At 38.9% G+C, this 251,750-nt stretch overlaps 19 protein-coding genes, 2 long non-coding RNA genes and 1 pseudogene across 38 annotated transcripts in view; 12 read left to right on the forward strand and 10 right to left on the reverse strand.

Moving 5' to 3' along the window:
- LOC146472144 (transformation/transcription domain-associated protein-like) overlaps positions 1 to 21,369 on the forward strand; it is a 155,352-nt gene extending 133,983 nt beyond the window's left edge. For 3 of the 5 annotated variants that reach the window (XM_085119858.1, XM_085119860.1, XM_085119861.1), the window contains exons 92-123: positions 1 to 34; positions 592 to 683; positions 2,881 to 2,957; positions 3,300 to 3,358; positions 3,841 to 3,936; positions 4,407 to 4,502; positions 4,826 to 4,944; positions 5,664 to 5,781; positions 6,281 to 6,396; positions 6,624 to 6,735; positions 7,686 to 7,786; positions 8,330 to 8,440; positions 8,784 to 8,907; positions 10,146 to 10,210; positions 10,301 to 10,388; positions 11,377 to 11,437; positions 11,965 to 12,180; positions 12,608 to 12,639; positions 12,738 to 13,019; positions 14,005 to 14,104; positions 15,128 to 15,335; positions 15,864 to 15,953; positions 16,089 to 16,191; positions 16,691 to 16,798; positions 17,310 to 17,417; positions 17,498 to 17,572; positions 17,840 to 17,881; positions 18,091 to 18,306; positions 18,551 to 18,692; positions 18,880 to 19,076; positions 19,457 to 19,571; positions 20,355 to 21,369. The exon at positions 1 to 34 is cut by the window's left edge and continues 125 nt beyond it. In XM_085119858.1, the coding sequence (XP_084975984.1) occupies positions 1 to 34; positions 592 to 683; positions 2,881 to 2,957; positions 3,300 to 3,358; positions 3,841 to 3,936; positions 4,407 to 4,502; positions 4,826 to 4,944; positions 5,664 to 5,781; positions 6,281 to 6,396; positions 6,624 to 6,735; positions 7,686 to 7,786; positions 8,330 to 8,440; positions 8,784 to 8,907; positions 10,146 to 10,210; positions 10,301 to 10,388; positions 11,377 to 11,437; positions 11,965 to 12,180; positions 12,608 to 12,639; positions 12,738 to 13,019; positions 14,005 to 14,104; positions 15,128 to 15,335; positions 15,864 to 15,953; positions 16,089 to 16,191; positions 16,691 to 16,798; positions 17,310 to 17,417; positions 17,498 to 17,572; positions 17,840 to 17,881; positions 18,091 to 18,306; positions 18,551 to 18,692; positions 18,880 to 19,076; positions 19,457 to 19,571; positions 20,355 to 20,464 (3,613 nt within the window). In that variant the 3' untranslated portion in view covers positions 20,465 to 21,369. The remainder of the gene's footprint in view (positions 35 to 591; positions 684 to 2,880; positions 2,958 to 3,299; positions 3,359 to 3,840; positions 3,937 to 4,406; positions 4,503 to 4,825; positions 4,945 to 5,663; positions 5,782 to 6,280; positions 6,397 to 6,623; positions 6,736 to 7,685; positions 7,787 to 8,329; positions 8,441 to 8,783; positions 8,908 to 10,145; positions 10,211 to 10,300; positions 10,389 to 11,376; positions 11,438 to 11,964; positions 12,181 to 12,607; positions 12,640 to 12,737; positions 13,020 to 14,004; positions 14,105 to 15,127; positions 15,336 to 15,863; positions 15,954 to 16,088; positions 16,192 to 16,690; positions 16,799 to 17,309; positions 17,418 to 17,497; positions 17,573 to 17,839; positions 17,882 to 18,090; positions 18,307 to 18,550; positions 18,693 to 18,879; positions 19,077 to 19,456; positions 19,572 to 20,354) is intronic. The other 2 variants (XM_085119859.1, XM_085119862.1) reach the window with 1 other exon arrangement.
- LOC146472145 (protein FAM221A-like) lies at positions 21,268 to 28,460 on the reverse strand. Its single transcript, XM_085119879.1, has 6 exons — positions 28,337 to 28,460; positions 25,262 to 25,435; positions 24,430 to 24,688; positions 23,670 to 23,844; positions 22,862 to 23,010; positions 21,268 to 22,270 (listed from the first exon to the last, which is right to left on the reverse strand). Exons 1-6 carry the CDS (start codon positions 28,411 to 28,413, stop codon positions 22,091 to 22,093), a joined length of 1,014 nt encoding a protein of 337 aa, XP_084976005.1. The 5' UTR covers positions 28,414 to 28,460; the 3' UTR covers positions 21,268 to 22,090.
- Positions 28,461 to 28,548: 88 nt separating this feature from the next.
- Positions 28,549 to 39,677, forward strand: LOC146472146 (E3 ubiquitin-protein ligase ZSWIM2-like). Its single transcript, XM_085119863.1, has 11 exons — positions 28,549 to 28,807; positions 29,755 to 29,831; positions 30,940 to 30,980; positions 31,831 to 32,044; positions 32,641 to 32,761; positions 34,734 to 34,855; positions 35,219 to 35,303; positions 36,187 to 36,308; positions 36,762 to 37,241; positions 37,908 to 38,244; positions 39,034 to 39,677. Exons 1-11 carry the CDS (start codon positions 28,658 to 28,660, stop codon positions 39,256 to 39,258), a joined length of 1,974 nt encoding a protein of 657 aa, XP_084975989.1. The 5' UTR covers positions 28,549 to 28,657; the 3' UTR covers positions 39,259 to 39,677.
- Positions 39,678 to 43,433: 3,756 nt separating this feature from the next.
- Positions 43,434 to 70,144, forward strand: LOC146472147 (uncharacterized). 5 transcript variants are annotated; one of them, XM_085119880.1, is made up of 7 exons: positions 43,549 to 43,567; positions 44,339 to 44,460; positions 53,136 to 53,254; positions 53,433 to 53,502; positions 58,271 to 58,298; positions 65,745 to 66,206; positions 67,688 to 70,144. In XM_085119880.1, exons 3-7 carry the CDS (start codon positions 53,181 to 53,183, stop codon positions 67,957 to 67,959), a joined length of 906 nt encoding a protein of 301 aa, XP_084976006.1. In that variant the 5' UTR covers positions 43,549 to 43,567; positions 44,339 to 44,460; positions 53,136 to 53,180; the 3' UTR covers positions 67,960 to 70,144. The 5 variants fall into 5 exon arrangements, with proteins under 5 accessions (XP_084976008.1, XP_084976006.1, XP_084976010.1 ...); XM_085119882.1 differs by lacking the exon at positions 44,339 to 44,460 and having other exon boundaries at positions 43,434 to 43,567; XM_085119884.1 differs by lacking the exon at positions 43,549 to 43,567 and having other exon boundaries at positions 44,339 to 44,456.
- Positions 70,145 to 79,794: 9,650 nt separating this feature from the next.
- LOC146472148 (WD repeat-containing protein 37-like) lies at positions 79,795 to 95,950 on the reverse strand. The gene is made up of 15 exons (XM_085119865.1): positions 95,580 to 95,950; positions 93,501 to 93,626; positions 93,011 to 93,069; positions 91,546 to 91,687; positions 90,529 to 90,600; positions 90,225 to 90,269; positions 89,528 to 89,583; positions 88,560 to 88,617; positions 87,734 to 87,805; positions 87,044 to 87,160; positions 86,510 to 86,651; positions 85,670 to 85,739; positions 84,742 to 84,806; positions 83,053 to 83,167; positions 79,795 to 81,156 (listed from the first exon to the last, which is right to left on the reverse strand). The coding sequence occupies exons 1-15, from the start codon at positions 95,797 to 95,799 to the stop codon at positions 81,025 to 81,027; spliced, it is 1,491 nt and encodes a 496-aa protein (XP_084975991.1). The 5' UTR covers positions 95,800 to 95,950; the 3' UTR covers positions 79,795 to 81,024.
- LOC146472149 (uncharacterized) lies at positions 83,175 to 114,933 on the forward strand. The gene is made up of 2 exons (XR_014866650.1): positions 83,175 to 83,334; positions 114,360 to 114,933. It is a non-coding gene; the product is annotated as an uncharacterized LOC146472149 (long non-coding RNA).
- On the forward strand, positions 106,565 to 115,528 carry LOC146472150 (uncharacterized). 7 transcript variants are annotated; one of them, XR_014866643.1, is made up of 2 exons: positions 106,565 to 114,160; positions 114,584 to 114,933. XR_014866643.1 is itself a non-coding variant. In XM_085119871.1 (2 exons), exons 1-2 carry the CDS (start codon positions 111,632 to 111,634, stop codon positions 112,994 to 112,996), a joined length of 1,278 nt encoding a protein of 425 aa, XP_084975997.1. In that variant the 5' UTR covers positions 106,565 to 111,631; the 3' UTR covers positions 112,997 to 114,933. The 7 variants fall into 7 exon arrangements, 6 of the variants coding, with proteins under 6 accessions (XP_084975997.1, XP_084975992.1, XP_084975994.1 ...); XM_085119871.1 differs by having other exon boundaries at positions 106,565 to 112,766; positions 112,854 to 114,933; XM_085119866.1 differs by having other exon boundaries at positions 106,565 to 111,096; positions 111,609 to 114,933.
- A 1,807-nt stretch (positions 115,529 to 117,335) lies between these two features.
- On the reverse strand, positions 117,336 to 118,517 carry LOC146472151 (uncharacterized). The gene is made up of 2 exons (XM_085119889.1): positions 118,180 to 118,517; positions 117,336 to 117,687 (listed from the first exon to the last, which is right to left on the reverse strand). The coding sequence occupies exons 1-2, from the start codon at positions 118,393 to 118,395 to the stop codon at positions 117,571 to 117,573; spliced, it is 333 nt and encodes a 110-aa protein (XP_084976015.1). The 5' UTR covers positions 118,396 to 118,517; the 3' UTR covers positions 117,336 to 117,570.
- A 3,650-nt stretch (positions 118,518 to 122,167) lies between these two features.
- LOC146472152 (uncharacterized) lies at positions 122,168 to 125,952 on the forward strand. The gene is made up of 3 exons (XM_085119891.1): positions 122,168 to 122,411; positions 122,579 to 122,683; positions 125,180 to 125,952. The coding sequence occupies exons 1-3, from the start codon at positions 122,376 to 122,378 to the stop codon at positions 125,306 to 125,308; spliced, it is 270 nt and encodes an 89-aa protein (XP_084976017.1). The 5' UTR covers positions 122,168 to 122,375; the 3' UTR covers positions 125,309 to 125,952.
- Positions 125,953 to 126,651: 699 nt separating this feature from the next.
- LOC146472153 (ataxin-7-like protein 3) lies at positions 126,652 to 145,959 on the reverse strand. Of its 2 annotated transcripts, none has more exons than XM_085119877.1 (17): positions 145,666 to 145,959; positions 144,263 to 144,390; positions 140,626 to 140,639; positions 140,036 to 140,201; positions 139,052 to 139,143; positions 138,505 to 138,527; positions 138,330 to 138,369; positions 137,996 to 138,063; positions 135,555 to 135,594; positions 134,361 to 134,386; positions 133,956 to 133,999; positions 133,349 to 133,410; positions 132,773 to 132,818; positions 131,618 to 131,646; positions 131,476 to 131,530; positions 130,782 to 130,837; positions 126,652 to 127,991 (listed from the first exon to the last, which is right to left on the reverse strand). In XM_085119877.1, the coding sequence occupies exons 1-17, from the start codon at positions 145,726 to 145,728 to the stop codon at positions 127,921 to 127,923; spliced, it is 1,023 nt and encodes a 340-aa protein (XP_084976003.1). In that variant the 5' UTR covers positions 145,729 to 145,959; the 3' UTR covers positions 126,652 to 127,920. The 2 variants fall into 2 exon arrangements, with proteins under 2 accessions (XP_084976003.1, XP_084976002.1); XM_085119876.1 differs by having other exon boundaries at positions 140,036 to 140,204; positions 145,666 to 145,958.
- Positions 145,960 to 146,077: 118 nt separating this feature from the next.
- On the forward strand, positions 146,078 to 159,335 carry LOC146472154 (cilia- and flagella-associated protein 410-like). Of its 2 annotated transcripts, none has more exons than XM_085119886.1 (10): positions 146,078 to 146,268; positions 146,390 to 146,408; positions 146,608 to 146,654; positions 146,815 to 146,852; positions 147,985 to 148,170; positions 148,275 to 148,378; positions 149,050 to 149,101; positions 149,853 to 149,901; positions 150,542 to 150,662; positions 158,665 to 159,335. In XM_085119886.1, exons 1-10 carry the CDS (start codon positions 146,189 to 146,191, stop codon positions 158,833 to 158,835), a joined length of 867 nt encoding a protein of 288 aa, XP_084976012.1. In that variant the 5' UTR covers positions 146,078 to 146,188; the 3' UTR covers positions 158,836 to 159,335. The 2 variants fall into 2 exon arrangements, with proteins under 2 accessions (XP_084976012.1, XP_084976011.1); XM_085119885.1 differs by lacking the exon at positions 158,665 to 159,335 and adding an exon at positions 151,561 to 152,568 and having other exon boundaries at positions 146,089 to 146,268.
- Positions 153,644 to 154,847, forward strand: LOC146472155 (uncharacterized). Its single transcript, XM_085119888.1, has 3 exons — positions 153,644 to 153,799; positions 153,990 to 154,238; positions 154,553 to 154,847. Exons 1-3 carry the CDS (start codon positions 153,745 to 153,747, stop codon positions 154,771 to 154,773), a joined length of 525 nt encoding a protein of 174 aa, XP_084976014.1. The 5' UTR covers positions 153,644 to 153,744; the 3' UTR covers positions 154,774 to 154,847.
- Positions 159,336 to 161,160: 1,825 nt separating the features above from the next.
- Positions 161,161 to 192,073, reverse strand: LOC146472156 (uncharacterized). The gene is made up of 15 exons (XM_085119872.1): positions 191,983 to 192,073; positions 189,801 to 189,889; positions 188,941 to 189,023; positions 187,374 to 187,501; positions 186,516 to 186,667; positions 184,878 to 184,936; positions 184,076 to 184,154; positions 183,021 to 183,065; positions 167,685 to 167,809; positions 166,821 to 166,961; positions 165,869 to 165,929; positions 165,252 to 165,305; positions 165,081 to 165,149; positions 163,901 to 164,005; positions 161,161 to 162,580 (listed from the first exon to the last, which is right to left on the reverse strand). Exons 2-15 carry the CDS (start codon positions 189,879 to 189,881, stop codon positions 162,473 to 162,475), a joined length of 1,290 nt encoding a protein of 429 aa, XP_084975998.1. The 5' UTR covers positions 189,882 to 189,889; positions 191,983 to 192,073; the 3' UTR covers positions 161,161 to 162,472.
- Positions 179,938 to 181,492, forward strand: LOC146472157 (uncharacterized). Its single transcript, XM_085119887.1, has 3 exons — positions 179,938 to 180,098; positions 180,347 to 180,595; positions 181,182 to 181,492. Exons 1-3 carry the CDS (start codon positions 180,044 to 180,046, stop codon positions 181,406 to 181,408), a joined length of 531 nt encoding a protein of 176 aa, XP_084976013.1. The 5' UTR covers positions 179,938 to 180,043; the 3' UTR covers positions 181,409 to 181,492.
- On the forward strand, positions 192,060 to 197,231 carry LOC146472158 (uncharacterized). 2 transcript variants are annotated; one of them, XM_085119874.1, is made up of 2 exons: positions 192,060 to 192,198; positions 194,863 to 197,231. In XM_085119874.1, exon 2 carries the CDS (start codon positions 194,874 to 194,876, stop codon positions 195,996 to 195,998), a length of 1,125 nt encoding a protein of 374 aa, XP_084976000.1. In that variant the 5' UTR covers positions 192,060 to 192,198; positions 194,863 to 194,873; the 3' UTR covers positions 195,999 to 197,231. The 2 variants fall into 2 exon arrangements, with proteins under 2 accessions (XP_084976000.1, XP_084976001.1); XM_085119875.1 differs by having other exon boundaries at positions 192,141 to 192,205.
- A 9,883-nt stretch (positions 197,232 to 207,114) lies between these two features.
- On the reverse strand, positions 207,115 to 219,035 carry LOC146472159 (uncharacterized). The gene is made up of 4 exons (XM_085119894.1): positions 218,897 to 219,035; positions 217,948 to 218,004; positions 217,410 to 217,472; positions 207,115 to 208,778 (listed from the first exon to the last, which is right to left on the reverse strand). Exons 1-4 carry the CDS (start codon positions 218,961 to 218,963, stop codon positions 207,355 to 207,357), a joined length of 1,611 nt encoding a protein of 536 aa, XP_084976020.1. The 5' UTR covers positions 218,964 to 219,035; the 3' UTR covers positions 207,115 to 207,354.
- On the reverse strand, positions 210,687 to 214,937 carry LOC146472160 (uncharacterized). Its single transcript, XR_014866652.1, has 3 exons — positions 214,679 to 214,937; positions 213,269 to 213,314; positions 210,687 to 212,268 (listed from the first exon to the last, which is right to left on the reverse strand). It is a non-coding gene; the product is annotated as an uncharacterized LOC146472160 (long non-coding RNA).
- LOC146472161 (M-phase phosphoprotein 8-like) lies at positions 218,973 to 219,263 on the reverse strand. Its single transcript, XM_085119897.1, has one exon. It carries the CDS (start codon positions 219,261 to 219,263, stop codon positions 218,973 to 218,975), a length of 291 nt encoding a protein of 96 aa, XP_084976023.1.
- Positions 219,264 to 222,063: 2,800 nt separating this feature from the next.
- LOC146472162 (uncharacterized) lies at positions 222,064 to 225,618 on the forward strand. The gene has a single exon (XM_085119896.1). The coding sequence runs from the start codon at positions 223,033 to 223,035 to the stop codon at positions 223,450 to 223,452; it is 420 nt and encodes a 139-aa protein (XP_084976022.1). The 5' UTR covers positions 222,064 to 223,032; the 3' UTR covers positions 223,453 to 225,618.
- A 93-nt stretch (positions 225,619 to 225,711) lies between these two features.
- Positions 225,712 to 230,342, reverse strand: LOC146472163 (uncharacterized). Its single transcript, XM_085119893.1, has 4 exons — positions 230,074 to 230,342; positions 228,633 to 228,787; positions 227,855 to 227,976; positions 225,712 to 227,400 (listed from the first exon to the last, which is right to left on the reverse strand). The coding sequence occupies exons 1-4, from the start codon at positions 230,332 to 230,334 to the stop codon at positions 225,788 to 225,790; spliced, it is 2,151 nt and encodes a 716-aa protein (XP_084976019.1). The 5' UTR covers positions 230,335 to 230,342; the 3' UTR covers positions 225,712 to 225,787.
- Positions 230,343 to 234,287: 3,945 nt separating this feature from the next.
- On the reverse strand, positions 234,288 to 243,527 carry LOC146472164 (uncharacterized). Its single transcript, XM_085119895.1, has 5 exons — positions 243,389 to 243,527; positions 242,400 to 242,526; positions 241,486 to 241,630; positions 241,013 to 241,094; positions 234,288 to 234,501 (listed from the first exon to the last, which is right to left on the reverse strand). The coding sequence occupies exons 2-5, from the start codon at positions 242,474 to 242,476 to the stop codon at positions 234,299 to 234,301; spliced, it is 507 nt and encodes a 168-aa protein (XP_084976021.1). The 5' UTR covers positions 242,477 to 242,526; positions 243,389 to 243,527; the 3' UTR covers positions 234,288 to 234,298.
- Positions 243,528 to 244,239: 712 nt separating this feature from the next.
- LOC146472165 (uncharacterized) lies at positions 244,240 to 245,781 on the forward strand (annotated as a pseudogene).
- Positions 245,782 to 251,750: the final 5,969 nt, after the last annotated feature.

Here is a 251,750-nt window from a genome sequence, read left to right on the forward strand (position 1 = left end):
ATTCTATGAACAAGCTCAGTCTGCTTATGAGGTGGTAAGGAACGACTGTTATTGTCAAGTAGAGTCTCATTGTAACGTTTGCTCCAAGTTCAAGACAACGATTGGATGTCCGTGATAGCAGGGCGGGAGAACAAAATTCAAAGATTAATATTCGCATTCATCTGCACAAACATTGCCACGTAGGTCGCGTTTGATTGACCGTATTCCGGAATACTGAAGAATAAACGCTTAAACGAGTAGCCTCTTGATTCCTCGTTTTAGGTACATTTGAGAGGACGTAGATATAAACTTTTGTTCGCACTCGATATTCCAGACTCATTTTGCATTCTGTTTACTCCAAAAACCTCTTATGAGGGATTTGTGGTAATCATTGTATGTATTCTTATTCCGGAATACGACCAATCGAACACATCCCAGTTTGAAGTGGTCCTTGGAGGTAAAAACAAAACCGAGGGACGCTTTAGTAAGTTGGTAAATGCCCAACTGCTATGATGAAAATCGAAGACCATTTTATGATTTTCAGACTGATGCTGATATGGTGAAAATCGATTACCATTTTTTTTTTCTTAAGCTTGACGTGTTTCTCTCCAGGTGATGAGTAAGGCTCGTGATGAACATAACCGCGGCCCTGCTAATCCACAGTTAACATCAGAGTACAATCTGTGGGAACAGCATTGGATCAGGTAATTTATGTAGATATTGATATTTCATGAGAAAGTAAAAGGCTTTCTCATACAAAACGTTTTCAAGCACAAAGATTTCTTTTGGTATTCCATTGTTCCCACACGTATCGTAAATAAATACAGGCACCGTATGAAGAATATTAACATTTTGGTTTTTTGAAAGTGAATCAATATGAAAATTTTGTTTTCAGGCTTTCTTATCGCAACTGATTAAGTTGCGTTTATAACTGTTTATGAGAATATTAACATTTTGTTTATTTGAAAGTGAATCGGTATGAAAATTCATACATTTGAACCGCGGAAGAAAGAATGAATAAGTGACTGATCATCGCAGTCATGGTTTCGAATCCCGTTCAAGGCTGATTTTATTTTATTTATTTATTTATTTATTTTTAGGCTTTCTTATCGCAACTACTTAAGGTGACTCGACCGAGTTATTTTTTGGCGGTACCACCCTACTTTGAAGCTCTCTGGAATCCCCACCTTTGCTTTTATCTTTTTGGCGGTACCACCCTACTTTGAAGCTCTCTGGAATCCCCACCTTTGCTTTTATCGTAAGGTTAACACACAGAATGGATAACATATAGATCAATCTACAAGATAGCAAAAAACAATTTGGCGATCGGAGTAAATGTCACGTGGTTATAGTGCCACGCCCCTTTGAGGTCTGAGTCGAAATTCTGCTGTTGCCGGCTTTTTTTCGTGAAAATCTCTCGGCTACACGTAGTGTGCATTAGTGCCTTGCGCTGAACAAAGTTTCAACAAAATCGCAAAGACCCAATTCGAGAAATTTAGCGCTTTCCAAATTTAGGTCATAATTTATGTAAAAATGGTAAGCAAACTTTAAACGATTATATCTAATAAACTATGAGATTTATTCCTTTATTTTGGGGATCTTTATAACAGGTGAGTCCTTGCAAATCAGGAAAAAGGTTTAGGGCCTTGTAAATGCGCGCGATTTCGACCGATGCAAACATATAGAAATTATAGTTTTAGCTATTTGTTGACGCTTGTCAGAGTTTCAGAGCCCTTCTCACAAAAAAGCATTTTCTTAAAATTTCGTAGTTTTTTTTCCTTCAAATTTTTTCAGGGCCACAATTGATTGACTAACTACCCGGATTCTGAATTTCATGGTCATTGAAAAACTGTGACATTATCTTCTATAAGCCCAAACTTGAGTAAACATTGAAGATTTTTGGCGTTTTGGCTGAGTTTGTGCTTTGGGAGTTTTCTATTGTTTCGAGTCTGTCATGATACAGCATTCTTGTTAAGCACGCATTCAATGTCCAATGAGTGCATTCGGAAGTCAGGCAAGCGTGGTCATTACACGCGTGCTGAACAAGAATGCTGTATCATGACAGACTCGAAACAATAGAAAACTCCCAAAGCACAAACTCAGCCAAAACGCTAAAAATCTTCACTGGTTTACTCAAGTTTGGGCTTATAGCAGATAATGTCACAGTTTTTCAATGACCATGAAATTCAGAATCCGGGTAGTTAGTTAATCAATTGTAGCGCTGAAAATTTTTGAAGGAAAGAAAACTACGAATTTTTAAGAAAATGCTTTTTTTGTGAGGAGGACTCTGAAACGTTGACAAGCGTCAACAAATAGCTAAAACTATAATTTCTATATGTTTGCATTGCTCGAAATCGGGCGCATTTACAAGACCCTAAAGCTTTCTGCTGACTTGCAAGGGGCCACCTGTTATAAAGATCCCCGAAATAAAGGAATAAATCTCATAGTTTATTAGATATAATCGTTTAAAGTTTGCTTACCATTTTTACATAAATTATGACCTAAATTTGGAAAGCGCTAAATTTCTCGAATTGAGTCTTTGCGATTTTGTTGAAACTCTCTTCAGCGCAAGGCACTAATGCGCACTTTGTGTCGCCGAGAGATTTTCACAAAAAAAAGCCGGCAACAGCAGAATTTCGACTCAGACCTCAAAGGGGCGTGGCACTATAACCACGTGACATTTACTCCGATCGCCAAATTTTTTTTGCTATATTGTAGATTGATCTATATGTTATCCATTCTATGTGTTACACTTACGATAAAAGTAAAGGTGGGGATACCAGAGAGCTTCAAAGTAGGGTGGTACCACAAAAAAATAACTGGGTCGAGTCACCTTAAGTTGCGTATATAACTGCGATGGTTATTCACTTATCTATTTTGTTGTTGTTGTTGTTACTCCAGTTGTTCAAAGGAACTTGGTCAGTGGGATTTGCTGATGGAGTTTGGAAAAACCAAGGGTCATGCTAACCCTTTTCTCGGTAAGTAAACTAAAAACTCTGTATTCATTTTACTCTCTTTGAAACTATCAGGTGCTTTCTTGTGTATTTCAGTTTTGGATCCAGCTTGTGTTGGAAGTGTTTCCGTGGACTTTTGTGTCCAACCACTGGGCACAAAAACAAAAACAAAAAATAATAATTCGTTCACGTTCGCACGGCCATTAAACGCGCCAAAAAGAAACGCAGAAACCCATTCTGTCCAGTGTAATTTTAGTCGCGTTCTCTGTTTTAACAATGCGTTATGTTGTCGATCCTGTTCCAGGTATAATTCGTTTCACTGCATAGACATATTGACAAACCAGACATTTTTCCTTCCCTGTTTAGTTCTCGAGAGCGCGTGGCGTGTACCTGAGTGGCAATCGATGAAAGAAGCTCTCGCGCAGGTAAGATCTACGTACTTAATTTTTGTCGCTGTTGTTGTTTTGTTTAGTTTTGGGGTTTTTTGGTGCAGGGTTGGGAGTACTTATAGTGGCCCCATAGGATGCATTGTTTTAGTCGTTTTGGACGGAGAGTAAGAGTGCTTTCCATTTTCCAGAACTGTCCGGCGGCCAGACCGGCCAGTTTGTATCGAATGCGTCATTTTGAAGGGATAGTACTGCAAAATCTTTAAAAATAATCACTCCGAATTTTGAAGAAATTCGAAGGACTAGGACAAATCCTTCAAATCGGTACATTCCATTTACAAACTGACTGGTCCAGGTCTGGCCGGCAATTTTCTGACAAATTGAAAGCGCCCTAAGTCTTGCCCACAGACCTCAAATAGTCGGCTGTGGGTGTTTGCCATTGAAACCTGAAAAAGGAGGAAACATTTTAAGGGTCGTAGGTCTGAAACCGTACATTATTATTTTATTAAATTTATCTTCAGGTTGAAGTGAATTTTCCTGAATCCATTGCGTACAAGTTAAACTTATATCGCGGTTACATCGCGATTTGCCACCCAGACGAGCAGCATCTCAACATGGTACGTCTAACGAGTGAATGGTTCCTCTAGAGCTTTTGAGTGTAGTCTTATGTACACTTGTGGTTATGTTACGCCAGAATTTTAATATTCTCCGCCACAATGTTGGCTCATGACTTACGAAGTTTTATTTGTATCAAAGATTTCACCAAACATTCTACAACATTTGAACAACATTTCTTTTGTTCTCAAATTTGATTCGTTTGGTTGGCTCGTCCAACATTGTTAGATTCGCCAACATACAACAAACTCTAAGCTCTCCTTATCCTTGTATTTGATTCCTTTGACCACCTCGTACAACATCGTCCAACATTTTCGAATGATGCTAAGCGACTCATTTTGCAAATCGCTCATGAAAGTAAACATAGTAAGACAACCATGTCGAATTCGTTTTCCCGGGCCTTCACATTGGGCCTTTCTGCTTATGATCAGAATGCTTTTGACCAATTATCAACTGTTATTTTGTGCAACAGGTGGACAAACTTGTGGAGCACTCCACGACTCAAGCCATTCGCCAGTGGAGACGACTGCCGCCTGTGATATCACAACAGCACATACCCCTGTTGCAGGTGATTTTACTGTAATAGGCCACTCTTCGAATTGCTCATGGCCCAGTTTTGAAAGCGAAACACAAGTGCATACATTTAATTCAAATTTTCGTGCGAATACACTAAACTCATTCGTCAGTTTCCACTCCAATGTAGCTTTGCTTGCTTGCAGAATATCGGAGAAATTTGTTATTTAACTTATGAGTAGCTTTTGGTTCAATTTTGCTCTTTGTATTTTCATTTTATTCGACCGTTACAGCATCAGTGAAATAGAGAACCACTTGTTGATTGTTACAACCTGTCTGCTGTCTCATTTCGTTCTTTACTTCCGTTTCTAACTTCAGGCGGCTCAACAAATCATGGAATTACAGGAAGCAGCTCAGATTCACTCAGGACTTCAGCCGCCGAATGTCGGACGATCAACCAGCCTACATGACATGAAGGCTATCGTCAAAACCTGGCGGTAAGGAGCGTGTAGCACATTTTAAATCAGACACAGTCACATAGAAGTTTTAGAGCGGTTTTCGATTGAGTGTCGAAAGGAATTTCGCGTTTGCTTTGGTTTTGCATTACTACGCTCTGTGATTGGTTAACAAAACTCGCGCCACTTTCTCAACTAATGGGAATCCAAACCAAAACCAATCGTGTTTTGGCCGCACGCGTTTTCCCGCGCTTGGCGCCGGTTACATGTATTTGCTTCGAATTCTGATTTGCTCGTTGTGTTGTTTACATCTGTTGCGATTGGCCAGAGTAATTACTTTGGTTTTGGTTTTACGACACTGAATTGGAAACCGCTCTAAAAGGCCTCATTTTAGTTTTGAATAGGGTAATTATAACATCACTGTTACCGTCAAATTCTGTGAGTACCCAGTCTTGTTAACAGCAGATTCAGCAGCATTTTACCATCGTTACTTTACTTTTTACTTTCGTGGCTAGGTGGGCCGATAAAAGACTTCGAGTAGAGCGTAAAACGCGAGCGTGCGCGAAAATCGCCGTTTCCTTGCCGGTGCGAGGCGATTCTCGCGTACACTCGCGCGTGTCCCTCGTTCCGTTATCCCTGAGATAACTAAGAGAATACTCATAATCTAAGCCAAGACCTTTTTTGCCATCAAATTCGATGCGATGCTCCGATATTGTGACTTAATCAAATGTTCATGTAATGTTTTTAATTTTCTCGTTTAGTAATCGTCTTCCGATGCCATCCGACAATTTATCTCACTGGAGCGACGTGTTCATGTGGAGACATCATCATTATCAGGCCATTGTAGCAGCGTATGAAAGTCAGGCGCAGCATGAACCGGTCAGTAAATCTTGCAGACTTATAATGTACGCAATTAACGTACTTTTGTAGGTCTCCCTGTACACCAAAGCCATCTCTGCTAACGGTTCCATTCCATGTTGATATTCTTGTGTCACTAGATATTCCGTTAGTCATTCTTATAAACTACATAACTTGCCATCCTTTAAAATCAAGCTCAGGTGGAGACGCAAATCTGTGCAAGTTTTTAAAATATTGTCTCGTGTGCAACCTGCGTTGGATAACCAAGACGATTTTTAAATAGACACAAATTAAAAGGAGGTTTTTAAAAGGCTATTTCATAGAACGATGCGCCAATTTCAGAAATACTGAGATCAATTTACGTTGGGAGACCAAAAGGGATAAAGCTTGCAATGACCAGAGTCGTAATTTGAACTTTTTTAAAATGGACGCAAGTGAATGCAAGTGACCTGACAGTGTCGCAGTCGACGTGTCTTTGTTGTCCCGCTGAAATAATTTTTCTTCTTCCTTTATATTCAAGCAGCAGAGTAACCACTCCATGCTTGGTGTCCACGCCTCTGCCTGGGCCATCATTCATTACGGGTACATAGCCAGGAAGCAAGGCCTCACGGGAGTGTGCTTGGACTCGCTTAGCAGGTTTGTAGGATAGTTTGTGACAGCATACATGAATACCATTCCAAAGAACCTCTCTTCGAAAGGGAAGCCTAAGTAAAGAGAAATTGTCATTTATAGCGATCAAAATGAGTTTCTTTGCCTGTAAATAAAAATAAATCCTTGTAAAAAGATTTGTACGTCACCTCTCTCGTTAAAACGGAGACAAAAGACATTCAACAAATGGCTCATTCTCTGAATTTTGTTGGCAGAATTCATACCATTCCTAGCGTTCCTATAGTGGACTGTTTTCAGAAGATCAAACAGCAAGTGAAGTGTTATCTGCAGATGGCTGGCAGCATGGGAAAACAGGAACTGCAGGAGGTATAAAACTATCACATTATCATAATCTGCTTAAAGGGGCAGTGTCACCGATTTTTTGTGTTACTTTGAATAGCCAGAAAACATATTTGAATCGATGGAATCGTCAAAATAATGGTTCAGTTTTGATAACAATGACCCTAATAATGCCCAGAAACTAGTGTTAATTATCTTTGGCTGGGGATGGCTAGGATGGAAATGGATTGCAACTTAAAAACGTTGGTCAATTTTTTCAAGTTCCTCCTGTGCTTGTAGTTTGTTCTTCCCCGGATAAATCCCTTGATGTTTCCTTCTCGGTGCTCTAACAGCAATTTCATGTTAGAAAAAAGGTTCTTTGTCAAATATTTGAGCCATTTTGACGAAAATGTAGCAAAATCGCCGTGACAGTCCCCCTTTAATGATTGTGTGTTCGATACAGTTCTTCTGCACTCGACAGTTTTAAAAAGTCAACAGTAATAGACGATTTCCGAGTTGCTTTGAACCTCATTATAAAAACGAGGCTAAGTGCAAAGTGTTTATTATGAAAATTAGTTTTCATTCATATGCAATTTAAGCTAATTTTTACATGAAAAGCTTTGGACTTAGCCTCGCTTTCGTATAAAGTTGCAAAGTAACTCGGAAATGGCCTATTGTTTATGGTCAACCATTTAGTTTTCGGTAACCTTAACTTTCCCTAAAGGGCCTTTCAACATATAATTACATGGTTTAAAATGTATTCACAACGTATCGAGAAAACAGTTATCATCATCCTTAATCTAAATATGAAAATCAAGCATCTACTTATTGCTAAGACCTGTAACCATCTGGTATAGCCAAAGTTTTCACTTTTTTCGGCCTTTCCCTATTACTGACCTTTAAACCGGTGCTCGAGTGTGACTGTTAATTTTTAAACTACATAGTCACGTTTCGTAGCAGAACAGCATTGATTTGTTTTTGTTTCTGTTCATCCACAGGGCCTTGAGCTCATTGAGTCCACCAACCTGAAGTATTTTTCCAAAGAAATGACTGCCGAGTTCTTTGCTCTCAAAGGAATGTTCCTCGCTCACATTGGAAGGTACAGTTAATATGAAATAAAATGCACGAGGAAGGGATAGGATTATATTTTAAAGTTTAAAGATGTTTTACAATTCTTTGTTAAGTAAAAGGACGTAAAAGCAGCAATTTTGTAACAATCTTAATGAAGAGAACAAGACTTTTAAATTTGAAAGACATGTTTCGGCAACTCCTGTGCCATCGTCAGTTTACGGATGGAATTACATTGATGAACAATATATAGCGGAAAATTTGAATAACAATGGTATGATACAACAACTAATTACAAAGAAAGATTGAGATTTACATGAAATAATTGTTGATTTAGGGAGGGTTTCTCTTTTCACTTAAAATTATCATGTTTGGCTTTGTTTTGCTTGCCATATACACTGTAACTAGCTTAGGAATCCCATCTATTGCTCTAACCTGCTAAACAAGCATTATCGAATCGCTGTTTGATGTCCATAATCTTAGCGAGCAGGGTGAGACAGGCGAACTGGAACTGCTGTTCAGAAGGCACTGCGTTTTTGTTTCTTTAGAGTAACTCGTGTCTGTTGCTTTGTAGGTCTGAAGATGCGAACAAAGCTTTCTCCCAAGCCGTCCAAATGCATGACTCGTTAGTCATGGCCTGGGCTTTGTGGGGAGACTACCTTGATGGGCTGTTTGTGTTGGAAAGGTACGAACTTAGAAAAACTGAGAGAATCATAAAATCCGTTACGGACAGTATTGAATAGCGAACAGTTCCTTCAGTAACTGTAAATACTGTTGAACAGTAATAATTTGAGTGGAACACTTGTTGAATTTATCCATGTCATCAAAAATTGAGTATATTGAACTTTGTCATGTACAATATTACTACAGTCTAGCTAGAGGGGGGAGGGACTTACATGACTGGAGAGCGATTGGGGGAAACTGAATTCCCACACTAAGATTACTCTCCGATAATCAACTTTACCTACAACGGTCAATCCCATTTAAACACCGCTCTAATTCTTCGTTCGTTGATTTTGCTGCCATAGGAACATGCAGCTGGGTGTGTCCGCCATTGTGTGCTATCTTCACGCCTGTAGACATCAGAATGAGGCCAAGTGCCGGAAGTACCTGGCAAGGACCATTTGGCTTATGACGTATGATGACGAAAAGGTCTGATATGAACTATTGGATACAACTTATTATTTACTTTACATTGAAAATAACAATGTTCTTTTAGGTTTTCAATAGGGAGCTTTAGCAATGATGACGGCGACGGCAGCGAAAACGTCACTATTAAATTGAATTAGCGTTTTTTTCAAACGTCGTCGCGATTATTCCAACTCGCTCTAAATTTCAAATGTAGATGAAATTTCCTACATACATACATACATATCCTTTATTTAAACACGATGGGGTTTAAAGCTCAGAGCTTGTGGGGTCGTGTGAAAATAACTGATTACAGTATAAAACTATATTAAAATGGTGATAACATTACATACAGAACAGAAAACAATTGAATACAGCAATTAAGGCGTAAAATGTAAAATATTCAGTAGCATTTGAAATCTTGGTAGTGCCTCGGCAGCGACTGGGCCGACTGTGTGCTAAAATCAAGTTCCTTAAAATAAGAGTCCTTTTTCACTTTACGATAAAAATCAGCAAACTGGCCTGTTAAGTTAGTCGAGACAGCGTTCCAAAGGATAGCGCCTCCTGCAGTTGAATTTTTGGAGACCGCACCCCAGTTTAAAAAAAGAAAAAAAATTCGTCGTCGTGTGTTTACGTCCTCCATAAAACGTGGCATCAGGAAATTTCATGTCTTAGTCTTGCAGTGACGGCAAAGAAATGTACCAAAAAGTGTAATGCACGTGCAGAGTTGTTGTTTTGGTTATTAAGCCTATTGGTTTTTAGCCGTTCTCGTTGCCGTCGCGGTCGTCGTTGCTAAAGCTCCCTAATCCCTAATGTAAGATCAACGGAGACGTCAGTATGACGTCATCATTGGACGGTCTGGGTTGCTTAGTGAAGCCGCTGACGTACAATGTGAACTCAGACAGTTATCGGAGACAAGGCTCTTGCCAAAAACCTTTTTTGTCAGTTTGTTTTGTTTTGTTTTGTTTTTTGTTTTCGCCTGACAGTTTTATATCTTAAGACAATAGAGAGATTAAGAGTTACGTTTACAGCAAACGGCAGAAATGACCACGTGACCATGTTTATCCTTCATTTGCCGCTCGCTGTTTTCAGTTTCTCAGTAAAATTGGATAGTTTTGCGCTAGCATCAAAGGCCAGAATTAGTTTGAAGTATTCTCGTGTACTAATTTTTCGAGAAAACATAAACGCGAATCTCACGTGTGCCGTTTGACGTAAACGACGTTTTAAAACTGTCTCATAAATTGTTCATTTGTGTGTTGTAGGGATCCATCTCCGAGGCAGTGGATAAATACTGTGTTGGTGTCCCTCCAGTTCACTGGCTACCCTGGTAAGTGCCGTGTGCGCTTCACGGATTCATATTCAAGTTTCTTGCTGATATATTTTTATATTCATCATCGGTATTATGTTTGCCATATAGGATTCCTCAGTTGTTGACGTGTTTGGTTCGACGCGAGGGTCAGAAGATCTTGAATCTCTTGTGCAACATTGGGCGAGTTCATCCTCAGGTCAGCCTTCGTAGAATCTGTTGTAAAAGTTCCTTTGTTGTAATGTTTAAAACACGAGCAGCAGTGTTTCATCGGGATTTAAAACCACGAGGCGCAGCCAAGTGGTTTAAAACCCGAGAAAACACGTGCTGCGAGTTTTTTGAACGGCTTCAAAAACATTCCTGGAAAAGCGTGTGTCAAAAGAGTTCATAACAATGATGCTTTTGTGAACGTTGGAAATTAGCAGACGAGCGGTCCCCAAATTTATTTCCCTTAATTACTGTAATTCTGACCTGCATTAAACGGTCACCTCTATTAAGCGGTCGCGGTCACCCTTTACTAAGTCCCAACGAGCTGTTTGTATTTTCCTGACCTGTTTTAAACGGTCATTTTTGTAAAAGGAAACCACTCAAATATGGTAACAAATATCCTGCCAGACAATTGAATTCTAATGACCTGCAATACTGACTGTAGGATCTATTTTGTCGCTGCAGTTTCTTAACCAAGTAAATGATTTTGTGAGCGCTTTGGTGTATAAATTGTACTCTAAGTTATCAAATTTTATACACTTGTAAAATATCACTTTAATTGTGTTTGACGTGTATTCTGTGCAACCTGTATTAAGCGGTAACTTAGCCATTCCCCTAGGGTGTCCGCTAATACAGGTTCGACTGTATTTCTATTCAACTATTTTTTGCGTCTAGTAATTATGCAACTGAACCACGTTAAACAGGGATCGCAGATAATTACGGCTTTAATCAGAAACAACGCAGACGCCAAGAGTAACATTACGGTTTTGCTAAGCACTTCATTCTTATCTGGATCCATGAAACCTCACTGCTGAATGTGTAAAGCAAGCGAAACATGTCAAATAGTTCCAGTTTGCTTCAGCAACGTTGGTCGCTGTTGATGGCGGTTGTTTAATGACCAGCTGTTCACACCAAAACAGCTGTCGGTGGAGCAGTGCACAGTTTTAGTTCATTTAATAAACGTTTTCCTCCATTTCCAGGCCATGTACTTTCCAATCAGAACACTGTATCTGACGTGGAAGATTGAACAGCGGGAGAGACGTAAGTTTTTATTTCTCTTTCCTTTGTCTTGTGTGGTTCTCCCGAAACTCCTGAACACACTGTCTTCCCAGCCAATCAGATGTGAAACAATCGTAATGTGACTCCCTTGAGTTCTCTTGCGCTCTCTTTTGCATGTTTTCCCGCGTTTGCCTCCAGTTACACGTTTTCCCGCTCTTGCCGCAGGTTCCTTGTTTTCCCGCGCTTATCTCCAGTTACATATTTTCCCGCGCTTGCCTCCAGTTACGTGTTTTCCCGCGCTTGCCTCCAGTTACGTGTTTTCCCGCGCTTGTCCCCAGTTACATGTTTTCCCGCGCAAGCAGCAGCTGGCGTATTTTCCGATACCTGGTACTACTACTGGCGCATGTTTTCCCGCTTTTGACAAGCGGTTGTACGTAAATAAATTTCAGTACAAGAGAAGGTTCAGTACTGTTCTTTGATACCAGCAGCAGGAAAGCAATTTGCAATTATTGGAGGTAGTGTTCTTGAAACAGATTTTAACTCCACTGTATTTTTATTCTATATTCCAGATAAAATGGAGGCCGCAGCAGCAGGTATAACAAGTCACCGAGCATCCACAGGAGCCACGAACACGGCCACATCCGCAGAATCCCAAAATACAGCTGCAGCTACTGCTAAAACAAGTTCAACCGGTTCAGAAAGTGGACAAACTAGTACAGCAGCTTCTTCAACTGCTAACGCTAAAGCCGCTGTTGGTTCAACGTCTGCCAGCTCTGCGGCACCTGGTGTGTGTCTTATTTAAACGACTGTTTGTATAAAATCACGGTTTATATTTACGAATGAGGACTTATCTTTTTTCAAGTTTTCTGTTGGTTTTAGTTTGATCATTGTTCAAGTTGAAGAACTCGGAAAGGAGAAATGCAATTTCTTTCACGATGTTCAATGATTGTCGTTCGAAAACTTAGAAATTGTTTTATTGTAAAAAAAAAAAAAAAAAAAAAAAAAAATTAGGAAATGACCGAGAGCAGGGTAGTTTATTTTTATTTTATATAGCTTTGTCATGCGAAAACAAAATACAAAAAACAAACAGACAATTACTAAGTAAACAAAAAGAAACAAATGGCTGGAGAAACAAACTGTTGCCTTGCTAATTTTTTGAATTGTAGCTTTTCACAGTGCACGTCTAATCAGTTATATTATTTTCTTCCTCAGAAAACGCAGTAAGTTCAAAAGCATTGACTACGGTAAGTAGAATCACTAAGTATCTACTGTGACTTCCTGACGGTTATTTCTAATCTTTAAATCGATCATATCTTACTTATGCTGTTTTTATTTATTCAAGTCTGCGCCATCCGCTCCCACTACCCCAACAACGCCTGCTCAAACGAATACTACCACTGACAAGACACCAGCATCGACTGTGGGCGCGGTTGCAACTTCTTCGACCGCGGCCTCCGGTACCACAGGGACCCCACAGTCCACGGGACCTTCACCTGCCACCAGTCAGAGTGATCCTGGAGCCATTCGAGCCACGGCTCAGATGTGGCGCTGCAGTAAGATCATGCACCTTCTCAGGGACCTCCATCCTACTCTTCTCTCAGCCCTTGAAGGGATCGTGGACCAGGTACGTGTTTTGGTTCCTTCTTATGACTGGTCCCTCCTAGAGTCAACTGTAAAAGCATCTTATTTTTGAGTCTGTGGATGAATTCATTAAGGTTGCATTCGATTGACCGTATTCCGGGATAAGAATAAGCGGAATCGTTGTTAAATTTCTCTTTTTAAGGGATTTAGAAAGCCATTTCTGCAAACATTCACTGACACATGATCATTTAAGAGCCATTTCGTACTCCAGTAACTCCTAAAACCTCTTATGAGGGATTTGTTAATCGTTGTATGTATTCCTATTCCGGAATAGAGTCAATCGAACGCACCCGTAAGTGTGCCCAGTTGAACAAAAGCTGACCAGTAATACATTAATCGGTGCTGTTTGTTTTCAAATTTTTTAGAAGTCGGAAATTAAGAAATGTAGAAACCTTTCTCTCTGACTTGGTTAGACGGTTAGACTTCAAGAGATGAATACCGCACCATGAAGAAGTTGTGATGATAGAAGGTCGCTCGTATTCCTTTTTTGTTGTCTCCAGTATGACCAGCTCCCAGTTGGCTTGATAGCTCAGTTGGTAGAGCACTGCACCGGCATCGCAGAGGTCATGGCTTCGAGTCCTGTTCAAGCCTGAATTTTTTTCAGGATTTTTTTCGCAACTGTTCAAGTTGCGTCCTAATTGCGAGGATCTTTCTTCTATTTGACTATTCAGCCTTGTTGCTTACTCTAAACTCTTAACTTGTATACGGAAGCAGTGGATGTTTAACTCGGCTCTTGGTTGACTTTCATTGTACCAGCTTTGCATTTACAAACCTTCGGATAGCCTGCAAGCGAGCTCTCCAACTGGGGTCTCGCAAGACATATATTTGGGGCGCGAGCGAACCGCGAGAGGATTGGGACCGCTCCTGCCCCACTCCTCTCGCGCTCGGTGTTATCAGAGTCCAAATTATCTTTTATCAGAATTGCTTTTCTAAGTTGTCTTTGTACACACATTTTTTTTTTTTCATAGATGGTGTGGTTTAGAGAGTGCTGGCATGAAGAGGTGCTCAGACAACTCCGTCAGGGACTCACCAAATGTTACCAAGTGGCGTTTGAGAGCCGAGGAGATGGTGAGTAAACTGTTTGTATTTTTCTGGTGCAACCTGCACCTCTTGCAACGTCTCACATGGTTGGTCGAGAAGACAAAAGAACGAACAACCGAACAATGCTCCCAATTAACCCTTAAAAACAATACAGCTGCAGGTTATCAGGCCACTGAAAATAGGGCTTTTGAAAGGTTCAGGTCTACTGATCATCTGTCATGAGCAACAATGCACAGTAGTCTGGACTCGACAATTTTGCGTGATCGAGTTTATTATTTTGAAAATTTGCTGTTTGGGAGATTTTCTGTTCAACGAAATCTTTGCTGTGAAGAAATACTTATATTTTAAGGAGGGATTTCATTTCTAACAGCATAGTTTCATGTTTCGTGCGAATTGAACGGAAATTTGCTAAAATCGCGAAAACTCAAATAAGTCCAATACAGTCTAGTATATTCTTGCCACAAGAAGCATAGTGCAGCTGGTCGAGCAGTTTGGAGTCATTGGTTCGAGATCTGGTATTTGCCAGTGTCTGTAATCTTTTCCCTCAAGTGATTACTAAATTACGCGATTCGAGCTTTAGCGCAAGAACGTTGCCTTCTAATACCGAAGTATTTTAGCGCGGTTTATGACCATGCGGGAAAAGCAGATCTTAGCAAGGCCTACTGGAATCCAAAAAGAAAATTGGGGATAACCACGGATTTTTCAGAGATAATTAAACAGCAATAATGCGAAAAAGCTGTAAAATACAGCCATACAATGTATCTACAATGTATGGCATTTTTTCTCCAAATTGAACCATAGTAATCTCAGAAAAATTCGTGGTTACCCCTAATTTTCTTTTTTGGATCCCAATAATCCTTGCTAAGATCTGCTTTTCCCGCATAGTCATAAATTGAGCAAAAATAAATTTGTTTTGCTTTCTTAAGAAAGTCGCGTTTCTCTGAACATCCTGAGATGCGCAGAACGCATGCGCAGTAGCAAAAGGAAGCGCTGTCCTTAATTGGTTCAGCAGACTCATTTTCGGTAAACTTTCATTCGTTTTTCTTTCAGTTTCAGCTGCTCGTATCACTCCTCACACGTTGAGCTTTGTGAAAAAGCTAGTGAGCACGTTTGGGATCGGATTTGAGTCGGTCTCTAGTGTGTCAAGCACCTTCTCCTCGGCTGCTTCTGAGTCCTTAGCTAGAAGGGCCCAAGCTACAGCACAAGACCCGGTTTTCCAGAGACTGAAAGAACAGTTCTCCATCGATTTTGACTTTAGGTAAGGCAACTTGAGGACAACTACATATTTCACTTGCTCGCATGCTTACTTACTTAATTACTTGCTTGTTTATTTGCTTACATTAAACGAATTGCGTAATCCACAAACGCAAACGTTACAACCACCTTGTACAGCGTAATAAACAACACCACAAGAAAGTACTGCTCAGTAGGTTTCATTTGAATGGTCACACTTAAACATTTCATCCAGACTCAAACGTTACTGAGAGCTACCCTTTACAGCATCGTGAACAGTACCAAAGGAAAGTACTGTTCAGTAGCTTTCATTTGAATGGTCGCACTTTAGGATTTCATTTACAAACCCGGGTATGATGCATCGATAAAGTGGAAGTCGTCGTAAGTAACGGGGTTGTTTAGCGGAGGCAAAGTTTTGAGGGCTGAGCCCGCGAAACCTTTTCCTTGGCATGAATATTTAATAATAACGCTAAATTCGCAAACTAGAGTGGGAGGGAAGGGTGGGAGCATGGTTATGAGGGCAGCTAATCCTGTTTTCTGCTTTATCGTTTAGTCAACCAGGTTCTATGGGTCTTCACAATCTGATTGGTAAACTAAAGAAATGGATCAAGATTCTCGAGGATAAAGCAAAACTTCTACCAAAGTAAGTACGCCGACATTAGGAGAAGATTTCGTAAGATGTAGCAAAGATCTTTAATGTAAGATAAAGTTTTGTCTCTTGCAGTATGATGCATATTAAACTTACAGTGAACCACTTAACCATTTTTTTTTTTGGCAGCTCCTTCTTGTTGGAGGAGAGGTGTCGCTTCCTGAGTAACTTCACTACTTCCACAGCTGAAGTAGAACTTCCTGGCGAGTTTCTCATGCCAAAGGCAAATACGGTTAGTTCTAACGGAATGCTTGTTTAGGAGTAACGGAAAACATGAATGTTTGGAAGTGAAACAGCCTAAAACATTCCAGTTTTTATTTTATTTTATTCATTTTTATTTTTTTACGCCGAGTTTTGACTGCGAAACAACCGAACTTTTTAACGACGGGATTCTTTATGGCGTGAAAAATGAAAAATGTTCGGACGCCACGATGGTGAGAAAGAGAAGCCTGTGAAGGAGACGGCCCATTATGGCGGGAAAAATGATGGCTTTGACGGACGCGAGTAGTTTTGGCGGGAAAAATGATGGCTTTGACGGACGCAAGTAGTTTTGGCGGGAAAGATGATGGCAATGAGAGAAAAAGATCTTTTTCATGGGCAAAATTAAAATTTGTTTTATCTCCTTTTGGCTTTCTTTGGTGGTCGTCAAATTTTCAGTTACATTCTGTTTCAATTCAAGTTGACTCAAAGAAGGGTTGATACTAATATCACGCGTGCCTTTATCCCAACAGCATAGTCCGTACTACATCAGAATCGCTCGGTTTATGCCGCGAGTGGAACTTGTCCAGAAACACAACTTTTCTGCAAGGAGACTGTACATCCGGGGTAACAACGGAAAGGTATGTATGCGTGTGACGTCATTCCGCTGCAAGTTGGGTTTGTCATAAAAGCCGAGGTCACACAATTGTTTAGTGAGCTATTGTAATCGATTTATAGTAACAGGCAATTTTTTTACGCCCGCTTTTGGCGTAAAACTTCTTGGCCTTATTCCAGTATCTCGTAAGAGTTCTGTACTATTGAAACAAGGGGCCCCGTGATTTCGCCCGTGTTGAAGTTAGTTATCAAGTCTGCCTTGAATGCAGGAGACCGGGGTTCGAATCCTCGCCGGTGAATCATATTTTCACATAGTGCGTTACATATTGCTTTTACACGTTTACATATTCAGTATTTTTGAACTAAGGTTCAATTAAAGGAAGATATGGTCAATTTTACCTCGTTACAAATTGGTTACACTTACACATGAATTACTTCTACGTTAAAAAAAATTCAAGGCAGTGTCAAGAGATGTTCCTCTGCTTTAAGAAAATAAACTAACAAGCATGTTCTTAACCCATCTCTTGCTGTTTTCAGATCTACCCGTACCTTGTGGTGAACGATGCATGTATGACGGAATCACGAAGAGAAGAGAGGATTCTTCAACTTCTGAGGCTTCTTAATCTTTACTTAGAAAAAAGAAAGGTGCGAACTTCACAACAGCTTAAGATTCATCAAATTTCTTGAACCATAAAAACTGATATCTGTTTTCCTTTTTCCTTTAGGAATCTTGCAAAAGACATCTGTTATTCACTGTACCACGTGTCGTTGCCGTTTCACCTCAGATGAGGCTTATAGAGGTATGTCACGCAATATCAAGATAACTCAGTAATAGTGTCACGACACTTGTGAGCGGTCACATCACTGTACCACGTGCCTTACTTGTTTCACCTCAGATATGATGAGGCTCGTGGAGGTATGTCACGCAATATCAATAAGAAGTAAAAGTGTCACGACACTTGTTTGCGGTCACAACACTGCCACTTGATATCAAGATAATGTAATAGCAATGTCACAGCACTAGTCCTTATGTTTCAGTTAGTTAACATTGTTTTCTTATTTTTCAGGACAATCCATCTTTTATTTCACTCAGAGAGATCCTAACTGAGGTAAGTCAGGACGCATTTGTACCGCGGTTATACCGCAGTCATCCCGCGCTACCTTAAGGATTTTGAAGCTACAACGTAAGGTGCTTTTTTAGACTATTTTATTTTTAAAATTCAAGATTTTGATGAACTACGAGGAAGTTTATTATGCACAGTTCAGCTCAAGTTTCAACGGCGTCTCTCATTTTCCCTCCGATTTTGTTTCCGTCCAGCGTTGCGACAAGAAACACGTGGAATCTGACGGACCAATAGCCTTGTACTATGATCGCCTCGCTTCCGTTCAGTCACGTGGCTGTCAGGTGACTCACCAAGTTCTGAAGGACATTCTCAGAGAGGTGCAGCTCACACTGGTACCAGAAATTCTTCTGAAGGAGTGGGCCCAATACACCTATCAGGACCCCTCGGATTACTGGACCTTTAGAAAACAGGTACATAAACGTTTTATATTGCGCCTTTCCCTGTCGCTCCGGTTGCTTAGAGCATACGCCCGGTCTACCGCGGGTGCTTATGATTTCCACTCTCGTCCACCACTCAGCGAATTTTCAGTTTCGCTGAGTTTTATGTTCTTAACAAGCTGAATAAAACAGTTTCCTCTCAACTTGACCGAACTGGACACTAACTTCACATCTTTCTATCACCACACTAAAAAAAAACAACTTCTTTCCTTCCCAGCTTTCCATTCAACTGGCTCTGTCGGGTTTCGCCGAGTTCACCTTACACCTCACAAGACTGGGGCCGGAAATGCTTCAAATCGCGCAGGACTCGGGCCGACTTACCGTCTCCTACAGTCGCTTTGAAGTGGATGACTCCAAAGGTGAGACCATTGTCATAGGAACTTTTCATTCGGTAAAGAAGTAAAAAGTCGATGAAAGTGTGAACTTCAGATTTATTTTTCATACATAGTTCTTAGGAACTTTTAGGACACCAGCTGGAGGCCTTTACTTCATTTTGTTAACGGTTGCCAATACGCGAACAAACTCATGTTTGTCTTTTAATCTCAGGCGAACTGGACGCGAACCGTCCCGTACCTTTCCGACTGACACCGAACATTGCCGAGTTCGTGACGCCTGTCGGTGTGAATGGTGTGATGTCAGCGGCTATTGTGTCAGCGGCACGCTGCTTAGCTGAGCCTCACTTCAGTGTACAGAGTATTCTGAGGGCCGTCTTACGAGACGAGATGATCGCCTGGCATAAGAAGGTAACTGTTGGATTATAATGAGTGTCGCAGTCGCACAAACAGATCGAAAGTACGAGAATTTTACTAGTGTAACGATGCCTGAAGTTTGAAGCGCAATTTTATGTTTGGTAATAAATTCAAGTTGCGATCATCCGAAAGTAACGGCAATCAAAAGTAACTCAACACTCTTCTTTCTAAGTGAAAAAAAAAAAGACTCGCTCCCCCACCCATGTATCCAGCGTAATTTTGTTTTCCAAGTTGCTTCTAAGACAGAAGTAACATAAGACTTACTCCCTCCCCCTGAGTTATTTTGTTTTGCCAATTGCTTCAAATACAGAAGCAACATAAGACTCACTCTCTCCCCCTGTGTAATTTTGTTTTGCCCATTGCTTCTAATACAGAAACAAGACGAGACGCACTCCCTCCCCCTGACTAACCCGCCAACAGACATGGAGAGTGAGCTGCTGATTACACTCGTGAATGGAGCTGTTACCGCCATCATGACTCGGTTACAAAGTAAGTCACTTTGTCCGTACGGAGGTCAAACCTACCCTCTGAGTAACAACTTCTAACAAGCTACTTCTGTGGTGTCGTTTAAAGAAACGATTGATAAGTTGCTTTCCGCGGTTAATGCTCAGTAAAGTAACCTTCGATGGTGTGTCGCTATAACCTTCTCTTTTACATTCTTTTACTTGCACACTGCCGAACTGAGAAATTTCCCATTCTAGTTATTGTGAACTTCGATAAACTTTATGGTTCATCTACATTATTAACTTGAAAATCCTTGTAAGGACAGTTCACAAGTGCGATAAAAAAATATATGAATACAGGGGTGTGTGCAGTGCTAAATACCAACATATAAAATAATTGATTAAGCAGTAGGTGGTCATTTACTGCAGACTTGAAACACTCCGTCGATTCCAGCGTCGTAATTTTAGGTGTTAAATTGTTCCACTCGATGATTGTCCTCGGTGAAAACCTATGTTTGTTTTCATCGTATGATACTCGAGGTTGAATTTAAGATGGTGGAAGTGCCGGGTTCGAAGGAAAACGTTTGAAAGTATCATGTGATTGCCAAACGTTCACACGTTAAATGTGTGCGTGCCAACAGAAAGTTGGCGAGAATAGATAAGTTCTTTTTCTCACTCACATTTTAGCAACAATGATGTTTGCCAACGCTTGCTAAGACGTTCAAACTCGCCAACTTGTATTTGCTAACACCAGTTTACAAACTCTATTTTACCGTGTTAACACTCCTTATGTTGCACCGTACTAAAGTGTATTTCATTGCCTTTTCAGACCTGGCTCAGTATGAAGGTGGTGAAACCAAAGTCACTACTCTGATAGCCGCAGCCACCAGCCCTGATAACTTGTGTCGCATGGACCCTGCGTGGCATCCCTGGCTATAGAAACGCCTTTCTTCTAGTCCTTTCAAGCCTTCGTGGTAGCATGAACTGGCTATTTCATAATTAACATCCGGGAAACTACTGGCTCTTTCGCCTTTGGGGCCTGCTGGGATAGATGAAGCCACTGGGAGCGAATTTGGAGAACAGAAACCTTTTTGGCGGGAAAACCGTGTCTGAACATTTTGTCTGAGTCCGCAGTTTTGGGACGTTACTAAGCTTGTAGAACGATCTCGTAGTTCTTTTGCGGTTGCATCTCAGCAACTCGAACAGACAGGGGGAAGAAAAGAAAAAAACTCACAGCTCAGAACCACTTTTTCCGAGGAAAAGACAGGCAATTCATTACCATGAAAATACTCGTTGCCACTCTCAAAACCACGATGAATTCCACTTACTTAATTTTTCAAGGGAACCAATTATGCCTGTTCTAGGGAAAAAAATGTGATGCTGAAAAACAGTGCTATGAACTAAGTGTTTGATCTTTTCATAAGCCGGCGTATTTACTTGTTAATAACACGTCTCTACAGCATGGATTTCCCAATTTGGAAATTTGTAAAGAGTTTACAACTCAAAGAGCCAGCCAGACAGCCACTTGTTTACTTCAAGATAAATAGTCTAGTACGGAGGAGTTTCGTCTCCTAACTGAAGTTTCATGTAGAGAACACTGTCTGAGAAATGGGGCAATGCTGTTGTCGACGATGTTCATTATACATGCTGTCATACTTAATACTGCGGTTCACCACTTCTCTATACTGTATTTAAAGCAAGAAGTGTTAGTTATAGTTAGTCATTTCATCCATGTAAATTTATTTTGTTTTTCATTTTATTTTCACTCTTTTTATATTCGTGTAATCATGTACAATAAATAAATAAGTTATACAAAACGCGTGCATAAAAACATTTTTAAAACTGTTTGCCTCAGTTTGTAAAAAATGATTCTTGTGCCAAAGGTGGCACTCTTTTTACAAAATCCGCAATGTACACTGCCGTTGGCTGTTTCCACGTTTGCTGTGTAATACGGTCACCAGTTCGTGTGCCAAGTTAAATTTTCATATCAACCTTGCCTTCCTTATTTTTGGACGTTTCTTGCGGCTTCTATCTTTCGCGAGTTTGTTTAATTCTGCCATTTATAAACGAGTGAGTTACGCACCTTGAAAGCTTGCGTTTCCAAACTCGTGGAAAATTGAGGTTTACAGGTTGGTGTGTGTGAACAATGCAACAACTGTTGACTAGAAAAAGAACTACCTCTAGTCAGTCTATTCTCACAATCACTGATATATATATATATTTTTTTCTTTAGCAACTTTTATGTGTTGGTAAATTTGCTGAACTTGACCTGTGACCGTTCGTCACAAAAGAATTCACGAGGTAACACGAGTTTACTAACTTTACTTCGTCGTGTGAAGACGCCAAAAGCCGCTAAAAAGACGAGGAAATTTCTAGCCGCAAGGTTAAGCCCCTGATTAAGCCCTGGAAAATGTTTTCTCGGGCCTGAGACTTGAGTCGTTTCATTTGTGCAAACCCAAAGCTAATAGCTTGGCATTCCATCTTTCTGCATTAACACACTCCACTTTCAGAACGTTATTGCTGCTCCAAATGATAATAATTTCCTTCGTCCAGGTGTTTTCTGGTTCACCTCTTCTGCCTCCCAGAGCTCCTAGGTGAACCAGCAGGCTTGGTTGCTGATGTTGCATTACTTGGCCCAGTTTTCCTAGCAGCACTCCCTGTGCTCTGCCGCCCAGCACTACCCCCTGTTATCCTCTTTGGTTGAGATGATCTCTGAAGTCTAGCTTGCTCCTTCTCTGCCTTAAGCTGAAAAACCAACAACACATTTCACACGTTAAAGAAATCTCTTCCCCAAGACCATCTTGTTTCTTTTCCTTTTAATTAAAGATAGGTACACAATGTATACATATCAACTGGCCAAATAACCCAAGTGGGCAAAAACAACAAATTCATGATCCAAAGAAATATCACAAAAAAACCAACCACGCCAGAAAGGAATGATTAAGGGTTTCCATTTGAATGGTCACACTTGAGGATTCATCCACCGATGAGCACTAAAGTACTGCTCAGTAGCTTTGTTCATTTGAATGGTCACACTTGAGGATTTCATTCACTGACTCAAACGTTAGAACCACCTTGTACAGCATAATAAACAGCTCCACTAGAAGGTATTTATAAATAGCTTTTATTTAAATGGTCTTACTTTTAAGAGAATTTCATCCACAGTTTATGCCTGACTTTGGTAGTGAAAATATTTTTTGTGAGCTTCACTGTGTTATGAAAGCAACAAAGTAATCAGCTAAATTTAACGAGGTTAACACATCTGTATTGCACTCACAATTCTGCTACCTTAAAGGTAGTGTGTGTGGCTATTGCTTGGGTTTACTTTTAACTCACCCTTGCTTGGTATCGCTTCTCAAAATATGCCATATCTTCTTCTTCTGTAGTTTGGCGTGCCACCTGTCCTGTGGCACCACTCCTCTCATCCTCTAGTGACAGCCTAGCCACACCTGCCTGAAGTCTAAGGAAGGGGTGATCATCAGCTCCTAACCAAAAAGATAAAAATAATGTTTTAATATTACAAACAATCAAAGGGTATGGTGTTCAAGCTGTTTTTAGTTAAAATAATAACAATCTAAACTACTTATATTGCTACTTTTAACATAAAATGATCAAAACCATATTACAGTGTAAACAAAAGTAAAGATAATTAAAATATACTTTTTGTCTATAAAATGTAAATTTTATGGTCTGAAAACAGGTGAAGGGTTGAGCCATAGCATGGCTTGCTTGTACATCTACCTATAGGTTCCTCTGGCATGGCCTGCCTGTGCACTTACCTATTGGTGCCCAGTGTGGGTTGCCTGTGCAACTACCCATTGGTTGCTGCATCGCATGGGTTACTCGCCAAATGTCTGGCTGTGGCCCTGTGTATGTACTTATTTATTGGCCACTCCAGCATGGGCAATCTGTGTACCTTTGCAATTTTGGTGCCTGTGCCATGGCCTTCCTGTGCAACATCTACTATGGCCTGACACTCATGCCTCCTACGCTGACAGTCTTTGGGCTCGTCACACATTCCTCTCCTCCCCCCACAAACAAATATGTGACAAACCCAAAGAGCATCTGCATAGGAGCTGGCGAGGTTGACTGAAAGCTTGCCCATGAAGACCAGCATAAGAATAAGATTCCTGACTGGACTTACTTATTGGTTGCTCTAGCATATGCAAGGGTGGTGGTCCAATGCCGCTATCATCCAAGCGCATGTAGCCATCCATCAGTGAGCTAAAGCCTGTTATCCCACCCATAGCTGCATAAGGAACATCCTGACCTATTGGGTGACCACGGGCCAAACGCTCTTCTTTAGTCTCCACAATTGTCTTGGGAAAAATAACGCATTATGTTACTTTAATCTATCTTGGTTGTGATTGCATGAACATACAGTTGGAAAAACAACAGTAACAGATCAAAAATGGCAAAAATTAAAAGCACGGGGCAATAGCCCTCGAATCAGAAATTTAGTGTGCTAGAACTGACGTGTGTTGTTTTCTCAGAAATTCAGAAAATTTGTACTCATTTGCTGCAGTTTTGCAGCAATTAGTTTTGTTAAATTTGCCATTGTTAGGACGCAACAGGGACAAACTTAACCGTGGGGTGACTGGAAAGTTGTTATTGGGGTTGTGGACAGTGATCTGTAAAGTTGACATGAATAGCCAAAAACTTTTTCATTTCATGGCAATTTTTTGTAAAAGTAGAGGGAATGGCAGGAATTTTGTCACTCTTGTTCCAACAAGAAAGAAATAATTAAGTAATAATTTGTTTAAGATTGAAAACATAGGAAGTGATTGCTCAATCTTCCGAGCCAGACGCTCATGTTAAAAGCGCTCGACAAATTAGTATAAAACAAAACAAAGTATGAACCATATACATATAAAAGGAGATGAAGAATGTGTTGCAGCACCAACCTTGTGCGCATACGTTGGTTGTCCACAACCGCAGGTGTATGAGCTCCTGAATGCTTTACATGCGCAGCCCTTAGAACACTTGTAGGGTGTGACCTCTGAATGTTCATCAGCAAAGTGCTTACACTGGCACCTGATTGGCTGGGTGCCATTCTTTGGTACATAGTGGTAACTCTTACATTTACAGCCACTAGCTCGACATGGTACTGGGATAGGTCTGGTCTGAGGCAATGTCTCATAATCTGTCTTGTGCTGCTTGTACCTAACATTTAAGACAACAATAATATTTTTTTAAAAAACGAGACAAAATTATGTCCGAATATTTCTTGATCTTTGGAAAAAAAATTGACAAAAAGTAGATGAATACACATGTACACAGCATCTAGGATTATCATGCTTAAAAAAGAGACAAATTACTTCATGTAATCAACTCTCTCAAATTTAGGTATTTAAAGATAAATATGTAATAATTATTATAATGGTATAGTCGCGCTACAAGCCTAAGTGGTCCACACAGCCATAAACTAACTCAGTTTCTCTACAAATTGAACCAACTAGGAGAATTGCTACCTGCCCCTTGCTAGTCCATCTCAGGCTTACTCCCAGCAGTATGTTACTGGTACCCATTTATACACCTGGGTGAAGAGAGACGATGTGGAGCCAAGTTTATTGATTAAGGAAGCAACACAGCAATAAAGAGACCAATCTAGCCTCAAACCACCAACCCTCAATCTTACGACTGACTGATTGAGAGTCTGACATGGCCCGCCTAACCATGCCTCCACAGCTGAGAATAATATTACTATTGATTAAAAGAAATACCTTTTTTACATACCTGTGATTACAGAAGCACATTGTTTCTAGACCAACCATCTTACAATCCATACCATTTGGTGCCGTCCAGCTAACAAAAAGCCTATTCTTCATTCTCATGGGCAGGACCTTTTTCTTGTACTCCTCATATTCTTCAGGAGTGAACAATTTTCCACCATCATCATCCCCAACAATCCTTACAAACAAAAACAACGATAATCCAACCATTAATAAAAAATTATTCTTGGCTCTCGTTATTTACAGAAATGTGAAATTTCGTGGAGACACAACTCAGCCTCTTAAGAATTACACCACACACACACACAGTTATGTCCAGGAATGCACCTAATCCTGAATTTTGGTACCCTTTATGTATAAGACAGACCTTTTTGTCATTTTCATATAACTTCATGTTTGACAGAATTATTTGTGTTTCAGTAAGATTTAAGGTTAGGGGACACTTTGTGATGTCTATCATACAGACCGTGCATCTCATTAGCGTGCCTGGACAGATGGGCACTAGTCTTCATTTTTCCCCAGTGTTCAAGCTAAGTAACAATTCTACACTAATCTGATACGAAACGTTCTTGGGTACAAAACAACTTTAAAGCAATAACAAACATCTGCAAATTATCTATGGTACAGATGAATCGAGGAAAATCGATCAACCAATCACAACAAAAAGCAATCCATAGACTTCATTGAAAATTGGCAAGCGAGCTCGATAATACTCGTTTCGAGTGAAGGTCTCATCAGGTGAGAAAATAAATCAATGAGATGTCCTGCAACCTGATCAACAGTCCAGCTGTCGACAGTTTGTGTCATCTGCTCATAATAATGCAGACCTTAATGTCCTTAATCAAATTAGTTACGCGGGATGCCCTGAAGGGGCATACCGTGTCTAAAAACGGGTCGATTTCTTTTTTTACGCGGGATGCCCTGAAGGGGCATACCGTGTCTAAAAATGGGTTGATTTCTTTTTTTTTTTTTCTTTTTTTTTTTTCTTCCTCGTAGTCACAAATCGGTACATTAATTTATTCATTAAACTCTCCCCTCTCCTACTAGGGATGTATTGTTCTGATTGTCTTCAACAACAGCAGGCCAATCAAAATCCATTCTTGTCGCTTATATCGCGAGGGAGGGGACCCACTCACCCCTACCTGTGTGACGTCAATGCATCATTTGATATATTTATGAAAGACGGATTAAGTCGCGCCATATTGTTTTAACATGTTCTGGACTCAAGTGTGCCGTTTTCAAAGGGAAATTTCACCATTTTGAAGCGGTAAATCGAAAGAATAACTTCTAAGAAGCACCCGACACGTAAAACGGTGGAAATTGGTGAGTTCTTTGCGAAGGAATCGTGCTTTGTTTGACAGTCTTAGGCCACGACGCGAGACAGAAAAGAGGTCATTGAGAAGCTTACGTTATCGTAATGGAATTTGACAAATTTCCGCTGATAGTCTGAGTCGCGTAACACACGGAAAACAACGTAACGCGATCGTCGTGACTCAAACTATTCCATTAGCAAGGATAGTTTTATCAATCGGCGAAGCATACAGTTGGAATAAATGAATCAGCCCCAGCATCACGCGTAATGCCAGTATAGCAGGCATCTTGTTTTTTTTTCTTTTTTACGCGGGATGCCCTGAGGGGGCATACCGTGTCTTAAAACGGGTCGATTTCTTTTTTTTTTTCTTCGTAGTAGCTACAAATCGGTACATTAATTTATTCATTAAACTCTCCCCTCTCCTGCTCGGGATGTATTGTTCTGATTGTCTTCAACAAAGGCAGGCCAATCAAAATCCATTCTTGTCGCTTATATCGTGAGGGAGGGGACCCACTCACCCCTACCTGTGTGACGTCAATGCATCATTTGATATATTTATTAATGACGGATTAAATAGTCGCGCCATATTGTTTTAACATGTTCTGGACTCAAGTGTGCCGTTTTCAAACGGAAATTTCACCATTTTGAAGCGGTAAATCGAAAGAATAACTTCTAAGAAGCACCCGACACGTAAAACGGTGGAAATTGGTGAGTTCCTGGCGAAGGAATCGTGCTTTGTTTGACAGTCTTAGACCACGACGCGAGACTGAAAAGAGGTCATTGAGAAGCTTACGTTATCGTAATGGAATTTCACAAATTTTCCGTAGCCTCCCACGCAGGTTCGTCACACGTTCCTGCCCTAAGAACGTCTGCGTGGGAGGCTAAAATTTCCGGTGATAGTCTGAGTCGCGTAACGCAAGGGAAACAACGTAACGCGATCGTCGTGACTTAAACTATTCCACTAGCAAGGATAGTCTTATCAATCGGCAAAGCATACAGTTGGAATAAATGAATCAGCCCCAGCATCACGCGTAATGCCAGTGTAGCAGGCATCTTGTTTTTTTTTTCTTCCTCGTAGCTACAAATGTGTACATTAATTTATTCATTAAACTATCCCCTCTCCTACTCGGGATGTATTGTCCTGATTGTCTTCAACAAAAGAAGGCCAATCAAAATCCTTTTTTGTCGCTTATATCGCGAGGGAGGGGACCCACTAACCCCTACCTGTGTGACGTCAAAGCATCATTTGATTTATTTATCCAATTCGGATTAAATTTGGCACCATATTGTTAACATGTTCTGGACTCAAGTGTGCTGTTTTCAAACGGAAATTTCACCATTTTGAAGCGGTGAATCGAAAGAATAACTTCTTACAAGCACCCGACATTTAAAACGGTGGAAATTGGTGAGTTCCTGGCGAAGGAATCGTGCTTTGTTTGACAGTCTTAGACCACGACGCGAGACTGAAAAGAGGTCATTGAGAAGCTTATAATGTTATCGTAATGGAATTTCAAAAATTTCCAGTGAAAGTCTGGGTCGCGTAATACAAGGGGAACAACGTAACGCGATCGTCGTGACTCAAACTATTCCATTAGCAAGGATAGATTTATCAATCGGCGAAGCATACAGTTGGAATAAATGAATCATCCCCAGCATCACGCGTAATGCCAGTGTAGCAGGCATCTTGTTGTGCATACTTTAACCAGCGGCAGGAATTTATAGTGCGAAGTCTTCTGACAAGTTTGTTTCTAAATGCAAGGTACAAACCTTCTGTATTCCAAGTACTGGTCAATAGAAGCTGCAGCACTTTGATCTAGCTTTAGATGTATACGATTTCCAGCCATATCGGAGCAAAAAGTATCAAACTTTCTTCGTTTCCAAAACAACCCAGATTTCGTTAAATTTCATTCATATAAGGGACATCAAACGTCCTCTTGATCCAGTCTTCCTCTGCCAAAATCGTTGCCAGGCAAGTGTGAAAACGAGGCAAAAACAAATTTGCGAAATTCAAATGCAAGAAAAGAGGCTTTTGTCTGTCATGATTTTCTCCCACAATTGTACGAATATTTTTTGGTAAACAAGTCTGTTATGGCTCGCCGAGTGCCCTGGAGACGTACTTGCCCTGATGTTGTTGCAAACAGGATTGAAGAGGCAAGTCAAGCCAGAATTTATCTTCTTCGAGAGACCGGCCCAACTGGCTTCCTCTTGAAGGAAGATGGCTTGGATCGCAAATTCAAGGTTTGCAGTTTTTTTAATCATTTACAACTGATCCTTGTTAGTAACAGACTATAATAAGTACGTTATGAGATTTTTTAACTACAAGTCGGGTAGATAAGATATTACTATGCTTGTTGGGAAACCTTGTCAACTTTACAATAGCTGAGTAAATTGAATTGCTTAAATTGAGGGTAGAAATCTTACTAGATGTTTTCACGTATCACCTTTCGTTCAGACCAATACCGGGAGTCTACTTGACTGGTTATTTCAATGAATTTGGAAAATTGTGTTGTGTTTTTTTATGTTACTTTATTTCCTATGTTTGCAAACTTTTATGAACGAATATGTACAACAATTTCTAACATGCACCACTATCATACTTTAACCTATTCCAACATCGGCAAGCACGAATAGATCTAGAGTTTAAGTCGCGAAATGTACAATGTAAACACAGTTTATAATGTATAGGGCTATGCAGAAATCTTATCAATTGCCCACCTCAGAAGTATGATGCATGCAATGTGTTTTGAATGTTATGCATAACTGATCATGACTTCCAAGGAAAACGGTGGTATGCAAGTAGTTTTCCAAGGTATAGCAAGGTTGCAGTCAGTGACCACCCTGGCATTGTTTTCTTTGCTGCTGAGCCACACCATTCTGGGCTATTCAATGAGCTTTGAAAACAAAGCTCAAAAACAAGTTGTGACCTTTGATCCAAACATTTCAGTCTATTATAATAATAATTATTATATAAATGTTTGATGACAAGAACTTTGCATCTTATGTTAATTTAACATAAGATGCAAAGTTCTTGTCATCAAACATTTAGCTATGCGTATATATTGTTAACTGTGCATGACGATCATGATCAACCCTGTGGCTTATTTCTTTTACACTGTGATCTTGACCTTCAATCCCAAGCTATTGTTATACAATGACGTCAATAAATGTATTGTTTCTTTTCCCAGGTGTTCTTAGGTGATCAGCATTCTTGTACTTGTCAAACTTTCATGAAAGAAAAAGAACTCTGTGTTCATGTACTGTGGTGAGTCAAACAAACGTGGACTTTTTCATGGCTTTATTCCTGATATACCATAAATAGATTTTAAATTGCACCAGATTGCAAGTGGATTTGGCTTGAAGGAGGAAAATGCTAATCTGGCTTCTTCATTTATTTATATACCACACTGTGAATGTTGTGGTTCAAGTTTTTTTTTTTTTTTTTTTTTTTTGCTTTAAAATTTCAAACCTGAATTCTATTTATTAAAATTTATTTTCTCTTATCTCAGATTATAGTATATGAACATTACACAAAGGAAAATAAAAATTAAACTGGTTTGAAAAATTTTAAACCAAAAAAGTCTTAAACCTGCACAACATATACCTGCTTGTATACCGGGGGGGGGGGGGGGGGGGGGGAGGAGTACTCCCTTATATGGGCTATATAGGTATGTGTGGCGCCAAAGGGTATAGTTTTTCGGCTGTTTTGGTCATAAATAGGGTATCAATTTTAGCCATTTTGCCGCCATTTTGGTAATAAATAGGGTATAGATTTTTGCACTCTAGTCCTGGGTTCGTTTTTTTTTTAGAAGAAGCTACTTCAGGTCATAAATAGGGTAGTGAAAATTGCAGATTTTAGTCATGAATAGGGTAAGGGTTTTGGGAAGCCGGCCGCACACCCCTACCCAATTTTTTTTGGAGTACCCCCCCCCCCCCTCCCCGGGCTTGTATAATTATACACAGCTGGTATGTGCCCCTTTAGGTATATACTGTATGTGCCATTAAAAATTTACCTTAGAGTATGTAAGCTTTGCCAACAAGGCAGCTGTCCTAGACAGCATAAGACTGCAAAACAGTCCATTTTAGTACCAGTTTGCTGGTTGATTCCTAGTGCGGCATGCAAAGAGGCACTACATGTACCATATTTTCACTGTCTTACATTATTATAATAATTCCAAAAAGGAAGTGGCTTAGTTGGCCTTACATACATGTACACTGTAGACATGTAGATTTTCCCTTCAATTAATACCTTGAGAGAAAAGCAAGAGAAAAAAGAGCATTCTGCACTGGATAAATGGATAGATTCACGGTCATAACCCACCTCTTCCAATAAAAATTGTTTGCTAATTATTTGCTTTATTTGTGTTCATTAGGGTACTGCTCAAGAAATTTCGAATACCCAAAGAAAACCAAAGTATGTTGATCCTTGTTGTGAACATATTTCTACTGTGCTACATGTATACAGTATTAGTTAATAAGTTTAACTGTCTATAATGAACCTTGAAAAGTCATTTAAATAGCTGCTAATAATTAGCAGCAATTTGGTTTATGGTCATCCTTGACTTTCCTCTACAGTTGCTAAATTTATTTGCCTGCTATTGGTTGACAAGAAACAGTAGATCTTTAGATTTAAGATATTATTATTTCCACTGGACATTATTTATCCTAATAGCATTATAATATCTTAACAAATAAATTATCCAATGAAAGTAGATCCAAACTAATTGATTCCCTTTTTCATTTGTTGGATGTTGCATAATGTAAACACGTCCATACCCCTCCTCTGCACTGAAGGTGCTTTCTGTTGGAGCCCCTTCCAACTGGAAATTATCTTTCAGCATCATGCATCACTTTTAAAAACTTTCACTGTCCTCCTTTTAAGTGTTTCCAGTGACCTCCACTGGAAAGTTTTAGTAATGGTATTTATACCCATACATAAATATAATACTAAATAAATTTGTGAATATTTACAGTATGGGGACTGACTCCAGATCAAAGTGGAATTTGGTAAATTTGGAAAAATTTTTAGTAGAGCTGGGGATTAAGCCAGAGTACTCACAGCTGAGAAAAGCCTCTCGAGGCAAGGATGATAACCTGAACAACAAACTCAACCTATATATGACGCCAAGTCTGGGAATCAAACCTGGGCCACATTGGTGAGAGGCATTATTGCTCTCACTTAACTGCACCATCCCTGCTCCCCATGTCATTCATTGTAACAACCAGTCCTAGCAATAAGTGATATGTAAACTTTTGAATTTTAGTCATTTTTCAATTGTCACTGGTGGAGCGTGAAATTAATGAGGTCATGAGAGGATGCCACACAAGGTCAACAAGAGCACAGAAAAAGGACTCTGAGAAGAACGATGCTGCATCTGACAGAGAGAAACTGAAACAGAAGGAGATTGAAACAGAGGATGTGTGTCCTATTTGCCAAGAGGAGTTCTTACAGCAGCGTGAACCACTAACCTACTGCAAGTAAGGTTTAAAGAAGCAATATTAAATGTCTGAATATCTTATTGTGAACAAAGGCCTTCTGTTGGCCAGCTACATTTTTTTAATGGGCAGTTTAAAGTGGCAGGTGCCCACATGCATTTTGAAGGCATGTAGGTTAGGGTTAGAGTTTTTGTCCAGTAAAAAACTAACGCTATGAGTTTGGAATTTGCTCAAAAATATATTTTATTGATCCAAACCCAAACTGAGTATAAATAATTTCAGTGGAACGTCCATGGAGTGGCTCTAAATTTGTCCATAGTTCCTGGCTGAAATGGAATTTGGAAATGTGGAGGCAGGAAATTCAACTGGTCAGAGAACCAGCAGGGCAGAGATCGAAAAACCCTCACAGTAGGGATGAGAACCAACAACGAACTCGATCAACCCACACATGACATTAGGAATCAACCCAGGCACTTTGGTGGGAGGCAAGACTGTTAACTCACCACTGCGTCATCTCTGCTCCCCTACATGCAGTACCTGGCATATTTTTGACCACTCCAATAGAGCAGTTTCAAAAAAAATCTTTAGTTCAAATTAAAGTGTACTGATTTCTAATTATGTAAATTTGTCTCTCACAGATATGGATGTGGTAACAGTGTGCATGTGAAATGTATGAAAGTTTGGGCGGAACATCAACGCTCCACTGGTGAGAATATCATCAAGTGTCCCCTCTGCAGGGTAGACTTTGGATCTTTTCAGGTAAGTCAAAACAGAAAGCTGTTTACTACATGTTAAACAATGCGTGTACCTTAGTGCCAACCGTTTTTCTATGGCATGAAAAAATGAAATACAACTTTTATTTTTGTGTTCCGTTTTCCTACAACATTGAAAAACGAAATTCAAAGTTCTATTTTCGTTTTTCGTTTTTTTACAACTTTTGAAAACGGAATTCCACTTTCCATTTTCGTTTTTCGTTTTTTTACGACTTTGGAAAACGGAATTCCAATTTCCACTTCTGTTTTTCGTCTTTTGTTTTCCTACAACATTGGAAAACGGAATTCGCACTACCATTTTTGTATTTCGTTTTTCTATTATAGCATTAAAAACGGATTTGAATTTTCTTTTTCGTTTTTTCGTATGGCATTGAAAAACGAAAAATCGAATTTTCGATTTTCATTTTTTAAGAAATATGAGATTCCAAACGGAAGTGAAACTGAAGTTCAGGCAGTAATAATTATACTAATAATAATAATAATATAATAATAATAATAATAATAATAATAAATGAAAAAACAACTAATCACGATACAACAGCTTCCCGCCCAATGTTTTCTGCCGCAGTTGACAGTTCGTGGGCTAGCTTCGATCGCGTTCGTGTTCACTTTTATATTATAAGTCTTAATACTTTCAATCTAGCAATGGCAGAGGAGGATTATTTGATATTTTTTACCGGCGAGGGAGAACGAAGAGTCGAAAGAAGACTCAAAAAATCACAAAAGACTGCAGAAAAGTTGGCTCAAATGTTTGGGGTAAGGTCATAACGCAGAAGCTTTAACTTTAGGGAGCTTAAGCAACGACGACGACGACGGCAACGACAACACCGCAAAACAATTGGTTCAATGAGCAAAAACCGTCGCTCTGCACGTGCGTTTTACATTTTGGTACATTTCTTATAAAATTTTGTGGAGAACGTGAATGCACGACGGTGAATTTTTTATTTTCCGGGCTTTCTTAACTTGTACGCCACTCCTACCAATTTGATTCCTGGATAGTTCGCCATTTTTACATAAGTTGAGCGAGATGAAATAATCGCAAAGTAGCACAAATGAAATAAAGATATATTAATTTTCAGGTGACATTTTCGTTGCCGTTGCCGTCGTCGTTGCTTAAGCTCCCTAATCATTTGTGCCAGCCTTTCTGTAGTCACTTGTGATTTTTTTAGTCTTCTTTCGACTCTTCATTCTCCCTCGCCGGTGAAAAATATCAAATAGTCCTCCTCTGCCATTACTGGTATTAAAGTATTGAGACTTATAATATAAAAGTGAACACGATCGAAGCTAGCCCACGAACTGTCAACTGCGGCAGAAAACATTGGGCAGGAAGCTGTTGTATCGTGATTAGTTGTTTTTCATCTATTATTATTATTATTATTATTATTATTATTATTATTATTATTATTATTATCTTATTATTATTATTATTATTATTATTACCGTCTGAACTTCAGTTTCACTTCCGTTTGGAATCTAATTCTTAAAAAATGAAAATCGAAAATTCGATTTTTCGTTTTTCAATGCCATACGAAAACGAAAAAGAAAATTCAAATCCGTTTTTAATGCTATAGAAAAACGAAATACAAAAATGGTAGTTCGAATTCCGTTTTCCAATGTTGTAGGAAAACAAAAGACGAAAAACGGAAGTGGAAATTGGAATTCCGTTTTCCAAAGTCGTAAAAAAACGAAAAACGGAAATGGAAAGTGGAATTCCGTTTTCAAAGGTCATAAAAAAACGAAAAACGAAAATAGAACTTTGAATTTCGTTTTTCAATGTTGTAGGAAAACGGAACACAAAAATAAAAGTTGTATTTCATTTTTCCATGCCATAGAAAAACGGTTGGCACTAAGGTACACGCATTTAAACAACTGTTAATCTGCTATAACTTTACAATTGTACAGTTTTGTACTTAATTCAGTCTTTCAACTGATTAGCCAAATTATGTTGCTGTTGGTAGGAGTTGATGGATGAGTATAACAAGTCATCTCGACGTAAAACAAGAGCAGAGAGACAAGATCTTCACCTTGGAGCCACCTGCAAAAGGTGCCGTGTCTGCCCTATTGCAGGAAAATGTTACAGGTATATATGTTCAAAGTACTAAGCATTCCCCTGTTTGTTTGTGTGTTTGTTTGAACATCTGAGAACCATGTAAGATGGAGCATCTTTTTGCAAAGGGATGCAGTTACTAGCTGGTATGTGTGACCGTGAAAATTGAACTACATTAATTTCTCATAAAATATTAGAGACCAAACCAGAAAAAAATAATATAATTTAGAACACTAGGAACACAAAAAAGTCAAGTCTCAGTGGACAAAAAGATACATGTAACTTTCATTTCAACAGTCATTTTTTATTATTATAAGCTGGTTTATAGTACAGTACAAATAACTGCTAATCCAGTGGAAAAGGTAGCTTTTTTAAAAAAATATTGTCTCTCTTCAGGTGTGTTGTTTGTGCAGATTATCACCTCTGTCATACCTGTTTTGCTACGGATACCCACACACAGCATTCCTTCCAGTTTAGACAAGTAAGTCATATAATATTTTGAACAGTCATAGTATACATGATGACTGATGACAATAGTTATTATTGTCTTCAGTCATCAAGTATACTATGACTGTCACATGACTTGTCACTTGAGATGAACTAAGTCATAAATGACCAAATGACTTGCTAGACAGCCAGAAGCAGAGAGGCTATAGAAATGCAGCGTCGCAGGCCCCAGTTCTTGATTGAAACCACACGTTTGAACTTCCTGTAGCACAGTGACCAGATGTTTTCTTCTTCTTGTTTTTCTTTTTTCAGATGACTTTGTTCATCTTAGGTCACTTGTTATTGTAAGGTACTAAGGTACTTAAGTTACACATATTTGTGATGGATTTCAAGATTTCTGAAGATTTGTATAAAATTATGTGTTTTTAGTGATTCTTAAATATTCTAATAATTTGTATATACATTTTAGTAATTCTTGTTAGTAATTCTCATTTGATTGATTGATTGATTGATTGATTGATTGGTACTGTGACAGCTCTGAAAGCTTGTGTATACCTTTCAGTTATTTTTCAATTCTTTTATAAGGAAACTTTTCATTTAGTATTCTATAAATAACTTAATTTAACCCTTTAGGCACTAACAGTGATCAGCATCAAATTTCTCCTTGTACTATCAATGCTTATTCAACCCCTGAGGTCATGAGAATTTCAGGATATGATCACCCAAGATGAATTTTCCTGATATTTTAACAACTTCTCCCCAGTACTATCATAAGAAAAGATATGGGAACAAGATAGGAGAATTTGTTCTTTGATATTAGGGGTTAAAGGGTTAAGCACACATAAAGTAATACTTTGTTGTATTTTTTTGCCAACCCAGTGAAGTTTTAATCAAGCAAGCTTTGTCATCTTTGTTAGAAACCAAGCCAGCGGTGGCGTGCAGCATCACGAATTACCCCATTACCAAATGCCGTCATAAGTGACCTGCAAAATCGGGACATTTCTGATGGCGATTATGAATTACTACTGCAACTTGACAGGTGCGAGACAATATTGTAAATCTTTTCTTTTGCTTTATTTTGCCTGAACCAGCTGAAGTAAAATAAATAAGCATGAATGGAGAATCCATAATTTAACGTCCATTGCAAGACTACTCTTGTAACAACACTAAAGCCGAAAATACCACATCTTTATTGTCAATATTTATTTGTAATTTGGCATCCAAAAAATGCCGAGTTAATCTAAAACAACCAAAAACAATCCTGTCGTATTTCACTACCCAAACAACACTGGGCAAACATTTTTACGTAAAATTAAAAACACCAAAAATTGCTAAAAAGCATTACTACATTCATTACTCTTAAACCCAGGTCTACCTCCTATAGTAAGCCTTAAATAAAATCCAACAGTTTTGGACTGTTGGACAGCATTTAGTTAAACCAGTAGCCATTCTTTGATGTACTAAACTGTATTTAATATGTCTATGACCACAGGCAGATAACTGACCAGGAAGGGCTTTCAGCTAACATCATCTACAATCTGCCAACCCAAGTGTTACAAGACAGACACAGTCTTCTCAATGATGGCAGCACCTGCGGCGTGTGTCTACAGGGCTTCCAGTCACGACAGAGCATCAGGACACTTCCATGCCAACATCCCTTCCACATGAGCTGCATAGACAATTGGCTAACAAACCATTCTCAGTGCCCTGTGGACGGCTCTTATGTTGGCTCAGTGGCCACTGCGACGTCGGTCACTCGGACCCAACCAAATGGACACTCCAGGATGGTACCTGGAGTTGGGCGTGTCACTACAGGGGCGGTCAGTAGTCATGGTTTAGGTGGAGCTCATGGGAAAAGGCCTGGCCAGAGATTAAAGGCTCTCAGTGAAAGAAACGACTCAGCCAAAAGTTTGCCAAGCAGTTTTACGCTCAGTGGGTCAGGACTCTTAGCACAAAACATCAACAAAATTAGGTAAGTCTGACTGGATTGGCTGCTGAATCTGTGTTGTTCATTTTACAGAAATGCAATGGTTAGGACATCACATTTACAGTGTTGCAATGTACGAAGTCTGACCTGCACGTTTTCTCGTGTATATTTAGCCCTCTACATAACGCAAAATGTGTACATGTACAGTAGTCGAATTTTATGTAGAACTTAATTTAATTGCAGTCTGCATAACACGCAGGCAGGCAGGATCACAACACAACAAGACTTTAAAGGGATCTAACCACAGTTACCACAACGTTGATGTCATATGAATTTGTAAAATGCCATTGCTGTTGATCTCCTGTGAGATGACAACAAAATGAATGACATTGTACAAATTCGTATTACATGGTATCAGGCAGGCAGGTGGTTGACCACAACGTCAGTTGATATCATATGAATTTGTAAATTGTCATTGATGTCATCTGAAAGGAGGGTTAAATAATTTATTAAAGACCCCCCGCCATCATACACAGACCACAAAACTGGTAACGTCTTATTTTCCCCTTCATTGGTGTAATTTTGTTTTCGGCCTCAGTAGCTTGACCTGATGAAGTGAAGTCCAAACACAACAAAACCGAAACAGCACTTCTGGTCGTCGCCCCTAATGTCACTGTTCTCGTTATCTGAGATCTCTAATATTTATTCCAGATCTGATGGAGCTGGCGTTAGCAATCCTGATCATGCCCTGCATGTGTCAACAATACAACCACCACTGATTGATCAACCTTCCATTTCTTCACAAGCGGCATCTTCAGTCGCTCATCTTGTTCGAGTCTCATCGGCGGGACGGGACGGGACAGGGTCCGGAAAGAGGGCCACACCCGAGTCCTCACCTGGAATAAAAATGTTTACAAGACACAACTTAACTTTCAGTCCTGTTCACACCAAACCACCCATGCCACCTCGGAGTTTGAATAACAACAGGAGTTCTAGCAGTGAGACCAAGCGGCCAATACCTAAGCTAGATCGATCACAACGCAGCAGTGTAAGTAATTTATTGGGGCGTCCTTCGCAGCAGCTCGGGCCGAAGTCACGCAACGTTCCCCGTCCGGAGCGATGCGTGACTCCGGCCCGAGTGGTTGCGAAGGAGATTTCGACCTACACCGTTTGCAACGTGTTACATGGTTGGTCGAGAGAACAAAAGAACGAATAACAGAATAATGTTCCTAACCCTAAAAAAAAAAACAATGCAATGAAAATAGAGCGTTTGAAAGGTACAGCTCTACTGAGACCACTACAGGTGTTGGTTTCTGTCTTCCGAAATCATTTTGGGGCCTTTTAAAAGGGATATTTGTGTGCGCTAACAGAATTGATCTGTTCGGATTCTTTAGCTGAATTTTTAAGTCCCAGAAAATTTTTATCCTCCGAATTCACGAATTGCTCTTGCTTTCCTAAAATGTTAGCTGGATTTATTTTGCTCGTGATCACTTAACGACACTTTTTAGCAACATTTTCGTCCCTTAAGGGTCACTGCTATCACAAGGTCACGAGAATTCCATTTTTGTCTAAGATTTAGTGTAAAAGAGACGGAGATAGAAAGTAGGATTTGCGCAGTATGGGAACTAATATCTACACCTTACCGAACCACTCTGCGAGTTTAAAGAGAAATAAATGCCACTGTTTGGCTACAATTATTGCTTCCCACTTCAAAATGTTTAAGTGTTAATTTATTTCATATCTACGTGTTCTTCAAGTAAAGCCTAGTTTGCGTGCTTGTAAAGACTGTACGTAATGCTACGCAGTTACAAATGAACTGTATCGCCTTTACTTTCAGTCTTTAGGAGAACTCAGTTTGCTAGCATCTGGGACCGCTGTGCAGTTAGGATCACAGACGCCGCCATTGAAAACGGACAAGAAACACAAAGGACAGCTTGTGAAAGGAAAGCTAACAGCCAAGAATTCGAGACAATCTCTCTCCGACCCTGGACTTGCAGTCTCATTAGAACCTATTGTCGCCTCGGGAATTTCTGTCTATCTTCCTCCTGTGGACGTGGATTAAAATAGTTTCCTTCGAAAAGTGGCCAAGATCAAGGGGGGAAACAATTTTTGGTTTGCGAGATATCGAAAAATAAATAGCACTACAGGAAAGTACCGCTCAATAGCTTTGATTTGAACGGTGAAACTTAACGATTTCATCCACAGGCTCAAAAGTTAGAACCACCTTGTACAGTATAATAAATAGTACTACAGGAAAGTACTCCTCAGTAGCTTTCATATTTCATTCACAGACTCAACATTTAGAACTGTACAGCAATACCTGATGCTTGATTAGACTCAGAATGAGAATTTTTAAGAATCTTTGACAGCGTGTGAAACGAGAAAAAAAATAATATGAGGTGTGCAACGTGAAAAGAAAATATGTAAGCAAGCGATACATATATGTAAAAATAAATAGTAATAAATTTTAGTTCAACAATGCTTCAAGTTTCGTATGGAAATTTTAGTGCTCAAAAAAAAAAAAAAACAAAGACAATAGAGGATGGTGGTATGTCCGTGATTTAGGTTGCTGTGAGGTAAAAATAGAGAATTTTAAGAATCGAAGAATGTCATAGTTTTTTTTTTAACATAAAACAGACAACAGGGAATATCCATACTAAGTGAATCAGCCATATTTTCACACAGGATCACTGTAATGACCTGTTATATCAAAGGAACAAAGCAAGTTAACGTGTACGTAAAAGCAAAATATAACGTACAACTCGCGGGCCTAAGGGTGTCTGTAAATTTTTCACTTTTCAACTTACATTTTCTCAGCTGATATTTCACCTGATATGCTGAAACTTTGCAGGGTTACTAAGGTAAAAGCGCTCTTTCTAGTGCTGGTATACGTTTTTAATTTTAACTTATTTGAATTTTCGGCCGCCATTGTGGAGAAGAGTCTATTAACAATTGCTGGGCGAGGTTGAGAAAAATATCGTGATTTGTCAGTGCCGAACAGAACAATTAATGATCTGCGAGACACTGACTCATCACGATATTTTGCGATAACCTCGTTTAATAATTGTTTTATCATTCGATCACTGAGTTTGTTTTTCATAATTATTTTCGGGAAGCGGTAAACGCTTCGTTCCTCTTTACCATCGGTGGTTTCGTCAAGCTTGCGCAGTAAGGAACGAAGACTCGAGGACGAGATTGCCATTTTAACACGAGCGTGGTTTTAATTACGCGTGAGCAAAATATTATTTGCAGCAAAACACAGTTGGACAGTATTGCACATGAGCAGACCATTATTTGTAGGCAGTTATTTACAGGTCACGTGGTTTGCTGTCGGCCAATGGAAGGGAAGGAAAAATGCATCGAATGATAAAGGGAGTTGACTACATATTTCGAATACACAAGACCGAAATTCGAGTTCTCTCCTGCGAATCAAATTACCTACGTTATATCTCACCTTTACAAGTTTATTTGCCGTTTTCTTAGCCAGGTTAAGGCGTTCAGATACCGGTGAGTGGCCGGCGCAAAGAAAATTTCGATGTGTGTCAATAATATTCAGGAATAAGGCGACAGCGGGAAAAAGCGAGAAGAGAGTGGGGCTTTCTCTCTCCAGTCTCATCGCCTTTATCATTCACGCGCATCGTGCGGCTTACAAAACTGAACGCTAGGCTACCGTTTTCTTGAAATTTATGAGGAAAATTTTGAAGGTTTCAAGTAATCGTGTGAATTTCTGGCTTTATTCGTGGCTTGAAAAGACATCTGCCTGGCGTTAAAAGTGACGACGTCACAAGTGATACAAACGTGGCCCTCAGGGTTGATCCTACACTGGCCAAAACCGGCCTTCGTTCCCACGGAACAGGGTTGGTTTAATTAGGATTCAATTAGTTAATTACTTTACTCGAACATCACTAATTTTAACAGAAATAAGTTAAGTAACCCGGAAGTAGCACTATATTACTGAACAGTTCTCACTTTGTTGAAAGTGTCGGTACATTGTGGGAAGGAGAATACGAATCCCCTAGAAACGACTGCGTGGGAGGATAGTACATTGTTGCCGCTGTGTCGATACACAAAACGCAGACTAACTCAAACATTTTCCCATGAGAAAAAGACAAAAGTTTTAAAAATTACGTTACTGGAAGTTCAAAGCAATTTGCTAAAACTTCATCTCGGTAAAAAAAAAATAGCTATATTGAACAAATAGAAAATAATTTTCAAAATAAAGACCTTCGTTCCCGCGGAACGAGGTTGGTTTAATTAGGATTCAATGAGTTAATTACTTTACTCGAACATCACTAATTTTAACAGAAATAAGTTAAGTAACCCGGAAGTAGCACTATATTACTGAACAGTTTTCACTTTGTTGAAAGTGTCGGTACATTGTGGGTAGGAGAATACGAATCCCCTAGAAACGACTGCGTGGGAGGATAGTACATTGTTGCCGCTGTGTCGATACACAAAACGCAGACTAACTCAAACATTTTCCCATTAGAAAAAGACAAAAGCATTAAAGATGACGTTACTGGAAGTTCAGGGTAATTTGCTAAAACTTCGTCTCGGTAAAAGAAATATCTATATTAAACAAATAGAAAATAATTTTCAAAATAAAAACCTTCGTTTCCGCGGAACGAGGTTGGTTTTATTAGGATTCAATGAGTTAACTAATTTACTCGAACATCACTAAATTTAACAGAAAAAAGTTAAGTAACCCGGAAGTAGCACTATATTACTGAACAGTTTTCACTTTGTTGAAAGTGTCGGTACATTGTGGGAAGGAAAAAACGAGTTCCGTAGAAACGACTGCGTGGGAGGATAGTACAATGTTGCCGCTGTGTCGATACACAAAACGCAGACTAACTCAAACATTTTCCCATGAGAAAAAGACAAAAGCATTAAAAATTACGTTACTGGAAGTTCAAGGCAATTTGCTAAGACGTTACCTCGGTAACCAATACCCATTGAACAAATAGAAAATAATTCTCAATATTAAACAAAAATCAAGCTAGAGTTAACACGAATATTTAAACGATTTGCTGCAAAATAATATGTGACAACTGATGAATTTATTCATCTTTATTACACCAAACACAAAAGCGGTTCGACATAGTGAGTCACGTGGCCAGCAAAAAAAAAGAAAACTAAAAAGTGCTATCATTATCATTATTATTATTATTATTATTATTATTATTATTATTATTATTATTATTGTTATTATTATTATTATTATTATTATTATTATCATCATCATCATCATTATTAATTTTCATTTGAATAACGTTCCCAGGATTTACCATTTCCTCACTCTTTATCTCACAATCTGAACAGCACTGTACTGTTTTTGCCTGAACAACACAGTGGATGTGACCATGTTGTTTTGCAAAAAAAAAATTTCGCTCAGTTTCCGGCTTCCGTTATGCAGATCACATCTGAAAGTACTGTAGCGGGAAGATTGATGAATTCCTTGCAGTTTACAAAAATCGTTAAGATGTCCTTGGAAAGAATTAATGTACTAGAAAACTTAAACTTTAGAGCGATTAGAAGAGTTTTTTAACGCAAGCTTACTATTTCTGAAATTTATTTCGATTCAAGACAATTAGTTTGAAAAGCCGAAAACGGGTGTGAACAATGAAATATAGGCATGTTAAAAACAACTTTGCCTTGGGTGTTTACAAGGCTACTCATTCTGATGTCAGCCCTTGTGCGTGATAATAAAACTAGTGTAATAGTCTAAAAAGGAAATTAAAAACTAGACGAAACGAAGAGAAAATAACAAAAATTAACTGATCAAAAATTTCTTATCAACACAACCGTGTACAAGTCAAATATAACAATACCCAAAGATTGAAATTAAACTTGCGACCAGTAATTTAGATAAGGATAAAATATAAGGAAATGAAAAGGCAAACAATAAATTTAAAGTAATTAAAATTCTCTCCAATACAAGTTACAAAACAATGTTTTCAAATACAAATACAAAAATCTTTTCAAATTTCTCGATCAATAACGCTAATGGGGTATTTTCGCAGCACACATGATACTTTTGATCTATTAGCGTTGTTGTGTCATTTCATGATTTTCATAAAGCATTGACGCAAATTACTTACTTACGCTGTTTGTTTGATTAAAAGAAAACCTTTAAAATAGCGCAGAGTATTGCCACTTCCTGTAACACATCTACGTAAAGTGTTTTCTTCTTTTACCAAATTTGCTAATGTCGCAGCGTCGCGCCCCCAAATAGGCGCCGCCTTATCAAGTCTTATATTGAGCCACACCGTAATAATGAAATGCTTATCTGCTGCGAAAGAAAGATTTCACTTGTAAAGGGATTGGGTATTCAATTTACCGCATCTAAACCAAATTCCTTTCGTAGCAAGGTAAGTGGCTTTACGTTAAGTTCTGTTTTTCCCCTCCGCTCTTATTGTTTTGCGGTTTGGTTTGGTTTGGTTTGATAAAGGTGTCGTTATCAAAATTACAGCTAACATGAGAGTGAAAGAGTGACTTTCGCGATAAGAAAATGATCGTTTCCTTTTGGGCTTGTTTTCTCTTTCATGACAGAAACAGAAACCCCAGAGGCAAATCCAAATCATCGTAGCCTTGAATTAACGTATGTAACATGCAAAATGCAACCTTGACTAACGAGATTTCGGGCAAAACAATCATTTGGCTGGCACTGTTTGCGTCAAGAAATCCAAAACCCATATCATTGGCTCCATTAATTTCAGAGACACGTTTTATCTGTCTCACATTTAGTGGTTATAAATGCGCCATTTTTTAAGGTACCAAAACTAGCGCAAATGCGAAATGTTGAACACGTAACTTACATTTACCTTTCAGCTTAATTTTGCTACTCGTTTTATTTGATAAACTTTCAGACCTTCATATCAATAACTACAATCCCCAACAACTTGATTTCAGTCCTTTTGAGTCGGAAGAACACTTGATTCATTTTCAGAGAAGTTGCCTTGGCCAAAAATGGTTCTCCGTATTTTAAAAAACTCTCGGCACTTTTCAATAGTACAACTCATTTGGGAAAGAGATATTTAAAAATAGATGTAGTTGTGTAAACCATTTAAAAGCCAATATATCACGCAATCAGTCAATCAATTCATGGTCACATGACATGCAATGTGTTCGAATTCGTCAAGGTAAAGTTCTTTGGCTGTGAGCTGTTTGATCTTGGAATGAATGGTTTGAAACTCCTGTTGCCGAAAAAGTCTCAAGAATGTAGAGCAAGTTCTACTTGAAAGGCACCAATTTACCATTGTTAGTAAGTAGAAGTTTATTTTGGCCTTTTATATATCGCCTTTACGCTGTCGTTGCCTCGGGATAAATGCACTTACGCATAAGTTTTAGCTTCAAAAACATAAGCAATTAAGCTTAAATTACTCAAAATAGCAATACTTTAGTCACTCTTGTTGTTTTGAACAGATAAGTTACAACTCTAAACATTTCACTAAATTGTAAGCTCATTATAAAATCTCTACGAATAAATTTCGTCATTTACACGCAAGTCAGACATCGATACGACACAGTGATTTCGGCACCATTAGCTTGCGTCAATTACGTATTAAAAAGCTTTTTTGCGCAGGAAATATTTCTAAGAAAATCCAGTCAGTGTGTTTGTTGCTAAGAGACCGTTTTGGTCCTTGAATTTGTGGTGTCTATTAACTATATTACAACTTTTCTGCCTTTGTTTGGGCAGTTTGGGACTGATATATGTACGTATTTATTTACAAGCTGAAAACCCCATTGAAACTCGAAACTGAAGCCCGGAAAACCGTTTTTCGCTTTTAAGCATTCATCTCGCCTTCTCAACGTCAGATTTCAAGCCGGTGTGTCTTGATCCCCGCCTGTTGAATAAGAAAACCTGTTGGATGCACGGAAAGAGTAATGTATATGCTTTGTGAATCATCAGACGAGAATGATTTGTTAGTTTGATGTATTTAAAATGTGAGTCATGTTATCTGTGTAAAACCCATAAGGGAGCTTTTATATTCAGTCGACTTGTCCAAATTCAAATACCTATGAATTACAAAAGCCTTTAAATGTAATAGGCAGATTTTTTTCACAGTTCGATACACAGAGACGGTTGCGAGATATAAATAGCCGGAGTTTGCACGAGACAAGTTCAGGTCACGAGTCAAGTTCGAGTTAGGTTCCGTTTCTTTTGTTTTCTTTTTCCTTTTGCTCCGTTTTTGTCTTGATCAAAGGCTGTCAAATGATGTTCGAAGCATTAAACATGAACGAGATATTATTGTCAACGCGATCGCGAGAATTCATTGTTGGTAGCAAATTAACCACAGTTTTCGTTCGTTCTCGCCATCTATAATTTTCCTGAAAGGATTTGTCCAGTGTTATTGGTGACTAAAACTTCAGTCACTATGCCTTGTGAAAACTACATGCTAGAAATTAATAATTCTCCATGACCGTCTACATTTTGCCCGCATAGGGTACAGATTCTACTCTATGTTATCCTGGGTGTCCTGTGGACGCAACAAAATGGCGCTCGAGTCAGGCAGGTAATAATACTTCATCACCCTCCAATTTCTCAGTCCTGGAAATGGGATCTCTGCTTCAGGTGTATGCAACTACAGGTCTTAATCTTCCTAAGAGATGTCGTATATCTTTCCACAATAGCAGCGAGTCAGCGGAAATGGCGGCTAGCAATCGATAACGAAAAATGTCGCAAATCTGAAAGTTAATTTTTTCCGTTTATCACTAGCACATCATTACATAAAAGAGAATAACGACCAGAAGAAATAAGAAGAAGAAAAAAAGAGAAATTAAAAGATGAACTCTGACTTGAACTTGACTCGGGCTCGAGTTTGACTCGTGCTTCGAGTAAACTCTAAAAATAAAAGTTGGGCCCTAAATCAAACTTTGGCTCGTGACTCGAGCTTGACTCGTGCCACGAGTTAACTCTAAAAATAAAGTTGGACCCTGACTCGAACTTGAGCTTGACTTGGGCTCGAGCTTGACTCGTGCTACGAGGAAACTTTTTTACCCGAACCAATAAAAAACCTACATTTCCATAAAACTTAATTGGGTGAAAGCGTGCTAATGTTTTGTTTTCTTTCGTTTTCAATACTTTTTCATTTTTTTTTAATTTGAACGTTCATTAAAAAAGAATTCCAAAGCGAGCGTAAAACACGATAATTCTTTTTTCCCATGGTTTCTTGGTCTCTTTTGCCCTAAAACTGATTTTTTATCGTACGGTAACAAATCGAGTGGTACTTTCTTACTTGAGAGAGAGTTGAGAGAGTTGAAATAATCGCAAAGTAGCACAAATAAAATGAAGTAATATTTTCAGGTGAAGTTTTCGTTTCCCCTGCAGTAGCCGTTGTCGTTGCTTAGTAGAACGATTATTTTTCCTCAACAAACCTATTGTTTTGCGATGTTGTCGTTTCTGTCACCAACATCACGGCAGCTCAGTGAGTTTTGCTAGCCTTTCTTTCGACTTAATTGGATACCGTCTTGGCTTGCAGGGCGAAAAAACATACCGGTATCCTTCGGGTGGAGCCTGCCCGTCTAGTCCACTCTATAAAGCAGCCCCACCCCCACCCCCAGCATGTCCTCTGATTGTGATTGCCCTTCAACATTTTAAAGACATTTTCCTTGACAAGTTTGAGATTTTGTGTGTCCACAAAAATTTTTAAAGAATCATTCATGTCTGTCGTTTAATACCCGAGAAGCGTTACGTGACGAGACACAGAGCGGCTGCGAGGGACTAGTCGTTTACACAAGCAAACTGATAATCTGTCAATAATTCTTCATAGAAAACTTGTCCATCGGCTTTACGCAAGGACTCGTTACAACTTCGATACAACTGTATATGTTGGAAAATAAAACTCTCAACGAAAAACCCCTTTTTTCTGCAATCGGCCTATCTGGCTGGCAAGATTAGAAAATAGAGATTTGATAAAATAAAATAAAAAGCTGACGGTTAGCCAATTGGACACGTAAATTTTAGAATTTTAGAATTAAGTTTACGGCAAAAGGCAAATGGCAGAAATGACCACGTGACCATGTTTACCCTATATTTGCCGCTCGCTGTTTCCAGTTTCTCAGTAAAATTGAGAAGTTTTGAGCTAGCATCAAAGGTCAGAAATAGTTTGCACTATTTTCATCTATGTACTAATTGTTTCAAGAGAAACGCGAATCTCACGTTTGCCGTAAACGCAATTTTAAATCTCTCTATTGCGCAGATTGCGCTCCTTATGGACGGTGCCTACTTTTGTTACTGCGCATACGTTCTGCGCATCTCGATCGAGATACTCGGTTTTCCTATGGGTGGTGCCTACTAATACAGGGATAATCATTTTTGCGCGGTTTAAAACTAAGCGGAGAAAGCAGAACTTAGCAAGTGCTTTCGATATCCAAAAAGAAAATTGGGGGTAACCATGCATTTTTCAGAGATAATAAAGCTTCAATTTTGAAAAAAAAAACACCATACATTGCTTTGTATTTTACTGCTTTTTAGAATAATTGTGTGCTAATTGATCTCTAAAAGACGCGTGGTTACCCCCAATTTCCTTTTTGGATTTCAATAGCCCTTGCTAACATCTACTTTTCCCGCATAGTAATGAACCGCGCAAAAATACTTCAGTATTAGTAGGCACCGTCCTTAAATTGGATATTATGCCAATACGAATTTGCCACGCAAACGGACTACTGTGCCCTAGTTGCAAATTGTACTTGGTCTGGATCCTTCAGTCGTTAACCTGCGCGAGTAAAAAATACCTGCAGGCCACCTCTTCCTCCAACAGGGGAACATTAACGAGGCCTTCAAGTACACCCACTTGAAATGCATTATTACAATACTGCCACAACCCTATCCGAGGCTAATAATGTTTGATATCAGCACTTGTTTTTATACACAGCAGGAAAAAGGTCGCCGTCAACATAAAAAGAGTTGTTTTGGGGTAAAAATGTGGTTAATATGACACAATTATGTTGGCATAATGCCTTTAACGTCTGTGACTATCGATGTTCCAAATTACGATTGAAAAATGTATTATTCCCGAACTGCATTTTAAACTAAAACGGAGCAAATTAAAATCTGTAGATCGAGGATTAAATGGTTTTTGTTTGTTTTGTTTTATTATGTATTTGTTTTGTTTTTGTTTCGTCGAGGCTTACTTAAATCAGGTAAATGCATGTTCAACAGGATATTCGCCAAGGTAGCAAATTTAAAAGGGGCACTGCCGTTACGGCGATTTTGCTGTATTTTGGTCAAAACTGCTAAAGTACTTTACAAAGAACCTCGTTCGTAACATGAAATTGCTCTTACAACACCGGGAAGAAAATATTAAGGTTTTTCTCTTAGGAAGAACAAACAGTTTTTAGCAACTTCTCTAAAATACACAGGAACAACTTAAAAAAGTTGTCCAATTTTTTCAAGCTGCATAGCCATCGGCAGCTAACTATAATTAATACTAATTTTTGTGCACTAGTACGTAGGGTTATTGTTAACAAAACTAAACCATTATTCAGTTGACGGTTCCGTTGAAACAAACACGTTTATTGGCTATTCACAGTGACACTAAAAATAACTGACACCGCCCCTGCAAGACATTTAGTTATCGTCGTCTTCAAACTACGCGCTTTGAAATTCGTTGTCACTTTGAGCAACATCGAAGATAAAATGCACTACAGTAAAAACCCACGTATAAGAACCTAGAATTTTTGGGTTCAGGCTGAATGGGTTCTTTTATTTTGGGGTAGTTTTTCCAAAGTCAGGCTGATTAGGTTCTTAGTAGGTTCTTAATTGTAGGATTTGTCATAGTGATACCATTCAAAGAACTACTGTCATTTGTATTTTAAACAGCAAAAATGCCAAGCCTTGTTTTTTAAACAATAATAAATTAAGTATCATAGGCTACCATATTTACGGTTGTATTTGATAATCATGTAAATTTTAAACAGCAAAAAGACCTGTCTTGTTTGCTTAATTATCCCATGCTGTAAAGAACAAAACATTTTGGGCTATTTACAGAATTTACAGTGAATGTTCACATAAATTTAAATAAAAAACAAAAGCTCATCATGTTCTAAAAAAGAAAAAGAAATCAATCAAACATTATCAATATAAATATATAAATGAAAACAGCAAAAATCCAGTATTTTGGCTATAAAATAAGAGTGTTTTTTGTATAAGAACCTACTTTTCTTTGCCAGGCTAAATAGGTTCTTATATATATATTTGGGTATTAAAATGCCCAATTTCAGCCTGTAGGTTCTTAAATCACTAGGTTCTTATACGCGGGCTTTTACTGTATGGCGTAGGAGCTGCTCAAAATACATCCTGCAGAGCGTTGTATGCGAAGTGAACTGTCTAAACAGAACTGTGTTCAATGAATTTAAAGCTGATTTACAGGTTGTATCTTCTCAGTGTTAAATCCGAAAATTCAAGAAAAGAACGTCCGAAAGATTTTTGTCCGAAATTTATCGTCCAAAAATTATAAGTGCGATTAACATTTTCGTACGAAGGTGGAAAAGGGACATCTTTTGTATTTAAGGGCTTGTTTCCCTCAAATCGTAAACGCGAACAGAAATGTCAAAATTATTCAAATCAAGGGTGAAACCTCCTGGGTAAAACATAACTTAGAAGAAAGAGACCGCATGCCGTTCAACGGACAACCTGCTTCTAGCTAGTGTGAGAGAGACGAGCTCGAAGCAACTTGTGTATAGTATCCTTCAACAATGCTAGCAACTCACTTGCGCTGATTAAGTTTCCAATTCTCAAAACTCCTTATCACGATTTCATTTAATATGGTGTGCGAAGAAAAGTAGCCATTTGTAGCTAGTTTTCTAATGTGCAATAATAAATATAGCGAATATCTAAAAATAAAAACCTTTTAAGGAACGGAAGAGGTTTAGAGATTAGAATGCTAATGAGATCACGTTTTCAAAGTTTGCAGAATTATCAGTTGACATTAGAGTAAAGTAAAGCAAGTATAAAGTAATTTATTTAATGTCATTAACATAGGGAATGCTCGCGAAATCTCCCCAGCCAGAGGCTCATGATAAAGTACTTGACAATAATCCAGATCGAATTGGAATTTGGAAATGTTAAGTTTAGAGGAGAGGGGAAAACCGGGGTACCCGGAGAAAAACCTCTCGGAGCAAGGACGAGAAGGCAACAACAAACTGCTGTTCTTTACATCTTTGGAAAGGTTGCTCCTGATTTTCATGAGCGCCACTATATACACAAACGATCTTTTCAGATATTCGGTTAAGTCGTCGTTGCCAAGAACTACAATTGTAGCTGATCGTTGCTGCAATGATTATAAGCTCTGTTGCCATTTTCTTTAAAGAGGTTTTGAAGACTAGCAGACGCTTTATTGTTGTTGTAGAAACATCGACATTATGGTGGCCTTGTGTCTAAAGCGTGTTATATTTCAACTTTATCCCATTTAAGAAACTTATGGATGTCACTGGATCCGATGTCATATCCATTTAAAGTGAAAATATGTGCTGCCCGGTTTTGCAGCTTTTGGAATCTTTCAGCTACACAATAGTCAAACAAGGTTGGATTAGTCCATTGTAAACAGAAATGGCTGCCTTTTCGCGCATAAAATCGCTAATCTGTCGGAGTACACCAATGGCTGACGAGACCTTTTCATATATGTAATCAAAATGTACTGACCAAGGTAATCGTTTGTCAACAATAACTTCAAGGGCTTTACAGGATGAAACCCTTTCAATTTGTTGGTCATGAATATGTATGCAAGAATTTCTTTCACTTATTTTTCTTGAATTATGAGATCCAATGAATATTTGTTGTGTCTTTGTCGCTTTCAGAGAGAGTGACAGACAGAAAAACAGACAAAGAGAGAGACAGGCAGACAGACAGACGTTAGACATATAGTATGTCTATATAGACAGACAGACAGTCAGAGACAGAAAGAAAAGAGAGTCTTGCTTCTGAGCCGGTCTCCTGAACTTTCTTGGCATCCATTTCTGATTCAAGAAACGTTTTTATTAAAATTTGCCTCTGGAACTGTTTACAGTTGATAACGTATTTATGACCTAACATTTGCCTTATTCGTTTATACCGTGGTAAGAAAATAAATGGGAAATTAAATGAAATAATGATAACGAAAGGATCACGAACATAAGAAGGCTATTTCGAACGAGGAATCAATCGAATAACTTCGAGACGAGCAAAACAAGACAAAAAATACATAGGGCAGAATCACCTTGTGTAGCTTAACAAACAACGCCAAAGTAAAGTTCTGCTGAATAGCTTTCATTTGAATGGTCACCTTTTAGGATTTAATCCACAGACTTAAAAGTTAGAACCACCCCGTACAGCATAAAAAACAGCGCCACAGGAACGTATTGCTAAGTTACTTTCATTTGAATGGTCACACTTTAGGATTTCGTCCACAAATTCAAAAGTTAGGATCACGTTGTACAGCATAATAAACAGAACCATAGGAAAGTACTGCTCAGTGGCTTTCATTTGAATGGTCACACTTTAAGATTTCATCCAGGGACTCAAATGTTATAACCACCTTGCACAGCACAAGAACAAACAGCACCATAGGGAAGTACTCCTCAGAAGCTTTCATTTGAATGGTCACCGACCAGAATTTCATCCTTAGACTCGATAATTGGATCCATCTTATACAGCAGATTAAAAAGTACTGCCGACGGGGAGGAAACTACAGCAAAATAATCACTACTGAAGATCACTTGAACGGCCACAATTACATAATGTAAACACGGGCCAGGATTTCACCAGACTCAGTCTAAATCTACATTAATGCCGCAACAGCATAATGAACACTCGGGTACCACAAAAAAGCACTGGGTGATCAGGGCTTATTTTGAAAACTTTTAAACTGAAGCACAATGCCTGAATCTTGATTTAAGATACGATCATTCCAGTAAATGATTGATGAATCTAAATCTAAATTTAAATGGTCGAAACCATCCATGAGACTAAACCCATCACGTATGTGAGAGTACCTGTGCCAAAAAAAAAAATGCCGAGCCGATGTGTGCGGATCAAAAGCAATATAAAATGTGAGGGCGTAGAGCGTATCGCGAAGCTTAAAACTCTCACGAACACGTCAAGCTAGTCTCTAACAACCGATTAATGCTCAGATTATCTTGTTAAAGGCAACTGGTCGATGTATAATATCGGAGATTTAAGTGCAACTGGACGGGTATTTTTAACTTGACATTTCGATGGAGCATACGTGATGCTAGTTTCAATTAAACGCGTGAAAGTTGCGCGATTCAACTTAAACCAATTCTCACGTGTTGTGCAAATGTACCTAAGTAACTAAATCGGATTATTACTTTATTTTATTAAAGAGGCGTTTACGTGGCGTTGTCACCCAAGTGTTATTACTAAGTACATTATCGCACGTACGTATAAAGTGAGCGCCTTGATCGCACGAAAGGGTCGCAAGCCATTCGCACTCGTGTGTGAAACGATAAGGCAAATTCATCCTGGGATTATGGGGATAAAAACATCAGTTCAATTTTTTATTGCTTTTAATCTTTTCACGTTCCGTGAGAGATAAAAGCAAGCATTTTTAACAATTAAGTAACTTTTTAGTCTGTATTGGACACTTTCTTGAAGCATTCGCGCTATTTATTTATCTGCCAAATTCAGGCTCGATCTCCGTAAGTGTGTAAAAAAAAAGTCATTGTTTAACATCAAAGCGATATTAGCGATGAGTAATGTTTTACATGTGAAAATTTGCCCTGAACTTGTCCAAGGTCAACTTAGGACGTAGACCAGGTGTAATTGAACAAACCATTTCGCTTTGTACTGAACACAATGTATTAGAAAATTGAATTCAGCATTGTTTTTTTAGCCCTCTTGTTTCTATGCTTAGTTGGTTATGCACCGCTGGTTTTTGAAGTGAATTTATTACGGTAATAAGGTGCTGATCTGCAACGTAAATTGTGAATTAATTTCAGACACCTCCGTGTTCGGTAAACGTTTAACACACAAGCTCGGCGAAGATGGCAAAACTTCGAAACTGCACGGTGATATTTGTACTTCTGGTTACCGCTTGTTCTCGTCTTCCAACTCTAAGGTAAGCTTCTTCCTCTGCATTTTGTAACGTAGTTCACGGCTTGAAAGCAAGACTTGTATGGTTCTTAAGCTACAATAATTATGGTGTTGAGTGAGTAAGAAGGAACAACACACTGAAGCATCAAAGAACACTTTTTCCCTTCATTTTTCCACGGCTAATCCGCTACTTTTTCTTGTAGTTTGTGCCAAGCAACCAACTCCACGGACAAAGGAGCTGAAGGTTCCCGCTGCAAGAGCGTAACTTGTTGTGTAAGTTGAAAAAACATTTTATTACTCGTTCATTCAAACACGGCCAGCTATTTAAAATTCAAGCCTCGTAAACAAAGAAGCATTATGTGAGCAAAGTCGTCCGTAGACGACGCAACTGCAAGCAGCAAAAAAGTTCCTGCGTGTTTATTTTAGGTCGAAGTGTTGCGTCGACACACATTGCAGTTATTTTTTCTGACCTTGTTCAACTGGTTTGAGAAACAACCCACTTTTAATCAATAGCACGCTTCCAATATTGAATAACACAAACTCTTGACCTCGCTAGTTATTTTCGTCCTTTTAGCTAGATCCTCCAAGCTTCAATGGCAAAATTAATATTCTCAGTGCGTCCAAAAGCTGAAACGTGCAAGCAAAGTTTGCGCACGGCACAAAGTTAGCGAAAACTTTAGACGTAGTTTCCTGGTTTTTATGCAAACTGTCAGCCTTCACTGAAGAGATAGAGATGAAAAATCATTACTTGTCGGTGGAAATAAAAGGAAACTTATTTATCAACTTTACTAACACAATATCAAAGAGCAAAGCGACTTCGGTCGGGGGTGAATGTTTTTGTTAGATCCATACGTAAAAGTAAATATTCAAGCTAATTGTGGACATTTCAAAGTTTTTCATACCAACGGTATGGACACGATACTTCGCCGAAGGCGATGTATCGGTCGATGTTTTACTGCGAACGTGTACAATGTCTGCGAGCGGCCTTTTTGATAACATCCCATCAGCTGGCTAACACAATACGAACGTGCTAATTTAGCCAGCGGGTAAATGAGCTTTGTAAAGCGTGTTTACTTGCCAGTAGCTTCGAAGTAACTAAAATGGAACAAAACTTACACATGTTTGATTAAGGTGAAAATTAGTCACGGGATTCACAAATTACACCTTTCGATCTGATCACGTTGCACTTTCGCGTGGGTTTGAAGTGAATATTCGTTTAACACCCAATCAACAGAACGAGATTAATTAATTTGGGAACATTATCCATCATCAAAAAGAAGTTACTCGAAGTGCGTGAGCCGCAGAGACTGTTTTTTTTTGTGTGGGCTATTCAACATCTCGAGAGAATAGATTGTCGAGAATTGGTTGCGTGGCCGAAAGGCAATGTAAAACTCTCAACCAGAGCATGACGCGGTTTCCTTGTGCAATTAATACAAAGAACAATTGCGCAACGTTTTCGAGCCAAAATGTCTAAGAGTTTAGGTAATAAAGGTTAGGAGTTTAAAAGTAGTGATTGGGATAGGAAATTGGCAATATGTTATGTAAGCAGTTTGGAAAGGTTTTCAAAGTTCCGCATAAATAAGTCTTGCTCGCCCGACTGAAATCAATGGGCAGAAAATATTGCTAAGAAAAGTGGTTTTTGAATTAAATATCACCTTCCCTCGCGTCTTAGAATCCTGTCCTTCCTTACGCGCCTAGTTTTGTGGTTTTTGTCATTGTGTTCCGGCTATTCTTTGCTAAACTTTTGCATGGTTTTCGTCCCCGCTAATCGGGTTTAAGATTACCGGCAGGGAATTGTTACTAAGACATTGAACAACACGATAAAGTTTGCCCAAACTGGAACCTAAAGGCGTGTTTAATGATTTCGCCACCAAGAATTTTTCTTTTCTGGAAGTAAATTTGCTCGGTTGCCTCTTCCGTCCTGCACTGTTTTGCAAAGTGAAACTAACAAACATGGCGGCTGGTCGGTGGACTAAACCACCGATAAACCACAGTTCGATTAGCTATCAACTTTGTTTGAAAGAATATTGTTTTAACCTTGTAGATAAACTTCTAAACTCCAGTCCCCATCAATAAAGACGTATTCTTGAGTCAATTATTCGTGATAAAGAGCAGAAAAACCTGTTTTGGTAGGAAAGTTTCTTTGTGACGTACATCGTACGACAAGAAACCGTGGGTGGAAGGGTCGGGGGTGGATTGATGGGAGGAAAAGGGGGAGGGGCTGGGGGACGAAAAGTTTGTTTTCCCCTTCGCGGCGTGAGTTTGTTGAGTGCGCTGACAATCACAAATGGCAGCTTTTAAAATTTGTGTCTCCCACAGCAGGAAATATTCCCAATACGATACAATGGACGAATTGGACGAATTCAAATTAGAAGACGGGAAACTTGCGTCAGACGGGATTTCATCCGACAAAATACTGTCTTAATATAAATTTAAGGATGGTAGAATTGTCCTGAAATCACTACCAATATTAAATAATTGAAGATACGAAGGCAGAGTCTAAAAAATCCGTCCAAATTTAACCGTATAATTTGGATTTAAGCCGCATTTAAAGGGTGAGTGTTCTGGAAAATGAAAGGTTAAATTTGAGACAGGAAACTCGTCCTTCGCCGGATGCGTAATGACAGACGAGTTTCCTGTCTGAAGACGGTTTTCTCTAAAACACACGAAAATACTTCCCTTGAAAAGCAAATAAATAACAATTAGATAATATTCAACAATAAAACAGTCAGCTCTAGATAGAAGAGGCCAAAGCTCTCGTTTGAAGTATTTCAAAGGCGTATTAGCCGAAGTGATTGCATTTAAGTCGCGTCGACAATTCAAGGCAAAACAATCGAATCTGTGTTCTGTTTGACTTTTATATCTTTCACTTCTCAAAATGAAGCGTATTTCGTCTTGTTTGTGTAGTTTTAGGGGAGAGTTAAAGCAATTCGTGCCAGTCTTCCATAATTAGCGAGAATTATATCCTGTATATTCGACGCAAGAGAAGTTTGGCGTAAAAATTAGGCCTAAATATAACATTAGCTTGAAGGAAGCGATATGGGGCGAATAATACCACGAACGATATTTGGAAATTGACTAATGTCCAAAATCATGAGAGGCGAAGCAATGACTGATATTTTGAACAAGATTGCAATATCACTGAAAATCGAGGAGGCTTTATAAAATAAATATCGTTCCACCAAATACCACGTGCAGAAGCGTACAATTGCGTGTTTGTAATCACACGGCAAATCTTAACGTTGATCTCTAATATATCGCACTATGCACCGATTTTATTAAGATCAATTAAAAACGTCAAGAACTTTCGTTTTAATTAAAACTTTAAATTAAAAAGCAACTTTCATAAAGTTGCGGTCTAGTACTTTTAAACAACTGTTTGTTTGCTTGCTTGTTTTAATTTTGGTTTTACAATCTTGTTTTTTTGTTCAAGTTAATACAAACAAACCATGCAATTTCCCTTGGCTAGCAGTAGCCGTTCAGAGGTATATCCAACGAGAACATTTAATTAAAATACTTAAAATGTGGTGTCTTGTGTTTCCAGAACGTTGTGCGGCTTTTTAATGACATATTTATGTAAACTAATACAGTTTTTATCTGTTTGAATTTTTTGGCTGAAAACTGTTTTAAAAAGTTAGTTGCTGAAAGTTTTAGTAAACAGAACTCTTATTGCCCAAATTTACGAGCTGTTGCGAGTGTTGGCCTTACGAAAAAACAATGCTAGCTGACCTTATTTAGCGTTTTTAAGGACATATTTGCCCCTCCGAAGACAAAAGGAATCAGTTTTCCAGTGTTTCGAAATTGTGAGCCGAAGAAAACCTAAAGATTTTCTTTACCACTAAATCCGAATTTCTGAGACGATTTAATAAGTTTACAAGCTGAGTTTCCGAAAATGCTAGCTGGCTTTTTGTCGCATTTTTAGATATTTCACCGAAACGAGCTGTTGGGTACCCCTGGCAATTAACGAGTTTTGGCAAAAGTTTAAACTCTCCATATACGCACGACTTTTAGCGCCACTCTCGTTCGCTTCTGCCCACTTTTCTGCGCTCTCAAAGTTAATAAATATTTTCAAATTTCTATTAAAATCGACGAGGAGATTAAAAGTTTTGCTCTCACCTTAGTGTGCGCTGAACTTTTATACGTTCATTCACCGACTGTCTTGTTCCCTCAAATGATTTGAATTCTGGTCAGCTCTCGTCTTCCACCGACCCTTACTGTAAAGCCTGTGTTACTGAAAAGTTTAGTTGTTTCTTTTTTTCAGTTTTCCTTCCAAGGTGATTTCACGTAATAAACGATTATCTGCGCGCGCGCGCTTTTGTAATACCATAAGTTTTCCAGCACGTGGACGGTTGAAAGAAAATAACTGTAATAGTAAAAAAATAGAAAGGCATAACCTACGAAACTCAACACGAAAATATTCATTTCTTGATATATCCTTGCCTTTGCAAGATTACTTGTCAAAGATTATCAGAATTTATCAGGCTTAGCGATCTAATCATGTCTGTTAGGAGAATTCGGATTTCCTTTTTCCGAGTATTCAAGGAAAATGTGTGGCTGACTGAAAATATACCTCTATCATTCTCGTACCTGTGTGAAAAATCATACCAATAAACGCAGGGTGTTGTTCGTTCCATATTTATCTCATTTTAAATGTTTCATTGCAGAGCAAACCTCGCGCCGCCAAAAAAATGGTTTCTTAAATGTGGTATAAATTTGTCTTTTTGTGCCGGAATAAATTAAAGTCATACCACCGGTATCAGGTAAACGCTCCCTTTTTAGAGCAAAAAGTTGTTGCTGCAAAAGGTACACGCCGTTTCTACCTTGCGCAAGGTGCAAATATTTGTTGCTTGGCCTTTACTTTCAGTATTTGTTTTCGGCTAACCAATCTCTCAGTAACTTGGCGTGTCCTCGATTAATACACGACAATTTAAACAAAAAAATCAACCAGATTAGCGTTTATCCTCAGATTCAATGTTATGAACATCATTTGTTGGTTTTATTTCACACTTATTATGTCGTTTATCTTTTTTCTTAATTTTAGGGAATTCCAGGAACCCCTGGGAGAAATGGTAAGAGTTTTCACCATCTCTTATGTTTTTTGTGGTGCTGCCGCTTCTGATTGAGGCGAAAATTATGCCTTCAATCGAACACTTTTGCGCGCGTGTTTCCCTGTATAATTTCTATTGGTGTAATCATGGTACATTTCTCAACATACCTACGGCCGTGCGTCCCCAAGATGACGTGTGCAAATCAGACAAACTCGGGTTTCCGTCGCTTAGTTTTTACAAAGTTTCCCCAGAAATGGACGAAAATAGTGAAGAACTAGCCGGCTTTTTTTCTTGGAATTGAGTCTTCTCCAACTGTATCGCGCACAACGTAAACACTGTGATGAATCGAATCGCCTCGAGCAGTTCTTATGCTTCTTTCGTGCTCTCCAAACTTCCCACGTGCATCCATAACTCGATATACGCACGCTAAGTAGAACCAATTCTTAATTATAAAAGCTAGCACACAGGCATTGACTTTTCACTAGCGCCAGATTTTCAGTCCGAAAAAATCACTGTCGTAATGTCTGACGTCAAAAATAACGTGTACAGACTTCGCATCAAAACTAATTTATGTGGCTAATGGAGTGGCGACACCAAAATAAAAATAAAAACAAGCCAGGGAAAAATCAATTATGACTTTTGGTTGCTATCCGATGTTGACGGGGTGGCAAGTTAAAAAAAAAAAAAAAATAGTCAAGTAGAATTTCTATTTACACCCATCGACAGCTCCAGGGTACCGGTTTTAGAGAACTAGTCTTCTTGCATGCAAAAAATAGCCATAGATTTACTGTCATTGAATGTCGCTGTTAGTTTTGACAGTTAAATCGGATATTACGAACTGATTAACAAATCGACGGCGGTTTTCTATAGTTTATACTCTTATAGACCATAAAATAACGTCATAGAACGTTCAAAACGTAACTGGAACCACGAGCCGCAGGCGAGTGGCTTCACTGGTAATTTTTGACGCATTTTTATCGTCTGTACCAGCCAATCAGAGCGCGGGAATTTTGACAGTTATTCCAAAACATAAAATATCCTCATTCTTTCTTGCTCCCAGCTCAGCATTAGGGTCTGTCGGATTATGCCAGCATAATTTTGAGCATAATACTATATCTGGAGCATCAGGCATAATGCTGGCATAATACTAATGTATTTTGCAGCATAATGCTGTTGTTTCTGAAAACTGTGAAAAGTGAATGCAAACTCCAGCTAGAATGTACAAAGTTGATAAAAGCGGCAATATTTTAGGAACTGGATACCTTAGACTCGTACCCGGTGCATTTTGGTATAATCGAAGGCCTGGTTACCTCTTTATGCCAGGCTTCCAAGCTTGTACAGTGTTCGTGGATTTGCATCATGGCAGAATCAGATAATTCAGACAGACTATAGGAATGTTTAATAATAGGTACAGTCCTATGGGGGTGGGGTGGAAGTGTCATTTTAGTCCGGCATAATTGAGCATTATACCTTCAGCCGAGCATAATTTTGAGCATAATACCCTGCTTTCAGGGGTGACGCCCGAAAGCATAATACTCTATTTTACGAGCATAATCCGACAGACCCAAGTCAGCATCACCATTTTATTAAATGATACGAGTAACGTTTACCCACACGGAAATTACCTTTAAATAGTTGAAATGTAGCTTTAAAATGTATTTAAAAATACACTGTAGTCTATCAAGTCGATTCTAGTTTGCCTGTCTGTGAGATCACAGGTGACATCCCAATGTGGTAAGAACATGGAAACATGAGTCAATTTCTTTCCGAACCAGCCGGCAATCCGCCAATCACCGTCGACCTTGGTGATACATTTAAATACTGAAGTGTGATCAATCGACCTCGTCGCTTGATGAATACTAGCAATAAGCAGACGAAACGTCGCGATCTACAACTTAAGTTTTATGATTATATTCTACCACGATGACTAATGATCTCTCTTTCACGCTATTGGCACTGAATCATGCACGGCACATGAGTGGGCCACAGGAAATTGGATCTCTCGTGTTCAAACCGCATTTTCACGTACTCCCTGATCAACAACTGAACGCATGGCAAAATGGAATCTATTTGTTTTGTATATTGTAACAAATATATTTCGCAAGGAAGCTTCCCGTTCACTAAACCGAGTATTTCATCGACTGTCTACAACTTCCATAAATTTTTAGATTGCTGCATACAATGGGTGAACTTTAAAATCACAGCATAACTCGAAAAAACTTTGCAACTGGCTTTTTCTAACTTACCTTCAATCCAACAGGAAATTTCTGATCGCAAAAACTAAACGCATGCCGGTCGCTTCAAGAAAGCTCCCCTCCACAGCCTTTCCCGGTTTATTCCCAGCGACAAACTTGGGCAAGATTCTTCTTCCTTGACATCTCAAAATAAGATTCTAGTTTTTTTTAACCTAGCCGAGGTCAAGTGATGGATTTTGCATCAGGCAGTTCTAGTTTAGTGAAACTGATGCTTGTATTTGTCCGGACGAACCAAAACATTTTTGCAAACTTTTTGGACTCTGGACTCTGATCACACGTGCGATTCACACTAGGAAATGACATCATCCACCTCTATGTCCTATGGCCAATCACAACACACGCAGAATCTTTATTGCATAAGTATATACACTCAACCGGAATAAAACAACTGGATTTACTTCTTAACAAAATTCTTTCCTTTTTTAACCGACAGAAGACTAGCCAAAACAGTGCAAACACTTCTTGGACTCTGAACTTTGATCACGCGCGCGATTCTCATCACGCGATGACGTCATTATGATGTCTGTTTTTAGATTATGCCGGCTAAAGCCAATCCTAACCGCGCGCAGAGTCAATAAATACCTATTTTGCAAACCGAAAGTAAAAGTCTACTTTCATAGATTGCTTGAACTCAGGGAATCTCAAGGTGTTTTTGTAATAGGGTGAAAAACAACTGAGAACGGTTAGTTAAGCCGGCGACACATCTGGTGATTTTCGCCGATCGCCGCGGTCGGCGTATAAAATCGCCGATGGCTGGCACGGTCAGTGATTAAATTCGCCGGCATTCGCCAAGTGTGCGCGTTGCCGCGATTTTCTACGCTCATCGCTGCGAATCGCCAGTTAAGTAAACCAATCAGGTCGGGCGATTTTATCACATGACTTTCAAAACGCCCCTCGATGGAGCCCGGGAACAAGATTGAAGTGCCACATCGCCGCGATCGGCGAAAAAAATCGCCAGGTGTGTCCGCATCAATCAGTGGCGATCAAATTCGCCGCGATTGGTGAATAAAATCGCCAGGTGTGTCGCCGGCTTTGCTGAATACAGATTTGAGAGGGTATCGGCGGCTTATCATAATCATAAACCGGAAAGAGCGACAAAAGATGTTCACTCATATGCTTGTATTTTTGAATATGCCAGTCTATAATTTGAGTAGTTTTCTCAAGTTGAATGCGACTGCAAAATTCCGTGCGTGAAGTATGCAAGCCTATAGCTTTATAAATATTCATTGAGGTTCTTTCAGCCTAGCCGCTAAACGTTGCAACATCTTTACGTAATGTGTCCAACATTTCACCCGTGCGCAACAACGCTGCACGCTCCGCTACAGGTCATTTAACATCACCCCCAACATTCACCCAACACTGAAAAATGTTTGAAAAAAAAACTGTTATACAACGTTGTTGAAGATAAAACAGTGGCTTTGAACAAATAACCTTCCGTTCGACTTTGTTTAACTCTTAATCGCCTCTTCAAATTTCCAAATCAAATTTATTTCAATACTGATGTCTCCCGTTCGCGTTCGGAATTAATAAAGAACCAGTTAAACGCAACAACATTTTCAAAAGAAATATGCCTGCAGTGGCGAAGGTAGCTTTGGTGCGTAAAATGACCATTTCCAAGCGTCTATTTTACTCGGTAACGCTTGAAGAATTTTAATTAACATCGCTTACTTGTTCCCTTAAGGCAAAACATCAAAACTCTAAATCAATCAATCACTCCTTGACTGTATCATATACTTAAGTTATTGATGCATAAAGACTGTTTCAATTTTCTCTTATTAGAAAGCCATCGAACACTTACAGACAAAAGACCTCTTTTCAAATATCCTTTTCCAATTTTTATTAGTTTTGAATGTAATCAGCACCTTTATGATGGATAAACGTTTTGTTTTTGCTTAATTGCTCAGCGAATTGTATCACATACCGAAAACGAACATTAAATAATTCTCTGCATGACGCAAGAAAGCTTTTAGCAAAAAAAAACTTGCATGAAGCGATATTGGTTAGTTAATCTGCTTGATAGATTAACAGCCTCCTCAGAGTAACAATTCACGTAGCTCCCAGAGAGCTGATATCGCAGTAAAAGTCAAAAGTGACACGTTCATTTTCGGTTCCAATATTTCGAATAAGCCTTGGTTTCTAAGGCGCAATTTGCAGTAGTTTTCTAATGAGTGTCATAGATCAGACCCAACGTAATACTCTGGCCAATCACAACAGACTCAAACAGCGCTATGAACCAATCAGAATTCGAAGCAAGTTTATGTAATCGGCGTCATGCGCGGCAAAAAGCATGCGATCAAGCCACGATTGGGTTTGGTTCAGTCTGCTTAATTGTGAAGAAAGAGGCGCAAATTTTGCTAACCAATCACAGTGCGCAGAAAGGCAGAACCAAATCAAACGCAAATTGGTTTCGACATTTGTTTGAAAACCGCTTTTTACGACGAGGTTCTGTGGCGTCGAATCCTTATTGGTCAACTGCAGCTGTCGTAAGAGAGCGGTTTTCATATCCTTAAAACATGTCGGCCGGAATAAAGAGTAAAAACACAATTATACTTGTAAAATTGTAACCAACATATTGACTGACCAACGCTAAATGCGAAAACACATGCAGCCACCAGCCTGATTTTATTTATCTATAAGTCGCTGACTTCACTCGTCAAACACAATTCAGATAACAATCTAATCAACACTATTAAACTTTTATGTTATTCATCTCTTAAAGCAAAGCTATTGCTGGTTGCTTGTGTGGTTGTCGTACTGATTTGCTGCGGTTTTTCTTGGGTTTAATTACATCCGACACGATAGATGTGCGATGTAAAGATTGGGTCAAAGCGATAACAGTCACTAGCTACATTTCCATGCAACGACCACCCTTACGAAATTCTGTTTGAATCAGCTTTTTAGTCATACACCTTGTCTAAATTCTCTCTAAGTGTTAGATGGCAAAATTGACTTCGCAAATTCGTTTTCTTCTATCTCTTTGCTCCGCCCAAGAAATTTGCGCCCACTTTTTTTTTTTTTTTTTTTTCAGTTTCCTGAAAAATATGCCGAGCTCGACTTGTGTGCGAGTCCGACTGGACAGCAGTCGTTTCCTTTTTGAAATTTACTTTAAGGTCGTACTAGTACAACTGAATACGGACTTTTTTGTAGTCTATGTTTTAGTGGTCACAGTGCGAGCCCTGAGGGTAGCCCCTCAACCTTTGTATCTGCTGTCTTTAGCCTATACATCTTCAGTCATCTTGATCCTCGTTTCTTAATGGCGCTGTTCACTTAAAAATCAATGTATTTAACAAATTGACGGCAGTTTTTTATGGTCTATACTCTTATAGAGCGTAAAAAGATGTCAAAAAATGTTCCAAAATCAAATGGAACTACAAGCTGCAGGCGAATCGTTCCACTGCCTTGTTTTGAACAATTTTATGGCGTCATTTTATGGTGCACACGAGTATAGACAACAGAGAACTGACATCGATTTGTTTTTCACCACAATATGGAAAACGTACGAGTGGAATTGGTTTTGTTTTCCGTTGAGAAAACGCGCGCGTTACATCGGACGTCATTTTTATTGTTTGTACTCTTATAGAAAAAATAGGCCGTACGAGCCAATCAGCACGCGGGAATTTTGACAGTTGTTATAAAATATCATTTAGTTTCTCCCTTATCTGATTGTAACTTTAGTGTCCATTAAAACATTCGTTAAAAAAGGAAATACATTCATGGATCCCCACTGTCAGGGTGACATGAAAGTTACTGAGCAGTACTTTCCTGCTGTGTTGTTTAAACTATTGTTAAGTGGAGCCCAAGAGCGGATATTTTTTCTCACGGTTCTTAAATGGTAACTACACACCTGTTTGCGAATGCCCAGGAATCGTCTGGGCCCTATATCTGAAAGTTTGTGATTGGGTACTACAAGTGAAGGTAATTTAAACTTCTGCGTTTTTGGATGAAATCTTATAGTGTGACCATTCAAATGAAACCTCGCGAGCAGTTCTTTTCTGTGATGCTAATTATTGGTCTGTTTTGAGCTACGCTTAAAATATTTAATTCGACGCCCTCTTCATGTAAAACGTCTATCCTTAGATCTGATTCCCGTTAACCAGTAATAGACCTTTCTCCAAAATGGCGGCAACATATTTGAATGAGTTAAAATTGAACTGAATGAAAAACTGATACCAGCACTGGAAAGAGCACCTTCACTTTAGTAACCTTGCAAAGTTTCAGCATGTTAGGTGTTATATCAACCTGGGAAATGTAAGATGAAATTTGACAAATTTACAGACGTTTGTATGACTGGGGGTATACGTCATACCCCTAGTCATACAAACGTCTGTAAATTTTTCATATTCCAACTTACATTTTCTCAGCTGATATTACACCTAATATGCTGAAACTTTGCAGGGTTACTAAAGTAAAAGTGCTCTTTCTAGTGCTGGTATACGTTTTTAATTTTAACTTATTTGAATTTTCGACCGCCATTTTGGAGAAGGGTGTATTACGACTGTCTGTATATATAGTGATTTCACAGGCAAAACGTTCATGTTTGAATTAGCTCGATCACAGTTGTAGCATGTCAGTGTATAGTTGATTTTTACTTCTACCCTCCCTACCCACCCAGTTTTGGGTTGAAGGGTACTTCATTGGGGGGGATTTTGTTAGTATTAAAAAAATCCTCTCATTCGGCCAAACGAGAAATGTGGTTATTATTTTGACTTTGTTTGTCACAGTGGATTAAAGTTAGGAAAACCATGCTATACAAGGTGGTTCTAAGTTTTGAGTCTGTGGATGAAATCCTGATTGTGACCATTCAAATGAAAGCTACTGAGCAGTACTTTCCTGTGGTGCTTATTATTATGCGGTACAAGGTCATTCTAACTTTTGAGCCTGTGGATGAAATCCTAAAGTGTGAGAGCTACTGAGTAGTGCTTTCCTGTGGTACTGTTTATTATGCTGTGCAAGGTGGTTTTACCTTCTGGGTCCGTGGATGAAATCTTAATATGTAACAATTCAAATCAGAAAGTTACCGAGCAGTACTTTCCTGTGGTGCTGTTTATCGTGCTGCATAAAGTGGTTTAAAATCCTAATGTGAGGTCAAATCAAGCTGCTAAGCAGTTCTTTTCTTTGGTGCCATGTACCTTGCTACTTTTGATGAAAAGGTTATGCACTCAGTGGCAAGGTCATAGGAGTTCCGTCTAACATATTTCTTTTTTTATTCTAGGAATTCCCGGCCACACTGGTCCCCAGGGGCCCAACGGACCTCCCGGTAGAAATGGTCTTAATGGAATCCCCGGTACCAAAGGCGACAAGGGGGACATAGGGGAACCCGGGCGGCGAGGAAGAAAGGGGCAACCTGGAGAGCCGGGGATGAATGGTACGGATGGATCACCCGGGTGGAGAGGAAAAGAAGGCCCTAGGGGTATGAGAGGTCCGATTGGTCCCCAGGGTCCTTCCGGACCTAAAGGTGAAGCGGGTGAACCGGGTAAACAGGGGCCTCCCGGCACGGACAGTATCCTGCGGGTCTGCAATTGCGAACGGAACGTCCCTACGCAAGTGTTCTATGTGAATTCAGGCCATTGGATCTCCGAGAAGGCCATGACAGATTTTCAAGACGTGACTTCCGCAGAAGGGGAGTTCCACGTGAAAGTTGTCGCGCCTGTCACTTATGTTCTTCATGTTGGTGGTAAGTTGGAAATTTTCGTCAGATTATCTTCTCGTATGAGGTTTTTTTTTTCCTTTCGAGCCAAAAGCCACCAGAGAGTTGATTTCTCAAACCACAAATTAAATTAAGCGATGAGAGCACGAGGCTGAGACATGTTGTCGATTTTGGGCAAACCTGTTTGGAGAGAAACAATGTGGAGTGATTTACTGCACTTATGTTAGGAGCTAAGCCTCTTAATTCTAAGCATCTTCTATTAAGGTTTTATCCACTTTAAGCGCTGTTGGTTACAAGTACAAACAGCGCTATTTATGTTATTATATTATTACATTACAATTGAAAATCACTCAACCTCTTGGTATCGGTTGAATGTTTGCTAGGGTGAGCCGATACCAGTGTTTTGAAATCGATCCGATACGAGTACGATATTTACGATATTTGGCATTTTTTCGATATCAATAGCAATATTGTGACGTCATCATCAAGGCTTTTCTGTGATGCTGTCACCTACACTCCAAAAAGACCCTTAATGGACGGTAAACATGAAACAAACAAAACAAAAACAGCCATAACCTGGCAGTCGTTTCAACTTTAATTTTTCTTAAATGGAAGAAAGATCCTCGCAGTTAGAACGCAGCTTAACGAAAAGAAAGCCTGAAAAAAATTTCAGGCTTGAACGGGATTCAAACCCATGACTTCTGCGATGCCGGTGCAGTGCTCTATCAACTGAGCTATCAAGCCAACTGGGAGCTAAGAGCACTTAATCTCTGTGATACTTCCTTCGAGTACAATGCAACAGCAACACATAAACAAACCGAAAAAATACTGTTTTTTGGCACTGAAACGACCTTGAATGTTAAAGTGAGCGGGTCACATGATCAGTATCGAAAGGGATCGGAACAGCCGATATATCTCGGAAGAATCGATACTCCAGTATCGATATGATATCGATCGTTTGTTATCGCTAAAGGTTCGCCCTTAATGTTTTCCTGTGCTATTTATCGGTTAGAGCAAGGACAACTGGAAGCTGGGGCTGGTGAAATCTTGGCGTGGATCTGCCCTTATTGAATATTAGTATAAATGGCTCCCAAGTTAAATGTAAGGAAAACCTTAGAGAAACCAGGGGGTCTTTTCCCAGAAATGGGGTTAGGGGTCGGCTGTTTAGACCAGATAAACCAAACTGGTTGCAGGACTGACAGTACGGCAAAGAGCAATTTTATTTGAGCCAATATTTCAACTAGTATCACTGGTCTTCTTCAGGGCCAGCTGGCTTACAACGAGAGAAAATTAAGACTCTTAAAAATTTAAATTTCAGTGAACGTTATATTAGTGGTTAATGATTAACTAGTGTACATGACAAAGTGTTTGTAACGGTAAAGTAAAAAACAAAACTGAAAGACTAGATGTGATTCTTGACTAACTTTCATGCTGTTACTAGACTTACACGCCTCAATCGAAGTTGTCAAGTTCCGTTTTGCCATTTCGTTTTTCATTTTCTTTTTCAGGGGACTGGGTTAATGACGACTCCGTGACACTGTTCTATCGTCTCCGCTGCGCGCATCGCAGGCGCATAGCGTACATTCCAAACGACACCGGACACAAAATCTACAAGTTCAGAGAAGAAAATCGGCTCGAATCTGAGACGTTCACTCACGTGACGACCGCACTGAATCATCACGGCAGATGGAGGTGCCAGCTTCAGATCAGCAAAGGAGTCTCAAGAGCATTCTACCGCTGGGATTCACAGTACGGGGAAATCAGCCTCACGATGTGGTAGCCTATGGCAACCGATCAAACCTGCGACGGTTCCGTTGACTGGAGTCTCGTTGTAAGAAACTTAAACACCGCTTGAAGTGAAAGATCTTACATGACAAAAAGTACGTAGCTTAAAAAGGAACGAATGTCATCGCCTTATAGCGTTTAACTCGTGGTCGTTAATCGTCCGACGTTGTTTAATATCTCCAAAAATAGTCGATTCCTACATTTGTAGTTCGGTTTGTAGTTACAAGAGCAAGCATGGGAATTCAACAGATAAATATTAAACCGTGCGAGAATCTTACACGAAAGAAGACCTGCATTGCAAGATTGGAATAAAGATCGCCTGCGAGAGGAAGGTTCCACTCAAGACTTTGAAATGGCTTCCTGTCAACTCCAGTGATTGACAGCAATGCAGTAGAACGTTTAAACACAGTGGACATGAAATGAACAGTTGTATAAACATTGTTATTTGTTGTTTAAAGTAGTTAACGTCAGTTGATGCCTGAACTTTAAGAATCAAATCATTTATAACCACGTTTAAATATTTACGAATAACTTAACTTCTGGAGAAAGCCCGTTTTTGACGTTTTCTATTCCGACATCCAAGTGCTGCTGTTTTATTTCGATGCGTTTTTCTTAGAATGTGCTCTTATTCAAGATATTTTGCTCAGCGTTTTATAGATCACGGAACATGGAACATCCTTGGTAAAAGTTACGGCCCTCCTATCCTTCAAATCCGATCCAATGACAGTCTACTGGAGTTTGAACTCTTGCGAGTGAAATAAATTTGACGAATCAAGATAGAGAGAAATTCAGTGATCGGCTTTCAGGAAAATTTGAACTGATTCAAATCGTCCGAGAACCGCGTAACAACCGAGAGGTGATGCTTACACCAAGTGCACTGTATTGTACTACTTTCACGTGTATTATGTCATTGTTCCATACCAAGTCTGCTTTTCTATTGTGTCGTCCATGACGTAAACTCCATGGTACAGTTGGTATATGACGCAGCAACCATTAATATAGTTAAACAAAACAAGAGTTCGAACTCTTGGCCTTGCCTTCTTGATTCTCTCTCTCGTTTGAAACAGGCTTAAACTGCGAATAACTGTACCTAAAACTAACCATCATTTTGAGTATTTGGTTTGTTCCATGCTCCGGTTTTTACCTTCGCACATGCGTAATCTTTTCAGACTTTATTATCTTTAATTTTCGTATTCACTACTCTCATTAGCAAGAGAATACAGCCTATACCCCGTGTAAATTCTTGTAATGGCACCAGATATTAAGAGAGATCGTTTTAGAAGGCCGGGAGGGCTCATAAAGTGAACGTTGCAGAGAGAAATTGAAATTGGCCACGCATGGGCGCCTCAATGTTAATTGCTCTTCAATAGGCAACGCAAGGCAGTTATCCCCAACCCTCGCACTTCATGGTTTTGCCAAGTCCATCCCGTATAAAATGTTTCAGTTTCGTTTGCCATTGCCTTCTCTCTCGTGAAGTGGGTCGGTCGGTCAGTTATACAGAAAGGACAAAAATGGAAACATTGTCAAATAAAGAAATCCCCGTGATAACCTTATTTCAAGGAAACCCGATCACTCCAACATGTGTCCGACGACGTCGTTGGTAAAGGGGTAGGGCACTGGGAAATAAAGCATTTTTTAGTGATGGACTTACATTGACTGAAAAAGGTTTTAAACTGAAGGAAGGAAGTACTTCGATGAAGGCGTCAGCTACAGTTTTAAGTAAGGCATATTAAATGTGTTACGTTTTGCATTTAAAAATCTTATCTGTTAGCAAAGTACAGGAGGGCATAAATTGACAACACAAATTGTGAGTTAAATGTGCGTGCTTAAAATTTATTTGGTATTAAACTACCGGATAGTTTGTGATTTTATACGTAGTGGTTATGCCAATGTAGTAGCTTGCAGATTTGAAAGGAAAGCAACAAAATGTTTGTAAGCAGTAGCAGAGGATGACATCATCTGTACTCGAAATATAACTACGGTTTACGCATGAAACGTAGAACCGTAAAATTGATAAATTTATAACCGGAGGTCCTCCTGGCTTCTTCCCTGTTGTATATATACTAACGATATTATGTTAAAAATTGTATTTAAAGGTGTTGGCTTTGGAAAGTTTGTCAATCATGAAACATGTACAAAATTTGAGAGAATATAAGAAACGCATGAAGAAGTTTGAGTGATATGCGGCTGAATTCTCCTTAACTTTTTAAAGTTAGAACGGTTTTTAATTGAGTGTCGTAAAACCAAAACCAGAGGCCCGTTTCTCGAAAGAGCCGGTAACTTACCGGGCCCGATAAGTATATTTTTAAGTGTTTTTTGGCCGATTATAAAGTGATTACAGACATGGTACTTGGCCAATGTTTTCATAGAATTATAAGATTTTAAAATTTAGTATTCAAAGCTAACAAAAATTTACTTCGGTTAAGAAACATTTAACTCCAAAGACACTTATCGGGCCCGGTAAGTTACCGGGACGTTCGAGAAACGGGCCCCAGGGCCCGGTTGTTCGAAACCAGAGCTAATCCACGATTAAAAATTAACCGAGGTTTTCCTCGCGCTCGTTAAAAATGTTTTAAAAAGGCTAATTTTAAGCTGATGGCAAAGCAAAGTCTACGTCAACAACGAGGGGAAAATATTTTGGAATAATCTTTATTTATTAGTCATTAAACTCCAATCAAAGTTTACGTTAATCCAGGATTAGTTTAATCGGGCTTTGCCGGAGCAACTGGGCCCAGAGTAATTACTCTAACCAATCATAATTGACGCAAACAACACCCTCAACCAATCAGAAGTCGAAGCAAATACATGTAATCGGCGCTAAGCGCCGGAAAACGCGTGCGACCATGTCACCATTGATTTTGGTTTTACTACTCATTGGTTGAGTGGCGCGAGATTTTCTAACCAATCACAGACATTAGTAAAGCGAGACCAAAGCAAACGCGAATTACTTTCGACACTTAATTGAAAACTGCTCCAACTCCCAAAGCTTCAAATTTTCAGTCTCTGCACGATCCCTAAAGGCTCTTTTACGAGGCATATGTGTGGTGTTTGGTACATTTCATCGGAGTCTGTTATGGAAAGGGATTCTGCACCTCCCAAAATTCCCCACGCACGTGATTGAACCCCATGACTCCACAAAATTTGAACTGTGCGCGCCCTACTCCTGATTGATAGGGACTGGGAACGAGCTGTGGTCTTTGCTCGTACGACACTCGTTGCAGCATTGATCACGTTCTCCAATTTAGTAAGATTCAGCCGACAAATTTGTTTAAAACTGACATATTCGACAACTGCAAACATTTGATTTGCTCGTTAAGAAGGTTTTCAATTATTAGGGATCTATTAAGATTTGAGTACGAGTACGACTTTTCAAATCTAGTTTGCTAGGTTTCGATAATCGCTTGTCACACCAATCTTGTTTCTAGGGTCTCCTTATCTGAAGATAAGCAACAGGGAAGAGTGAGAGTTCTGGGGACGTGACGAATTTGAAATTTGAAAGTCGTACTCGTACTCAATCTCGTAAGTTTGTGCTCAAATTGTAAAGGTCCCTTCTGTCTACATTGCGTCTTACATCAGAAACGAAAATAAAACCGTCTGCTATAAATCCCCCTATAATTACATGTCTTACCCTTGCATGCTCTGCAACCTTCAACATTTTGATTAAACAATCCAGCTGATTATTAATTCTGTGCATTTCAAGCGGTATTGTTACAATGTTTCATCTTGTGCTCCATACAATATTACACAGGTCATCTAATTGACTTCAAGAAGCTATCAGTTTGAGTTGTATGTTCCTTTCGTAATCAACTCAAGGGCCCACTTATGTCCAGAAATGCATCTTGCCCTGATTTTGGGTACTTTGATATAAGACAGACCTTTTTGTCGTTTTCAAATGACTTCATTTATGACAGAATTATTTGTGCTTTAGTAAGAATTTAGGGTAGGGGACACTTTGTGATGTCTTTCATACAGTTCATGCAACTCATGGGCCCAGTTGCTCGAAGCATGGTTGGCGCTAACCCAGGTTAAATACCATAACAACCTATAGGTTTTAATACCTCTTAACCAATGGTTAGCGCTAACCATGCTTCGAGCAATTCAGCCCTGGACGTTCAGGGGAACCGAACGAGAACATAAAAGCAAAATAGTTTAAACGCTGTCTCCTGTGTTTCCAGATCGAAAGGTATAGTTTGTGTATCAATTAATACAGTTTGGCCCGTTCGATTGCTTAAGCTGAAAATTTAAATTGCTGAAGGTTTAACGAGGGAATAGAATTTTGATGCATAGCCTTTGAATCTAAATCATTCTGCGTTATTATGTAAAGTCAAGTTTTTCTGTTTTCCAGCATGTTTGTAATTTACTGTAATTTTTTTTTCAATATATTCTCGTGCTCGTCTTGTCCTGCCTCGACTAACTTTGTGGCAATTTGCAGGACAAGCCCCTTATGTGATCTGAATTTGTAAATAAATTGTTGTTGTTGTTGTTTACCAGCTGTTGTTGGCTTCACGAAAATGCTGGCTGGATATTTTTGCACTTTTAACGACGTATTTGCCCCTTCGAAAACGAAAGGAATTAGTTTTCCAGTGTAAGGCAATTTTCAGCCAACATTTTGCCGAAGTAAAGTTTAGATTTTGTTTACAACTTAATCCGCATTGCTCAGGCGATTAAGGCCGTGATCCAAACAGATGTCCAACAGATGAACTGTTGAGTGCCTTTCCATCCAAAAACCGACTTCAAACATCATCTTTATTTCAAATTTACAGTTTCGAAACAGGGAAGAACCACAGGTCCCCCGGTCTCGAGAGAATGGTGGGTAGAACTCCTGTCTGAAAGAAATGAACTGACTTGTGGTTTTTCTGAACTGAATAGATCTTTATTTATTTTTTGTCATTTGAAATACATAAAAAATTGTAAGATTCTCAAAATGGTGTAGCGACGTTTATTCAAAAACCTTTAAATTCAAAATAACACGTACGTCTCCATGATTTAAATTTGGATTTTCAAGGGAATGTCCACTGTAAGTGGCGTTATATTGTTCGAAGTACAGTTTGATTTCAATTTAATCTAAAATGGTAGCGCGAGGGAAGTGTTACACTAAATGCTTTTCTATAATAATAATTAGTCTTTAACGATCATCAAAAAATACAAATACATATCTTAACTGAGTTACAATAATAACAAAAAAAATAGATGAAAATATATGAAAATGTATAAATATCCGAAGGCCATCTACCTCATCTATTAAGACATACTGAAATACGAGTCTATTAACAAACAATAGTTTGAAGCGTCCAGAATTTACGTTAGGGTACGTACCACTAAAATTGGAATTGAGACATCATTCACAGCCGAATTTGACATTAATGCACAAAAAGAGTAGAGGTTCCCTTTCAGATAACTTAGTGCTAATACATGAACAGCCAATGCTACCAGCCAATAGTATCGCTTCGTCGATGAAGGTTAAACTGGGCGTTCATATTTCTATGTAGCAAAATCAAAACTTTTTGGGAGTTAAGCAATAAAGCCCGGATACAAATCTTCTTTCAAAAAACTTAAACATATAAATTAATTTGTTTCTTGGCTCTTGTTGTTTTTTTTTTTACGTTAGAATATTTTAAAATTTACGGTTTTTAAGTCTACTGATGTTATGTTTCATGTTTCGTGCGTACGCCGGCGTGTCAATGTACATTTCTGTGCTGGGTAATAATGCAAACGAACCCGTATTGTAAAAATTGTTATTAATTCATTGTACTGAAAACATCTACAATGCGATCAAGACAACGAAAAAGAGCAAAAGATCAGACTCCATCCGCGGTAAGGTATTTACATAATCACAATATATTCAAACCACAACGAAACAGTCACTTTGCTTTTGGTTGTATCGTCAAAGCCGCTTTGGAAAGCATTGGTTATAATTTTTCTATTAAAGTTTTTCAGTAAACCTGTAGTCGTACGCCGTGCAAATAGACAATAAATAAATAATATTTGAAAACGATGAGCATCTGGAATATGTTGCCCGATATATGCAAAAATGGCTGACATTTAAAATAGTATTTTTGGGGGGCAATCGTCATCAAAAAATAGTGGAATTTTTTTCGTCGTTGGGTGGTTCTGTTATTTCCGTTTTTGGGCGTCACATTGAGAAAAAAATACGAAGTAAAGAGTCAGCTGAAAAACAGAAGGAAAAATGACACTCATTCTCCGTAATTGTTCACATGGTAAGGTAGTGGAAACTTTCAAGGATCCTAGAGTTGTAAGCACTCGAATCTTTTGACGGTGGCCAATTTACCTTTAGTTATCAACTCTTTTGATAAAACCTGGGTTAATTATTGCTTATGAGTGACGTCCTTAAAACCGTTTAGCTAAGACTCGTACAAATATACGTTGTTTCTGAGTAACGTCCGTTTCGGGACAAACTCCGTTTCGTTTCACTGGACGCTGGTTCACCTCTTCGCAAAGCTCCTGACGGCCACATCGGCGGCGCACCTTCCTGATACGTTGAACATGTGGGTCAGTTTGTTGAATCCTGCTGTACCGTTGGATCGGTGGCTGTTCTGACTGGTTTACCCTTGGTGGACTCATGTCATATCGCTGTGTTCTGCTTTCTCTCATGTACAGGACCATTCTGCTGGTCTGTCTGTTGGTACGATTCACTGTTCTGTCTTGAACATGGTGATGTCGATCGGGGTATGCTAGGTTGTATGAATATCCACCAGCGTTTCCCTGCAGGTATGAAACTCCTGGACGGCGTGTGACTCGGCTGATCCCTAGGTGGTTGCAAGCGCTAATGTTGTCGGTCTGTGTGGAATACTCTTCCTGTTGGTAAGAATATAGTGGTCTGCTTGTCTTCTGGTAAAGATATCTTTGACTGTTTATTTGCTGGTATGAAAATCCTGGACGTCGTGTGGCTCGGCTGTTCCCGTGGTGGTCGCAAGCGCTAATGTTGGCGGTCTGTGTGGAATAATCTTCCTGTTGGTATGGATCTGATCGTGGCCTGTTTGTCTGTTGGTAAGAATATCCTGGCTCTTTTCTTTCCCGGTATGAATACTTCTGACGTCTTCCTAGGCTGTTTCCTTGCTGTTGGTACGATGGCGCACGTTTTCCCCAGTTTCCACAGCTGGAACTATTTCTTTGCTGTTGGATTTTTCGCTGTTCTTGTAAAATCTCATTTTCATAAAGGGATTGATGTGACTCGTACGTCGTTCGGTATATATTGGCAGCCTGGCCATTAGTCTTCTCTTTCTTTGTATACAGACCTTCAAGTTGGCATGTGTCAAAGATATCTTCGTTCGAAGAGGTCTCCGTATCGCTCTCCTCGTAAAGAGTGGATGGTGTTTCCGCATCTGAGAAATGTGGTGAAATAGTCTTGAACGTTCGTTTAGGAATCATACTTTCTCAAAGAAGATGTATAGTAGTTGGTCTCGGGTCAGTTGAGACTCGCTCTTCAACTGTAAGCGAATGATTGCCAATAAATATTCCAACTGGAACATAAAATCGCGTTCAATGATTGGTCGCTTACTCGACGGACACACCCAGATATCACACCCACACTATCAGTACTTTTTCTCGCTGCAAGAAAACGAGAAAAAAGCAAATATTTCCTTTCCACTGGAATTTGATTAAATTTACCACGTTTTCATTATTTTTTCCTTTTATTTTTGCGGTTTATGTTATATATCAAACACTACGAGAAGTAGAATGATGGAGGTCGGAGGACAAAAGAGGCCGCCCTGTTGGCAGAAGTCAATGTTAATGAGGCAATTAATTGGCGTTAACTTAATCCCTCAGTTAATCAAGCTGATTGGTGCAGATTTTGAACGGATGAATGCTATTAATTAACGGTACAGGCCGCCAATCAGAAGAGTGCCGCTCTCAGATAATTCATTAGTGTAAATGTTAACAATAGAGTTCAATTAACTCTAATTAGCACTGATTGACTTGTTATTTACAAAGACTGAAAAAAATTAATAGAATGATTATCATGTGACTGAAGGGAAATACGATCTAATTTAATGGAAATATTTATTGCATTTTTCATTTAATGGAACCTTTTACTTTCTTTTATTCGTATCCAGACAACGAAGGAAAAATACAGAATAATTGCAAGGAAAATCGTCGGCGTTCTCTTACGATGGAACACAAAAGACCGATGAACTAGAAGAGCCAATCAGAAGAGCCGGGCCCTCAGATAATGAATTAGTATAAATGTCAAAAATAGAGTTTAATTGACACTAATTAGACTAATTGACTTGTTATTTACAAACAATAAAAATAAATAGTTATTATCATGTGACTAACTGAAAGGAAATACGATCTAATTTTATCGAAATATTTCTAATATTTTTCATTTAATGAAACGTTTTACGTTCCAGACAACGAAGGAAAAATACAAAATATTTGGAAGGAAAATCGGCGAACAGAGGTACCGATGAATTAGACAGGGAATGCTTGAGTCCTAAGTCAATTGGAAAGGTCGCGCTAATTAGTTTTTACCCAATTTTTGCCACACCGCTAAGGTGGACCGCGGACTAGTCCAGCTTTTTATAATTTTATCCCTTTAGCTACTCATTAGCTACTTATAACTACTACTATTCGCTTTCGCTTCTTTTTTGTATTTTCATTTTTTTTATTCGTTGGGCGAGTGACACTGAATAAATGAATGGAACAATGAACACACTGAAATTTGCTAAATTTGTGAGTTACGGGAATTAATTTTTTATTGTCTTCTTGTACGATTAGAATTGCGAAATATCTGGCGTCTGATTTCCTAATTTTTTCCTAAGGTTGTTAAATTATTTATTTGTGTATTATTATTATTATTATTATTATTATTATTATTATTATTATTATTATTATTATTATTATTATTATTATTATTATTATTATTAGTTTGAATGTTGGCAGTCATCCGCTTCCGGCAAGGGGCGATTGTTCTTGTGATTCCGGAAAACAGTTTTTCCGGTTCTGGTCCGAGAAATTTTTTCTGAAGATAGATAGATACTTTATTGACATACTTTGCAAGCCACAGGCTGAATTACGTATATACATAGTATAGTTATAAAAGCTACAATATTATACAAGAATTTGAAATACTTTGAGAAAAACAAAATGCATGTAGTACATTCGGTATAACATTTAAAAAAATATGGGATCTGAATAAAATTTTATTAAAAACCTGATGGCTATCTTAAAGAGTTTATCCGAAGGCATTGAAAATTAATAAACTATTCCTGGCCTTGTAGATTTTAAACTTGACATCAAAAGTCCTGGAATGCCTGAGAGTGTGTTGTGAACTATGCGAGGCGGGTAGTAAATGATGGAGACGGTGATCTCTGTCCTCTAAAATATTATCGAAAAAGCGACTGACTTAGGCGCTTTTGGTGCACCACCATTGACTCTAGGTCTAACGCAGCTAGAGCGTTTGTACAGGATAAGGCGGAGCACTCTTCCGACACAACCTTCCACGAGTTTGACTCTCTGGAAACGGTCAGATAGAAAATCAATAACCCAGTTGATTATACTTACTGGCTGAGTCCAGGGACCTTAACTTACTGACCAAAATGCTACGATCGATCAAGTCAAAAACCTTTCTATAGTCGAAAAGGATTGTTCTGCATGATGGTGGAACCATTCCCATCTGTGGCCTCAGTCCAAGTGTGAAGCATCTCTAGCAAGGCCAGTGTGGTAGAGGACCTTGGAACTGCGCCAAATTGGTTGTTGTCTAGTACTTCAATGCTGCTGGCTTGACACAATCACAGACGACAAACTCCTCGGCAATCTTAGACATGCAAGGTGTCAAAGAGATCAGACGAAGATCTTTCTTCTAGTCCCTCGCAGGTTTATGTTAAGCCTACACAACACTTTGTAGACACGATGCTCGGGACCTTCAGGAACTCAGGAGAGTCATCCTCCAAGGGGAGTGGGACGAGGGGATTAGCCAACCGGTAATCCTCAAGCGGTACCAAGACGCACAGATTTAACCGGCATTATGGTGCCGAGACTTGTCGTTATCGCCTCACGAAAAACGCCTTCGAGTTGTTGCTGTTGTTCGCAGATGAGAGAAGAAGTGGCCAGTCAAGATCACTTTTTTATGCCCACTTTAAGATGGCGGATATTTTCCGCGACAGATTGTTAACTAACTCCCAAATCCATTTCACTTACGGTGCATCCTCTTGGGACGAAATAGACGGCATTCTTGTTCCTTGGGGGCCTTTTCTGTTTTCGGAGTGAACAGAACAGTATTTCCGTTCATTCTGCCCCGGAATACGTTTTGTTCAGAGTACAGATGGAATTGCGTTCTTTTGGGAAGGTTTTCCGTTTAATGGGAATAAGCCGAATTGTGCTCTTTGGAGAACTGACATTCTGACTAATGTTGCGCTCAACTTTGCAAAAAAAAAAAACAAAAAAAAAGACTGATTTGACGTTAATTCTGTACGTCGAAATCCACTCGCGTGAAATATCATTCAACGACCAGAAAACCTGACAAAACTCGACGCCGTAATCAGGAGTCCATCACCCGAAGCGTCTATCTCTGACATACTAAGCCTCAGAGACAATCCTCCCGATTCCCTAATTTTCCGAGTAGATTTAATTTTAGAATGGCTCTCAGAGCACCTTTGGAACACCCACAGTTCAAAACAGCAAAAGAAGAGCAATGGCAATTAGAGCGGTTTTCAATTGAGTGTCGAAAGAAATTTCGTGTTTGGTTTGGTTTTGCATTACTAAGCTCTGTGATTGGTTAACAAAACTCGCGCCACTTTCTTAACCAATGGGAATCCAAACCAAACCCAATCGTGTTTTGCCGCACGCGTTTTACCGCGCTTGGCGACGGTTACATGCATTTGCTTCGAATTCTGATTGGCTCGTTGTGTTGTTTACATCTATTGCGATTGGCCAGAGTAATCGGACTGTGGTTTTGGTTTTACGACACTCAATTGGAAACCGCTCTATCTTGTCATACACTGTACGTCATACTATTTCGCGGGAAACGCAGTAAAAGTAAATCCACTCTGGAAAGGGTTGATTCAAGGAATTAATACAGAGAGGGACTCCGAGTCACGGGGTCTTGCTGCTATTCACCCTACAAACAACGTGACGTTAGTAAACTTACGTTCAGGTTGAATGGTCCAAAATAAGAGTGCATATTGTATCCTACGCGACTGCAATGGCAATTACAAACTTGTTACTGTATTAATCTTATTGTAAAATTTGCTATCTTTCTTTTTTGATCACCCGAAAAGAAGTTTTCAGATGCTAGCTGAGCAGTTCGCAGGACGAGTGAGTAAATGAACAGAAGCTCAGAGCCGAGAGCATCCGAGCGGTGCACGGAAGCGCGTCTCCAACTCGATTCCCGTCGGTTACTCAGCCGAGCGTTTTCGTAGGATTTCTTGCGCTTTTTTAATGCGAGAGATTTGGGGGCGGCAGCAAAACATGGAAAGAAAAGGGAGTTTGGCAACAGGACAAGGAGCCTCGTTTGCATTGTCCTATCTCTTCCTGTTCGTGATTTCTTTGTGGTCAAATATTTCTCAGGCCATTCCTTGTCCCGTGCTTATAACATGCTGAACATCTTTCTTCTTTCAAAAAGCTTAAAATTTACGATGTTTGTTTACCACCACACAGACCCTTTTTGACATGCAACGATTTTTGTTTTCTGTAACACTCCTACAAGTTCATGCTACAGCTTGCAAGTGCAACCTCGTTCCCAGGCCCTCTCTTTCCTGTCTCTAAAAGCGAGAGAGAATCAGGTTGTAAGTATATCGCACTCAGCTGTAGACTGAGAATTTATTTACACCACACCAGTACGAGTCATACGCAATGACTTAAAACCATGTCGTTACTTTATCTGTTTTAATTTCAAACAACTGCTGTTTCGTGCTCTTGTGATGGAAGTTAAACAGTAATATTCCATAATATTAAAAACATACCACTATCACCACGCCCACTTTACGCGAGCACGACCTCTCTTGTAACTGTTGTTAATTAATAAATTATACTATATACATAAAACTGCTTTTTACTTCATTAATTTACTTTACATTTGCTTCGACAAAGCCGGCAATACTCCAACAACCTTTATCCACATTTCAGCCCACAACAGCGGTTTTACATAACCGCGAAACAAAATCCAACAGTCATTGATTTGTTGTGATAAGCATAGTCTTTATAGTTTCATATTACTGGTACCCAGGCCCCAGCATATAAGAGCTTGTGTCAAGCTTGTATATTTCTGTCCGCTTTCACTTTTGCACTGATAAATTTGTGGAACACTTATCTACGCCTCAGTTAAAATCTGAAATACAACAGTCATTTTGTTGCAGTCAAAAGAAAACGCCGAAAGAAAGCAATGACATTAATATCTGACAGTGCTAAATTGTCTCTGTCTATTTTACGGGTTATGTAAAATCACCTTAAATTTCATTCCAAACCTTTTTGGACACAGTTCCTTTCAAACCGCTTTCACTGGTGAATGAACACCATTTTTGTTTGCAAAGTTTAGTTATCTTGCCTTCTTTTGGAGTTAAGATTTTAGAAATTTAATAGGTTGCCCTTTGAAAGTGAGGAATGGGGTTGAAAAAAATAACAACAACATTACGTACTTTGATGGAAACAAGAACAAGACCTGTTCTTCTACAAAATATTATTTAAATTAATAATGCTTTAGAAATACACAGGCAAGTATAAACTACCCATATAATGTTCCGACGTTTCGGCGACGTCATGACGCCATTCTCAAGGAATGAATAATACAAGCGAGTTCAACAGAGTGAGATCTTAGATCTTTAATACTCTGTTGAACTCGCTTGTATTATTCATTCCTTGAGAATGGCGTCATGACGTCGCCGAAACGTCGGAACATTACATCGTTAGTTTTTACTTGCCTGTGTAAAATATTATTTGACCAAAAAATTCAAAAATTCAGTAACTGAACTTTGAAGCACTGATTTGGGTAATCAGACAACACTTCATGCTAGTTGTCACTGCGACAAAGTATTGAGCGACAATCCAAATGAAGGCCTCAAAGGAAACACGAGAATTACGAATCTTTCTTCTTTTGCAGCAACTATTTGTCTTTCTCTTCTCTGACGAGCCATCCAAGCACTCTTCTGTCAAATCCACATGAAAACAAATTACAGCAAGCCTTGGCGCTTGTCTCCTCTCCCCAAGCGGTCGCACAAACCATGCGTTGATGGCCCTGAAAATGTAAAACAGAACCACTTCAGCTGTGTTTTACCACGAAGGTGGTACGGTTGTAACTAGAATGGCTTGACAAGGTTGGACACCTTATGATGTTTACACAACAGAAATCGTATGATTTTTCCACAACAGAAATCTTATTTCAAACGGTAAAAGAAGTTTAAAAAATCTAATTAGTGTATGCCTGGAACGCGCGTCATTTGCTTCATACCTCCATCTACCATTTTCAAACTCAAGATAAAGGAGGCCTTTCATATTCAAAGAGAACAACCTTCCTTGAATCAACAATTACACCATGTAAATCTAAAATTATCCGTATAATTCTCACATTGTCACGTTTCGTGTTCATTTTGTTGTCACCGTTTATCATAATTAGCATTCTTGTCTACTCATTATAAATTCAACGTCCAATGCTTTGTACATTAACCCAACTGAAGATGACAGAAGTCTCTGTCGAAACATGTTTTGTAAACTTAAAGGTTTTGTCGTTTTTTTTAAACTTTTGACCTCCTATCTACATCCACTAGACCAATGAGGGCTAGCTGACGAAAAATGGTAATTTTAAACTTATTTCAGAGAGTTTTCCACAACAACAAATGACAGCTAACCGTTTTTAAATCAGTGCTTAGGCCTAAATAGTGTAGATCAGTGCTAACTCCCCAAACGGATGTTCTTTGCCTAAATTGAGCTCTATTCTCTCAGTTCTCCGCCTAACAGATAGTCTATGTGAGGGCTATTACGATTGAGGATACTACATTGTGTAAAGATCTTAAGGTGTCCAGCCTTGTATCCATTCTAGGAACAACCGTTTTTCAACAGTGTCGAACAACGAAAACCAAAGTACAGACTACAGACTATCCAATCCCAACAGACGTAAACACGATGAATTAATCGGGGCCAATTTAATAAAACGTTTACACTTGTACATGTAGCTAGCTATCTGACCCTTGTAATTACACGCGTATACAAACTTAGAAGGTCTATCACAATAACTCGTAAATGAATCCGGGCTCACGGACAATTTTACCAATTATAGGTATTGTGGATATTTTTCTGCGTCTCGTTTTCGTCCGTGGTCACCTGTTTTTGGTTTTGTTTTGTTTTGTTTTGTTTTTTTTGCGAAAAAGTTTGGTTTCATTTTCATACAAGTCACTCTTGGTGTTCCGAGCAGTGAAAATGTTTTCCAGGCGTTAAAAGAGGGCGAGGATAGTTTTATACATAGCTAATGCCGTTTGTTTCTTTTATCCATCAGTTAAAGCAGTCAACAAGAGCTGGAATCGGCAAAGCTTTCGTTGTTAGTTGATTAAAAATGCATTGAACAGTTGAGAGAGAAGTCCTTTGGGTTACAGTAAAAACCCGCATGTAAGAACCTACATTTCTTGAAGTCTGGCAAAATAGGTTCTTGTATTTTGGGGAAGTTATTGGAAATTTAGGGTAAATAAGTTCTTTATTAGGTTCTTAATTTCTACATAGTTAATCATTAACTATGATTTCTATAAAAGAGATATAGTTGTCGATTAACAGAAAAAATAAATAAACCTGCTTGGGTAAGCTTTGTAATTACAGTATTTTCTATTAGTACAGTATTTTCTATTTTCTATTACAGTATTTTTCTTTCTGGTATTTTCTTGTAATATAAATTTGCAATCTCAAAGTCAAACTCATTGGTTAAAATGTTTGTCATAATTAAACTGTTGCCCGCATATAAGAACCTGCTTGATCTTGCTTTGCTAAACAGGATTTTATATTTTTGGCTATTAAATTGACAAATTTCTGCCAGCAGGTTCTTAAACCACTAGGTTCTTACACGCGGGTTTTTACTGTATCACAATGTTCAAAACTGGAAATATCTTTCGCAGTTACAAACCGAACGAAACGGGCTCTATACACGTACCTGACCGTTTCTGCGAGGCAGGCGAGTGAGTCTGACCCCACTAATGTCAAACAAGCGAATGTGTCGATTGTCATGGGGAAGCGCGATTAGATTATTCACAGGAGAAACAGAGAGTCTGGAAAGAGAAAGGAACAAGGTAAAATTCTTAAACGAAACCTCCACTGTTGAAATAAGTTAACGTTAAATTGTTGAAACTACAATCTTATTTTACATTTTGTTGGAAAACATCGCTTTTAAATTACCCGGGCGCCGCCATGTTGGATTTCATGACGTAATACGGTTGTTCAATTGTTTTTCGCTCACTGACAACAGCAGCAACCGTATGACGTCATAAAATCCAAAATGGCGGCGCGCGGGAAACTTAAAAGCGAAAAATAGACGACAATCATATCTAATTTTTAGAACACTTGAATTATATTTCTTCTTTTCAAACTTGAATTTAGAATTTAGACAATTCCAACAATTAAACGTTAAAAGTTTTTTGTCAGAGTGGAGGTCCCCTTAATGGGGAGGCATGTCTGGCGCAAAACTTTTGAATGCTTGCCCATCCATGCCCTTTCACTCAGTCCCAGAGACCCACACACATTGCACTTACACTGCAAGTTAATTCTCTGATCAGTGATTTGTGTCCTTACTGCGAGCAGCAAAACATTCATTTGTACCCTTAATTCACATTCACATTGTCGCAATTACCACCATAATCACCCGCGACTTGCTTCCGTCTGGCATCGTAGTGGGTTCGATTCCCGCCGAGGTCGGAGAATGTCTTCTTTCTACCATTTCCTTACTAGGGCTAACGCTCAGAAGAAGCGACATTCAAATTTAGACGTTTCTTGTGGCTAGTTTAGACAAGAGCGTCCCATGAAATAAATACCTCTCACTAACCGCGTTCGAGGTCCGTACTGTAAGTTACGGACCGAGTTTTTTCCCGTTGATTTATGGCCCGCGCACGAAACGCGCGGGCCATAAATCAATGGGAAAAAACGAGGATCCATAACTTACAGTACGGACCGAGAAAACGAGGTTAGTAAGATATTTATTCGCGCGTGAAAGGAAACTTGCGGGCCGTACAGTGAAATACGAGCCGAAAAATTGACCAATCATACCGTGCGTACTAACTGAGAGATGTAATAAATTTGCTTCGGAATCACGCTACCACAAAAACTAAGATTCTGAAACTCGAGTCTAATCCGAAATTTGAACAAATTTCTTCGGTACTTTTCTAAGAAAACACTCGTGTTCTTTCTTAATTGTTTACAATTTGATGGTTGATTAACAAGTTAGAATCCCTGACCCAACTCATTCAAAAACATTTGGTAAGTGCTAATTCCTCGGTGGAGATATAAAGGTAAATATCTGACTGTGATATTGTAAGCAAAAATAACCGAATTTACTATAAAAACACGAGTGTTTTACTGGAAAATACACCACTCGTAAAATTTATACGAAACTACATCCGGGACCCGAATGGCATATTTTCTTTCTAGTGAGGATATTGATGACGTCATTCCCGTTTTTTACAGTTGTTTGTGCAAGCAGTCGGTGAAAAATTTGTCAATATAGAAAACAGAAAATTACACGGTGGTTTGATTATATGAATCTTATTTTCCCGTGTTAAAACAATATTTTACCACTCGAAAATAAAAGTCATATCTTCGCGCCGCCGTGTAATATCATTTATTTATTTACCTGTTGACAGAGGAATCTGTATTGATTGTTGTTAAAGGAGAGCGCATGTTCTTTAAGTCCCACACCTATAAATGCAAAACAGACTACATTGAGGTCTACAGAGCTTTTACATTTTCCACTTTGAGTGCCTTGTGATCAAGGACACTTTCTATTTGGCCACAATTTTCGGTTCAACCGGTTGAATTTATGAAAATGGTTATGTGCGGATCAAATTAATGGCAAGTTTCTGTGACAAATGGACTTCAATTTTACTTCAATTTTTCCGTTCCAACCCGTTGAAACGGTAATGACCGTTTCACTTGCACAAAATTTCCACTTACATTTTTGTCTTCTTGCGCCAACACATTAGATTGTTGATCTATCAATGGGATTGCAAATTTGAAACTAAAAACCAAGGTTCTTCACCCTGAAGGAAACAAGCCTTTCCCATCCACCGTACGGAAAAAGATGGCGGATGTACATTTTCCCACAATACCTTGCGAAACTATCACAGCCAATTGGCACATAACTCGGCCTACGGCCTCGCCGGCTAAGTATCGAGCGATATTCCGCGCGATTTCACAGGGTAATTACAGTATTGAAGGGACTATGTCAGATGGGGCACATGCACAGTTGAGTCCGGTTGAGACGAATTTGCATACAACACGTCGCGGGATTTTTGCTTTTCCACCATTGCAAAAGCTTTCAAAAATATAACAACAAACAACTTCTGTAATTACTAATAAAAGAACGTTTGTGAATGAAACATTCAGCTAACTTTCCGAAGACGAACGCGATTCAAACAGACGAGAAAAGCTTCCTGAACTCTCCGACGGTATTTGAAAAAGTTGCGCCAACGATTTCAAAGTGCTTCTCATTAACGCGCGCATGCGCCTGGGGTGACATGGTCCCTTTACATATCTGCATAAAGAAATGCGATGCACAGTACCTTGACAGTTCTATCGTCACTTCCACTCACAACAATGTCTTTCGTTGTGAAAGCAGTTGAACGTACAGTGCTGTTAACAAACAAACAAACAAACAAACAAAAGAATTAGAATGCTTGTGGGGTATGATCAGCTGACTGGACTGGCCGGGCATCAACTGGTTGTAGAAAATGGCAAACACACTTGAACAGAGCAATAAATTCAATTAACGAAACTGGTCAAAACTAATGTAGTCGAACAGGACCCACCAAACCACAAAATAGATGGTGGTCTCTGCCTGCACCATCTTTCCTCAACCTCAAAAGATGGTGTTGTTATTACATAGCCACCCCTCTATCAAGCAGTAAAAAATGACAAGGGGATTCAAGCATCACTTTTCTTGTTTATCTAACAATGCTGACTCTTGCTAGCTGAAAATCTCTGTGTCAAGTCAAACTTTAAAGCCAATAAATTTTTTTTCGGTAATGTTAATGAGAAAGGTGGTGTCTTCGATAACACCCCTACCCCAGACAAGGTGAGTCCTCTTTGAAAAAAACTTGTTATCACCAGTTCACTAAATGTTGAAAGGTAATCTACAGTGTATATTTACTTCAGTTTTTGTTTACTATGCTCTGTGATTGGTTCAAAAAATTCAGACCACTTTCTCAACCAATCATGGACCCGACTAAAATAAACTGTGATTTTTCTCTCAGGCATCTTCCCGCAGCTTTGAAATCTGATTGGTTCATTGCGCTGTTTGCATCCGTTGTGATTGGCTAGAGTGATTACTCTGGTTTTAGTTTTTACAACACGTGATTTGAAAAACACTCTATCACGTTAAAAGCAACATAGACATGTCTTACTCGGAATGTCCCTGGAACACGTTGACAGAGTGAATTGATGGAGTTCTGAAATCCCAAAGCCGGAAAGTTGTGTCGGTAGAGGAGGTGACAATAAGCTGCTGGGTGGGGTGGGTACAGGTGTGTGTCAGTTCCTGGTCATGACCTGGAATAAAAACTATAAGTTACGACCATGTACCTTCGGAGCTTTTGTTCAAAAGCGGGGGAGAATCAGACATTTGACATAAAAACATACTAAAAAGATAAAATAGGCTAAAAAGGCTAAAACGAAATGGCCACAAAAACTTTCATTTGAATGGTCACACTTTAGAATTTCATCCACAGACTCAAAATTTACAACCACCTTGTACAGCATAATAAACAACACCACAGGAAAGTACTGCTCAGTAGCTTTCATATGAATGGTCACACTTTGGGAATTGATCAACAGATTAACAAGTTTGTAAAGTATTTTTAAAATGGCTCAGGAGGTGACTCTTTGAAGGTTAGGGTTAAGGTTGTATGGAATAAAATTTTGGCTCATTGTAGAGCTGTTACCAGTTAACTGATGGACTTGTTCAGCTGTTTCCACATCCCATAGCTTTGCTGTTCTGTCCCAAGATGCCGTGACAACCTGCTTCCCAGACGTGAACCAATCAGCGGCAATTACAGCACCTTAAAGGAAAAATAGAGTTAATTTACTAAATGATGGAACAAATGAGAGAGAAATGTCAGTACATCTAGTATGGGAGGCAGCTCATGACAACCAACTTTACGGAATATCAATTGAAGGGCTGGGAGGATAACTGACCTATGGGCGTTTCAGATCACGCTTTGTTGGTTTAGCTCAGATTCACCAGAGTTTTTGCACACGGCCTTGAATTCCCTCAGGAAATGTTACTCCAATGGTTTAACCACTGTTTTGCACTCCATTAGCAATAAAAACCTGTGATCTTGGGCAAGATTTTCATTTTTGTCACAAAATGAAGTGCAAAGCAGTGGATAAAACATTGGAGAAGTGTGAATCCGGTGAAATATCTGAGCTAAAACAGCAAAAAGCTATCTGGAATGCAACATTGGTTGGTTATGCACTGATCCCTTCAACCGAAGTAATAGCCATGCTATATCTTATTTTTAAGTTGTTTTTTTACTTTAGCCAAAATTTGCCTCATTTTTTTGTGCCCTTAGAAATGGGCTGGGTATTCTACAATCGCTCCACCTAAATTGTAATATTTAGCTTATAGTTACCTTCATGTCCCTTTAGTTCACATATTGGCAACTTAAGGAGGGAACAAGCTGTGCCATCAGAATTATCAGCACCTTGTAAGATACAAAAATCTGTTTTAACATTGAGGAACCACTATTTACATGTAAAAACGTCACTAACAGTTAACAAGGACTAAGGCAATTACAAGTAATTGAACTGATCAACTTATGGCATCAAATTGCAGATAGTTAAGTTAAGACTCTTCTCAGTCCCCTATTTTTCCCTTTTCCCTGTGATTCTCAAGGTAGTATGCTTTGATTGACCTACTTCAAGCATCTTGGTTTGTAATGGTGACTGCAACCTGGGGAAAGCACCCAAACTACTGAGGGGGGCAGGAGTAACTACTATATACAACCTTACCAGGGGGCCCCTTGGTAGTTTAGTACTCTCCCCAGGTTGCACTCACCATCACAAACCAAGATGGCAGCAGTTCAATCAAAGCATATGATCTCGACAATCAAACGGAAAAAATCGGGGATTGTGAACAATCTACATAAAGTTGTACTAAGGGGCTGAAATTAGGATGACCAAGGAGATCCCCTCAAGAGACAGAATGCAGGCTTCATCCTTGGACCTCTGGATAACATGTCCTCTCACACCGAGGCCACCAAGGACATTTTTTACACGTCAAGTTTGGTGAACCTAAATTTAGCCAGCACTGGGCTGGCTTGCCTCATTTAAGACTGGAATGAAACTCATCCTGGCAAACTTAACCAGCCCAACTCATGTAATCAGACACACTAGTTTCTCTATCTTCAGCCACTTGCATCAAACCCTTTATTTGACTATAACAGTTCAGACCTTCACCTTCAAGCTCCTCATCTGTTATGTTATCAGCTTCATCCGCTGAACCTGGGTGGGAGCGCTGTGAGAAAGGAAAAAATAGAAAATTATACACAACAACATAGCTCTCAGGGTTTGAGCTGGTATCTGTAATAGCGAGGTGTCTGCAAGGTGAGAGTTGACTGTAATTGCAAATTGTTTGTTTTAGTTTGAAAAATGCAGTCTATTAGGAGCTACTGCCAACAGAAAATGCTTATAAATGACACATTTAACTCAATGATATGAAAGAGATATGTTGGTTCTCTTTGCTATTATCAACATTAATTTACTCATAGTTAATCAATTAACATGGCCTTTTCTGGACTGTCTTGCCTCTTCAATGAGAAACTCAATGTGTATTCTGTATTATTTTTAATAATTAAAAGTAATACAAGTAATTATTAGTAAATACACTGTAGATGTTATAAATTATATGAAAATATTTTAATAGTTAATTTGCTAACATCCTTTTAATACTCGATGATAATAATTATCATCTTGTACTTGTAGGATGTGAGCAAATTAACAGACAGGGGGGGTCTATATCATGATGAGCTATTCTGCTTTCTGTAAATACACTGTAGATAATATAAATTATATGAAAATATTTCAATAGTTCATTTTTTAATAGTTCATTTGCTTACATCCTATAAGTACTTGATGATGACAGAATGTGATCAAGCAAATTAACAAACAGGGGACATCTATACCTTTACGAGCTATTCTGCTTTCTGTAGACTCCTCCTCACATTTTGTATTGTCATTTAATCTCAGTATTAATAAAGTGTATTCTGTGTAAATAATTACCTAACGTGACGGACAAAATAAAGTTCAAACTGACTGGAGGTCGATTTATTTAGAACTGGCCCTAGCCAGTATCAAAGTTACCTAACTTGCTCAAGATTTGTTGTACTACTTCAGAGCTAATCAAATGTGTTTAAAACTTGTTTAACCTGTTCAGGACTTGACACAACAGCCCTCCATATGTGGCAAGTTCCATCTCCTGAGCCTGGAAAGGAAAACAAAGCATTTAACAGGATGCCATTTTCTCTAAGTTTACCTGAAGGTACATTTGTTAAATAGTAATTAACCCTTTCCTGGGCCAGACCTTAAATCATACCTTGGTCAATATTTGATCAATAATAATTTTATTGTAGTGAAATTTTGTCAGCAAACTAGTCTTTGAAAGACTCGCTGGTATCTATGATGTGGTTTACCACCCCTAAAATTTTTAATTTAATGCACTTACGGACCCTGACATATCGCAGGTGGTTTTATGCATTATTTAAAGCTGCAAATTAAGCCAGAGCTTGGGGGTAGACCTATGGCATGTGCTAATCAGTGAGGCTTTGTAGGTTTTAATTTTGATGTTTTAAGGACGGTGCCTACTAAATACAGAAGTATTTTTGCATGGTTTATGACTATGAAGGCAAAGCAGATTTTAGCAAGGGGTCTTGGAATCCAAAAAGAAAATTGGGGGTAACCACACATTTTTCAGAGACAATTAAGCAACAACAATAATAACTAAAAAGAAAAACAGTAAAATACAAAGCATGACATTTTTATTTCCACATTGAAGCTTTATTATCTCTGAAAAATGCATGGTTACCCCCAATTTTCTTTTTGGATACCAAAAGCACAGTGCTTTACCTGTACAAACTATAGCATCAGTTGGATGAAATCTTATGGAGTTAACTGCAAATTGGAAAAAAAAAAAAAAAGAGTTAGAAGAATAAATTAAATTGAAGAAAGTATCATATTATTATACACTGTAACTAAAGGCAAATGAAATGTTTTGACAATCTTCCACATTTGTTGCAAAATAAATGTCTACATTATTAATATCTTATTGTCGGCAGCATGGTTGACAGTTAAAGAAAATTAAAGTTAATGTAATAACATCTGAATTTGCCTTAATGAATAATAAATAAAATACAAACGTCATGTAGCTGACCTGATCCATTGTGACCCAAGTATTTCAAAAGGCACTGGCCAGTTTCCACATCCCAAAGTCTGGCTGAACGATCTGCAAATTAAGAGAGTTAATTTCACCCAGCAAATTTGAACATGTACAGATTGAGTGAGAGCTATGATGTTCCCATGGTACCAAGAAAGTTGGGGGTTTTACAACTCTTGAATACATAGATTTGCTTTACTTGTACTACTGTACTCTGCAATTATTTCAATCATTCTTTCAACTTGTCCCCTATTGCCACACCATCCAGTAACAGAACAGGTGGGAACGGCATTAGCGTTGACACAAAGAATGAAAAATTCACCGTTATGTACTCATGTTCTCCACAAAACCTTGAATTTGGTCATTCCGCGTTGCTGTTTGGCCGAGGAAGGCGAAAAAATGGACAAAAATTTATAATACACATAAAGGCCTTTGTTTTACTCATTAAAGGGAACCTCCACTCTCACAACAAACTGACGGTTAAGTGTTGGAAATAGTGTCTAAATTCTAAATATTTGTCTAAAACGTAGAAATGACATTCAAGTGTGTTAAAAATTAGATATGATTATTTATCAACTTTTGCTTTTAAATTTCCTGGGGGCAGCCATTTTGAATTTGATGACGTGTAATGGTTGCCGCTATTGTTATTCAGCAGAAGTTCTTTTGTGTAAAACAATTGAGCAACCTTATTACGTCATGAAATCCAAGATGGCGGCACGCGGGAAATTTAAAAGCGAAAATAGCCGAAAATCAAATTATGTTTTTTCCGACACTGAAATATTATTTCCATGATTTGCAATGAAATTTCAAAGAAAATTGTATTTTCAATAATGTAACGTTAACATGTTTCGAGAGTGGAGGTTTCCTTTAAATCCTATTGTTTTGTGATGTTCTCATTGCCGTCACCAGAGTAGCTTCTTAAACTCCATAGTGTAAAAGGAAAGCTCCTCCACTACATCAAGGTAATAGTGTGTGGGGTACAATATTCTATACCAGGATTTCCCTGGACCCTACCAGCTGACGCTGTTCCTATTATGGTGGGCGTGTGTCTGGCACAGGATACCTCCCATACGCCATCTCTATGTCCAGCATAACTTCTTGTCCTGTGACACTCGATGCTGCTTGCTTGGTTTGGAGTCTTGAAACTTGAGACAATCTGGAATGCGTCAAGAAATAAACAGTTTAGTGTTGTTCATGGTGGTTTAAGACAAAATTATTATTATATTACTTGTTAAGTACTGTAAATATTGTATGTCTCAAAATGTTAAAATAAAATAAAGAGATCAACTTTGTTTTAAGAATAAGGGTGACCCTCAACAGTCTCAGACTGTTGCATTATTACATGTGCAGTTCAGAAAATATCCATACTTCCCCCATGGAAGGTTTTTGGTATTGCATGCTCCCTTCCCCAGTTTAGCTTCATACTTTGCTTCTAAAATTTTGGCTTTTAGACCCCCTCCCCCTAGGAATTTCCATTGACCTTCAATGGGGTGTGTATGGATTTTTCCTGGAACTACACATTGACAGTTAACCTGTTGAGCTCAGATTCTGGATCGAATTGGCATTTGCATGGAAATGTTGGTTTTTAAAGGGAGGGGAAAACCAGAACCAACAACAAACTCAACCCACATGATGCTCAGTCCAGGAAATAAACCTGAAAGGAACACCTTTCTGTGAGGAAGAGGTCTTGTCAACTCATACATGTGTGACTCATGTATCTGCTGAAATTGCATCTTATAATGGACTCTTAAAGTTGTAGTGCAACTTGGAGAAAGGGTAAGAGTAAGTGTTGTGTGAGTCGGCTCTTGTGTTTTTCTTTATCAGTTTTAAAGAATTGAAACTTGTAATCAGCATGTTGCGATTCATGTATGAATGTAACCACATGTTGCGGAAGGGGTCTAATCGAATCTTAAGAGTTGTTTGAGTCAGCTCTCGTGTTTTCCTTTAACAGTTTTAAAGAATTGAAAGTTGTAAATTATCAGCATGTTGTGATATTCATTCCCTCTTCAAATTTTAAAGAACGACATGTATATGCATGCATCATTTGCTTGTTGTTTTTTTTTTTTTGTTTCGCCTGCATATATATTTGCACTCCCTGCTTTGGCTCACATTTTTCTTTATAAAAAAGCAAAACTGTAATCGTCGTGTTGCAAATTATTTTCATTCTCACATCATGCTTAAAGAACAAGGTATAAATACATGTATCATTTTCTTCATTGTGTTCTTTTGCGTGTTTATTTGTGTTCCCTGCTTTGGTGCACATGCATTTCATTAACAGTCATACAATGCTAGTCATACAATGAGTCATATGAACTGCATGAGTTGAATCTTCACTTTCACGACATGGACAAGTAGTGAGCATTGGACACAAGTGTCAAGCTATGTTCGTTTGAAAATGATTTTAAGCTGAAGACTCCAAAGAAAGGTACAAACATGCAGTTACAATCTTAAATCACATGTGAAGTTTGCTGGTAATTACCTTACTAGTAGAAGCTTTGTATGTTGTTTTTATCTTCTGAGACATCAACTGGCTTGCAGCTACAATTTATAACAGTATTAGTTGGGGGTACGGTGATCATAAATTATTTTAATTTATGTTATCTTACAGAAATAAAAAAGCTAGGAAAAATTATTGAAATGAATCTACATTTACTTTGGCCAAAAGAGATAGGACTTCATTAATCACCTTTCCAAACAAGCTGGAACATTAGAGCTTAGGGAAACACTTTTCAAATGTGATAATAACATCAGGCGGCACGACTGCATACATGTACAGTTTACAAAGCATCATGGTCGTGGAGACTATACCAGAAATACAGACATAGAGGAAGTGCTTACCACTGTAAGCTCACAATCATTACATGAGGGAGCTCCTTTTGCTACGAAATTTTTTCTTCAGTCTACTATTTTTGCAAGTCTCCTACTCTGCATTAATCTGAAATTTGAGATTATAATATACTGACACTTACACTGTTTTTTGGCATATCCAAGCCTTGTAGGACCCCCCTCTGCTGATAGTTCACCATCTGTCAGCTTTTCTCCTCCACTTAGCACAAGATCCAACTTTTCATTCAAAGCCTCAACTCTCTCTTGTACTATAAAAATAACAAATAAGATGGTGACAGTCTGGAATACATACCATATACAAAAGAGTAACAGTAGACAACAGACTCATAATAAATTATTGTAAGTGTGTCCATTAAGAAATCTAATAAGCGCTTGTTTTTTTTTTTTTGTCCTACTTAAGAGAGCTGATGCTAGTCGCAAGGACATCGTTAATTTCTGCTGTACGGTTATAAGACCTGTATTAGAATACTGCTCACCGATTTTCCACCATAGCTTACCCGAGTATCTCAGTGAGGACCTTGACCACATTCAAAAGAGTGTACTGTCTATAATATCACCTGAACAATCATACAGTCAATGTTTAGATAGCTTTGGACTCAGTACCTTATGTGATAAGCGCAACGACCATTGCGCTAAGCTATTCAATAGTATCTACTCTGGCCAACACAGCCTAGCGCACCTGCTCCCTCAGAAACATAGAGGTTGGTATAACATAAGAAACAAGGGAACATATGAAATGCCACAATTTTACACAGAATGCTTCAAACAATCTTTCATTCCAGCCATGTGTGGCTGAGCCAATAGCAACTTATGTAAATAGCAATCAGTCTTATACTTATTTTTATTGATTTTTTAGATTCTTCCTTTCTCCCAATTTTAAACATTTTTCCATGATCTCTTATTTACTTTTTTTCTTAACTATGAATATGTTTGTAGATAGTTGATGATACTGAATTATTAAATATTCTTAATATTTATGTAAATAATTATACAATTCAGCCTTTTGGCTGCCATATGATTATCCATAATAAAGTATCTATCCATCTAATTCAAAATACAGTTTAAACTTCCACTTGAAAGCGAGGTCTAGAGGAAAAAACACCAGAAATTTATGACAGTTAAAATTATACAATTTCGTTTGGTTGTGCCATCAGATCTTGTTGTCAGCTAGTTTACGAAGTAAAATAACCCCTTTTTTAGGAACTGTTAATAACAAGCTTGTTTGAAGAGGACCCACCTTGTCTGGGGTAGGAGGGTTATAGAAGACACCACCTATCTCGTGAACATTAACAACAAAATTTGGCTTTAAAGTTTGAGTTGACACAGACATTTTCAGCTAGCAAGAGTCAACCCTACTAGATAAACAAGAAAAAGTAAGGTTTGAATCTCATTGTCATTTTTTACTGCTGGATAGAATGCAATGAAGAGGCCACCTTTTGAGGTTGAGGAAGGGGGGTGTAGGCAGAGACCACCGTCTATTTTGTGGTTTGGTGGGTTCTGTCTAGCTTGCGACAATTAGAATGAGCATAGGTAACATGGTAAGCTGTTATGCTGACAAAATTACATAGTTTTACCCATGTTGTCCCTAACCTATGTAAAATAACAAAATCTCACTAAGCTGTTGACAGTTATAATGAAAAAATTACATACTTTTACCCGGGTTGTCCCTAACCTATATATATATGTAAAATAACAAAATCTCACTAAGCTTAATTTTTGGCAGAATCTCCAGATTTTTCTTGGGGATTGGTAGGTCCTTGTTTTCCAACATAATGCAAATAATACGCCCCCAAAGTTTAAAATTTCAATATATGTAAGTTAAAATGAAGCTTAAGACAGTATCAACTTCCGAGTAATGTAAAAATATTTGACTCTATGACGACTTCCCCGATGCCAACATTAAGACTTATTGACATTTCATGCAATACACAGCTTGTCGTAATTTTAATAAAGTTAAACAATGACTCGATTGCAGTCGAGCGTGAAAAAAATATTAACCTTAAGCTTGAGAACAACAGCCAAAAGAAGCGTATTTTCTGTTTCGATGTTAAAAACTTAACTGCAAACTCACGACGTTTTAAGCAAAACTCGCTCCGATATTGTAGGGCTGGAAATACAGCCACGTTGCTGGAGAATTCTATAAAAACATTTGCCAGCAGCTGAATTAATGAAAGGAATATGCCAAAACTTGGCTTACTTACGAGCAAGGTTTTCAGCGTGTACACACTCAAATTCTCTTTCTATCTGAGCGAAAAGCGACCAAAGTCTTGAACGGAGTTCTGGCGGCAGAGAGCTTTCGCGATCCTGATCAAAACCTTCATGACGTAGCCTTTCCGATCCCATTCTGTTTGGTGAGCGAGTTCGCCGTATGGACAGCCGCTTGGGCTTAATCTTGATGCTGCCTGCTTGTTGCTTGCTCATCTCTAGGGAACAGATTGAAAAAAGTACAAAACTAATGTATTCCTGCAAGCAATAATTGCTTATTCAAAGAAAAGAAACAGGCAAAATGTTTCATGAAGTTAACCGCTGACATACGCTCACAGCAAGGACGCTTCGCGCTTTGTGGGACACAACTTTCCTCCTATTATATCGGAAAACTCACCTGCAAATCTAGCTTTATTCCGATCCCGTTTCGCTTGGTAATTAAGTCATTTCCCTTTCTGTGGACGCCAAAAATTAATCTCGTGCCCACTTGTTTTGTCTTTCAGCAAAAACATCTGGTAAAATCGGTCACGTTCTCCAATTTGATTGGTCAATGAAAATGGCCCGATCAAGCCTGCAAGCGCGTCAAAAGCGCGTCACCATTTTCGCGCGAAATTTCAGACGCCTTTGTTTTGCAGACTTTGCACGCGTGTAGGCGCAAGCTTTTTCTAGGAAAATGTTTTTTTGGAGATTTGGACTTAACGTTTTAGTAAACTACCACTAAGTTTTATAAACGTACATTTTTTGCTTTCAGCTTTGCAGAAGCTGAAACCTACATTGTCATCGTGTAGTGTAAGTAAGTAAGTAAGTCCATTTTCCGTAAAGGTTCGGAATGCCGAAGGTTTACCACGACGGGTTGACGAGTCTCAGTCGGCTTTATTCGTACGGAAAATCCTTGTATTCAATTCAAAATGGCTGCCGCATCTCTCATGCGTTACCCTGCGAGCAGAGGCCCTTCAATCTTCCTAGATAAGTCGGGAAGAGGTCGCTTCCTCTTCCCGACTTATCTAGGAAGATCGAAGGGCCTCTGCTCGCAAGGTACTCATGCGTGGATTTTCAAGATGGCCGTTTGTGGTCCTTGGAAGGAAAACACAGGTTTTCAATACCGTAAATCAAAAGAACAACTTCTAAAGAACACTCGGCTGCTTAAAAAGAGAAAATCAGTGAGTTCATAGCGAAGAAATTCCTGTTCGAGATAGTGTCAAGGCGAAACATGTGCGATCGTAAGCAAGATCTGCAAATCAACACATGAGCTGTGGACGTTCTCGGAAATTTTTCTGTGCGCCTGGGAATCCACAAAATACTACAGGTTTGAATCTGAATTTTACCTACTTATGTTAAATTGATCTATTTGTCATATTTCAAATAGCTTTGGCGAAATTTTCGAAAAACGTACTCAGTTTATTAAATAGAGTCGAGGAATTGTTCTTTAGTGACTCGCGGTGCGCTTGGATCACGTAGCTTCATTCGAGGCGAAAACTGAACGTATTTGCTTTTCAAGGGTGAACACAGGCCTGTCTGAATAAATTTTTCAATTGAGAGAGCTTATTGTCTGTTTATCTGTGTGTCTTGATCCTCGCGGAATTTCTTCGCCATGCGATCTTATGTAAACCATGGGAGAGCCAAACCATATCTATTACTGTCCCCTGTGTATTAAAGTGTAAACAAACCGAAATCCTCCAGCGCATACCAAATTCGTCCATATAACAACACCATCGAATTACGCTGCACAATTTTGGCACTGACTAGAGCTATTCATTTACCCCTCTGAATTTTATACTACATTGTTTTTTTACTGCAATATTCTACAATCGTTGCACGGGCCCGAAGCATCGATTGGCTGATTTAAAATGGACCGCATGTTTAGAATTCCTTTGGTCACCTGTTTGGTCGCTGACTTTGCTACAGATAATAGTTTGAAACCTACATATTTATACACAAAACTTGTAATCGCTAGAGAGATGCCTATAATGGCAGTCTAAAAATCCCCCTTTATCACTTTATCACCTACAAATTTGCAACCCCGCTAACATATAACATACACCTACCGAAGTAACACCCCAGCTTTGCAACTTTTTCATAAGTGCACAAAAAGGGAGTCAATAAAGCAGACAAAAAACCTACAGTAAATGTAACAGTCACTTATAATTTATTGATCTTTGAAGAGATTCCTTTTCATTTTCTTACAATGACTTTTTTCAGGGTCACTCGAACACAGGCAATAACTTTTCATTATGGTAGCTGAAACCACATGCACTCCTTCGAGTGGATGTTTCGCGGAAATCGAAGACCCCAAAAGCGAAGACCGAAGACCTAAGACCCCCCGAACGAAAACGAAGACCCCCTGATCGATTTGATCGGAAACGAAGACCCTTTCGCCTCTGCCCGGTGGAGTTTAGCGGAAGACCTAAAGACAAATTCTGTCAAGTGCCTTTGTCAGTATTGACATACACAAGACAGCATTTGTATTAAACTGCGATTTAGGGGAAATTAGGTATCATTACAAATCCTGTGAGGGGAAGGAGTGGGTTGACAATACTCGTGTTCGATATACAAAAATTTCTAGGATCGTTTGGTAAATTTCGTGAGATTCCATTGGTTAACGATTACCTTGGAAACCATGGACCAATTAGAACTCACGAAAGTTACCCACATTAATTCAGGTATTTTAGTAGTGCGAATTTCCAATTGTTTCCCTGCACATGTCGTCCTGTCTGCTCGATATGTCCATGTCGAATCCATTGAAATTGCCAGGTGTGTGTTTTTTTTCGAAATCAGAATGTCACTTTACGATATTCACGAGGTTTTTACCGCCGATTCTAAGTTACCAGGCCAACCCGCCGCCGAGACAGTTGTGTTAAAGAAGTCTCTTAGTGCGCTTCCCCCCCCCCCCCCCCTTAGAAATCGTAATGCTACCATCATGGAAGGTGTCCTATTGGTGAAAAACGCGCATCCCTGAGAAAATACCTCAGAAGGCAAATTCTAGTTAAAAAGAAAATTTGATCCTTCATTGAAGTAACACTCTTTTTCTCTTATAAGAACGTTGAGACTGAAAAGGGACTAAAAGTTAAGAACATGTGAAGAATATACCTCAGGCTGAAACATTAAGTTTATGTAAAAAAAGATCATAAAATGTATAACAATTCGGTCTGTGCTGTGGTATGCACGTAGCTCAACTGTATCCAACACGGTCGAATACACGAGCAATGTAGTTTTGGAATAATTACAACACGAGTTGTAATTAGGCAAGCCAAGAGTGTACAAACTAGAAACATAAACAGATTCGTTTAATATAAGGTACGAAATTGCTGACAATCAAGTCTTAGTTTTATCTGTAATATAAAATGTAAAATTGTGATAAACCTTTGCTAACAAAACTACGTTAAATTTGATATTATTCTTAAATTTCAAAAATAACATTAAGATGCATATGATTTTCAAATGGGGCGCTTTCAGCGATCTCCGTTCAAACCAGTTGAAACGGAAAAATTTGACACATTCGGGAGGTTGTGACCCTTTGTTCAGCTCTTTCTAATGAGACGATGACATCCATCTAGACTTATGGAAAGCGCGTCACTGAATGCCAAAAACTGCATGGAACGTGCAACATACAATAGTTAGATTCAATTAAAGTTACTAGTAGATTTAAACAGTGGCTTTGAAAAGTACCATTCGCACAAAATCGACAGTTCTTCACTACTGTGACAATCTTAGGAAACAACAACAACAAACGCAACAAGAACATGAAACCCTCCAAGCACTACAAAGTGAAGGTCTAATCTGGCGAAATGTCCGCCTTTAACTGTTTGAACAGCTCTTAATTAAATCATGGTGAAAAAGACGCCGATGAAGCTCACACACTTTAAAGCTATTAGTCCTCAGGTTTTCCTTAAAGTATTCATCGTGAATTTCAGTGACGAGAGGAACAGTGAGATACAAACAATGTTTCATATATAGGCAGGCCCAAAGGACAAGGAGTCCATAATGCTTTGTCATTAAAGTTAAATTAATGAATTACATTGGCGAAATGCCTTGTCCGATTTCTCAGTGTTCATCCGTTGAGTCATATAATAGAGCTCATTTGCTACTCCTTTGTTTATCAATTCTCAATCTCTATGATATGTCCATTTGAAACTCCCGCCTGAAAAGTTCCTTGTGTGATTCGTGCAGCCTTGGGAGCGTTTCCTCTGGAATGTGTATATACTGCCACGAGATGTACAGAAACCTGGGTTTGAGACATTTCTGAAGGTTGGCGTGATTAAATCTTGATCCTTCTTTGTTTGACGGAACTTTGTTTTCCAATCCCCATTTATGGGAAAATACCACCTTTCTTTGTGCTCCAGAACCAAATTAAACGGGAGGTGTCTTTGGCGGTGACGGAAGTCCACATTGCAGCTTTTGCACTTCTTTGCCTCTTCAGGAAGAATAATAATAATAATAATAATAATAATAATAATAATAATAATAATAATAATAATAATAATAATAATAATAATAATAAATTGTCACAAGAACGGATGTCGACAGGTAGTTTGTTCCATAGTTCTGGGGCCGAAACAGCAAAAGCTCTGGAACCATACGACTTTAGATTATAGTTGACATGACACAGGCGAAATGCGTACGACGACCGGAGCGTTCTTGAAGTTGAGTAGCGGCGTATCAGGTCTTGTATGTAGATGGGGGACTGTTGGTGAAGAGCTTTGTGGGTGAGCAGAATTATTTTGAATTTAATTCGCTCGGAAACTGGAAGCCAGTGGAGGTCGAATAAAATAGGGGTTATGTGGTCATACTTGCGAGAGCCTGTGATCAGTCGAGCCGCGGCGTTCTGTACTGACTGAAGGTTTTTAATAACATATTTCGGAACATTGTATAAAAGAGAGTTACAGTGATCCAGCTTGGAGGTTACAAAAGCGTGGACTAGAGTCTCAGTGGTTTTAGTGGATAGCAATTTTCTTATACGGGAGATGTTTCGAAGATGATAGAAGGCAGATTTACAAACAGAATTAACATGAGGGAGCATCGACATAGTACTATCAAAAACGACACCAATGTTTCTGGAACATAGAGACGGCTGAATTGTATCAGATCCAAAACGAAGTGCAGGTAGAGACTGTTGAGGGCAATACTTTGAATAGAGGTAGAGAAGAATGCGGAAAATGAAAGGATTGTCGTTGTAATGTTATTATGTAGGTTGGTACACGTGGCGAGCAACTCTCTTGGTAATTTAAACGCCATTAGGGGGTCTTCGTTTTCGACGAGGGGGTCTTCATTTTCGATCAGGGGGTCTTCGTTTTCGATCAGGGGGTCTTCGTTCTCGATCAGGGGGTCTTCGTTTTCGATGAGGGGGTTTCGTTTTCGATCAGGGGGTCTTAGGTCTTCGGTCTTCTTTTGGGGTCTTCGTTTTCGAAACATCCCATTCGAATGCCAGGGAAGAAAGAGATTTTTCGTCGCCAAGCAACAAGTCGTATGTATCATTTGTGGTTGAAGCTGGATGTCTCTGAAAAACAGCGCTAGTTTTGTTTATACATGAAAGAAAGTGCGCAAGTTTACTTCCCAAAGCTGTAAGAGCTGGAGCCCATCAACAGCTTTCTGGCAAAAATTTTTTATTCTTTGTTATTATTATTTCATTTGCTCCATATTTTATACTGTCAATCAATTTAGTTTAACGTAGTTCCGCTATTGCGCAAATATTTGTCAGCTATATAAGCGTATGTCCCAATTTAAATTTTCATTATACCTGAAGAAGGCTGGTTTGGCCAGCCGAAATATAGTAACCTTTAAACCGTAATTCTACGTTGTATCGGTCTCTGCTTCTTTTATCATTTGTATTTGTTAAGCCGATCAGATCAACAATTGATCCAACGTATACCAGCAGGATTATCGTCCACGGTTGTTGCTTGGACTTGACTTAATCTCTTTATGACTGCATGGTAATTGGATAATTTTCAATCGTGCGCACATAACAGCACAATCAGTTCTTTCTGCGCATGTACAGACAATTGAGAGGACAAGTTATCGATCGAAGGGTATCGCTTGATAATAGTGCCCTACCGTTCTTTACGTTGGTGAAACCGGGCGGAGCCTCAGGAGTCGTTTTAGCGAACACTTACGTAGTATCCTCAACAACACTCCTGAGTTCCCTGTGGCCCAATATTTCAACTCCACCACGGATCACAGTATTTCAGATATCCGGGTGCGGGGTATGCAGTTATGCAATGGGACAAACCTTAGCGCCAGCAAGCAGCGTGAAATGAGTTTGAATTTCCAAGTTGGAACTGTTCAGCCGGATAGACTTAACGTCAATTTTAGCTATATTTGAATTGCAACTTTTAATGCATGCGCGCTACTATTCATATGCTCGCGTGTGTCCGGTAACGTAATTCAACGGTTTTTTCCACGCGGAAGAAGGGTTATATACCCGAAACGTCTGTGTTTCTTTAAAAACCATCTTTTACACTTTTTTTGGTATTTATTTTTGTATGGGTCGAAAACCCTGTGCTTACGAGGTCAGGAAGATTTCCTTCCTGAAACAGGTGCCTCCTAAAATAAAGAAATTTTGGTAGTTTAAGACAATCTGGCGCCTCAAGTCAAGGGGAAGAAGACTCTGGGTAAGAGATTCCAGTTAATGACGTGAAAAGCAGATCTTAAAAAAGAGCTATTGAAATTGAAAAAAAAAATGTAACTATGAATTTTCAGGGCGATTAGGAAAAAATAACTCTACAAAGCTTAAAAATACGTAACAGTGTATGCATTTTTTTTTAATTTAAGCTTTATTTTCTCTGATAAATGCGTGGTTACCACTAATTTTCCTTTTTTCCTGCATCGTCAACTATTCTGGCACGCGCAGAACGTAATGACGCTTCGGGTGAAGCAGCCGAGAAGTGCGCACCGCGTTCTGGGATCCTTTCGTGGTAATCAACACCAAAACTAAGCAAATTTTAAATACTACCGAAATATTACATCTTTGATTTCATCTTACACTTTTCCAATCCAAAGTCCAGTCCACCGCTAGGTTTCGAATATTAATTTTAACTTTATTTTATGGATTAATTGTGATTGTTATCTTAAGAACCTCCCGGGATTACCGCAAGCTATTATAGGAGTGTAATAAACTAACTAAGAATGTTGTTAATGCGCCGATCAACTCGAAACTTCAACATCCCCCCCGGGCAAACTACGGGCATTTGAACTTTTGTAGATTGGATCGTTCAAATTTCCGCCCCCTCGGGCCAAAATGGTGTTCAAATGCCCTACCTTATCGTCGGATTTGTCTGTCAAATGTCCCTCCTAGAGAACAATCGTTGTCGGCTCCTGTCATCTTTCATAAAGCTTGTGTATAAACATGCCAATACATGTTTCGTGTCCCTGGTGTGATGGTGCCGTTTTCACAGACTTGAGTTACTACAAAAACAGAACTTTAATATTGAAACTATTAAAATATGATTTGAAATTGAATTAATTAAGTCGGACAATGTCCATCAGCAAGTGTAAGCTGCTCTTTTAACTCCGAAACACGGTAAAGGTTGTTTAAAGAGAAATATATATAAATAAGGACTCAGTTAGCCGGCTACGTAGACTGTTCGAGTGGCAGGGTATTCTGCAGTTTAAGCCAAAGCGGCGGTTTTTCATTCGACAGTGTCTTTTTTTCTTTTACTGTTCACTGCTGTTTTAAGGCTATTCTAAAAACCTCTGCAGACACAAATGCGGGACAAAGGCGCAGCTTGACTCATTGCATAAAAAATTTACATCATTTAAAGAACTAGAAATACAGGATATTCTGCAATTTAAGCCAAAGCGGTTTTTTATTCGAAAGTGTTCAGTTTCTCTTTCACTGTTCACTGCGGGACAAAGCCGCAGCTTGACTCATCGCATAAAAAATCTACATCGTTTATATACAATCAATATGTCGGAAAACATTATCGCGATAAGTAACGCGACTTGCATGTACACATATATATATTTATTATATAAAATTTAGTGGTATACCGAGTGATAGCAAATCAATAAAAACGCTATCCCGCAAGTGGCGATATCATTTTTATCCACACATGTGTGATATCATTTTTGACCAATCAGCTCGCAGTATTTTCGCGCGCTGTCAAGCACTTGTTGTTTTCCGAAGGGTTTCCGCCGTTTAGCTGTCGTTTGGTCTTTTGGGAGTTTTTGAGTTGGTCTTTTCGCGAGTCGAAGTTAAGTTTATTCTAAAATGGAGACAAGTTCAAGCAGATTTGCCGAGATCACAGATAAGAAACTGATCGAATTCGTAGAAGAACAAGAAAATCCGAATACAAGGAGGAAAACTGCGTACGACGTCGAGTTGTGTGAGGGTAGTTGAAAGCAGCGATGAAAGCTAGGACGGTATGTTCAGATTTACTTGTTACTGTAAGCTTTCACCTCACACATCGTCACGCAAGTGAAAAAATAAAATCCTCAACCATTCAATAGATAAAGTCAAGAAATTGATATGTTGTAGAACAGTGATACATAAAAAAACGTGTGAAAGCCACAGGGCTGTGCGATATCTCCTAATCGAGTTATTCGAGAAAATGTACCACGGAAAATTACAGAGTTTAGTATGGGACGCCATGTTGGTGCCCCGTCTGATGGGCACCAACATGGCGGCCGGAAACCAGCAAAAACATCTGGAGTTTACCTTGGCTATTTCAAAGCCTTTCTTCTTTCTTTCTGAACTTTCACACATTGGCATTTATGCTTCTATTACATGTTAGCTGATCAGACCTAAAAAAAAAACACGAGGCGAATCGATGTTTTCATGTACGTGACATGTTTAGAGCAGCAATCCTTCTGTCACGCACTGCACAACAATCTAAAATTCAAACTGCTCTATTTTCAAAACAAAGAATGCTATCCTGCTGAAAACAAGCAAGCTGATAGAAATTTAGATTTTCTTATATGTGATGGATGAAGATAAAAACCCAAAATTGTGTTTAGTTATGAATTTCAGTTTTTTATGACGTCATGTAAAAACCAAGAATTTAATATGCCATTAGTTTATACCAGGAACCTACCTATTTATCGGTTTTCTATTTATATAGATTTTATTTGTGGCCTTTTCGCTTAGTCTTACTTTGAATTGACATAACTCGGCCTGGTTTACGATTGATACAAATAAACAACTGACTGTAAGCTTATAAACTCAATTCCAAACCTTAGTTTTTGAAATAAAGAACAGAGCATATTTTGCTGCATTGTGAGGATTTTATATAATAAAAAGAAAATTACATGGTCACTTGGAGATACGAAATTTCTCTTCTCATGTTGAAAAATATTTCACTCGTTCGCTGCGCTCACTCGTGAAATATTTTTCAACACTCGAAGAGAAATTTCGTATCTCCGCGCGGCCATGTAATATCCTCTCTATATATTTTTGTTTGTTTCCTGTATACTTAAGAGACATTTAATTGCTTTGATTCTTATCGTGTATTAATGGACATTCAACAGTTGTTCCAGAAAAGAAACCTTAGTAAGTTCCGAAAGGAGATAATGACTGTAATTCTAGAGCAAAAGACATGTGTTATAGAGCACTTATAAGATAGAACAAAGAATGTAAGAGAGAGATTGTTGACGAACGTAGAGTGTAGAACTGTTGGGAATAAAGTGTGGAAATACAGTCCAGTCTTGAAAGTGAAAATTCCCGAACACTATAAAAATAATTAATATTTAAGCACTCTCACTTTTGAAGACCTTTCTTTGTAAGCCAATCGCTCACAAATGATATATCTCTTCCTTTAAACTCCTCCATCTCGTCCAAAACACGTGTTTATAGCTGTTAGCGACTTCGGTTCCGCCCCCCCCCCCCCAAAAAAAAAGCGATTTGAAACCTGACACTTTCGGTTCAATTTTCCCCACCCCACCCAGGCAAGGTCAAATTTCCCATCCCCGGGACGTGAAGGCCTTACCCGTCAAACTCCCCACTCCCCGGGCACAGAAAATAGTCAAATGCCCGGGGTTTGCCCGGGGGGGGGGGGGGGATGTTGAAGTTTCGATTTGATCGGCGCATAAGGACGGTTCCTCCGATAACAGAAGTGTTTTGGCCAGTTTATGACGATCTCGTTGGTTGAATTAATGCGACTAGTTAGTTACAACTGTTTTCTCGTCCTCCCTATCACCCCCTAGGTATCCGAGGATTCCTCGTCCCCAGGGTCATCGCGATACTCAAAATGGCGATCCAGGTGAAGCAGGTTCAAGCAGCCGAGAAGTAGACGTGAAAACTGCAAAGGACCGCGAACGATAATGCTGTCAGTTGACGTAGGATCTACAAGAGACCTAATCAGCCAAAAATAAACTGTAACACAAACTGCAAGGCTGATACTACGTGAAAGAGTTGACTTTGCGAGACAACAACCCGACAGAAACCGACAAAACAGGGCTGCAACCGTGGACAGCTGTTTCGTTCTTATTGGAACTCGTCAGCACGGTGTAGCAGTTCTATATGAAACCAGCGACAAAGCCAGCTCAAATAAAATGCAACAAAACCCATGTCCTATCAAGCTTGATAGGACATGGGTTTTGTTGCATTTTATTTGAGCTGGCTTTGTCGCTGGTTTCATATAGAACTGCTACACCGTGCTGACGAGTTCCAATAAGAACGAAACAGCTGTCCACGGTTGCAGCCCTGTTTTGTCGGTTTCTGTCGGGTTGTTGTCTCGCAAAGTCAACTCTTTCACGTAGTATCAGCCGAGAAGTGCCGGGTTCTGGGATCCTTTCCTGGTAATCAACACAAAAACTAATCAAATGCTACCAAAAGATAGTACCTTTGATTTCGACTAGCCTGCGCCGCAGACGGGTTATAACCCTCGGTAATAACCGGACTTTTTCAATCCGAAGTCCAGTCCAGTATGACGTCGTCCGATGTCGCGCCCAATAAAAATTGTTCCACCCGGCTAGGTAACCGCCCCGTTAGTAAGAGCATTACGCTGATCTGTTGTGCGAATATTAAAAGTGGCAAGTTTTCTTTTTTGCAGGTAAGAAAAACTGTTCAGTTTACTTTTAGACATAGTAGAGGCCATTGGGCGACAGCATTAATCAACTGAGGCAAGCAAAGGACTATTTTAACCAACACATTTAGAGAAAGTAGGACAAGCATTCTGCGGGATACTGTGTAGTTTTTGTGTGGGAATCTTTCTAGACATGCTTATGTACGATTTGACTTTTGGAATATTCACTACCCGCAAACAATAAACACCTGGCCCCAGTTGTTCAAAGGCTGGATAACTTTATCCGCTGGATAAGGCGCTATTCGGGGTCTAAAATATGCTGCATGTTAAATGTTGTCCAAGGTTTTCGTACACTCCTAAACTAGACTGTGGTTAGAGTGTGCATAATCGCTTGTACATGACGAAATACTGAAATCTTTGCACAGATTGAAACTGTCGGATAGTGACTTATCCACTGGATAAAGTTATCCAGCCTTTGAACAACTGGGGCCTGACAGTTAAACTACCCATTTACGAATGAGCCGGCTTGTTTGGCTGGTTCGCGGGGCAAAACAACTAGACAACTTTACTAATTATGGTAGAACATTCGGTGAGTGAAAAATACAGACTGTGGACTTCAGACTGCAGACTACAGACCCGCCCCGGCGTGAGATGCAGACTGCAGACCAAGGGAAAAATGCAGGGAAGAGATTGCAGAGCAGGGTAAAATGTCAACTTAAGTGAAACAACTGTAAACCATTTCAAGCAAACACCTGATATTTGCTAAGATTTGAAATCTCATCACACCATCAATTCATGTGTCTGTGATCTCCATGTGTTCTTCTGGTTTTGACTTATGATCTTACAAGTAGTTCAGGAGAACCACTAATTCGTCGGATACATGTTATAAAGGTCGGCACACACGAACGGACTCGTCTCTACGCTACCCTGAATTTCAGTGAAAGTGCCCTAAATTTTGCTATTTTGAAGTGTAACAGGTACCCATGTGTAAACCCTTGAAAGGACTTGTCCCCGTAACTTGCCCCATCATATAAACTCTACAGTGGACTAGTCGCTGAAACCAGTCCCTGCGACTAGCCCCTTGTGTCTGCTGACGCTAATGATTATATCGTGAAGTGTCACCCTCTCTATGCTAAGATTATTATTATAATAATTATTATTATTAGTTCTAATCAATAATGACTTGGAATGACATATTAAAATGAAAATGAGTGATAACAAAAACAAACAGCATTAATTTTTGGCAGCGTCATGATGCCATTGTGGATTTCAAATGGCATGAGCCAATGGCATCATGAAGAGGTTGTTGTGTTTGTTTTTTTTTTATTATTATTATTGCTGATTTTATTTTAAAATTATTATTATAATTACTGTTATAAAAAGCCACTGAAATAGTGAACTTTATGTATTGTCACATTAATTTACTATCAAGCTAATAGAACTGCTTAACACAAACTCCTTCCAATTGGTCAATTGTGACTACAGTCATCTCTGTCTAAGGCAGACACCCTCAAGCCCAGCTCCTTATGTCTGCCTTGGTGAGGTGTCTGCATTTAGGTACAAATGTGAACTTCACTGAGACATGACAAGGTGAAGCCGTCTCACTTACAGCTGAATTGATTTATTGAACTGAATTGAATGTTTGATTAGTGAACTCAACATGTTTTTTTTTAATATCAAGCTAAATTGGATGTCCTCTGACTGAAACTCAGCAGGAATACAATTGAAACCAAATATGTGATTGGTTTTTATTTTCCTTTGGATTATCAAACTTTGATTAAGTTCAATGAAATAATTACTGCAAAAATAAGGTTAACGTTTGGTTGAAAAGTCACATGGCATGGAATCAGGAGTTTGGCAGGTGCAAGATTTATTTCATTTGACATTTTTTATAGCCTCTGATGCAGTTGTTTTTTGGGGAATCACATAAGCCTTCTTCCCACAAGTGCCTGCTTTCTGGAAGCCTGCAATCGTTTGCCATTGTGTACCTATGACCAATCAAATCACTTGTTAGGGAGACTTCCAGACTTCTTGATTAATGCTCTGTAAATGGAACACGTGCCAAATGTATCGCTGAAACTTTGAAGAAACATCATGTTCCCTGAGACACTTAAGCTTGGATTAACTCTGTTACCTGTTAGAATGGTTTGAATTTTAGGACAAAGTGGCACAGATACTGCTTGCTTGATCGACAAAGGGTGGCTGAAGACCTCAGCTTTTATCCCTAAGAGCGGAGCACTAGAGCTTATTTGCTGTGTCAAATGCTACAAGCTACTACTGCCATTCAAAAAGGCTCAGAAATAATTTAGCATTAGGAGGGAATGAAGGAAGATGTATGTGCTTAGTAACATTTGATGAAGTGCTCAATACAGGGGAAAGAGGATTGCACAAGTTGAAATATTTTCATTTGAGATCAAAACATGGAATGTGCAACAAGAACAAAATGTAAATTCAGTAGTGTGACTGCTCAAGTTAGCTGACACATACGTGTGGTAACTTTGAATGGGTCGTTTTGAATTATATGAGACAATTTTCTTTACCAATACAAGGGAACTTGCTCATTTCACAAACCTGGTGTGTTCTAAGTTTTGTTACTCAATCAAAGAACCACTTTCATCTTTGTGCGAGCTCCAGCATTATGTGGTAATGATTGTCTTTCTTTCACAGGAGAAAAGAAATTAAAACAACACTACTGACACCATCCTTTCAGTAAAATCCAAACCACTTTTCCGAAAACTTGGAATGCCTTGCTTCAAAGGAAAGTGTTCAGGATTGATGATAAGACCAAATGCATGGGAGTTTGTTTTAAAATGAATATTTGAAGGGTTCATACAAGAGGACGTTCCTGTCAATTGAAAATACCGGTATTGAAATTTAATGTAAAAACAGGCCGGCTGAGTAAAGATTATAAGTGCGTTCTGCTATGCACTCTCACACTAACCTACCATCTAAGCTTAAATTCGTTTTGCGTTATCTCTTGACTGGGTTACAGAAAGCATCTCTTTTAGCTCAACCTTTGAAGTATTTTGCGAAATCAAATTTATAAACAGTCAAATTCCCAGTTGTGTCTTTTGCCAGATAGTGAAGGGCAATTATCTAGACTTTGGTAGACAAAATGTCATTTTTTTAGAGTTGGCAAAGGAATGCTGACCACCAGTAAGGGGGCATTTGTGGGGAGGAGGGTAATATGACTCCCATAAAACTAAAAATGACTGCGTGGGAGGCTATCATTAATAATATAATTTTGTAAGCATTCATAATTTATTTATAATTTATGTCGTTATTTGTTTGTTCCCTTACATTTTTTGAAAGCACCCTTGATAATCTGTTTTTTTCAGCTTTAAGGGAGTTTTTATATGGGGCTAAATGTAATTTAGGCAAGGTTAAACTCAAGACAATGCTGGCCAGCGGTCTGCACCCTTAATTTAGGCGGGGCGGCCCAAGGGTTTTGCAGGGCCTCAGTAAATTTACAGCTCCCCTGTTGATGTCAACTATTTTGGTCGTGTTGTTTTACGTGTAAAATCGCAGGAAAAAGCTTTGCTCCCATCCCTCTCCTCCCTCTGGGTAAGTATCGGTAAGTATTCAATATTCCACTGAGTATTCAGTGTGACAGTGCCTGGGTGGTTGCAGCTCACAGGGTTGTCATGGTTACCCTTCGCGCATGCTTGTGGCTCCCCCACAGACCTAACAGGCACCCTCTCCACACTCATCTATTTGTGATGAGTTTACTAATTGTAAAATCATGAATTAACCAATCCGCACTTACGCAGCACCATATTGTCTATTTATTAATGACAGTTGAGGTGGCCTCTCTTATTGGCCTGGTGGTTTCTTAAGGTCTCCTCCCCATTACCTCGACTTGTAACTTGAATGTTTTCTTCTTTTACTAAGGCAAATAAATGATGGTGATGATGATGTTCTAAGTGAATTTTTTTCTCCCCACCCCCACCCACTCATGCTAATATATATCCTTCAAACCATGGTAAGATACCACAACTCCCTTCTCACCTCCTCCCCTTGTTACCCTGTTTAACTTTAAAACCTCAGCTTAAATGGCTGATACAAGCATTTTTTGAGTCTCAACATTTAACATAACATTTTATGACATTTGCATGATAACTAAATACTGGCACTAAATTTTACAGTATTTTGTAAAATCCTGTACTAAACAAATTAAAGGATACAGCTGATATTCATTGCATAACTTTAGTGGTTTTAACTAATAAACCACATTAAAAAAAGGACTGTTTATTTTTTGGTTTGCCAAGGAATCATTGTAATATTTCATGCGAAAACCACTTACACAATGTGCTATCTTTGAAAATCTAGCCTCTACCATTCTTTAAATGTTCACATCGTGCAAACTGATTGTAACCTTATTATCTCTTTAAGTCACAGGTAATTGGGTTCTCTTTAAAAATCATTCCTCTGGGGATGAAAATCAATTGTTGCCTTTTTGAGTGTGATCTATACTTGTACTGTATGGCCAGTTATGAGACAATGAAAGTTATAGAGACAACACTTTTCTTGTGGGTGATACAGTGAAAGTGAAAGAATGGTGAGTGAGAGTGTGAGTTTGAGTGTTATGAGAGTGAATCACAAGCTTGTACTGCTGCTGCTACCTGAGGCTAGCTTTATCACCACTTGTGTAGTGTACATCTACAACAGTGAGGAAATTAAAAAAAGAAAAACACACTTAGAGATCAAGCAAGTATCAGTGTGAGTTAATTACTTATTGAAACAACCTTTTTATTGTCATTAAAATGAGCTTCAAACAATACACAACATTATAATTATTAAAAAAGTGTACAGATCCATAAAGTGACATAAGAACTGATAATCTGATAATGATAACATAACATATTTAACAAAAACTTTTTTGAATCCCAAAATTCATTGCGTTTGTTCAGGCCGCAAAGATCTTTTCTACAGATCAAAATCATGGCACGTGAATTGTATCACGCCACGTGTATTTATATTTTATATGGCACGTGCACGGATGCTGAAAGCATGATTCTTTATGTACAGCTTTTCTGTTATATTCAGAAGGTGTTTTTATTTACATTTCAGATAGTAAACAGCACTAAAGAAAGATGTCAAGATTCTCGGGGCATAAAATAGGCCAGCCTTACAAATGTCTTATGTGTAGCAAGAGCTTTAGTAACGCAAAGGATCTAAGAAGGCATGAAAGAGTTCATACTGCAGAGAAGCCATATGAATGCCAACAGTGTGGCAAATGTTTTAGTCGAGCAGGAAATCTAAAGTCACATCAAAGGGTTCATACTGGAGAGAAGCCATATGAATGCCAACAGTGTGGCAAATGTTTTAGTCGAGCAGAACATCTAAAGTCACATCAAAGGGTTCATACTGGAGAGAAGCCATATGAATGCAAACAGTGTGGCAAGTGTTTTAGTCAAGTAGGAGCTCTAAGAGCACATGAAAGAGTTCATACTGGAGAGAAGCCTTATAAATGCAAACAGTGTGGCAAGTGTTTTAGTCAAGCAGGAACGCTAAGGATTCATAAACGAGTTCATACTGGAGAGAAGCCATATGAATGCAAACAGTGTGGCAAGTGTTTTAGGGAAGCAGGACATCTAAGGAAGCATGAAAGGGTTTATACTGGAGAGAAGCCTTATGAATGCAAACAGTGTGGCAAGTGTTTTAGTCAAGCAGGAACGCTAAGGATTCATAAACGAGTTCATACTGGAGAGAAGCCATATAAATGCAAACAGTGTGGAAAGTGTTTTAGTGACGCAGGGACTCTAAGGATACACAAGCGAGTTCATACTGGAGAGAAGCCATATGAATGCCAACAGTGTGGCAAGTGTTTTAGTCGAGCAGGACATCTAAAGTCACATCAAAGGGTTCATACTGGAGAGAAGCCATATGAATGCAAACAGTGTGGCAAGTGTTTTAGTGAAGCAGGACATCTAAAGTCACATAAAATGGTTCATACTGGAGAGAAGCCATATGAATGCAAACAGTGTGGCAAGTGTTTTAGTCAAACAGGAACGCTAAGGATTCATAAACGAGTTCATACTGAAGAGAAGCCATATGAATGCAAACAGTGTGGCAAGTGTTTTAGTCAAGCAGGACATCTAAAGTCACATGAAAGGGTTCATACTGGAGAGAAGCCATATGAATGCAAACAGTGTGGCAGGTGTTTTAGTCAAGCAGGACATCTAAGGAGACATGAAAGGGTTCATACTGGGGAGAAGCCATATGAATGCAAGCAGTGTAACTCATTTTTTAGGCGCTTGGAAAGTTTACGAAAACATGAAAGGGCTCACAAGGATGCTTCTGATTGTATTCAAGATAACATGTCCACACAATCCAACTCTTTGATGGAACTCCACTCTGGTCATGTTGAAAAACATGTATGCTGGATTTGTCAAGAGGAGTTGAGTAGTGAAGCCCTACTTGCTGATCACTATAAAAATCATATGATGAATGATTGATTTTCAGTTTGGCTGTTATATTAATGAATTTGTATGATTCATTTTAGCGTCTTGGAGGCAAGGCAAAAGTAATTACTCTGACCAATGACATGAGAGACATACTTGTAAACAGTCCAATGAACCAATCAGAACTCAAAACAAACACTTGTAGGGGAAAGGACGATAGGTTTTGGTTGTTGAGAAAGTGGCGCGATTTTCTCTAACCAATCGTAGAGGAACTACGGGGAAACCAAAGCAAACAAGAAATCACCCTCGGCATGCAATTGGAAACTGCTCTATGCCTTAAATGAAGACAGAGAGATTGAAGTGAAGTTATACTAGCCGATGATCATCTTGCGTAATAGCGGTCACACTACAACTGTGTTCCAATCACAGGCAGCCCAAGCTCAAGCTGTGAACGATGATAAACTTGCGTAATGGCGGTCACGGCGCAAAAATGAGTTTCTATGGGAATATCTGCCATCGGGTTTAGGAGATAGAAATACTAAAAAGTTCTTAATAAAATAAGACAACTTGCTTCTATGGTGTATTGCTTATTGTCTGTTTGCTTCTTTTGCTGATTTGAGGCCATTTCAGCGAGTTATCGTTTCCTAGGTAACCTTCTCTTACTCAAACAGACATGAAGCAATACACCGTAGAAGCAAGGTATCTTATTTTGATTAATAAATTAAGTATTTCTGCTTCCTAAACCCGATGATAAGTATTCCCATACAAACTCTTATATTTACACCGTGACCGCTATTACGCAAGTTGATCATCATTCACAGCTTGAGCTTGGGGAAACCTGTGGTTGGAACACAGTTATAGTAATGGAAATGCTGGTATTACGGACAGTTGTCTTGGTTTAGACAGATTCATTTTCCCTAACATTAACCCACTTATGAAAGCACCCGGGCATTTGATGATAACGGAGTTTCAGTGTATTATTATATGTGTTATTGACCAAGCGTGAGGTCAAGATGGCTGGATATTGAACATTGATACAGAACATGAAGCTGTTCTGCTCGGAAAGAAATTCTTCATAGCCGGCCGGTAAAAGATTTATTTTCAGTGCATCTTTAGATTAGCATGTTATCATGGAAAACAAGGACTCCTAAATTATATTAAGGCTCTAACTTTTGGAGCATATAATTATTGAGTATGAAAAATTTAGATTTTTCGCAAGTGCGGGAAGAGTTTAAAGGAAACCTCCACTCTCGAAACATGTTAACGTTACATTATTGAAAATACAATTTTCTTTGAAATTTCATTGGAAAACATGAAAATGATATTTCAGTGTCGGAAAAAACATAATTTGATTATCGGCTATTTTCGCTTTTAAATTTCCCGCGCGCCGCCATCTTGGATTTCATGACGTAATAAGGTTGTTCAATTGTTTTACACAAAAGAACTTCTGCTGAATAACAATAGCGGCAACCATTACACGTCATAAAATTCAAAATGGCTCCCCCCAGGAAATTTAAAAGCGAAAGTTGTCGATAATCATATCTAATTTTTAAGACGCTTGAATGTCATTTCTACGTTTTAGACAAAAATTTAAAATTTAGACACTATTTCCAACGCTTACCCGTCAATTTGTTGTGAGAGTGGATGTTCCCTTTAATAGAATCTGGCAAACTCGCCATTTTCAGCCGATCGCGCGGTGGCGTAATTAATAAACATTTTTACACACTTTTTGGCCACCAATCGATTATTTTTGAATGAAACAATACATTTTGAAATTATACGCAAACATAAGCCGAAAAATAGAGCGGGTAAATCAGAAAACTGGACGACGCTTTGATAAGATTTTCTTGTTTGCAACAAGCAAGACGCGGCTAAATTAAAAACGTGAGCTTCTTCGGCTAACTTGAGAAAAACACTTTTCTGAACTGCTCTAAACACTTAACGCAACTTTCATTATGCTATGATTAAAATACAGTCATTGCAAACCTAGAGATCTAATCAATTTTTAGTACTCGATAAAGACAATAAGTTTTACAAAATCAATCTATCAGAGCAACTCACCGATTCAACTCACATTCATTGTAGCTGAAACAAAATTTTCACAACATCAAGATGATTCCATTCTCTTTCCTTTCCTTTAGGTAAATGTTGACAGTTTTACTGAAAAGTTTAGTGAGCATTTTCCCCCAGAACAACGAGAAAATCGAAGAAAAGCTTGCATTGTTGCTCGGGATTAAAGTTTAAAAGCCAAGCGGACGGGTAACGGGTAATCCCGAGCGAGCAAGATAGCTCCATCTTGCCCACTCGGGTAGCCAATCACAGCGCAGAATTTGAGTCATCTTGCCCGCTCACGGAGCCAGCCATATAATAAAGAGTATTATTACCAGTAACTCGCCCAGTAACATCACGTTAAGGAAAGGCGAGTTTTGAGTGCAAATTTATATTTTTACCATGGTACTAAAGGGAGAAATACCCCATCATTTTCTATTTGTGAATTTGTAATGATGTGAAAACGGAAACTTTACAGGCAAAGCCCATTCCTAAGGACTCCTTTGTAATCGAAAAAGTGTCCGTACGTGTTAACGGGTGTTTGCTTTACGGGTTAAATTTAAAAGAAAATTTATTCCTGTTGGTTGGTCGGTCTAAATCGATTTTAATTATAAAAAGATTGACACAGCCATTTCATTTTTCCAAGAACTGGTTTCTCTACGTTAAGTCCGTACTTAAGCAGTTCCTCGTTTAATAGTTCCTCGTACTAACACTAACATCGACTCTCTGAGGCTAAGAAGACCATCCAAACAGATATCCTTGTGGGAATGCAATAAAGCTACATTATTAAAACGTTGCTGTTTCATGGTAGCACGCAACCACGTTTTCATCCTTTGCGGCTCTCTTCACCATCCATATTGCCGTAGATCATGTGAGCTTCCTGATTGCTGATAGTAGATGGATTGTACGACCCAGGATGACTGCAGCCATACATCAGTCTCCGTTTGAGGTACTTCTCGCGATATTTCACGGAAAAAGCGGAAACATGCCATTGCTCCGACATTAAGTGTGCCGTGCTGATTACAATAGCCCACTTTGAAAAAGAGTGATGGCCTGGGTCGAGAGTAGCTGCCCAAGCGATTGTGGGAAGGGGTTGAGAAAAGATAACATCGGCCTAAGGGTTTGGGGGACGTTGGCTATTATTATCGTCCCCCAAACAATCCCACAATCACTTGGGCAGTTACTCTCGACCCAGGCCATCACTCATTTTGAAAGTGGGCTATACCGTCTCCGTCAAGAGTTGTGGGTTTCTGATGAAACTCCTGGAAGTAAAAAACGACGTCTATAATAGAGCTTAAGAGAAAACATTAAAACCATGTCCTAGGAAGGGCCGCCATATTGCATGTCCTAAATGAAGAAATCAATTTACCGCGTACCGCAACGCTCACTGCCGAAAGTCTTCATTAATTATCGCATATTTATGAAAGCAGTAAAACAGTATTTTTTCAATTGAAAAAAAAAATTTTCCAAAATTATTGGGGGGGGGGGGGGGGGGGGGCTGAAGCCCCCCCAGCCTCCCCGGCTCCGCGGTCCCTGTTAGTCTCAGTACTGAATTGTTAGTAAGCCTATGAGCTATGATAATCTGCCGTTGCTTGTGTCAACATTTTATTATCAACGTGTATAACAGAAGGATGCTTCAGTGTTTTTGCTAAATCTGGCAGATGAATGGGGCGAGACAGTTTGTCGAAGGAAACAAGGTCCTTGGACCGTTGGTTCCAACCCATGCGGAATTGTGAATCCGTCACGATAACTCAACGAGAACATTGAAGCAAAATACCTGAAATGTTGACGCCTGTTTACCCAGATAGTTTTCTACCATTTTAAAGAGATATCAGTAGTAAGAGGGGCCACCTCACCAGGTAACTAATCACAGAGCAGGGAATATCATTATTTTGGCTGAGAACCAATCACAGACCAGTATTTTGACCACGTGACTGAATAGCTAATAAGGTCAAAATGACACCAAAAAAAAAATCCGAAGGGGGAGGGGGGTAGGGAGGGTGAAAAAATAAGGGAAGGGTGGGTAAGGGGAAAGGTATTTTCGTACTGAATAATTAATGTGGATGACACGCTTTTCTAATATTTGTAAAGGTAAAAAGAGGTTCGATAAGAATATGTGAAATCAGCGAAAATCAAAAAGTTTATTCATAACTCAAACTAAAGCGACGGTTACAACAATATTTGGAGTAGATGTAGAGGTCATTTAAACTATTTCATTTTTATCTTACAAGGTATGTGAAATAGCCAAGTTTTTAAAAGTAATTGTCCAATGTCTATGTTTTGCATCTTCGCTCCAGTTCTGTCCATCGATTACTCTCCAACACCAAACAAAACAACCTTTGTTTTTGGGAAGCGGCTGTAATATAGAGAAAGTGATCCATTTAAAAGTAAACTCCTCGTAAACATAAACTGTTTGGGTCTTTATGGATACTGAAGCAACATTCGTTGAAAAAATCCGCGATAGCACACTCTTTTCTCCCCATTTTTCTATGAAAAATACAAGACACAAAATAAGATCGAAAGCAAGTAAACGTTTTATTTTTGTTACAAAAATAAGGAAGTGAATTCAAAACGCAGATCTACATCATACATTTCAAAATCTTCCAATGTCTATGTTTCGGAACGTCGCCCCAGCTCAGTTGTTCATTGACGACTCTCAAATACCATACGAAACAACGTTTGTGTTTAGGAAGCGGCTAAGAAAAAAAAAAATAGAAAAAGCGAATGTAAAAGGGAAAGTGATCGATTTAAAAGTATGTTTCTCGCAAACACAAACTGTTTGGGTCTTTATGGTTACAGAAGCAACATTCGTTGAAAAAAATTCCGCGATAGTCTGTGTTAGTAAGTTACGTTTGAATTCAACTTCATTGTTGGCTCCTTTTGTAAAAATGTAGTCTTCAAATACTGTCTCATATGGTCTGTTTAGAACGGTAAAATGAACAATTCTAGTCAATATATTCTGGTGGTAGTGAGCGCAAAAATTTTGCTTCTCTCTATGGTAATGCACACAGTAAGGACTCAGCAGTAACAGTATCCTATTGAAAAAGAGAGAGAAACAGTACTTTGAGTAATCAGATCACTCAGTAATGTTCTTCAAAAAACACTATTCTCTCAGATTGCATTTTGTGGTTTACGAACTAATGTAAAAAAAAAAAAACAGAAAAGAGAAATGACTTATCGCAACTTACTGTGCCATGCACTCTGCAAACGCGAAGTTTTCTAAATTCGTCATTGATGTCTTTCTTGTCCCTCACTGCCTCTTCTGCTGCCAGTCGATAAATGCGTTCCTTGATTTCTTCGGGTAACATGTCCCAGTAACTTTCTAACTCCACTCTTGCATACCTCTCCACGTTTCCTTTCTCCTGATCGTTCCCCGCTCGCTTTCGTTTTCCGTAGCTTGCCATAGTTTAGTTTTTCTGTCGACCACCGTTATAACAAGTGTAAAGGCGAGTAAGGTATTGCCTCATTCACTCGGATTTTATTAGCTTCTCTTTTCGGGAAACAAAAACCTAATGAATTACGGATGCCAGTATATCGGAAAAGGTATATCGGTATTCCAAAGATTTATCTTTTATTTTGTTTTTAAAACAAAACCGGAAAAACACCGGCGGATTATTTTATTGATCGGTGAGTTAAAGCAAGTCAACTAGTAAAGTAAGTAAATGGGATACCGGACTTTCATTGTCGCGGTTCTTAAACCAATAGGACAATTAATATCACTGGACAAAAAAATGGATTTACATAGGTAGATATGATTGTCGCCTATTTTTGCCAAAATGACAGTGCCCGGGAAATTTAAAAGCAAAAATGGGCGACAATCATATCTAATTTTAAATAAAGTTCGACGTTTGAACCGGGCCTAAAATAGTGTTAAAAGTGCTCCTTTCAAGAAAGTTAGATATTTTGTTTCAATTTTCTTTTCGTTTTACAGGATATGAGACAGTAACAATTAGTTGTTGTACGAAAAACCTGCAGTGCTGTAATGACATTCTAAAAATCCCTCTTTATCACTTGGAAAATAACCTCCCTACAAATTTCCAACCCCATAAAGGCACACTTGCTGTACCATACACCTACCAAGGTAACACCCAGCTTTGAAACTTGTTCATAAATGCACAAAAAGGGAGTAAACAAAGCAGACAAAAAACCTACGGTAAATGTAACAGATTCTCTACGATGCCGGTGCAGTGCTCTACCAACTGAGCTATCAAGCCAACTGGGAACTGGTCATATTGTGAGTTCGTCAGATATAACAGTGAAGGATGAATAAATAAATGTAAATATATGAAACATATATTTTGAACTGCGGATGAAAGATCAAATAGAAGAAAGATCTTCGCAGTTACTACGCAACTTAAGCGGTGCCGAAAAGAAAGGCTGCATGAAAAAAATTCAGGCTTGCACCGGCATCGCAGAGGTCATGGGTTCTAATCCCGTTCAAGCCTGAATTTTTTTTTTCAGGCTTTCTTTTCGCAACTGCTTAAGTTGCGTAGTAACTGCGAGGATCTTTCTTCTATTTGATTTCATCCGCAGTTCAAAATATATGTTTCATTTATTTACATTTATTTTTTCATCCTTGACGGGTATATTACGAACTCACAATATGACCAACTCCCAGTTGGTAGAGCACCGGCATCGGCATCGCAGAGATCATGGGTTCGAATCCCGTTCAAGGCTGCATTTTTTTCAGGCTTTCTTTTCGCAACTGCCTAAGTTTGGTAGTAACTGCGAGGATCTTTTGATATTTTATAGTGTTTGTCTCTCTGCCCGAAGTTTCGAAACCCTTAAACCTTAGGTTGCGGACTGCGGAGAGATTTAAACATCTACGTTTACGCCAAACAGCAAACGGCAGAAACACCACGTGACCATGTTTATCACTTCATTTACCGCTCGCTGTTTTCAGTTTCTCGCTAAAATCGAGCAGTTTAAGGGTAGCATCAAAAGTCAGAATTATTTTGACCTAATTTACATAAATTGAGTATGTCAATATGTTGACATTTGTAAGCATATTATGCTGCCAAAGTCTTATGACGTTACGGCTAAATCTTCAGAAGATTGACCACCCCCTTGCTTTTTTGAGTAAATAACTAGAGACCCATGCCTTAATTTTCTTGAGTGTGTATTCAAATTCCCGCGCATCTGTGGATCCTTAGGGGAACCAGTTGTACATTATATTTACAAGTTTAGTATAAATAGGCCTGTTTTATCCTGTTTATTCCTCTCTTCGTTAAAACGGACACAGGATATCAGGTTGTCGCCCCACCCGCCTCCCCGCAGTGATGGCTCACTTTCGTGCCTGCGCCTGAGCTCTCGCTCCTTTCCGCCTCCGGGCTTGTCTCTTCCCATAACTTATCTCAACCTGGGGCGTTTGGGAGTCGGGGCTCCCAGTGAGAATTTATCACTATTCTATGTTTTCCTGGGTGTCCTGTGGACGCAACAAGATGGCACCGAGTGAGTCAGGCAGGTAATACGCCATCACCGTACGTCCGTTTTCTCAGCCGTGGAAATGGGATCTCTGCTTCAGGTGTATGCAGCTACAGGTCTTAACGCAACGGTAACAGCGGCTAGCAAACGATAAATAAAAATGTTGCAAACCTGAAAGTTAATTTTTTTCCGTTTATCACTAGCACATCATTATTTGAAAGAGAATAACAACCAGAAGACATAAGAAAAAAAAAGAGAAATATAAAAGTTGGACCCTGACTCGAGCTTGGCTCGTGACTCGAACTCGGGACTCGAGCTTGACTCGTGCAACGAGGAAACTCGTGAACTGAAACCACTGCCGCACAACTGAGGTCAGTTCTTAAATACTCAGGTGAAAGATTTGAAGCATATAAATTAGCGTGTGTCACAAAAATACCTATTATTCATGTTTTCGTTGTTTTCATTTTCTGTGTTTCCTTTGCATGTAGAAATTGAATCGTTTCTCTTCGTTATCGTTCTCTACCAAACTACATTAGTGTAGATTTGGAACGGATCCAAAGAAGGGCACTCAGAATCATCTATCCTGACCTGTCATATAGTGTAGCACTAGAAACAGTTGGCCTACCGAAGCTTCTTGAGAGGAGAGAAAAGATTTCAATCGATCTGTTTGACGAGATCGTCTGTAACTCCACCCACAGTCTCCATAGCCTCCTCCCTCAAAGGAAGAGTTGTAAATATGCACTGAGACGCAAAAGTGATTTCACTCTCCCCCTATGTAAGACCGAGCGTTTGAAGAACAGTTTTATTTTTAGCCATGTCTATAAGATGTAGATATTTTCTCATTTCCTCTTTGTTATTATATTTTTAGCCATGTCTGTAAGATGTAGATAATTTTCTTATTTTCTATTGGTTATTATTAGAATTTGTAAATATCCCGTAATTCAGCTTATGGCTGCAATGGTGCTTATAATAAAGTATCTATCTGAAGTATCTATCTATCTCTATCTGAAGTTATCGTTATCGTTAGGGATATTGTTAATTATTTGTAGCCTTAATTCGTCGTATTTTTATCAGTCAAAAAATGTCACTAGTATATTAGTAGTTATTGTCTTAGGAATTTGTGTGTAGTATTGTAAATTTCAATGTAGTCTAACTAACTATTATTATTCGCATTACCGTGTATTTCGTATCTTATCGTGTAATCAGCATTTATTGTACATTTTGCAGTTAGCGTTTTCTAGAATCTTCTTTGTAACTTCGTAATTGTGTAAGAGTATTTAATTAAATAGAGGTCAGGTTGTTTTTCGTGGTTGGTTATTTTTGAGAGCACGGGAGGCTCGTGAAGTTGAAAAAGAAGCATGCAGAAAAAATGTTTGCTCAGCGTTTGCTCCGTCACTGGCCCGGAACTGCCGGAAACCTTCGTTCACTTTTCGAGCCCATCATTCTTAATTTGTCCTTCTTTACAGACACTTGTTTTTGACTTAATTAGAGAGCATCTAGATCTGTAGACAACCAGCAATCGGTTCCAAGGTAACGCTAGATACCTTAAGACAAAGGAAACAAGGTCAACTACCCTAATGGAAAATTGCCGACAGTTTTTTTTGATAGTGCAGCAGGAGGTCTTTTATTAAACGGTCTTCATCAAATTTTGACAGATTTCAAGAAATGACAAAGTAACGAGAATTTGCATCACAATAAAGGAACTGTAAATAAGCTGTCAATGGTATTATTACGGACCAAATACACGCTGAAAATAGAACTTTGCCTTCGCAAGGCTGGTGGATTGAACAAAGCAGTGTTATGTTGCATGGAGCTTGAGTAAATCTCTCCAAGCGAACTGGGGCGTCCGTGCTTTGTGAAGTCAACTTCGGCCAAAATTTCAATTTTTATGCAGCTTAAAAAAGTATCGCCGGGGATAAAGCATAAGTAAGTCATTTACAATCTTTGTGACTAGCTTCGCATGATGTGTCGCTGGGGCTGTCGTGAAAACAACATGGTAAGTTTAATTATCGCACTGGCCGCCGTTTTGCCAGCCATCTCGATATTCAGCTCTGTTTAGAAATATGTTTAAGGGGTCCCTGAATTGTAATAGAGGGGCGCAAATGGTTCTGGCTAAAAATGGCAGTCAAAACGTCAGCTTACCGATGTTTCTTTTTTTCACAGATATTCAAATGCAAGTTCTGTGGTACAAATTACTGTAAAGCGTGCGGCAGAGGAGATTTTCACGGAGTTATGACCGAAACATCAGTGTGTAGGGTTTGCTTCCAGGTACGGATTAAACTGCTCAACGCAATCACTTGTCGGTTGAGTGATTCCGATAATGTTTAATATGTACAAAGTTCAATATGCATGGAAACACATTGAAAATTCACGTTCTCCAGTCCGGAGAATGGTTTCGTCGAAGTTCGATCAATCAATGTTTATTTGCCCCATTCGAATGATCTTACAGCAGTATTATTTCTAATAGCTTAGGAGCAGGAGCTCACAAAAAAACCCTACTGGGCTTACAAGGAGAGCCCCTGGTACATAAATTTGTTGATTAACTACTCTGAATTTACATGGCTGTGTCCTATATGTAGGTATCTATTTTTTGTTCTTTTACAATACTTCTAATTGTTAACAACATAATTCTTAACATTTTTAGAAATTCACTCACAGAGAATATATTTTTGATTTTTTTCTTAAAAATATATATTGATTTGGCAGTTTTAACAGCCGTTGGAAGGCTGTTCCAGACCTGACTTCCTCTATATTTAATTGAGTGTTCGCTGCAATTTGTTCGTATATAGTTTATATGAATCTTCGATCACGATCTTGTATTATGGTTGTGTAAATCATAAAAATTACATTTGGTCCTAAGTTCATTCGGAGCAGTGGTATCGTCTTCTTCACTGAGTTTTGCGGTTTTATTCGGCTATTCGTTCCGGCCAAAAGACGTTTTGACACTGCATAATTATGGACCGTAGGCTTCTTGAACATGAATGGGGAACGACGGGAAGTTTAAGAGACTGTGAAACTATGGTCCTGCGACCCTGGGGAATAGGAGTAAAAGCGAATATTTCGTTGTATGAACTCGGAGTTGTTAGGGATCTTCAGCTCCGGATTTAACCGGCTATGAGTACGACATTGAATACGAGTACGACAAATCAAATCCCTGGTAAGGTAAACTGGCGGAAATAAAGAACTACAAAAGCTGACTTTCAGACTGCTAGCCCTTCGTCAAAGTGTAATGGAGGGGCGTTTGTCTCGACGCGGTCTCCATCGAACTCATCGCCAGTTACACGACCTCTCTTTTTTTTTCCCTTGCAGGCACTTAAGTTTGAAGTGTAGTACGACAATTTTACACAAAAACCGCTGCAACCATAATAGAATCACAGGAGCAAAACCGTGCGTAAAACATACCATTTCCAAACTTTATTGAATTTTCTCGACATAGCGAAATGATCGATCAAAAAGTACGTGTGTACCATTTTTCAAATTTGCATGAAATTATAAAAGAAAACAAATTGAAATTTCAAAAGCTTGCTAGTGTTTGGATAATGGCAAAACTAATTTTCGCTTACTTCAATAATCTGACAGCTCGTTTACAGAGAAGGTGGACACTTGAATTAAGTTTGAATAAACTTGACTAAAGTTCAATTTATGCGCAATGAGCCGACGCTGTACGCCCATAACGGCGTGCAATCACTAGCCAAATAACTCTTCTATGGCTAATTGCTTCTGTTTTTGTTGTTAAATCCTTTAATTAGCTCAAATCCTTGCTTTTGAAACATTATCAAACAATAATATCGCAGTCAGAGAGATACGCCAAGGCCTTGATATAGTTTTACAGACCGGTGTTAAAGGCATTTTTTAATTTAGCCCAAGGTATCACTTTTGTATCAAAGGTGCGAGTGTGAAAGTATTGTCGAAGGTTGCTTTGATTTGTACCTTGTACAATGGTACGTTGAGGCTCATAAAAGGTTTAACGCCTCTAATTAACGCACGTTAAAGAACTGTCAAAGGCCATGTAAAGTGCTTCTTTCAAAACAAGTCAGAGGCCTTGTCCCCAGTCATTCTTGGCGCGCAGTCGAATATGACGTCCCCGAGTCTGGTGAACATTTTGTCTAAATTTACTGATAAAATTAAACTTTTTGAGGGAGCACGGTCAAACGAGAGGGAAACGAGGGGGATGTGTCCAATAAAGCTGATTAAATAGACTTCCACACTAAATCGGATGTTAAAATTTGAAAACGCATTTGTTCCTGTCCGATTTGGCCTTCCGACCATATTAAAACGTTGTTTTCCACTACAGAAAACGGACCTTTATGAAAACGCTCTCCAGAGTGAAGTAGTCCACACTAATCCGTATGAAAAAAAGATGCGTTTTCAAATTATCTAGGTAAGTGAGGACGGTGTCTTAATTCCTCGTCAATTCGGCGCGGTACCAACACGTGATTCCCTCGCAAAATGGCAAGACAACCGAAGGACTGACTCATCTTCCGTTAACATGGCGAGTAGACTGTCGCTATCTTTTTAAAACTCTGCTTAGGGAAATGTAAATTAGCGCTGCGCTTACACAACGAGATCATGGTACCTTTGAGGGGTTCATTCAGAATGTTCGCCCAACAATCCCAATCAATTTAGTTTAATAAATGGTTAATTGGGAGGCTCCCCCACACCCCACCCCAGGGACAGAGCGACGCTGGGAAACTGATTTTACATTCTCTGAAAGCCTGACCGTACTGCTTCTCTGTTCATTCTTAAACTGTGCTTGGATTTCAGCCAAAATGCCAGGGAGAGCGAGTTGGCGGGCAAGGTCCTGGAAAAGCAACTCAGAAGAAAGAAAAAATAAACACGAAAACAGCATCATACCAGACGCAACAGAGTGGAGCGAAGAAGAGAAAGAAATAACTGGAAACGAAGAGATAGAACAATGAATGAAAAAAAGATGCAACTTTTAGTGGAAATCTCTTTCCTCATAAGTAGTCTCATGAGTATCCAGATCTTTTCACTCTCCAAGACAAACATCTGGGTACGATTTTCTCTGGGTACGAACTATCATGCGAGTTTGAATTTTCCATTTTTGGGGGATAGGATGAGGGAATCAAATTTAATTATGCGATTTGTGGCTAATTATCATTTCCACGTACAGATTTTACGGCCGTCAAACGTTACAACTTGTCGTCCGATTTCTGTTTCTGTTGGTGTAGCTTGGGGTATAATCGGTCTGATTCTAAAATTCTTCATCCCTGCCAAGTCCACTCACTCATTTCCGTTGTCGAATTGGGCCAAATGCCCCGGGGAGGCGGGGAGGGTACTCCCTATAATGGCCTATACGGGGAGGCTCCGCCCGAAAGGTGTACCTTTTTCACGCTTCAGGTATATGAAAGGTAAGGATTTCACGAGTCGAAGTATATGAAAGGGTAGGGAAATCTGTCATTTAGGTATTTAAAAGGGACTTTCATTATTTTCAAATGGAAGGTATACGAAAGGGGTACCATTTGTCAACGGTACCTTTTCGGCCAAAAATGGTATATAAAAGGGTAAGGGGGCGGAGCCTCGGTATTGGGTGGGGGGGGGGGGGGGGGGGCAAATGAGCCTGATTAATCGGTGAGTGCAAATTAGCCTCAAGTCGCTGGCATCTTAAAACTGATAGATCAAAAGAATAACATCCAAATGATACGAAATTCAAACTGTAACGCTTTTAATTTAAACAACCACAAATCAGTCCTTGAAGGTGTCGCGAAAGTCAAATTTTATATTAGTAATTAATCTATCGATCATTGAATTGCGGATCGAAAAAAAATATCGCAAATTAAAAATTCACCAACATTTTCCTGAGAACCTTTCGATGTTTTCGTCTGTAAAGCCGGCGATACACCTGGCGATTTTATACGCCGATCGCCGCGATCGCCGAAAATCAGGGGCGTCGCCGGCTTAAGCTAAACTTTCTATAAAGCAGCGTAAAACGAAATATCTTGTACGACTTTTTGTGATTTTATTTTAGTTCCTCAGTTCAACTGTATGTAAATACTAAGTACTATATGCATGTTAATACTTGTTATGATAAAAAAAAATTATACTGATAATTTTTTTCAAAGAGATGAGATTTATCAACGGATTTGTGGAAAACTTGGGCTTGTTTCCCCGTTTACAAACAACTGGATGGATGTCCGGGGATTTCGAACCCGAAATATCACGATTGTATATCCAAATACTCACTAACACACTCGCTAACAAAACCTTACAAGCTATTAGCAAGAGGTGTACAAACCGTAATTTTATTTTCACCTGTACAAACTAGTTGCGCTCACAGAGGCAATAGATTCTAACGTACACAGCAAGAGAACGTATTCCATCCTGTGTTTAAATTACCTTCTTTATGGTCAATTACATAAACATGTTTGCAGTTGCGAACATGACTTTTTTTACAGCATTTATCGTGCTTTGTTTTCGACGAAATCGTCTCAGTATAATGCATGCAGGCGTCTCTAGTTCACATCCTGCAGAAAGCAAACGAGGAACCCGGTCCAGAATTTGATCACGTCAATCGCTGTTTTGCGGTTCTGGCGTGTCCAGTATTGGTTGGGAAAGTTCTGTTGATTCGAAAGTGAAATACAGTCTATCGCCCTTTGTGCAGTAGACAAAATTGGGTTGTAACTCCATGACACGCATCACCAATATGATGGTTTAGCTTTAGCGTTAAGAGTAGGCTCGTGTTATGGTAAGGTTCGGGGTCAGCGGTGATTGCGTAGCATGAAAAGACGACCACCATTCGAATATGCACGTGTTCTTACAGAAAATCCCTGTTCTCATATCCAAACAGCGAGCTTTAGCAACGACAAAGGCGACAGCAACGATAACGTCAAAAAAGCAGTCAGCTTAATAACTAATTTACTTATTTATGACAACAACTCTGCATGTGCATTACACTTTTTGGTACATTTCTTTACCGTCACTGCACGACTAGGACGTGAAATTTCCTGCTGGGGCGTTTTATGGAGGACGTAAACACACGACGACGAATTTTTCTTTCTCTTTCTAAACTTGGGTGCGGTCTCCAAGAATTTAGCTCCATTAAATTTCACCTACATTTGACATTTAAAGCGAAATGGACGGAATAATCGAACGACGATTGAAAAACGCAAATCCATTTTAATAGTGACGTTTTCGCTGCCGTCGCCCTCGTCGTTGCTAAACCTCCCCAATAAGGCATGAAAAAAGTTACAATGTACGCCGACAACTCATTCCACGCCGTCACGGCAGAAATTTGACGTCTAAATCAGTGCCGTATTTCTGTCAAATTTGGCGCCGATTCAGACGCCGAGCTTTTGACGAACCAAAGTTGTTTTCTCAGTTGTTCTGCCTATTTTAACTTTGCTTTAGCGATGATCTCTCCCGTCACAGTCATCTTTCGTCCTTTTTTTTAATATTCCCCTCGAAAGCGTCACCACTTTGTTCACCGCACAGTCGCATCACGTATGATTCAACCTCCAAGCAAACTGGATATTGTTATGTTGTGATCATCTAGGGCGGCGCTTGTGTTTCGCTTTTTTCTTTCTTTTCTTTTTCACAAGAGGAACACTTCCAAATGCTAGAGAGAAATAAGTAATGGAGTTAATATTTACCCGTCTAATTCTGCCTTAATCATCTCTAAACCAAAGTTAGGTAAAAAGGGTTACTTTCTAAACAGACTGCGGTGCTGCGTTGGTGCGGAGTACAAACGAATGTTTTGTTAAGCAAGAGTTGATAACTAAAGGTAAATTGGCCATCGTAAAGAGATTCGAGTGCCCCTTACGGCGACCAAATTACCTTTAGTTATAAATTCTGTTGATAATACCAATTAGTATAATTACTCAGGTGATTATAGAGATTCTTTTGATCTGATTGGTCGAGGATTGCGTCATATCCCGCTATAATCACCTCGCGCGAGGTGATTATAGCGGGAGCACTATAACTTTCAAAATGGCCGCTTAGCTATTTGTTGACAGTTCTGAAAAAGAAGTAAATAGGATGAAAGAAAATGCAATTCCGAAAGGCACTAAAGATGCAGCTAAGTCCGAGGTGATACTTTTCGAAGGCAAGAGATGAAATTTTGCTAATTGCCCTTGTAAATTGCATGTTGTCGATCTCGATGACTTAAAATGAAGACAACAAAGCTAAATTCGAGCAAGATTTTCTTTATTAACAGAATGATTTCACAAACAAAACGAGTTTTAGACAGACTTTTTGAAAGTATGGAAGTACACAAGATGAAAAAAGGTCTAAGTTTTACGTTTCAGTGACGAGAAAAGAAAACGGTTTTTATAACATGAAAACTAGTTTGTTGTCGGTTCGAGCGGCTCTCGACCACCATCTAAAGTCACTGCCTCACAACAAAATATTTTCATCTGCGACAACCGTGTACTTGTTTAGTGAAGCCAACAAATGACTTAATTCCTACCCGAAGCAGCTTATCTCCGAGGGCAATTTGTAAACGTCCGTTAACCGGCGAAGCCATCATGTCAACAAGAAATTGTGAAATAAAATGCTATCGCTAACACTTGTGATCCCGGCTCGAGTTTTACACCAAACAGCCTGGTTCATCTCCATCTATTTTGTTAAACGGGTCGGAGAAACCCAACATTCATTCACAGAAGTCAGTGCTTCGTCTCAATGAAGCGGCAGTTAAAGAATACTGACATTCTGCTGGAGGCCGTGTGCAGTTTATCAATTGCCCATGTGATTTCGATTGAGCATCATGTGAGCGGCAGACTGCGCGTCTCTGTTCATTGACGCGTGACGATTTGAAACAAACAAAAAAATCGACATTTTTCGGATGGTACTTGTTTTTCTCTGATAATCACCTGAGTAATTATACTAAAACAATTATTCGCCTCAGGCTCAGTAAATATTGGTGAATATTCCCCTCGACGATCCACCAATATTTACTTCGCCTTCGGCGAATAATTGTTAAACATTCGCTTAAAATGTACTTAATTTACCCTGGTTGACTGTCAACTTAACGTTTCACACTTTCGTTTACAAATGAGAAGTAAAAACCGGCAAAATCCAGGCAAAACACACTTTACAGAACTTTCGCTCCTCCGTTTGTCCTACCCAATCACAACAAACATATTGAATTTTCAACCAGTCGGAAACAATGCAAGTTTTCCCGCGCTTGTCACCTATCCACCAAACCCATGTCACCAGGTACATGTTTTCCCGCGATTGCCACCGGGGAACGTTTTTCCCGCGCTTGGAACAGGACCCATGTTTTTCTGTGCTTACACGTGGTTTCCAGCACTTAGCACGGGGTGTCTATTTTCCCGCGCGTAAAACAGGTTGCATGTACTTGTTTAGAGTTGTGACTGAGGCCCCGTTTATATGGAGAAAAGTTGTCCCGGGCAAGAGGGTCACCCTCCCAGCCGAGTCAACTTTAGCGAGCGTTTATATGAGAAAAAAGTTGACCCTTTTGCCCGAGCCAAGAGCTGACTGTCTAGAGATCATGAAAACATGCGAAAAAAAAAAAAAAACGGCTCGAAGTCTGCAAATCAAATCGGTTGTTTTTCTTAAGTTTACAAACGTTGGCTTTTTATACCCAAGAAATTCTGGTTCCTACGGTTTTTGAAACCAAGTTAAATTATTCTGAAGTTAAAACTTGCCGGGCAAAATCGGTTTGCGAAGGCTACACAAGTCGTGGTTGACTGAATCTAACCGCGTGACATTTCAAGTTCTTTTCGCGTTGAATTTCGCCTGTCGTTAAGTCCGTAATCACACAAAACTGAGATACAAGCGTTTGTAGTGGCATGACTTGATAACACTAAACGCCAAATGATTTATATACCTTTTCATATAATTTGACTTTGTCGGCGTTGAAGTCGGTGGCATTGAACTCGCACATTCCCAATGACAACAGAGCTCGCGCATGCTCTGATTCTCTCGCCTTGACGGAGTTGACCCGGCTAGGCGAGCCAAAGTGTTTATATGGAGAAAAGTTGGCCCGGCTAGGAGGGTGACCCTACCATCGCAAAAGGGTGACCCGGCTAGGTGGGTCACCCTTCTAGCCGAGCCAACTTTTTGTTTCTCATGTAAACGGTTCGCCAAGTTTTGTAAGGAAATGTAGGAAAAGTTGGCTCGCCCAGGGTAGCTCAGGTAGGCGGGTGACCCTTCTACCCGGGACAACTTTTCTCCATATAAACGGGGCCTGAGTGAACGAGTGGGTATTTAGTCTGCTTTTGCGGAGATAAGCCACTTTACTTATGATACTTCTAGTCACAACCAGAGTCACTCACAACAGTTCTTTAAAAAGGTGCTACTAATGCTCGTTTGGGATGACAAACAGTCAATCAGAAAGCTAATTCCAAAAGTGGAATTTAACTACAACACATCAATCTTTTCTTACCAGCTGGCGAGTTATCATCCCCCGTTGAAACATTGGACTCTTCTTCCCAGGATAACCTATAGAACCAAAAAATAGTAGACAAAGCTTAAGTTTGTTTCTGTGGAAGAAAACAGGAAATTTGAATCACGCTCGAGCGTTCAAAATAATATTCTACGATAGCATAGAGGTATGCTTAATGGTTATTAACCAATCAGAATGCACGTACTACGCCGTTTATTTTACTGATAATAATTCAAAGGAAAACTCCACTCTTACGATAATCATCATCATTATCACCCGTCAACCAGGCAAGCTACAGAGAGAACATGCATCTTGCAGCATGTAGCTGATTAATTCCTCCTTATCCTCTACATCAAGTAACTATACCATAGTTGTCCCCAATCAGAATCCTAAACATGGTCTTGGCAGGTCGACCAAGGTTGCGCCCACCAAAGTTGGCACCCATGCAATGTCCCAACCTTGTTCCCAGGGTCTCTCCTCTTCACGTCCCAGAGGAGAGACCCTAGGAACGAGGTTGGCAATGTCCTTACTGTCTTAACTCCAAATTTTGTTTGAACAAGTGGAAAAAACAACTAACATTTTTATAGCAGACAAAAGTTGGATGTGATTATCGTCTGTTCCTTTAAATTTCCCGTGCGTCGCCATCTTGGATTTTATAAAATTACACCATCAAGAAGTGCATATCATTTCACACCTGTTTAAAGTATCTCTCAAGGCCTGTCCATCGCCATCTTCATAGCTATCAACATCTGAAGACAAACAATTTTATTAATAATTATTAAACTAGACTTGAGAACACCACCGAATAATCAAATATTTGAAGCGTCTCCTCTTACCAATTACATCATCGGGTTCCAGAGCACTTCTGAAATGAAAAAGAAAAGAAAAGGTAAGATTTTAGGAAGTGCCGGGGTAATACTGGTAATGGTGTAGTGCTCAGTATTGCTAACATCCATGTAACCACACCTGAACTACCATCTTCTAAAATAGGGAGCTTTAGCAATTACGACGGTAACGGCAACAAGAACGTCAAAAGAGCAACAAGCTTAATAATCAAAACAACAACTCTGCACGTGCATTACACGTTTTGGTACATTTTTTTGTCATCACTGCACGGCTAGAACGGGAAATTTCCCGTCACTGTTATCGCTGCTAAAGCTCCCTACTTAACCAAAAAATTCCTAAAACTACTAGAAACAGGCCCTGTTAATTATTAAGTACCTTTCAACTACAATCTTGGACAAAACAAGTTGAGAAAATGCGAATATATTTCAACATTTCAATCTCCCTTGAGGAAAACACCGTCAGGAGAGAAGCAAACCTTCACCCCCCTCCCCCTCAGTGGTAGACCAACACTGATTAAGGGGAGGGGGGCTGGGTTGTTGATGTATTATTACTGCAGTGGTGGAATTTGTAGATCAACAAAAAGTTTCTTAACATTTTTGTCCAAGATTGTAGCTTTTTGAAGCTTTAAAGTGCACTTTTATTTTAAATAACGTACAGAACAAGATCTGTCTCTAGCGACTCGTTCTATGTTAAGTTTTCTAGAACCGATAAAACGTATGCCTTTTTCTCGAGAATCGGTGCCCAAATTTGGAACTCTATTCCTCATTCGATTAAACTACTCAAACGTTCGTCCTTTCGCAAAAAGATAAAGGAATTATTACTAAATTTCTTGCGGTCAGAAGATGATTATGTCGAAGTCTCCCGTCTTACTAAGTTATTTAAGACTTTAGGTTAGCTTCTCTTCGTAATTTTAATGTATTTGCTTTGTTTTATGTTAGTTTATCCTATTCACTATATAGTAGTGTCTTCACTGTTATTTTGTCCATCTATATGTAGATAAACTTTGTACTTGTAATATGTGCTCAGATCTCCCCGCCTCGATTAGTTCATAAGCTATTTGCGGGGGAAAAGTAATATAATTAGTTATATTTCTAATTTTCAATAAAATGTTGTTGTAATTCACATGGCTTCAGTGAAGTTCTTACCCATCAGGTCGTAACCTTCCAACTGGAGGGTCCACATCTGCAAAACCTGGAAAACAACCAAACTTTGGGTGAAAAATACTTCAAACACAATTCACAAAATTAAAAGCATTACTTTAAAAAGAAATAATTAATAACAGAACTTCACTAACTTTATCTCTAGTTATACAAAGAATAGGCACATGCCAACATTCCTGGTAGTCATAAAAATTAGTTCACAGGTTTCCATCATTTTCGAGCACTTATACTTTCATGGACCAATACTATCACTCTTTATCAGCTGATACAACAATAATGGTATGAAACAAATGTCTAAACATTGGCAAACAAGTAATGGTTGCTTTCTCGACATAAAAAGGTTACCATAGCAGCAGTACAACCTGTTAAAACACCTCCTAGTTTTATCTTTAAGTGGTTATAACTAAAAAAGGAGCTCTGTCAGCCCCAGCATTTTTATTACTGAACTGTAATCAGCATGTTGAGATACAACTTTTTGCAAAGTCAAAAAAATTCTAGGGAAGGGGTTTTGAGCCCTTCTCTGGAGCCAGCCAAAAATATAACTTTGGAATACAACAGTACCTAAAAGTAAAAGCCTGACAGACTGTCTTTGTTCGTCAGAGTGTTGAGGGCATCTGTGAGACCTTATAAAAGCAATTACAATAACAAGATAATCAGTACTCTAAGACTATGGGTGTACTAGACTTTCTCAAAGTCGCTCGCTCACTTCTCATTGAATAGAGCTCTCGCTCGAGCTCCGCTCTTGCTCGCTCAAGCTCTGACGATCGCACTTCGTGCTCTCAAAGCTCGACTTGTAAGCAAGTCTATGGGTGTACTAGCTTATCTCCAGGGATTCAGTATGTGTACCACATGTGTTAGACCACTGAGGTTTGTTTGTTTGTTTTCTGTTGTGACTAGCACTAAGTGTGAACATTCAGATGTTAATAAAGTATGTATAATGAAAATATTTTTATCACATGAAATAATAGCCTATCAAATAAATAATATATAGTTTTATAAGCCTTTGCTGGATAGAAAAGTAATTTTTTTAATTAAAAAAAAATTTCACAAATGTTTTTATCAAATGAAAATATATGTTATCTGGATGAAAATATGTTTTAATCGAATTTTGCTACATTTTGCAACCATAAAAGTGTTACAAAGACTGTGACTTTTGTTAGCTGGTTACCTTGTACACATTCGTGCTGTATGCTCTGAGATAACCCCACAGGTCTAAACAGCAAAAAAGAAAAAAAAAAATGATATCAGATGTTACATAAGTAAATTGGTCTGACTTTAAACCTGCAATCACCTAGTAATCCTTATTTTAATAATTATTTTCTAACTATTGTTGAGGTGCAGGGAGCCATAGCCTCCTATGCAGACGCTCTTTGGGCTCGTCACACATTCCTCCCCCACGAATGTGTGACGAGCCCAGAGAGCATCAGTGTAGGAGGTTAGAGGAGCCTGACCCTTTGTAGTTTTGTTGTTAAATAAATAACTCTTTCACAATGATACCCATTGATACCCATTTATAACATATACAAATATCTCCATGACGATTAGCTTTAAAGGGCTACATTAAATTAATTACCTGTGAAAGAAGGGCTTTTTTCTCCTCTAGCAAAATGGAGAGAAAAATCACATAAATTTTACAAGTTAGAGCAAAGATATATTTGTCGATGAGAGGGTGATAAAGGTAATAAAGATAACATGATGCAATTCTCCAAAATAACTTATAATTCCCAGGGCTGTATAAATGACCTTTATAAGAAATGAAGTCAAAAGATCATAAATAGTAAATCAGTAAATAGGTATTAGGGGACTGTGTAAGTAGTGTTCAGTTTTGTAAATATTATATACTTTGTCATGAAAGGCTAATCAAAATTGTAAAAATAAAAAAGCTCAGTATTGGCTAATCAAAACCCCCTCCTAAATATGATGACCTGGAATAGATGTGAATTTAAACCATAACTATGATGGCATCTGCCATTCTCATCACACAAATACAACAGTTAACCTCTTTCTATTTTATAATAAAATTAAACACTAAAAGATTTTTAGAAACATTATAAAACTCTAAAAAACCGACAATGGTTTGACACTACTCTACGTCATTATCAAGTCAAAAAGGTAACATAAACACAAGGTGAAACAATACAGAAATATTTGATGGTCCTATGAGAATAATTAAATAACTTATACAGTTCCAAATAATGAAAGAGTACCATCAAATATTTCTGTATTGTTTCACCTCGTATATATTATTGTGTTTATCTCACCTTTTTGACTTGATAATGACATGGAGTAGTATCAAAACGTCGTCAGTTTTTTAGAGTTTTATAATGTTTTCTAAAATCCTCAGTCTAACATACATAATGACTTATTTTTTCATATAATAGACATTATACATAAATGGCAGCCTATATAATATTCTTTGATTTACTGTTAATTAGTCCTACCAACCTGATTTTAGAGTAAAAATTCTATTGAATTTTGCACATGTTAACGAGGCTACAAAGGCTAGTTTTCATGAACATAAGAAAACTTTATCTGCTGCCATTTATGCATAAGGTTTATTATTTACAGCCTTATTATTAAAAAAAAGTTTTTCTAGCAGTATTCTGTGGACAGGATCACAAGTTTTCTCCCCTTCTTCATAATCTCCCATTGCCCCCTTTTAGCAACACTACTTCCAAGTGTGTGTTAACCGCCTTTTGTTTGGTTGTTGTTTTTTTTTTTTGGGGGGGGGGGTAGTTACTTCTTTGCCATGTGAAGGAATACATACCATTTCCCAGATCTTCAAAAGCTGCCATAGTAGGCCCAGTCTGAAAAAAAAATTTTTTTTTTAATATTTCCATGATTAAAACTAATTATATATGAACGGTTCAGTGGAAGGAGGTCACTGGTGGTGATCTTGGATTGCAGATTTAAAATAGCATTTGTTTTCATAGGAAGTTTAACTTCAACCCAATTTTGCAAGAGCTGAGTTCGAAAAGACGCACTAACTCAAAAAAAAAAAAAAAAAAGAAAAGAAAATCAATTGAACATACTTGGGAAACAATTGAAGGGCTGGGAGCATAACCGACTTATGTCGATTGTCAGCCCCTTTTTCAAAGTAGCCCGGATTTGTCCAAACTTTTGCATGTGAACTGCAATTTGATTGAAAACCATTGTCCAGTATTTTTTCACGCCAATTTGTGTTTCGTATTAATGCCATTGAGAAATTTTACCATCTTGTAAAGATGTATATCGGTAACATTATAGACACTGGATGACCAAAAGGACAATGCACTGAGGATTAAATACTTGTATTCAATATACACTCGTTGTCTTTGAAACACGGCACACTAAAGCGGTCTTTTTCGCGGGAGCAACGAAAAGAATGCTGTCACGCTTTTATTTGATTCTGTTACAAACTACTACGTGCGTGACAGGAATGTCAGAAATGTAAACAGTTACATTCTCCAAGAGAAAATGTGTCCATTTCCTGGTGTAAAATGCAGCTTTGTCCCGTTTGTCGACGTATCACTCGATACCGCAAAATACTAGCATTCTACATGATTAACAGGAAGACATGTAGCCATTTCAACGATTAACAACGATTAACGGCAGTTCTATTAAAAGGTACTGACCATCTATTCTTTTCACGAGCAGTCGGTGCTAACCGTTGAAAATCTATGTTAATCGTACTTTTATTGAATCATTGCCTTGAAATTGTTAAGTTAATCGTTACATACCGAATTTCAAGCCTGGCAAACCACAACTAAGGCGTGCAAAACACCTTGCACATGGCAGGATTTGTCTCTGTTGCTCCTGCGGGATTTGATAATCGAATTGAACATTTCGCCACCGCACAGTCATCACTACCAAGGAGGGATTCTTTGGACAACATTTTGACCAGTTCCTGTGAACTGCATTCGTCAATTTCATAACTTTTCAAAAGATCCATAGATATTGTGCGTTTACAAACGTCACCAAACAACAGCGAAACCAACTAGCCAGTACGATACACAAGTTGTTTATCCCGACTGCCTTGATCTATTTTGGGTTTGTTACAAGCCGCAAAAGCAAACCATGATGTCATCACAAACGTTACTTATAGAAACAACAACTGGTGCGACTAAACACGGCTCGTGGACAGTGGAATCTTTTAGGCTACCGATAATTTGGAAAACGAGTCTGACGTGGACAAAACCTATAAAAAACATTTGCCTTCCAAGTGCGTTCACTTGTAGACAAGCAAACTACCAAATACCCCTCCCCCTCCCCCTGACTCAATGTTTTCTTTTGGGTCACGAACAGTTTCCTGGTAAGCATCACTACCCACATCAACATTGCATAAGGGGGAGGGGGGGAGGGAGAAGTAACTGTGGTACATGTAGAATTATGAAGGGAGAAACAGTAAGTGAGTGGTTTTTTGGCTGTCTGTGTTCGGTTCTCATTGCATAGGGGGAGGGGGTGGGAGGGAGAAGTAAGCAAGTGGTTTTTATTCTGTTCGTGTTTGGTTTTCTCAAGGAGTTTTGTCCACGATTGTAAAACCGCGAAATGTTTTCAAAACCAGGGAGAGCCAAAATTTGGACAAATTCGTGCAAAATCAAAAGCCGCGCTAAAATTCGACATAAGTCGGTTATGCTCTCAGACCTTCAATTTATAGTCAGTTTTGAAATACTTATGGTCAATCCACGTCACGCGTGACCAGTAATTTTGAAATTTGAACAGAGTTTTGAAATTTACATGTCAGTTTTGAACATTGCAAACAAGATTCAGAGTTTTTGTAGAAATTTCCCTACTTTATTGACGCTATAAAGCTATGAATTTGTCTTTGCATAACAGCATTATAAGTATTTCAACAATAACAATAATTAATTGCTTCCCAAGTATTTTGAATCTTTTTTTTTCCAGTTAACACGTCTTTTTTGGAAAGATTTCCAGAGAAATTATCAACATTCCACTCAAATGCTGGACATTACAAAGAGGAATTTGAATGTTCATTTCATTCTCAGAAATAATGGTCACACGTGACGTAATGCTGTAATGTAAAGAAAATTCATAATTTTTACTGTCAATAAAATAGGGAAATTTTCTACGGAAGCTCTGAAATCTCGCCGGCGATGTTCAAAACTGCAGTTGTAAATTTCAAAACTCCATTCAAATTTCAAAAATACTGGTCTTGCATGATGTGATTCTTTCACAAGATTTCAAAACAATGAATAAACTTGAGGTTACCCTTGTCGCTGGTAATTCTCCACTGTGAACAGAACTTGGTGTCCCAGGCCGAGGAGTGCCTGCCTCGCCTGAAAGGAATTCAACTTAAATTTACTGTGTATCATAACTATGCAGTCAACTTCTTTAACTTTTAAGATGAAAAAAAAAAAAGAAAGAAAAAGAAAAAAACACTAACAATTTTCTTTTTAAGCAAAGTACAACCAGTACTCTTATTACCTACAAGGACTGGAAAAAAAAACTGATAGGAAATAAATGACTTTAAGCTGTTTGTTCAAAACAGATGGTTGCTTATAGATAAGGATGGAGATTTATTCCAGTTGTTACAAATACTTACCATTCCTCCTGGGTGCTTTAGCTCTTCTTGGCGAATTTCCCTAAAAAACACGACATAAATATGACTTTTATTTGTGGGAAAAATTTGACAAAAACAACAACCATACTGTTTGGACACATGATGTTTTAACTTATCTCGGATGTAAGAGGTCTAGCCGATTCCAATCTTTCCTTACCCTGTCTTTCTTATTCTTTTTGCCTGGAGAAAATTAAAAGAAAATAATTATTGTCTATAAAAAAATTATAGCTATTTGCAACTTAACAGACACACAGCAAAAAAATAGCCTAGTGCATCACAAAATAGCATAATTTATTCCTTGCATATGCTACTGTCAGGTGCTGTCTATAGGATTATCTATTAGGTTGTTACAAAAAATTCTGGACTTTTCGGTTGGGAATTTCTGTTCCTTTTAAGGCATGAACCTGCAATTTTGTGGAAGCCAAAGGTCTGAAACTGAAATGAAAGATGCATCCCAACCTGGAAAACAAGACCACCTTTTCAAAAATTGCCAGTAGGATGACCCAAGACGTCATGTTCCATTTACATTCCAACTGGAATTACCAGAAAGTTTTTGTATATGGTTAATAACCATAGCAACTTGTCAGTTCATCAATGAAACATCAAACCCTTTACAAAGGTTGTAAAAGGTAAGACGTTTACTGGGCAAGCCATTCTCAACAGGAAAAATGCCAATAGCATCTGATGAGGCGCATGTAACAAACCTGGCTTCCTGTCTGAGTTCCATGTCCAGTCATCGTCAAAGTAGTTATCATCATCATCTTCTCCATCAATTAGTTTCCCTGTGGTTGCCAGCCTAGCAGTCCAACATGTGAAAAGAATGCATTTAGCTATAGATAGTGTAAACATTTTACTCTTTCATTTCTTTAATCTGATTGCTGCAAGTGCTCAAAATTCAATTTTTATCCATTGCCTTTTGCAAAACTTCACCAGAAAAAAAGGTCATCTGCAGATTTGGCCAAAAGTCTTACATACTGGAAAAAGTAAATCCGAGTGCTCCTGACAGGAGTCAAACCTAAGACCTTCCGATTACTAGTCCGGATGCTCTATCACTGAGCTACAAGAGACTTGTGGGAGCTAAGGCCATTAAACTAGGTTCATGTGACAAACATATTGTGTCACAGACTGAAAAATGTATCTATTGTGCAGTTCCAGAAAAAATCCAAACCCACCCAATGGAAGGTCATTGGAAATTCCTCGGGGAAGGGAGATCTTAAAAGTCAAAATTTTAGAAGCAAAGTATGAAGCTAAACTGGAATTTCCTGGGGGGATGGGGAATGCAAAACAAAAAACATTGTGTGGGGGGAGTATGGATACTTTCTGGAACTGCACATTACTAATTTTTATTCACCAGGCTTAAAACATAACATCACACTTCCTTCTCAAATTCATTACTAATTCATCAAAAGAAAACAAAGAAAATCACTACTGTGACTGTGGTTTGGATATGTCTTCCTAATTACCTTAAAATCTTGCCAACTTTAGCTTTGAATTTCTCCAAGAATTATTGATCAGCCATATCAAACACTCAAATTTGTGTTTCATCTGATATCCAAACACAAAGTCGTTTAAAAAAACTCAGCTGCACCTCGTTTTTCAACCTACTTCTAAGTGTTTGGATAACTGATGAAAGACAGGTCTTCTCGTGTTTGATATATTACTTCAAATATAAGACGTTGTCCACTTACCTTCTACTAGCCAATCGGCTGCTGTTTCGTCCCATTCCCATACACTTTTCTAAATGAGGTGCAAATCTGTTGGCAGCCAAGTTTCTCTGGCAGTTGGGACACACACATTCAACCTGTTTCTTCAATGGCCCCTGACCAAACACATCCAAACCTTCACATTCCACCACTTCTGATGAAACAATTGAAACCAGAAAAAGCTTAGCATGATTGTGTTTACGTTTTCAGTACAGGTATATACATGTATTTTGAATCTAGAAGTGCTAAAATTTTCCCGTGGCAATGACCTTGAATATCTGAACAAACATTCAACTTCTACAGTCAGAACATGAGCTTGGTGCTATTAACTCTTGATAGAACGTAGAACCTGATAACTACATTTTATAATATATAGGACCTTCCCATAAGCGGTCCTCCAATCATATTTAATTGCCAACAAATCTTGAAGGCCTTTGAATTTTATGACAGCCACACTCAAAATGGATTTGAGTGCAATACTCATATTTGGTATATATTTGAATCGTGCATTCTGATACAAAATATTTTACTGATGAGAAACAGATTTTATCCCACAGGTTGGTTCATCTACTCACCATATTGTTTCCTACTGGTCATCATACATATATGAAAGAGAAAAAAGGGAGGTTCAAAACCTCACAAAGATAGCATAATTCAATGTTCATTAACCTTCACAGAATAATGTAACTATTGCATGGTGCCAAATAATTATTATCTCAAAACAGAACTAAAGTTTGTTAAGCAAAAGCTAGGATACTACCTCAAAAACCTGGATTTGTCAAAGCAGTTGCAAGCATATATGTTGTAGTTTAATTTATCCTTGGTTTATATCTTATTTTCCATTGTTTTAGACTCATTATCACACATTACTATACCCAAGAACAGCAGGAAGATAAAATTTAAACCAAGGATAAATTTGAACCACAACAAATACACATTTCCATCTCTTTCCAGGATCTGCAATTTGATTACTTATGGATCTTTTCAGTCTTGCACTAGTTTTGATCAGTCCCTGAACATTTTTATGATCCCCATAATCCCTCCCATGTTCTGTTATTAAGAAGAACATCAGGAAATTGAGGGTGTTCCATTCCTGGAAATTTGCAATCTCATACCCAGAGTCATTAGGCTCTTTTTTCAGCAGTAATGGTTATGTGGAGTATGGAGGGGAATATTGGTCAAAAATGTGATTGGATCGTACCGAATTGCTTTGTATTCGGTGATGCTATGAATCTACCAGTACGGTACTATGTCGTACCAGGTAGGATGTTATATCGAAACAGTGATGGTATTATATCATACCCTGTAACACAATTAATCCTTCGACATGCTATTATATCGTACCCGATGATGATATGTCGTACCCAGTGATGCTATATCGTACCCTTATGTCGTCACGGTGATGCAATGTCGTACTCGGTGATGCAATGTCGTACTCGGTGATGCAATGTCGTACCCGGTGATGCCATATCGTAAAACGTCCGGATGCCGGCAAACAGCATTGTCAGCGGGGTTTTGTTTACGAGAAAAGGCGGGTAGTTGACATCACGTGATATGACTTGCTCTTCGCGCGGTCTGCTCCTCCATAGCTAGCTTTGTCAGAGCTTTTGAAAAATGTGGGAGCAAACTTCTGAGAAAATGTTCTCTCCAGAACGATGAGAATTTTGCGAAATGCCAGGAATGCATTACAGGAACTAGAAAACTCGGTGACTGGATCCACCAGCGGCAAGCATGAACAATATTTTATAAATAGTGACAGGCCTGCGCGACTCTCACGTGCGTGTTTTAGCCGTTTTTAGAGTTTTCAGTGAGTTTTGCTCTCACTAGTATATCCTTGAGAGACCTACCTCTTTTTTATGAAATTAGAGGAGGTTCCTTGTAAATTTCTCTGAGCAACGGTTGTCGTTCTATTAAATGCCAGTTTTCCATTACATTAGTATTTGTTTCAAGTTAGTAACTGATGAGTGGTATTGCGTGACAAAAGGCAAGATTCTCTTGTTTGTGCAAGGTTTTTGTTGAAGGGCCTGTTTTCTATTCTCAAAAATCACTTCTGAGAGAGTTCTCTGCACTAGATTTTTTGGATAGCCCCTCTCGATAAGTCGTGATTCGAAATGTTTGATTTTTTCTTCAAATGTTGCTTTTGTTGAGCTTGTCCGGAGAAGTCTGAGGGCCCCTCCTTCAATGAAACCTCTTTTTACTCATGGTGGGTGACACAAGGAGAAATGTGTGTACTGTAATGTCTCAGTAGCTTTGTAGTGAGTGCGTACATCGAGCACTGATTCGGTAATGAATCTGTTGCCTTCAAGCAAATTCCTTAGAACTGAGTCTTCTAAAGTTCCCCCTACCCTCAACAGAGCACAAACCCAGTCAATCTTGTATCTTGCAAACGGATGATGTTGTTGCTATACAGTGGAACCTCGATTTAACGAACCTCTATTTAACGAAGTCCTCGATATAATGAACGATATTCTATGTCCCGGCCAAAGTTACAGTAAAATGAATGGAATAGAACCTCGATATAACGAACTTCGATATAAGTAAACGAATTCTTCGATATAACGAACATAATCCGGAAGCCTAAACGTAAAATCTACCTCGATATATATAACGAATTACAATGTCAACACGCGACAGAAGATAACGCTGAACAGATCAACACTCTCAAGAAGTGTCGTTTTTTTTTTGTAAACAAAAGCTGCGCGTCTGCTCAAAAGTGTAAATATTTGCTACTGAAATCCACCATGCTTAATGAATTGCATCTCAAAAAGCAGCACTTCTGGGTGACGAAAATTGCATTGAATTGCGTGACAGTAGTCACCTGTTTTGAAAATCAATCATTAACTATGACCTCGATATAACGAACATTTTGGTGGTTTCCCCTCAAGTTCGTTATGTCGAGGTTTTCGATATAACGAACCCTCGATTTAATGAACAAATTTGGCCAGTCCCCAGCGACTTCGTTAAATCGAGGTTCCACTGTACTCTGTACTTTCTAACTGATTTATAACAATTCACTCAACACTGCTCTGATGTTTACGCTAAGCAGCTGAAAGGGTGACTGATGTTGACCTTCCATATGATATTTTGGTGATAAATCAAAATTTGCTTGTTTTACCGACTTCTCGCCAAAATTCAAATAAAAAAAAAAAATGGCCGCCTACGAAAATATCACGTGATCTTTCTAAGCAAAATAAACCCGTAATGTTTGCCGGCATCTACGATGGGGCATCACTACTGGATACGACATTGCATCACCGGGTACGACATTGCATCACCGCGTACGACATTGCATCACCGGGTACGACATTGCATCACCGAGTACGACATTGCATCACCGGGTTCGACATTGCATCACCGCGTATGACATAAGGGTACGATATAGCATCACTGGGTACGACATATGATCATCGGGTACGATATAATAGCATGTCGAAGGATTAATTGTGTTACTGGGTACGATATAATACCATCGCTGTTTCGATATAACATCCTACCGGGTACGACATAGTACCGTACTGGTAGATTCATAGCATCACCGAATACAAAGCAATACGGTACGATCCAATCACATTTTTGTCCAATATTCCCCTCCATAGTGGAGACACTCTCAGGAAATAAAACCCAAAGTCAACTAAATGTGATCAGTGATGTATGTGACCTGCAAGGGGGGGGGGGGGGGGGACCCTGACCCGCGGGGTGATTACAGGGGCTGATCAGCGTTTCTCACATTTGCATTAATTTGCTTTGCTTGAGCTGATCTTGGCGGATCATTTAATGGGAATCTTTACGGATTCTAGCTCCCTACCCTCCCTCCCTCTTATGGTAAGGGTACAGGTAAGTATCTTTCATCAGGTGAGTAAGATTTTCCACTGAATTCCAAGTTCAGTGTGATGGTGCGGGTTGGCTGGCTGCTGCAGGGGTGGTTCCCACTCCCAGGGTTGTCAGGGATACCTCCACGCTCTGCCTGGACTGTGTCAGGCCCATGGTCAATACCACAGGCACCAGTCCCCATGCTCAACGATTAAGTTTAACTGCAGGATTTGTACAGTGAAAAAATTTCAGTACCCCAGAGTCTTACCAGGCGGCCAACCGCTGGCTAAAGAGACTGAGGTCTCTAGGGATAAGAATGGGAAAATTCTGCTCTCTAGGATTCCAGTACCCATGCACTGTACACTGAACACTGGTTAAAAGAAATGAGACATTGATACTTACCTGCTTTCATCTGACTGCTCAAGAACACTGTATGCGCCATGTTTGATAGAACGGTGGATATCAAAACAAAGACCAACAATAGCCTCATCAATCAGTTCACACACAACACTGGACTCTGGGCTGGGATCCTACGATAAAATTAAGGTCGGTGCCTTTTTGTGTTACTGCGCACACTTTCTGCGCATCTAGAGATACTCTGGTTTCCTATGGGTGGTGACTACTTATACAGGGATATTTTTGTGTGGTTTAAAACTGCTCAGAGAAAGCAGAACTCAGCATAAATAAAGCTTCAATTTGGAAAAAAACTCCATACATTGCTTTGTATTTTATGGCTTTTTAGAATAATAATATTATTGTGGCTTAATTATCTCTAAAAAATGCATGGTTACCCCCAATTTTCTTTTTGAATTCCAATAGCCCTTACAAAGATCTGCTTTTCCCACATAGTCATAAACTGTGCAAAATACTTTGGTATAAGTAGGCACCATCCTTAAAAAAAATTAAAAGGTTGTATGTGTAGTTCAATTTAGTGAATACAAATTCAGTTTATTTTTTATTTTATTGATATTTAGGATAAATTTGTGTAAATAATTTTATAATATTCTCAACTGTTAACTTGTAAACATATTTACTAATTCATTTATCATTATATTTATTAAAATTCCTGGTATAGTGCAAACTGTTTTTGGAGTAAATTATTAACGCATAAATTATTAAAGCTGGTTGTGACCATCTTTCCCATTTGCCACTTTCCCTGACATTGAAAAATTAAATTCCTGCCCTGCTTAAAGCCTTGAATTATGAAACTCCTGGAGACAATTTCTCAGAAAAAGCTGGTCCCTTTTAGGGATGAAAGTGATGAAGCCACACCCATAAAATGAGCTCGTGGTACCCTTTACGGTTTCTGTAATACCTGATCACTTTCCTTTTGGAGTCCCTCCATCAACCCTAAAACATGGATGCCTTCAAACTCTTCCTATGTTGAACTGAGTCCCTTTCCCTTAAACATATCTCATATATTTCTGGTCATCTTGAACTCTACGCTTTCCGAAACGATTTTTTTTTCCTGGACTGAGCTCATACAGCTGGAATCTAGCTTTTTAAGAAACCACCGAAAATACACGATAGCTTTAACTCCGATACAAAACCGACGTCAGAAGAGATAAGATTTTTAGCTAAATCTAGAGAGAAAATATTAATCATATTGAAGGGCAAAATGCGACAGGAAATAAAACTTAAGCTTATCAATTTGTGTACATCTGTCCAGAATTGGAAAAGATTGTGTACATAGTATTATGAAAATATCCCATCAACACGTATTCTTACGTAAGATAAGGTTAGGTCAAAACATTGCTTTGAGTGGAGGTTATAACGATTTTTACGGGGACTGCAGGATAGCTTACCTCATCCAAATCTAGACTGTCCACTTCAGAGGGAGAACTACTGTTCTCAAGCAAGCTAGACATCACTTTCCGTTCGCCAAAGTCAGAACCTTATGCCGGTGTCCGCCATGATGTGAAAGAAGGAAAAATAACTTGTCGTTTGCCCCGTTACTATATTTTCTTTTGCACGCCTTTTCAATATAGCGTAAAGAAAATAATGTGCTCACGAATTATGCTACATTTTCTCAAGTCTTTCACATAAAACAGTTGTCACATGGCGATCTATTTTGCAAAAAACACCCAAAACACCAAACTGCTCTGGTTAGGCCAGGTTACAAGGATCTTGCCGGAAAGGAAAATTTGTAAAAACTCGGAAATGTTCGGATATCTTCGTTATCTCCGAAAATGTTCGATTTTTATCCGATCAGAAAATACAACTCGAGGTCAGCGGACTACTCCAAAAGACGATGAAAATGGCGGAAAGCTGAGTCAAAACAAGGAGAAGTGGAGAACGAATGATCGCTTTATTTAGATAAAATACAACATGTCCAAATTATCAGAACAGCAGATTTTGTCACGAGCCAGGGCGAACTCTCTAGAAAACGTGAAAAATCTAAATTTTTGGTAAGTGAAGTGTAAAAATATATTGACACTAACTTCCGTGCAGTTGGTACACTACAATTTTGAACACGACGCCTTATTTGTTGTCATGGTTTTGATATATTTATGTCCTCTCTCTCAACAGGGGAAGTGATCTTAACGATGTAAGTACTTTTCTTTTGTACTTTGATGCTTTGATGCTTGGGCTAAAATGTAAACTTTTCGTTATTCTTGTAGCATGCAACCAAGCTGTTGTTAAACGAACTACTAGCTAGTTAATTAACCAGTTGACATTTGACATTAAACGTAGTAATTACATGTAAGCTTAAGCTTTCATACTGGGAAGTTTATTTTGTTTTACAGATCTCAGTTTTGCGTCAAATGCCAAACGTTGAAGTCCTTAGCCTCAGGTATTTACGTGGACTTGAAATTTGTAGTTTACTTCTCAACTTTGATCGTTTCTCACAAACGTATTTGACTGTCTAAAAGTATTTTTCACTGCATGTGAATACACGTCCTGTTTGTTTCTTTTACGTTTTATAATCACCCTAGTTCTCTATTGCTTTTCAGTGTAAACAACATCACCAGCTTGAAGGACTTTGCTTATTGTACCATTCATTTTTTAGACTACAATGTAGTGGAATATTAATAAATTTACTTACTGATCAAAATAAACGACCCCCCCCCCCCCCCTCCACCCCATAAAGATTACTGTGGCATGAGTTGAGACTTGTCACCTTGCTGTCACCTGGGTAAGGTACCTGAGTCTGCTGAGTATGGCAGAACGTGATGAGATCTCATGTATGCAAAGGCATTTTACTGGCGTGAACCATGTGCAGTGTGATCTTCAAAGTTACCCATGTGGATAAGACTGCGTGATGAGCCAAAAGAGTGTCTGCAAGGGAGGCTATCACGTGCACTGATCCATGCAGGTTGCCGCACTTTAGTATAAAACCTCACCTGGGGATTCTTAGTCCCAAGCCTGGAGGGTGGAGGACTTTATCTCCTATCTGCAAGTTTGCAAAGCCTAATGAATATTAATTTCAAAGTTGTCAGAATCACACTCCTTCTTCCCTATTGTCTGCTGTCACCATTTTGAATTTCTGTTCTTATAAAAGTTATTAATGTAGGTAGGACTGAACTTTTTATTTGAATGGAAACTTAACATTCTGAAAACAGTCTAAGTATAGGCTGTTTTCAGCAAGATAATTCACTGGACTAAATTTGGCGTGCATCATCAGATGAAAGTTTTGTTATGCACACACCACAATAGCAAACAGTACTCTCACATGTATGTGCCATGCTCTGCAGACTGGGTTAGGTGAGCAACATTCTCAAGTGCAAAATGTGTGATAAATATTAACAATCAGGGCCCAGTTGCTCGAAACATGGTTAGCGCTAACCCGGGTTAAATGCCATGACAACCTATAGGTTTTAATACCTCTTAACTAATGGTTAGCGCTAACCATGCTTTAAGCAACTCAGCTCATGTCATCTGCTGATGTCCTACAACTGGCCCAATGGCCGACTCTTAAAACTCACACTTACCTATTTACTAATAATATTGTAAATTGTACTTAAAATTTGCTAGTTTTGGGAATTATAGTGGATACCAAATCTTGTTTTTAATTAATTGTAATCTTGTTAAAACGAGTCAATGAAGTGCTTACAAGGATAGACCCTTGACAAAGGTATTTGTGCTGTTTTGTCTTGCTTTTCTTTCTCATCTTGCATTGTCAGGTCCCAGATTGAGAGAGCTGTATCTTAGAAAAAACAGCATCCAAGATATTAGTGAAATAGGATGTCTGAAGAACCTTCCTAAGTTGAGAGTATTGTGGCTTTCTGACAATCCTTGTGCAAATGCAGAGGCATATAGAATGACAGTACTGAAGAATTTACCCAAACTTACTAAACTCGACACCATAGGTAAGGTACCTCTTGAGCTTGTTTCTACCCTTGCAGTAAGGTCTTTCTCTTATTGAATATTAACTTTTGTAACATGTTTTTAAAATCCCATTCACTACTGTTAGTCGTTGAGGAAGCAGAAGTCTTAGAGGCTACAAAAGAAGGAAAGGAGATTCCTACTCCAGCTGATACTCCAGTTCACTATGATTTTACTGCCACGGCAGATAAGGTAACATGACTTAGGTATAAACAAATGTTTGGTTTATCAACAGAGTTGATAACTAACTAAAGGTAAACTGGCCACTGAAAGAGATTTGAGTGATGACATTTTGAGCGTTAGCCCTCTCTTGATAAACCAAACATTTGTTTCTACTCCCTACCAATGCAGCACCCGTCCACAGTTTTTTTAGAAACTATAAAAAAAAAACGTGACCTAGGTGGCTTCCCCCAGGATGGGGTGCTAGTCGGTCACAAGGATGCTCTCAGCAAAGGATATGATAAGACAAGGATAATAACAGTTACCACTTATCATTTACACATCTTACGTCTGCTTGTTTTTATCTCAAGTTGATATGTGAAGTTTATTTTTGATAAACATTACATTCCTACTACTGCAATTAGTAATGTATGAGGCAAGAAAGAATTTCAATTTTGATATTGGAGAATGGAGGGTTAAAATGCTCTTTGCTTGTGCCATGCATTCAGATACTGTGGAGTGAATTGTGAACTTATTAAGGAAAAGGGAAAAAGGCAATGAGGGGTACTTCACCTTTTAACTGCTTGCTATTCATTGTGCTGCTCGATCTGCACACCTGAATGTGGCAGTTAATGTAGTCTAGAATGTTCACATATTTTGTCACTGACGCCTTTTCCACTTTTCCTTTAATTGATCTTTCACAGACTAATCTTAAAACCGACATTACAAGAGATGACAATGATCAAGCGCCTGAGGGTAGGCCTTTGTATTTTTAACACATACAAGGTTAACAATGTTGAATATACTAACATTTTATTTAAATGTGGTTCAATTGAAATGAAGTTTTTAAAGTGTAAATATTTCAATTGTAGAGCTTAATGTGTTAGCCTTCATGATAAGCTGCAGGATGCAATAATTTCAGTGTTAAGGAGTCAAGTATATCTCTAAACTAAAGGTTGTGACCTGTTCTTCTTCCAGAAAAATTGCAGAAAAGCCAAAATTTAGGTTCCCTTGTTTCTGTGGAATTGAAATAAAAAAAATAAATAAAAAAAAAACAAAAATTATTAGGGCAAAGATTCTTTCATCAAGGGGTATTTAACCAGAAACTGCTATTCCATTAATTTTGTTACATGATGGTTTTTCCAAAAATGTGAATCAGAGCTTTTATAGAAATTTCCACAAGTTTATATGGTTTATGGACAAAATGCCCCCAAGACAAAATGCCCCCACAGATAAGACATAACGCCACCTAATAGAAGACATGACAGTGTGCTTGTTTCACCTCACCCTTAAAGAGAAAGTAAATTATATTAAAAGTGTAATGTTCTTGTTTTGCCTCTGCTCTTGGCTTAAAGAATGAGGTATTTCACATCTCTGTGTCTTCAATTAGGCAGTGTAATGTCTTACAAATAAAGGGGTATTTTGAGTGGTTACCATTTATATGTGACAGTATTGTTTTATTTTAAAACGTTTTCTTGACTTTGCCACATTCTTTTCTTATCAACAGAAACTGAGAATCCTGAATCAACATCACATAATTTAGTAAATGAAACCAAGTAAGTTGTTAGGTAACATTGTTTTCATAAATTAAAAAAAAATATTGTTATTGTTATCTCTTTTGAGTGTTTGGTATAGCTTCCCAAACCATGAATAATTCTTGGAGAAAATCAAAGCAAACTTTCACCAAATTTTAGATCACATTTATAAACCTCCTTAGTTGACGGTAGTGATTTCCTTTGTTTTTTCTCTTCATAATTACCAATGAGTCTGCGAAACAGCATTCTTACAGTACCTCTGGATATAAAACGTGAAACATCTATACGCACTGCGGACGAAAGATTATCGAAGAAAAGGTTTTAGCATTTATCTTGAAAAAAAAAACCTGAAAAATAAAAATTCAGGCTTGAGCTGGATTTGAACCCATGACCTCTGCGATGTCAGTGCAGTGCTCTACCAACTGAGCTATCATGCCAAAAAGAAAAGATACATGTTACGCCTATATAGCTCCCAGTTGGCTTGATAGCTCAGTTGGTAGAGCATTGCACCGGCATCGCAGAGGTCATGGGTTCGAATCCCGTTCGAGCCTGAATTTTTTTTTTTTCAGATTTTTTCGCAACAGTCTGGTTGAGCATATAACTGCGAGAATCTTTTCTTCTGTAATAATTTCTCAAATTTAACATTATTTTCTTCTGACAGTAAACTTAGGGCACAGCTAGGGCTCAAGCCATTATTCTTGGAAGAGCAGTCGAATACTACAACAGCCATGACAACAGCAAACGTCCAAAAAAAGGCAGGAGAAACCTCTTCTAACCGTCGAGTGAGTGGTTTGCTTATTAACAGCTGGAGTGATAATGATAGACGTTACGTTTACTTTCCAGGAAGAATTCATCTGGAATGTTTTAGAATCTTTGGAGTCATCGGGTATAGGACGACCGCGAGGCAGTTAAATAGAGGGAGGGGCTTCCCTACTTTCAGATATTTTAGAGGGGGCTTATCCTGAGGAGGACAAAACTGAGGGAAATGGCTCAGTAGGGAGGGATGCAAGAGTTAGGCAGCGACTTTCCCCACCCCCACCACTTTACTACAATGATTTTGATAATTTTTGAATATAGTTTAAATGGTAAACAGTTTTTACAATAACTGTCAAAATTCCCGCGCGCTGATTGGCTCGTAGCTATTATCGATAAGAGTGCAGACAATAAAAATGACGTCAGGTGTAACGCGCGCGTTTTCTCGAGGGAAAATAAAGCCTCTTCCGTTCGTATTTTTTCCATTTATTGTAAAAAACAAATCGACGGTAGTTATCTATGATCTGTACTTATAGAGAATAAAATGACACCATTAAATATTCAAAACTTGGCAGTGAATGAAACCATTTGCCTGCGGCACGTGGTTCCACTTGGTTTTGAACTTTTTATGACGTCATTTTATGATCGATACAGCCTGGTTTTCCCTAGCGACTCAAGCATAAGAATGCTTATTTCACCCTGAAAACGGCCTCGACGCAAGCACAAGCACAAGGATCAAATTTTTCCTTTTCTTGTGCTTGCGTCGCGTTCGTTTTTACTTGACATTACGCCCTTATGCTTGTGCTTGCATCGCTAGTGAAAACCAGGCTTAAGTGTATAGACCAAAGAAAACTGCCGTCGATTTGTTAAATGGTGTAGCGCACTTTTGTTACATACGCAACTGAAATAATCATTCTTTTATTCCAGAGTCAAAACATTCTGTCAGCAGTTCTTTCTTTGGTTCAGGAGCTGGATCACACGAGCTTGCTAACTGTTCGAAAAGAAATTGACCAACAACTCCAAGATCTTGATCAAATGGATAGCGACTCTCAAGACAGAGATGAAAACGGCGAGGAGAAAGAAGCGATAGCTGACTAGTAAACTGTTTTCGTTTCCTCAGCAAAAATATATGGATAGTTTATATACTTGAAGATCCAGCAAAACATTTTTGAATTCAGAAAGCAGCTGCCTGCTCGTCGCTTGTGGCTGTTAAGAGCTTTCAGCTCTGCTGCGGGGATTACAGAGAGTTGTATCTTATAAAATATAGGCTAAACGTGATTTCTGAGAGTTGACTGGAGACACTTTGTCGTGTGCGCACCCCTGGCAGCTCAGAAAAGTGGATTTATTTGTAGACTACTTTACTTAAACACGTATTTAATGTTTCTATTGTTGTTTGTTCTGTTCTGTGCGTGATAGCCTGCAAGTAAAGGTAGAAATGGTACCCAAACACAATGCACTGCTTACTTGAGCTCGGTGCCGGACGAAACTACTCGAACTGTTCGTTAATCGAACTTTATCGGACGATTGGGTTCGGTTTCCAAGCAACAACTATTACCATAGCAACGGTAGCGCATAATCTCTCATTTTCAACATTGTCGATTATCTCGAAATCTAGTCAGCGGACACTTTACGACGAAACTTTAGGGATTTAAACTTACTCAATCTAGACAACTTGTAGGCGAAATTAGAAACAAAGCAGTAAGAGCGTTTTCAAGTAAATAATGAATCAATTTTTACGGGGTGATTTTGTTTATTGCCGCATTTTTTCACCAATACGCTCTGGCAAAATAAAAAAAATGGCACTTTGTCTTTTCTGTTAAAAGGTCATTTCTCATATCAAAATCATTCAAATGTATATTGCGCTTCATGGGTGTCTCCGATTTTAAGATATTTATGTTTTAAAACAGTTAAAATAAAGCGCAAATGAATGAAAAAGTTCCCCAGATTTTTCTGTTAAATTACAAGCGTTTATTTCACTTCACGTGCTGTGAATATTTATCATAACGTGAAGTCGTGCAACAGGGAAAATTTACATAAATGCATACTCCTACTTTTCAAGTCTTTCTTAATTTTACCTTTTGCACAACTTCACGTTATGATAAATATTCAAAGCACGTGAATAGCAGTGAAATAGACCTGATAATGTGAGTAACGATTGCAGACAAGTAAGTGCATTTTGTTTATATCTACTGGTCAGTCGCCAGTGTTATCCGGTTGTCGTTGAATGGCCGTTTTGATACTAGAGGACGCATTATCCTTCGTCTGGACGAACTTGGGTAAACATTTGTTATTCGTCTGGTTAGTCGTCTCTACTATACGAGACCCATTATCCGTCTGGACAAACTATTTTCCGTTGTGCCGGGCGTCGTTCGAGACGAATAACAGAAGAGAAGAAAAGATAAGAAAAAACTTAGCTTGGTTGGCAAGTGTATTGATACAGATGGGCATTAAGAAGATCTTTTTGTTTCTACTTTCTGGTGATAAATGTATACAAAGGTAAACCAACGGACGCGTTTCATCCATGGCAAGTCGAGAAACGGCTGATGCTTACATCTACGTCGATGCAAGTTTTTCTCATTTTTTTTTTCTTGCGATGAAATCTGACTAGTTTGGATATCAAATTTGCCTCTACTGATGACACTTTCAAGGACATTCACTTAAAAAAAAATTGAATATGTTCCAAACGTATGCTACGTGTCGTTGTACGGTCAGCCCTCGCCATCACTAGCATCCCGCTTGAAACTGAGTGAAAAAGGGCGTTTGATAGCTCTCTGAGATGGCTCTCATTTTTCTAAGAGTAACTGTGAACAGTTCTCCCACTATCTCCTCGTTACGTTCCATGCCTTTACCACAAATTAATATTCATTGGTGTTTATCCATTTGGTTAGGTTAAAATTAAGCTAACTTGAGTTCGCGACGTTTTTCGCGTCACAATTTTATCAATAATCATTAGTACAAAGTTCACTAGCTCTTGCCCCAGGCCCTACATGGAAAGGATATAAATTACCATTATTTGAGTTCTTCTGTACCAAACAATTTTGGTTTCGAAAAAGCCACGTCAACGGAGTCGCTTGAATTGTTATAAGTTGTTCTTACCAAGATTTCGGAACGATGTCTCTCCGAACCTCCCTCTTCGTGGGTATAGTTCTTCTTTCCACTCTCTTCGGTGAGTTGCACGGCGCTTTCTGGATATTGGCACCTGTACGCCTTGAGAAGAAGTTTTCACAGTGGGAATTTTTCTCATTTCCCGAGAATTTATAACAAAAACAAAGAAAATTTTGACTAGACGTGTAGTTTACTTGGTTACGTTATATATTGGCCACGTTGATCTTATTTTTTCCTTCTGCTTTTTGTAGAGGCGCGCATCGAGGACTCAGTCTCTATCAGCGTTGATGACACAGATTTTTCAGCCTCAAAAACTGAAATGAAGAACATGCTGGACAAAGCAGATCTGGAGCGGCACGGGTACGAGAGAGAAGAGGTCACTAAGCTGACGACAGATAGCAGTGGAAGAAAGTTTTACTCGAAGGCCTTGTTTTACTTCAAGGCAGTCAAATGCACCCAAGCCGAGAAGACAATCCTGGAATTAAAAAACCTGCTTCCGGGTAATTTTATATAAAAGTGCCACGCACACCTTTTCTAATCAGTTAAATTCTGCGAATTTTGTTTACCTTCATTGCAAGAAAGAGAAAACGGCGATTTAAGATAGCAAAGGTTCGTTGCCAGCAGAGTTACCGCTTTCGCTTCCTTTTTTGTATTTACTTGTATTTCTAAATTCTGTAATTAAGCGCAAGCCCTGTTCAAGTTTTGGGTCGAATAGTCAAGAGAGACTTATGTTTTTGACCATTTGCTGGTGGGATTGAACCAAGGAGATGATATATACACGCTGTACTACAAAAATCTTTTTTTTTTCCTGTAGACGCAATGACACCGGCCTTAGTTGCAATGCTTCAAACAGATCTGAGGGCTCAAAACGCGGCTGGACAACTGAATTGCAAGATTGGGCTCAAAACAGACTCGGAAACCAACCATGAGATCGCTCGAGCCAAGCGCCGTGCCTTAAAGCGCCGTAAAGGATGGATCAGGGTTAGGGTTAGGGTAAGGATCAGGATCCGCATCAAGATCGATATTCGATCATGACCATTCATCAGAGAGTTGCTACCTTGTAAATTACTGAAACAAGGTCAATAAAAATTGAGTTTGAAAGCTCAGAATGTGGGTTGTTTGTGTCCAAATTGTGAGTCGCAAGTGAAGGCTGCTTAGAACAAAGCGGATTATCTCTGGTCTGGCCCAAAACCATGAAAACACACGTCGCTAAACCCCGTTAAGTTAAAAACCTCACCCTGCACCCCTTCGTTTCAACATTTTCATCAAAGCTAGAGCTTAATTTCTCCTCAAAGTATCGGCTACTAATAAAACAAACTGGTAATAAAAATAAAAGAAATGATCAACAAACAGAAACTGGCTTGATGTGGAAACAAATTTTCCCAAATAGTACCATAAGAAATACATGAAATCAATTTGTTGGATCTAAACACCTTGTTATAATACAGGCCTCATTTGTATTCCCCTAGACCTTTTTGCGCGAGAATTTAGTTTAATAATTTGCATTTTGCGAGTCACGTTTTTCGAAATGACATTTCTGTCACATTATGCGTTGAAGTTTCAAGGAGAGGCGCTTCGCGCAGTCAAAGTCGATCATTTCAGTTTACTAGCTGCAGTCTGCAAGAAATATCTACCAAGAAGTTTCCTCTAAATGCGCCATAATAATGTAAGTAAGGATGTAGAGAAACAATTTAAAATAAAAATTAGCGAAGAGACAATACGTTTCAAAGACATCCTCAAAGACACCAGCGCGTTCAATCATTGACACCTGCGAACGTTCTAATTCCGCAACAAGTTTTGACGCTTCGAATTGTATAAATTAACTCCACTTGAACGTTGACCTCTTTTTTTTCCTTGAAAATGAACGATGTCTTCGAAACTTAGTTTCTTTTCGCTAATTTTTATTTTAAACAATGTAAATTAGGCCCGGTTCAGACGCCGAACTTTTCATGAGCCGAACCTAATACCTTGAATTAAGTGCATGAAAAGTTCGGCGTCTGAATAAGTTGAGAACGGCTGTTTCAATAGACCATTTCCGAGTTGCTTTAAACCTCATTCTGAAAGCGAGGTTAAGTGCAAAGTTTTTGTTATGAAAATTAGTTTTCATTCATATGTAAACAAAACTAATTTTCATATGAAAAGTAGTGCACTTAGCCTCGCTTTCATAATGAGGTTCACAGCAACTCGGAAATGGCCTATTTGGAACGGCTCAGCCGTTCTTCCCGCCTGGCTCAGCCGGGAATTTCGGCTTTGGAACGGTTTTGATTCAGACGCCGAACTTTTCATGAGCCGAACTAATCTCGTACCCAGATCTCCCATTTCGACATTCCCGAACCGACGACTGAGATCGGGGTACGAGATTAGAGCCGAACCTAATGCATAAATTATTATAACGTATTTCAAATTAAAAAAAAAAAATAAATAAATAATAATAATAATAATAATGAAAAAAAAAAAGCTGACATTTCGATTGGTTTTGCTTCAAGTAAATTAAGTTCGGCGTCTGAATCAAAAGGCGGGATTTTCGTGATTTGGGTCGACCTTAATTTGAATTAAGTTCGGCTCATGAAAAGTTCGGCGTCTGAACTGGGCCTGTTCTGTATTTCGTTTGTATCGTTCAGTTTAAACGTTCTTTGCCTCGTCATCTCAACATTGTTATAAAAAATGAACATGATTGATAGCTGCCAAACATTTGTCTCCACTTTCCCACAAAATGTTCAAGTACAAACTGATTGGGTGTAGAGCTGTCAGGTTGTCTAACTTGAGTGTGTGTTGAAGTACCTCTCTTCACTACTCGGTCTATTATCACAAGTATTTGGGGTACCCAACTTCAAAAATGCCATTTTCTACTTCTTCAGATTGTTAAGGATCTTCACAATGACATTCGGCTAAAATAACACAGCTACCGGATTTTTTAGCTGAATATTCATTCATATTGAAAAAAAAAAAAACAAAAAAAAAATATGGCGTACCGAATCTTATCTCCCGAATTTTCCATCTGTTGTTCGCTCTCAAAAAAACAGACTGACCTTATTTAGCACTCTAAACGTCAATTTTCCCCTCCCAAAATAATCTCGTATCCAGAGTCATAAAGATTGATATACATTAATGAGAATTTAAAGATTATAAAATTGACACTGTTAAAAGAGTTTCGACCGACTATTTTGTACCCTGAAGAAGGCAGCATGGCCGAAACGTCGGTCGAAACTCTTTTTTAAAATCGACGCTGTTTTAACAGCGTCGATTTTATAATCTTTAAATTTTCGTATCCAGAGTCCTCAGGCTCTTTGGCCATGGCCAGCGGTTGGTCTCCTGGCGACCAACAATCTCGTACCCAGAGTCCTCAGGCTCTTTGGCCAGTGGTTCAGGCGACCAACCGCTGGCCAATCGCTGCGCATACGTTCTGCGAATCTCGCGATGGTCCGGGAAAGTCGGGTTTATTAACGGTGTTGCCTGCTAAAACAGACATTTTTGCGCAGTTTATAACCGCGCGGGAAAAGCAGATTTTGACAAGAGTTATTGGAATTCGAAAAGAAAATTAGGGGTTACCATGCATTTTTCAGAGATAATTAAGCTTTAATTTTGGGAAAAAATCTATACATTGTTTTGTATTTTGGCGCTGTTTAGAAATATTGTTGCTTAATTATCTTTAAACAAAAATCGTGGTTACCCCCAATTTTCTTTTCGGATTCAAATAGATCTTGCTATAGGCCGCCATGTCTGATATCATTGATAACAATCAGTCTTCTTTTTATTTTTGCCGGTTTCCCCTTTCATATGAAATCAAATATAAGCTTGTTAATTTCTTTTATGAAAAGATCAGGGACTACAAGAACTAAAGTGTGGTATATTAGTTTTGACAGACCTGGAGTTTTTACTATTTTTATTCTGCCGTGTAGGGTAGGTTAATCAAAAAAGAAATTGGGGGTCAACAATAATTCTTAAAAAACTTTAAATGGATAAGAAAATATGACATTTTTTCCAAATTGACACTTTAAACTGTAATTTGTTTGAATCCAGGAGTCGTGTCATAAGTCAAGAGAGGATCATCCTCTCTGGCATAAAAACATAAACTATGATCATCCGGGTGAGTGTAGTCCTGAGAAGGACTCACCGTTTCGCTTGAACACTCTCATGCCCCTCTAAGCTCACTTTGTGGGTATCTGTATCCATAGCAATGATTTGCTGTTTATTTGCTACGTTCGTTGTCGTAAGAGTGTTCAAGCTAAACAAAGTTTTGTATCTCTCAAAGACGAAAATCTTTAACACAAGCGATCTCTCTTCAAATAGAAAGAGAGGTGGCAAAGCCGTAAGACCAGGAAAAGCGAGAAGTTGGTCCGACGCGGGGGTTTGTTGGTCTCGCGTCATTTTTTGGCAAACCAATATGGCGCGGATGCGTTTTCTAAGGATTCTGGGTAGATTTTGGTCCCAGGCTCTTGGGTCAAGTGTTGATCAAACATGTTCCATTCGTTCGGCCAACACTGCAACGTTGGACACTGGTTGGATGATGTTGCACAGTGTTGGCCGGGCCTTCAAAGGCTTTTCTTAGATATTCCTCGCCGTAATGATTTCTGAACAAAACACAGTGAGCCAACAGGTCCGAAGTGCTCCGTTTCGCAAGTTACAGATCTGTATTTTGCGAAATGAGCTCCGCGTAGACTGCACGGCTAAACGATCTAGCATTGTAGTACAACATTTGTCAGTTCAACAATGTTGAAAAGCCGGCTAAACACTTCAACATTTGTGAAATGTTGGCCGAAATGTTTGATCGAAAGCAAAACATTCTTTCTACAAAAAATGTTGAACACACGTCATCAAACATGTGGCCGCTAAGAGTATGGACCATAGAAAACTGCCATCGATTTGTTAAGTGGTGTAGCGCACTTTTGTTAAATACGCAGCTGAAATAATCATTCTTTTTTCCAGAGTCAAAACATTCTGTCAGCAGTTCTTACTCTGGTTCAAGAGCTGGATCACACGAGCTTGCTAACTGTTCGAAAAGAAATTGACCAACAACTCCAAGATCTTGATCAAATGGATAGCGACTCTCAAGACAGAGATGAGAACGGCGAGGAGAAAGAAGCGATAGCTGATTAGTGAACTGATTTCGTTTCCACTCAGAATTATATGGATAGCTAATATACTTGAAGACCCAGCAAAACATTTCTGAATTCAGAAAGCAGCTGCCTACTCGTCGCTTGTGGCTGCTTAGAGTTTTCAGCGGTACTGTGTTACAGAGAGTTGTATCTTACAAGTACAGTCACCTCGCTATTACAGACATCCCGATAATACGGACAGCAACTCAATCCCCGGCAAAAATAAATTACAGACGTTTGACTGTTTGAATAAATTCCTGCTATTACGGACTCTCGCTATTGAGGATACTAACTTGCGGTCCCGAGGGTGTCCGCAATAAAGGGAGTTGACCGTAGCGAGGTGTCCGCCATGCAAGAGTTGACTGTATACGCAAGATGTAATTTCCGAGAGTTGATTGTAGATATTTTGTCGTGTGCACACCCCTGGCAGCTCAGAGCGATGAGAAGTGAATCTATTTGTACACTACTTCCTTACACACATATTAAAATGTTTTTATTGTTGTCTGCTCTGTTCTGTGCGTCGCGTCTCCGAAGAAAGATGGATGGGAGCTGGAGAAAGGACACGTGAGAAGTAAAAGATTAAAGATTAACACTGACTACGACACGATGATCTGGCCAGGCATACGACATCACCATGAAGGAATCGCATTCAGAGATTATCCAGAAACGATCACTGCAACACTCGGAATGGAAGCGATCGGGCACAGACTGTAAGATTAGACTACAGGGTCCAGTTGTTCAAAGCCCGATTAAGATAATCCTGGGTTAACGTGAACTTATATTCAATTTTAATTACTAATCAATACAGGTTCTTCAAAAAAAATTTTGCCCCTCAGTTTTGACTTAGACTTTTTTGAAGTTTGAAGTTTATTTGCCTTTCTTTCTAATATATTTACAATTAATTGAGTGGTTAATGTATGGCGAGGTGACCTCTAGAAACCACCAGGTTTATAGTTGAGGCCACCTCGTAACTAAAAAATATATGCTTATATAGTTTGTGCAACAAGTGTGCGGCTTTGCCAATTCATTACCATTTCTTTACCATTAGCTTTAAATTAGCCTTCAAAAACATTTTTAATGAGCGAGATGAAAACTTTGATTGACTTTTAATCGTGAATTAGCATTAATCGGCTTTTGAACAACCGGGTCCAGATTTACTAAGGACGATGCAAAAGACTCAAAAGACACCTTCTATGATAGCCTGCAAGCAACGGTAGAAAGGGAACCCAAACACAATGCACTGCTTTTGCTTGGCTCTCGCCCCCAGACCGCGCTCGACCTCAATGCTCAGGTGATGGGGAAACATAACCTGGGCATGATCAAACAACAGGATCTGAATGGAGTTAACTTTTAGCTGAGAACTGGCCAAAATGTTAACTGTCAGCTGAGAAATGGCAGTTTCTGTAACTGATACCTTAAGCCTGCCGCACACGTGAGGAAAGACCTGAGCAAAATGCCTCGCGAGGCAAAATTCTCACCAAAACTTCACCGCACACGAGAGGAAACGGCTGAGCTATCTGCCTCGCGAGGCATTTTGCTCAGGTCTTTCCTCACGTGTGCGGCGGGCTTTAGAAATGTCAAGAAAACTGTAAGCTGTGATTGCTAAACTTTTCCCGAGCGTAGTGTGAATTTTGATTGCCAAACCAGTATAGAGAATAACTTGCTCATGAAGCTGGCTCATGCAGAGCTCTTTACAAGATATTTCTAGAAGTCGTGAGGTCGTCAAATGATGATAAGCAGTGTTCGTTAATTCTTCGAAAGAGATTGGAATCAATCGAAAAATTTTCGGATGAGACTCGACTAGGTTTGGCTAATGAAAGGGACACCATTGACACGATAACTGAAAAGCCACAAAAACTCGTGAGAAGTAAAGTTAACTTACCTACTCGCTGCCGTTTCCTTTGAGTGGAAAGAAGAAAATAAGAGAAGTTTGCGTCAATCTCATACCAAGAGTCCTCTGGGTGTTTGGTCAGCGGGTGGTCTCCTGTGAGTTTGCGCAGGCTACAGTTCAACCTCGTTCCTAGGGTCTTTCATCTCCCCAGAGGACTGTGGGTACGAGATTGCCTTTGAGGTGGCTTTTTGGTTAGCGGGTGGTCGCTAGGAGACCACCCGCTGACCAAAAAGCCAGAGGACTGTTAGGTACGAGATTGCCTCAAAGGAAGCGTTTTAAAGTTAGCCGAGAGCCTGAGATCCGTCATAGTCAACTGATAGCTGAGAAATGGCTTAAAAATTTCACTGATAGCTGAGAATCCATCACCCCCATGTAGACCCTTGGAGCTTCTGCGAGTAGAATCAAAGTTGTTGGAGGAACGCTTCATAAACAAGATTACCTTCAAAAAATAGCCACTGTTTATTTGTACATTCCCCCATCCCAATATTGCACCCTGTGCTGTCTCAAACTTACATCCAAACCTACCCAGAAACGTGTTTATAAATACGTTAGCTATTATTATAATATTGTGATTTCAAATCAAACTCGCGCTGCGCGCTCGTTCGGTTTTGAAATCACGCGTATGATTTCAGACCAAATTGCTCTCCACTCAGTTTAATTACCATTATAAATTACCCGAAACGGTCAGACCACCATTGATTTCTCAGCAAAGGAAAAAAAATTCCTTTTTAAGTATCGTTATTTAAGAAAAAAAACTCACAAAAGAATCTCAGGTCTATTGGTTAAAATATATACAAAGATAAAATCAATTCCTTGATTTTCATTAAGTTGAGACGTTATGCATTTATGGTGAAATAAAAAAACGGAGTTAGGTTTGAACCCTACCTCGTGATAGTAAATAATGTAGCCAAAGAGTGGCAGTAAACAAACTGCGGATTTCTGTCACTTACTTCCTATCGAATCAGGACTATACAAGAAGATACCTCGAGCTGAAACACTGTCCATTCTGGAGTAAGCCAGTAGTTGTTTAAATGCAATCATTTTTCGTATTCTTTTCTAAAGTATCTTCTTGGAACGTTCTTCATTATTTAACAGTAGTTCAATAACTTTCCCTTGCAAGGCAACATTTATAAATATATTCTGACGGTCTACGATGAAAACATCATAAACCTTAGACCCCGGCTCCTGATTGCTACAAAACCTTAGTCACATATTTTTTTGTATTTTAAATGTTTTGATGAACCAATGAGCGTTTCGGTGTAGTCATTAGTTTGGATTAAGCGTTCTTGACATTTTAAACTAGATCAATTTACTAAGTGATTGACCTTTATCCTCTCGCAAATTGTTTTCAGCCGACAATTACAACTTTCATTGCAAACACTTACAGCTGGAAATATGTTACAGGATTTTTTCAGACCAAGGTCACGTGCCATGTCACGTGACCCATAACGGCAATGTGTCCGCTGCGCTAATTATTATATCTGTTGCCAGAGTTACGTAGCTGTACTTGGCAACATAACGTTTTGATGAATCACACGATACTTTTCAAACGCAAACAAACTTATGTTATGTTATGTTATGTTTGTAGGCAACCGACGATGGATGAGGTTTCTTCCTAAACATGTTTTGCCGTTTAAAAAGTATCGTGTGGTTCATTAAAATGTTACATTTCTGTTGTCGGTAATTGACAGTCTACAAGACAAGATATTCACTGGAAAAGGAACAAACATGGTCCGCTAGTATTCTCCTACAAGAAGCATTGGTTGCCAACACGTTTACAGGGTTCTCCAGTGCCAATCATCTCTGACGTCACTTGAAATGTGTTTCTGAACTCATCGATGTTAACATAGGCACCCTAGGTTGGAAAGATGAAAAAATTATGGTTGCAAATGTTCAACATTACCATTACACTCAAGTATATGTTTATTCAAAAATTAAAAAATTTAGCAAAAAAGAGAGACTGGCCCGCAGGTAGCGAGAGTTAATCTAGGCGGGCCAGACTGTTTAACAACTGTTTAAGGATAAAATTAATATTAAAAGAAAATACAGGGAGATGTAAAGAATCGACCATAAGAGGACACAGAAAAAATCTGAGCCCCAGATGGGATTCGAACCCACGACCCTCCGTGTTCTAGATCGGATGCTCTAACCTCTGAGCTACTGAGGACTCGTTGGCGAGTAAGGGTCATTTTTGTGGGTTGGACATACGAACCGCATCACGCGGTCACGGAGTCCATCACAAGCAACACATTAAGGCTTAACTGCATCACGCAGTCACATTAATCGCAATAAATGTCTCGCCCAGAGCCTCCAACCAACCAACCTATGTCACTGCATGATATTAATGACATTAATGATATTAATGCATGATATTATCCGGAGCTAAGATTTTTTCTGTGTCCTCTTATGGTCGATTCTTTACATCTCCCTGTATTTTCCTTTACAATATCATGCAGTGACATAGGTAGAGTTGCAACTAAAAAAAAAGTGTACACGGAAATGTGCTGTTCAAAAGTCATTAATAATTCATAAGCCCATTGAACTATCAAATGGTCGATAACACATCACGTGTAGTGGTTTTAAAACCCGATAAAACCTCCTCCTTATTAGTATGCAGTATTTAATGTTTTTCTCGTATGCTTATTTCCAACGTTCACAAAAGCATTTTTGTTATGAACTCTCTTGACACACGCTTTTCCAGGAATGTTTTTGAAGCCGTTCAAAAAACTCACAGCAGGTGTTTTATCGGGATCTAAACATTACATTTGGTCGTAATAAAAATGTTCTTAACCGACTCTCAGCCAGGGTAATGTTCTTAGTATGTTCTTAAAGTTTTATTTAATCTAAGCCTCAACGTTCTTATAACAAAAAGGTTGTTATATATATATAAAAAAGAGTGTACACAGACGCAGATTATACGGTAAATATTCGCGACTCATGCACGACACTTTCCATTTGTCGGAGGTAGCCGGCCTGACCGGGCATTTTGCGGACAGAACTCTCCAATTTGAATGCTTGGTTATACGCCAGTTCTTCGAATTTATTTAAAACGGCACTTACATTTCTCTGATTATGCAATTTCGAAGAGTCTGTTGATCCCGACATTATTTGAGCTCCGGTGTGATTAAATAACGGATTCAGATAAAAATCGTTTTAGAGCACAGAGTTGACATACCTTGAGATGCCTCACTCCACCGTTCAGCCTAAATGATTGTCGTCCATGAAGTACACGACGATTGTTGAAACAAACTACGTCTCCTGGCACCATCTTCACTGATTTCTAGTGATTAAATACAAGAATAAGTCACAACAATTATACTAAATGCGCCGCTGGAAACTTCAACATGTCCCCCCCCCACCCCCCTGGACATTTCAACTTTTGAATATTAGGTTGTTCAAATCCCCAATTTGACGAAATCTTGCCAAATTCATATCCGTTATGACTGTGGCAAGATTTCGTCAAAATTGCCAAATTCGCCATAAGTGGTTTCCCGTTGCCAAAAAGCCGTTCAAATGTCCTACACTAAAATGCTCCAAGGCCTCTCCTCGAAGACAGGTGCCTCGAAGACAAATTTTTCACCAACCAACCAACCAACCAACCAACCAACCAACCAACCAACCAACCAACCAACCAACCAACCAACCAACCAACCAACCAACCAACCAACCAACCAACCAACCAACCAACCAACCAACCAACCAACCAACCAACCAACCAACCAACCAACCAACCAACCAACCAACCAACCAACCAACCAACCAACCAACCAACCAACCAACCAACCAACCAACCAACCAACCAACCAACCAACCAACCAACCAACCAACCAACCAACCAACCAACCAACCAACCAACCAACCAACCAACCAACCAACCAACCAACCAACCAACCAACCAACCAACCAACCAACCAACCAACCAACCAACCAACCAACCAACCAACCAACCAACCAACCAACCAACCAACCAACCAATCAATCAATCAATCAATCAATCAATCAATCAATCAATCAATCAATCAATCAATCAATCAATCAATCAATCAATCAATCAATCAATCAATCTATATTCATGTTTTGCAAACAGTGATATATTTATGACACCTTCAAAAAAATTACTTTGAAGCCATTTCGAGTGAGCCATACGCACCAGTAAAAACCCAAGCACAAATTTCACAAGTCCAAAAGAAAACTCCAGTACCAGTACAGCGAACAAATGTACCAAAATTTACAACGCACATGCAGGACCTTTGTTGTTCTCATTAAATCCTATTGTTTTGTGACGTTCTCGTCACTGTCGCCGTAATAGCTTTTTTAAAACTCCCTAATCTCTTGATCATGAGACGTTTTCATACCCGAATTGGAGATTCATCAAGCATCTTTGTAAATGTCCTGTAAGCTTTAAAATAAGGCTCGACATCTTCCTGTGATGAGAAAAAAGGAGGGTAGACTTTATAAACACGAGACATCAGTTTCACGTGCAGTCGGAATGAATGAAGATGCAGCCATTAAGTGCGCATGCTCACCTCTGGTACAAACAGTGGGCCCTCAAAAGGTGGTGACCAATTTACTGCCACAATCTACAGCAAGGAAAGATGAATGAACAGCCAACCATATGACATTAATATGAATCGGAGTTGAATGTGGGGGAGGGGGGAGGGAGGAGGGGGCATATCGATTTATAAAAGCTAATCACTGTAAGGTCTTTGAGCTGTTTTTGTTTCAAACTGTGTAGTGATGGTTTCTTAGCGAACACGACAGTGTACATACATATTTACCTTCTTTCACTATAAAATGAATAAGAGAGAAAAAAGGTATGAAAAACTATATTTCATTTTGATAAAAACGCACTCAAGATACGCAAATGTCTGGTATGAAGAGAGTTATGGATTAAGGGAGTTGGGTTTAGAAAATGGCGCTCTTTGGTCTGAAAAACGGCCAGGATTAGATAACCGGGTGGCAATCCAACACCAAAACGTGCGAGACGTAATCATTCCCCACCAGGGAGGGATAAGGGGAATGCATTCTATATTTGTCACCTGCATCATCACAGTTTTATTGAAGCTGGTGATGTAAGGTAATATGTATGCATACACAGGGAGAATGCATCAGTTTTATTTTGTTAAGAATCTTTTTATCACACCTCTTTATCTGGGTTAAGAACAATATGTGGTCTCTTGTAAACTAGTTTGACTGGATAATCCCTAGAATATTAAAAAAAAAAGAATTAAGAACAAACGGCTGAGAATAAAGTATTAGAAAAGAACCTCATAGGAACTTAAGAGAAATCATGGTTATGGTTACCATTGCTCAGCAAAATTCCAAAAAAAGACACTTGATGTAAGAAAGATGAAACTGAAATCAGTCTCAGAGATGAGCTAAGAACATGTTCAGTCAGATAAAATTAAGTTTCTATATGTTACTGTAACGCATTTTACACTACTCAATAAGCTAAATGTTTCATGGAGAAATAACCCCATAACAGAGGCCTAAGGCTTGACGTGACGTGACGTGACATGACGTGACGTGACGTGACGTGACGTGACGTGACGTGACGTGACGTGACGTGACGTGACGTACTAAACGGTAAGAGCTGCATGAGCCAAAATTATGGAGTCGTACCAGGCATAAAAGTCTCAAAACCTCATCCCGGATAGCAATAAGATGCTAATCTTTGGCCAATAAAAATCATCTACTATCTTACAATTCTGTTATTCTCTTTATCACTCCTTCGTGATCCACCTGATGCCTAGATTTGAGTGTTAGTTTTATTCATTTTGTATGGTACATGTAGATACCTATGTGTTGTGCTGTGCATACAATGTGTGTTTCCGACCTTGCAATACAAAATTATTTCCATGTAAATATGGCTTCCTAGTCCTTTAACTCTATTAGTTGTTTAAGGAAACCTGTACGATTCATTTATTTTAGTGGTATTCTATGTCAGTCAATTCGTTTTAAGCAAAGATAATAAAGTATAGTTGTTATTGTCAATGGGAACTTTTAACCTTACTCTTTTTAATCATCTCATCTAATCCCATAATTTTTCCAAATTTAACGTTATAATGTCGTCACTTAGGGCCTCAATTGCATACCTTTCAAAGTGTATTTTTTGAAATGTTGCAGGTATCCGCACAAGACTCTCAAAGTCTTCAGGAAACTGCTTCCTTAGTTCCTCTGCAACATGAAAGGAATCCAAAAACACACTGTCTCCTCCTTCAACCTGTGGATCAAATCTGTAAACACAAACAAACGTGTGGTCAGCCGGGTGAAAAACTACCTACTTCGGATTTGAAGCGGTCTACTTTTTGGTGAAAAGGCTTACATGTTTAATACGTCCGCTTATAGTGGATCTATTCTCTCGAACACTCTTCCCAAGAAACTTACAACGGCCAATTGCGCTGGGTCTTTTCAAAGGAGTTATCAATGAAGGATTTTCTGCACTGCACTCCTACACGGCAAATATGCATGCATGTCAACCAGTTAAATTACAGTTTAATTCTCTATTGCAAATACTGATATTTTACCGTGTATAAATATAGTTTGTTGTTGTTGATATAAACACTCATTTGTCAAGGTCCTAATCGTCTACTCTGAAATTTAATGTGAGCCAATTTAATGAACCAATTTAAGGAAGCTCCAATTTCAGCTAATTAATATTTGATTTTGCTTAATTTTAATTAATTAATTTACAAATTAATTTTAAAAGAGCAGAATTATCGTGTGATATGCAAGACTATTGTGCAGTTCCCGAAAAAATCCATACCTGCCCCATGGAAGGTCATCGGAAATTCCTAGGGAGAGGGGGGTCTTAGAAGCCAAAAGTTTAGAAGCAAAGTATGAACCAAAAATGGAATTTCCTGGGGGGATGGGAGTGCAAAACAAAAAAAAAACCTTCCGTGGGGGGTGTATGGATATTTTCTGGAACTGCCCATTGCAAGTAAATTTTTTTGACTTACTTCAAGCAGTGAAGAAGCTGCAGTCCGGGTGGAGACTCATAGTACATCAGATCCATATGCAAGCCAAGCTCAACATCAGAATACGCAATGTTGATTGGATTAGGCATGCTTAATACATCAAATTTCTGGGAGATGTGGAAGAGAATTAATAATTTGTCAATAAATGCCTTTTCTCATTAAAATGCCTCACTCCAAATGACAAGTAACTTGTTACAGGGTCAAAACTGGTATTTATGCCCCAGTGTATACTAGTTATGCAATGCTTTCGAGTGGTATACCATGAAATATCCCACAAGTGACTTGATTTTTCTTAGTATACACACTAGCGTTTATGCAAATTGCATGACTAATTTATCCCATGCCACTCATTGAATTAACACAAATCGTCTGACTCTTTAATGCTTTAACAGCAAATACAATCAGCGAAAAAATATTCAACAGATTGGCAACGTTTCTTGAAAGTACATAATTTTGATAAAATTTTAAATAAATAGGTACTGCTCATTAAAGGTATAAAAGCCTTTCAACAAAAATTTGAAAAATTTGTAGGCCGCGAGGATTGCTGGGATTTTTTGGTGGAATACTACCCGTTGCATACCGCAGATTATACAACGGGTTTCTCGCTTTCTGATTGGCTGTATTCTCTATGGCATGGGATAAATTACAATATACATTTATTGTTAAAATTCCAGCATGTGTTTTGTCTTTTAAAAAATTAAGAAACAATTACACCAGTTAGTTATGTTCACAATACGTAAATATTTAATTGAATTAATTAATTTCTATGCAAAGGAAGAATTTCTCGATTTTTGGCTGTACAAAAGTTGGAGCGAGAGGAAGAAATGGTTTATTTTCAGAGAAGTACAACATTACCATGAAATAAGTTATCTCAGGCAGGCATTATTTGAGACACAGCAAAGCAGGCTAAGACTAGTAATCATTTTTTGTAGCATCAAGCATTCTGCCAGTAACGAGGATTAATTTAAGACAACCCAGAAATAGTAACCTCTAAATGGTTTAACAAGAACAAAAACAATAATAATTACAACAACATGGCATCCCAGTACATTTGAGCTTGACAGGAAGAACATAATACACATGCGCAGCTAACAACACCTGCATGCACCACCCCTTTGAGTTTCAAGTCCCAGTGCTCCAGGTTCTGGGTCCAGTTGTTCAAAAGCCGGATAACTTTATCCAGTGGATAAGTTGCTATCCGTCAGTTTCAATCTGTGCAAAGATTTTAGTATTTCCTCTTGTACAAGCGAATATGCACACTCTAACCACAGTTAAGTTTGGGAGTGAACGAAAACCTTGGACAGAGTTTTATGTGAAGTATATTTTAGACCCTGAATAGTGCCTTATCCAGCGGATAAAGTTATCCGGCCTTTGAACAACTGGGGCCTGGTGTTCCATATTTCAATGTTCTGTTTTCAGGTGCTCCTTGTTCCAGTGTTCGTCTGTATTCTTGTGTTCCAGTGTTCCACGTTCTTTCTTCCAGAATTCTAGTTTTCTAACGCTCCATGTTCTGGTGTTCCAATGTTCCATTGTTCTCGTGTTCTGCTCCCCTGTGCTCTGGTGTTCCATTTTCCAGTGCGCCAGTGTTTCAGCATTCCAGTATTCTAGAGTTCCAACGCTCTATTGTTCTAGTATTCGATTCTAGTATTCTGATCTTCCATGTTCTACTGTTCCAATGTTCCAGTATTTCCCAGTTCTGCAGTGTCTCAGTGATTCAAGCTCTTGTGTTCCAGTACTCAGGTATTCCAAGGTCCCAGTGTTCTGCTGTCCTAGTGTTCCATATTCTGATGTTTAGTGTTCCCTGTTTGGTGTTCTGGTGTTCCAAGTCCCATGTTCCAGACGCTCTGCTTCCCCTGTTCCCCATTCTGGTTTTCTGTGTTTCAGTGCTCTGATCTTCTCTGTTCCACTGTCCCAATGTTCCAACACCCCAGTTTCCAATGCCCTAGTGTTTTGGTGTTCTGTGTTCTGTTCAGTTCAAGTCTTCCTGGGTTCCAAGGCTCTCTGGTGTTCCAGTATCAAAATTTCATTGTTCTGGTGTTCCAATGTTCCTGCGTATCAATGTTCCAGTGTTCCAATATTCCGGTGTATCAATGTTCTGTGTTTCAATATTTCTATGCATCAATGTTCTAGTGTTCCAATATTCCAGTGTATCAATGTTCCAATATTCCTGCGTATAATGTTCCAGTGTTGCAATATTCCGGTGTATCAATGTTGTGTGTTCCAATGTTCCAATGTTCCTGTGTATCAATGTTCCAGTGTTCCAATATTCCAGTGTAACAATGTTCCAATGTTCCTACATATCAATGTTCCAGTGTTCCAGTGTTCCAATATTCCGGTGTATCAATGTTCCAGTGTTCTGATATTCTAGTGTATCAATGTTCTGTGTTCCAATGTTCTGTGTTCCTGCGTATCAATGTTCCAGTGTTCCAATATTCCGGTGTATCAATGTTGTGTGTTTCAATGTTCCAATGTTCCTGTGTATCAATGTTCCAGTGTTCCAATATTCCAGTGTAACAATGTTCCAATGTTCCTACATATCAATGTTCCAGTGTTCCAGTGTTCCAATATTCCGGTGTATCAATGTTCTGTGTTCCAATGTTCCAATGTTCCTGTGTATCAATGTTCCAGTGTTCCAATATTCCGGTGTATCATTGTTCCAATGTTCCTGCGTATCAATGTTCCAGCGTTCCAATATTCCGGTGTATCAATGTTCTGTGTTCCAATGTTGCTGTGTGTCAATGTTCCAGTCTTCCAATATTCCAGTGTATCAATGTTCCAATGTTCCAATGTTCCTGCATATCAATGTTCCAGTGTTCTGATATTCCAGTGTATCAATGTTCTGTGTTCCAATGTTCTGTGTTCCTGCGTATCAATGTTCCAGTGTTCTGATATTCCAGTGTATCAATGTTCTGTGTTCCAATGTTCTGTGTTCCTGCGTATCAATGTTCCAGTGTTCCAATATTCCAGTGTATCAATGTTCTGTGTTCCAATATTCCAGTGTATTAATGTTCTGTGTTCCAATGTTTCTGTGTATCAATGTTCCAGTGTTCGAAAATTCCGGTGTATCAATGTTCCAGTGTTCCAATATTCCAGTGTTCTGGTGTTCCAATGTGCCAATATTCTGTGTTCCAATGTTCCAACATTCCTGCGTATCAATGTTCTGTGTGAAATGAAATGAAATGAAATGAAATGAAATGAAATGAACACTTTATTTTTGTGTCGTAGCATCTAGCGTGGAACTACTTTACAATTTTTATGTTCCGTTCCGTGTTCTGGTTATCCAGTCTTCCAACGTGCCAATATTGTGGCGTATCAATGTTCCAGTGTCGGTGATGTTCCAACGTGCCAATATGCCGGTGTATCAATGTTCCAGTGTGTACAATAGGTGTTAGAAAAGACTTGGATATTTTCTCCCCTCTTTGATTTTATGGTCTGGCTCAATAAAACAAATTTACTCGTGTTCTGGAATGCGGGAAAGCTCAACTTGATTAAGCGCCATTTTCATAAAATTTGTTAACTTTTAAAAGGTGTATCGAAGAGATCACCAAGGAAACTCTAGGCCAGATGTGTGTTTTTATTACAACTTTATTGGGCTAGAGTACGAAAACTACAAACTTATGAGGTTAGAACAACAATTACAACAACAAAAAACAAACGAAATGGAGAATTGAGATAACTTTGAGTTGTAGCACATGCGAATGTTGAATAATGTCATGTCATAGAGTTCAAAATGTCTTCTTCCAAATCACAGTAGTTTCGGCGATCATCAGTTATAATGCCGATAACATAGTCCGTTAATCAAGGTCTAGTAATTCAAAAGGACCATTCCTGTTGATAGAACAAGGAGGTGACAATTTTTTTTCTGTGCGCTTTATAATCAGTCTGCTAGCGCTAGACGAGTTTATAGGGAAATTCCCGAATCACGAATTCTTCGCCTAAATCGTCTTCTGGCGCAAATAATCCGCATCAGGTTTGTCTTCTAACTAATGGCCATTTAGAAACAAAGAAAAGAAAAAGAAAAGAGAAACGACTATTCAACTTGTGCCGTGTTTAGTCGTGAGAGTCGGCGGGGCGTAGCGTGACTGCATAAGAACGTGAACACTGTCATATATATGTCAGGACTGTTTACACAATTTCACAGCTATATGCAGATTTGTTTCGCGACAAAAGTACTTTTGCGTTTGTGTCAAACATTCAAATAAAACGAAAGATAGTCGAATTTTACTGAGTCTAATTGCAAACCACTGCTTGTGTCGATCTTTTCGTGACAATTGTCGAGTGTACAGTTACTAACACAGCACTAATCTTCCTGATGACTTTCAGTCAGTGTATTTTCTCGCATTCTCACCTGTTATAGCCCACACATTTGGTAATTTTAAATTGTTGTAAAGCCCTCGCAAATGAGGAGGAAACGTCTTGGAAACAGTGCAACTGCTCACGTCTGGAGAAAAAATTTATACCACTCGTTCCGACACAAAGAGCCGCCCTTTACACGCGTTCAGAGAGTCTCCCTTCACAGGCGTTCAGAACTATTTGTTGAGAATCCATTTTCACTTAAAGATCACTTAGCTTAATCCCAAATGCTTTGCATATCTTGAAAATTCGACAATTTGACCAAGGTAACTGGCATAGTTACCTCAATGGCAAGCTACTGAAGCCACTGACCGCTAAACAGTGATCTTATTACCTAACTCCCACGAGTCTCCTGTAGCCCAGTGAAAGAGCATCCAAAGTAGTGCTTTATTATAGAAAATTAACGCTTCGTGAAATTTACGTGAATTTTAAAAATTCGCTTTAAGTTTTGTTAACGTTAATTTCCGCGTCATTAATTAAGTGGCGCGTTAATTTCCACGACCTTAATTTCCATTATTTTCGCCTTAAATTCTCGATATACTCCAGAAAGGAAAAAACATTGGTTTTCCAGGGTGGAGATCCGCCTGTTTCATGAACACTGTGAAGGACGCTCGAAGTGGCACGAACATTGTTTGTATTTCGGATTTTTACATTTTTACACTTAGTGTTAAAATAAATTTGTCCCTGTTGTCTCAACAAATTCTGTTTCTTTGTGTAAGTCGCGTTAATTTCCCTCATTTGGAAATTTTACCACCTCTTTCGCGTTAATTTCCTTTATTGGGAGGTAATTTTTCCTTCAATTCGCGTTACCTTAAGTTGCGTTAATTTCGAATACCTTAATTAACAAAAACGTTAATTTCCTTTTATAAGGTAATCGGGAGGTCATCCGTTTGACTCCCAATGGAAGAACTAGGATTTCATTTTTCCGAGTATGCCTGTGTCATTAAATGGAAAAAAAAAATGCAAAAGGCGGGAACCCAAAACAAATGGAAATACTTGAACTGCTTCATGGTAGATGTTGCTGGTAGTTACTTTCCTTGAGCAAATCACTGTGACCCTTCCGAAAGAATAACTTATTGCTTTCAGTCCTTCGGCCCAATTTTCGTTTGCTAACTCATCTACTTTCTCAATTAGCGCTTCAGAGTTTTTCCACAACTTCTTGGAACTTCACGGTGAAGAAATTACAATTTGATCGTAGATGACGTGTTTCAAGCAATCTTATGTAAACAGACCATACTTGAATATTATCCCAACGCAGAATGCTGTGAAGATTAGCGAGGACATTTTCTTATTTTGCTTTTCGCGTCTGTCTTTTTTTGGGCACCTCTTGCTACGAACCTCGTGCATTACTGATACTTCAGTATCATGCTACACTGAATGCAACTTGGTTTTCTTTTTCTTTTTTTTTTTTTTTACCGTAATTATTATTGAAGTATTGATGCAACTTCCTTTGGTGTAACCTCAATGCTGGCTACAGGCCTGACATGTAATCGCTACTCACTGAACTTTGTTCAAACTCTGTTTCTCACTTTTGTTATTGCTCCGTCATTGTTGATCCCGTAATCCACGGGAACTGTGATAGCTCAAAGGATGAGTTGAAAATTGACAAAAAACTTGTGGTCGCTCTCTAACTTTCATCCGTTTATGTAAACAGTTTTGGCCGCAAAAGTTAGACTCAACAGAAACCGAGCCAAAGGAGATCCGAGCCTACATAACAGAACTCAACTGAAACTAACTGATAAGGAGAATTGAAATGGCTGATCGTAGTTAGTTTGGCGAGCAAGCGTTCATGCCCACGAACCACTAGAGAGGCCGTTTTGGCCTCTTAATATTGTAATAGGCCGTGTACTTTCGAAGTGCCAATTTACCTGAGAGGTTAAGGAAATAGAAGAAACTATCGTTTTATCCCTAGCTTACAATGAACTGAAAAAAAAAAACTAAGGAAAATGATAAAGCGACTAACGAAAAACCGAGCACAGCAAATAAACTGGAATTCAAATGACTGAAAACGATGAAATGATTCTTCCGGGAAGGTTAATTGATTTTCCGTAAAGAGACGACAAATTTACTCTTGATCACAATTTACCGCAAGAGCTGCAAACCTCGCAGAGTTTTTCAACAACTTCCCAGAACTCCACGGCGAAGTAAATTACAATTTAATCGTGGATTTACTAAAATTTCAGTAAAAATCGTTTCTCTGACGAAAGCTATTGTAAGTTATTAAAAAATTTGCGAAACGACTTAATCTCGCCCAGATTCGAACGATTTCCTTGAAAGTTTACACAATATGCCAAAAGTCACCCGGGGGATCTTAACTCAAGCAAAATTGACCCCACATTATCTGGATAAAACGTTGGTCTGTAGGAATGATTCTTGTCCCTTCTTTGTGTTTGTCGATCTATTCGTAGCTGTGGTGTGTGAAGCAATCTCAAGTAAACAGTGGATATTTGAATATTATCCTAACGCGGCATTATCTCATCGTGAGGATCAACGGGGAAATTTCGAAATTTTCTCCTTTGCGTCGGTCCGTTTTTGGCCAACTCTTGACTTGCAACTGGTACATTTAGGCTAATTTAAACGTACTGACTTATCGACCGATGAGAAGGTTTACATCGCATGAGCCAATTTAAACGTTACAATTTGTCTTCCTGTTTCTTTATCTGTTGGTCTAACGCGGGGTCAATATCGGCCTGATTAAAAGTACTGCTACAGATTTTTATAACTCGGCCCAATTTTCGTTTCCTCACTCATCTACTTTCTTAAATTACCGCTTCAGAGTTTTTCAACAACTTCTCGGAACTCCACGGTGAAGAAAATTACAATTTGATCGTAGATTTAGTTCATAATAACCGTTTTACTGACCGAATGTTACTGCTCAGTATTAAAAGCTTTTCTGAAATCCCTGCAACCTCGCCTAGTTTCGCACAATTTTCTATACAGTACGAAATGGCTTAACTGTACTAATTGAACTCTTAATCACAGTGAATAAAACGTTTGTCTAAGAATGTTCCCTGTTCTTTTTTCTGTGTTTTCCATCTGTAGATGTCGTGTTTGAAGCAATCTTATGTAAACAGGCGATATTTCAATATTATCCCAACGCGGGACATTTTCTTATTTTGCTTTTCGCGTCTGTTCATTTTTGGGCAACTCTTTGTACGCACCTCGTGCATTAGTGACACTTATCATGCTAGACTGAATGCAAACTGGTTTTCTTTTTCGTTTTTTTTTTTTTTTGAAAGCCGTAATTATTATTATAGTATTGATGCAACTTCCTTTGGTGTAACCTCAATGCTGGCTACAGGCCTGACATGTAATCGCTACTCACTGAACTTTGGTTCAAATTCTGTTTCTCACTTTTGTTATTGTTCCGTCATTGTTGATCCCGTAATCCACGGGAACTGTGATAGCTCAAAGGATGGTTTGGAAATTAACAAAAAACTTGTGGTCGCTCTCTAACTTTCATCCGTTTATGTAAACAGTTTTGGCCGCAAAAGTTAGACTCAACAGAAACCGAGCCAAAGGAGATCCGAGCCTACATAACAGAACTCAACTGAAACTAACTGATAAGGAGAATTGAAATGGCTGATCGTAGTTAGTTTGGCGAGCAAGCGTTCATGCCCTCGAACTACTAGAGAGGCCGTTTTGGCCTCTTAATATTGTAATAGGCCGTGTACTTTCGAAGTGCCAATTTATCTGGGAGGTTAAGGAAATAGAAGAAATTATCGTTTTATCCCTAGCTTACAATGAACTGAAAAAAAACTAAAGAAAATGATAAAGCGACCAAAGAAAAACCGATCACAGCAAATAAACTAGAATTCAAATGACTGAAAGCGATGAAATGATTCTTCCGGGAAGGTTAATTGATTTTCCGTAAAGAGACGACAAATTGACTCTTGATCACATTTTACCGCAATAGCTGCGAACCTCGGAGAGTTTTTCAACAACTTCCCAGAACTCCACGGTGGAGTAAATTACAATTTATCTGAATAAAACGTTGGTCTGTAGGAATGTTTCTTGTCCCTTCTTTGTGTTTGTCTATTCGTAGCTGTCGTGTGTGAAGCAATCTCATGTAAACAGTAGATATTTGAATATTATCCTAACGCGGCATGATCTCATCATGAACATCAGCGGGGAAATTTCGAAATTTTCTTTCGCGTCCATCCGTTTTTGGGCAACTCTTGACTCGCAACTGGTGCATTAAGGCTAATTTAGAAGTACCGACTTATCGACCGATGAGAAGGTTTACATCGCTTGAGCCAATTTACACGTTATAATTTGTTTTCCAGTTTCTTTATCTATTGGTCTAACGCGGGGTCAATATCGGCCTGATTAAAAGTACTGTCACAGATTTTTATAACTCGGCCCAATTTTCGTCCGCTCACTCATCTACTTTCTTAAATTACCGCTTCAGAGTTTTTCAACAACTTCTCGGAACTCCACGGTGAAGAAAATTACAATTTGATCGTAGATTTACTTCATAACAATCGTTTTACTGACCGAATGGTACTCCTCAGTATTGAAAGGTTTTCTGAAATGCCAGCAGCCTCGCCTAGTTTCACACAATTTTCCATAAACTACGAAATCGCTTACCTGTATTAATTGTACTCATAATTGTATTAATTGTTCTCATAATCACAGTAAATAAAACGTTTGTCTAAGAATGTTTCCTGTCCTTTTCTCTCTGTTTTTCATTCGTAGATGTCGTGTTTCAAGCAATCTTATGTAAACAGGTGAGATTTGAATAATATGCCAATGCTGCCTAAAAGCTCTGAAGATTAGCGAGAACATTTTCGAAGTTTGCTTTTCGCGTCTGTCCATTTTTGGGCACCCCTTTGTACGCACCTTGTGCATTAGTGATACTTATCATGCTAGACTGAATGGAACTTGGTTTTCTTTTTACGTCTTTTTTTTAATACCGTAATTATTATTGAAGTATTGATGTAACTTCCTTTGGTCACCTCAATGCTGGCTACAGGCCTGACATGTAATCGCTACTCACTGAACTTTGTTCAAATTCTGTTAGTCACTTTTGTTATTGTTTCGTCATTGTTGATCCCGTAATCCTCGGGAACTGTGATAGCTCAAAGGATGAGTTGAAAATTGATAGAAAGCTTGTGGTCTGTTTACGTAAACAGTTTTGGCCGCAAAAGTTAGACTCAACAGATACCGCGCCAAACGAGATCCGAGCCTACATAACAGAACTCCTCAACTGAAACTAACTGATAAGGAGAATTAGTTACTTTGCCATTGAAGCGGTAATGACCTCTAATTTCTATAGAAAGGCCGTTTTGGCCTCTTAATATTGTAACAGGCCGTGTACTTTCGAAGTGCCAATTTATCTGGGAGTTTCAGGAAGTACAAGAAATTAGCGTTTTTATCCATAGCTTACAATGAAGTGAAAAAAAAAAAAAAAAAAGAAACAGACTAAAGAAATGATAAAGCGACTAAAGAAAAACCGATCACAGCAAATAAACGGGAATTCAACTGACTGAAAACGATGAAATGATTCTTCTGGGAAGGTTAATTGATTTTCCGTAAAGAGACGACAAATTAACTCTTGATCACAATTTACCGCAAGAGTTGCGAACCTCACAGAGTTTTTCAACAACTTCCCAGAACTCCACGGTGGAGTAAATTACAATTTAATCGTGGATTTACTAAAATTTCAGTAAAAATCGTTTCTCTGACTAAAGCTATTGTTATTAAAAAATTTTGCGAAACGAATGAAATCTCGTCCCGGTTCACACGAATTCCTTCAAAGTTTACACATTATACCAAAGTCAATTAGGCTGTTAGGGGAACTTAACTCAGGCAAAATTGACCCCACATTATCTGAATAAAACGTTGGTCTATAGGAATGTTTCTTGTCCCTTCTTTGTGTTTGTCTATTCGTAGCTGTTGTATGTGAAGCAATCTCATGTAAACAGTGGGTATTTGAATATTATCCTAACGCGGCATCATCTCATCATGATCATCAGCGGGGAAATTTCGAAATTTTCTCTTTCGCGTCCGTCCGTTTTTGGGCAATTCTTGACTTGCAACTGGTGCATTAAGGCTAATTTAGAAGTACCGACTTATCGACCGCTGAGAAGGTTTACATCACATGAGCCAATTTACACGTTACAATTTGTCCTCCAGTTTCTTTATCTGTTGGTCTAACGCGGGGTCAATATCGGCCTGATTAAAAGTTCTGCTACAGATTTTTATAACTCGGCCCAAGTTTCGTTTCCTCACTCATCTACTTTCTTAAATTACCGCTTCAGAGTTTGTCAACAACTTCTCGGAACTCCACGGTGAAGAAAATTACAATTTGATCATAGATTTACTTCACAACAATCATTTTACTGACCGAATGGTACTCCTCAGTATTGAAAGGTTTTCTGAAATGCCAGCAGCCTCGCCTAGTTTCACACAATTTTCCATAAACTAAGAAATCGCTTACCTGTATTAATTGTACTCATAATTGTATTAATTGCACTCATAATCACAGTAAATAAAACATTTGTCTAAGAATGTTTCCTGTCCTTTTCTCTCTGTTTTTTATTCGTAGATGTCGTGTTTCAAGCAATTTTATGTAAACAGGTGAGATTTGAATAATATGCCAATGTTGCCTAAAAGCTCTGAAGATAAGCGAGAACATTTTCGAAGTTTGCTTTTCGCGTCTGTCCATTTTTGGGCAATTCTTTGTACGCACTTCGTGCATTAGTGATACTTATCATGCTAGACTGAAGGCACCTTGGTTTTCTCTTTCGTTTTTTTTTTAATACCGTAATTATTATTGAAGTATTGATCCAACTAAAATTCAGTTGAAATAACCGTTTCAATGACCAAAAGCTACTGTTATATTAAACAGAATTGCGAAACGGACTGAACTCTAGCCCCACTTCGCACGATTTCCTTAAAAATTACACATTATTTAAGTCAAAGGCACTTGGGGAGATCAGCACAACTGTCGAAATGTTTTCTTTTAAGTTTGTCAAATTTTGGGACAATTCTCCACACTAAACTGGTGAATTGGTGATAATTATTATGGCACATTGAATCCGCGTCACCAGTTCTTCGAAGTATCAATACCTGGCGCCGCTGTAAACTCATTAGATACAACATAAAATTACTGATATTCGTTGCCATTTGTTCATTTGGCTCATAACCGCGCAATCGAATGGGAGATGTTTAGTAACTTTCAGGAATTGCTTTGATTCAATTCAATTCAATTTAATTTATTCACACTTATTAGAACGAAATACAATATATTTTATAGTAAGAAAAAATTAAACATGCAGAGCAATTTATTGAATGATTTTACTTTCTACGGAAGAAGTGCGTAGTGGCCAAAGGAGCAAGGCTTTCGTGTTGGCCACTACCTCTGTGCAGTTAAATAAAATAGGGGGGAGTAGAATTTATAACACTTTGCATAGTAGCCAGGCGATGAATCACTGATGGAGTAAGTGAGGAATACCCCGCGTCTTCGGAGCTATAGCCCCTGAAAAAAGCAATAAAGGCTAGATGCCCGGTCCACGGTTTGCTCACCCTTGAAAAACTAATAAATAACTGGTTTACCGACAACTACCAGGTACATTTTAATGTGCACAAGTGGATTTTCACTCCAAAAAACATCACTGATTTTCCTTTGATTAGCCTTTGAAGTATATTTGAAAGTGGATACGCGGATATGCTCTCGGTCATCAATATTCACATCTTAGTTGATAAGCAAATAAAGGAGGTAAACGGTTGAGGAAGTAATTCGATAAGGAAGTAGGCTCACGGAAGTTAAAATTTAAATCACCTGAGCGCTCGAAATTTTTCGCGAGCGAATTTTAGCATTGATTCATTGACACAAAATCGACTTTCTCTTCCCCTGAAAAGGAAATAAATAGCCATCATTTGAGTTCTTCTCCGTCAAACAATTTTGGCTTGGAGAAGACAGTGACAGTAGCGGAGCCGTTTTGAATTACTGTGAATTCAGTCAGAAGTTCGCCGAAGAGAAGATGACTTTCCTTACCTCCCTATTCGTGGGCGTATTTCTTCTTTACACTGTTATCGGTAAGTTCCACGGCGATCCCCAGATTTTGATGCCCTAAACGCCTTTAGAAGAAGATTTCAAGTGGTCATGCTGTTTATTTCCTTAGAATTAATCGCCAAAGCATATGGAAATTTGACTCGACGCATAGTTTACTTAGGCGCCGAAAACGAACTTCAAGAAAGTCTAACTTTGCCCTTAGCCACCGGCATTGACCCTGGTTTATTTTTTCCCTCTCACTCTCTCTCTCTCTCTCCCTTTCCTTTTGTAGAAGCCGGCGTTGAGGACTCAATTACTATCAGCGTTGATGACACAGACTTTTCAGCCTCAAAAACTGAATTGAAGAACATGCTGGACAAAGCAGATCTGGAGGGGCATGGGTACGAGAAAGAAGAGGTCGATAAGCTGACCACAGATAGCAGTGGAAGAAAGTTTAACTCGAAGGCCTTGTTTTACTTCAAGGCAGTAAGATGTTCCGAAGCCACACAGACAATCCAGGAATTGAAAAACCTGCTTCCGGGTAATTTGCTTTCAAGTCCCATACAATCAGTAAAATTTAATGAGTTCTTCCTAGTTATCCTTCATTGCGTGAAGGCGAGAAATGTCGATTATAGTTTGCTCTGGTTTTCTATTCACGGCGTTAATGTCGGCCTTACGTTTTTGTAGAAACTGCGCGGATTTCTGCGATCTATGAATAAGCGCAGGTTTTATTGAAGTTGAGCGTTGAATATTCAAACACCGCTTATATTTCAGTCTTAACATTTTCTTGTCAAATTGAAGCCATGCGCTGTACTAGAAACACTTGCTGAACATAGTTTACCTTGAAGGCCGCACAATTGACTGAAGTAATAAAGGTGGTCCTACTTTACACCTTCCTTCGCTCATTTGTCTTTCTTTCTTTCTTTCTTTCTTTCTTTCTTTCTTTCTTTCTTTTTTTCTTTCAAATTTATTCGAGAAATTAAATTCATGTGTCTTCTTTTTTTTTTTGGCTTAAAGTCAGTCACTCAATGTTACTACTGTGCCAAATTTTGTCTTCGAGATAAAAGGAAGAGAATCCTTTCTTCCTTGTTCCCCCTTTAATTGTTCTGTTTGTCTGTTTCCTGTAGGTATCATGACACCGGCCTTAGTAACAAAGCTTCAAACGGATCTGAAGGCTCAAGACACTACTGGTGCTGGGCGAGAATGCAAGATTGGGCTGAAAACAGCCTCGGACGACGCCACCCCCGAGATTGCTCGAACCAAGCGCAATGCCTTACGCCGCCCTAAAAGAGTCTTCGGTGCCAGGCTTAGGGTTAGAGTTAGTGTAAGAGTCAGTTGTTGCCGCGGAAAGTGAGCTGACACCCAACTCATTCCAAGAGAGTTGTCACTTTGTGAACTACTTGCTCAAGGTCAATAAAGGTGCTATTGTAAACGCTCAGAGTGTAGGTTTGATGTCTTCAAATTGCGAATGGGTAGTGTGGGCTTCTTACAACGAGCTGTTGACAAACGACATCGCAAAACGCTTAATCCTTGATTGCCAACTGAAAAATCTAACACTTATTTTCCTTCCCCCTCCCTTCCTTCCTTTCTTTACCTCTTTCGCTTACCACAGACTACACCAAGGCTTACCGCTGTTCATGAGACTTGTTGTTTATGTTACACGACAACAACTTTTAGCGCAACCACGTTGTGTAAAAAATCGTTCCGCGTAACATGACCTTTAGAAAGTTTTTGCGATCTCGAACAGCTTAATAAGCCATTTCCTAGTTGCTGTGAACCTCGTTATGAAAGCAAGGCTAAGTGCAAAACTTTTCATATGAAAGTTAGTTTTGTTTGCATATGAATCAGAACTAATATTCATAATAGATTTTGCACTTAGCCTCGCTCTCATAATGAGGCTCAAAGCAGTCGGAAATGGCCTATTGCAAAACAGTCGGTTAATCTCATTATTCTCATGCCCAGATCTTCAAACTTCTTGCACAAACCAGCTGGGTAAGAGATTAAACAGTCGGTACTTTTACGTTGCGGGTCCATCGCACTCACTAGCGCGGTCTTCTAGAACGTGTGAGGCTCGTGCACGCTAGAATCCACGCCTTCTTTCTCGTGCGAGCGTTCAATGATTCACCGTCCCCCCTCAATGCATTTCAAGGGAAAAACGACTCTTTTGCAGTTTACCCAACAACAGGCGAGGGTTGCTATAAGTACTTTCGATTTCTCCCGAACCCTTCGGAATGTTTGCATGAGGTTTATATATGTTCCAATTGAAAGGCAAATTATTTCATTATTTTGATTGCCAGTTATGTACATTCGAAAGACTGAATATTTAATTCATTCTCATTGTTATTTCCCAAATGGGATCGGGTTGTTGTATTAGGGAGCATTTTTCAATCTGCACCTTGTTCTGCTGTCTTAGATAATTATTTTATCAGCTAAATGTCTACCACTTCAGTAGGCCGTTTGTTTGTTTGTTTAGTTTTCATATACTCCGGTACATCTTGTTAGCGTGGGTCAACTTTTGGTTTTGGATCACCAATGCATGTGTCACATGTCACAAGTCGCGTTCTTACTAAACCTGTGACTGAAGAGTAAAAAATGTGGCTTCAGCTGAAAAATGAATGACCTTTAAAGACCAGCCAGCAGACTTGAGCGAATGAGCAAATTGTTAAACATGCCATCTAAGCCCACTCAAAAAACTCACCAATTTCATTAACAAGATAAAAATGATAGGTGAGTGATCATAAAGTCTCATTGGTTAGCAAAAGCAAAAGAGAAAAAACATCAATTTTTGACCCTGTCCTTATTTCAGTCATGGACTGACATTGTGAGATCAGTCATTTGTTACTAAACTCAGCAAACCCTTGTTTTCTACTTGAAGAGAAACATCTACCCTATTAACAACAAGTTGCACTTTAGGACATTTACAATACGTTACTATCGATACATAAAATAGATCACACGGGACTTACTATTCCATATATAGTTTCCTGTGGAGGTCCTATTCTTCTTGCAACCTAGCAAATAGACGTGAACAAAAACAAGAGATTTTCATCTAAACAAAAAAATATTAAAGTATTGACATGAAAGTAAAAACCTTAACAAGAAGAATGCACAATAACAAATCATCCTCGTGTGAGGAAGCGTTCCAAAGATGTGTCAGTTCGAAGTCTTCAACAGCAACAGCAACAGGGATGTAGTTTTGGAGGCACAGCCCGTGGAACTCATGATCAAGACCAATGGGTGTTATCTCTGAATGCTAACTAACCAAAATACATTTACATAATACAAATAACCTTTAGTTAGTTAATTAAGTTATGAAAGGTCAGCAAAAATTACAACAGGTGTAATTATTAAAGGACAAAGTTAAGGTAAATTAAACCTTTAAAATCTCCAAAAACAGAAGTTGATTTAATCTTTTCTGGTAAGTCATTGCAAGTTTTAGGCACAAAGTATCTATAGGAATGTAACTCATACACTGTATACCGTAACATTTGTCATTGAGACACTTGGTACAGGTATGTTGAACTTATTTGTTCCTCTACTGTTATTTGAATGAAAGTTGAACCAGCTATTAAGGACGGTGCCTACTAATATCGAAGTATTTTTGTGCGGTTTATGACTATGCGGGAAAAGTAGATCTTAGCAAGGCCTATTGGAATCCGAAAAGAAAATTGGGGGTAACCACGCATTTTTCAGAGATAACTGAGTAATAATATCTCTAAAAAGCGCCAAAATATAAAGCAATGTATGGGATTTTTTCCTAAATTGAAGCTTAATTATCTCTGAAAAATGCATGGTTACCCCCAATTTTCTTTTTAGATAACAAAAGCATTTGCTAAGTTCTGCCTTCTCCGTAAAGTTTTAAACCGCGCAAAAATATTCCTGCATTAGTATGCACCACCCATAGGAAACCCGAGTATCTTGCGATGCGCAGAACGTATGCGCAGTAACAATAGTAGGCACCGTCCTTAAATAAGACTTTCACACACACAAAAACATCACAGATATAGAGGTGCTGCTTTACCTTGAGAACATTTTCCTCGTCATCAACTGGGACATTTTTTACCAGTGATACGCCGTCATCACTCAGTTGGGATAGCATTCTGTTGCCAAGGCAATGAAAAAAACAAAAACAAAAAATTAAAGAACTTGGTCTAGGCAATATATTAGGAAGCTTTAAAGCAGCAACAACGGCAACGGCAACGAAAACGTCACCTGAAAAATATAACTTTATTTCATTTGTGCTACTTCGTGATTATTTCAACTCGCTCAACTAATAGAGAAACCGTGAACTATCCAGGAACCAAATTGGTAGGAGTAACGTTCAAGTTACGAAAGAAAATGAAAAATTCACCGTCCTGCCTTCACGTTCTCCAAAAAACCTAGAATTTGGTCATTTCATGTTGTTGTTTTGCAGAGGACGGCAAAGAAATGTACCAAAATGTAAAACGCACTTGCAGAGCGATTGTTTTTGCTCATTAAACTTATTGTTTTGTGGCAATGCTTTAATTTCATTTATGCAAGGAGTCTCGTTATTGGAACTTATCGTTCTGTGAGTTCTCTCCTGTCAGATGTTTCTTCATGTTGTTTTTTCTCCTCTGGCGAAGTTTATAAATAAATAAAAAAAATAAATAACAACGTCGTTGTGGTCACTGTCGTCGTTGCTTAAGCTCCCTATTATTCTATAGAAAACAAAATAAGCTCAAAATTGGCTTAAGTGTGTAAATTGTGTACGACATGGCCAATCATTCTGTATTTACTACTTTCCATTGTTTTACATGTCATGATCACAATGTCGTTCACATTCAGGTATCAGGTTTACTTACTTCCACAGACCTTCTCTGGAGTCCATAATGTCGCCATACTCAACTTCTGGCAGGCTGTGCTGTATAATGGGAAGACAGCGATAATTTAAAACTTAAACAGAACACAACAAACAATTTTATAAGGTTGCAGTGCCAGCATATACAATATTATACAAATGACTCTTTTCCTCATCCAAATTTTAAAAGCTGATTTCATGTACTAAATAGTGCGAAAAGTATGGTGGAGCAAAAGCTAGGATCAGTGACTGATCATTAAGCTGAATACCCAAGATGGTCTTGATTTTGTGTTCTTGATTGTTTTAGGTACAGGCTGAGGTCACAGCTCTAGGTCACAGCTCTACTATCCCCAGTCTCCCATCTTGCACAGTATTGTACACAACTGGAAGTATAATTTGACACTTTTATGTGTCTCAAACACGGCAAAGAAAAATTGATAAAAATTTTTTTGTTGATTTCCATATATATATGTTGTGGTTCAATTTTATCCTTGGTTTAATTTTTATTTCCCATTGTTTTAAACTCATTATCATACATTGCCATACCCCAAAACAAAGGAAAATAAAAATTGAACCAGGGATAAAATTGAACCACAACATATACGAGAACAACATAATTTAACATTTGATCAAGCAAAATAATAAAAGATGTTGTCATATACACTTTAATCCAGCTACCATTTGATGAGTCTGTGGCATTCCATGCTGATTTGGCTAGATTAACATACATTTTCCTCTTACCGTTCTCTGCATTTTTCTGATTATAATATATAAATAACTAGTTGCGACAATTTGTTTAATAATCGAAACACCTAAGGTCAGTTATTAAAAGATAGTTTAGATGGTGTTTAACAAAACCACGCTCTAAGCCGTTTTCAATTTCGCCACCAATCATATTTAAACATTGGCTGCTGTTGACGATAGCAAGAAGGCTTTCATTCCAGACTAGAAAACTATTTATCTACTTAAAATAAAATACATACATACATACATTTATTGAAGCTCCCTTTACAGGGCTTTTCAGCCACAATATATTAAAATTACAAGATAAGGCGAAAGAATAAAATGTAATAACTAATGAAATTAACTACTAGGAAAATGAAGATAAATCAGTTTTATGTTAATAGCATATTTACAAGTCTCTTCTTAAAAGTACCAGAGTTCACTACTTCTTTAAGGTCTTTGGGAAGTCTGTTCCAGCAGGTAGCCCCTCTATAGGCAAAAGATCGCTGCCCAGTTTTTAATCTGCATCTCGCCAGATTTAAATCTTAATGTTATAACATGTATTTCTGTAAACAGATTTGGAAGCCCACTGATTGTCTTAAGCCACGGCTTAAGTTAGACTTTGTTTAAAAAACTGGCCCCTAGTTTTCATTGGTCAGGTCATTTAGTTTACTCTCATCACTTAGATGTTTTATTATAAAACTTAGGAGAAATTAGATGCTGGTTGCTATTTTATGCAGCTGTTTGATTCTGGTTCAATTAGAAACTAACTATGACACACAGATTCTTTATAGCTATGGTTTTGCATTTAAAGAAAGATGACAAAACAAGTGCAATCATATGATCAACAGCAGAAAAGTCTTGAAACTGTAGTTTCCAGAGTTGTGGGTAATAATTGTTCATTTTCATATAAATTTACCTCTCCTAAATGTGGTTTTGTGAGTCTCTTTTCACTTTGAAGTCCTCTTGCTGCTGCAGAGTAACAATTCTCTCTCAGCCATTTTAAGGCAATCGCTCCTTGGTGGTCATTTTCAAACTCCAAGTTCAAATGACGATTCTCCTCGTTATTTTCTGAAGACAAAATTTGGCAAAGTAGTAACATTCAAATCAATTCTTATTTAAACACTTGAATTTCTCAACTAGCTTAGAAAGAAAGGAAGAAAGGAAAAAAGAGAGAAAAGAAGGAAGGGAGGGAGGGAGGAAGGAAGGAAGGAAGGAAGGAAGGAAGGAAGGAAGGAAGGAAGGAAGGAAGGAAGGAAGGAAGGAAGGAAGGAAGGAAGGAAGGAAGGAAGGAAGGAAGGAAGGAAGGAAGGAAGAAAGGAAGGAAGGAAGGAAGGAAGGAAGGAAGGAAGGAAGGAAGGAAGGAAGAAATCTTACTATAGCAATCATTTCAGACATTTTTATTTTACTATATATAAAAAAAGACTGGAAGTCTGACTGGCGTTTGTAAACCATTTATTTTGCATACATAATCATAAATCATGACTGACTGTATTCAATGTTTGCACGAGTACCAGTCAGCCTGCCAGTTTATTCGTAAAGAAAACTCTGCTTGTCATCTCGGGGTCATCCCCATAAAATATTTCCTTTCCAATCACCTTTAACAACCAAGATGTTCAATGCAAGGAGATGATGAAATCAGAAACATTGTTTTTACTTTTAATTTGAAAAATTATATTTGGTCAGGTGATGGGAAACAATTTAAAATATATTTTGGGGATAATACTATATCAACTAAAAACATTGACAACTGAAGGTACCCAGACTGGAAACTTACTAGAAACTGAAAAATCTGATATTGTTATCTGATCTGGAAGAGATGAGATGTCAAAAATTCTCTGGCCACTATGCCCCTGCTTACACTTTTCACACTGGCAAGAAAACCGCAACCAAACATTGTGGAATCTGAAACAAAAACGAGTTGAAAACGGACATGAAAAAATTACGTCCTGGATGGAATAGAAGTCTATTACAGGATACCCAGCATGAAGCAGCTTAGAGCTTTACCACTCTCGCTGGACAGAATGCTGATCCATCACAGGATACCCAGCATGAAACAGCTCAAAGCATTACTACTCCCCCCAGTTGGGATTCTATTCCATCACAGGATATATAACCAGCATGAAACCGCTTGGATCTTTACAACTTCCCCCCAGCTGCAAACGATTTAGTCTATCACTGCAGGATACCTAGCAGAAAAAAAGCTCAGAGCTTTACTATTTTCCCTGGATGGAATGCTTATCCATCACAGGTATACTGATGAAGCAGCTCAAAGCATTACTACTCTGTCCAGTTAGGATGCTAATCCATCACATGATACTCAACATTGGATCTTGGATCTTACTACTTCGACCCTTAGCTGCAATGCTTAGTCCATCACGGGATACCCAGTATAAAATGGCTCCAATCATTACTACTCCCCCCTTGATGGAATGCTTAGTCCCTCACAGGATAACCAGCCTGAAGTGACAAGGAGTATTATAATGCCCCTAAATGAAATATTTGGCCATCACAGGACACCCAGTGATACCGCTCCTTAACGCATTAGATAGGGATACTAGTCAATCACTGTACACCCATCAAGAAGTGATTAGGAGCATTGGAAAGTGACTAAGAGTAAACTACTTCCCCCTTGATAGGTTGCTAGTCCATCACAGGATAACCAACAAGAAGTGGGATGCTAGTCTATCACAGGATGTCCATCATGATGTGTCTTGGAGTATTACTATACTACCCTGGTTGGAACGATAGTCCATCATGGGATAATCAACGTGAAGTGACTAGGAGTATTACTACTTCCCTGGTTGGGATGATAGTCCATCACATGATGTCCACCATGAAGTAACTGGGAGTATTACTATCCCCCTCCCCTCCCCCTGATTGGGATGCTAGTCCTTCACAGGAAGCCCAGTATGAAGCTACAAGGAGTATTACTACTCTGCCTTCTACCCACCCCTGCCCCTCCCACCCTCCCCACACCTCCAACATTTTTTGTCGGGCTTTTGCCTAAAGGGTCACACTGCCTATCAGTTATTTGACTATAGGTACATGTATAATCACACAATGTGGAGTAATGTTTCTTGTCTATATGAAAAAAAAAAAAACATGTTGTGCTCACTAGCTTTGACAAATGATCTTCCAATCAACAGTTCCATTAAGTCTGGTCAACATGCTAAGGAACACTCTCTTCTTGGTATCACTGATATTTCTCCAAGTTCTAGCCCCCACACCTCACCTCCCAACCTTTTCTATTCTGCTCTGTTCTGAATAACGCAACACTAACTAAAAGTTAGTTTGATTTTAAATTCTACATGTACATGTATGTAACTTTGCACCTTACATACTTAGATTTGTGGCCATCTTTCCATTCTATTTCTAAACAATCTCCAGATGCGAGAGCCTTGATTCCAGTGACACTATAGGTTGTCTGCAGGCAACAATTACAACAAATACAGTCAGTAGGTAACAACCTTGAACAGAAAATTAATATTATTAGCCAGGGGTTGGGTGGGGAAGGGGGGTGGCATTTGAAGAAAGCTTGCAGAGGGAGGTGATTCTTAAATAAGGCTGTCCTTTAGGGCCTCCACAGATGAAGCAACTTGTTAACTATCAATGACTATTTTAAATCAACAACTTAATTGAATCAACAACCATTTGTGTTTGGAAGTGCGTTTCCACACACGAAAAGTTTAACTCGATAAGGTAAACCTGAATGTTTTGAGGGAGCCTAGAAACTTGCTTGTAATGCGCATGTGTACGTCATGCAGAAAATGGTGGTTACTGCAAAAGTAGACTTTGGTAATCGATGACTTACTCACAGATGGGAGAAAGTGAGTTGACAATAACAAAACTGCTGCATTAATTTTGTTGTCAACAACTAAAGCAGTTTTCCTTTTGAAAAGGAAAACTAATTTGTTGTTGACGATTTGGACCAATTTCAATTTGAAGGCAAAAAGGCACCAATGATACTTTTGGATAAAACCCTACATTGTAATTTACTCCTCTGCAACAATAAATTATTTTTTCTTGATTTTGCCTTATGAAAGCTGACGTCAGGGCCAACCATACCCTGTCAAGTGGTAAGTCTAGGATGTTTAGACCAAACAAGGGAGTGTACATCCTGGTAGAGTTATGACGCTTGCTCAATATAACAGGCTTAAGGGATCAAATGGTTAAAACTAAACCATAATACAACGCAACTAACCTTTGTTTTTATATTTAGAAAATAACCAAGAGCCTTGGACACATGTGTTCTTCTCTGAAGTAATACAGAATATCTAAGCATGATTCCTCCTGTTTGGAGATAAGATAAAACGTATTTTTTTAGAAGATTACAACATTTTTTAATTTAATAATCGAAGGCGTGCGTGGAACAAGGCCCTAAGTGACTTTTGATGTAAGGACAAATTCTCGTTTTGTTTCACAAGTGAATACCAGGCAATTTGGAAGGAGAATCTAGCAATTTATCAGAAGACACTTAGGGCTTTTTTCCACACACCCCTTCAATTGCAAGACATGTTTCAATGTTACAAACATCATCGTTGGTTAATTACAGAATATTTGAAAAACCGTTAGGACTACATGTATATAACACTCCACTCCTCCACTCCTCTCTAACACTCCTTTTCTTCTTAAAAATTACGATTTGTTTTCTGCCGTCTCGACCTTTTAGATAAGACAGGCCCGTAGCAGGGGGAGGGGCAGGGGGGGCTTGAGCCCCCCAGAATTTTTGGAAGCTACAAAACATTTTGCCAAAAAATAAATAATTAAACCAAATTAAAGTGCAGCAATCAGTCTTAAACTCTGACGCTGCAAAATCACAGCCCTTTAAAAATGTGTTTACTACCTTTCAGTTTCCTTCGCTAACAGTTTGTTTTTTTATACAACAACAACAACAACAACAAAGGTACTCCTACCTTGTGAATCGGAAATAAGAACCAAAATGGATCAAAATCAACCAATCTTAAGCCCTAAAAGCTGTTAAAATAAACTACTTGTTTTCTAAGGCATCCGCTCGTTATAGCAATACAAATGTCCTTAGACCTACTTAGTGTATAACAATTTAGTGTTCGCGCGTTGTCGAAAGAGACACAAATATGTCCTCTCAAGAGCCAGAGAAAAAATTCTCCCACAGTCAGATTCTTACTGCCCGGTTTAAGCCAAATGTTAAACGAGAAAGAAAAATTTGTCGTCTTTTCTTAACGTCCTCCTTCAAACGTGAAATTAGGAAACTTCACATGGTAGTCCACGTAAAAGAAACAGCAAAAAAAATGTACCTAAAAGTGTGATGCAGGTGCAAAGTTATTGTTTTACTTACTAAATCTACTTTTTTGTTATGTTCTCGTTACATCTTAAACTCCCTAATCAGTCTGCTGGTTTTTTGGAGGTGACGGGGGGGGGGGGGGGGGGGAAGTTTTGTTTAACCATTTTGCTGAGCCCCCTCAGTTGTTTTAGCCTTGCTACAGGCCTGTAAGATAAAAATTAATAAGTGCATGCATTTAACTGTATCACCCATAAATTATTTATTGGTTTTTTGCAAAAGGGGCATATATCACCTTCTAGGCCAAAAAGTCAGAAAAACACTCTAAACTTGCCTAGTTTTAGTACGCACTGCAGATTTTACGCATTAAATGTGGATACATAGTTACTTAAACTGCAGTAAATTACACTTAACTAGTGCACAAAATTCACAGTGCAGGCTGAAACTGGGCAAATTTGGGGCATTTTTCTGACTTTTTTGCACTGCCCCATACTCTATGTAAGTACTATTATACATGTACCACTCTCATGCTACCCCTCAGGCACAAACCAGTGAGCATTCAGCCATTTATGCATCAGTCAATTCCAATTCTGTCCCCGGGGTCAGGCATTAGCCCAGCCATTAAGAACAAAGAAATCAACTTATTTTTGTTAGGTACCGCGGAGAATTTGAAACGACCGACTTGTCCAGGCCGTGGGGCATTTGCCGGTTTGTTTTCAAAATATCCTTATGACCGTGGGTCGGCCGGGGGAGCGTTGGGGGAGCGTACGGACAGTCTGCTGGAATTGAATGATGCAGCATATAAGCTTAAAGTTTACTGTACTACATATATGTATAAGCTAAACCTAAAATGACCCTAAACCTAAAAATCTATTGAAATGGTATTGATGACAATCCTTTAATGATAGGTGTCTCTTAGTTTTCAGTGCGGATGAATCAGCTAAAATATTTCGAGCTTACAGTAAGCTTAAGTTTAAGTCTTAATTTCTCTAGGCGGCGGAACAACCGGCCGAATCGAAGGGTGCTCAACAAACCATGGTATAGCTAGTCTCTCTTGGAGATTGAAACGTATAGTATTATTGTTGGGCAACAGCTTAATACAGAAAGTCCATTCACAGTTATCTACCTTGAAACAAAAAGATTCCAGAGGCTTTGGGGGTGCAGTCCCGCCGACAAACTTACACACGTTGTTTCCAGTACCTTGGAGCGGAAACGACCATGACGTTCCATAGCGGGGGACTATATGGTCCCTTAACATGAAGTATACGTCAATCCTTTGGTGTCGTTCGAGTATCGTTAGTCGAGTAGTGTGCAGTTCTAAAAGATTTCTTCAATAGTGAAGGTAAGAGGTAAGCTTATATGTTACAAGCGATTTGAATGTTGTGTAGAGACCCAGATTTTTTCAACTAAACCGATTCGCTCATATCAGGAATTGGTGAAGGAAATTCGACCATTCTTGATCCATGCTTTATATACGAACATCAGACTTAAGATCAGACTTACTGTAATATAACTTTCTGAAGTTGCAATCTTACATATTTCATATAGAAAAGGACAGTAAAGCTTACCTTATTTCCATCGCAACTTTTTTAACATGAGCAAATCAAGACCAGCGAAGTTTGGCTTCTACACCAAAGAGAAATGTACCAGACTTATGGATGTTTATATCAGTATATTTCAGGAAGTAAGGGTGCTTAAGTCCATGATCAGGAAAAAGGGGAAGAAATCCCACTCTGACTGCGTCATAAACATTATTTAGGTCACAATCAGAGTGGAATTTCTTTCACTTTCGCCTGATCATAAGTGATTCATGATGGTTTAATGTATTAATCCACTCAACTTGTTCCCTTGACAAATAGCGCTGCGCACAGATTCTAAAAATAGATTACGTCAGATCGAACCCCCCGCATGACTCAGACAAGCATTGCAAATCGGTCAAAGGAAGTATTCTTGGTTTTCACATGACGTCATAAAAAACTGAAATTCATAACTAAACACAATTTTGGGTCTTTATCTTCATCACATGTAAGAAAATCTAAATTTCCATCAGCTTGCTTGTTTTCAGCAGGATAGCATTCTTTGTTTTGAAAATAGGGCAGTTTGAATTTTAGATTTTTGCGCAGTGCGTGACAGAAGGATTGCTGCTATAAACATGTCACGTACATGAAAACATCGATTCGCCTCGTGTTTTTTTAGGTCTGATCAGCTAACATGTAATAGAAGTGTTAATGTCAATGTGTGAAAGTTCAGCAGAGAGAAGAAAGGCTTTGAAATAGCCGAGGTAAACTCCAGATGTTTTTGCTGGTTTCCAGCCGCCATGTTGGTGCCCATCAGACGGGGCACCAACATAGCGTTGCATACTAAACTCAGTAATTGCGGTGGTACATTTTCTCGAATAACTCGATTAGGAGATATCGCACAGCCCTGTGGCTTTCACATGTTGTTTATGTATCGCTCTTCTACAACATATCAATTTCTTGACTTATTTTTTCACTTGCGTGACGATGTGTGAGGTAAAAACCACCTATACGTGTATTCGCTATTCTTTACCGACAAAACGTTTGGAAAATCTGTTAAAATGTGATGTTTGTTCCCAAACTCGACATAAAATGGTAAGCACTGAGCATTGCTGTTGGGGTGAGTGCAAAAGGGATTCAAGGTATCAAGAAAAAATAATGGCCTGAATCTCTTAAAGAACTTGACGAATCCTATGGTGGTAATGGGGTTGACAGGCCCGCACGACTCTCATGTGCGTGGTTTAACCTAAATAAAAGTTTTGCCCTCACGGGTATGTCTTTAAGAGAACACCCTTTTCTCCATGAAATGAGCAGCTCTCCCTTTAAATTTTCTTTTAGCGCTGGATTATTTGCGCGATAGTCACTGAACAAAGCCATGTGCTTAAGTGTCGTATATTTTGTATTTTGACCTCAAAGGTCATTCTACGTATATGACCTCTTGTTGTTTCTGTTAAGCGACTGTCGTTCTTATGCCATTTGTGGCATTTTGTTCAGGCTTGGTATGGCTCATTTCAGTGTGTCTGGTGACAGTATAGCCTCTCATTTTCTTTTTGTATGGATAGGATTTGAACTGTGTATTTAAATAATCGTTATCTTGCAGCTTTTGTATTGCCGGGCCCGGTTATTTGCTTTTGTGGCAAGATGTTGTGTTTCTTATTATTTGTCTCTTGATCCTTTCTCTAGCATTGTAGCTTCTTTTAAAGTTATACAATGCGTTCAATTGAGGGCTAAAGGCCGCTTTAATTACGGCTGTGTTTTTTAGAAGAAAGTAATATATGTTTCATTGCTGTGTTTTTGTTATCACTCCGCTCTGTAACTGTGAGGTTTGTGTTGCGGGAGCTTAGTATTTTCCTCCTGTATTTTAATTATGCCATCGAATGGTTAGGCAATTCTTCTGCGTTGCTCTGGCCAGGGGCTGCTATGAGTCCTTCGGCCGTTAGTAAATTCTGTGGCATTTTAGACAATGGTCTCACACGTCCCAAAAGCACCTCGTGTTTTCTGTCTGTTTTAAGCCTCTACACTTAAACCACCTTCTCAGTTGTTCCACAGTATAATAATCTTCGGGATCCTTTGCAAATTTTGAGCTTGCAACGCCGTAGTCTTCAGTAAGAACCGTAAAAGAGCAAACAGAAGTACTCGCGAGCGGCGTATTTTCACATTACGCTCTCACAGAAATGGCAAGTGAAGCTGTTTGTTTGTCTGAGTCACGGTAGGGGTCTCAAATTCGTGACGTCATCTGTGCGCAGCGCTATTGAAACATCAGTCAGCAGAATACCCTGCAATCTCATATCCAGGGAAAACAAGTCAATATGCAGGGTACATGAGCGGGCTACAAAGACCTGTTTATACGTATATGTGCAATTTTTTATAGGTACAGAATTCATAAAGCTTATACTTAGCATGAAATTGAGTACATGAGCAAACATGTGTTAAATGTAGACTAGATATATATGATGAATGATTTTCATTGATATTTTACTTTTTTTTAGTGAATCACAAAATGCCTCAAAACTGCACTCAACCTTTCATTCAAGGAAGAGAAGCCTTTCAACATGAAGACACACACACACAGAAAAAGTTGTTTACATGCCAGCAATGTGGCAAGATTTTTAAACACAATGCACATCTTAGCCGACATGAAAAGAAGCATACAGGAGAAAAGCCATTTCAGTGCAAGCAATGTGGTAAATGTTTTAGTCAAATGGAAAATCTTCGCCGACATGAAAGAGCACACGCTGGGGAAAGACCATATGCTTGCCAGCTTTGTGGCAAATCGTTTGCCCAAGCACAGGGTTTAAAAAGACATAACAGAATTCACACGGGTGAAAGACCATACATGTGCCAGGATTGTGGCAAGTGTTTCAGACAACTGGAGTCCTTTCAGAAACATGCAAGAACACACTCAGGAGAAAAGCCTTACAAGTGTAAGGAGTGCAACAAGTGTTTCAGTCAAAATGCTAATCTTCAGCTTCATGAAAGAACACACAGTGGAGTGAAGCCACATAAATGTAAATTTTGTGGGAAGTGTTTCAGTTTTTCAGGAAACTGTCATCGCCATGAAAGATCCCACATGGGGTACAAGCCATATCATTGCAAACTGTGTAACAAGTGTTTTGGCGATGCGAGTCATCTTCGTCGCCATCAAAAAATACATAGTGTTACAAAGGAGAGGCCGTTTAAATGCAATCAGTGTGGCAAGGGTTTTACAGAATCATACAGTGTTAAGAGGCACGAGAAATTACACGCAGAAAAGAAGCTTCATGAATGTAGTCTGTGTGGGAAATGTTTCACTAGCACACGAAAACTGCGTAGACATGAAATAAACCACCAAAACAAAGAAGTGGGGCCATTTCAGTGTAAACAGTGCGGCAAGTGTTATAGTGAAGCAAGGAGTCTTACGAGGCATAAAAAGGTGCATACAGACGGGAAGACCAGCAGATGCAAACACAATGAGAGAGAAGGGAAAATGGGGTCAGGATCATCTTTGCAGGAGCACAAGTCAAATGAAGTTAACTCACATAGCTGCTGGATTTGCCAGAAAGAATTTAACAGCGAGGCTGTCCTGCTTGAACACTATGATGACCACATGAATTATGTCACTGATAATGTTTCAGAAGATACATGAACAGCATAACTGGCCATTATAACCAATTAGCAACACCCACCGGAAAGTAGTGACCATCTGGAAGTAGCAAATGCCGAAACTACCAATTTCAAACTGAATCATCACCAGACTGTCCACTAAGATGGCCAAAGAGAGTAGATATTCATCTGGGTATTGTGGATTTTTGTAACTTTCTAAGAAACTTGAATTTTTTGTAAATAAGTAATCTTTTGAGTACCTTTTAGTAGAAAATGTATACTACATGTATCACATTTGCTGAGGTTTTATTGAGGTAGAGCAGCCACATAGTTCTATTGTCAAAGAAAACAGGCGAGTCCCAAACTTTAATTAATAGTAAAAGGCCGCGCAATTCACAGTTTCATTGGCATCAGCGGTCATGGTTGTTATAGGTCTCTGATATCGCCAGGGTATATCACCGAATTTTATATCACATGCTTTTTTCCAGTCGAACACCCAACGCACAGTTTTAATTTTTTTAATTGAGAATGCTTTAAAAACTGTTAACCATTTGCATAATGATTGTATTATTGCATATATTTGCCATTTTGAAACTCATTTCATATTTACAATCACATAAAAAATACCATTGCATAGTTACAATTATGTAGGAATAGACTAAATTACAAATTAATTACAATCACTCCCACCAAACTATTTGAAAGATGTTAATGTTATTATTATTTCTTAAACACTACGACAAATGACAAAGACAACACACCACAGACACAGTGCAGATACTTTAATTACAGTTACAAACTAGCATTCATTACCAAAAAAAAGGAACTACAGTCTTGAATAGGCCGTCCACACATTACCTCCAAGGAATGACAAAAACAAGTAAATGGTTCCCATCTCTTTCTGAAGTCAAGAGGCTTCTTATTTCGTATAGCGATAAGCCTTTCATTTTCTTGTTTGGTTTATCTTGTGCAGGAACAAATTAAATTTTGGAAAGGATTTGCTCCTTCTACATTCCCATATACAAAGTTTTACCAGGAATTTTCAAGTAATTAAAAAGATCATTTTTATGAGGAATGACAACTACAACATCTTTTAAAGATAAACTCAAATTTATACCACGGAGATCACACCACCAAGTGCTTAATCTATTCCAAAAAGCCTGCGCCAGTTACCAACTCACAATTATCACATCCTTACTAGCTATTCTCCATACTGTACATATCATATTCTCTTATCAATATTTGCTGCACAGTTAATAAACATGCATTTTTATGACGTTGTCAATCATTTTTTTCATTCTTTGTATTGTTTTGTACTCACATTCACCGTTTGTCTGTGCATTTTTAGTGCTACTCCTACCTGGGGAGGGGGGGGGGGGGTACGCTAAAATTTGGGGGGGTGGGGTGTGCTGCTGGGACTCTGAAACCCTTACCCTAAACCAGACCAAGTTCAGCTGCCGTTTACAAACCTATACTAGAGTAAAGACCAAAACTCCCTTCTCTATCCCACTCACTTTTTTCCAGAAACTCGGTCACTATCGCAGTCAAGCCAAAACAAAATCTTCGTGTTCAACAACAACTAGACTGACACGATTTAGAAGTGTCAATTCCCGGCAAACCTTGTCTAGACTAAATTCGTCAAGGAATTGATCAGCTTCCTGGAAAATGATACCCTATTCTAGTCTAAGACTCTCTACCCTCTATACTTTCACCCCTATCCAGAACTAAACTGCTTGAAAACCACACCCTTCACAGCAGCACATACCCATATAAACTTACTCCAGTTTGGAATCCCTTCTCTTCGCCTGCTGCACCAACTTCCGCGCAAGTTTTGTTCCTACTCTAGGGGCACTGCGTACGATTTTGGATCCCTTCAGCTTATCACTGGGTTTTCACGTAAATGTTTGACGAAACGTTTACGTTTTGGTTCCGATCTAGGCCGGTCGATCGCCGGATACAAAATTTGTACCGATCCAAGGTGCACCGGAACACGTTCCATCCGTGATAATATCAATCTTTTTTTTGTGCTTTTTTTCAACGTACATGGTTGATTCTTACAATGCTGTGGTGGTGATATATAGAATTAAATTAATTATTAGTTAAAATAATGTGCAAGCAAGGAAGCTTAAAACGCCGCAGTTCGAATCCATGAGTTGCAGTCAGTCATTTATTGTGAAAATTGTGAGTGAGGCGGATGGAATACCTGGAAAAAAGTAGAGCTTGGCAAGTGTACCCCTCCGCAAAAGTACCTCAGCATTAGGAGGTGCCGTCCTTAAAAGTAGGCAGAGCCCATTTGTTGTCACTATTTCTAAGTCCATAGTCCGTGCTGAAGGGCTTAAATAGGCCTTTCAGGTATTCCGGAGACTGATCATTTCAAGTTTTAAACATGATTTTCAATTTTTGCCTCTTCCTTCTGGTACAGAGATTATCCCATCCCGGCTTACCGCGTAGGGCGGTAGCGCTAGAATAGTAATCTGACTTTGTTATGACCTGAATGGTGCGATTTTGTAGTTTTTGTAATTTGTCAGCTAATTCGTTCCTGAGACCGTCCCACACAGGACAGTAATAATCAAAATATGGTTCAATAAGGGCTCTATATAGTAATATTGCTGTATCGTCGCAAATGAACGGCCTCAGTTTTTTAAGTGCACCTTTTGATCGATGTAAAGTCCTAAGGATTTGGTGTGGGGCACTCTATCAATTTCGTGACCTTCAATTTGTACAGTAAGTGAAAGGCCACTTGTAGTACTAGCCACTCTCTGCCGTGAGCCTATTAACATTAATTCCGTTTTGGCAATATTCAGGCTGAGCTTATTTACATTGAGCCATTCATGAAGGTTAGCTAGTACTGCTTAGCTAATACCGCTTAATACAGGTTGACTGCTTAATACAGGACCTCTAATATCAAAGAAAAAATTCTCCTATCTTGTCCCGTTACTTTTCTTATAAAAAGTACTGTGGAGATTTTACAGGGCCGTACATAGCGCGGGGGCAGAGGGGGCAGCTGCCCCCTCCAGGAAAACTCAATTTGTTTCTAACATCACACTGATCACAAGAAAATCGACTAATTGACTGAAAAAATATTCCTTCAATGTGAATTCCAAATGACTATTTTGGAAAATCTTTTGAAGCAAAAGCCAGTACCAATAACCAGTTTTCTTATGAAAATAATGATTTTGTCAGTTTGGGCTGCCTATGGTTTAGAATTCGGTGTGTAAATAAAGACTGACAAGCCTACGTCACTTTCTGGCGCGTGTTTTAGCCTTTTTAAATCTAGCTTATACAAGTAGCTTTTTTTAAGGGATAAATTGGTTTTAAAAGCCTGCGCTGCTCGCAAGTATTTGTAGCGGGTTTGGATTTAACCATCATATGTTCATCATCCGACAGGTCATTTTCACCTAATGACTTTTCAGTTTCCTCTTTTGAATTCTCTTCGTTTTGAATATGACCTCTTATTCCGTGTGTTCAACGACGTTTTTTTTATACCACATAGGGCATTTCAGCTGGGTTTGGCTTGGCTCTTTTAAGTGCTTGATAGTTTTAACTGCCTTTCTTGTTGAGATTTGTGTAATGTTAGGACAGGAATTAATCATTGCTTGTATCGTGCAATGAGCTTCATTCTGTAATTGCTGCAATGCCGGGCCCGCATATTAGTGTTTGTCACAAGAAGTTGTGTTTCTTGGCACGGCTATTCGGTTTTTTAGTTCTCTAATAATCGTTGTAGCGTGTTATAGAGCTATGCAACGTGTCACAGTAATACTGAAAAGGCTTGAATTGTATTTAAATAACGACTGTGTTTTTGCAAATGCTTCGCTCCACTGATATAGTGCGTTTGAACTGTGGAGGCTCAGTCAGTTTTCTCCCTTTGTTTGCAGCAGTGCATAGACTGTGTTTTAAAATGAGAGACAATATTTGCTTCAAGCTAAACAAGATGTTAACTCCATAAAAAGACCGTAAACATCTTAGAAGCAACTTTTTGTGTATTAAGCGGTCACCCTCGGCCGGGGAATGGCTAAGTGACCGCTTAAAACAGGTTGTACAAAATACAGGTCAGAACACGGTGAAGTAGTAAACAGCTTGTGCATAAAAGCTAACGTAGCTGCTACTAAAAATAGTTCGCGGGAAAAAATACAGGGAAATGTATGGAAAGATCAAAACACGACTGGACGCTTTCCGTCACGGTTACATCCGTCCAATTTTTTTCTTAAAATCCTTTTTCTAGTGCCAAAAGTTTCCAATTCATGAATTATTCAGAAGCGATGTTTTATGGAAATTAATTGACATCGGATTTCCATACAAACATTGTTATTTCAAGCCCGTTTGCTTACCCGTCAAAATGGCGTCGAAAACCGTGACAAGGCCTATTCTAGAAAGTAACTAAAGGTGGATTTCCAGAAACCATTACCGGCTGATAATTTCAGGAGAAATAGAACGAAAGTTAAACCGAATAAGTGCATTTTGACTAATATTTAGGCAATAAATGCAAGGAAACGGTGGTTTGTTTCAGTTATATTTCGATATAATTCTATATCATCGTCAGACTAGGTGGATTTCCACTGTCGCGTAAATTTCACGTGCGTACAGAAATGAATTTAGCTGGTTTTTACGTACGTAAATAGAATAAGAAGCGATGTATGAGCAAAAAGTTGAGTGCTGTTCAACTTCTTAAAGGTGGATTTCCACTGTCGCGTAAATTTTACGTGCGTACAGACGTGCATTGAGCTGGCTTTACGTACGTAAATAAAATAAGAAGCGATTATGTATGAGTCGCGTGCGTAAACGTAAAAAGTTGAATGCTGTTCAACTTTTTACGTTTATGCACGCCGCTCATACATCGCGTCTTATTCTATTTACGTACGTAAAGCCAGCTTAATTCACGTCTGTACACAGGTAAAATTTACGCGACAGTGGAACTCCACCTTAAGGCATTCGCGGAAAGTCTAATTGTGTTGATTAGCTAGGTAACCTTACGGTATTTAACTGAAAGGAAGTTTTCTCACAAAGAAGTGCGAAAATAACAACATAAGTTAAGCGATGGTTCTTGAAACGAACAACTTCACAGCTAGAATAATCAATGACATCGCTAATTCGAAAATATTTCGTTCTCGATCTAAAGCAAACACGACAGTGAAATTGAAAGAAACAACATAAAATAAAACATGATTGTTCAAGACTTACTGAGACCTTTAAGTTGTTTTCCTGTCAGGTCCATTCGCTCCCCAGCAAAGTCACAACTGATACCGTTCTGTCGATCGCCTGAATCGCTGATCCACTGACCGCGCGCTTATTTCTCTTCGCAAAGAAGGCCTGAAAGTCAATGTAATCATCCTGTTAATGTGATCATCATGTTACATGTTGTCGCCGAAACGTCATGTTTTAATCTCTCTACTTTTTATTCTGAAATAATACAACAGTCCTGACAAAAGAAACCTCTGACACCGCAGGTCTCTTATGCCAGCGGAGATGGTCTTGTGCTCAGTCCGACAAAGAGGGAGGGATAAGCCGGCCCCTAGACCGTATTAGGCAGACCCCTTTCGGCTAGCGCTCACATCTGACTGTCTTAATGAGTTGCATCTACATATAACATGAACAGCTGTCTTCCAAGTGGTACGTCTTGAGGTACATGCTAAAACTCACAAAATGAATAGAGAAATACCTCGTTGTTTATTTCAACAAAATGATCAGGCAATGATCAAAAGTATGAGAAGCTAGGGGGAAAAACACACTTGTGATTAGTTCACGGTCAAGCGCATGCGCGAGCAGACCGTCTCAAAAATGAATTGTACGGGTCGACACTAAATCCGATGCGACCTTGTGGTGGAACAATCTGTTGAAATCGCGCCCGAATTTGGATCATCCGCTGTTCGTTCTTCACTTTATATAATCTTTATTTCCTTTTGTAAATATAAGTTCGATTTTTGTAAGGTTAAAAGGTTGGCTAGAATTTTCGATGGCTCGAGAACAGCTAAAATTTCCGATATGTCCGGCTGTGGCTGTTTCAAATATCTATGATTTTCGGAAACTTTCCCCTTACTTCGCCTACGATTTTCGAGACACTGGAACTTTCTGTAATTATGAACAGTTTAGAGCTAGCATTTCCTAACTTTTAAGGGCAAGATTAGCTCTCTAAAATTTTCTGCGTCTTTCGTCTAGAGATTTTAGGCAAAGCCGGTGCCAGCGACAAGGCATCTGTTTCCTTGTAAAAACGTAGCAAGCAAGTGTTGGGTCTTAATACTTTCACTTTAACTTTAAAAACCTAGCGTCTAGCATCCTGTCTTCCGCTTCCTCACAAGGGATTGTTAATTAGGGTACCTCACGGCAGGTTATGGTGAGGGAAGCGAACACTACGCCATTTTTAACCCGTCTACCACACTCACAAAGCACGAACTTTAAATTTTTAGGTGATTTTACAGCGCTTTGTTTTTTGCAATGGACAGGACGTAATAAAAGTGTTCTCACACCATGGGTTATTAAAAATCCTTCAAAACGTTATAAACTTTTGAACCAATGCATTTATTATAAAATGTATATGGCCTTTTTCGGAAAGAAATATATTGTTATTTTTTTTCCAGGTTTCTACTGCTTCCCAAAATAGGTGACGTCACCCTATTTTTAAGTTGTGCCCTATCATGTGACCCAGGTCACCCCCAAACAGATCCAACCAACTACCTTTAAAAAGATGAAGTACTTCTTCTAGACTGACGAATAGACCATTTTACAGCTGTGGCTGTATTACCTGGCTAATGGTTGGAAGCGAGGCAGCTGGTGACCTTGTTTTAATAAAAACCTCTTTGCTAGTAAATGTCACAACAAAAATGATATCTGTATCAGTACAAGGTCACCGGCAGCCTTGCAGCCATTCACAGGCCGGGTCATTGGGTAAAAAAGCTGTAAAATGCTGTAATTTGTTTTATAGATTTTGCTTTTTTTTCCGACTTCAAAAATGTCCCCAATTAGTGCTATGTGCTAAATACATTGACCCTTAAGAAAGTGAATTATTTTAATTATTTATTTTATACGTGACCCCCGAGCTCCCCAGGTTGTTCAGCTTAGGTAGCCGATGAACAACTTTTCCAGCTGCCGCTACTAGTATTTCGTTCCTTGGAATTCGAGGTTGACAGTGCAACGAACTCAACCGGGGCCACCCAATCACAGGTCACGTTTACAACAAAGGAGTCTTTGGTTTTGGTAGTTTGTAAACCAATCAAAAACGAGAACATTTATTTAAATTTCAAAGTGTCGGTTTTATCGGTGGCCCTGGTTGAGTTTGCTGCACTGTAATAAGCTTAGATTCCGAGTATAATGTTACAGTGCAATCATAAACAGTTGTTAATTACAAAGAGTTTTATTTTCTCAGCAAAATATACTCCCCAGTTATACACACTGTTTGCCACTTTAAAGTATTTGTGTCAAATGAGTATAACAGTAAACAACAATTTGAAAAACGACTATTACAAGTCATTTCAGTCAGATTAAGAAACAAAAAAGATGTTCCAAGTCTACAAGTCAAATGGTATATGGTGAGGAATTTTTTCCTCCCTTTTAAAAGCGTCTCTTAAACAATGAAGGACCATATCTGTGCCACAAACTCCGGACGTTGAACTTTATTTTAACGCAAAACCTAACTGATGTTTAAGAAGATAAACCTGATAAACATGAAAAATGCTCTAGTCATAGAATACTCTTGTCATAAAAATGATCTTTTCAGGGTTGCAAATTCGTTCCCATTTTTACTCTCCGAAATTCTTTTTTTTTTCTTTGTTTTTTTTTTACATTAAATTTAACACCAGTGTGATAAAGATCTCCATACTGCTATTTCGATGGACGTTGTTATATGAAACCTTCCATCTTAAATGACAAGAATGCAAGGTGAGATTCTGATTCAAAAGCACCTTTCCTTCTAAAAACTTATGCTAAATTTCAAAAGCTTAGAAATGAATATCCTATAAGAATGTTGCAGATGTTGGTTTTCTTGTTAAATGCTTATTTTTTTTGCAATCACCATTTTATCTACTTGGTTGAAGCAGCCAAACAAAAATTAAAATACGCGGTTGGATGTGCATGATACAGTACTCTATTTACAAGTTAGAAAACTTATTTCAGAGAAATTACTGAAAATCAAATGATGATTAACACTGCGAAGCAGATGATTCCTATCCATCACTAAGTCATTCCTAACAGGTTTGACCAACAGGTGGATAATTCATAGGCGCGGTCAAACTTCTGACAGCCGCGAAATAGTAGAATGTTTTGCAGCCACCCATAATTATTACCTTGCAGTCTTTCCATGACTGCTTGAAGCTTATAACCACAAAGTGCTTAAATCTCAAAAACTGCTTTTGGCTAGGGTAATTCTATGCACATTCCTGATTCGTTTTAGAACCTTTTTTCGTTCACGTTTCGTTCCTTCCTGGAAAATCCACTTTACTTCACCTATTAAGCACTGGTAATCATTTGACTCATGACCGACCAAACGAGGGCAGGTAGGGTAAAAGTGAATGTACCAAAAAAAAAAGAAGTATATCTTTGCAACCTGAGCAGATTTTGATTTATCTCAAGACATATTTTGAGATTAGGTGCCCTTACTCCCTACTTAAATAATATCATTGAAACATGCATTTTGAAATGTAATCACAAAATGGCTAGCTTTTGATAGTAACACCAACATAAACAAAAGAATTGGATCGCGCGAGTATTCCATTCAATCAGCAATTTCTTCACACGACCTTTGAAGCGACATCCTGTGCTTAAGTAACATAAAATTAAAGGGGCTGTGTCACGGTAGTTTGGGAGCTTCGAATAAATTTTTAATTGACCACAAACTAATAATGGCGAAAATGGTAATGTTGAATTCCTTGACCAGTACAATCATTGTACATGACAAGAATGAATCTGAGGAATACAAATAATTATCCAGGCGAATTTTACGTATCTTGAACAAAGTCGGACCGCCATTTCATTGAGTGTTACCTACAAGCAATCAGTTTTTGGCCATATAACTCTTTCCTGCTCTTGGCTTTGTTGTATTTCTTTGATGTTACTCTATAGTTTAAATTGGTTATTGTGATGTTTTATTCCATTATATTGACACCTTGCGATTATTACCCGCACATTGCGTGACATAGCCCCTTCAACGATTTAGTAGGCCCCTAGCCTGCAGTGCAGGCGTTTTTCATGGGCGAGCGCTGAATAATAAATTTAGTTCGCCAGTCGTCCTCTCCCTTAGGGTCACTTTTGACTCGCTCCAGCCCTCTCGCGCTTCCTCGCCCAAGATGACAGCAACGAAGGATTATTCAGCGCTCCCGCTCCAAAAATACGCCTGCATTGCAGGCTAGTAGGCCCCTTCAGATCAGAGTACGAGTACAAGATTCAATGCAACTTTTAAATTTCAAATCAGTCACATCCCCAGAACTCTCGCTCCTTCACGGAGGGGAGAGGAACGGGCAGTTAAATTTCTTTTCTCCCTATTTTTTTCCCTATTTTTCTCCCTCCTCCCTAATTTTTTCCGCCGTTTCTCCCTCCTCCCTGATTTTTCACCTTTCTCCCTGATAAGTCTTTTAAGAGGCTTATTTTATTTGCTACTTAACCGCAGTGCCTCGTTTCCACACGTCTTAAAAAGAAGGAAAACATACGAAACACGTTTGTTATGTCGTTATATCTTGTTCTTCCCATACTACCTTTCGGTTTTGTCACGTAAGCTTGAAGCTTTCATGTTTACAACATATTACTATCGTGTAAAGATGGTAAAATAATGATTACAGGCCAAACACGGCTCCTATTGGTCGAGATAGGAAGAATATGATCTTCAAAGCTAATTTGCTCTCACGAGTACGTCTTTCTAAGATCTCCGTTTTCTGTACGAAAGTAAGTCTTTGTAGATCTCTCTTAGAAGATTTTGTCTTTCTATCAAGTGCCATTTACTCATCTGAATGGTTTTTAGATTAGGCACAGAAGGGCGATATTCTGTAACAAAGGGCAAAATGTTTTTGCGCCTTTTTTGTTTGTTTTGTAGGGCCGGCATTCTTTCGGTGGAAATGACTTCTGAGAGAGTTTTATCTGTAAGGTTATCGGGGTAACCTCTGTAGCGTAGTCTCTGATTAAAAAGAGTAATATTTTCTTCAAATGTTCTTTTTGAAGTGTTTTTTTAGAAGTCTTAAGGCTTCGCTTTTCACAAAGACTGTACTGGAAAGTTTCTGTCGGTTTGAAGTGCGTGCGCACGTCAAAAATTGATTCCTTTTTTTTTAATCTTTCGCCCTTGTGTACACATGTGTAAAGGAAAGTGATTTGGATGTTTGAAATTTTTTCCATATGTTCATTTAGTTTCGGTTCAGATGGACCGCATAGAGTGCCTTACTCGTAGTTTGTTTTGCATCAGTGCTTTTCCGCGATTCAAGTCGTTGAATTCTGCGAAGTTTGATTGCGGTAATGTCTTTTGGAAGCACTGATGTGGATGCAGTGAGTGGTCCTTCTTCATTCATAATGTTATTTTCCTCCATAGTAACTATCAAGCAAGACTGCAGTTTCGATTCTGTCAGTGAATCTCATCAGTTGCTACTGTGTTAAGGTTTTGAGGAATGATTGTGAAGGATGGCCTCTTTCCGTAGAAAGTGAGGTGTGCAGCCGTTTAAGGAGACTTTTGTGATTCAATTTTAAATCAATCTTCAGTAACACCGTAAACGGCTTTCACATAAAAATAACATACACTCACCGTGATACTCAAAAACTCCGAAAACTTCAGATTCGCCAAAACCGACACCAAACAAAAGAAGTCACAAAAGCCCGGAAATCAGACAGATCCGAGTGCTGTCGTTACCGCTCGGCCAAGACTGGGTACGGTGAACAAATGATGATCTTACAAGACTCACAAGGGAAGGGCAAGAAATTGTTGAGACTACATGCGAGAAGTCTTACATACATTTTAACTTGCAGTTGAGTAAATGAGTCAGTAAGGTCCTTGAATTAAGAGCTACTAAGGCCTTAAACATTCATGCCACATTTATTTAAAGAAGATTCTCCGTCCTCCCCTTTTATGCTGGTTCTCCCGTCTCCCTATTTTTTTGCTTCCTTTCTCCCTCCTCCCTATCTTTTTTGGCCGTCTCTCCCTCCTCCCTAAACCGTTCCTCTCCCCTCTTCACGTTGTTTACTAGCAAATAAGAAGACCCAAGAAACAAGATTGGTGTGACAAGCGGTTATCTAAACCACGCAAACTAGTTTTGAAAAGTTGTAATCGTACTCAATCTCGTACTCATTCAAATCTGAAGGTCCCTATTTTTTATTTAATTATGATTAACCTATCATTATTGACTGCCTGTAAGTTTATCCTGCGAAGCAAGTTCTTGTATTCGGAACATAATGTCAGTGCGCAGTTGCATAACTGCATCATGACCGAACTTCGGTGTCTAATGGGGGCACTGCTTTGACGGAAGATCTTTCAAAAATTCCACAAAAACCTTCATAGCGTAAACACCACAGTCCGTTGAATTTGGCTGCTGGGGGCAATTAGGGTACTGCACTTCATCAAATGTAATTTTTCTTGACTTCGGCTGGTGTTTTGATTTTGCAGCCCATTCATCTTGTAGGTAATTTTTAACCATGCGCTCAACAGATGGATGCCGTGTCAAGCCTGACCTTTTTGATGATTGATTTGCCGAGTCAAATAGCAGCACGGAGACATCGGTTCCGTTGTTCATTTTTACGATCAACAATAAACAGTGACATCCCGTACAAACTGGAATAACAACAAAATCCTTGTGGAATATATTTACACGTTTGGTCCAGTTTCTGATCCCATTAGGATCAAAGTCTGTGAGCTTTTTGTAAAAGCAAGAGCTAAAAATGTAAACGGAATTATCGGGAAAGTCGGCACTCTTTTCCTCAGCTTTGGACAACAATACAAAGTCCATTAGGTTGTCATCAATTAGGTAACCATGTTCTAAGTTTTGGAGATTGCCACTGTCAAGTTCGACATATCCAAACTTAGAAGTGTACCTAACAAGCACGACAGAAGGTACAAATGTGACGCGCATTTCATCTTGGCTGCTGGTGGTTTTCCTGGACATCTTCCTCAACACCAATGCTTCAAATGATGTATCAGCCGTGTTACTTTGGAATTCACTTATGTGTGATGCAAGTGCTGCAGAATTAGGAAAGTTTAATAGGATGGCTTTCCCATTTCCGCAAACCATACCGTTACTGCTCCTTGCATGCGAATCAAAAAGAAACCATTCACTAAAACTGTTAACACAAGCAACACAGTAATATTGGAATCGAAGAACAATCCCAAAGGAATTGTTCTGGACGCAGTCATCCAGGACCGTCTCCAGCACGAGTGAGCCATTTTCGTTTCGTTTCGCTTCTCGACTTGTGGTACCAACAACAACGTCTGTCTCAAGATGGAATTCATAATTGAAAGCCACCAGCTTCGTTGGCAGCTCGTCCACGGTTAACTTTTGAGTGCTGCCAATTTTGAATCTCAGACAACAAACTTGAAAAAAGTGAAGTCTGTCTCCCACTACCAACAATTTGTCCAAGTCTGACACTTTCCAACTGTTGATTGAATGTATGGTGCTGTAGAGGAGAGCAGTCAATGCTATTCCACCACACTGTTGGCCTGGGTAGTGATAAAGAAAAGGGGTACTTTCTCCCTGGTGGCCAGACGCACGGCATACCAACTGTTTCAGCTGCTTATTAGTTGTAACAATGGACCTTTCTTCGTCCTCAGATGACGTCGATGGTGGAAACGAAGGAATACCTTCCCTTTTTGAGAGCTGCTTTCGGAACTGGTTTCCACCAGATGACCTTTTCTGTCTTTTCGTTTTTGTACCTTTTGTATAAATAAAAAAAAGGAATAAATTATACTAGAAAATTAAAAAAGTGCAAGATTACAATTAGTTCTTTAAAGGCCGTCTAGGCTTCGTCAGTGCGCTGGAAGCTTGACAGTTGACATCAGTGTGACATTAGATAGGACAACAAGAACTTTGAAATCAGGAACAGTAAAAAACTGCAGGGGCAGCACCAAAAATAGGAACCTGGAATCCGGTAATAAGTTTCTTTTGACGGAGAGAGAAATATTTAATGGTGAAATATATGACTCGTGGTAAAAAAAAAAGGACGCAATGCCTTATGGGACAGGGGAAGACAACGTAAGAGACAAAACGGGTCGGCATTAGGTAACATAGGGTGAAGCGGTCCCGACTGATCGGAATTTTCCGATCGTCCTTGTGACGTCATCGTCCGACTGCTTTCACGAAATAAACAAATATGGCGCTGAAGTGCTTTATTATCCTTTGCATTGTGTGATAAATTTGCCGGCGGCCAGCTCTGTTGGGACAACTATTCCTCAGTTTACACACTGAAGGACTGACAAAGCAGATTTTTTCGAGGAGTGGATGAATGTTTACATGCCTTTACCATTTTATCTTTGCCCACCGCTTCACTCGATGTTACTTCTTTGTACTGTTGCAGAGGACACTGCATAACATAGGGTGAGGAGGATCCGAGCCCAACTGGATCCAGTCTTCGTTTGGAAAAGTATTGCTCATTAATTATTTGACTCAAAAGCAGTTCTTTCGATGAATACATGAACATATGCTGTTATATGAATTTTCAACACCTGATAAAACTGTTTACATCTTTCACGAAAATAAAAGCCTACTTAACTCGATGTTTAATACTTCTTTGTACTGTTTTTGCACTACATAATAGGGTGAGGGTGACGTGTAGTGGCATTTGCAGAAATAAATCATAAACAACAAGTGATTTTTCGTTGCAGGTCAAATAAAGCGGGATTATGTCAAACACAACGCGTGCGCCTTTTTTGTGTTCTTTGACCGATATTTGGGAAGAGTAGCAATTACCATCCCTTCCCCTACTTGGGCTTGCTTTTGGCTGTTAATTTTTAACTCCCTTCTTCCGCTGAACTGCCTATATTAGCGGGAACCCGAGAAAATCTGGCGGGAGATTTGAGTTGTAATTTACCTTTGCGTAGCTCGCGTCTTGATAATGGAAGAAAATTATGATGACTGTGCTCCTTGCGAACAAATTCCCGAAAGAACCTGCTACGTTTCTTCTATGGATCAGGTCGCAAAGCTAATTTCAAGCTTTGAAACGAAAAATACTGTAAAGTTTTCCTGTTACAAGGGTACTGGTAACTTTGGAAGTCATGGTGAGTTAATATTTATTAATTTTTGGTTAACTTTTGCCCCCATAATACAGTTCTGCTGAGTCCTGTCAATTGCTGCAAATGTGGGGATCTAACCTTTGGAATAATAATAATTAAAAAAGAAAATCAATGGATTTAGAATCCACAGGATGACACTGAGACACTTCTTACAACAATAACAACACAATCCTTCCTTTAACTTAACATGTTGTGATCCTTTTTTTGAATTATGGAGTTCCTCACATACACAAAACTTCAATTAGATGAATAAAGTGTTAGTGAAAATTAGGAACTTCACTCTGGACAGTGCTCTTTTGTTATTAGAATCTTTGGTGACTTTACAGATTCAATCCCAGGAGAATGCCCCTTACAACAAATCCACCCCAGCCCCCCCCCCCCCCCTTCCCATTGCCATGCCCTGGAGAGGCTGATGAAAGGATCAAATGGTTGAAAAAAAAAAGAGGAAAACTTCTGATTAGGTTTACTCAAATTGTTAATGTGGTTGGATTATTTCAGAAGTCTGGATACAACAATTGCATAGTTGTAAATGCAAATGTCACCATAGATGCTATTTTTTGCTGGGTACACACCAGAGACATAATTCCTATTAAATTGCAGTTTGTAGTCTTTCATGATCACATGCATGCCCTTTCTGGTCTTGGTATCATGTCCAAAATTCAAACAATTTTTTTAAATAAAAACAGGCACCAATATAAAGACATCAATGCTTGCAATGTGGTCGATTGATTTTCAAACTATAACACTGTGCCTAGATTACAGGAAAGGAAATCACAGACTTTATTGGGAGGAGCCAAAGGAGGTCCATGGTAAAAAAATAGAATTCACTGGAGTACCCTTTTACATCCTGGACTACAAGATCTTGGACTGCCAGCATGGAAAGGATAGAAATGCTGCTCTCAAAAGGAAGAAGCAACAGCAAAGAGAAGAGGTGAGTGTACATACACAGTATTTTATTCACTGCTATTAATCCGAGCCGGTGAACCTAAACAAATGCCACAGAGCTAGCATATCCAATGGCATATGAAGAACTTCTCCTAATGGCTCAGAATGATCATAAAGAAAATCTCCATTCAGTATATTTGAGTTTTTCCCTTCATGATCAAGATTAACATCTCATTAAGCAGAGATACGCTATAAAGGCTTTAAGACCAATCTTTTAGCGAACTGCAGGAGTCGTGCAGGCCCGTCAACACTTTTAAACTCTGATTCCCATGACAGTTACTGACTGTCTTAGCTTTGAATATCTGCCGGATGCGAGCTAATGCACAAAACAGTGGAGATACATGTCAGCTCTAAGAACAACATACTTGTCTTTCAGTCATGAACTGAGCAACAGAGCTGAAAAACAACTGCTAGAGGCCAAAGCTTTCGAAAGCGAGAGACAGCAATAATCAACTTTGTAAAGACGTGGATCTGATAGACTCTCATATACGTGATAAACGAACGGCGGACACCCTGCAATCTCACCGCAGGTTAATAGCATCAAAATGATATCACGAGTAACGCATTCCACGGATCCTATGTCTTCATAGATGACATATATTTAGCGCTGTCTCCTAAAGACACGGATCTATTAGACTCTCATATACGTGATAAACGAACAGCCTGCAATCTCACTGCAGATAAGCATGAAATCACGAGTCAGTTAAGAAATACACGGATCCCATGTCTTCATAGATAGCATTTATTAAGCGCTGTCTGATATCTTGCAGTTAACCTGAGCCGGTGAACCTAAACAAATGCCACAGAGCTAGCATATCCAATGGCATATGAAGAACTTCTCCTAACGGCTCAGAATGATCATAAAGAAAATCTCCATTCAGTATATTTGAGTTTTTCCCTTCATGATCAAGATTAACGTCTCGTTAAGCAGAGATAAGCTTTAAAGGCTTTAAGACCAATCTTTTAGCGAACTGCAGGAGTCGTGCAGGCCCGTCGACACTTTTAAACTCTGTAGGAGCACTTGACATCATCAAAAAGGGCTGGATAAGTACATTCAGAGGATCCCAGGCTCAATCAACATCACTGAGCTTCAAAATAAATCCTCTTCTGGGAATGGCTTCTTAGGAAGGTTCTTTCAATTAAGTGAATTCTTTAGTACCTGATCGAGTACCATGGTTTGGCCTTGGTGCTGAAGGGAAGAAAAGCTAGCAATCAACAACAACAACAACAAGAATAATAATAATAATAATATTTTTTTTAATAATAATAATAATAATAATAATAATAATAATAATAATAATAATAATAATAATAATAATAACAGTAACGAGTATATATTCAGTAATTTAATTAAGCCATTTTTATTGTCCCTAAAGGTTACAATATTGAAACAATTTCAATGTCATGAAATTTAACGAATACCTGGGTAATATGTGTCCTAATATAACGTTGGAATATAATTTTTTTAAATTCTGTACACGATATACAAATACAAATAAGAATGTAGTGGTATTGCCGCTTAACTCTGATATTTTCTATCATTAATCACAGACATGTCAAGACATTAGAAGGGCTTTAACACCACTGCATTTCATTGTAACAAGACTTAAGATAACATCAAAGGACAACAGTACTGTTACAAACTTCACTTGATCAATAGAGTTTCTCACTGGAATGACAATGCTTGAAAAGTCCAAATCATTTTATACCACAGTATGATCATGCATGCAAATTGGGGTATTTCGTTATACCAAGATTTATAATATTGCACCAACTATAAAGCAATAAAATATTATCAATATTATCAACAAGATCCAATATCAACATTAAATACATGTACCGGTAATATTCTCTATATAATTTTCTTAGGGTCTTACTTGCAAGAAAGATATTATGACATGTCATGTCATCCTACATGTATTTCACTCTAATTTACCTTATTTTTGATCAAGCATAATAAGTGATACTGTATGGAGCAATTAGACGCCAGTCATTACTGATTTGTTTTGGGTGCACATTTAGCATGATTTCTCATCTGTTCAGTAAATACATGTATGAAATTATACTTTTGTTACATTACCCCTATGATGTTATCAAATACTGTAAAAAGTTTAAATTTTTAAACTAGCCACATATGTTAAATACTAAATGCTTTCAATTACCAAAACAATGTTACTAAATTAACTTACATGTATTGTAGTCCACTTCATGGCAACAAGAACCAAGTAAGGTAGGCTATGGGGGAAATGGGGAAAGTTTTAAAATTTTGTAGTTCCTGGTAAAGCAAGTTTTCAAGCACTTATGCGCCGATCAAATCGAAACTTCAACATACCCCCCCCCCGGGCAAACCCCGGGCATTTGACTATTTTCTGTGCCCGGGAGTGGGGAATTTGACGGGTAAGGCCTTCCCGGGGGTGGGGAATTTGACCTTGCCTGGGTGGGGTGGGGAAAATTGAACCGGAAGTGTCAGGTTTCAAATCGCTTTTTTGGGAGGTCGCCGAAGTCGCTAACAGCTAGAAGAGATACAGCATTACAATGAAAGCTTACCAAAAAAGGTCTTCAAAAGTGAGAGTGCTTAAATATTAATTATCTTCATAGATCGTATGTAAACGATGTAGATTATTTATACAAGGAGTCAAGCTGCGGCTTTGTCCCGCAGTGAGTAGTAAAAGAAATAAACACTGTCGAATGAAAAACCGCTTTGCCTTAAATTGCAGAATATCCTGCCACTCGAACAACATTCTACGTAGCCGGCTAACTAATTAATATGTATTTCTATGCATTTGTGTCTGCAGAGGTTTTTAGAATAGCCATGAAACAGCAGTGAACAGTTAAAGAAAAGAAAAATATTGTCGAATGAAAAACTGCCGCTTTGGTTTAAACTGTAGAATACCCTGCCACTCGAACAGTCTACGTAGCCGGCTAACTCATTTTAAATATGTTATTATGTATTTCTCGTTAAACAACCTTTGCCGTGTTTCGGAGTTAGAACAGTTTACACTTGCTGATTGACATTGTCCGACTTAATAAATTCAATTTCCAATCATGAGTTTCAATGTTAAAGTTGTGGTTTTTGTAGTAACTCATGACAGGAGCCGACAACGATTGTTCTTTAGGACGGGCATTTGACAGACGAATCCGAAGATAATGTAGGGCATTTGAACACCATTTTTGCCCTAGGGGGCGGGAATTTGAACGATCCAATCTTCAAAAGTTCAAATGCCCGGGGTTTGCCCGGGGGGGGGGGGGGGGATGTTGAAGTTTCGAGTTGATCGGCGCATTATAGCTATAGCTGTTTTAGTGAAATATAGCCTGTAGATAAATCCTCAAAGCTTTCACGCATGATTGTGGTTATTGTTTTATTTCCCATGATTAAAGATAGCAAAATATTGTCCAATAGTTACTATTAACATTACAACAGGGAGGAGGACTAAAGCAAACCTTTCGGGCTTTTACAAAGAAGTCCTCCCCATTAAAAAAAATATAAATAAATATATTTTCATACACTTCAACATAGGTTGTTGAAAATTCATGTATTCATCGAAAGAACTGCTTTTGAGTCTCTGAATTTACAAAAAAATTAATGAGCAATACTTTACCAAACGAAGACTGGATCCAGTAGGGCTCGGATCCTCCTCACCCTATGTTATGTAGTGTCCTCTGCAACAGTACAAAGAAGTAACATCGAGTGAAGCGGTGGGCAAAGATAAAATGGTAAAGGCATGTAAACATTCATCCACTCCTCGAAAAAATCTGCTTTGTCAGTCCTTCAGTGTGTAAACTGAGGTATAGATGTTCCAACAGAGCTGGCCGCCGGCAAATTTATCACACAATGCAAAGGATAATAACGCACTTCAGCGCCATATTTGTTTGACTTGTTTATTTCGTGAAAGCAGTCGGACGATGACGTCACAAGGACGATCGGAAAATTCCGATCAGTCGGGACCGCTTCACCCTATGTTACCTAATGCCGACCGACAAAACGTGTATTGCTTCAGGCCGTATCAACCGTATAGATGACGGACTCTCTAATATACTAAGAAGCGGTAAGTTATCTGATTACACACTTTCTTCTTGTTTTGTTTCAAATTTTTTTGAAAAAGTCTGTTAAATTTTTCGGCAGGTTGCGAAGGGAAACTACAGGTAAAGAGAGGGAAAGTTCCACGTAAGTCAACAGATCGGAACCTAGAAGCGCTATTGAGGATCATTTGGTGGATTTTGTGATATTACTCCGGGCCGTAATTTATTTATATATCCTATATCATTTACCCACAAATACTGAATAATTCGTTTGTTATGTTGCCGTGAGATGTTTGTCATTGGTGTATTGCTGCGTAATTAAACAAGTTGCAAAATGAAAACAGATAATCCGATCTACTGGCCAAGCAAAGTGAAACCGTGTAAATTTTATTGCAGGTGATATTAGCGGTCACAAGGAAACATAATATAGTTTTAAAAGCAAGATATAGGCTATCAAATCGATTTTCTCCACTGCGTGGGCGATCATTTTGAAATTTTTTTTTAACCGTAAGAACAATTATTTTACATTAACGGAAAATAATGAGTGAATTAGAACTTATCTCTGGTGTCACGAATCGAAACCGAATATAAACTTTGCGTTTGACAAGGACGCTTCATTCCAACTAAACATTCAACTTTTGAGCTAGCAGTAAATATTTAGTTTCCGTATTGTGATTACCGCGATTATTGATTCCGGATTCCGGTTTTTGGTGCTGTTCAGAAACTGACATTACAGGTAAAACGCAGAGTGACAAGCGGCAAAATGATGTTCATTTCCTGGTGTTGCTCACACCATTCACCCAACATTTTCCAACTCTGTATACTTTGCTGGTCTAATACTAATTTTACAGTGTATGGCTGGCACCGCGAGCGGATAAGATGAGTCCTGATTTGTCATTGGCTATACCCGAGCGGGATTACCCGTTACCCGTCCACTTGGCATCGAAAGTTTAATCCAGTAGCAATTCAATCTTTTCTTCGTTTTTCTCGTAGTGTTCTGGGGGAAAACGCTCACTAAAATGTTCGGTAAACTCTAAACATTTGTCTAATGGAAAGAAAGGAAGGAGAATGGAATCATCCTAGAAGTGAAAATCGTGTTTCAGCTACAATGTATGTGACGTACGTTGAATCGGTGAGTTGCTCTGTGTGTTAGTGCCAGGGTTACAGTCTAAGTTGAGTAGTATTTTGATTAATTTTCTAGGTTTGCAATGCCTGTATTTAAATCACAGCGTAGTGACAGTTGCATTAACTGATTGGACAGAAAAGTGTTTTTCTCAAGTTCGCCGACGAAGCTCACGTTCTCAATTTAGCCGCGCCTTGCATGCTTGTTGTAAACAGCAAAATTTTTTCAAAGTTTTTTCAAAGTACCCCAGTTTTCTGATTTAGCCGCTCTATTTTTCGGCTTATGTCTGCATATATTTTAAAAATGTACTGTTTCATTCAAGAATTATTGATCGGAGGCCAAAAACTGTGTAAAAATGTTTACTGTTTACTCCACCACGCGATCGGATGAAAATGGTGAGTTTGCCGGATTCTATCAAAATAGTCCCGCATTTGCGAAAATCCTAATGTTTTGTACTCGCTAATTGCATACTCCCTTTAAGCCATTATAAAGCTACAATCTTGGACAGATTAAGATGAAAAATTCAACCCTCCCGACCCTGAAATCAGTGATGAATTCGCGCGCAAAGCAAAACGCGCCATTTCTCCATTATTGAAATGGGGAGGGGGGGGGGGGGGGGAGGGAGGGAGTGGTGGTCTTACTCTTTCATTTGATTTGCCCTTGAGCCAATTTTCCATGATTACAAGCTAATCCAAAAATGCACTGAAATTTTATCTTACATCAGCTGGCTTTGAAGAATTTCTGTCCGAGCATAACAGTTTCAAGTTCTGTTTTGTTTTGGTGAACATAATTTGTAATAAAGACATATAATATTGACCAAACTTGTTCGGTCAAGATGGCTGGATATTGGCCTTGTTCTTTTTTTTCTTTTTGAGTATTTATGGACCAAGACGAAAAAAAACGAAAAAAAAATTTATATAAATAAATAAATAAATAAATAAATAAATAAATAAATAAATAAATAAATGAATAAATAGATAAATAAATAAATAAATAAATAAATAAATAAATAAATAAGAGCTTGGCCAATATCCAGCCATCTTGACCTCATGTTTGGTCAATAATCCTTATTTGATGTCATCTAATTAGTGATAATCCCCTTTGATTAAAGGCCCTTCTTTAAGGTCACATATGCATGCACATTGCAGAAGCTATGTTTTAACCTTGGACTATTAATAATTAATCACCTTTGGATGATCCTTGCTGTGCCCTTTTCCTCTTTAGATTTCTCTGGCTATCTTTCTTGTCACCTGGAGGGCAAAGGGCCAAATTAGGACATAACGCTAAAACAGGTAACTAGCTGAACAAATTTGTTAACCATCTCTAAGGTACTTGACTAAAGAGCATATGTCCACATAAAGCCAGGACTATGCATGTATTCAGACAGAGTTGCCGTTCAATTACATTTTGCTTTGTGCAAATTGATAGCAAATTATTAACAATGCGTGAACCATAGGAGCAGTTTACCCTGATTTACAGACATGCTTATTCCGTTTGCTAGGTAAACAGTTTATTCTTTAAAAAACTGCACTTCAGTTGTGAAATATAAATCTGCTCAGAATAATAATATTTGTTCCTTTTTTTTTGGACATGTCTACACTTAAGATCAGTTAAGATGTATTTTACAAAACATCAACCAATAAATACTGAAAATAATTTGTTTGTCTTAAATCAACTATCTTATCAAATTAACAATAATATCAACAAATTGTTTCAGCTGATAACCTTGACAGGATTCCATTTCTTTCTTTTTTTTATTCTTTGGTTCTCCGCCGTTGTTTCCTGAAAGATAAAAGAAAGAAAATAAAACAGTGATAAAAGACCGTTTTAGTTGGGGGTGACCTTAGGATCCAGTTATTTGACCAAATCCTAGCAATTTTAATGGCACTAGAAAGCTTATGTGTATATTGATATAACCTACTAAATTAATGTAACCTACTTCTCCCTTAAAAACATTCTTGCATGTGAACATGAATAATGTTTGAACCGTGAAAAGCAACAAAATTGTTCTTTGCAACTCATGGGCCCCCATTCTAGGCACTCTGAAGACTGATAGGATCAGTTAAAGAAAGGATAGGGGAAAGAGAGGAAGGGGGAAAAAACTTTGGAAGGTTTCCTACCAAAAGTGCTCATAACAAGTGAGGAATTTGTTATTATGAACGCTGACCCAATGAAAGAAAATAGGTGGTCCATATAACTCAAATGCAAACCCTAGGCCCATTATTGTTAACTTAGTTAAATATTCGATCAATTGCATTAAGACTGTTAACAATTAGTGATACTTATTAATGAACAATTATTCACCAAAGTGAAGGTGAATATCCACCAATTTCATTGACAGTTAGGGGAATAATTTTTTTTCATTTTAGCATATGGCAGCGTATAATAGAGCAAAAGGGGAAACCAGTTTGTTTCTCTTTGCCTGCTCAGAGGTGAATAGTACTTGTCTATATGTAATTACATCTGAGTTAGCCAATCACGGCACGCCAAAAGCCCAGTCACTTGTGTGGTATACACTAATAATGATGATGATGATGATGATGTCTGATGATAATAAGAGTATTGGGCGTAATAATTCACATTTTTCAGTTGAGAAAACAAAGTCATGAAAAAATTCAGGCTTGGCATCAATCAGTCGGCATCTTGGGCTAATAAATACATGATAAAAAATTACCTTCACTGATGTCTCTGAAATGCTTCCTCTTGGTGCCTGTTTGTGTGCTTGTCTGGGCATCTTTCATTGTATGCTTTCAGACTCGTCCCCTTTTAGACACACTTTGGAAGGTAACAGGTTCTTTTAAAGCAGAGCTTGGAAGCCACATGTCATCTTCAGATGTGTAACCTTTAAATCTGACTTTATATTCCTCAGTGTGAAAGTCCTTGTTAAGCCTTACTTCCAGCACCTTTTCCACCTCATAATACTCATTGTTAGAGGCATCACATTCACCAACACCATGCAATTTTGATACAGAGTCCGTTTCTCGTAGTTGGTTCCTGCTTTTCTCTGATAATGAACATGTGCCATCTGCATTTTTAACCATCTCAATTTCACAAAGAACTTTTTTTAAGGGGAATCCACTTGGTTAATAAAGGTTTGTAAGGCACATCATACCTATTATCGCTGACCTCAACATATGGCCGACCTCTAACAGCTCCTTTAGTTTCGAGTTTGTGCTCATCAGTTCTTTCCCTTCACTTGATTGTATTGATAAAATATGCACAAAATCAACTCTGTCTTTGTCCTTGATTGCTATATCTCGGAATCTGATAACATCATGACTGATATCAACTTGTTTCCAAGCTTGAATGAGCGATTTTCCTATCCAGTGTTCTCTTGATCTTTCTTTTGAAATGTACTCCCTTGGCAAAAGTACTTTAAGTGCTCTTGATATATGTAGGTTACTTCCATCTTTCTTTATATGAAATATTTGTTTACAAATAGAGTTTTTATGTCCTTACCCGAGAAGTTGTGTTATTCATTCAATTAATATGAATTTTAGACAAAAATGAGTAATTATCGATTCAGGACAGGTTGAGTGGTTGGGGGCATTCCTTTGTACCCCCTATAGAGCGCATTGTAAATCGCGTGGGGACCCGGAGTTATGTCTCATTCTGCCTCGCTACTTCAGTGTGAAAGGACGTCGAAAGTTTTTCGCTACTTTAATGCGAAAGGACGTTGAAAGGTAACATATTTTGTTTTCCTTGTCTTTTCTCCGCCGTAATGTCTTCCGACTTGCCCCGGGTTTTGGTTTGGGGTCACTCTTTCGTTGATTTTAATCTTGCAAGCCGTGCACGTGTTAGCTTGTCTGGGCATGGCGGCTACAATGTCCCTAAGCTTTGGTCTTGCGATCTTGTTATTGTTTCTCGCTTACTCCCGGATATAGTTATCCTCGAAATCGGTACCAATGATCTTTCTACTGAGGAGCACTCGCTTATAGCTGCTTCCATCGAAGTTTTGGTTCGTTTACTGCACGATCGCTTTTCGGTAAAAGCGATATTTGCTTGTCATGTCATCCCGCGTCGTTCGCCATGTGCTTTCAACGACAAGGTGGCCGTCTGCAATGAATTAGTTCGTTCACTTTTAGCGCCCCTTCCTTACGTTTTTTGTTGGTTTCACTAGGGTTTTTATAATAAGGCTGGAAAGTTATTGTTAGCCGATGGGGTTCACGTTAATCGTTTAGGACAGTATCGTTTGTATCGTAGTTATCGCGCCGCCATTTTACAGGCTTTGTCTTTTGTTTGACCTTTTAATTAGCCATTACCTTCCCTGTTTTTATTTAAATGCCTGTTTATCCCTTTGTTTTAAGTTATTTTATGTGGGTCACGCTTCTGCGGCGCCAAGTTTGACTCTTTTTATTGTTTGAGATCCCCTCTTTGTTTTTAAGTGTTTGGGCTTCAACAAGTGTTTAATTTTTTCTAGGGCCTCAATACTAGTTTATGTAATGTTGAAGGATTTGGTCCTAGTTTATGCTGTGGAAACGGCTTTGCTCCTTCAATTGTTATTGTTCTTGGGCTTCGATCCAAGGTTATTTTATTTTGAGGACTTTGATCCCCACCTGTTGTTAATTCTTGGGTTTCGACGTAAGATAATTTTAATTTGAGGACTTTATTCTTGGGCTTTGATCCAAGTTTATATTATGGTGAGGGCTTCGATCCTCATTTGTGTATTTGAGGACTTCGATCCTCGATTGTTATTAATTCTTGGGCTTTGACCCAAGTTGATCTTAGTTTGAGGGCTTCGATCCTCATTTTTGTTTATTCTTGGGTTTCGATCCAAGTTGCTATTACTTTGAGGGCTTTGATCCACACTTTTTGTTTTACTTGGGCTTCGATCCAAGTTTATATTATGGTGAGGGTTTTGATCCTCATTGGTGTGTTTGAGGACTTCGATCCTCAATTTTTATTTATTCTTAGGCTTTGATCCAAGTTGATCTTATTTTGAGGGCTTCGATCCTCACTTTTTAATTTTACTTGGGCTTCGATCCAAGTTGATCTTATTTTGAGGGCTTCGATCCTCAATTTTTATTTATTCTTGGGCTTCGATCCAAGTTGATCTTATTTTGAGGGCTTAGATCCTCACTTTTTAATTTTACTTGGGCTTCGATCCAAGTTGATCTTATTTTGAGGGCTTCGATCCTCACTTTTTATTTTTACTTGGGCTTCGATCCAAGTTGATCTTATTTTGAGGGCTTCGATCCTCAATTTTTATTTATTCTTGGGCTTCGATCCAAGTTGATCTTATTTTGAGGGCTTAGATCCTCACTTTTTATTTTTACTTGGGCTTCGATCCAAGTTGATCTTATTTTGAGGGCTTCGATCCTCAATTTTTATTTATTCTTGGGCTTCGATCCAAGTTGATCTTATTTTGAGGGCTTCGATCCTCACTTTTTATTTTTACTTGGGCTTCGATCCAAGTTGATCTTATTTTGAGGGCTTCGATCCTCACTTTTTATTAATTCTTGGGCTTCGATCCAAGTTGATCTTATTTTGAGGGCTTCGATCCTCACTTTTTAATTTTACTTGGGCTTCAATCCAAGTTGATCTTATTTTGAGGGCTTCGATCCTCACTTTTTATTTTTACTTGGGCTTCAATCCAAGTTGATCTTATTTTGAGGGCTTCGATCCTCACTTTTTATTTTTACTTGGGCTTCGATCCAAGTTGATCTTATTTTGAGGGCTTCGATCCTCACTTTTTATTTTTACTTGGGCTTCGATCCAAGTTGATCTTATTTTGAGGGCTTCGATCCTCAATTTTTATTAATTCTTGGGCTTCGATCCAAGTTGATCTTATTTTGAGGGCTTGGATCCTCACTTTTTATTTTTACTTGGGCTTCGATCCAAGTTGATCTTATTTTGAGGGCTTAGATCCTCACTTTTTATTTTTACTTGGGCTTCGATCCAAGTTGATCTTATTTTGAGGGCTTTGATCCTCACTTTTTATTGTTACTTGGGCTTCGATCCAAGTTTTATTATGGTGAGGGCCTTGATCCTCATTTGTGTGTTTGAGGACTTCGATCCTCAATTTTTATTAATTCTTGGGCTTCGATCCAAGTTGATCTTAGTTTGAGGGCTTCGATCCTCATTTTTGTTTATTCTTGGGCTGCAATTCAAGTTGCTATTACTTTGAGGGCTTCGATCCCCACTTTTTGTTTTACTTGGGCTTCGATCCAAGTTTATATTATGGTAAGGGCTTTGATCCTCATTTGTGTGTTTGAGGACTTCGATCCTCAATTTTTATTTATTCTTAGGCTTTGATCCAAGTTGATCTTATTTTGAGGGCTTCGATCCTCACTTTTTAATTTTACTTGGGCTTCGATCCAAGTTGATCTTATTTTGAGGGCTTCGATCCACACTTTTTATTTATTCTTGGGCTCCGATCCAAGTTGATATTACTTTGAGGGCTTCGATCCCCCCTTTTTGTTTTACTTGGGCTTCGATCAAGTTTATATTATGGTGGGGGCTTCGATCCTCATTTGTGTCTTTGAGGAATTCGATCCTCAATTTTTATTAATTCTTAGGCTTCGATCCAAGTTGATCTTTATTTAAGGGGTTTTATCCTCAATTTTATTTTATCTTGGGCTTCTATTCAAGTCGATATTACCTTGAGGGCTTCAAACCTCACTTTTATTTTACTTGGGCTTTTCGATCAACGTTTTTATTTTGGTGAGGGCTTTGATCCTCATTTGTTTTTTCTCGGGCTTCAATCCCATTCTATTTGAGGGTTTTCATCCTTGTGTACTGTGGTATGCACCAGGCACAACTTCATTGTACTTCGAGGGCTCCTGGCTTTCTTTTTCACTTTCCTTTCAGATGCCTCCTAAACAAACAAAGCAAAAGGCAGCACCTTTGGCCACCTTTAAGTTGTCCAAGTTTCAATCAACCCAACACGTTGCCACTGCTGTTGTTCAGCGCTCAGAAGCAGGTGCCACCAGAGATCAGTCAGATGGAAGTAGTCCTGCTCACAGTCAACCAGAGCTTCTTGCTGGATACAATGGCCCTGGTCAGGACGTTTTGCCTGTACTTTCTAGTGTCATCGTCAACCAGATCTTGGCCCTTGTTATGCAAGAGGTCACCAACAACCTTGCTCCTCTACTGCCTCCAATTTCACATTCAACTTCACAGCCACCTTCTGCTCCTGGTCCATCACATCCACTGGTAGCTCAGGCCTTGAGCTCGATTCTTGTTTTATGGAAGCTTGCTTACCACTGGACAAAGTTGACAAGTGTATAGGCATTATATCAGATTTTCTTAAAAGGAAGAAGGTAACCTTGCGGGAAGTCCAGTCCCTCACCGGATTTCTCAACTTTGCTTGTTCCGTTAATCGTTCCAGGTCGGGCCCTTTTTACTTTATAGTCCAGATGTTGAAAGGTTATGGGAAGGTGGGTTTCCGACTAGACAGCCGGCTACCTCTGACCTTACCTATTTTGCACAGATTAGTCCAGGCTGCTGCTGTGGTGGCCATCTCTAGGGAAAATGCAGCTCTTTTTTGGCCATGTGCTCTTTAGCTTTTTATGCCTTCCTTAGGGTTGGTGAAATGACTGTTGTGTCGAGTAATAAGCCGGACGTGCCTCTGCAGCTTGATCAGCTAACTCAGCTTGTTGATTCAAAATAACATGTTGTGGCACTTAAATTGTCTTTTCGTAATTACAAACACAGCTACAATCGTCCTACCTTTTCTTTGACAATTTCTTGTTAAGCGAATTTTTGTCCGGTTAATGTAATGTTGGAGTACCTAAGCATAAGAGGTCATCAGCCTGGGCCACTATTTGTTTCTACTAGGAGTCAAGCAGTTTCCAGGGAAATGTTTGTTAATTTCCTTTCTAGAGCCCTTGTTCATTGTAATTTAGACCCTTCTAGGTATAAGGGCCACAGTTTTAGAATTGGTGCCGCTTCTCATGCAGCCGAACAGGGCTTCACTGAGGCACAAATTAGTGGATTGGTCATTGGAAGTCAACAGCATTTCGCATTGCCAACTTTCCCAACTAGGTAATATCTAGCTACATATAGGCTGTATATTCTTTGTGCCTTAATTTGATTCAATAGAAGCAACAGGGGCTTGGAATCAGGAGTTTCTAACAGTTACTATCCTTATCTGTTCGATGGGGGTATTAGTGTATGTCTTGCAGGGGCAGCATACATTAGTACCCTTACGTTACTAATGTATTCCATTCAACATTGTATAATATTTTCCTTGACCAGCAATGTTGCTTAAAAGAAGGTTGCAAATTGTCTTGCAGGGGCAGCAGTTTCACCCCCTTTTTAAGTTAGAGGTAACTTGTATATGTCTTTCGTGGGCAGCATACATTGGCACTAAATCACGTTATTGAGTAGACCAGCAGTATTTCTATAAAGAGGGTTTTTAAATTGTCTTGCAGGGGCAGCAGTTTTTAATCCCTCATTTCTTTTATGGCTTACTTGTGTATGTCTTGCAGGGGCAGCATGCATTAGTACTCTCAGGTTATTAATTTTCCATGTTAAACATTTTAATGTATAGAACTTTTCTTGACCAGCAATATTTCTATAGAGGTTTCAAGTTATCTTCATGGGCAGCAGTTTCAATCCCTCATTTATTTTAGCAGTTACTTGTGTATGTCTTGCAGGGGCAGCATACAATAAGTATCTTTATTCCTTAGTCACCAAATTTGGTACTGTTCTTGTTTTCAGTGGGTACTGCATTGCCTGGGGTGGGGCTGCATCATTGCTTTTTCAATGATGCTTTTGGCCTTTTTGTGCCCTCACCTTTACTGGGCTGAATATTTTTATGTAGCCAGTGTGGTGAAAGTATTTTTGATAAACTTATTTTGTACACTAGTTTTGTGATTCTGTTTATTACAATTAAAGCGGCTATGGGCTTTTCCCATAGCCATTTTGACCCATATGGCATTTGTGTCTTTATTGCCCAGTAAACAGAGCTCAGCCAATGCAGTACCCCAGTTTTTAGTAATATAACCGAGGGAAGGACATAAATGAAATATTTGTTTACAAATAGAGTTTTTATGTCCTTACCCGAGAAGTTGTGTTATTCATTCAATTAATATGAATTTTAGACAAAAATGAGTAATTATCGATTCAGGACAGGTTGAGTGGTTGGGGGCATTCCTTTGTACCCCCTATAGAGTGCATTGTAAATCGCGTGGGGACCCGGAGTTATGTCTCATTCTGCCTCGCTACTTCAGTGTGAAAGGACGTCGAAAGTTTTTCCCACCTCCTCCCCTCGCCTTGTCCTCGTTTCCTTTATTTGGCCTTTTTGTGCCCTCACCTTTACTGGGCTGAATATTTTTATGTAGCCAATGTGGTGAAAGTATTTTTGATAAACTTATTTTGTACACTAGTTTTGTGATTCTGTTTATTACAATTAAAGCGGCTATGGGCTTTTCCCATAGCCATTTTGACCCATATGGCATTTGTGTCTTTATTGCCCAGTAAACAGAGCTCAGCCAATGCAGTACCCCAGTTTTTAGTAATATAACCGAGGGAAGGACATAAATACCATTTCAAATTAGCGGGTATACTTTCAACTGCTGTTTGATCCTCATGATCACTGTCACTAACTGCAGCATGTTCATCAGACAAGTACTGACCTCTGTTCACCTTCACTATCAGTTGCACATCGAACTGAACAATCTTCATTTTCAAGCAGCATTTCTTCTAGATCAACTTTTCTGTTGCACTCAGTAGTGTTGATAATTGCTTCTGATTCTTGACTTGAGGCCAAGGATACATATAGCTTGTTGTAATCTGGAGGAGGTGGGCCTGTTTCTATCATCTTACTATTTGCATGCTTTGTGAAGGAATAGGGACAATCCCATGCTTCGTTAGACTCGAGGACAATTGCGAAATCCACGGGAAGAAACTTTTTCACAAGTTCTTGGGCTCTTTTTACACCCTCTCCGTGCATGTTCTGTTGTTGTTTTAGAAACTCTTTGTAACTAGGTGGGTACTGATAATTTGTTGTAGGCGTAGAGCTTGTAGCACTGAAATGAGATGTCTTACGATTGGACGTTGCTGGTATTTTCACTCCTTTGTAAGTGGACAAGTCATTCAAAGCTTCAGTTATAAACTGAAGATCTTTGGAACGATTCAACATATCACCAAACGTGGGTGATGTATCCAGAGATTGGATGTTGGTAGTTTTACCTTGTGACTGGCCAATAATCTTTTCTTTAGAGACTGTACCAGAACGGCGCGTTGAGCACAATGAAGGGCCCAAGTCCTTGAAATGAAGAAACATAGCCAGGCAATGCAGAGAGGCAGCAGAGAAGATCAGTTCAGATGTTGTGTATGCCCCATAAGTGAGAAAATGTCCTCTTTTTTCTTTGTTTTTTGCAGCATGAGCGAGAGCATGCAACCTCATTTTTCTTACTTCTAGATACTTTCTCCACAAACAAAAAATGGTGATACCTGTGGATACAGATCTTTGAATTTCTTCTGGTGAGCCAAAGTCAGCTTTATAAAACGGTTCAGTCAGATGATATGCAGCAATAATGTAAAGGCATGTGGCCTCAGATCCTTTGACATAGCTTTCCAGCAATTCGGCAACGCGTAGAGAAAAAATCCTGTTCGCTGTATCTGGTCGCTGATCGAAAAAGTTGATGAGTACTAAATCTTGAGCAGAAAATGGAACAGTTTCTCCTTGTTTTATACAGATTTCCATTAGTTCATGTAGATGATTTATTGTAGCAACCATAGACCCAGTGCTGTCTTTATACATGGTGACATCATATGTCTCATACTTGAGATTACGTAGTAGTGTTCTTCTCAGGTGATCATAGTCTGAGTGCAATACTTGGAAGTGACCAGAAGTAGGGTGCAACATATTTCTCATCAGGAATATTGAGTCCCAAATAAAAAAAATTCCATTAGCTACAGTTGACTGTGTTGGGCTCATGAGAGTTACCAAGGCAGAAAGAGAGAATCCTGCTGAATCAGTGGAGTGTCCTATCAGCATTAGTGGGTTTTCCCTCTCGGCACAATCCCGTCTCACTTTCTCCCAAATCTTGAGAAGATGCTGACCATTGAAGCCCTTATTTGGAGTAGGCCAGATCATGTAAATAAGTGGGTGGTGGGATGCACATTCAAGAGAGCTGAAATTGTGGATGGAGACCTTAGATGCCAACGAATTTTGATCAACCAGTTCCATTACCAGTCTCCTCAATGCAGCAAAATCATCTTTGTCTCCTTAAAAAAAAAAAAAACAACAACGAAAGCACATAATTATATTGCTTGGACAGGTTTCTGTTACCCGATGTTTAAAGTGCTTGCCATTAGGATTCCATGCGATTCTTTTCACAGTGGCCTATCCAGGGAAATTCAGTGTAAAATGATGATACCCTCACCAAAAAGTCCTTTAACCAATTAAAATGGTGACTTTGGAAAAAGGAGTAAAAGCTTGACAAAGTTGAAATTTTTGATTTCTGTAATCATCCTCCCTAGGTTGATCAAAAAGTGCTTAAAAACTAATATTGCTACTACATATTGCATGGTGTGTCAATGAGGTCGACAAAGCTTAAGCTTATCCATGGCATGGATATTTATTCGCTTGGTAGCATTATGCACCTTATAGACAACCCAGGACAACTCTCTGGCATTAAGAGGGTTTGAGGATGTTTCTAAAAGTTACATTTCAACATACCTTCTGATGAATTTCTTCTTGGTATATGGAGGGCCTCATCCTTCCACTTTTCTATGTTGGGGTTAAAGCTCTTCCCTACAAGGACAACCTCTCCTGTATCAGTTCTCATGGCCTGTAGATACCTGGAAAAAGTTAGGGTTTGTGTTAGAGTAAGACAATTAATTGACAATGATGTTGGGCTACTTTTAGATACCTGCATAATGACTATTCAGAGCCTCGTATGCTTTCAGTTACTTTGAATCCCTTTATGTAAACAAGACGCAACAAGGTATACGTCATCATACACTTTGTCCAAAGCAAAAGTCTTTCCTTTTTCTTAAAATCAGGAAGCGGGGAAATTGACAAAATATTGATAAATGCACCTAATGACCATTATTATGCTTTAACATTTGTAAACAAGCAGCTTTAGCGCAAAGCTTGAGTTTTCTTGAGTGATTTCTCAACTGGAACTCAATTGTTATGAAGAAATGAATCCTTTGGTTAAGCAAAACATGTTAATTTTTTTTATGAAAACAAGTCAGCTAGCTTTTTCAGAGATACAAAGTCAGCATGTGGAAAATGAAACATTGCACATGTGCAGAAAAAATAAAGAATAATAGATTAAAAATAAAGAATAAAAATGACAATAATAATAATTTAATTATAGTCAGAGATTAAACTATACTTCATTCAGACAAAGTAAGAAAAATCAAGATAATGGACTATATTTTGAATCTCCTCTGAGATGGTTAAAAATGTGATAATCAAGTTATCAGCCGCTTTCACAATCTCAACATACCTCAATGCTCTAGCTTCATCGCTGGCATCAACAACTGGCCTTCCATTATACAGTTCAACTGCATGTTGAATGATATCTGGATTGTACCCAGGCTGCAAATTCTTATGTGGTTTGAAACTATCACAAGTAGTGCTACATGGGAGACCAAACAAATCCTGCAAACGATAACAGTCAATAAGAAAAGGGAATAATTATTGTGAATTGTTCATGTAAGAGTAAAGCTGTGAAGCTGGTTTCTTCAGGCCCTGTTATTGACGATGACAGCCCAATAATTTTATTGTACATAATACAGTAAATCATGTCAGACAAAGATGTCATTACATTTGTTATTAGAACTGATTCAACATTTAACATCAAAACCCAAAAGCCAAATTTCATTGTGCCACAGCCCTTCAAATAATAATATTTATTTTTAAAGTGCTACTATAACGAAATTCACGTCTTTCTAATCTGAGCCATTTTAAAACATAAACAAGTAGTCTGTACGTGAAGAAGAATGCTGTTTACTATTTTCAAACATGTGTTTTTGTTCCAGAGATATTCGAGTTTTTAACATATGGAAATTAGCCAAGTGATGACGTCATAAACTCAACCGAATTTTGGTCAAATATTATGAAACAAGATATCTAAGGCAATTTGTATCAGAAATGCTTTATTCTTTCCAGTGACATTGTTCTAAGTGCACTCCATAATATGAGCTTATCAGTTTTGTTACCATGGCAACATACTGAGTTCCAGTCCTTCCTGATACTTAAGGCTTTGCTGGCCTTCTTTGGCGTTCTATTTTGATACTTGCCAATGGTGCCTCATCTGCATGATCCAGCAAGCGTATAAACATGTTAGGTTGAGTTCGTGGCCTTGTTAAATGTTTTTCAAGCTGAAAATCACTAAAATATTGAAATCAGGTTGGAGGGGACTGGAAAAGAGTGAGTTGCCATGGCAACCGAACATTTTATAGCCGTAGGTGTATTGCCTTTAGAACTATTAGCCTGCCAGGTTTCAATGATCTCTGCTATAAACTGACTGAGATAGCTCTATTTATATACTTGATGTTATATTGAGTTGAAATATGACGTCATCAGGCCTCTCATTTATATATTTTACACTTTTTTCAAACGTGAATATCTCCGGAACCAATGCAGATATTTAGAAACGGTAAACGGTGTTTTTAATCTTTCCTAGAATTCTATGTCATAAAAAATTCACGAGGTAAAAATTTTTGATCATAGTAGCACTTTAATATTAGTCTTGACAACACAGCATATGAAGACTGAAGACTAATCAGACTAATAGGCTGGGAATCACTGCTAGGGAACTTAAGTCAGAACTTACTTAAATAGGGGAAGTGACTGAAGAGTAAGCTACTGCTACAAGTATACAGCAAGCTACTGCTACTCATGTACATGTTATAATGTATGTGATCACAACACATGCAACATACCTTCAATAGATCATAATTTGTTTCTCCAAGTCGGATTTTGTGAGGTTTTCCAATAGTTTTCATCAATGGGAGGTACTGATGGTTGACACTTCCTCTCAGTTTGCCAACAAGGTTTCTTATGACTGCTAATTGCACAGGATTAGATTGGTCTATGTCCTGTTTAAATAGATAGAGGAGATCTACTATCAACTTTTCTTGGTACTTTTCATTGCAACTTTCTTGCAACATTTCCTCCCATGAATTGGATTGTTTCACAGACATACTGGCAACAGTTTTCCCCAGGTTTTTGTTTGCTCTCTGAAGCTCCCCAACTTTCTCTTGTATTTCTGTCTTGCGTGCGAAGTCACGACAAAAACCTTTTTCCCAATTCTGTTCTCACTGCTTTGGTCATACACTGCTTTGTCACCCTTGTTACTCAAGTCTACAAGGTACTGTTGTTGTCTAAAGCAGTTTTGGCATGTCAAAGGGTGATGAGGAAGCCCACTTGGTTTTCCTGTGCATGGTGGGTCTAAGCTCTTAATAGACCCTTAACAAATATTTGTTGTCCCTTGTAAGTGACTTTCTTGTTTAGAAGTACATAGACAGCTCTGGCCGGCCGTGACTTTCCAAGTTCTTCTGCTTCATAAGGGTGTTTGTCCTTCCAGCCTTTAAAGGTCAAACAATCTTTGTGTCCCTCTTCCCTTGCAAGGCATTGAAATTTTCCTTTTGATCTCTCCCGTTCAAATAGTGTTTTTGTGGAAATGGCACAGTCATCTTTAAATGACTCAACAATGTCTTGGTTTTCAAAAAAGTGAAGACACTCAGAGCTTTTACTATCAGGCCTAACAATGTTGAGGGCTTCTGTAATTGTCCTTTGACAAGGTTGAGCGACCTTTGTACTCATTTCACTGGATGTCTTCTGTTTAGTATCACCTCCTTCCTGCTCTTTTGATCCTGACAGATAGCTAGCAGCAGTTTGGTGTGTTCTAGATTGTTGATGTAATATGGCCTGGGAGATTCCATCAAATATCTTCTTCTGTCCTGATCTTCCTAACTTACTAAATAATCCTCTCCGGACACAACTTTCCTCATAGAGTGTGCATATTTCACAAAGGATAGAGACTCTAACCTTATTCCTCATGCTGAAGATACAAACACTGGTAAACTGAGGAAACCGATCACCCTCGTAAGTTATATTCTTAAATTCCTTTGCCACATCTTTTGCAATTTCAATTGGAGGAAATGCATAACACAGGAATGCCCCAAACACATTGTTCACACTGTTCCCACACCTGGAAGACTCTTGATAAATTCTGCTTCGCTTGCTGTTGTTGATTCGTGGTAAAGGATACACAATGTTTTCTTCCAACAAGTCCTCAAAACTTGAGCAATTCAAGTGTTTGGGTTTTAAATCTTTAACTTGAGCATTACTCCAGTTGCGTGAAATGATAGATTTTCTTCCAAACCCTTCTTCTCTGGATAATTTTTCAGGCAAAACATTTTCTCTGACCTTTCCTGAACCACCTCCATCATCCAAAATGCTGTCACTAAAAGTTTCATCCTCTCCGACCTCGAAAGGAAAAAAAGCTTCCTTCTCATCTTCATTAACATGAAAAATTACTTCACTCTCTCCTAGGCTAGGGGATGTTTCTATTGAACCTGCTTTATCACTGTGGCCTTCATTCTTTCTTGTGCTAGGTGATGTTTCTCTTGAACCTGCTCTATCACTGTGGCCTTCTTTCTTTCTTGTGCTAGGTGATGTTTCTCTTGAACCTGCTTTATCACTGTGGCCTTCATTCTTCCTTGTGCTGAGTGATGTTTCCTCTTGATCCGGCAACATCACTATGGCGTTCGTTATCTTTTATACTAGCGTATGTTTTTTTCAGACTTGCTTCATGGCTTTGGCCTTCTGTCTGTCTTATGTTTGGGGAGGTTTCTGTCGCACCTACTTTATGGCTACGGCCTTCTTCTTCCTGTCTTGTGTTCGGTGACATTTCACTTGAACCTGCATCATCACTGTAGCCTTCATGCTTTCTCGTGCCAGGAGATGTAGTTTCTCTGATACTTGGGTCATGGCTTTGGCCTTCTGTCTGTCTTAAGTTTGGGGACGTTTCTCTCCCACCTGCGTCATGGCTATGGCCTTCTACTTCCCGTCTTGTGTTCGGTGACATTTCTCTTGAACCTGCATCATCACTGTAGCCTTCATGCTTTCTCGTGTTAGGAGATTTAGTTTCTCTCATACTTGGGTCATGGCTTTGGCCTTCTGTCTGTCTTAAGTTTGAGGACGTTTCTCTCCCACCTGCGTCATGGCTATGGCCTTCTACTTCCCGTCTTGTGTTCGGTGACATTTCTCTTGAACCTGCATCATCACTGTAGCCTTCATTTTTTGTCGTGTTAGGAGATGTAGTTTCTCTCATACTTGGGTCATGGCTTTGGCCTTCTGTCTGTCTTATGTTTGGGGACGTTTCTCTCGCACCTGCTCCACGGCTATGGCCTTCTACTTCCTGTCTTGTGTTCGGTGACATTTCCCTTGAACCTGCATCATCACTGTAGCCTTCATTTTTTGTCGTGTTAGGAGATGTAGTTTCTCTCATACTTGGGTCATGGCTTTGGCCTTCTGTCTGTCTTATGTTTGGGGACGTTTCTCTCGCACTTGCTTCGCGGCTATGGCCTTCTACTTCCTGTCTTGTGTTCGGTGACATTTCTCTTGAACCTGCATCATCACTGTAGCCTTCATGCTTTCTCGTGCCAGGAGATGTAGTTTCTCTCATACTTGGGTCATGGCTTTGGCCTCTTGCTGTCTTATGTTTGGGGACGTTTCTCTCCCACCTGCATCATGGCTATGGCCTACTTCCTGTCTTGTGTTCGGTGACATTTCTCTTGAACCTGCATCATCACTGTAGCCTTCATGCTTTCTCGTGTTAGGAGATGTAGTTTCTCTCATACTTGGGTCATGGCTTTGGCCTTCTGTCTCTCTTATGTTTAGGGACTTTTCTCTCGCACCTGCTTTATGGCTATGGCCTTCTACTTCCTCTTTTGTGTTTGGTGACATTTCTCTTGAACCTGCATTATCACTGTAGCCTTCATTATTTCTAGTGCTAGGAGATGTAGTTTCTCTCGTACTTGGGCCTTCTGTCTGTCTTATGTTTGGGGACGTTTCTCTTACATCTGCTTCATGGCTATGGCCTCCTTCTTCCTGTCTTGTGTTCAGTGACATTTCTCTTGAACCTGCATCATCACTGTAGCCTTCATTCTTTTTTGTGCTAGGAGATGTAGTTTCTCTCATACTTGAGTCATGGCTATGGCCTTCTGTCTGTCTTAAGTTTGGGGACGTTTCTCTCACACCTGCCTCATGACTTTGGCCTTGTACTTTATGTCTTGTGTCTGGTGACATTTCTCTTGAACCTGCATCATCACTGCGGCCTTCATTGTCGCTTGTGCTAGGTGATTTTTCGCTCATTCTTGGGTCACGACTATGGCCTTCTGTCTGTGTTATGTTTGGCAATGTTTCTCTTGCAAATGCTTCCTGGCTACAGCCTTCTTTCTGTGTTATGCTTGGTGTCATTCCTCTTGAATCTGCTTCATGGCTATGGCCATCATTCTGTCTTGTGATTGGTGATGTCTCCCACAATTTTGGTCCATCGTTGTGACCTTCATTCTCGTTTAAGGTCCTACAAGTATCCATGTTCAAAGGGCACTCATTTCTCTCACTTCCTTTATGAGTAGTTAACCCTTTCCCGTCCGAGGGAAATGGCGAATTTTTCTAAATCGCTAACTATGAACTGGGAGACCACATGTGATATACCATTTAAAAGGTATTTTCTGGGGTGTGCTATAAATCACACCAACAGAGATGGAGGAGGTCACATATTAGAGTAAAAAAAAGTCCAAAACGAAAGAAGAAAAACATTGAAAATTTTCTTATTCGTTGTACATACTGGGTATCCCCCTAAACTATAGCTTAATGTACAGCTCTCAGTGCATTGCTTGTTGTAAGATATCAACTGGACCCTTAACGTACAAAGAAAAAAAAAATCCAAAAGTTTGAGGGGTGGTAAATCAAGTCTCATATAGGAGGGGGACATGATTTCATGCCTTCAATTTATAGATCTTTCAAAGATCTTTTGGTTGTGCAAATTTCACACAAATTGACCAAATACTGAGCTCATAATTGCATCTTGTGCCATATGGCACTCTTGGTCGGGAAAGGGTTAAGTTTCGGATGGTTTTTTTCCCTTTTTTAACTTCACACCTTGAAAGTCTCTATGCACATTAAGAACATGTCTGCCAAGAATTTCAAAAACAAAGCGACGCAGTGCTTTTTGTTTGCAACTCTGTTAAAATAACGGCAGGCATTGAGAAAAACAGATTCTTTTGTGACGCTCTTGGAAGGTGACCGCTTGTAGGTTGTTTTAAACCAGTTCTCTACATCTTGACTAGAAGGAAGGCCTGTTGAAGAGCAAATTAACATACAGTCAAATTCAATATCCGATAGTGTTGGAAACTGCAACCATGGCAAAAGCCCATTAAAAGAGTGCTTCATAAATCAGTGCTTTACTTAGAAAGGGCTATTGAAATCCAAAAAGAAAATTGGGGGTAACCACGCATTTTTCATTGATAATTAAGCAACAATTTTTCCAAATAGTGCAAAAATATAAAGCAATGTATGGCAGTTTTTCCTAAATAGAAGCTTATATTAATTTTCTCTGAAAAATGCATGGTTACCCCCAATTTTGTTTTTGGATACCAAGAGCACTTGCTAAGTTCTGCTTTGTCTGCATAGTTTTAAACCGCGCAAAAATATCTCCGTATTGGTGAGCACTACCCATAGGAAACCCGAGTATCTCGAGATGCGCAGAACGTATGCGCAGTAACAATAGTAGGCACCGTCCTTAACTAATCATTATCTGAAGGCATTTACTTCTTCTTTTTTATAAATTATCTCTGTACATAGACATCAAAAATTTACTGACACTTAATTAACATACCATTCGTACAAAAGGCTGGCACAATGCTCACACTAACATTACCTACCCCATACTACAGTAGAACCCCGATAACTCGAACTCTGAAGGGAAACGAAAAACTGTTTGTTTCGAGTTATTGGGGTCCATTAAAATATTCAATTTTATAGGTTCATAATTAATAGTTTATTGATTTTCAGCACTTTGGTATACAATAGAGCCAAATTGAAGGGTCACAGTCACCTGGTGCACATGCGCATTAGATACCATTTCTTAGCTGATTTGCATATCACACTTCATCACAAGTTTAGCGCTGAGAAGCGCATCCTTTGAAAAATGTAAACAAACCTTGTCGAGTCAAAGTATTTGCCAGTCAAAATTATTATAGTGATTATAGACCTAATGTCATTTTAGAGCACTCATTTTCTTGATACCATAATTTACTGATGGACTTGTCCCGGGAAAGTCAAAAGTCAACGAATACCTCTGAAGTCGAAGAATCATTTAATCGTTTATTTCGGTATCCGGTCGTGTGAAAAATTATCTTAGCTGTTTCTACGTTTCACAGTGTTTGCATGAGAAGCAAATTGATTTCAAATATTAGAGAATATGTCAATTTTAAAACGTAGCGAATCGACTGAGCTGCAGTGTAGCGAAACGACTTTGTAGCAAAACTACCGGTAAGCTTTCTTTCTGCTTTCAATCATATATTTTGCTTTTATAATTTCGTTTCTACAACTTCTCCGTTATCTGAATTTAGGAACCAAACCCATGTCGTTGCAAGAACGCTTGCTCGACCCGTAGAAAACAAGGTTCTACTGGAGGTTTTCCTTGTCGAGGAGATAATCGACTGTGTACCGAAGCTTGTCTTCGTCTGAGCTCCAAACCAAGCAGCCATGACGCGTAGTTCGAATAGTCTACGAAGATTCCCACCGCACGAACCTTTCGCCAGGTTGAGAAAATGTAATTTTCCAAATATATATAATGGTAATTTGTTCTCCAATGTTTTTGATTGATTTCTCTCGTTATTTTAGTCAACGCAGGCGATTTCTTCCGCCCGGCGCCTTCATGTTTCCCACCTCTTCTATTCATGTTCCGTTGGAGACGCGATCCATACTGTTTTTAACCAAATATGATAAAATAATATCATAGGATGAGCAAAAGCATACTCAGAAACAGGTTTCCAGTAAAATATTGAAAATCCAATAAAACACTAGGGAGATTGAAGCGGATTTCTAGATGCCGACGCGCACTTTTGATTTCGGGTTGAGGTGGACGCTTTTCAAAATTGACAAAAACTAGCGTCCAGGTCAGCGCGGTCACAAAGGTGACTGTGTCCCTTTAAACTTATTTCACGAGAAACTAACACATTTTGTAGCAACTGTAACGATTATGCATTCTTTTACGACGATGCAATACTGTGAATGTAGCTTAGTTTATTCAATACACTAACTTTGTGTTCCCTTTTGCGTCGTCCAGTCTTTGTTATAAGTGCCAAGAATTCGATCACTAGAGACTGACTTGATAAGAAAAACTAAATGGGATATCTCAAAGGGCATCCATGGCGAGTTATAAGAACCAGAAATTCGAGTTATGGGGGTAAATTTTTATCAAGGGAAACGAAATTTAGTTCGAGTTAGCGGGGTTGTCGAGTTAACCAAGTATAAGTGACTGAAAAGTTGGCTCAAATTAAAGGGATTGAGACTCAGTTTGAGTTGGCGAGGGAGTTCAAGTTATCCGAGTTCAAGTTACCGGGGTTCTACTGTACTTCTGTGTTGATTTGTTGCAAATGTGTTAATAATGGGCCGCCACAGTTTTTGCTGCTCCCTAATTTTAGTTCTGTTTTTCCTGTTTTGTCGCTTCCCTGGTATTCTAAACTACCTCGAGCCATATCTAAACATTAGTGGCACAGCCTGGATCGCTGCATTTCCTGGAAAATACAGTATTCCGGTAGGAAACCAAGATCTCTCTGTCTGGTTGCCGTCGACTTTGGATCATCGATTAGTTATTGCTTATTCTACCAACAATGCGACAGATTCCAACAATCATAAACTATTGTTCTACGGCCAAGATTGGAATGACACCTTTTGTAACTTCGGCTGTCCAGACTGTATTCACTATCCGCGGAGCTTTGCGCCGGTACGCTTGATATTCAAATGGTACAAAGTCAAGAGAACCAAGCGCCCATGTGCGTATTACTCTAACACCTGTGCCACATTCCATTGCACATTGAAAGGAGACCTTGTGTTCAAATTGAACCCCGGTCCTGTGAACAATAGTGATCATTCTATTCCATCCTATTATTCTTTAAGGCGACGCGCTCCATCGAATACACGTGTTGATCGATCAAGAATCCCATCGAATTTCACCGTTGTCCACCGACTACCCTTCAACAACGTTTCTCGTAGGATATCTGTGGTCGCCCCGCGTCGCATCAATGATTTCTCAACTTCTTCATCTCGCACTAGGAATCTGAACAACTTAAGATCCATAAAACAGCACTGTGGGCCATTGTCTCAAGATGCGAATTATCTACGTTTCTGTACAATTAACACGCAGTCATTAAACAACAAAGCCGCCGAATTTACTGACTTTATTTGTGATTACAAGCCAGATGTTGTTGCAATTACAGAAACGTGTTTCCACGTGAATGAATCTGCTGCAAGAGTTATGTGCACTCCTACAGGCTACAATCTCCTAGATCACCCACGGGCTGGCAGACGCGGCGGTGGTACTGGGATAATGTTCAGAGAGAATTTAAGCGTGTGCCAATGCACTGCTGGCGAATTCCAATCTTTTGAATATTCAGAGTGGAAGATAACATCTGGAACTCAGCGTATCCATTTGATAATTATTTACAGACCACCGTATTCTGAAGCTTATCCAACCACTACAAGTGTGTTTCTAGCCGAGTTTTCCCAATATCTGGAATCTGCCGTCCTCTGCACTGACCGGCTCCTGATCTCCGGAGACTTCAACATCCATGTCGACGTGACTGACGATTTAGATGCATCCAGATTTCGCGGACTCCTTGACAGTATTGGCCTTGACCAACACGTTAAGGTCTCTACACATATCAGCGGCCACACCTTGGATCTTATCGTTACTAAAAACTCGGACCAGCTACTTATTTCTGCTCCGTGGACCGACCACTTATTCTCTGACCACATGCCTGTCCACTGTAATATTCAAGTCGAGAAGCCTTCTTTTAAAAGGCGCAGATCTCCTACAGGAAACTGAAGTAAATTAACATGGAGGCTTTGCGGAATGACTTGTCAAAGTCAGACTCATGTAATAACACTCTCTCACTTGAGCTTAATGACCTTGTCTCCTGTTATAATGAGACTCTAACCTCCACATTAGACCGACATGCACCTCTTATTACTAAATCAGTGACAAAAAGACCAGTTGTTCCCTGGTTCAGACAGAAGATAAAGTCGGCAAAACAAGAACGCCGTCATGCTGGACGGAAGTGGAGCAGAACAAAACTAGACTGCGACTTTCGGATTTACAAAGCAAAGAAAAATCGGGCAACCTATGAGATGAAGATGGCTCGGAAAGAGTATTATACCAGCTTAATACAGGAGAACAGCCATGATCCTCGCAAGCTGTTTAAGTCCGCAAAAAATGAAAAAGAGTTACATTTCCAAGGTTACCCAGATAACGCGACACTTGCTGACGACATAGGAAACTTCTTTGTTCAAAAAGTAAAGGTTATTCATACCAGACTGGATGCTGCCGCGCCCAGTATTGATACAACCGACGAGGAACATCCTGGTAGTTCAGATGCTCCCAGTCTTGACAGGTTCCGCGTTCTTACCGAAGAAGAAGTCAGCACCTTGATAACTAAGTCTAGCAAAAAGTCATGTTCCCAAGATCCAATGCCTAGTCACCTTGTTGTTGAGTGCCTGGATGTCCTGCTGCCTGTACTTACAAGGATGATAAATCTTTCCCTACAATCTGGCTGCTTCCCTGACAGTTGGAAACACGCCGTTGTCCATCCCAGACTAAAGAAATCAAAAGCAGAGGTTATCTTTCCAAATCTCCGCCCTATAAGCAATCTCACTTTTGTCTCTAAACTTACTGAGCGTGCCGTCTTCAACCAGACTCATGACCACCTGACGTTGCATGGTCTCTACCCTATAGCACAGTCATCTTACCGTGAGTACCACAGCACGGAGACAGCACTACTTCGTATCAAGAATGACATATTGATGAACATGAACAGTCAACAGCTCACTCTCTTGGTTCTAGTTGACTTAAGCGCTGCTTTTGATACTGTTGACCACTCCATACTGTTAAATCGCCCCCACTCTGATTTTGGTATCTCAGGCCACGCGTTCTCCTGGTTCCAGTCCTACCTTTATCAGCGCTCCCACTCAGTATCTATTCATGGCCATACATCTAAGAGCTTTGAAGTGAAATATGGCATGCCTCAGGGGTCTTGCTTAGGTCCACTCCTGTATATTTTGTATGTAAGTAAGCTGTTCACCATCATGGAACGTCATCTCCCACAAGTTCACGCCTATGCCGATGACACACAGCTTTACATTGCGTTCAAGCCTGACCCTGAACATGCTGCTAACGCTGTCGCAGCTATGCAGGCATGTATTGTCGATATTAGACAATGGATGCTGACAGACCGCTTGATGATAAATGATGATAAGACGGAATTTCTGGTGATTGGGACAAGGCAGCAGCTGTCAAAAGTGAACATTGACTCACTTTGCGTCGGCAATGCGACTGTCCTGCCATCATCCGAAGCCAAAAACCTAGGTTGCTGGCTCGATAATCAGCTTAAGATGGTCAGTCATATTAACAAGACGTGTAAAGCCGCCTTCTTTCATTTGTTTAATATTAGAAGAATAAGGACATTTCTCAGTTCTGAGAACACTCAAGTTTTAGTTAATGCATTTGTTACTAGCCGCCTCGACTACTGTAATAGCGTTTTATATGGCCTACCTACTACTGAACTGCAAAAACTCCAACGCGTCCAAAACGCTGCTGCCAGGCTTATCTGTAACGTAAGTCGTTTCGATCACATTTCTCCAACACTGAAAATGTTGCACTGGTTGCCAGTCAAGTATCGTATTGACTTCAAGATATTGTTAATTACTTATAATGCTATCCATGGACTCGCTCCAGCGTATCTTAGCGAACTTATCACCCTAAAGACAGTATCTAGATATAGTCTTAGGTCGTCCGGCGAAGTCCTCCTTCAACCGCCCAGAATTAAGACTCTGCGTACGCTAGGTGATCGTAGCTTTACCGCAGGCGCACCAGCGCTCTGGAACAATTTACCGAACGCAGTTCGCTGCGCACAAAGTGTTCAATCTTCTAAGGACAGGTTGAAAACTCATTTATTTCGACAAGCCTTTGACCTTTATTGAGAATTGTATTTTAGCCATTGATCTTGCCATTGTAATTTTAAATTACATTTATTTAGGATATCTTTATTGTAAAGCGCGCGAGAGCATCTTTTTATGATTCGCGCGCTATATAAATAATAAATTATTATTATTATTATTATTATTATTATTATTATTATTATTATTATTATTATTATTATCTTTTCCAGATACAAAAAGGGGGAACGATACTACAATAGATACAATCTTCAAATTTCACGTACTGACAATATTGATCCCAAGGCCATTTATGACTGTGAATGTCATGTTTAAATTTCTCATATATTTTTGTTTATCTGCTTACTACTCCGATGTCTAATTTTTACTTGGTGGGAAGCTCTTTCGACTTCAACTCCAAGTAAACGAAAGCGAGCCTTTTTCTCTTAATACTGTATTGGTGTACGTAATTTCCCAAGCAATTATTAAATGGATTTCAGATTCTAAAACGGTTCCCGTCTATGGCTCGAAAAAAAACAAAAAAAAAAACAATGTCCTTCAAATCATTTGCAAGGAACTGCCTAAGGAAAATTTTCTTAGATATCTGTAGTTTGCTAGTGCTGTATTAGTTGGTACACATATGCATATTACCTCCTCCAAGGACAGGACCCTTTACCAGTGCTAGGGTCATGATGTCACACTTGAAGTCTGCTAGGTTATGTGCAGATGTTATCTGTAAAGATATTGGAGTCATGTGAATTCAAGGGCCATTTTTTCTTAATTATCGGCATGTCAGAATAATGGGTTTTGATCTTATAGATTGAATAGCTTTGATTTTATCCTGCCTTCCTTACTTGTACAGTACACTGGATACAAAGAAGTTCAGAGGCATAGCTAATTCTCCTACTTACGGCATCTTATAAGGAAATGCTGTACAATATGAAAGCAAAGCTAAGTTAGCTTAACAAGAACAATGGATATGAAACGATAATCTTCTTTCTCTAAGGAATTACCCACCTTTTGTAGGCAGCATAGTCTGTGGGTAGTGATGGTTAGGAATCAAGGAAGGCAGGAAGGTAAAAGATGGCCATTTACTGTTGCTATGTTTACGCTCAGTAACTTACCCTTATATCGCGATAGAACAGTCTCTGGTTTTTGGGCGCAATCTCTGTTAGGGTGTGCAGTTTTGATTGAAGTTCCTGAACACTTGTATTGCGTGATAGACACATTTCTATCTTATGCTGAGCGTGAAACACTATAATTGTGATCCTTTAAACAGACAAGAATAAAATAAGCAAACCCTAGATCTGGAACCCATGTACCAGTACAGTGTGCCCAGTTAATTAATAGTACTAAAGAATATTCCGTAATTTGCTGGGTAATAGAAATTTGTTTTTCAGCTAGGGTGTTGCTCATTGATTTAGTCCACCCCCCCCCCCCCCCAAAAAAAAGGCACATTTTACATTTACTAAGTCATGTAATAATCTCATATGTAAAGGGGCAGTGTCACTTCACGTCTCATGACACTTTCAATAGCCACAAAAAATATTATTTTGTACAGTATTCCTTTAAATGATGTTTCAGTTTTTCATCATTTTGTCAGAAACCATGCAGGTGGCTGGGATGGAAGTACAGTGTACTAGATCGGAACTTAAATAAAAAGTTGGCCAGGACTGTCTTCAAGTTCCTGCTCCCATGTATTTTGAGAAAAATGCTAAAAAATATTACTTTTCTCCTATTTTCCTCATAAAAGTGATTTTATATCTAGTTCAAGGGCATATACTAAGTGAAACAAAGGTAAGCAGTCAACCAAAACAATGCACAACAAATCTTCGAATTCCAGCATTATCTATGGTCCAGTCTGGTCAAGCTATCTCAGCCCCCCCCCCCCCCCCCCGCCCCTTGAGATTCATACAGTTATTTGCATTAAATTTCCGGAAATGAGAAGGTGGTTTAAATGTTACCGGGTTGTTGCAGCTTAATGAACCCAGAAAATAATGGGAATGAAGTCTAATTAATTGACTTAATGTACACTTACCTATCAACAGGATGAGAATTAACTTCAGAAAAGGAACCCCATGAAGGAGAATTCAGTCCAGTCTTGCTTCCATACATAGATGTAACAGATGAAAGGAATCCCTTGTGTTTCCTTTTGCTTGCATGGGCTTTGACCCATGAACAGAAAAGAAATATTTTAAATTGTCTTATATAGTACCTCATACACAACACTTTCATTCAGGGACCATCTGGTAATTATGAGACAGCTAGTGCAAAAGAAAACAGTGTGTTTATAAAAACTTACACTGTATAACTAAGGTATCAAATTTAATTACCATTAAGGTGGCCTGCCTTGAGGTTTTTGTTAGCTATTGAAACTTTTTAAGGCTGCCATTATCAGGGATAACTTACAGCTTTCACCTATACTTTCTAAGAATAAGGTGTTTCCTTAGTTGCTGTGCTGAAAATTTGAAATATCTAAAGCAATTTTTATTAGCGTACATCTGGTACATGACTCATAATTCAATATTTACAATTTTATTATACTAAATTAAAAACTACTTAAGTAAGTTAAATGTAGTCTAACATAATCCTGATCAATGTTTTCACTGTACCACACTACAGTTCACAAAAAGGTCACAAAAAACCAAGCTAAAATTGAAGAAGTTTTAGCTGCATCTGTCATTTTCTGAATCAACTACTTTGAGCATTTATAGTTAACAGTGATGTACAGATAGAGCAACATGCCAGTTTACAGCTGTTTCGGCAAAGGTTGTCCAAAGAAAGGCGTGAAAGCGTACGCAACAATGCCGAAAGGTAGTCTGGGAAATACCCAATAAATTTCTATAAAAGCCCAGAATCCATAATGTGTCGACCGTACAGCCATGACTTGAGATGGCAACATGGATTCTGAGCTTTATTGAAATTTATTGGGTATTTCCCAGACTACCTTTCGGCATTGTCGCGAACGCTTTTACGCTTTTTTGGACAACCTTTGTCGAAACAGCTGTATAACTTAATATTATTTACCTTTCCTTTTTTACATTTCGAGGGTACATATCTTGCTGGGGTCTTGATTCTTTTCCTCAACTTTTTCAAAGGTTTGAGTAGACATTCATACATCGGCTCTGGTTTGCGAAAGCATTTTCTGTATGACACCAAATCATATGAATATTCCTATAAACAGACAGAGAAGTTGCATGGGACCATTGAAATATTGAGACACAATGAAGAATGGTAACTATTACAGGTAGTCATGGTGTAAAAAGCCGGGAAGGCCATTTTTGTGGAAGCAATGCTATTTGGCTAATTTGATTTAACAAGTTTCATTTTGGCTAATTATCACCTCTGAAATGCTCATTAACAATATCAGTGTTTCCAATTGTGTTAACTACAGAGTATTTAAAAATGTTTTCTTTCATAACTCTCCATCAATTTGTGGAGTTAGGTGTTAATGTTATTGATAAGTTTTCACAAAATTGGAGGATGAACATGCATGACATGCACTTTTTCATACCATGTATTGTTGTAAGTGTTTTTGGGTTTTGTAATGTTAACGGGTATGGAAGGCGGAATGGTGCAAAATTCAAGGAATCAAAATCGCTTCCAACATCAACAACCAACCTGCAGTTCAACATTTTCTTTCTAGATCAACAATAAAATCCGTCCAACTTCAACGGCAAATACAATAACCAACAACGAAAGTAAGTCAACACCAACAACAATTCCTCTCGTCTTCAACAACGAATCACCTCAAAACCAACATCGAACAGAGTCTCAACTTCAACAACCCAAAATTCGTTCAACAATTTGGGGACGAGCGACTGGCTTTGGTCGGGGGAGGTTGGGACCGAAAAAATCTATCGTACGGGAAATAGAAGATGGCGGCCGGCGGAGCTGCTAGCCATAGTATCGGATGGGACTTGTTTTTTATAGATTTGGAACAGCTAGTTTAAGATTATGAGCAATTGAAAGCGTCAAACTTTACTACAAACTATTCATTAGACGAAACTCTTCTTGAAAGGTTTGAAAATGCTGTCCAAGCTTTACGAAACGTGCTTCCTCATGTCCATCATTCACATTCAGTTGCTGCTATATTGTCAGAAATACACACAATCTCCAGCTAATGTACTGGGACTATATTCGTCATGGTGATTTTCCTTGTCGCTCGAGATGCTCTCAAGTAGCAGTTTTGTCATTTAATTTACCAGAAAGTGTTAAAACCGGGCATCCAGGAAGACCCAAGTTTGATATACATGAGGAAACTCTACTTTTTTTTAGCTGAGGTCACTGGGCTTTAACTGGAATGATATAGCTCGAATGTTATTGGTATCACGCTGGACAATTCAGCGCAGAGTGGCTGAGTTTGGACTAGAGCATTTGTCAAAATTTGACGAAATTAGTGATGATGAGGTGGACCAAAAAGTTCGGAACTTTATGCAACAACATGGTTGCTTTGTTGGATCATCCATGATTCGTGGATATTTTCGCTCTCGGGGAATTAGAATCCAGCGAGATCGCATTCGTAAGAGTCTAGCAAGAATTGATCCCAGTAATGCAAGAATTCGATGGGCCATTACCATCTCTCGACGTGCATACTGTGTGCCTGGCCCAAACAGCTTGTGGCACCTAGATGGCCATCATTCTCTGGTATCTTGGGGATTTGTTATACATGAAGCTACTGATGGCTATTCACGTTTAATCACTTATCTTCACTGCTCAAGTAATAATCGCAGTGAGACAGAAAAAGAATTGTTCTTAGATGCCATCCAGTCATTTGGAATGCCTTCAAGGGTCCGGACAGATCAAGGTGGGGAAAATGTTGGCGTCTGGCAAGAAATGGAACAAAAAAGAGGCCCAGACAGGGGAAGCTACTTGGCAGGCACATCAACCCACAACCAGAGAATCGAACGGCCCTGGCGTGATGTCTTTCGTTGTGTGGCCCACATTTTTTACTACACATTCCAGGTAATGGGAGAGAATGGTTTATTGAATATGGATAACCCAATTCATAAATCAGCTCTGCATTATGTGTTTCTACCCCGTATAAACAGAGGTATTACAAGTTTTAAAACAGCATGGAATAACCATCCTCTTAGAACTGAGCACAACTGGAGCCCACCGAAAATCTGGTCTAATGGTATGTTTGATATCAGAAACCGTACTTTGACTGCATTAGCAGAAATCGCTGAGGCGGAGCCAGATGTTGATGATTTACAGTGGTATGGATTTATCCAGCTGCACCTACACCAATGGATGAAGAATTACCCACAGAGGAAGTTGATGATGCCACTCTACTTTCAGATCGTATCTTAGACCAGCTATGTACTACGGTTAATCCACTACAAGAATCAAATCGTTATGGAATTGATATACACACACATTGCCTTACTACTCTTCAAGGTCTAGTTACTAATGAGTAATGTACACAGAGAAAGGCTGAACATTTTGGGGGTCAGAGTACAGTACAGTCCTAGTACAGGACCTCCTCCCCTTCTCTCAGAGATGTTGGTCAGTGGGGTGGGATCTTGGCAATCTGTGTACAACAGCGCCCCTCTCATTTACCCCTCCTCGACCATGCTGCCTTCATTGTGCTTGGATTCAGAGAATAATGGACCATAGAAAGGAAGCTACTAATTGAACAGTACATGCATGTTGGTAAATTTCTCACATGTTTATTACCTACTTGTTACAGCTGTTCATGGACTACAGACCAACAGTAAACGGATTGCTTTGGGTTTCCAAAGCATTGCAGGCATGCTAACAGAATTTAAACAAATGCATAATGCTTGAATATGAAAATATTATTTTAGTTAAACTCTCTGGTTCGGAGTGCAGGTATCAGAACCATGAAACTCTACTAAATCAAAATAGCACTATTTCTATTCTGTGCTTTTGTTAGCCGTAAATATTTAAGAGTATTTCCTGTGTCTAATGTCTGCACTCTAGCTTCTAATGCTTTCCTGAGTTTTCTGTTGTGTTTACAAATACGCTTTAACTAAAATCACATTGTTTGTTTTATACTAAACAGTTGTGTTCAACTCAACATGAAAATTGTACAAGAGGGTCCACAATATGCCCACAAACCCTGATTCCCACTTAGTTTTTCTTGGACTCCTAAATTCTAAAATAGCTAAGAATTCCTGAATATCTAATGTTGAATTTAACATCTTGAATCTTGTGTCACCAGAAGCTTATATGTTGTAAAGTGAAGTAGGAATTAAGTAAAATCCCACATTTTCCATTCCTAAAACCTATTGTGTACCCTCCAAGAACTTACAATTTTCATAATGTCAATTTAGCAGAAACAAACTTTGTTACATTTTTCAAATGTATCTTATTCTGTTTCTTAGTTTAAAATTTCAACCTTTGTCTTGTAAAATAAATGTTGCTCTGATTTTAATTTCAACTATTGAATTACAGGGGAAGGTCCCCATGGTTGCACTTCAAAATGATTGGGAGGTGCAAATTTGTGGTAAATAAATTATAATCCCCCAAACTCCCCTAGGCTTGAAGGAAAACCTAAAAAATCTTGTTAACAAAAGATTCAGATGAAAAAATATCACAATCAAATTTGGATCTGTAAAAAGTCAATGACAGATTAAGGGGGAAACAAAGATGACCCAAGTGAAAGATATTAATTAAGTGTTCCTTGTGCAAAAGAGAATTCATGTGGAAAGCGGCAATAATATATTCACAACAGAACTTTTCCCTGGACTTTTGTGTAGCCTATATGTTTGAGTGGTCATTGAGTCATCGGTGATTGCAAACAGTGCGATGCAAATAAATCAGAAAATAATAGTTATTATAATAAATGCCTCTTTTCTGACACAATGCCCCTGTCAAATATCTATTTCTTTACGTATTGAAGCACTCGTTTACTGCCAATTCTCCATTGTTTTCAATAAAAAACAAATTTTCTTGTAAAATAAAACTACTCCACAGAATTCACAGCAAAAATTTCTTACCCTACACCATTAAAAAAACATGGCAGATTCCAAATCCCCCAATGCATCACACCTCCTGTGACCTCAGCTCAATTAGAGTTTCCTCATATCAAACTTGGGTCTTCCTGGATGCCCGGTTTTAACACTTTCTGGTAAATTAAATGACAAAACTGCTACTTGAGAGCATCTCGAGCGACAAGGAAAATCACCATGACGAATATAGTCCCAGTACATTAGCTGGAGATTGTGTGTATTTCTGACAATATAGCAGCAACTGAATGTGAATGATGGACATGAGGAAGCACGTTTCGTAAAGCTTGGACAGCATTTTCAAACCTTTCAAGAAGAGTTTCGTCTAATGAATAGTTTGTAGTAAAGTTTGACGCTTTCAATTGCTCATAATCTTAGACTAGCTGTTCCAAATCTATAAAAAACAAGTCCCATCCGATACTATGGCTAGCAGCTCCGCCGGCCGCCATCTTCTATTTCCCGTACGATAGATTTTTTCGGTCCCAACCTCCCCCGACCATAGCCAGTCGCTCGTCCCCAAATTGTTGAACGAATTTTGGGTTGTTGAAGTTGAGACTCTGTTCGATGTTGGTTTTGAGGTGATTCGTTGTTGAAGACGAGAGGAATTGTTGTTGGTGTTGACTTACTTTCGTTGTTGGTTATTGTATTTGCCGTTGAAGTTGGACGGATTTTATTGTTGATCTAGAAAGAAAATGTTGAACTGCAGGTTGGTTATTGATGTTGGAAGCGATTTTGATTCCTTGAATTTTGCCCCATTCCGCCTTCCATAGACAGATAACATCCCCATTGCTTAAGTGGTTTTATTATTTGGGCTAACAAGCAGTACTAATAAGGTGATACGTAATGCAAGCTGCTACTTTAATAGCCCTGTGTGATAATATTGTTTTTCTGCAACACAAAGTAGCTATTGAGACATACCTTTTTATGCCAACCAGATGGACACCTGAGCAACTTTCAATAGGCACAAAACAACAAATTGTGACACTAACTGTTATGTGAGAAGTAACATCTCAAACTAAAAGTAACAGGATCACTACCAATCTCTAATCACTTGTGTCTCATTACAGTATGTAATAGATGTATGTCACATTCTTGCTACACAATCTAAACCTTCATGTGCAGATAGTAAAAGTTTTTTTACATGAAAAATGATACGGGAACTTAACCAGTCACTTGGTGGTAATAAGTTCTGGACATTTGTGCCAATTATAAAACCGCTTGTGATATTTTGTCTTCACCATGTAAACCTTAAAGTAACGGTATCTATCTTTAACATGAAAAGTGATACGGGAACTTAACCGGTCACTTGGTGGTTATAAATTCTGGACATTTGGGTCAATTTTAAAACCGCTTGTAATATTTTGTCTTCACCATGTGAACCTCAAACATACACTCTTAGCAAAATTAAGGTATTGCAAAAGTTAGCACAAGCCCTTAAAAGGCCCTTAAAAATATTATTTTGTAAACTTCAATGTGATTAAGTGAAATTTGTGTAATAAACCTTGCATCGAGACTATCCAAGCAGACAGTTAAGGTCCCAAGATTAGTTTTATCTTAAATTTTCATTGTGCTACTCACATTGGAAGTCATTATTCAGAACCAGCTCCTGGGCTCCTGGTGTTTGGAGCCCCTATACATGAATGGTTGAGAGAAATTATGTGAATTACTTTTATCAGTAAATTTATGTCAGAGATAGTCATGATAAAGAGAAAATTCTCTTCAGCCACCAGAACAGAGCTGGGCATGAAAGGAGGATCAAATTTCACATGGTTCCTGTTAAGGGGTTTAAAGACTGCCAGTTATTTTAGAATAATTTCATGGCAATTTGCATAGCCACTGGCCTTGATAAATTTAGTACACAGAGGCTTATAATTCCTCTGTTTGCAGGATTCCAATCCTGTCAAAACCTAGAATAGAAGTAACTCTAAAATAGGAAAATTGTGTATGGCAAGAGTAAAATTTTTTTGTAAGTGTGAAGATACAACTCTGCAAATTCTGTAAATTAGATAGATGGATTAAAAATTTCTGAAATTTTGTGTCAGACTGCAGGAATTATTTTTCCATTGTGAGGTTAAGGATAGAGCTGCATTTCAAAGTTATAGCAATTTTACTAACTTTGACGAGAACTCCCCCCCCCCCCCCCAACGTCAAAAAAAATCAAAATCAATACAAGATTAAGTGATTTAAATCTCACATGTAACATCTAGGCCCCTTTCTGGGGATGGAACATATCTCATGTTAACTCAGTCTCTTATTCTTCTCTAAAGCAAGTACATTTTTGGAGAAGAATTTGATGAAGAAAATACATTGAAATTATCAGCGTTGAACGAGTGATGTATCAGACGTATTCTGTGTATTGTCTCGGTCAAAACAAAAATTCGTGTTATCCTTCGAATAGCCGCCGATTGCACGTATTCGGGCAAAATATTGTTGAGCAAAGCGAAGTTTCGAGACTGTTTATCGAAAGGTCGCTCGTGAATGAACGTTCCAAAACGTTTATACTGAAAATAGGAAACAAGTATCCTGATCCGTTTATTAAAAACGGAACCGTTTAAAAAATTGATTCCCTTGAACGCTTTGGAAAGTACACAGATACAGTACTGACTGCGTTGTGAAAACAAACTAGCAAAAGCGGCTACTTTTCTTTTTCTTGTTATCGTATAATGACAACCCACGTGAAAGAAGATCAAGAAAGGAATAGGCCTCATCACGGTTTTCGACGCCATTTTGACGGGTAGGCAAACACGTCTAAAATAACAGTGTTTGTATGGGAATCCGGTGTCAAATAATTTTCATAAAACATCGCTTCTGAAAAATTCATGAATTGGAAACTTTTAGCACTAGGAAAAAAATTTTAAGAAAAAAAAAAATAGAGGGATTTAGCTGTGCCAGAAAGCACTCAGTCGTGTTTTGAACTTTCCATACATTTCCCTGTATTTTTTTCCCGCGAACTATTTTTAGTAGCAGTTCGCGGCTGGTTCGCTATAAAAACAAATGCATGCAAAGATAAAAACACGACTAGACGCTTACTGGCACAGCCAGAAACATGATTTTAAACTTGATTTTCAATTTTTGCTTCTTCCTTCTAGTACAGAGATTATCCCATCCAAGCTTACCGCCTAGGGCGGTAGCGCTAGAATAGTAATCTGACTTTGTTATGACCCGAATGGCGCGATTTTGTAGTTTTTGTAATTTGTCAGCTAATTTGTTGCTGAGACCGTCCTACACAGGACAGCAATAATCAAATTATGGTTCAATAAGGGCTCTATATAGTAATATTGCTGTATCGTCGCAAATGAAGGCCTCAGTTTTTTAAGTGCACCTATGCCAGAGGGGATAATCTTGGCAGTCTTATTAATATGTTTGGACCACGAAAGATTTTGATCGATGTAAAGTCCTAAGGATTTGGTGTGGGGCACTCTATCAATTTCGTGACCTTCAATTTGTACAGTAAGTGAATGGCCACTTGTAGTACTAGCCAGTCTCTGCCGTGAGCCTATTAACATTAATTCCGTTTTGGCAATATTCAGGCTGAGCTTATTTACATTGAGCCATTCATGAAGGTTAGCTAATACTGCTTAGCTAATACCGCTTAATACAGGTTGACCGCTTAATACAGGACCTTTAATATCAAAGAACAAATTCTCCTATCTTGTCCCGTTACTTTTCTTATAAAAAGTACTGTGGAGATTTTACAGGGCCGTACTTAGCGCGGGGGCAGAGGGGGCACCTGCCCCCTCCAGGAAAACTCAATTTGTTTCTAACATGCATCACACTGATCACAAGAAAATCGACTAATTGACTGAAAAAATATTCCTTCAATGTGAAATCCAAATGACTATTTTGGAAAATCTTTTGAAGCAAAAGCCAGTACCAATAACTAGTTTTCTTGTGAAAATAATGATTTTGTCAGTCTGGGCTGCCTATGGTTTAGATTTCGGTGTGTAAAGACTGACAAGCCTACGTCACTTTCTGGCGCGTGTTTTAGCCTTTTTAAATCTAGCTTATACAAGTGAGTTTTTTTAAGGGATCAATTGGTTTTAAAAGCCTGCGCTGCTCGCAAGTATTTGTAGCGGGTTTGGATTTAACCATCATATGTGCATCATCCGACAGGTCATTTTCACCTAATGATTTTTCAGTTTCCTCTTTTGAATTCTCTTCGTTTTGAATATGACTTCGTGTGTTCAACGACGTTTTTTTTATACCACATAGGGCATTTCAGCTGGGTTTGGCTTGGCTCTTTTAAGTGCTTGATAGTTTTAACTGCCTTTCTTGTTGAGATTTGTGTAATGTTAGGACAGGAATTAATCATTGCTTGTATCGTGCAATGAGCTTCATTCTGTAATTGCTGCAATGCCGGGCCCGGATATTAGTGTTTGTCACAAGAAGTTGTGTTTCTTGGGCACGGCTATTTG

The sequence above is a fragment of the Pavona decussata genome, unplaced genomic scaffold, assembly GCF_977016875.1.
Source record: "Pavona decussata unplaced genomic scaffold, jaPavDecu1.1 SCAFFOLD_101, whole genome shotgun sequence".
NCBI lineage: Eukaryota > Metazoa > Cnidaria > Anthozoa > Scleractinia > Agariciidae > Pavona > Pavona decussata.

Bases quoted from the DNA above. Each gene is read 5' to 3' on its own strand.
- LOC146472155 (XM_085119888.1), top strand. From the start codon at position 153,745: ATGTCTCTCCGAACCTCCCTCTTCGTGGGTATAGTTCTTCTTTCCACT. The intron at 153,800-153,989 runs GTGAGTTGCACG...TGCTTTTTGTAG, and splicing joins TCTTCTTTCCACTCTCTTCG to AGGCGCGCATCGAGGACTCA. The intron at 154,239-154,552 runs GTAATTTTATAT...TTTTTCCTGTAG, and splicing joins ATTAAAAAACCTGCTTCCGG to ACGCAATGACACCGGCCTTA.
- LOC146472152 (XM_085119891.1), top strand. From the start codon at position 122,376: ATGATGTGTCGCTGGGGCTGTCGTGAAAACAACATG. The intron at 122,412-122,578 runs GTAAGTTTAATT...TTTTTTTCACAG, and splicing joins GCTGTCGTGAAAACAACATG to ATATTCAAATGCAAGTTCTG. The intron at 122,684-125,179 runs GTACGGATTAAA...CTTGGATTTCAG, and splicing joins TGTGTAGGGTTTGCTTCCAG to CCAAAATGCCAGGGAGAGCG.
- LOC146472158 (XM_085119874.1), top strand. From the start codon at position 194,874: ATGCCTCAAAACTGCACTCAACCTTTCATTCAAGGAAGAGAAGCCTTT.
- LOC146472145 (XM_085119879.1), bottom strand. From the start codon at position 28,413: ATGGCTGGAAATCGTATACATCTAAAGCTAGATCAAAGTGCTGCAGCT. The intron at 23,011-23,669 runs GTAAGTCCAGTC...CTTTTTGGTTAG, and splicing joins TATGCTAGAGCAACCAATAA to GAGCTGATGATCACCCCTTC. The intron at 22,271-22,861 runs GTGAGTTAAAAG...TTGGTTTTTCAG, and splicing joins AGAAGCGATACCAAGCAAGG to CTTAAGGCAGAGAAGGAGCA.
- LOC146472153 (XM_085119876.1), bottom strand. From the start codon at position 145,728: ATGTCTAGCTTGCTTGAGAACAGTAGTTCTCCCTCTGAAGTGGACAGT. The intron at 139,144-140,035 runs GTAAGTGGACAA...TTGGACTGCTAG, and splicing joins AGCCGATTGGCTAGTAGAAG to GCTGGCAACCACAGGGAAAC. The intron at 138,528-139,051 runs GTTTGTTACATG...AATTTTCTCCAG, and splicing joins GAACTCAGACAGGAAGCCAG to GCAAAAAGAATAAGAAAGAC.
- LOC146472163 (XM_085119893.1), bottom strand. From the start codon at position 230,334: ATGTCTGTGAAACAATCCAATTCATGGGAGGAAATGTTGCAAGAAAGT. The intron at 228,788-230,073 runs GTATGTTGCATG...TATCGTTTGCAG, and splicing joins CAAATTATGATCTATTGAAG to GATTTGTTTGGTCTCCCATG. The intron at 227,401-227,854 runs GTATGTTGAAAT...TTTTTTTTTAAG, and splicing joins AAGAAGAAATTCATCAGAAG to GAGACAAAGATGATTTTGCT.
- LOC146472161 (XM_085119897.1), bottom strand. From the start codon at position 219,263: ATGGTTAAAAATGCAGATGGCACATGTTCATTATCAGAGAAAAGCAGG.
- LOC146472151 (XM_085119889.1), bottom strand. From the start codon at position 118,395: ATGGCAAGCTACGGAAAACGAAAGCGAGCGGGGAACGATCAGGAGAAA. The intron at 117,688-118,179 runs GTAAGTTGCGAT...TTTTTTTCTTAG, and splicing joins TTTGCAGAGTGCATGGCACA to CCGCTTCCTAAACACAAACG.
- LOC146472147 (XM_085119882.1), top strand. From the start codon at position 53,181: ATGGCAAAACTTCGAAACTGCACGGTGATATTTGTACTTCTGGTTACC. The intron at 58,299-65,744 runs GTAAGAGTTTTC...TTTTTATTCTAG, and splicing joins AGGAACCCCTGGGAGAAATG to GAATTCCCGGCCACACTGGT. The intron at 66,207-67,687 runs GTAAGTTGGAAA...TTTCTTTTTCAG, and splicing joins TTATGTTCTTCATGTTGGTG to GGGACTGGGTTAATGACGAC.
- LOC146472148 (XM_085119865.1), bottom strand. From the start codon at position 95,799: ATGAGCAAGCAACAAGCAGGCAGCATCAAGATTAAGCCCAAGCGGCTG. The intron at 93,627-95,579 runs GTAAGTAAGCCA...TTATTTTTATAG, and splicing joins ACACGCTGAAAACCTTGCTC to TACAAGAGAGAGTTGAGGCT. The intron at 90,601-91,545 runs GTAGGGTCCAGG...CTTAATTTGCAG, and splicing joins AATAGGAACAGCGTCAGCTG to ATCGTTCAGCCAGACTTTGG.
- LOC146472150 (XM_085119866.1), top strand. From the start codon at position 111,632: ATGTCAAGATTCTCGGGGCATAAAATAGGCCAGCCTTACAAATGTCTT.
- LOC146472154 (XM_085119886.1), top strand. From the start codon at position 146,189: ATGTCCAAATTATCAGAACAGCAGATTTTGTCACGAGCCAGGGCGAAC. The intron at 146,655-146,814 runs GTATTTACGTGG...ATTGCTTTTCAG, and splicing joins GTTGAAGTCCTTAGCCTCAG to TGTAAACAACATCACCAGCT. The intron at 146,853-147,984 runs GTACCATTCATT...TTGCATTGTCAG, and splicing joins CTTGAAGGACTTTGCTTATT to GTCCCAGATTGAGAGAGCTG.
- LOC146472159 (XM_085119894.1), bottom strand. From the start codon at position 218,963: ATGAAAGATGCCCAGACAAGCACACAAACAGGCACCAAGAGGAAGCAT. The intron at 217,473-217,947 runs GTTATCAGCTGA...TTTGCCCTCCAG, and splicing joins AGAAATGGAATCCTGTCAAG to GTGACAAGAAAGATAGCCAG. The intron at 208,779-217,409 runs GTGATTAATTAT...TTTATACAAAAG, and splicing joins ACAGCAAGGATCATCCAAAG to GTACAAAAACGAAAAGACAG.
- LOC146472156 (XM_085119872.1), bottom strand. From the start codon at position 189,881: ATGCTTAGATATTCTGTATTACTTCAGAGAAGAACACATGTGTCCAAG. The intron at 184,937-186,515 runs GTAAATTTATAT...CCCATTATACAG, and splicing joins CAAAACCACATTTAGGAGAG to CACAGCCTGCCAGAAGTTGA. The intron at 184,155-184,877 runs GTAAGTAAACCT...CCTTGGCAACAG, and splicing joins TCCAGAGAAGGTCTGTGGAA to AATGCTATCCCAACTGAGTG.
- LOC146472164 (XM_085119895.1), bottom strand. From the start codon at position 242,476: ATGTATGGAAGCAAGACTGGACTGAATTCTCCTTCATGGGGTTCCTTT. The intron at 241,631-242,399 runs GTAAGTGTACAT...GTCTGTTTAAAG, and splicing joins AATTCTCATCCTGTTGATAG to GATCACAATTATAGTGTTTC. The intron at 234,502-241,012 runs GTAATATGCATA...GCTCTTCAACAG, and splicing joins GGGTCCTGTCCTTGGAGGAG to GCCTTCCTTCTAGTCAAGAT.
- LOC146472146 (XM_085119863.1), top strand. From the start codon at position 28,658: ATGGCTCGCCGAGTGCCCTGGAGACGTACTTGCCCTGATGTTGTTGCA. The intron at 34,856-35,218 runs GTATATATGTTC...GTCTCTCTTCAG, and splicing joins ATTGCAGGAAAATGTTACAG to GTGTGTTGTTTGTGCAGATT. The intron at 38,245-39,033 runs GTAAGTAATTTA...CTTTACTTTCAG, and splicing joins ATCGATCACAACGCAGCAGT to TCTTTAGGAGAACTCAGTTT.
- LOC146472162 (XM_085119896.1), top strand. From the start codon at position 223,033: ATGCCTCCTAAACAAACAAAGCAAAAGGCAGCACCTTTGGCCACCTTT.
- LOC146472157 (XM_085119887.1), top strand. From the start codon at position 180,044: ATGACTTTCCTTACCTCCCTATTCGTGGGCGTATTTCTTCTTTACACT. The intron at 180,099-180,346 runs GTAAGTTCCACG...TTCCTTTTGTAG, and splicing joins TCTTCTTTACACTGTTATCG to AAGCCGGCGTTGAGGACTCA. The intron at 180,596-181,181 runs GTAATTTGCTTT...TGTTTCCTGTAG, and splicing joins ATTGAAAAACCTGCTTCCGG to GTATCATGACACCGGCCTTA.